The following is a 288,358-nucleotide window of genomic DNA, read 5'->3' on the forward strand; positions in this document are numbered from 1 at the left end:
CCATTAGGAGTCACTGCCTATGGAAGTGTACCCCACTCAGAGTTAGTGCATGTGGAAATGTACCCCAGTGAGAGTCAGTGCCTGTGGAAATGTGCGCCAGTGAGAGTCAGTGCCTCTGGAAGTGTCCCCCATTGAAAGTCATTGCCTGTGGATGTTTAGCCCATTCAGAGTCACTGCCTCTGGAAGTGTACCCCAGTGAGAGTCAGTGCCAGTGGAAGTGCACCCAAGTGAGGGTCAATGCCTGTGAAAATGTACCCCAGTGAGAGTCAGTGCCTCTGGAAGTGTACCCCAGTGAAAGTCATTGCCTGTGGAAGTTTAGCCCATTCAGAGTCAGTGCCTCTGGAAGTGTACCCCAGTGAGAGTCAGTGCCAGTGGAAGTGCACCCAAGTGAGGGTCAATGCCTGTGGAAGTGTTCCCCATTCAGAGTCAGTGGCTGTGGAATTGTCCCCCTGTGAGAGTCAGTGCCTGTGGGAGTGTACCCCAGTTAGAGTCATTGTCTCTGGAAGATTTCCCCATTCAGAGTCAGTACCTGTGGATGTTTACCCCATTCATAGTCAGTACCTCTAGTAGTTTACACCATTCAGAGTCAGTGCCTTTGGAAGTTTACCCCATTCAGAGTCAGTGCCTGTGGAAGTGTACCCCAGTGAGAGTCAGTGCCTTTGGAAGTTTACCCCATTCAGATTCACTGCCTGTCGAAGTGAACCCCAGTTAGAGTCAGTGCCTGTGCAAGTTTACCCCATTCAGATTCAGTACCTCTAGTAGTTTACACCATTCAGAGTCAGTGCCTTTGGAAGTTTACCCCATTCAGAGTCAGTGCCTGTGGAAGTGTACCCCAGTGAGAGTCAGTGCCTGAAGAAGTTTACCCCATTCAGATTCAGTAACTGTAGAAGTTTACCCCATTCATACTCAGTGCCTGTAGACGATTACCCCATTCAGAGTCAGTGCCTGTGGAAGTGTACCCCATTCAGAGTCAGTGCCTGTGGAGGTTTACCCCATTCAGAGTCAGTGCCTGTGGAAATGTACCCCAGTGAGAGTCAGTGCCTGTAGAAGTGTACCCAAGTGAGAGTCAGTGCCTGTAGAAGTGTACCCAAGTGAGAGTCAGTGCCTGTGGATATTTACCAAAGTGAGAGTCAGTGCCTGTGGAACTGTTCCACAGAGAGAGTCAGTGCCAGTAGAAATTTGCCCCATTCAGTCTCAGTGCCTGTGGAAGTGTACTCCAGTGTGAGTCTGTGCCTGTGGAAGTTTACCCCATTCAGATTCAGTGCCTGTGGAAGTGTACCCCAGTGAGATTAAATGCCTGTGGAAGTTTACCCCATTCAGAATCAGTGCCTGTGGAAGTGTACTGCTGTGAGAGTCAGTGCCTGTGGAAGTTTACCCCATTCAGATTCAGTGCCTGTGGAAGTGTACCCCAGTGAGAGTCAGTGCCTGTGGAAGTTTACTCCATTCAGATTCAGTGCCTGTGGAAGTGTACTCCTGTGAGAGTCAATGCCTGTGGAAGTTTACCACATTCAGAGTCAGTGCTTGTGGAAATGAACCCCTGTGAGAGTCAGTGCCTGTAGAAGTGTACCCCAGTGAGATTCAGTGGCTGGGAAGCGGCTCACCATTAGGAGTCACTGCCTATGGAAGTGTACCCCACTCAGAGTCAGTGCATGTGGAAATGTACCCCAGTGAGAGTCTTTGCCTGTGGAAATGTGCGCCAGTTAGAGTCAGTGCCTGTAGAAGTGTACCCAAGTGAGAGTCAGTGCCTGTGGAAATGTACCCCAGTGAGAGTCAGTGCCTGTGAAAATGTACCCCAGTGAGAGTCACTGCCTCTGGAAGTGTACCCCAGTGAAAGTCAGTGCCTGTGGAAGTTTACCCCATTCAGAGTCAGTGCCTCTGGAAGTGTACCCCAGTGAGAGTCAGTGCCTGTGGAAGTGCACCCAAGTGAGGGTCAATGCCTGTGGAAATGTACCCCTGTGAGAGTCAGTGCCTGTAGAAGTGTACCCCAGTGAGATTCAGTGGCTGGGAAGCGGCTCACCATTAGGAGTCACTGCCTATGGAAGTGTACCCCACTCAGAGTCAGTGCATGAGGAAATGTACCCCAGTGAGAGTCTTTGCCTGTGGAAATGTGCACCAGTGAGAGTCAGTGCCTCTGGAAGTGTGCCCCAGTGAAAGTCATTGCCTGTGGAAGTTTAGCCCATTCAGAGTCACTGCCTCTGGAAGTGTACCCCAGTGAGAGTCAGTGCCAGTGGAAGTGCACCCAAGTGAGGGTCACTGCCTCTGGAAGTGTACCCCAGTGAGAGTCAGTGCCTTTGGAAGTTTTCCCCATTCCGAGTCAGTGCCTGTGTAAGTGTACCCCAGTGAGAGTCAGTGCCTGTGGAAGTTTACCACATTCAGATTCAGTACCTGTGGAAGTTTACCACATTCAGATTCAGTGCCTGTGGAAGTGTACCCCACTCAGAGTCAGTGCCTTTGGAAGTTTACCCCATTCAGAGTCAGTACCTGTGGAAGGGTACCCCAGTGAGAGTCAGTGCCTTTGGAAGTTTACCCCATACATAGTCAGTGCCTGTGTAAGTGTACCCCAGTGAGAGTCAGTGCCTGTGGAAGTGTACCCCAGTGAGAGTCAGTGCCTGAAGAAGTTTACCCCATTCAGATTCAGTAACTGTAGAAGTTTACCCCATTCATATTCAGTGCCTGTAGACGATTACCCCATTCAGAGTCAGTGCCTGTGGAAGTGTACCCCATTCAGAGTCAGTGCCTGTGGAAGTTTACCCCATTCAGAGTCAGTGCCTGTAGAAGTGTACCCCAGTGAGAGTCAGTGCATGTAGAAGTGTACCCAAGTGAGAGTCAGTGCCTGTGGATATTTACCCAAGTGAGAGTCAGTGCCTGTGGAACTGTTCCACAGAGAGAGTCAGTGCCAGTAGAAATTTGCCCCATTCAGTCTCAGTGCCTGTGGAAGTGTACTCCAGTGTGAGTCTGTGCCTGTGGAAGTTTACCCCATTCAGATTCAGCGCCTGTGGAAGTGTACCCCAGTGAGAGTAAATGCCTGTGGAAGTTTACCCCATTCAGAATCAGTGCCTGTGGAAGTGTACTGCTGTGAGAGTCAGTGCCTGTGGAAGTTTACCCCATTCAGATTCAGTGCCTGTGGAAGTGTACCCCAGTGAGAGTCAGTGCCTGTGGAAGTTTACGCCATTCAGATTCAGTGCCTGTGGAAGTGTACTCCTGTGAGAGTCAATGCCTGTGGAAGTTTACCACATTCAGAGTCAGTGCCTGTGGAAATGTACCCCTGTGAGAGTCAGTGCCTGTAGAAGTGTACCCCAGTGAGATTCAGTGGCTGGGAAGCGGCTCACCATTAGGAGTCACTGCCTTTGGAAGTGTACCCCACTCAGAGTCAGTGCATGTGGAAATGTACCCCAGTGAGAGTCTTTGCCTGTGGAAATGTGCGCCAGTGAGAGTCAGTGCCTGTAGAAGTGTACCCAAGTGAGAGTCAGTGCCTGTGGATATTTACCCAAGTGAGAGTCAGTGCCTGTGGAACTGTTCCACAGAGAGAGACAGTAGAAATTTGCCCCATTCAGTGTCAGTGCCTGTGGAAGTGTACTCCAGTGTGAGTCTGTGCCTGTGGAAGTTTACCCCATTCAGATTCAGTGCCTGTGGAAGTGTACCCCAGTGAGAGTAAATGCCTGTGGAAGTTTACCCCATTCAGAATCAGTGCCTGTGGAAGTGTACTGCTGTGAGAGTCAGTGCCTGTGGAAGTTTACCCCATTCAGATTCAGTGCCTGTGGAAGTGTACCCCAGCGAGAGTCAGTGCCTGTGGAAGTTTACGCCATTCAGATTCAGTGCCTGTGGAAGTGTACTCCTGTGAGAGTCAATGCCTGTGGAAGTTTAACACATCAGAGTCAGTGCCTGTGGAAATGTACCCCTGTGAGAGTCAGTGCCTGTAGAAGTGTACCCCATTCAGTGTCAGTGCCTGTGGAAGTGTACCCCATTCAGAGTCAGTGCCTGTGGAAGTTTACTCCATTCAGAGTCAGTGTATGTGGAAATGTACCCCAGTGAGAGTCAGTGCCTGCAGAAGTGTACCCAAGTGAGAGTCAGTGCCTGTGGAAGTGTACCCAAGTGAGAGTCAGTGCCTGTGGAAATTTACCCAAGTGAGAGTCAGTGCCTGTGGAACTGTTCCACAGAGTGAGTCAGTGCCAGTAGAAATTTGCCCCATTCAGTGTCAGTGCCTGTGGAAGTGTACTCCAGTTTGAGTCTGTGCCTGTGGAAGTTTACCCCATTCAGAGTCAGTGCCTGTGGAAGTGTTCCCCACTGAGAGTCATTGCCTGTGGAACTGTAACCAATTCAGAGTCAGTGCCTGTGGAAGTGTACCCCAGTGAGAGTTAATGCCTGTGGAAGTTTACCCCATTCAGAATCAGTGCCTGTGGAAGTGTACTGCTGTGAGAGTCAGTGCCTGTGGAAGTTTACCCCATTCAGATTCAGTGCCTGTGGAAGTGTACCCCAGTGAGAGTCAGTGCCTGTGGAAGTTTACGCCATTCAGATTCAGTGCCTGTGGAAGTGTACTCCTGTGAGAGTCAATGCCTGTGGAAGTTTACCACATTCAGAGTCAGTGCCTGTGGAAATGTACCCCTGTGAGAGTCAGTGCCTGTAGAAGTGTACCCCAGTGAGATTCAGTGGCTGGGAAGCGGCTCACCATTAGGAGTCACTGCCTATGGAAGTGTACCCCACTCAGAGTCAGTGCATGTGGAAATGTACCCCAGTGAGAGTCTTTGCCTGTGGAAATGTGCGCCAGTGAGAGTCAGTGCCTGTAGAAGTGTACCCAACTGAGAGTCAGTGCCTGTGGAAGTGCAGCCAAGTGAGTTTCAATGCCTGTGGAAGTGTACCCCATTCAGAGTCAGTGGCTGTGGAATTGTCCCCCTGTGAGAGTCAGTGCCTGTGGGAGTGTACCCCAGTTAGAGACATTGCCTCTGGAAGATTTCCCCATTCAGAGTCAGTACCTGTGGATGTTTACCCCATTCATCGTCAGTGCCTGTGGAAGTTTACCCCATTCAGATTTAGTGCCTGTGGAAGTGTACCCCAGTGAGAGTCAGTGCCTGTGGAAGTTTACCCCATTCAGAGTCAATGCCTGTGTAAGTGTACCCCAGTGAGATTCAGAGCCTGTAGAAGTTAACCCCATTCCGAGTCAGTGCCTGTGTAAGTGTACCCCAGTGAGAGTCAGTGCCTGTGGAAGTTTACCCCAGTGAGAGTCAGTGCCTGTGCAAGTTTACCCCATTCAGAGTCAGTACCTGTGGAAGGGTACCCCAGTGAGAGTCAGTGCCTTTGGAAGTTTACCCCATACATAGTCAGTGCCTGTGTAAGTGTACCCCAGTGAGAGTCAGTGCCTGTGGAAGTGTACCCCAGTGAGAGTCAGTGCCTGAAGAAGTTTACCCCATTCAGATTCAGTAACTGTAGAAGTTTACCCCATTCATATTCAGTGCCTGTGGACGATTACCCCATTCAGAGTCAGTGCCTGTGGAAGTGTACCCCATTCAGAGTCAGTGCCTGTGGAAGTTTACCCCATTCAGAGTCAGTGCCTCTGGAAATGTACCCCAGTGAGAGTCAGTGCATGTAGAAGTGTACCCAAGTGAGAGTCAGTGCCTGTAGAAGTGTACCCAAGTGAGAGTCAGTGCCTGTGGATATTTACCCAAGTGAGAGTCTGTGCCTGTGCAACTGTTCCACAGAGAGAGTCAGTGCCAGTAGAAATTTGCCCCATTCAGTGTCAGTGCCTGTGGAAGTGTACTCCAGTGTGAGTCTGTGCCTGTGGAAGTTTACCCCATTCAGATTCAGTGCCTGTGGAAGTGTACCCCAGTGAGAGTAAATGCCTGTGGAAGTTTACCCCATTCAGAATCAGTGCCTGTGGAAGTGTACTGCTGTGAGAGTCAGTGCCTGTGGAAGTTTACCCCATTCAGATTCAGTGCCTGTGGAAGTGTACCCCAGTGAGAGTCAGTGCCTGTGGAAGTTTACGCCATTCAGATTCAGTGCCTGTGGAAGTGTACTCCTGTGAGAGTCAATGCCTGTGGAAGTTTACCAAATTCAGAGTCAGTGCCTGTGGAAATGTACCCCTGTGAGAGTCAGTGCCTGTAGAAATGTACCCCAGTGAGATTCAGTGGCTGGGAAGCGGCTCACCATTAGGAGTCACTGCCTATGGAAGTGTACCCCACTCAGAGTCAGTGCATGTGGAAATGTACCCCAGTGAGAGTCTTTGCCTGTGGAAATGTGCGCCAGTGAGAGTCAGTGCCTGTAGAAGTGTACCCAAGTGAGAGTCAGTGCCTGTGGAAATGCACCCCAGTGAGAGTCAGTGCCTCTGGAAGTGTACCCCAGTGAAAATCAGTGCCTGTGGAAGTTTACCCCATTCAGAGTCAGTGCCTCTGGAAGTGTATCCCAGTGAGAGTCAGTGCCTGTGGAAGTGTACCCCAGTGAGAGTCAGTGCCTGAAGAAGTTTACCCCATTCAGATTCAGTAACTGTAGAAGTTTACCCCATTCATATTCAGTGCCTGTAGACGATTACCCCATTCAGAGTCAGTGCCTGTGGAGGTTTACTCCATTCAGAGTCTGTGTATGTGGAAATGTACCCCAGTGAGAGTCAGTGCCTGTAGAAGTGTACCCAAGTGAGAGTCAGTGCCTGTGGAAATTTACCCAAGTGAGAGTCAGTGCCTGTGGAACTGTTCCACAGAGAGAGTCAGTGCCAGTAGAAATTTGCCCCATTCAGTGTCAGTGCCTGTGGAAGTGTACTCCAGTGTGAGTCTGTGCCTGTGGAAGTTTACCCCATTCAGAGTCAGTGCCTGTGGAAGTGTTCCCCACTGAGAGTCATTGCCTGTGGAACTGTAACCAATTCAGAGTCAGTGCCTGTGGAACTTTACCCCATTCAGATTCAGTGCCTCTGGAAGTGTACCCCAGTGAGAGTAAATGCCTGTGGAAGTTTACCCCATTCAGAATCAGTGCCTGTGGAAGTGTACTGCTGTGAGAGTCAGTGCCTGTGGAAGTGTACCCCATTCAGATTCAGTGCCTGTGGAAGTGTACCCCAGTGAGAGTCAGTGCCTGTGGAAGTTTACGCCATTCAGATTCAGTGCCTGTGGAAGTGTACCCCAGTGAGAGTCAGTGCCTGTGGAAGTTTACCCCATTCAGATTCAGTGCCTGTGGAAGTGTACCCCAGTGAGAGTCAGTGCCTGTGGAAGTTTACGCCATTCAGATTCAGTGCCTGTGGAAGTGTACTCCTGTGAGAGTCAATGCCTGTGGAAGTTTACCAAATTCAGAGTCAGTGCCTGTGGAAATGTACCCCTGTGAGAGTCAGTGCCTGTAGAAGTGTACCCCAGTGAGATTCAGTGGCTGGGAAGCGGCTCACCATTAGGAGTCACTGCCTATGGAAGTGTACCCCACTCAGAGTCAGTGCATGTGGAAATGTACCCCAGTGAGAGTCTTTGCCTGTGGAAATGTGCGCCAGTGAGAGTCAGTGCCTGTAGAAGTGTACCCAAGTGAGAGTCAGTGCCTGTGGAAATGCACCCCAGTGAGAGTCAGTGCCTGTGAAAATGTACCCCAGTGAGAGTCAGTGCCTCTGGAAGTGTACCCCAGTGAAAATCAGTGCCTGTGGAAGTTTACCCCATTCAGAGTCAGTGCCTCTGGAAGTGTATCCCAGTGAGAGTCAGTGCCTGTGGAAGTGTACCCCAGTGAGAGTCAGTGCCTGAAGAAGTTTACCACATTCAGATTCAGTAACTGTAGAAGTTTACCCCATTCATATTCAGTGCCTGTAGACGATTACCCCATTCAGAGTCAGTGCCTGTGGAAGTTTACTCCATTCAGAGTCAGTGTATGTGGAAATGTACCCCATTCAGATTCAGTGCCTCTGGAAGTGTACCCCAGTGAGAGTAAATGCCTGTGGAAGTTTACCCCATTCAGAATCAGTGCCTGTGGAAGTGTACTGCTGTGAGAGTCAGTGCCTGTGGAAGTTTACCCCATTCAGATTCAGTGCCTGTGGAAGTGTACCCCAGTGAGAGTCAATGCCTGTGGAAGTTTACCACATTCAGAGTCAGTGCCTGTGGAAATGTACCCCTGTGAGAGTCAGTGCCTGTAGAAGTGTACCCCAGTGAGATTCAGTGGCTGGGAAGCGGCTCACCATTAGGAGTCACTGCCTATGGAAGTGTACCCCACTCAGAGTTAGTGCATGTGGAAATGTACCCCAGTGAGAGTCAGTGCCTGTGGAAATGTGCGCCAGTGAGAGTCAGTGCCTCTGGAAGTGTACCCCAGTGAAAGTCATTGCCTGTGGAAGTTTAGCCCATTCAGAGTCACTGCCTCTGGAAGTGTACCCCAGTGAGAGTCAGTGCCAGTGGAAGTGCACCCAAGTGAGGGTCAATGCCTGTGAAAATGTACCCCAGTGAGAGTCAGTGCCTCTGGAAGTGTACCCCAGTGAAAGTCATTGCCTGTGGAAGTTTAGCCCATTCAGAGTCAGTGCCTCTGGAAGTGTACCCCAGTGAGAGTCAGTGCCAGTGGAAGTGCACCCAAGTGAGGGTCAATGCCTGTGGAAGTGTTCCCCATTCAGAGTCAGTGGCTGTGGAATTGTCCCCCTGTGAGAGTCAGTGCCTGTGGGAGTGTACCCCAGTTAGAGTCATTGTCTCTGGAAGATTTCCCCATTCAGAGTCAGTACCTGTGGATGTTTACCCCATTCATAGTCAGTACCTCTAGTAGTTTACACCATTCAGAGTCAGTGCCTGTGGAAGTGTACCCCAGTGAGAGACAGTGCCTGTGGAAGTGTACCCCAGTGAGAGTCAGTGCCTTTGGAAGTTTACCCCATTCAGATTCACTGCCTGTCGAAGTGAACCCCAGTTAGAGTCAGTGCCTGTGCAAGTTTACCCCATTCAGATTCAGTACCTCTAGTAGTTTACACCATTCAGAGTCAGTGCCTTTGGAAGTTTACCCCATTCAGAGTCAGTGCCTGTGGAAGTGTACCCCAGTGAGAGTCAGTGCCTGAAGAAGTTTACCCCATTCAGATTCAGTAACTGTAGAAGTTTACCCCATTCATACTCAGTGCCTGTAGACGATTACCCCATTCAGAGTCAGTGCCTGTGGAAGTGTACCCCATTCAGAGTCAGTGCCTGTGGAGGTTTACCCCATTCAGAGTCAGTGCCTGTGGAAATGTACCCCAGTGAGAGTCAGTGCCTGTAGAAGTGTACCCAAGTGAGAGTCAGTGCCTGTAGAAGTGTACCCAAGTGAGAGTCAGTGCCTGTGGATATTTACCAAAGTGAGAGTCAGTGCCTGTGGAACTGTTCCACAGAGAGAGTCAGTGCCAGTAGAAATTTGCCCCATTCAGTCTCAGTGCCTGTGGAAGTGTACTCCAGTGTGAGTCTGTGCCTGTGGAAGTTTACCCCATTCAGATTCAGTGCCTGTGGAAGTGTACCCCAGTGAGATTAAATGCCTGTGGAAGTTTACCCCATTCAGAATCAGTGCCTGTGGAAGTGTACTGCTGTGAGAGTCAGTGCCTGTGGAAGTTTACCCCATTCAGATTCAGTGCCTGTGGAAGTGTACCCCAGTGAGAGTCAGTGCCTGTGGAAGTTTACTCCATTCAGATTCAGTGCCTGTGGAAGTGTACTCCTGTGAGAGTCAATGCCTGTGGAAGTTTACCACATTCAGAGTCAGTGCTTGTGGAAATGAACCCCTGTGAGAGTCAGTGCCTGTAGAAGTGTACCCCAGTGAGATTCAGTGGCTGGGAAGCGGCTCACCATTAGGAGTCACTGCCTATGGAAGTGTACCCCACTCAGAGTCAGTGCATGTGGAAATGTACCCCAGTGAGAGTCTTTGCCTGTGGAAATGTGCGCCAGTTAGAGTCAGTGCCTGTAGAAGTGTACCCAAGTGAGAGTCAGTGCCTGTGGAAATGTACCCCAGTGAGAGTCAGTGCCTGTGAAAATGTACCCCAGTGAGAGTCACTGCCTCTGGAAGTGTACCCCAGTGAAAGTCAGTGCCTGTGGAAGTTTACCCCATTCAGAGTCAGTGCCTCTGGAAGTGTACCCCAGTGAGAGTCAGTGCCTGTGGAAGTGCACCCAAGTGAGGGTCAATGCCTGTGGAAATGTACCCCTGTGAGAGTCAGTGCCTGTAGAAGTGTACCCCAGTGAGATTCAGTGGCTGGGAAGCGGCTCACCATTAGGAGTCACTGCCTATGGAAGTGTACCCCACTCAGAGTCAGTGCATGAGGAAATGTACCCCAGTGAGAGTCTTTGCCTGTGGAAATGTGCACCAGTGAGAGTCAGTGCCTCTGGAAGTGTGCCCCAGTGAAAGTCATTGCCTGTGGAAGTTTAGCCCATTCAGAGTCACTGCCTCTGGAAGTGTACCCCATTCAGAGACAGTGCCAGTGGAAGTGTATCCCAGTGAGAGTCAGTGCCTGTGGAAGTTTACCCCAGTGAGAGTCAGTGCCTGTGCAAGTTTACCCCATTCAGATTCAGTACCTCTAGTAGTTTACACCATTCAGATTCAGTGCCTATGGAAGTGTACCCCACTCAGAGTCAGTGCCTGTGTAACTGTACCCCAGTGAGAGTCAGTGCCTGTGGAAGTTTACCCCAGTGAGAGTCAGTGCCTGTGCAAGTTTACCCCATTCAGATTCAGTACCTCTAGTAGTTTACACCATTCAGATTCAGTGCCTATGGAAGTGTACCCCACTCAGAGTCAGTGCCTTTGGAAGTTTACCCCATTCAGAGTCAGTACCTGTGGAAGGGTACCCCAGTGAGAGTCAGTGCCTTTGGAAGTTTACCCCATACATAGTCAGTGCCTGTGTAAGTGTACCCCAGTGAGAGTCAGTGCCTGTGGAAGTGTACCCCAGTGAGAGTCAGTGCCTGAAGAAGTTTACCCCATTCAGATTCAGTAACTGTAGAAGTTTACCCCATTCATATTCAGTGCCTGTAGACGATTACCCCATTCAGAGTCAGTGCCTGTGGAAGTGTACCCCATTCAGAGTCAGTGCCTGTGGAAGTTTACCCCATTCAGAGTCAGTGCCTGTAGAAGTGTACCCCAGTGAGAGTCAGTGCATGTAGAAGTGTACCCAAGTGAGAGTCAGTGCCTGTGGATATTTACCCAAGTGAGAGTCAGTGCCTGTGGAACTGTTCCACAGAGAGAGTCAGTGCCAGTAGAAATTTGCCCCATTCAGTCTCAGTGCCTGTGGAAGTGTACTCCAGTGTGAGTCTGTGCCTGTGGAAGTTTACCCCATTCAGATTCAGCGCCTGTGGAAGTGTACCCCAGTGAGAGTAAATGCCTGTGGAAGTTTACCCCATTCAGAATCAGTGCCTGTGGAAGTGTACTGCTGTGAGAGTCAGTGCCTGTGGAAGTTTACCCCATTCAGATTCAGTGCCTGTGGAAGTGTACCCCAGTGAGAGTCAGTGCCTGTGGAAGTTTACGCCATTCAGATTCAGTGCCTGTGGAAGTGTACTCCTGTGAGAGTCAATGCCTGTGGAAGTTTACCACATTCAGAGTCAGTGCCTGTGGAAATGTACCCCTGTGAGAGTCAGTGCCTGTAGAAGTGTACCCCAGTGAGATTCAGTGGCTGGGAAGCGGCTCACCATTAGGAGTCACTGCCTTTGGAAGTGTACCCCACTCAGAGTCAGTGCATGTGGAAATGTACCCCAGTGAGAGTCTTTGCCTGTGGAAATGTGCGCCAGTGAGAGTCAGTGCCTGTAGAAGTGTACCCCAGTGAAAGTCATTGCCTGTGGAAGTTTAGCCCATTCAGAGTCAGTGCCTCTGGAAGTGTACCCCAGTGAGAGTCAGTGCCAGTGGAAGTGCACCCAAGTGAGGGTCAATGCCTGAGGAAGTGTACCCAAGTGAAAGTCATTGCCTGTGGAAGTTTACCCCATTCAGAGTCAGTGCCTGTAGAAGTGTACCCCAGTGAGAGTCAGTGCATGTAGAAGTGTACCCAAGTGAGAGTCAGTGCCTGTGGATATTTACCCAAGTGAGAGTCAGTGCCTGTGGAACTGTTCCACAGAGAGAGTCAGTGCCAGTAGAAATTTGCCCCATTCAGTCTCAGTGCCTGTGGAAGTGTACTCCAGTGTGAGTCTGTGCCTGTGGAAGTGTACCCAAGTGAGAGTCAGTGCCTGTAGAAGTGTACCCAAGTGAGAGACAGTGCCTGTGGATATTTACCCAAGTGAGAGTCAGTGCCTGTGGAACTGTTCCACAGAGAGAGTCAGTGCCAGTAGAAATTTGCCCCATTCAGTCTCAGTGCCTGTGGAAGTGTACTCCAGTGTGAGTCTGTGCCTGTGGAAGTTTACCCCATTCAGATTCAGTGCCTGTGGAAGTGTACCCCAGTGAGAGTAAATGCCTGTGGAAGTTTACCCCATTCAGAATCAGTGCCTGTTGAAGTGTACTGCTGTGAGAGTCAGTGCCTGTGGAAGTTTACCCCATTCAGATTCAGTGCCTGTGGAAGTGTACCCCAGTGAGAGTCAGTGCCTGTGGAAGTTTACGCCATTCAGATTCAGTGCCTGTGGAAGTGTACTCCTGTGAGAGTCAATGCCTGTGGAAGTTTACCACATTCAGAGTCAGTGCCTGTGGAAATGTACCCCTGTGAGAGTCAGTGCCTGTAGAAGTGTACCCCAGTGAGATTCAGTGGCTGGGAAGCGGCTCACCATTAGGAGTCACTGCCTTTGGAAGTGTACCCCACTCAGAGTCAGTGCATGTGGAAATGTACCCCAGTGAGAGTCTTTGCCTGTGGAAATGTGCGCCAGTGAGAGTCAGTGCCTGTAGAAGTGTACCCAAGTGAGAGTCAGTGCCTGTGGAAATGCACCCCAGTGAGAGTCAGTGCCTGTGAAAATGTACCCCAGTGAGAGTCAGTGCCTCTGGAAGTGTACCCCAGTGAAAGTCAGTGCCTGTGGAAGTTTACCCCATTCAGAGTCAGTGCCTCTGGAAGTGTACCCCAGTGAGAGTCAGTGCCTGTGGAAGTGTACCCCAGTGAGAGTCAGTGCCTGAAGAAGTTTACCCCATTCAGATTCAGTAACTGTAGAAGTTTACCCCATTCATATTCAGTGCCTGTCGACGATTACCCCATTCAGAGTCAGTGCCTGTGGAAGTGTACCCCATTCAGAGTCAGTGCCTGTGGAAGTTTACTCCTTTCAGAGTCAGTGTATGTGGAAATGTACCCCAGTGAGAGTCAGTGCCTGCAGAAGTGTACCCAAGTGAGAGTCAGTGCCTGTAGAAGTGTACCCAAGTGAGAGTCAGTGCCTGTGGAAATTTACCCAAGTGAGAGTCAGTGCCTGTGGAACTGTTCCACAGAGAGAGTCAGTGCCAGTAGAAATTTGCCCCATTCAGTGTCAGTGCCTGTGGAAGTGTACTCCAGTGTGAGTCTGTGCCTGTGGAAGTTTACCCCATTCAGGGTCAGTGCCTGTGGAAGTGTTCCCCACTGAGAGTCATTGCCTGTGGAACTGTAACCAATTCAGAGTCAGTGCCTGTGGAAGTTTACCCCATTCAGATTCAGTGCCTGTGGAAGTGTACCCCAGTGAGAGTAAATGCCTGTGGAAGTTTACCCCATTCAGAATCAGTGCCTGTGGAAGTGTACTGCTGTGAGAGTCAGTGCCTGTGGAAGTTTACCCCAGTGAGATTCAGTGGCTGGGAAGCGGCTCACCATTAGGAGTCACTGCCTATGGAAGTGTACCCCACTCAGAGTCAGTGCATGTGGAAATGTACCCCAGTGAGAGTCTTTGCCTGTGGAAATGTGCACCAGTGAGAGTCAGTGCCTCTGGAAGTGTACCCCATTGAAAGTCATTGCCTGTGGAAGTTTAGCCCATTCAGAGTCACTGCCTCTGGAAGTGTACCCCAGTGAGAGTCAGTGCCAGTGGAAGTGCACCCAAGTGAGGGTCAATGCCTGTGAAAATGTACCCCAAGTGAGAGTCAGTGCCTCTGGAAGTGTACCCCAGTGAAAGTCATTGCCTGTGGAAGTTTAGCCCATTCAGAGTCAGTGCCTCTGGAAGTGTACCCCAGTGAGAGTCAGTGCCAGTGGAAGTGCACCCAAGTGAGGGTCAATGCCTGTGGAAGTGTACCCCATTCAGAGTCAGTGGCTGTGGAATTGTCCCCCTGTGAGAGTCAGTGCCTGTGGGAGTGTACCCCAGTTAGAGTCATTGCCTCTGGAAGATTTCCCCATTCAGAGTCAGTGCCTGTGCAAGTTTACCCCATTCAGATTCAGGACCTCTAGTAGTTTACACCATTCAGAGTCAGTGCCTTTGGAAGTTTACCCCATTCAGAGTCAGTACCTGTGGAAGGGTACCCCAGTGAGAGTCAGTGCCTTTGCAAGTTTACCCCATACATAGTCAGTGCCTGTGTAAGTGTATCCCAGTGAGAGTCAGTGCCTGTGGAAGTGTACCCCAGTGAGAGTCAGTGCCTGAAGAAGTTTACCCCATTCAGATTCAGTAACTGTAGAAGTTTACCCCATTCATATTCAGTGCCTGTGGACGATTACCCCATTCAGAGTCAGTGCCTGTGGAAGTGTACCCCATTCAGAGTCAGTGCCTGTGGAAGTTCACTCCATTCAGAGTCAGTGTATGTGGAAATGTACCCCAGTGAGAGTCAGTGCCTGTAGAAGTGTACCCAAGTGAGAGTCAGTGCCTGTAGAAGTGTACCCAAGTGAGAGACAGTGCCTGTGGATATTTACCCAAGTGAGAGTCAGTGCCTGTGGAACTGTTCCACAGAGAGAGTCAGTGCCAGTAGAAATTTGCCCCATTCAGTCTCAGTGCCTGTGGAAGTGTACTCCAGTGTGAGTATGTGCCTGTGGAAGTTTACCCCATTCAGATTCAGTGCCTGTGGAAGTGTACCCCAGTGAGAGTAAATGCCTGTGGAAGTTTACCCCATTCAGAATCAGTGCCTGTTGAAGTGTACTGCTGTGAGAGTCAGTGCCTGTGGAAGTTTACCCCATTCAGATTCAGTGCCTGTGGAAGTGTACCCCAGTGAGAGTCAGTGCCTGTGGAAGTTTACGCCATTCAGATTCAGTGCCTGTGGAAGTGTACTCCTGTGAGAGTCAATGCCTGTGGAAGTTTACCACATTCAGAGTCAGTGCCTGTGGAAATGTACCCCTGTGAGAGTCAGTGCCTGTAGAAGTGTACCCCAGTGAGATTCAGTGGCTGGGAAGCGGCTCACCATTAGGAGTCACTGCCTTTGGAAGTGTACCCCACTCAGAGTCAGTGCATGTGGAAATGTACCCCAGTGAGAGTCTTTGCCTGTGGAAATGTGCGCCAGTGAGAGTCAGTGCCTGTAGAAGTGTACCCAAGTGAGAGTCAGTGCCTGTGGAAATGCACCCCAGTGAGAGTCAGTGCCTGTGAAAATGTACCCCAGTGAGAGTCAGTGCCTCTGGAAGTGTACCCCAGTGAAAGTCAGTGCCTGTGGAAGTTTACCCCATTCAGAGTCAGTGCCTGTGGAAGTGTACCCCAGTGAGAGTCAGTGCCTGTGGAAGTGTACCCCAGTGAGAGTCCGTGCCTGAAGAAGTTTACCCCATTCAGATTCAGTAACTGTAGAAGTTTACCCCATTCATATTCAGTGCCTGTAGACGATTACCCCATTCAGAGTCAGTGCCTGTGGAAGTGTACCCCATTCAGAGTCAGTGCCTGTGGAAGTTTACTCCATTCAGAGTCAGTGTATGTGGAAATGTACCCCAGTGAGAGTCAGTGCCTGCAGAAGTGTACCCAAGTGAGAGTCAGTGCCTGTAGAAGTGTACCCAAGTGAGAGTCAGTGCCTGTGGAAATTTACCCAAGTGAGAGTCAGTGCCTGTGGAACTGTTCCACAGAGAGAGTCAGTGCCAGTAGAAATTTGCCCCATTCAGTGTCAGTGCCTGTGGAAGTGTACTCCAGTGTGAGTCTGTGCCTGTGGAAGTTTACCCCATTCAGGGTCAGTGCCTGTGGAAGTGTTCCCCACTGAGAGTCATTGCCTGTGGAACTGTAACCAATTCAGAGTCAGTGCCTTTGGAAGTTTACCCCATTCAGAGTCAGTACCTGTGGAAGGGTACCCCAGTGAGAGTCAGTGCCTTTGCAAGTTTACCCCATTCAGAGTCAGTGCCTGTGTAAGTGTATCCCAGTGAGAGTCAGTGCCTGTGGAAGTGTACCCCAGTGAGAGTCAGTGCCTGAAGAAGTTTACCCCATTCAGATTCAGTAACTGTAGAAGTTTACCCCATTCATATTCAGTGCCAGTGGACGATTACCCCATTCAGAGTCAGTGCCTGTGGAAGTGTACCCCATTCAGAGTCAGTGCCTGTGGAAGTTCACTCCATTCAGAGTCAGTGTATGTGGAAATGTACCCCAGTGAGAGTCAGTGCCTGTAGAAGTGTACCCAAGTGAGAGTCAGTGCCTGTAGAAGTGTACCCAAGTGAGAGACAGTGCCTGTGGATATTTACCCAAGTGAGAGTCAGTGCCTGTGGAACTGTTCCACAGAGAGAGTCAGTGCCAGTAGAAATTTGCCCCATTCAGTCTCAGTGCCTGTGGAAGTGTACTCCAGTGTGAGTCTGTGCCTGTGGAAGTTTACCCCATTCAGATTCAGTGCCTGTGGAAGTGTTCCCCAGTGAGAGTAAATGCCTGTGGAAGTTTACCCCATTCAGAATCAGTGCCTGTTGAAGTGTACTGCTGTGAGAGTCAGTGCCTGTGGAAGTTTACCCCATTCAGATTCAGTGCCTGTGGAAGTGTACCCCAGTGAGAGTCAGTGCCTGTGGAAGTTTACGCCATTCAGATTCAGTGCCTGTGGAAGTGTACTCCTGTGAGAGTCAATGCCTGTGGAAGTTTACCACATTCAGAGTCAGTGCCTGTGGAAATGTACCCCTGTGAGAGTCAGTGCCTGTAGAAGTGTACCCCAGTGAGATTCAGTGGCTGGGAAGTGGCTCACCATTAGGAGTCACTGCCTGTGGAAGTGTACCCCACTCAGAGTCAGTGCATGTGGAAATGTACCCTAGTGAGAGTCTTTGCCTGTGGAAATGTGCGCCAGTGAGAGTCAGTGCCTGTAGAAGTGTACCCAAGTGAGAGACAGTGCCTGTGGAAATGTACCCCACTGAGAGTCAGTGCCTGTGAAAATGTACCCCAGTGAGAGTCACTGCCTCTGGAAGTGTACCCCAGTGAAAGTCAGTGCCTGTGGAAGTTTACCCCATTCAGAGTCAGTGCCTCTGGAAGTGTACCCCAGTGAGAGTCAGTGCCTGTGGAAGTGCACCCAAGTGAGGGTCAATGCCTGTGGAAGTGTACCCCAGTGAGAGTCAGTGCCTGAAGAAGTTTACCCCATTCAGATTCTGTAACTGTAGAAGTTTACCCCATTCATATTCAGTGCCTGTAGACGATTACCCCATTCAGAGTCAGTGCCTGTGGAAGTGTCCCCCATTCAGAGTCAGTGTATGTGGAAATGTACCCCAGTGAGAGTCAGTGCCTGTAGAAGTGTACCCAAGTGAGAGTCAGTGCCTGCAGAAGTGTACCCAAGTGAGAGTCAGTGCCTGTGGAAATTTACCCAAGTGAGAGTCAGTGCCTGTGGAACTGTTCCACAGAGAGAGTCAGTGCCAGTAGAAATTTGCCCCATTCAGTGTCAGTGCCTGTGGAAGTGTACTCCAGTGTGAGTCTGTGCCTGTGGAAGTTTACCCCATTCAGAGTCAGTGCCTGTCGAAGTGTTCCCCACTGAGAGTCATTGCCTGTGGAACTGTAACCAATTCAGAGTCAGTGCCTGTGGAACTTTACCCCATTCAGATTCAGTGCCTGTGGAAGTGTACCCCAGTGAGAGTAAATGCCTGTGGAAGTTTACCCCATTCAGAATCAGTGCCTGTGGAAGTGTACTGCTGTGAGAGTCAGTGCCTGTGGAAGTTTACCCCATTCAGATTCAGTGCCTGTGGAAGTGTATCCCAGTGAGAGTCAGTGCCTGTGGAAGTTTACGCCATTCAGATTCAGTGCCTGTGGAAGTGTACTCCTGTGAGAGTCAATGCCTGTGGAAGTTTACCACATTCAGAGTCAGTGCCTGTGGAAATGTACCCCTGTGAGAGTCAGTGCCTGTAGAAGTGTACCCCAGTGAGATTCAGTGGCTGGGAAGTGGCTCACCATTAGGAGTCACTGCCTATGGAAGTGTACCCCACTCAGAGTCAGTGCATGTGGAAATGTACCCCAGTGAGAGTCTTTGCCTGTGGAAATGTGCGCCAGTGAGAGTCAGTGCCTCTGGAAGTGTACCCCAGTGAAAGTCATTGCCTGTGGAAGTTTAGCCATTCAGAGTCACTGCCTCTGGAAGTGTACCCCAGTGAGAGTCAGTGCCAGTGGAAGTGCACCCAAGTGAGGGTCAATGCCTGTGAAAATGTACCCCAGTGAGAGTCAGTGCCTCTGGAAGTGTACCCCAGTGAAAGACATTGCCTGTGGAAGTTTAGACCATTCAGAGTCAGTGCCTCTGGAAGTGTACCCCAGTGAGAGTCAGTGCCAGTGGAAGTGCACCCAAGTGAGGGTCAATGCCTGTGGAAGTGTACCCCATTCAGAGTCAGTGGCTGTGGAATTGTCCCCCTGTGAGAGTCAGTGCCTGTGGGAGTGTACCCCAGTTAGAGTCATTGCCTCTGGAAGATTTCCTCATTCAGAGTCAGTGCCTGTGGAAGTTTACCCCATTCAGATTCAGTGCCTGTGGACGTGTACCCCAGTGAGAGTCAGTGCCTGTGGACGTTTACCCCATTCAGAGTCAGTGCCTGTGTAAGTGTACCCCAGTGAGATTCAGTGCCTGTGGAAGTTTACCCCATTCAGATTCAGTACCTGTAGAAGTTTACCCCATTCAGATTCAGAGCCTGTAGAAGTTAACCCCATTCAGAGTCAGTGCCTGTGGAAATGTACCCCAGTGAAAGTCAGTGCCTGTGGAAGTTTACCCCATTCAGATTCAGTGCCTGTCGAAGTGTACCCCAGTTAGAGTCAGTGCCTGTGGAAGTTTACCCCATTCAGAGTCAGTGCATGTGCAAATGTACCCCAGAGAGAGTCAGTGCCTGTGGAAGTGTATCCCAGTGAGAGTCAGTGCCTGTGGAAGATTACCCCATTGAGATTCATTACCTCTAGAAGTTTACACCATTCAGATTCAGTGCCTATAGAAGTGTACCCCACTCAGAGTCAGTGCATGTGGAAATGTACACCAGTGAGAGTCAGTGCCTGTGGAAATGTACGCCAGTGAGAGTCAGTGACTGTGGAAGTTTACCCAAGTGAGAGTCAGTGCCTGTAGAAATGTACCCAAGTGAGAGTCAGTGCCTGTGGAAATGTACCCAGTGAGAGTCAGTGCCTGTGGAAATGTACCCCAGTGAGAGTCAGTGCCTGTAGAAGTGTACCCAAGTGAGAGTCAGTGCCTGTAGAAGTGTACCCAAGTGAGAGTCAGTGCCTGTGGAAATGTACCCCAGTGAGAGTCAGTGCCTGTGGAAATGAACCCCAGTGAGAGTCAGTGCCTGTAGAAGTGTACCCAAGTGAGAGTCAGTGCCTGTAGAAGTGTACCCAAGTGAGAATCAGTGCCTGAAGAAGTGTACCCAAGTGAGAATCAGTGCCTGTCGACGTTCACCCCATTCAGATTCAGTGCCTGTGGAAGTTCACTCCATTCAGACTCAGTGCCTGTGGAAATGTACCCCAGTGAGAGTCAGTGCCTGTAGAAGTGTACCCAAGTGAGAGTCAGTGCCTGTAGAAGTGTACCCAAGTGAGAGTCAATGCCTGTGGATATTTACCCAAGTGAGAGTCAGTGCCTGTGGAACTGTTCCACAGAGAGAGTCAGTGCCAGTAGAAATTTGCCCCATTCAGTCTCAGTGCCTGTGGAAGTGTACTCCAGTGTGAGTCTGTGCCTGTGGAAGTTTACCCCATTCAGATTCAGTGCCTGTGGAAGTGTACCCCAGTGAGAGTAAATGCCTGTGGAAGTTTACCCCATTCAGAATCAGTGCCTGTTGAAGTGTACTGCTGTGAGAGTCAGTGCCTGTGGAAGTTTACCCCATTCAGATTCAGTGCCTGTGGAAGTGTACCCCAGTGAGAGTCAGTGCCTGTGGAAGTTTACGCCATTCAGATTCAGTGCCTGTGGAAGTGTACTCCTGTGAGAGTCAATGCCTGTGGAAGTTTACCACATTCAGAGTCAGTGCCTGTGGAAATGTACCCCTGTGAGAGTCAGTGCCTGTAGAAGTGTACCCTAGTGAGATTCAGTGGCTGGGAAGCGGCTCACCATTAGGAGTCACTGCCTATGGAAGTGTACCCCACTCAGAGTCAGTGCATGTGGAAATGTACCCCAGTGAGAGTCTTTGCCTGTGGAAATGTGCGCCAGTGAGAGTCAGTGCCTGTAGAAGTGTACCCAAGTGAGAGTCAGTGCCTGTGGAAATGTACCCCAGTGAGAGTCAGTGCCTGTGAAAATGTACCCCAGTGAGAGTCACTGCCTCTGGAAGTGTACCCCAGTGAAAGTCAGTGCCTGTGGAAGTTTACCCCATTCAGAGTCAGTGCCTCTGGAAGTGTACCCCAGTGAGAGTCAGTGCCTGTGGAAGTGCACCCAAGTGACGGTCAATGCCTGTGGAAGTGTACCCCAGTGAGAGTCAGTGCCTGAAGAAGTTTACCCCATTCAGATTCTGTAACTGTAGAAGTTTACCCCATTCATATTCAGTGCCTGTAGACGATTACCCCATTCAGAGTCAGTGCCTGTGGAAGTGTCCCCCATTCAGAGTCAGTGTATGTGGAAATGTACCCCAGTGAGAGTCAGTGCCTGTAGAAGTGTACCCAAGTGAGAGTCAGTGCCTGTAGAAGTGTACCCAAGTGAGAGTCAGTGCCTGTGGAAATTTACCCAAGTGAGAGTCAGTGCCTGTGGAACTGTTCCACAGAGAGAGTCAGTGCCAGTAGAAATTTGCCCCATTCAGTGTCAGTGCCTGTGTAAGTGTACTCCAGTGTGAGTCTGTGCCTGTGGAAGTTTACCCCATTCAGAGTCAGTGCCTGTGGAAGTGTTCCCCACTGAGAGTCATTGCCTGTGGAACTGTAACCAATTCAGAGTCAGTGCCTGTGGAACTTTACCCCAATCAGATTCAGTGCCTGTGGAAGTGTACCCCAGTGAGAGTAAATGCCTGTGGAAGTTTACTCCATTCAGAATCAGTGCCTGTGGAAGTGTACTGCTGTGAGAGTCAGTGCCTGTGGAAGTTTACCCCATTCAGATTCAGTGCCTGTGGAAGTGTATCCCAGTGAGAGTCAGTGCCTGTGGAAGTTTACGCCATTCAGATTCAGTGCCTGTGGAAGTGTACTCCTGTGAGAGTCAATGCCTGTGGAAGTTTACCACATTCAGAGTCAGTGCCTGTGGAAATGTACCCCTGTGAGAGTCAGTGCCTGTAGAAGTGTACCCCAGTGAGATTCAGTGGCTGGGAAGTGGCTCACCATTAGGAGTCACTGCCTATGGAAGTGTACCCCACTCAGAGTCAGTGCATGTGGAAATGTACCCCAGTGAGAGTCTTTGCCTGTGGAAATGTGCGCCAGTGAGAGTCAGTGCCTCTGGAAGTGTACCCCAGTGAAAGTCATTGCCTGTGGAAGTTTACCCCATTCAGAGTCACTGCCTCTGGAAGTGTACCCCAGTGAGAGTCAGTGCCAGTGGAAGTGCACCCAAGTGAGGGTCAATGCCTGTGAAAATGTACCCCAGTGAGAGTCAGTGCCTCTGGAAGTGTACCCCAGTGAAAGACATTGCCTGTGGAAGTTTAGCCCATTCAGAGTCAGTGCCTCTGGAAGTGTACCCCAGTGAGAGTCAGTGCCAGTGGAAGTGCACCCAAGTGAGGGTCAATGCCTGTGGAAGTGTACCCCATTCAGAGTCAGTGGCTGTGGAATTGTCCCCCTGTGAGAGTCAGTGCCTGTGGGAGTGTACCCCAGTTAGAGTCATTGCCTCTGGAAGATTTCCCCATTCAGAGTCAGTGCCTGTGGAAGTTTACCCCATTCAGATTCAGTGCCTGTGGACGTGTACCCCAGTGAGAGTCAGTGCCTGTGGAAGTTTACCCCATTCAGAGTCAGTGCCTGTGTAAGTGTACCCCAGTGAGATTCAGTGCCTGTGGAAGTTTACCCCATTCAGATTCAGTACCTGTCGAAGTTTACCCCATTCAGATTCAGAGCCTGTAGAAGTTAACCCCATTCAGAGTCAGTGCCTGTGGGAGTGTACCCCAGTTAGAGTCATTGCCTCTGGAAGATTTCCCCATTCAGAGTCAGTACCTGTGGATGTTTACCCCATTCATAGTCAGTGCCTGTGGAAGTTTACCCCATTCAGATTCAGTGCCTGTGGACGTGTACCCCAGTGAGAGTCAGTGCCTGTGGAAGTTTACCCCATTCAGAGTCAGTGCCTGTGTAAGTGTACCCCAGTGAGATTCAGTGCCTGTGGAAGTTTACCCCATTCAGATTCAGTACCTGTAGAAGTTTACCCCATTCAGATTCAGAGCCTGTAGAAGTTAACCCCATTCAGAGTCAGTGCCTGTGGAAATGTACCCCAGTGAAAGTCAGTGCCTGTGGAAGTTTGACCCATTCAGATTCAGTGCCTGTCGAAGTGTACCCCAGTGAGAGTCAGTGCCTGTGGAAGTTTACCCCATTCAGAGTCAGTGCCTGTGGAAATGTACCCCAGAGAAAGTCAGTGCCTGTGGAAGTTTGACCCATTCAGATTCAGTGCCTGTCGAAGTGTACCCCAGTTAGAGTCAGTGCCTGTGGAAGTCTACCCCATTCAGAGTCAGTGCATGTGCAAATGTACCCCAGTGAGAGTCAGTGCCTGTGGAAGTGTATCCCAGTGAGAGTCAGTGCCTGTGGAAGATTACCCCATTGAGATTCAGTACCTCTAGAAGTTTACACCATTCAGATTCAGTGCCTATAGAAGTGTACCCCACTCAGAGTCAGTGCATGTGGAAATGTACACCAGTGAGAGTCAGTGCCTGTGGAAATGTACGCCAGTGAGAGTCAGTGACTGTGGAAGTTTACCCAAGTGAGAGTCAGTGCCTGTAGAAGTGTACCCAAGTGAGAGTCAGTGCCTGTGGAAATGTACCCAGTGAGAGTCAGTGCCTGTGGAAATGTACCCCAGTGAGAGTCAGTGCCTGTAGAAGTGTACCCAAGTGAGAGTCAGTGCCTGTAGAAGTGTACCCAAGTGAGAGTCAGTGCCTGTGGAAATGTACCCCAGTGAGAGTCAGTGCCTGTGGAAATGAACCCCAGTGAGAGTCAGTGCCTGTCGAAGTGTACCCAAGTGAGAGTCAGTGCCTGTAGAAGTGTACCCAAGTGAGAATCAGTGCCTGAAGAAGTGTACCCAAGTGAGAATCAGTGCCTGTCGAAGTTCACCCCATTCAGATTCAGTGCCTGTGGAAGTGTACCCCAGTGAGAGTCAGTGCCTGTGGAAGTTTACCCCATTCAGAGTCAGTGCCTGTGGAAGTGTGCCCCAGTGAGAGTCAGTGCCTGTGGAAGTTTACCCCATTCAGAGTCAGTGCCTGTGGAAGTGCACCCAAGTGAGGGTCAGTGCCTGTGGAACAAAAACAAGAAATGCTGGAATCACTCAGCAGGTATGGCAGCATCTTTGGAAAGAGAAGCAGAGTTTACGTTTCGGGTCAGTGACCCTTCTTCGGAACTGACAAATATTAGAAAAGTCACAGATTATAAACAAGTGAGGTGGGGGTGGGGCAAGAGATAACAAAGGAGCAGGTGCAGATTGGACCAGGCCTCATAGCTGACCAAAAGTTCACAGAGAAAAGGCAAACAATATGTTAATGGAGTGTTGAAAGACAAAGCAATATTGTTTGCCTTTTCTCCATGACCTTTTGGTCTGCTATGTGGCCTGGTCCAATCTGCACCTTCTCCTTTGTTATCTCTTGCCCCACCCCCACCTCACTTGTTTATAATCTGTGACTTTTCTAATATTTGTTAGTTCCGAAGTAGGGTCACTGACCCGAAACGTTAACTCTGCTTCTCTTTCCACAGATGCTGCCAGACCTGCTGAGTGATTCCAGCATTTCTTGTTTTTGTTTCAGATTTCCAGCATCCGCAGTATTTTGCTTTCATTTCAGTGCCTGTGGAAGTTTACCCCATTCAGAGTCAGTGCCTGTGGAAGTGCCCCCAGTGGGAGTCAGTGCCTGTGGAAGTGTACCCCAGTGAGAGACATTGCCTCTGGAAGTTTACCCCATTCAGAGTCAGTACCTGTGGATGTTTACGCCATTCAGATTCAGTGCCTGTGGAAGTGTACCCCAGTGAGAGTCAGTGCCTGTGGAAGTTTACCCCATTCAGATTCAGTGCCTGTGGAAGTTTACCCCAGTGATAGTCAGTGCCTGTGGAAGTTTACCCCATTCAGGGTCAGTGCCTGTGGAAGTGTGCCCCAGTGAGAGTCAGTGCCTGTGGAAGTTTCCCCCATTCAGAGTCAGTGCCTGTGGAAGTGCACCCAAGTGAGGGTCAGTGCCTGTGGAACAAAAACAAGAAATGCTGGAATCACTCAGCAGGTCTGGCAGCATCTTTGGAAAGAGAGGCAGAGTTTAAGTTTCGGGTCAGTGACCCTTCTTCGGAACTGACAAATATTAGAAAAGTCACAGATCATAAGCAAGTGAGGTGGGGGTGGGGCAAGAGATAACAAAGGAGCAGGTGCAGATTGGACCAGGCCTCATAGCTGACCAAAAGTTCACGGAGAAAAGGCAAACATTATGTTAATGGTGTGTTGAAAGACAAAGCAATATTGTTTGCCTTTTCTCCGTGACCTTTTGGTCTGCTATGAGGCCTGGTCCAATCTGCACCTTCTCCTTTGTTATCTCTTGCCCCACCCCCACCTCACTTGTTTATAATCTGTGACTTTTCTAATATTTGTCAGTTCCGAAGAAGGGTCACTGACCCGAAACGTTAACTCTGCTTCTCTTTCCAGAGATGCTTCCAGACCTGCTGAGTGATTCCAGCATTTCTTGTTTTTGTTTCAGATTTCCAGCATCCGCAGTATTTTGCTTTTATCTCAGTGCCTGTGGAAGTTTACCCCATTCAGAGTCAGTGCCTGTGGAAGTGTCCCCCAGTGGGAGTCAGTGCCTGTGGAAGTGCACCCCAGTTCGAGTCATTGCCTCTGGAAGTTTACCCCATTCAGAGTCAGTGCCTGTGGAAGTTTACCCCATTCAGAGTCAGTGCCTGTGGAAGTGTACCCCATTCAGATTCAGAGCCTGTAGAAGTGTACCCCAGTTAGAGTCATTGCCTCTGGAAGTTTACCCCATTCAGAGTCAGTACATGTGGATGTTTACGCCATTCAGATTCAGTGCCTGTGGAAGTGGACCCCAGTGAGAGTCAGTGCCTGTGGAAGTTTGCCCCATTCAGAGTCAGTGCCTGTGGAAGTGCCCCCCAGTGAGAGTCAGGGCCTGTGGAAATTTACCCCTTTCAGAATCAGTGCCTGTGGAAGTGTCCCCCAGTGTGAGTCAATGCCTGTGGAAATTTACCCCATGCAGATTCAGTGCCTGTAGAAGTTTACCCCATTCAGAGTCAGGACCTGTAGAAGTTTACACCATTCAGATTCAGTACCTGCAGAAGTTAACCCCATTCAGAGTCAGTGCCTGTCGAAGTGTACCCCAGTGAGAGTCAGTGCCTTTGGAAGTTTACCCGACTCAGAGTCAGTGCCTGTGTAAGTGTACCCCAGTGAGAGTCAGTGCCTGTGGAAGTGTACCCCATTCAGATTCAGTGCCTGTGGAAGTGTACCCCAGTGAGAGTCAGTGCCTGTGGAAGTTTACCCCATTCAGAGTCAGTGCCTGTGGAAGTGTTCACCAGTGAGCGACAGTGCCTGTGGAAGTGTACCCCAGTGAGAGTCATTGCCTCAGGAAGTGTACCCCAGTGAGAGTCAGCGCCTGTGGAAGTTTACCCCATTCAGATTCAGTACCTGTAGAAGTTTACCACATTCAGATTCAGTGCCTGTGGAAGTGTACCCCAGTGAGAGTCAGTGCCTGTGGAAATGTACCCCAGTGAGAGTCAGTGCCTGTGGAAATGTACCCCAGTGAGAGTCTGTGCCTTTGGAAGTTTTCCCCATTCGGAGTCAGTGCCTGTGGAAGTGTACCCCAGTGAGAGTCAGTGCCTGTGGAAGTTTACCCCATTCAGATTCTGTACTTGTAGAAGTTTACCCAATTCAGAGTCAGTGCCTGTAGAAGTTTACCCCATTCAGAGTCAGTGCCTGTGGAAGTGTACCCCAGTGAGAGTCAGTGCCTTTGGAAGTTTACCGCAGTGAGAGTCAGTGCCTGTCGAAGTGTACCCAAGTGAGAGTCAGTGCCTGTGGAAGTTTACCCCATTCAGATTCAGTACCTGTAGAAGTTTACCCCATTCAGATTCAGAGCCTGTAGAAGTGTACCCCAGTTAGAGTCAGTGCCTGTGGAAGTTTACCCCATTCAGAGTCAGTGCATGTGCAAATGTACCCCAGTGAGAGTCAGTGCCTGTGGAAGTGTATCCCAGTGAGAGTCAGTGCCTGTGGAAGATTACCCCATTGAGATTCAGTACCTCTAGAAGTTTACACCATTCAGATTCAGTGCCTATAGAAGTGCACCCCACTCAGAGTCAGTGCATGTGGAAGTGTCCCCCAGTGGGAGTCAGTGCCTGTGGAAGTGCACCCCAGTTCGCGTCATTGCCTCTGGAAGTTTACCCCATTCAGAGTCAGTACATGTGGATGTTTACGCCATTCAGATTCAGTGCCTGTGGAAGTGGACCCCAGTGAGAGTCAGTGCCTGTGGAAGTTTGCCCCATTCAGAGTCAGTGCCTGTGGAAGTGCCCCCCAGTGAGAGTCAGGGCCTGTGGAAATTTACCCCTTTCAGAATCAGTGCCTGTGGAAGTGTCCCCCAGTGTGAGTCAATGCCTGTGGAAGTTTACCCCATGCAGATTCAGTACCTGTAGAAGTTTACCCCATTCAGATTCAGTGTCTGCGGAAGATTACCCCTTTCAGAGTCACTGCCTGTGGAAGTTTACCCCATTCAGTGTCAGTAGCTGTGGAAGTGTACCCCAGTGAGAGTCAGTGCCTGTGGAAGTTTACCCCAGTGAGAGTCAGTGCCTGTGGAAGTTTAACCCATTCAGAGTCAGTGCCTGTGGAAGTTTACCCCAGTGAGAGTCAGTGCCTGTGGAAGTTTAACCCATTCAGAGTCAGTGCCTGTGGAAGTGTACCCCAGTGAGAGTCATTGCCTGTGGATGTGCACTCCAGTGAGAGACAGTGCCTGTGGAAGTTTACCCCATTCAGAGTCAGTGCCTGTGGAAGTTTACCCCATTCAGATTCAGTACCTGCAGAGGTTTACACCATTCAGATTCAGTGCCTGTAGAAGTTTACCCCATTCAGATTCAGGACCTGTAGAAGTTTACACCATTCAGATTCAGTACCTGCAGAAGTTAACCCCATTCAGAGTCAGTGCCTGTGGAAGTTTACCCCATTCAGAGTCAGTGCCTGTGGAAGTGTACCCCAGTGAGAGTCAGTGCCTTTGGAAGTTTACCCGACTCAGAGTCAGTGCCTGTGTAAGTGTACCCCAGTGAGAGTCAGTGCCTGTGGAAGTGTACCCCAGTGAGAGTCAGTGCCTGTGGATGTTTAACCCATTCAGAGACAGTGCCTGTGGAAGTGTACCCCATTCAGATTCAGTGCCTGTGGAAGTGTACCCCAGTGAGAGTCAGTGCCTGTGGAAGTTTACCCCATTCAGAGTCAGTGCCTGTGGAAGTGTCCCCCAGTGAGCGACAGTGCCTGTGGAAGTGTACCCCAGTGAGAGTCATTGCCTCAGGAAGTGTACCCCAGTGAGAGTCAGCGCCTGTGGAAGTTTACCCCATTCAGATTCAGTACCTGTAGAAGTTTACCACATTCAGATTCAGTGCCTGTGGAAGTGTACCCCAGTGAGAGTCAGTGCCTGTGGAAATGTACCCCAGTGAGAGTCTGTGCCTTTGGAAGTTTTCCCCATTCGGAGTCAGTGCCTGTGGAAGTGTACCCCAGTGAGAGTCAGTGCCTGTGGAAGTTTACCCCATTCAGATTCTGTACTTGTAGAAGTTTACCCCATTCAGAGTCAGTGCCTGTAGAAGTTTACCCCATTCAGAGTCAGTGCCTGTGGAAGTGTACCCCAGTGAGAGTCAGTGCCTGTGGAAGTGTACCCCATTCAGAGTCAGTGCCTGTGGAAGTGTACCCCAGTGACACTCAATGCCTGTGGAAGTTTATCCCATTCAGAGTCAGTGCCTGTGGAAGTTTACCCCAGTGAGAGTCAGTGCCTGTGGATGTTTACCCCATTCAGCTTCAGTACCTGTAGATGTTAACCACATTCAGATTCAGTGCCTGTAGAAGTGTACCCCAGTGAGAGTCAGTGCCAGTGGAAATGTACCCCCGTGAGAGTCAGTGCCTGTAGAAGTGCACCCTGGTGAGATTCAGTGGCTGGGGAGCGGCTCTCCATTAGGAGTCACTGCCTATAGAAGTGTATCCCATTCAGAGTCAGTGCATGTGGAAAGGTACACCAGTGAGAGTCAGTGCCTGCAGAAGTGTACCCAAGTGAGAGTCAGTGCCTGTAGAAGTGTACCCAAGTGAGAGTCAGTGCCTGTGGAAATGTACCCCAGTGAGAGTCAGTGCCTGAAGAAGTTTACCCAAGTGAGAGTCAGTGCATGTGGAAGTTTACCCCATTCAGATTCAGTGCCTGTGGAAGTGTACCCCATTCAGAGTCAGTGCCGTTGGAAGTTTCCCCCAGTGAGAGTCAGTGCCTGTCAAAGTGTACCCAAGTGAGAGTCAGTGCCTGTGGAAGTTTACCCTATTCAGAGTCAGTGCCTGTGGAAGTTTACCCTATTCAGAGTCAGTGCCTGTGGAAGTGTACCCCAGTGACAGTCAGTGCCTGTGGAAGTTTATCCCATTCAGAGTCAGTGCCTGCAGAAGTTAACCCCATTCAGAGTCAGTGCCTGTGGAAGTTTACCCCATTCAGAGTCAGTGCCTGTCGAAGTGTATCCCAATTAGAGTCAGTGCCTGTGGAAGTTTAGCCCATTCAGATTCAGTGCATGTGTAAATGTACCCCAGTGAGAGTCAGTGCCTGTGGAAGTATACCCCAGTGAGAGTCAGTGCCTGTGGAAGTTTACCCCATTCAGAGTCAGTGCCTGTGGAAGTTTACCCCATTCAGAGTCAGTGCCTCTAGAAGTTTACACCATTCAGATTCAGTGCCGATAGAAGTGCAACCCACTCAGAGTCAGTGCACGTGGAAATGTACACCAGTGAGAGTCAGTGCCTGCGGAAGTGTACCCAAGTGAGAGTCAGTGCCTGCAGAAGCGTACCCAAGTGTGAGTCAGTGCCTGTAGAAGTGTACCCAAGTGAGAGTCATTGCCTCTGGAAGTTTACCCCATTCAGTGTCAGTACCTGTGGAAGTTTAACCCATTCAGAGTCAGTGCCTGTTGAAGTGCACCCCTGTGAGAGTCAGTGCCTGTGGAAGTTTACCCAAGTGAGAGTCAGTGCCTGTAGAAGTGTACCCCAGTTCGAGTCAGTGCCTAGGGAACGGTATCCAAGTGACAGCTAGAGCCTGTGGGACTGCACCCCAGTGAGAGACAGTGCCTGTGGAAGAGTACCCCAGTCAGAGTCAGTGCCTGTCGAAGTGTACCCCACTGAGAGTTATTGCCTGTGGAACTGTAACCAATTCAGAGTCAGTGCCTGTGGAAGTTTACACATTCAGAGTCAGTGCCTGGGGTAGTTTACCCCATTCAGATTCAGTGCCAGTGGAAGTGTACCCCAGTGAGAGTGAGTGCCTGTGGAGGTTTACCCAGTCAGAGTCAGTGCCTGTCGAAGTGTACCCCACTGAGAGTCATTGCCTGTGGAACTGTAACCAATTCAGAGTCAGTGCCTGTGGAACTTTACCCCATTCAGATGCAGTGCCTGTGGAAGTGTACCCCTGTGAGAGTAAATGCCTGTGGAAGTTTACCCCATTCAGAATCAGTGCCTGTGGAAGTGTACTGCTGTGAGAGTCAGTGCCTGTGGAAGTTTACCCCATTCAGATTCAGTGCCTGTGGAAGTGTACCCCAGTGAGAGTCAGTGCCTGTGGAAGTTTACGCCATTCAGATTCAGTGCCTGTGGAAGTGTACTCCTGTGAGAGTCAATGCCTGTGGATGTTTACCACATTCAGAGTCAGTGCCTGTGGAAATGTACCCCTGTGAGAGTCAGTGCTTGTAGAAGTGTACCCCAGTGAGATTCAGTGGCTGGGAAGCGGCTCACCATTAGGAGTCACTGCCTATGGAAGTGTACCCCACTCAGAGTCAGTGCATGTGGAAATGTACCCCAGTGAGAGTCAGTGCCTGTGGAAATGTACGCCAGTGAGAGTCAGTGCCTGTAGAAGTGTCCCCCTGTGAGAGTCAGTGCCTGTGGGAGTGTACTCCAGTTAGAGTCATTGCCTCTGGAAGATTTCCCCATTCAGATTCAGTGCCTGTGGAAGTGTACCCCAGTGAGAGTCAGTGCCTGTGGAAGTTTACCCCATTCAGAGTCAGTGCCTGTGTAAGTGTACCCAAGTGAGATTCAGTGCCTGTGGAAGTTTACCCCATTCAGATTCAGTACCTGTAGAAGTTTACCCCATTCAGATTCAGAGCCTGTCGAAGTTAACCCCATTCAGAGTCAGTGCCTGTGGAAGTGTCCCCCAGTGAGAGTCAGTGCCTGTGTAAGTGTCCCCCAGTGAGAGTCAGTGCCTGTGGAAGTTTACCCCATTCAGAGTCAGTGCCTGTGGAAGTGTACCCCAGTGAGAGTCAGTGCCTGTGTAAGTGTCCCCCAGTGAGAGTCAGTGCCTGTGGAAGTTTTCCCCATTCCGAGTCAGTGCCTGTGTAAGTGTACCCCAGTGAGAGTCAGTGCCTGTGTAAGTGTCCCCCAGTGAGAGTCAGTGCCTGTGGAAGTTTACCCCATTCAGAGACAGTGCCTGTGGAAGTGTACCCCAGTGAGAGTCAGTGCCTTTGGAAGTTTTCCCCATTCAGAGTCAGTGCCTGTGGAAGTTCACCCCAGTCAGAGTCAGTGCCTGTGGAAGTATACCCCAGTGTGAGTCAGTGCCTGTGGAAGTTTACCCCATTCAGATTCAGTACCTGTGGAGGTTTAACCCAATTAGAGTCAGTGCCTGTGTAAATGTACCCCAGTGAGAGTCGGTGCCTGTGGAAGTTTACCCCATTCAGAGTCAGTGCATGTGTAAATGTACCCCAGTGAGAGTCAGTGCCCTTGGAAGTATCCCCCAGTGAGAGTCAGTGCCTGTGGAAGTTTACCCCATTCAGAGTCAGTGCCTGTGCAAGTTTACCCCATTCAGATTCAGTACCTCTAGAAGTTTGCCCCATTCAGATTCAGTGCCTGTCGAAGTGTACCCCAATTAGAGTCAGTGCCTGTGTAAGTTTACCCCATTCAGAGTCAGTGCATGTGTAAATGTACCCCAGTGAGAGTCAGTGCCTGTGGAAGTATACCCCAGTGAGAGTCAGTGCCTGTGGAAGTTTACCCCATTCAGAGTCAGTGCCTGTGCAAGTTTACCCCATTCAGATTCAGTACCTCTAGAAGTTTGCCCCATTCAGATTCAGTGCCTGTCGAAGTGTACCCCAATTAGAGTCAGTGCCTGTGTAAGTTTACCCCATTCAGAGTCAGTGCATGTGTAAATGTACCCCAGTGAGAGTCAGTGCCTGTGGAAGTATACCCCAGTGAGAGTCAGTGCCTGTGCAAGTTTACCCCATTCAGATTCAGTACCTCTAGAAGTTTACCCCATTCAGATTCAGTGCCTGTCGAAGTGTACCCCAATTAGAGTCAGTGCCTGTGGAAGTTTACCCCATTCAGAGTCAGTGCATGTGTAAATGTACCCCAGTGAGAGTCAGTGCCTGTGGAAGTGTACCCCAGTGAGAGTCAGTGCCTGTGGAAGTTTACCCCATTCAGAGTCAGTGCCTGTGGAAGTTTACACCATTCAGATTCAGTGCCTATAGAATTGTACCCCACTCAGAGTCAGTGCATGTGGAAATGTACACCAGTGAGAGTCAGTGCCTGTGGAAATGTACCCCAGTGAGAGTCAGTGCCTGCAGAAGTGTACCCAAGTGAGGGTCAGTGCCTGTAGAAGTGTACCCAAGTGAGAGTCAGTCCCTGTGGAAATGTACCCCAGTGAGAGTCAGTGCCTGTGGAAATGTACCCCAGTGAGAGTCAGTGCCTGTGATAACAAAGGAGCAGGTGCAGATTGGACCAGGCCTCATAGCTGACCAAAAGTTCACAGAGAAAAGGCAAACAATATGTTAATGGTGTGTTGAAAGACAAAGCAATATTGTTTGCCTTTTCTCCGTGATCTTTTGGTCTGCTATGTGGCCTGGTCCAATCTGCACCTTCTCCTTTGTTATCCCTTGCCCCACCCCCACCACACTTGTTTATAATCTGTGACTTTTCTAATATTTGTCAGTTCCGAAGAAGGGTCACTGTCCCGAAACGCTAACTCTGCTTCTCTTTCCACAGATGCTGCCAGACCTGCTGAGTGAATCCAGCTTTCTTGTTTTTGTTTCAGATTTCCAGCATCCGCAGTATTTTGCTTTTATTTCAGTGCCTGTGGAAGTTTACCCCATTCAGATTCAGTACCTGTGGATGTTTATGCCATTCAGATTCAGTGCCTGTGGAAGTGTACCCCAGTGAGAGTCAGTGCCTGTGGAAGTTTGCCCCATTCAGACTCAGTGCCTGTGGAAGTGCATCCCAGTGAGAGTCAGGGCCTGTGGAAGTTTACCCCTTTCAGAGTCAGTGACTGTGGAAGTGTCCCCCAGTGTGAGTCAGTGCCTGTGTAAGTTTACCCCATGCAGATTCAGTACCTATTGAAGTTTACCCCATTCAGATTCAGTGTCTGTAGAAGATTACCCCTTTCAGAGTCACTGCCTGTGGACGTTTACCCCATTCAGTGTCAGTACCTGTGGATGTGTACCCCAGTAAGAGTCAGTGCCTGTGGAAGTTTACCTCAGTGAGTGTCATAACTGATCACCCTGTTTCCGGTGTAACTGACCACCCTGGTTCCCGGGTCACTGACCACCCTGTTTCCAGGATAACTGACTCCCCTGTTTCCAGGGTAACTGACTGCCCTGTTTCCGGGGTAACTGATCTCCCTGTTTCTGGGGTAACTGACCGCCCTGTTTCCAGGATAACTGACCTACCTATTTCCGGGGTAACTGACCGCCCTGTTTCAAGGATAACTGACTGCCCTGTTTCCAGGTTAACTGACTGCCCTGTTTCCAGGGGAACTGACCGCCCTGTTTCCAGGGTAACTGATCACCCTGTTTCCAGGGTAACTGACTAACCAGTTTCCAGGGTGACTGACTGCCCTGTTTCCAGGGTAACTGACTGCCCAGTTTCCGGGGTAACTGACTGCCCTGTTTCCAGGCTAACTGACTGCCCAGTTTCCAGGGTAACTGATCACCCTTTTTCCAGGGTAACTGACTGCCCAGTTTCCAGGGTAACTGACCACCCTGTTTCCAGGGTAACTGACTGCCCTGTTTCCAGGGTAACTGATCACCCTGTTTCCGGGATAACGGAATGCCCTGTTTCCAGGGTAACTGATCACCCTGTTTGCAGCATAACTGACTGCACTGTTTCCGGGAGAACTGACTGCCCTGTTTACTGGATAACTGACTGCCCTGTTTACTGGATAACTGTCCGCCCTGTTTCCAGATTAACTGACCGCCCTGTTTCTGGGGTAACTGATCTCCCTGTTTCCGGGGTAACTGACCACCCTGTTTCCAGGACAACTGACCGCCCTATTTCCGGGGTAACGGACCGCCCTATTTCCAGGATAACTTTCTGCCCTGTTTCCTGGATAACTGACTGCCCTGTTTCCAGGGTAACTGACTGCCCACTTTCCAGTGTAACTGATCACCCTGTTTCCAGGATAACTGACTGCCCTGTTTCCGGGGTAACTGACCGCCCTGTTTGCAGGGTAACTGACTGCCCAGTTTCCAGGGTAACTTAACACCCTGTTTCCGGGATAACTAACTGCCCTGTTTCCAGGATAACTGACTGCCCTGTTTCAAGGGTAATTGACTGCCCTGTTTCCGGGGTAACTGATCACCCTGTTTCCGGGGTAACTGACTAACCTGTTTCCAGGGTGACTGACTGCCCAGTTTCGGGGTAACTGACTTCCCTGTTTCCAGGGTAACCGACTGCCCTGTTTCCAAGTAACTGACTGCTCTGTTTCCGGGATAACTGACTGCCCTGTTTCCAGGGTATCTGATAACCCTGTTTCCGGGATAACTGACTGCCCTGTTTCCAGGGTAACTGACTGCCCAGTTTCCAGGGTAACTGACTGCCCTGTTTCGGTGGTAACTGACTGCCCTGTTTCCAGGGTAACTGACTGCCCAGTTTCCAGAGTACATGAATACACTTTTTCAAGGGTAAATGACTGCCCTGTTTCCGGGATAACTGACTGCCCTGTTTCCAGGGTAACTGACTGCACTGTTTCCGGGGTAACTGACTGCCCTGTTTCCAGGGGAACTGATTGCCCAGTTTCCAGGGTAACTGATCACCCTATTTCCGAGATAAATGACTGCCCTGTTTCCGGGATAACTGACTGCCCTGTTTCCAGGGTAACTGATAACCCTGTTTCCGGGATAACTGACTGCCCTGTTTCCAGGGTAACTGACTGCCCAGTTTCCAGGGTAACTGACTGCCCTGTTTCCAGGGGAACTGACTGCCCTGTTTCCAGGGTAACTGATAACCCTGTTTCCAGGATGACTGACTGCCCTGTTTCCAGAGGAACTGACTGCCCAGTTTCCAGGGTAACTGACTGCCCTGTTTCCGGGATAACTGACTGCCCTGTTTCCAGGGTAACTGACTGCCCTGTTGACTGGATAACTGATCACCCTGCTTCCGGGATAACTGACTGCCCTTTTTCCAGGGTGACTGACTGCCCTGTTTCCGGGGTAACTGACTGCCCTGTTTCCAGGGTAACTGATCACCCTGTTTCCGGGATAACTGACTGCCCTGTTTCCGGGATAACTGACTGCCCTGTTTCCAGGCTAACTGACTGCCCTGTTTCCAGGATAACTGATCACCCTGTTTCCGGGGTAACTGACTGCCCTGTTTCCGGGGTAACTGACCTCCCTGTTTCCAGGATATCTGATCACCCTGTTTCCGGGGTAACTGACCACCCTGTTTCCAGGGTCACTGACCACCCTGTTTCCAGGATAACAGAAAGCCCTGTTTCAGGGTAACTGATCTCCCTGTTTCCGGGATAACTGACTGCCCTGTTTCCGGGAGAACTGACTGCCCTGTTTCCAGGGTAACTGACTGCCCAGTTTCCAGGGTAACTGATCACCCTGTTTCCAGGGTAACTGACTGCCCAGTTTCCAGGGTAACTGACCACCCTGTTTCCAGGGCAACTGACTGCCCTGTTTCCAGGGTAACTGATCACCCTGTTTCCGGGATAACTGACTGCCCTGTTTCCATGGTAGCTGATCACCCTGTTTGCGGGATAACTGACTGCCCTGTTTCCGGGAGAACTGACTGCCCTGTTTCCAGGATAACTGACGGCCCTGTTTGCGGGATAACTGACTGCCCTGTTTACTGGATAACTGTCCGCCCTGTTTCCAGGTTAACTGACCGCCCTGTTTCTGGAGTAACTGATCTCCCTGTTTCCGGGGTAACTGACCGCCCTGTTTCCAGGACAACTGACCGCCCTATATCCGGGGTAACGAACCGCCCTATTTCCAGGATAACTGACTGCCCTGTTTCCAGGGTAACTGACTGCCCACTTTCCAGTGTAACTGATCACCCTGTTTCCAGGATAACTGACTGCCCTGTTTCCGGGGTAACTGACCGCCCTGTTTCCAGGGTAACTGACTGCCCAGTTTCCAGGGTAACTTATCACCCTGTTTCCGGGATATCTAACTGCCCTGATTCAAGGATAACTGACTGCCCTGTTTCCAGGGTGATTGACTGCCCTGTTTCCAGGGGAACTGACCGCCCAGTTTCCGGGGTAACTGATCACCCTGTTTCCGGGGTAACTGACTGACCTGTTTCCAGGGTGACTGACTGCCCAGTTTCCGGGGTAACTGACTTCCCTGTTTCCAGGGTAACTGACTGCCCTGTTTCCAAGTAACTGACTGCTCTGTTTCCGGGATAACTGACTGCCCTGTTTCCAGGGTATCTGATAACCCTGTTTCCGGGATAACTGACTGCCCTGTTTCCAGGGTAACTGACTGCCCAGTTTCCAGGATAACTGACTGCCCTGTTTCGGTGGTAACTGACTGCCCTGTTTCCAGGGTAACTGACTGCCCAGTTTCCAGAGTAACTGAATACCCTTTTTCCAGGGTAAATGACTGCCCTGTTTCCGGGATAACTGACTGCCCTGTTTCCAGGGTAACTGACTGCACTCTTTCCGGGGTAACTGACTGCCCTGTTTCCAGGGGAACTGATTGCCCAGTTTCCAGGGTAACTGATCACCCTATTTCCGGGATAACTGACTGCCCTGTTTCCGGGATAACTGACTGCCCTGTTTCCAGGGTAACTGATAACCCTGTTTCCGGGATAACTGACTGACCTGTTTCCAGGGTAACTGACTGCCCAGTTTCCAGGGTAACTGACTGCCCTGTTTCCGGGGTAACGGACTGCCCTGTTTCCAGGGTAACTGATAACCCTGTTTCCGGGATGACTGACTGCCCTGTTTCCAGAGTAACTGACTGCCCAGTTTCCAGGGTAACTGCCTGCCCTGTTTCCGGGATAACTGACTGCCCTGTTTCCAGGGTAACTGACTGCCCTGTTTCCGGGGTAACTGACTGCCCTGTTTCCAGGGTAAGTGATCACCCTGTTTCCGGGATAACTGACTGCCCTGTTTCCGGGGTAACTGACTGCCCTGTTTCCAGGCTACCTGACTGCCCTGTTTCCAGGATAACTGATCACCCTGTTTCCGGGGTAACTGACCGCCCTGTTTCCAGGATAACTGATCACCTTGTTTCCGGTGTAACTGACCACCCTGTTTCCCGGGTCACTGACCACCCTGTTTCCAGGGTAACTGACTCCCCTGTTTCCAGGGTAACTGACTGCCCTGTTTCCGGGGTAACTGATCTCCCTGTTTCCGGGGTAACTGACCGCCCTATTTCCAGGATAACTGACCTACCTATTTCCGGGGTAACGGACTGCCCTGTTTCAAGGATAACTGACTGCCCTATTTCCAGGTTAACTGACTGCCCTGTTTCCAGGGTAACTGACTGCCCTCTTTGCAGGGGAACTGCCTGCCCTGTTTCCGGGGTAACTGATCACCCTGTTTCCGGGGTAACTGACTAACCAGTTTCCAGGGTCACTGACTGCCCTGTTTCCAGGGTAACTGACTGCCCAGTTTCCGGGGTAACTGACTGCCCTGTTTCCTGGGTAAATGACTGCCCTGCTTCCGGGGTAACTGACTGCCCTGTTTCCAGGGTAACTGACTGCCCTGTTTCCGGGGTAACGGACTGCCCTGTTTCCAGGGTAACTGATAACCCTGTTTTCGGGATAACTGACTGCCCTGTTTCCAGGGTAACTGACTGCCCAGTTTCCAGGGTAACTGACTGCCCTGTTTCCGGGATAACTGACTGCCCTGTTTCCAGGGTAACTGATAACCCTGTTTCCGGGATAACTGACTGCCCTGTTTCCAGGGTAACTGACTGCCCAGTTTCCAGCGTAACTGACTGCCCTGTTTCGGGGGTAACTGACTGCCCTGTTGCCAGGGTAACTGATAACCCTGTTTCCGGGATGACTGACTGCCCTGTTTCCAGAGTAACTGACTGCCCAGTTTCCAGGGTAACTGACTGCCCTGTTTCCGGGATAACTGACTGCCCTGTATCCAGGGTAACTGACTGCCCTGTTTCCAGGGTAACTGACTGCCCTGTTTCCAGGATAACTGACTGCCCTGTTGACTGGATAACTGATCACCCTGCTTCCGGGATAACTGACTGCCCTTTTTCCAGGGTGACTGACTGCCCTGTTTCCGGGATAACTGACTGCCCTGTTTCCGGGATAACTGACTGCCCTGTTTCCAGGCTAACTGACTGCCCTGTTTCCAGGATAACTGATCACCCTGTTTCCGGGGTAACTGACTGCCCTGTTTCCGGGGTAACTGACCGCCCTGTTTCCAGGATATCTGATCACCCTGTTTCTGGGGTAACTGACCACCCTGTTTCCAGGGTCACTGACCACCCTGTTTCCAGGATAACTGAAAGCCCTGTTTCAGGGTAACTGATCTCCCTGTTTCCGGGATAACTGACTGCCCTGTTTCCGGGAGAACTGACTGCCCTGTTTCCGGGATAACTGACTGCCCTGTTTCCAGGGTAACTGATAACCCTGTTTCCGGGATAACTGACTGACCTGTTTCCAGGGTAACTGACTGCCCAGTTTCCAGGGTAACTGACTGCCCTGTTTCCGGGGTAACGGACTGCCCTGTTTCCAGGGTAACTGATAACCCTGTTTCCGGGATGACTGACTGCCCTGTTTCCAGAGTAACTGACTGCCCAGTTTCCAGGGTAACTGCCTGCCCTGTTTCCGGGATAACTGACTGCCCTGTTTCCAGGGTAACTGACTGCCCTGTTTCCGGGGTAACTGACTGCCCTGTTTCCAGGGTAAGTGATCACCCTGTTTCCGGGATAACTGACTGCCCTGTTTCCGGGGTAACTGACTGCCCTGTTTCCAGGCTACCTGACTGCCCTGTTTCCAGGATAACTGATCACCCTGTTTCCGGGGTAACTGACCGCCCTGTTTCCAGGATAACTGATCACCTTGTTTCCGGTGTAACTGACCACCCTGTTTCCCGGGTCACTGACCACCCTGTTTCCAGGGTAACTGACTCCCCTGTTTCCAGGGTAACTGACTGCCCTGTTTCCGGGGTAACTGATCTCCCTGTTTCCGGGGTAACTGACCGCCCTATTTCCAGGATAACTGACCTACCTATTTCCGGGGTAACGGACTGCCCTGTTTCAAGGATAACTGACTGCCCTATTTCCAGGTTAACTGACTGCCCTGTTTCCAGGGTAACTGACTGCCCTCTTTGCAGGGGAACTGCCTGCCCTGTTTCCGGGGTAACTGATCACCCTGTTTCCGGGGTAACTGACTAACCAGTTTCCAGGGTCACTGACTGCCCTGTTTCCAGGGTAACTGACTGCCCAGTTTCCGGGGTAACTGACTGCCCTGTTTCCTGGGTAAATGACTGCCCTGCTTCCGGGGTAACTGACTGCCCTGTTTCCAGGGTAACTGACTGCCCTGTTTCCGGGGTAACGGACTGCCCTGTTTCCAGGGTAACTGATAACCCTGTTTTCGGGATAACTGACTGCCCTGTTTCCAGGGTAACTGACTGCCCAGTTTCCAGGGTAACTGACTGCCCTGTTTCCGGGATAACTGACTGCCCTGTTTCCAGGGTAACTGATAACCCTGTTTCCGGGATAACTGACTGCCCTGTTTCCAGGGTAACTGACTGCCCAGTTTCCAGCGTAACTGACTGCCCTGTTTCGGGGGTAACTGACTGCCCTGTTGCCAGGGTAACTGATAACCCTGTTTCCGGGATGACTGACTGCCCTGTTTCCAGAGTAACTGACTGCCCAGTTTCCAGGGTAACTGACTGCCCTGTTTCCGGGATAACTGACTGCCCTGTATCCAGGGTAACTGACTGCCCTGTTTCCGGGGTAACTGACTGCCCTGTTTCCAGGATAACTGACTGCCCTGTTGACTGGATAACTGATCACCCTGCTTCCGGGATAACTGACTGCCCTTTTTCCAGGGTGACTGACTGCCCTGTTTCCGGGATAACTGACTGCCCTGTTTCCGGGATAACTGACTGCCCTGTTTCCAGGCTAACTGACTGCCCTGTTTCCAGGATAACTGATCACCCTGTTTCCGGGGTAACTGACTGCCCTGTTTCCGGGGTAACTGACCGCCCTGTTTCCAGGATATCTGATCACCCTGTTTCTGGGGTAACTGACCACCCTGTTTCCAGGGTCACTGACCACCCTGTTTCCAGGATAACTGAAAGCCCTGTTTCAGGGTAACTGATCTCCCTGTTTCCGGGATAACTGACTGCCCTGTTTCCGGGAGAACTGACTGCCCTGTTTCCAGGGTAACTGACTGCCCTGTTTCCAGGGTAACTGATCACCCTGTTTCCGGGATAACTGACTGCCCTGTTTCCAGGGTAACTGATCACCCTGTTTGCGGGATAACTGACTGCCCTGTTTCCGGGAGAACTGACTGCCCTGTTTCCAGGATAACTGACTGCCCTGTTTGTGGGATAACTGACTGCCCTGTTTACTGGATAACTGTCCGCCCTGTTTCCAGGTTAACTGACCGCCCTGTTTCTGGAGTAACTGATCTCCCTGTTTCCGGGGTAACTGACCGCCCTGTTTCCAGGACAACTGACCGCCCTATTTCCGGGGTAACGAACCGCCCTGTTTCCAGGGTAACTGACTGCCCAGTTTCCAGGGTAACTTATCACCCTGTTTCCGGGATAACTAACTGCCCTGTTTCCAGGATAACTGACTGCCCTGTTTCCAGGGGAACTGACCGCCCAGTTTCCGGAGTAACTGATCACCCTGTTTCCGGGGTAACTGACTAACCTGTTTCCAGGGTGACTGACTGCCCAGTTTCCGGGGTAACTGACTTCCCTGTTTCCAGGGTAACTGACTGCCCTGTTTCCAAGTAACTGACTGCTCTGTTTCCGGGATAACTGACTGCCCTGTTCCCAGGGTAACTGACTGCCCAGTTTCCAGGGTAACTGACTGCCCTGTTTCCGGGATAACTGACTGCCCTGTTTCCAGGGTAACTGACTGCCCTGTTTCCGGGGTAACTGACTGCCCTGTTTCCAGGATAACTGACTGCCCTGTTGACTGGATAACTGATCACCCTGCTTCCGGGATAACTGACTGCCCTTTTTCCAGGGTGACTGACTGCCCTGTTTCCAGGGTAACTGATAACCCTGTTTCCAGGATGACTGACTGCCCTGTTTCCAGAGTAACTGACTGCCCAGTTTCCAGGGTAACTGACTGCCCTGTTTCCGGGATAACTGACTGCCCTGTTTCCAGGGTAACTGACTGCCCTGTTTCCGGGGTAACTGACTGCCCTGTTTCCAGGGTAAGTGATCACCCTGTTTCCGGGATAACTGACTGCCCTGTTTCCGGGGTAACTGACTGCCCTGTTTCCAGGCTACATGACTGCACTGTTTCCAGGATAACTGATCACCCTGTTTCCGGGGTAACTGACCGCCCTGTTTCCAGGATAACTGATCACCTTGTTTCAGGTGTAACTGACCACCCTGTTTCCCGGGTCACTGACCACCCTGTTTCCAGGGTAACTGACTCCCCTGTTTCCAGGGTAACTGACTGCCCTGTTTCCGGGGTAACTGATCTCCCTGTTTCCGGGGTAACTGACCGCCCTATTTCCAGGATAACTGACCTACCTATTTCCGGGGTAACGGACTGCCCTGTTTCAAGGATAACTGACTGCCCTATTTCCAGGTTAACTGACTGCCCTGTTTCCAGGGTAACTGACTGCCCTCTTTGCAGGGGAACTGCCTGCCCTGTTTCCGGGGTAACTGATCACCCTGTTTCCGGGGGAACTGACTAACCAGTTTCCAGGGTCACTGACTGCCCTGTTTCCAGGGTAACTGACTGCCCAGTTTCCGGGGTAACTGACTGCCCTGTTTCCTGGGTAAATGACTGCCCTGCTTCCGGGGTAACTGACTGCCCTGTTTCCAGGGTAACTGACTGCCCAGTTTCCAGGGTAACTGATCACCCTTTTTCCGGGATAACTGACTGCCCTGTTTTCGGGATAACTGACGGCCCTGTTTCCAGGGTAACTGATCACCCTGTTTCCGGGATAACTTACTCCCCTGTTTCCAGGGTAACTGACTGCCCAGTTTCCAGGGTAACTGACTGCCCTGTTTCCGGAGTAACTGACTGCCCTGTTTCCAGGGTAACTGACTGCCCAGCTTCCAGGGTAACTGATCACACTTGTTCCGGGATAACTGACTGCCCTTTTTCCAGGGTAACTGACTGCCCTGTTTCCGGGATAACTGACTGCCCTGTTTCCGGGATAACTGACTGCCCTGTTTCCAGGCTAACTGACTGCCCTGTTTCCAGGGTAACTGATCACCCTGTTTCCGGGATAACTGACTGCCCTGTTTCCAGGGTAACTGACTACTCTGTTTCCGGGGTAACTGACTGCCCTGTTTCCAGGGGAACTGATTGCCCAGTTTCCAGGGTAACTGATCACCCTATTTCCGGGATAACTGAATGCCCTGTTTCCGGGATAACTGACTGCCCTGTTTCCAGGGTAACTGATAACCCTGTTTCCGGGATAACTGAATGCCCTGTTTCCAGGGTAACTGACCGCCCAGTTTCCAGGATAACTGACTGCCCTGTTTCCAGGGTAACTGACTGCCCAGTTTCCAGGGTAACTGATCACCCTGTTTCCAGGGTAACTGACTGCCCAGTTTCCAGGGTAACTGATCACCCTGTTTCCAGGATAACTGACTGCCCTGTTTCCAGGGTAACTGACTGCCCTGTTTACTGGATAACTGTCCGCCCTGTTTCCAGGTTAACTGACCGCCCTGTTTCTGGGGTAACTGATCTCCCTGTTTCCGGGGTAACTGACCGCCCTGTTTCCAGGACAACTGACCGCCCTATTTCCGGGGTAACGGACCGCCCTATTTCCAGGATAACTGTCTGCCCTGTTTCCTGGATAACTGACTGCCCTGTTTCCAGGGTAACTGACTGCCCACTTTCCAGTGTAAATGATCACCCTGTTTCCAGGATAACTGACTGCCCTGTTTCCGGGGTAACTGACCGCCCAGTTTCCAGGGTAACTTATCACCCTGTTTCCGGGATAACTAACTGCCCTGTTTCCAGGATAACTGACTGCCCTGTTTCCAGGGTAATTGACTGCCCTGTTTCCAGGGGAACTGACTGCCCTGTTTCCGGGGTAACTGATCACCCTGTTTCCGGGGTAACTGAATAACCTCTTTCCAGGGTGACTGACTGCCCAGTTTCCGGGGTAACTGACTTCCCTTTTTCCAGGGTAACTGACTGCCCTGTTTCCAAGTAACTGACTGCTCTGTTTCCGGGATAACTGACTGCCCTGTTTCCAGAGTATCTGATAACCCTGTTTCCGGGATAACTGACTGCCCTGTTTCCAGGGTAACTGACTGCCCTGTTTCCAGGGTAACTGACTGCCCTGTTTCGGTGGTAACTGACTGCCCTGTTTCCAGGGTAACTGACTGCCCAGTTTCCAGAGTAACTGAATACCCTTTTTCCATGGTAAATGACTGCCCTGTTTCCGGGATAACTGACTGCCCTGTTTCCAGGGTAACTGATAACCCTGTTTTCGGGATAACTGACTGCCCTGTTTCCAGGGTAACTGACTGCCCAGTTTCCAGGGTAACTGACTGCCCTGTTTCCGGGATAACTGACTGCCCTGTTTCCAGGGTAACTGATAACCCTGTTTCCGGGATAACTGACTGCCCTGTTTCCAGGGTAACTGACTGCCCAGTTTCCAGCGTAACTGACTGCCCTGTTTCCGGGGTAACTGACTGCCCTGTTGCCAGGGTAACTGATAACCCTGTTTCCGGGATAACTGACTGCCCTGTATCCAGGGTAACTGACTGCCCTGTTTCCGGGGTAACTGACTGCCCTGTTTCCAGGATAACTGACTGCCCTGTTGACTGGATAACTGATCACCCTGCTTCCGGGATAACTGACTGCCCTTTTTCCAGGGTGACTGACTGCCCTGTTTCCGGGGTAACTGACTGCCCTGTTTCCAGGGTAACTGATCACCCTGTTTCCGGGATAACTGACTGCCCTGTTTCCGGGATAACTGACCGCCCTTTTTCCAGGGTAACTGACTGCCCAGTTTCCAGGGTGACTGACTGCCCTGTTTCCGGGGTAACTGACTGCCCTGTTTCCAGTGTAACTGATCACCCTGTTTCCAGGATAACTGACTGCCCTGTTTCCGGGGTAACTGACCGCCCTGTTTCCAGGGTAACTTATCACCCTGTTTCCGGGATAACTAACTGCCCTGTTTCCAGGATAAATGACTGCCCTGTTTCCAGGGTAATTGACTGCCCTGTTTCCAGGGGAACTGACCGCCCAGTTTCCGGGGTAACTGATCACCCTGTTTCCGGGGTAACTGACTAACCTGTTTCCAGGGTGACTGACTGCCCAGTTTCCGGGGTAACTGACTTCCCTGTTTCCAGGGTAACTGACTGCCCTGTTTCCAAGTAACTGACTGCTCTGTTTCCGGGATAACTGACTGCCCTGTTTCCAGGGTATCTGATAACCCTGTTTCCGGGATAACTGACTGCCCTGTTTCCAGGGTAACTGACTGCCCAGTTTCCAGGGTAACTGACTGCCCTGTTTCGGTGGTAACTGACTGCCCTGTTTCCAGGGTAACTGACTGCCCAGTTTCCAGAGTAACTGAATACCCTTTTTCCAGGCTAAATGACTGCCCTGTTTCCGGGATAACTGACTGCCCTGTTTCCAGGGTAACTGACTGCACTCTTTCCGGGGTAACTGACTGCCCTGTTTCCAGGGGAACTGATTGCCCAGTTTCCAGGGTAACTGATCACCCTATTTCCGGGATAACTGACTGCCCTGTTTCCGGGATAACTGACTGCCCTGTTTCCAGGGTAACTGATAACCCTGTTTCCGGGATAACTGACTGCCCTGTTTCCAGGGTAACTGACTGCCCAGTATCCAGGGTAACTGACTGCCCTGTTTCCGGGGTAACGGACTGCCCTGTTTCCAGGGTAACTGATAACCCTGTTTCCGGGATGACTGACTGCCCTGTTTCCAGAGTAACTGACTGCCCAGTTTCCAGGGTAACTGACTGCCCTGTTTCCGGGATAACTGACTGCCCTGTTTCCAGGGTAACTGACTGCCCTGTTTCCGGGGTAACTGACTGCCCTGTTTCCAGGGTAAGTGATCACCCTGTTTCCGGGATAACTGACTGCCCTGTTTCCGGGGTAACTGACTGCCCTGTTTCCAGGCTACCTGACTGCCCTGTTTCCAGGATAACTGATCACCCTGTTTCCGGGGTAACTGACCGCCCTGTTTCCAGGATAACTGATCACCTTGTTTCAGGTGTAACTGACCACCCTGTTTCCAGGGTCACTGACCACCCTGTTTCCAGGGTAACTGACTCCCCTGTTTCCAGGGTAACTGACTGCCCAGTTTCCGGGGTAACTGATCTCCCTGTTTCCGGGGTAACTGACCGCCCTATTTCCAGGATAACTGACCTACCTATTTCCGGGGTAACGGACTGCCCTGTTTCAAGGATAACTGACTGCCCTATTTCCAGGTTAACTGACTGCCCTGTTTCCAGGGTAACTGACTGCCCTCTTTGCAGGGGAACTGCCTGCCCTGTTTCCGGGGTAACTGATCACCCTGTTTCCGGGGTAACTGACTAACCAGTTTCCAGGGTCACTGACTGCCCTGTTTCCAGGGTAACTGACTGCCCAGTTTCCGGGGTAACTGACTGCCCAGTTTCCAGGGTAACTGATCACCCTTTTTCCGGGATAACTGACTGCCCTGTTTTCGGGATAACTGACGGCCCTGTTTCCAGGGTAACTGATCACCCTGTTTCCGGGATAACTGACTCCCCTGTTTCCAGGGTAACTGACTGCCCAGTTTCCAGGGTAACTAACTGCCCTGTTTCCGGAGTAACTGACTGCCCTGTTTCCAGGGTAACTGACTGCCCAGCTTCCAGGTTAACTGATCACACTTCTTCCGGGATAACTGACTGCCCTTTTTCCAGGGTAACTGACTGCCCTGTTTCCAGGCTAACTGACTGCGCTGTTTCCAGGGTAACTGATCACCCTGTTTCCGGGATAACTGACTGCCCTGTTTCCAGGGTAACTGACTACTCTGTTTCCGGGGTAACTGACTGCCCTGTTTCCAGGGGAACTGATTGCCCAGTTTCCAGGGTAACTGATCACCCTATTTCCGGGATAACAGAATGCCCTGTTTCCGGGATAACTGACTGCCCTGTTTCCAGGGTAACTGATAAACCTGTTTCCGGGATAACTGACTGCCCTGTTTCCAGGGTAACTGACCGCCCAGTTTCCAGGGTAACTGACTGCCCTGTTTCCAGGGTAACTGACTGCCCAGTTTCCAGGGTAACTGATCACCCTGTTTCCAGGGTAACTGACTGCCCAGTTTCCAGGGTAACTGATCACCCTGTTTCCAGGATAACTGACTGCCCTGTTTCCAGGGTAACTGACTGCCCTGTTTACTGGATAACTGTCCGCCCTGTTTCCAGGTTAACTGACCGCCCTGTTTCTGGGGTAACTGATCTCCCTGTTTCCGGGGTAACTGACCGCCCTGTTTCCAGGACAACTGACCGCCCTATTTCCGGGGTAACGGACCGCCCTATTTCCAGGATAACTGTCTGCCCTGTTTCCTGGATAACTGACTGCCCTGTTTCCAGGGTAACTGACTGCCCACTTTCCAGTGTAAATGATCACCCTGTTTCCAGGATAACTGACTGCCCTGCTTCCGGGGTAACTGACCGCCCAGTTTCCAGGGTAACTTATCACCCTGTTTCCGGGATAACTAACTGCCCTGTTTCCAGGATAACTGACTGCCCTGTTTCCAGGGTGACTGACTGCCCAGTTTCTGGGGTAACTGACTTCCCTTTTTCCAGGGTAACTGACTGCCCTGTTTCCAAGTAACTGACTGCTCTGTTTCCGGGATAACTGACTGCCCTGTTTCCAGGGTATCTGATAACCCTGTTTCCGGGATAACTGACTGCCCTGTTTCCAGGGTAACTGACTGCCCTGTTTGCAGGGTAACTGACTGCCCTGTTTCAGTGGTAACTGACTGCCCTGTTTCCAGGGTAACTGACTGCCCAGTTTCCAGAGTAACTGAATACCCTTTTTCCAGGGTAAATGACTGCCCTGTTTCCGGGATAACTGACTGCCCTGTTTCCAGGGTAACTGACTGCACTGTTTCCGGGGTAACTGACTGCCCTGTTTCCAGGGGAACTGATTGCCCAGTTTCCAGGGTAACTGATCACCCTATTTCCGGGATAACTGACTGCCCTGTTTCCGGGATAACTGACTGCCCTGTTTCCAGGGTAACTGATAACCCTGTTTTCGGGATAACAGACTGCCCTGTTTCCAGGGTAACTGACTGCCCAGTTTCCAGGGTAACTGACTGCCCTGTTTCCGGGATAACTGACTGCCCTGTTTCCAGGGTAACTGATAACCCTGTTTCCGGGATAACTGACTGCCCTGTTTCCAGGGTAACTGACTGCCCAGTTTCCAGCGTAACTGACTGCCCTGTTTCCGGGGTAACTGACTGCCCTGTTGCCAGGGTAACTGATAACCCTGTTTCCGGGATGACTGAATGCCCTGTTTCCAGAGTAACTGACTGCCCAGTTTCCAGGGTAACTGACTGCCCTGTTTCCGGGATAACTGACTGCCCTGTATCCAGGGTAACTGACTGCCCTGTTTCCGGGGTAACTGACTGCCCTGTTTCCAGGATAACTGACTGCCCTATTGACTGGATAACTGATCACCCTGCTTCCGGGATAACTGACTGCCCTTTTTCCAGGGTGACTGACTGCCCTGTTTCCGGGGTAACTGACTGCCCTGTTTCCAGGGTAACTGATCACCCTGTTTCCGGGATAACTGACTGCCCTGTTTCCGGGATAACTGACTGCCCTGTTTCCAGGCTAACTGACTGCCCTGTTTCCAGGATAACTGATCACCCTGTTTCCGGGGTAACTGACTGCCCTGTTTCCGGGGTAACTGACCGCCCTGTTTCCAGGATATCTGATCACCCTGTTTCCGGGGTAACTGACCACCCTGTTTCCAGGGTCACTGACCACCCTGTTTCCAGGATAACTGAAAGCCCTGTTTCAGGGTAACTGATCTCCCTGTTTCCGGGATAACTGACTGCCCTGTTTCCGGGTGAACTGACTGCCCTGTTTCCAGGGTAACTGACTGCCCTGTTTCCAGGGTAACTGATCACCCTGTTTCCGGGATAACTGACTGCCCTGTTTCCAGGGTAACTGATCACCCTGTTTGCGGGATAACTGACTGCCCTGTTTCCGGGAGAACTGACTGCCCTGTTTCCAGGATAACTGACTGCCCTGTTTGCGGGATAACTGACTGCCCTGTTTACTGGATAACTGTCCGCCCTGTTTCCAGGTTAACTGACCGCCCTGTTTCTGGAGTAACTGATCTCCCTGTTTCCGGGGTAACTGACCGCCCTGTTTCCAATACAAATGACCGCCCTATTTCCGGGGTAACGAACCGCCCTATTTCCAGGATAACTGACTGCCCAGTTTCCAGGGTAACTTATCACCCTGTTTCCGGGATAACTGACTGCCCTGTTTCCGGGGTAACTGACCGCCCTGTTTCCAGGGTAACTGACTGCCCAGTTTCCAGGGTAACTTATCACCCTGTTTCCGGGATAACTAACTGCCCTGTTTCCAGGATAACTGACTGCCCTGTTTCCAGGGTAATTGACTGCCCTGTTTCCAGGGGAACTGACCGCCCAGTTTCCGGGGTAACTGATCACCCTGTTTCCGGGGTAACTGACTAACCTGTTTCCAGGGTGACTGACTGCCCAGTTTCCGGGGTAACTGACGTCCCTGTTTCCAGGGTAACTGACTGCCCTGTTTCCAAGTAACTGACTGCTCTGTTTCCGGGATAACTGACTGCCCTGTTTCCAGGGTATCTGATAACCCTGTTTCCGGGATAACTGACTGCCCTGTTTCCAGGGTAACTGATTGCCCAGTTTCCAGGGTAAATGACTGCCCTGTTTCCGGGATAACTGACTGCCCTGTTTCCAGGGTAACTGACTGCACTCTTTCCGGGGTAACTGACTGCCCTGTTTCCAGGGGAACTGATTGCCCAGTTTCCAGGGTAACTGATCACCCTATTTCCGGGATAACTGACTGCCCTGTTTCCGGGATAACTGACTGCCCTGTTTCCAGGGTAACTGATAACCCTGTTTCCGGGATAACTGACTGTCCTGTTTCCAGGGTAACTGACTGCCCAGTTTCCAGGGTAACTGACTGCCCTGTTTCCGGGGTAACAGACTGCCCTGTTTCCAGGGTAACTGATAACCCTGTTTCCGGGATGACTGACTGCCCTGTTTCCAGAGTAACTGACTGCCCAGTTTCCAGGGTAACTGACTGCCCTGTTTCCGGGATAACTGACTGCCCTGTTTCCAGGGTAACTGACTGCCCTGTTTCCGGGGTAACTGACTGCCCTGTTTCCAGGGTAAGTGATCACCATGTTTCCGGGATAACTGACTGCCCTGTTTCCGGGATAACTGACTGCCCTGTTTCCAGGCTACATGACTGCCCTTTTTCCAGGATAACTGATCACCCTGTTTCCGGGGTAACTGACCGCCCTGTTTCCAGGATAACTGATCACCTTGTTTCCGGTGTAACTGACCACCCTGTTTCCAGGGTAACTGACTGCCCAGTTTCCAGGGTAACTGACTGCCCTGTTTCCGGAGTAACTGACTGCCCTGTTTCCAGGGTAACTGACTGCCCAGCTTCCAGGGTAACTGATCACACTTCTTCCGGGATAACTGACTGCCCTTTTTCCAGGGTAACTGACTGCCCTGTTTCCGGGATAACTGACTGCCCTGTTTCCGGGATAACTGACTGCCCTGTTTCCAGGCTAACTGACTGCGCTGTTTCCAGGGTAACTGATCACCCTGTTTCCGGGATAACTGACTGCCCTGTTTCCAGGGTAACTGACTACTCTGTTTCCAGGGTAACTGACTGCCCTGTTTCCAGGGGAACTGATTGCCCAGTTTCCAGGGTAACTGATCACCCTATTTCCGGGATAACTGAATGCCCTGTTTCCGGGATAACTGACTGCCCTGTTTCCAGGGTAACTGATAAACCTGTTTCCGGGATAACTGACTGCCCTGTTTCCAGGGTAACTGACCGCCCAGTTTCCAGGGTAACTGACTGCCCTGTTTCCAGGGTAACTGACTGCCCAGTTTCCAGGGTAACTGATCACCCTGTTTCCAGGGTAACTGACTGCCCAGTTACCAGGGTAACTGATCACCCTGTTTCCAGGATAACTGACTGCCCTGTTTCCAGGGTAACTGACTGCCCTGTTTACTGGATAACTGTCCGCCCTGTTTCCAGGTTAACTGACCGCCCTGTTTCTGGGGTAACTGATCTCCCTGTTTCCGGGGTAACTGACCGCCCTGTTTCCAGGACAACTGACCGCCCTATTTCCGGGGTAACGGACCGCCCTATTTCCAGGATAACTGTCTGCCCTGTTTCCTGGATAACTGACTGCCCTATTTCCAGGGTAACTGACTGCCCACTTTCCAGTGTAAATGATCACCCTGTTTCCAGGATAACTGACTGCCCTGTTTCCGGGGTAACTGACCGCCCAGTTTCCAGGGTAACTGACTGCCCTGTTTCCGGGATAACTGACTGCCCTGTTTCCAGGGTAACTGATAACCCTGTTTCCGGGATAACTGACTGCCCTGTTTCCAGGGTAACTGACTGCCCAGTTTCCAGCGTAACTGACTGCCCTGTTTCCGGGGTAACTGACTGCCCTGTTGCCAGGGTAACTGATAACCCTGTTTCCGGGATGACTGACTGCCCTGTTTCCAGAGTAACTGACTGCCCAGTTTCCAGGGTAACTGACTGCCCTGTTTCCGGGATAACTGACTGCCCTGTATCCAGGGTAACTGACTGCCCTGTTTCCGGGGTAACTGACTGCCCTGTTTCCAGGATAACTGACTGCCCTATTGACTGGATAACTGATCACCCTGCTTCCGGGATAACTGACTGCCCTTTTTCCAGGGTGACTGACTGCCCTGTTTCCGGGGTAACTGACTGCCCTGTTTCCAGGGTAACTGATCACCCTGTTTCCGGGATAACTGACTGCCCTGTTTCCGGGATAACTGACTGCCCTGTTTCCAGGCTAACTGACTGCCCTGTTTCCAGGATAACTGATCACCCTGTTTCCGGGGTAACTGACTGCCCTGTTTCCGGGGTAACTGACCGCCCTGTTTCCAGGATATCTGATCACCCTGTTTCCGGGGTAACTGACCACCCTGTTTCCAGGGTCACTGACCACCCTGTTTCCAGGATAACTGAAAGCCCTGTTTCAGGGTAACTGATCTCCCTGTTTCCGGGATAACTGACTGCCCTGTTTCCGGGTGAACTGACTGCCCTGTTTCCAGGGTAACTGACTGCCCTGTTTCCAGGGTAACTGATCACCCTGTTTCCGGGATAACTGACTGCCCTGTTTCCAGGGTAACTGATCACCCTGTTTGCGGGATAACTGACTGCCCTGTTTCCGGGAGAACTGACTGCCCTGTTTCCAGGATAACTGACTGCCCTGTTTGCGGGATAACTGACTGCCCTGTTTACTGGATAACTGTCCGCCCTGTTTCCAGGTTAACTGACCGCCCTGTTTCTGGAGTAACTGATCTCCCTGTTTCCGGGGTAACTGACCGCCCTGTTTCCAATACAACTGACCGCCCTATTTCCGGGGTAACGAACCGCCCTATTTCCAGGATAACTGACTGCCCAGTTTCCAGGGTAACTTATCACCCTGTTTCCGGGATAACTGACTGCCCTGTTTCCGGGGTAACTGACCGCCCTGTTTCCAGGGTAACTGACTGCCCAGTTTCCAGGGTAACTTATCACCCTGTTTCCGGGATAACTAACTGCCCTGTTTCCAGGATAACTGACTGCCCTGTTTCCAGGGTAATTGACTGCCCTGTTTCCAGGGGAACTGACCGCCCAGTTTCCGGGGTAACTGATCACCCTGTTTCCGGGGTAACTGACTAACCTGTTTCCAGGGTGACTGACTGCCCAGTTTCCGGGGTAACTGACGTCCCTGTTTCCAGGGTAACTGACTGCCCTGTTTCCAAGTAACTGACTGCTCTGTTTCCGGGATAACTGACTGCCCTGTTTCCAGGGTATCTGATAACCCTGTTTCCGGGATAACTGACTGCCCTGTTTCCAGGGTAACTGAATGCCCAGTTTCCAGGGTAAATGACTGCCCTGTTTCCGGGATAACTGACTGCCCTGTTTCCAGGGTAACTGACTGCACTCTTTCCGGGGTAACTGACTGCCCTGTTTCCAGGGGAACTGATTGCCCAGTTTCCAGGGTAACTGATCACCCTATTTCCGGGATAACTGACTGCCCTGTTTCCGGGATAACTGACTGCCCTGTTTCCAGGGTAACTGATAACCCTGTTTCCGGGATAACTGACTGTCCTGTTTCCAGGGTAACTGACTGCCCAGTTTCCAGGGTAACTGACTGCCCTGTTTCCGGGGTAACAGACTGCCCTGTTTCCAGGGTAACTGATAACCCTGTTTCCGGGATGACTGACTGCCCTGTTTCCAGAGTAACTGACTGCCCAGTTTCCAGGGTAACTGACTGCCCTGTTTCCGGGATAACTGACTGCCCTGTTTCCAGGGTAACTGACTGCCCTGTTTCCGGGGTAACTGACTGCCCTGTTTCCAGGGTAAGTGATCACCATGTTTCCGGGATAACTGACTGCCCTGTTTCCGGGATAACCGACTGCCCTGTTTCCAGGCTACATGACTGCCCTTTTTCCAGGATAACTGATCACCCTGTTTCCGGGGTAACTGACCGCCCTGTTTCCAGGATAACTGATCACCTTGTTTCCGGTGTAACTGACCACCCTGTTTCCAGGGTAACTGACTGCCCAGTTTCCAGGGTAACTGACTGCCCTGTTTCCGGAGTAACTGACTGCCCTGTTTCCAGGGTAACTGACTGCCCAGCTTCCAGGGTAACTGATCACACTTCTTCCGGGATAACTGACTGCCCTTTTTCCAGGGTAACTGACTGCCCTGTTTCCGGGATAACTGACTGCCCTGTTTCCGGGATAACTGACTGCCCTGTTTCCAGGCTAACTGACTGCGCTGTTTCCAGGGTAACTGATCACCCTGTTTCCGGGATAACTGACTGCCCTGTTTCCAGGGTAACTGACTACTCTGTTTCCGGGGTAACTGACTGCCCTGTTTCCAGGGGAACTGATTGCCCAGTTTCCAGGGTAACTGATCACCCTATTTCCGGGATAACTGAATGCCCTGTTTCCGGGATAACTGACTGCCCTGTTTCCAGGGTAACTGATAAACCTGTTTCCGGGATAACTGACTGCCCTGTTTCCAGGGTAACTGACCGCCCAGTTTCCAGGGTAACTGACTGCCCTGTTTCCAGGATAAATGACTGCCCAGTTTCCAGGGTAACTGATCACCCTGTTTCCAGGGTAACTGACTGCCCAGTTTCCAGGGTAACTGATCACCCTGTTTCCAGGATAACTGACTGCCCTGTTTCCAGGGTAACTGACTGCCCTGTTTACTGGATAACTGTCCGCCCTGTTTCCAGGTTAACTGACCGCCCTGTTTCTGGGGTAACTGATCTCCCTGTTTCCGGGGTAACTGACCGCCCTGTTTCCAGGACAACTGACCGCCCTATTTCCGGGGTAACGGACCGCCCTATTTCCAGGATAACTGTCTGCCCTGTTTCCTGGATAACTGACTGCCCTATTTCCAGGGTAACTGACTGCCCACTTTCCAGTGTAAATGATCACCCTGTTTCCAGGATAACTGACTGCCCTGTTTCCGGGGTAACTGACCGCCCAGTTTCCAGGGTAACTTATCACCCTGTTTCCGGGATAACTAACTGCCCTGTTTCCAGGATAACTGACTGCCCTGTTTCCAGGGTGACTGACTGCCCAGTTTCCGGGGTAACTGACTTCCCTTTTTCCAGGGTAACTGACTGCCCTGTTTCCAAGTAACTGACTGCTCTGTTTCCGGGATAACTGACTGCCCTGTTTCCAGGGTATCTGATAACCCTGTTTCCGGGATAACTGACTGCCCTGTTTCCAGGGTAACTGACTGCCCTGTTTCCAGGGTAACTGACTGCCCTGTTTCGGTGGTAACTGACTGCCCTGTTTCCAGGGTAACTGACTGCCCAGTTTCCAGAGTAACTGAATACCCTTTTTCCAGGGTAAATGACTGCCCTGTTTCTGGGATAACTGACTGCCCTGTTTCCAGGGTAACTGACTGCACTGTTTCCGGGGTAACTGACTGCCCTGTTTCCAGGGGAACTGATTGCCCAGTTTCCAGGGTAACTGATCACCCTATTTCCGGGATAACTGACTGCCCTGTTTCCGGGATAACTGACTGCCCTGTTTCCAGGGTAACTGATAACCCTGTTTTCGGGATAACTGACTGCCCTGTTTCCAGGGTAATTGACTGCCCAGTTTCCAGGGTAACTGACTGCCCTGTTTCCGGGATAACTGACTGCCCTGTTTCCAGGGTAACTGATAACCCTGTTTCCGGGATAACTGACTGCCCTGTTTCCAGGGTAACTGACTGCCCAGTTTCCAGCGTAACTGACTGCCCTGTTTCCGGGGTAACTGACTGCCCTGTTGCCAGGGTAACTGATAACCCTGTTTCCGGGATGACTGACTGCCCTGTTTCCAGAGTAACTGACTGCCCAGTTTCCAGGGTAACTGACTGCCCTGTTTCCGGGATAACTGACTGCCCTGTATCCAGGGTAACTGACTGCCCTGATTCCGGGGTAACTGACTGCCCTGTTTCCAGGATAACTGACTGCCCTGTTGACTGGATAACTGATCACCCTGCTTCCGGGATAACTGACTGCCCTTTTTCCAGGGTGACTGACTGCCCTGTTTCCGGGGTAACTGACTGCCCTGTTTCCAGGGTAACTGATCACCCTGTTTCCGGGATAACTGACTGCCCTGTTTCCGGGTTAACTGACTGCCCTGTTTCCAGGCTAACTGACTGCCCTGTTTCCAGGATAACTGATCACCCTGTTTCCGGGGTAACTGACTGCCCTGTTTCCGGGGTAACTGACCGCCCTGTTTCCAGGATATCTGATCACCCTGTTTCCGGGGTAACTGACCACCCTGTTTCCAGGGTCACTGACCACCCTGTTTCCAGGATAACTGAAAGCCCTGTTTCAGGGTAACTGATCTCCCTGCTTCCGGGATAACTGACTGCCCTGTTTCCGGGAGAACTGACTGCCCTGTTTCCAGGGTAACTGACTGCCCTGTTTCCAGGGTAACTGATCACCCTGTTTCCGGGATAACTGACTGCCCTGTTTCCAGGGTAACTGATCACCCTGTTTGCGGGATAACTGACTGCCCTGTTTCCGGGAGAACTGACTGCCCTGTTTCCAGGATAACTGAATGCCCTGTTTGCGGGATAACTGACTGCCCTGTTTACTGGATAACTGTCCGCCCTGTTTCCAGGTTAACTGACCGCCCTGTTTCTGGAGTAACTGATCTCCCTGTTTCCGGGGTAACTGACCGCCCTGTTTCCAGGACAACTGACCGCCCTATTTCCGGGGTAACGAACCGCCCTATTTCCAGGATAACTGACTGCCCAGTTTCCAGGGTAACTTATCACCCTGTTTCCGGGATAACTGACTGCCCTGTTTCCGGGGTAACTGACCGCCCTGTTTCCAGGGTAACTGACTGCCCAGTTTCCAGGGTAACTTATCACCCTGTTTCCGGGATAACTGACTGCCCTGTTTCCAGGGTAATTGACTGCCCTGTTTCCAGGGGAACTGACCGCCCAGTTTCCGGGGTAACTGATCACCCTGTTTCCAGGGTAACTGACTAACCTGTTTCCAGGGTGACTGACTGCCCAGTTTCCGGGGTAACTGACTTCCCTGTTTCCAGGGTAACTGACTGCCCTGTTTCCAAGTAACTGACTGCTCTGTTTCCGGGATAACTGACTGCCCTGTTTCCAGGGTATCTGATAACCCTGTTTCCGGGATAACTGACTGCCCTGTTTCCAGGGTAACTGACTGCCCAGTTTCCAGGGTAACTGACTGCCCTGTTTCGGTGGTACTGACTGCCCTGTTTCCAGGGTAACTGACTGCCCAGTTTCCAGAGTAACTGAATACCCTTTTTCCAGGGTAAATGACTGCCCTGTTTCCGGGATAACTGACTGCCCTGTTTCCAGGGGAACTGACTGCACTCTTTCCGGGGTAACTGACTGCCCTGTTTCCAGGGGAACTGATTGCCCAGTTTCCAGGGTAACTGATCACCCTATTTCCGGGATAACTGACTGCCCTGTTTCCGGGATAACTGACTGCCCTGTTTCCAGGGTAACTGATAACCCTGTTTCCGGGATAACTGACTGCCCTGTTTCCAGGGTAACTGACTGCCCAGTTTCCAGGGTAACTGACTGCCCTGTTTCCGGGGTAACGGACTGCCCTGTTTCCAGGGTAACTGATAACCCTGTTTCCGGGATGACTGACTGCCCTGTTGCCAGAGTAACTGACTGCCCAGTTTCCAGGGTAAGTGATCACCCTGTTTCCGGGATAACTGACTGCCCTGTTTCCGGGGTAACTGACTGCCCTGTTTCCAGGCTACATGACTGCCCTTTTTCCAGGATAACTGATCACCCTGTTTCCGGGGTAACTGACCGCCCTGTTTCCAGGGTAACTGACTGCCCAGTTTCCAGGGTAACTGACTGCCCTGTTTCCGGAGTAACTGACTGCCCTGTTTCCAGGGTAACTGACTGCCCAGCTTCCAGGGTAACTGATCACACTTCTTCCGGGATAACTGACTGCCCTTTTTCCAGGGTAACTGACTGCCCTGTTTCCGGGATAACTGACTGCCCTGTTTCCGGGATAACTGACTGCCCTGTTTCCAGGCTAACTGACTCCCCTGTTTCCAGGATAACTGATCACCCTGTTTCCGGGGTAACTGACTGCCCTGTTTCCGGGGTAACTGACCGCCCTGTTTCCAGGATATCTGATCACCCTGTTTCCGGGGTAACTGACTGCCCTGTTTCCAGGCTAACTGACTGCCCTGTTTCCAGGGTAACTGATCACCCTGTTTCCGGGATAACTGACTGCCCTGTTTCCAGGGTAACTGACTACTCTGTTTCCGGGGTAACTGACTGCCCTGTTTCCAGGGGAACTGATTGCCCAGTTTCCAGGGTAACTGATCACCCTATTTCCGGGATAACTGAATGCCCTGTTTCCGGGATAACTGACTGCCCTGTTTCCAGGGTAACTGATAACCCTGTTTCCGGGATAACTGACTGCCCTGTTTCCAGGGTAACTGACCGCCCAGTTTCCAGGGTAACTGACTGCCCTGTTTCCAGGGTAACTGACTGCCCAGTTTCCAGGGTAACTGATCACCCTGTTTCCAGGGTAACTGACTGCCCAGTTTCCAGGGTAACTGATCACCCTGTTTCCAGGATAACTGACTGCCCTGTTTCCAGGGTAACTGACTGCCCTGTTTACTGGATAACTGTCTGCCCTGTTTCCAGGTTAACTGACCGCCCTGTTTCTGGGGTAACTGATCTCCCTGTTTCCGGGGTAACTGACCGCCCTGTTTCCAGGACAACTGACCGCCCTATTTCCGGGGTAACGGACCGCCCTATTTCCAGGATAACTGTCTGCCCTGTTTCCTGGATAACTGACTGCCCTGTTTCCAGGGTAACTGACTGCCCACTTTCCAGTGTAAATGATCACCCTGTTTCCAGGATAACTGACTGCCCTGTTTCCGGGGTAACTGACCGCCCAGTTTCCAGGGTAACTTATCACCCTGTTTCTGGGATAACTAACTGCCCTGTTTCCAGGATAACTGACTGCCCTGTTTCCAGGGTAATTGACTGCCCTGTTTCCGGGGTAACTGATCACCCTGTTTCCGGGGTAACTGAATAACCTGTTTCCAGGGTGACTGACTGCCCAGTTTCCGGGGTAACTGACTTCCCTTTTTCCAGGGTAACTGACTGCCCTGTTTCCAAGTAACTGACTGCTCTGTTTCCGGGATAACTGACTGCCCTGTTTCCAGGGTATCTGATAACCCTGTTTCCGGGATAACTGACTGCCCTGTTTCCAGGGTAACTGACTGCCCTGTTTCCAGGGTAACTGACTGCCCTGTTTCGGTGGTAACTGACTGCCCTGTTTCCAGGGTAACTGACTGCCCAGTTTCCAGAGTAACTGAATACCCTTTTTCCAGGGTAAATGACTGCCCTGTTTCCGGGATAACTGACTGCCCTGTTTCCAGGGTAAATGACTGCACTGTTTCCGGGGTAACTGACTGCCCTGTTTCCAGGGGAACTGATTGCCCAGTTTCCAGGGTAACTGATCACCCTATTTCCGGGATAACTGACTGCCCTGTTTCCGGGATAACTGACTGCCCTGTTTCCAGGGTAACTGATAACCCTGTTTTCGGGATAACTGACTGCCCAGTTTCCAGGGTAACTGACTGCCCTGTTTCCGGGATAACTGACTGCCCTGTTTCCAGGGTAACTGATAACCCTGTTTCCGGGATAACTGACTGCCCTGTTTCCAGGGTAACTGACTGCCCAGTTTCCAGCGTAACTGACTGCCCTGTTTCCGGGGTAACTGACTGCCCTGTTGCCAGGGTAACTGATAACCCTGTTTCCGGGATGACTGACTGCCCTGTTTCCAGAGTAACTGACTGCCCAGTTTCCAGGGTAACTGACTGCCCTGTTTCCGGGATAACTGACTGCCCTGTATCCAGGGTAACTGACTGCCCTGTTTCCGGGGTAACTGACTGCCCTGTTTCCAGGATAACTGACTGCCCTGTTTCCAGGCTAACTGACTGCCCTGTTTCCAGGATAACTGATCACCCTGTTTCCGGGATAACTGACTGCCCTGTTTCCGGGATAACTGACTGCCCTGTTTCCAGGCTAACTGACTGCCCTGTTTCCAGGATAACTGATCACCCTGTTTCCGGGGTAACTGACTGCCCTGTTTCCGGGGTAACTGACTGCCCTGTTTCCTGGGTAAATGACTGCCCTGCTTCCGGAGTAACTGACTGCCCTGTTTCCAGGGTAACTGACTGCCCAGTTTCCAGGGTAACTGATCACCCTTTTTCCGGGATAACTGACTGCCCTGTTTTCGGGATAACTGACGGCCCTGTTTCCAGGGTAACTGATCACCCTGTTTCCGGGATAACTGACTCCCCTGTTTCCAGGGTAACTGACTGCCCAGTTTCCAGGGTAACTGACTGCCCTGTTTCCGGGGTAACTGACCGCCCAGTTTCCAGGGTAACTTATCACCCTGTTTCCGGGATAACTAACTGCCCTGGTTCCAGGATAACTGACTGCCCTGTTTCCGGGGTAACTGATCACACTGTTTCCGGGGTAACTGAATAACCTGTTTCCAGGGTGACTGACTGCCCAGTTTCCTGGGTAACTGTCTTCCCTTTTTCCAGGGTAACTGACTGCCCTGTTTCCAAGTAACTGACTGCTCTGTTTCCGGGATAACTGACTGCCCTGTTTCCAGGGTATCTGATAACCCTGTTTCCGGGATAACTGACTGCCCTGTTTCCAGGGTAACTGACTGCCCAGTTTCCAGGGTAACTGACTGCCCTGTTTCGGTGGTAACTGACTGCCCTGTTTCCAGGGTATATGACTGCCCAGTTTCCAGAGTAACTGAATACCCTTTTTCCAGGGTAAATGACTGCCCTGTTTCCGGGATAACTGACTGCCCTGTTTCCAGGGTAACTGACTGCACTGTTTCCGGGGTAACTGACTGCCCTGTTTCCAGGGGAACTGATTGCCCAGTTTCCAGGGTAACTGATCACCCTATTTCCGGGATTACTGACTGCCCTGTTTCCGGGATAACTGACTGCCCTGTTTCCAGGGTAACTGATAACCCTGTTTCCGGGATAACTGACTGCCCTGTTTCCAGGGTAACTGACTGCCCAGTTTCCAGGGTAACTGACTGCCCTGTTTCCGGGATAACTGACTGCCCTGTTTCCAGGGTAACTGATAACCCTGTTTCCGGGATAACTGACTGCCCTGTTTCCAGGGTAACTGACTGCCCAGTTTCCAGGGTAACTGACTGCCCTGTTTCCGGGGTAACTGACTGCCCTGTTTCCAGGGTAACTGATAACCCTGTTTCCTGGATGACTGACTGCCCTGTTTCCAGAGGAACTGACTGCCCAGTTTCCAGGGTAACTGACTGCCCTGTTTCCGGGATAACTGACTGCCCTGTTTCCAGGGTAACTGACTGCCCTGTTTCCGGGGTAACTGACTGCCCTGTTTCCAGGATAACTGACTGCCCTGTTGACTGGATAACTGATCACCCTGCTTCCGGGATAACTGACTGCCCTTTTTCCAGGGTGACTGACTGCCCTGTTTCCGGGGTAACAGACTGCCCTGTTTCCAGGGTAACTGATCACCCTGTTTCCGGGATAACTGACTGCCCTGTTTCCGGGATAACTGACTGCCCTGTTTCCAGGCTAACTGACTGCCCTGTTTCCAGGATAACTGATCACCCTGTTTCCGGGGTAACTGACTGCCCTGTTTCCGGGGTAACTGACCGCCCTGTTTCCAGGATATCTGATCACCCTGTTTCCGGGGTAACTGACCACCCTGTTTCCAGGGTCACTGACCACCCTGTTTCCAGGATAACTGAAAGCCCTGTTTCAGGGTAACTGATCTCCCTGTTTCCGGGATAACTGACTGCCCTGTTTCCAGGAGAACTGACTGCCCTGTTTCCAGGGTAACTGACTGCCCAGTTTCCAGGGTAACTGATCACCCTGTTTCCAGGGTAACTGACTGCCCAGTTTCCAGGGTAACTGACCTCCCTGTTTCCAGGGTAACTGACTGCCCTGTTTCCAGGGTAACTGATCACCCTGTTTCCGGGATAACTGACTGCCCTGTTTCCAGGGTAACTGATCACCCTGTTTGCGGGATAACTGACTGCCCTGTTTCCGGGAGAACTGACTGCCCTGTTTCCAGGATAACTGACTGCCCTGTTTGCGGGATAACTGACTGCCCTGTTTACTGGATAACTGTCCGCCCTGTTTCCAGGTTAACTGATCTCCCTTTTTCCGGGGTAACTGACCGCCCTGTTTCCAGGACAACTGACCGCCCTATTTCCGGGGTAACGAACCGCCCTATTTCCAGGATAACTGACTGCCCTGTTTCCAGGGTAACTGACTGCCCACTTTCCAGTGTAACTGATCACCCTGTTTCCAGAGTAACTGACTGCCCAGTTTCCAGGGTAACTGACTGCCCTGTTTCCGGGATAACTGACTGCCCTGTTTCCAGGGTAACTGACTGCCCTGTTTCCGGGGTAACTGACTGCCCTGTTTCCAGGATAACTGACTGCCCTGTAGAATGGATAACTGATCACCCTGCTTCCGGGATAACTGACTGCCCTTTTTCCAGGGTGACTGACTGCCCTGTTTCCGGGATGACTGACCGCTCTGTTTCCAGAGGAACTGACTGCCCAGTTTCCAGGGTAACTGACTGCCCTGTTTCCGGGATAACTGACTGCCCTGTTTCCGGGATAACTGACTGCCCTGTTTCCAGGCTAACTGACTGCCCTGTTTCCAGGATAACTGATCACCCTGTTTCCGGGGTAACTGACCGCCCTGTTTCCAGGATATCTGATCACCCTGTTTCCGGGGTAACTGACCACCCTGTTTCCAGGGTCACTGACCACCCTGTTTCCAGGATAACTGAAAGCCCTGTTTCATGGTAACTGATCTCCCTGTTTCCGGGATAACTGACTGCCCTGTTTCCGGGAGAACTGACTGCCCTGTTTCCAGGGTAACTGACTGCCCTGTTTCCAGGGTAACTGATCACCCTGTTTCCGGGATAACTGACTGCCCTGTTTCCAGGGTAACTGACTGCCCTGTTGCCAGGATAACTGATTACCCTATTTCCGGGGTAACTGACTGCCCTGTTTCCAGGGTAACTGACTGCCCTGTTTCGGTGGTAACTGACAGCCCTGTTTCCAGGGTAACTGACTGCCCAGTTTCCAGAGTAACTGAATACCCTTTTTCCAGGGTAAATGACTGCCCTGTTTCCGGGATAACTGACTGCCCTGTTTCCAGGGGAACTGACTGCACTGTTTCCGGGGTAACTGACTGCCCTGTTTCCAGGGGAACTGATTGCCCAGTTTCCAGGGTAACTGATCACCCTATTTCCGGGATAACTGACTGCCCTGTTTCCGGGATAACTGACTGCCCTGTTTCCAGGGTAACTGATAACCCTGTTTCCGGGATAACTGACTGCCCTGTTTCCAGGGTAACTGATAACCCTGTTTCCGGGATAACTGACTGCCCTGTTTCCAGGGTAACTGACTGCCCAGTTTCCAGGGTAACTGACTGCCCTGTTTCCGGGGTAACTGACTGCCCTGTTTCCAGGGTAACTGATAACCCTGTTTCCGGGATGACTGACTGCCCTGTTTCCAGAGGAACTGACTGCCCAGTTTCCAGGGTAACTGACTGCCCTGTTTCCGGGATAACTGACTGCCCTGTTTCCAGGGTAACTGACTGCCCTGTTTCCGGGGTAACTGACTGCCCTGTTTCCAGGATAACTGACTGCCCTGTTGACTGGATAACTGATCACCCTGCTTCCGGGATAACTGACTGCCCTTTTTCCAGGGTGACTGACTGCCCTGTTTCCGGGGTAACAGACTGCCCTGTTTCCAGGGTAACTGATCACCCTGTTTCCGGGATAACTGACTGCCCTGTTTCCGGGATAACTGACTGCCCTGTTTCCAGGCTAACTGACTGCCCTGTTTCCAGGATAACTGATCACCCTGTTTCCGGGGTAACTGACTGCCCTGTTTCCGGGGTAACTGACCGCCCTGTTTCCAGGATATCTGATCACCCTGTTTCCGGGGTAACTGACCACCCTGTTTCCAGGGTCACTGACCACCCTGTTTCCAGGATAACTGAAAGCCCTGTTTCAGGGTAACTGATCTCCCTGTTTCCGGGATAACTGACTGCCCTGTTTCCGGGAGAACTGACTGCCCTGTTTCCAGGGTAACTGACTGCCCAGTTTCCAGGGTAACTGATCACCCTGTTTCCAGGGTAACTGAGTGCCCAGTTTCCAGGGTAACTGACCTCCCTGTTTCCAGGGTAACTGACTGCCCTGTTTCCAGGGTAACTGATCACCCTGTTTCCGGGATAACTGACTGCCCTGTTTCCAGGGTAACTGATCACCCTGTTTGCGGGATAACTGACTGCCCTGTTACCGGGAGAAATGACTGCCCTGTTTCCAGGATAACTGACTGCCCTGTTTGCGGGATAACTGACTGCCCTGTTTACTGGATAACTGTCCGCCCTGTTTCCAGATTAACTGATCTCCCTGTTTCCGGGGTAACTGACCGCCCTGTTTCCAGGACAACTGACCGCCCTATTTCCGGGGTAACGAACCGCCCTATTTCCAGGATAACTGACTGCCCACTTTCCAGTGTAACTGATCACCCTGTTTCCAGAGTAACTGACTGCCCAGTTTCCAGGGTAACTGACTGCCCTGTTTCCGGGATAACTGACTGCCCTGTTTCCAGGGTAACTGACTGCCCTGTTTCCGGGGTAACTGACTGCCCTGTTTCCAGGATAACTGACTGCCCTGTTGACTGGATAACTGATCACCCTGCTTCCGGGATAACTGACTGCCCTTTTTCCAGGGTGACTGACTGCCCTGTTTCCGGGGTAACTGACTGCCCTGTTTCCTGGGTAACTGATCACCCTGTTTCCAGGATAACTGACTGCCCTGTTTCCGGGATAACTGACTGCCCTGTTTCCAGGCTAACTGACTGCCCTGTTTCCAGGATAACTGATCACCCTGTTTCCGGGGTAACTGACCACCCTGTTTCCAGGGTCACTGACCACCCTGTTTCCAGGATAACTGAAAGCCCTGTTTCAGGGTAACTGATCTCCCTGTTTCCGGGTTAACTGACTGCCCTGTTTCCGGGAGAACTGACTGCCCTGTTTCCAGGGTAACTGACTGCCCTGTTTCCAGGGTAACTGATCACCCTGTTTCCGGGAGAACTGACTGCCCTGTTTCCAGGGTAACTGACTGCCCTGTTTCCAGGGTAACTGATCACCCTGTTTCCGGGAGAACTGACTGCCCTGTTTCCAGGGTAACTGACTGCCCTGTTTCCAGGGTAACTGATCACCCTGTTTGCGGGATAACTGACTGCCCTGTTTCCGGGAGAACTGACTGCCCTGTTTCCAGGATAACTGACTGCCCTGTTTGCGGGATAACTGACTGCCCTGTTTGCTGGATAACTGTCCGCCCTGTTTCCAGGTTAACTGACCGCCCTGTTTCTGGATTAACTGATCTCCCTGTTTCCGGGGTAACTGACCGCCCTGTTTCCAGGACAACTGACCGCCCTATTTCCGGGATAACGAACCGCCCTATTTCCAGGATAACTGACTGCCCTGTTTCCGGGGTAACTGACCGCCCTGTTTCCAGGGTAACTGACTGCCCAGTTTCCAGGGTAGCTTATCACCCTGTTTCCGGGATAACTAACTGCCCTGTTTCCAGGATAACTGACTGCCCTGTTTCCAGGGTAATTGACTGCCCTGTTTCCAGGGGAACTGACCGCCCAGTTTCCGGGGTAACTGATCACCCTGTTTCCGGGGTAACTGACTAACCTGTTTCCAGGGTGACTGACTGCCCAGTTTCCGGGGTAACTGACTTCCCTGTTTCCAGGGTAACTGATAACCCTGTTTCCGGGATAACTGACTGCCCTGTTTCCGGGGTAACTGACTGCCCTGTTTCCAGGGTAACTGACTGCTCTGTTTCCAGGATAACTGACTGCCCTGTTTCCAGGGTATCTGATAACCCTGTTTCCGGGATAACTGACTGCCCTGTTTCCAGGGAGCTGACTGCCCAGTTTCCAGGGTAACTGACTGCCCTGTTTGCGGGATAACTGACTGCCCTGTTTACTGGATAACTGTCCGCCCTGTTTCCAGGTTAACTGATCTCCCTGTTTCCGGGGTAACTGACCGCCCTGTTTCCAGGACAACTGACCGCCCTATTTCCGGGGTAACGAACCGCCCTATTTCCAGGATAACTGACTGCCCACTTTCCAGTGTAACTGATCACCCTGTTTCCAGAGTAACTGACTGCCCAGTTTCCAGGGTAACTGACTGCCCTGTTCCCGGGATAACTGACTGCCCTGTTTCCAGGGTAACTGACTGCCCTGTTTCCGGGGTAACTGACTGCCCTGTTTCCAGGATAACTGACTGCCCTGTTGACTGGATAACTGATCACCCTGCTTCCGGGATAACTGACTGCCCTTTTTCCAGGGTGACTGACTGCCCTGTTTCCGGGGTAACTGACTGCCCTGTTTCCTGGGTAACTGATCACCCTGTTTCCAGGATAACTGACTGCCCTGTTTCCGGGATAACTGACTGCCCTGTTTCCAGGCTAACTGACTGCCCTGTTTCCAGGATAACTGATCACCCTGTTTCCGTGGTAACTGACCACCCTGTTTCCAGGGTCACTGACCACCCTGTTTCCAGGATAACTGAAAGCCCTGTTTCAGGGTAACTGATCTCCCTGTTTCCGGGATAACTGACTGCCCTGTTTCCGGGAGAACTGACTGCCCTGTTTCCAGGGTAACTGACTGCCCTGTTTCCAGGGTAACTGATCACCCTGTTTCCGGGAGAACTGACTGCCCTGTTTCCAGGGTAACTGACTGCCCTGTTTCCAGGGTAACTGATCACCCTGTTTCCGGGAGAACTGACTGCCCTGTTTCCAGGGTAACTGACTGCCCTGTTTCCAGGGTAACTGATCACCCTGTTTGCGGGATAACTGACTGCCCTGTTTCCGGGAGAACTGACTGCCCTGTTTCCAGGATAACTGACTGCCCTGTTTACGGGATAACTGACTGCCCTGTTTCCAGTGTAACTGACTGCCCTGTTTCCGGGGTAACTGACTGCCCTGTTTCCAGGATAACTGACTGCCCTGTTGACTGGATAACTGATCACCCTGCTTCCGGGATAACTGACTGCCCTTTTTCCAGGGTGACTGACTGCCCTGTTTCCGGGGTAACAGACTGCCCTGTTTCCAGGGTAACTGATCACCCTGTTTCCGGGATAACTGACTGCCCTGTTTCCGGGATAACTGACTGCCCTGTTTCCAGGCTAACTGACTGCCCTGTTTCCAGGATAACTGATCACCCTGTTTCCGGGGTAACTGACTGCCCTGTTTCCGGGGTAACTGACCGCCCTGTTTCCAGGATATCTGATCACCCTGTTTCCGGGGTAACTGACCACCCTGTTTCCAGGGTCACTGACCACCCTGTTTCCAGGATAACTGAAAGCCCTGTTTCAGGGTAACTGATCTCCCTGTTTCCGGGATAACTGACTGCCCTGTTTCCGGGAGAACTGACTGCCCTGTTTCCAGGGTAACTGACTGCCCAGTTTCCAGGGTAACTGATCACCCTGTTTCCAGGGTAACTGACTGCCCAGTTTCCAGGGTATCTGACCTCCCTGTTTCCAGGGTAACTGACTGCCCTGTTTCCAGGGTAACTGATCACCCTGTTTCCGGGATAACTGACTGCCCTGTTTCCAGGGTAACTGATCACCCTGTTTGCGGGATAACTGACTGCCCAGTTTCCGGGAGAACTGACTGCCCTGTTTCCAGGATAACTGACTGCCCTGTTTGCGGGATAACTGACTGCCCTGTTTACTGGATAACTGTCCGGCCTGTTTCCAGGTTAACTGATCTCCCTGTTTCCGGGGTAACTGACCGCCCTGTTTCCAGGACAACTGACCGCCCTATTTCCGGGGTAACGAACCGCCCTATTTCCAGGATAACTGACTGCCCACTTTCCAGTGTAACTGATCACCCTGTTTCCAGAGTAACTGACTGCCCAGTTTCCAGGGTAACTGACTGCCCTGTTTCCGGGATAACTGACTGCCCTGTTTCCAGGGTAACTGACTGCCCTGTTTCCGGGGTAACTGACTGCCCTGTTTCCAGGATAACTGACTGCCCTGTTGACTGGATAACTGATCACCCTGCTTCCGGGATAACTGACTGCCCTTTTTCCAGGGTGACTGACTGCCCTGTTTCCGGGGTAACTGACTGCCCTGTTTCCTGGGTAACTGATCACCCTGTTTCCAGGATAACTGATTGCCCTGTTTCCGGGATAACTGACTGCCCTGTTTCCAGGCTAACTGACTGCCCTGTTTCCAGGATAACTGATCACCCTGTTTCCGGGGTAACTGAACACCCTGTTTCCAGGGTCACTGACCACCCTGTTTCCAGGATAACTGAAAGCCCTGTTTCAGGGTAACTGATCTCCCTGTTTCCGGGATAACTGACTGCCCTGTTTCCGGGAGAACTGACTGCCCTGTTTCCAGGGTAACTGACTGCCCTGTTTCCAGGGTAACTGATCACCCTGTTTCCGGGAGAACTGACTGCCCTGTTTCCAGGGTAACTGACTGCCCTGTTTCCAGGGTAACTGATCACCCTGTTTCCGGGAGAACTGACTGCCCTGTTTCCAGGGTAACTGACTGCCCTGTTTCCAGGGTAACTGATCACCCTGTTTGCGGGATAACTGACTGCCCTGTTTCCGGGAGAACTGACTGCCCTGTTTCCAGGATAACTGACTGCCCTGTTTGCGGGATAACTGACTGCCCTGTTTACTGGATAACTGTCCGCCCTGTTTCCAGGTTAACTGACCGCCCTGTTTCTGGAGTAACTGATCTCCCTGTTTCCGGGGTAACTGACCGCCCTGTTTCCAGGACAACTGACCGCCCTATTTCCGGGGTAACGAACCGCCCTATTTCCAGGATAACTGACTGCCCTGTTTCCGGGGTAACTGACCGCCCTGTTTCCAGGGTAACTGACTGCCCAGTTTCCAGGGTAACTTATCACCCTGTTTCCGGGATAACTAACTGCCCTGTTTCCAGGATAACTGACTGCCCTGTTTCCAGGGTAATTGACTGCCCTGTTTCCAGGGGAACTGACCGCCCAGTTTCCGGGGTAACTGATCACCCTGTTTCCGGGGTAACTGACTAACCTGTTTCCAGGGTGACTGACTGCCCAGTTTCCGGGGTAACTGACTTCCCTGTTTCCAGGGTAACTGATAACCCTGTTTCCGGGATAACTGACTGCCCTGTTTCCGGGGTAACTGACTGCCCTGTTTCCAGGGTAACTGACTGCTCTGTTTCCAGGATAACTGACTGCCCTGTTTCCAGGGTATCTGATAACCCTGTTTCCGGGATAACTGACTGCCCTGTTTCCAGGGTAACTGACTGCCCAGTTTCCAGGGTAACTGACTGCCCTGTTTGCGGGATAACTGACTGCCCTGTTTACTGGATAACTGTCCGCCCTGTTTCCAGGTTAACTGATCTCCCTGTTTCCGGGGTAACTGACCGCCCTGTTTCCAGGACAACTGACCGCCCTATTTCCGGGGTAACGAACCGCCCTATTTCCAGGATAACTGACTGCCCACTTTCCAGTGTAACTGATCACCCTGTTTCCAGAGTAACTGACTGCCCAGTTTCCAGGGTAACTGACTGCCCTGTTTCCGGGATAACTGACTGCCCTGTTTCCAGGGTAACTGACTGCCCTGTTTCCGGGGTAACTGACTGCCCTGTTTCCAGGATAACTGACTGCCCTGTTGACTGGATAACTGATCACCCTGCTTCCGGGATAACTGACTGCCCTTTTTCCAGGGTGACTGACTGCCCTGTTTCCGGGGTAACTGACTGCCCTGTTTCCTGGGTAACTGATCACCCTGTTTCCAGGATTACTGACTGCCCTGTTTCCGGGATAACTGACTGCCCTGTTTCCAGGCTAACTGACTGCCCTGTTTCCAGGATAACTGATCACCCTGTTTCCGGGGTAACTGACCACCCTGTTTCCAGGGTCACTGACCGCCCTGTTTCCAGGACAACTGACCGCCCTATTTCCGGGGTAACGAACCGCCCTATTTCCGGGATAACTGACTGCCCTGTTTCCGGGGTAACTGACCGCCCTGTTTCCGGGATAACTAACTGCCCTGTTTCCAGGATAACTGACTGCCCTGTTTCCAGGGTAATTGACTGCCCTGTTTCCAGGGGAACTGACCGCCCAGTTTCCGGGGTAACTGATCACCCTGTTTCCGGGGTAACTGACTAACCTGTTTCCAGGGTGACTGACTGCCAAGTTTCCGGGGTAACTGACTTCCCTGTTTCCAGGGTAACTGATAACCCTGTTTCCGGGATAACTGACTGCCCTGTTTCCGGGGTAACTGACTGCCCTGTTTCCAGGGTAACTGACTGCTCTGTTTCCAGGATAACTGACTGCCCTGTTTCCAGGGTATCTGATAACCCTGTTTCCGGGATAACTGACTGCCCTGTTTCCAGGGTAACTGACTGCCCAGTTTCCAGGGTAACTGACTGCCCTGTTTGCGGGATAACTGACTGCCCTGTTTACTGGATAACTGTCCGCCCTGTTTCCAGGTTAACTGATCTCCCTGTTTCCGGGGTAACTGACCGCCCTGTTTCCAGGACAACTGACCGCCCTATTTCCGGGGTAACGAACCGCCCTATTTCCAGGATAACTGACTGCCCACTTTCCAGTGTAACTGATCACCCTGTTTCCAGAGTAACTGACTGCCCAGTTTCCAGGGTAACTGACTGCCCTGTTTCCGGGATAACTGACTGCCCTGTTTCCAGGGTAACTGACTGCCCTGTTTCCGGGGTAACTGACTGCCCTGTTTCCAGGATAACTGACTGCCCTGTTGACTGGATAACTGATCACCCTGTTTCCGGGGTAACTGACCACCCTGTTTCCAGGGTCACTGACCACCCTGTTTCCAGGATAACTGAAAGCCCTGTTTCAGGGTAACTGATCTCCCTGTTTCCGGGATAACTGACTGCCCTGTTTCCGGGAGAACTGACTGCCCTGTTTCCAGGGTAACTGACTGCCCTGTTTCCAGGGTAACTGATCACCCTGTTTCCGGGAGAACTGACTGCCCTGTTTCCAGGGTAACTGACGGCCCTGTTTCCAGGGTAACTGATCACCCTGTTTCCGGGAGAACTGACTGCCCTGTTTCCAGGGTAACTGACTGCCCTGTTTCCAGGGTAACTGATCACCCTGTTTGCGGGATAACTGACTGCCCTGTTTCCGGGAGAACTGACTGCCCTGTTTCCAGGATAACTGACTGCCCTGTTTGCGGGATAACTGACTGCCCTGTTTACTGGATAACTGTCCGCCCTGTTTCCAGGTTAACTGACCGCCCTGTTTCTGGAGTAACTGATCTCCCTGTTTCCGGGGTAACTGACCGCCCTGTTTCCAGGACAACTGACCGCCCTATTTCCGGGGTAACGAACCGCCCTATTTCCGGGATAACTGACTGCCCTGTTTCCGGGGTAACTGAACGCCCTGTTTCCAGGGTAACTGACTGCCCAGTTTCCAGGGTAACTTATCACCCTGTTTCCGGGATAACTAACTGCCCTGTTTCCAGGATAACTGACTGCCCTGTTTCCAGGGTAATTGACTGCCCTGTTTCCAGGGGAACTGACCGCCCAGTTTCCGGGGTAACTGATCACCCTGTTTCCGGGGTAACTGACTAACCTGTTTCCAGGGTGACTGACTGCCCAGTTTCCGGGGTAACTGACTTCCCTGTTTCCAGGGTAACTGATAACCCTGTTTCCGGGATAACTGACTGCCCTGTTTCCAAGTAACTGACTGCTCTGTTTCCAGGATAACTGACTGCCCTGTTTCCAGGGTATCTGATAACCCTGTTTCCGGGATAACTGACTGCCCTGTTTCCAGGGTAACTGACTGCCCAGTTTCCAGGGTAACTGACTGCCCTGTTTGCGGGATAACTGACTGCCCTGTTTACTGGATAACTGTCCGCCCTGTTTCCAGGTTAACTGATCTCCCTGTTTCCGGGGTAACTGACCACCCTGTTTCCAGGACAACTGACCGCCCTATTTCCGGGGTAACGAACCGCCCTATTTCCAGGATAACTGACTGCCCACTTTCCAGTGTAACTGATCACCCTGTTTCCAGAGTAACTGACTGCCCAGTTTCCAGGGTAACTGACTGCCCTGTTTCCGGGATAACTGACTGCCCTGTTTCCAGGGTAACTGACTGCCCTGTTTCCGGGGTAACTGACTGCCCTGTTTCCAGGATAACTGACTGCCCTGTTTCCGGGATAACTGATCACCCTGCTTCCGGGATAACTGACTGCCCTTTTTCCAGGGTGACTGACTGCCCTGTTTCCGGGGTAACTGACTGCCCTGAATCCTGGGTAACTGATCACCCTGTTTCCAGGATAATTGACTGCCCTGTTTCCGGGATAACTGACTGCCCTGTTTCCAGGCTAACTGACTGCCCTGTTTCCAGGATAACTGATCACCCTGTTTCCGGGGTAACTGACCACCCTGTTTCCAGGGTCACTGACCACCCTGTTTCCAGGATAACTGAAAGCCCTGTTTCAGGGTAACTGATCTCCCTGTTTCCGGGATAACTGACTGCCCTGTTTCCGGGAGAACTGACTGCCCTGTTTCCAGGGTAACTGACTGCCCTGTTTCCAGGGTAACTGATCACCCTTTTTCCGGGAGAACTGACTGCCCTGTTTCCAGGGTAACTGACTGCCCTGTTTCCAGGGTAACTGATCACCCTGTTTCCGGGAGAACTGACTGCCCTGTTTCCAGGGTAACTGACTGCCCTGTTTCCAGGGTAACTGATCACCCTGTTTGCGGGATAACTGACTGCCCTGTTTCCGGGAGAACTGACTGCCCTGTTTCCAGGATAACTGACTGCCCTGTTTGCGGGATAACTGACTGCCCTGTTTACTGGATAACTGTCCGCCCTGTTTCCAGGTTAACTGACCGCCCTGTTTCTGGAGAAACTGATCTCCCTGTTTCCGGGGTAACTGACCGCCCTGTTTCCAGGACAACTGACCGCCCTATTTCCGGGGTAACGAACCGCCCTATTTCCAGGATAACTGACTGCCCTGTTTCCGGGGTAACTGACCGCCCTGTTTCCAGGGTAACTGACTGCCCAGTTTCCAGGGTAACTTATCACCCTGTTTCCGGGATAACTAACTGCCCTGTTTCCAGGATAACTGACTGCCCTGTTTCCAGGGTAATTGACTGCCCTGTTTCCAGGGGAACTGACCGCCCAGTTTCCGGGGTAACTGATCACCCTGTTTCCGGGGTAACTGACTAACCTGTTTCCAGGGTGACTGACTGCCCAGTTTCCGGGGTAACTGACTTCCCTGTTTCCAGGGTAACTGACTGCCCTGTTTCCAAGTAACTGACTGCTCTGTTTCCGGGATAACTGACTGCCCTGTTTCCAGGGTATCTGATAACCCTGTTTCCGGGATAACTGACTGCCCTGTTTCCAGGGTAACTGACTGCCCAGTTTCCAGGGTAACTGACTGCCCTGTTTCGGTGGTAACTGACTGCCCTGTTTCCAGGGTAACTGACTGCCCAGTTTCCAGAGTAACTGAATACCCTTTTTCCAGGGTAAATGACTGCCCTGTTTCCGGGATAACTGACTGCCCTGTTTCCAGGGTAACTGACTGCACTGTTTCCGGGGTAACTGACTGCCCTGTTTCCAGGGGAACTGATTGCCCAGTTTCCAGGGTAACTGATCACCCTATTTCCGGGATAACTGACTGCTCTGTTTCCGGGATAACTGACTGCCCTGTTTCCAGGGTAACTGATAACCCTGTTTCCGGGATAACTGACTGCCCTGTTTCCAGGGTAACTGACTGCCCAGTTTCCAGGGTAACTGACTGCCCTGTTTCCGGGATAACTGACTGCCCTGTTTCCAGGGTAACTGATAACCCTGTTTCCGGGATAACTGACTGCCCTGTTTCCAGGGTAACTGACTGCCCAGTTTCCAGGGTAACTGACTGCCCTGTTTCCGGGGTAACTGACTGCCCTGTTTCCAGGGTAACTGATATCCCTGTTTCCGGGATGACTGACTGCCCTGTTTCCAGAGGAACTGACTGCCCAGTTTCCAGGGTAACTGACTGCCCTGTTTCCGGGATAACTGACTGCCCTGTTTCCAGGGTAACTGACTGCCCTGTTTCCGGGGTAACTGACTGCCCTGTTTCCAGGATAACTGACTGCCCTGTTGACTGGATAACTGATCACCCTGCTTCCGGGATAACTGACTGCCCTTTTTCCAGGGTGACTGACTGCCCTGTTTCCGGGGTAACAGACTGCCCTGTTTCCAGGGTAACTGATCACCCTGTTTCCGGGATAACTGACTGCCCTGTTTCCGGGATAACTGACTGCCCTGTTTCCAGGCTAACTGACTGCCCTGTTTCCAGGATAACTGATCACCCTGTTTCCGGGGTAACTGACTGCCCTGTTTCCGGGGTAACTGACCGCCCTGTTTCCAGGATATCTGATCACCCTGTTTCCGGGGTAACTGACCACCCTGTTTCCAGGGTCACTGACCACCCTGTTTCCAGGATAACTGAAAGCCCTGTTTCAGGGTAACTGATCTCCCTGTTTCCGGGATAACTGACTGCCCTGTTTCCAGGAGAACTGGCTGCCCTGTTTCCAGGGTAACTGACTGCCCAGTTTCCAGGGTAACTGATCACCCTGTTTCCAGGGTAACTGACTGCCCAGTTTCCAGGGTAACTGACCTCCCTGTTTCCAGGGTAACTGACTGCCCTGTTTCCAGGGTAACTGATCACCCTATTTCCGGGATAACTGACTGCTCTGTTTCCGGGATAACTGACTGCCCTGTTTCCAGGGTAACTGATAACCCTGTTTCCGGGATAACTGACTGCCCTGTTTCCAGGGTAACTGACTGCCCAGTTTCCAGGGTAACTGACTGCCCTGTTTCCGGGATAACTGACTGCCCTGTTTCCAGGGTAACTGATAACCCTGTTTCCGGGATAACTGACTGCCCTGTTTCCAGGGTAACTGACTGCCCAGTTTCCAGGGTAACTGACTGCCCTGTTTCCGGGGTAACTGACTGCCCTGTTTCCAGGGTAACTGATATCCCTGTTTCCGGGATGACTGACTGCCCTGTTTCCAGAGGAACTGACTGCCCAGTTTCCAGGGTAACTGACTGCCCTGTTTCCGGGATAACTGACTGCCCTGTTTCCAGGGTAACTGACTGCCCTGTTTCCGGGGTAACTGACTGCCCTGTTTCCAGGATAACTGACTGCCCTGTTGACTGGATAACTGATCACCCTGCTTCCGGGATAACTGACTGCCCTTTTTCCAGGGTGACTGACTGCCCTGTTTCCGGGGTAACAGACTGCCCTGTTTCCAGGGTAACTGATCACCCTGTTTCCGGGATAACTGACTGCCCTGTTTCCGGGATAACTGACTGCCCTGTTTCCAGGCTAACTGACTGCCCTGTTTCCAGGATAACTGATCACCCTGTTTCCGGGGTAACTGACTGCCCTGTTTCCGGGGTAACTGACCGCCCTGTTTCCAGGATATCTGATCACCCTGTTTCCGGGGTAACTGACCACCCTGTTTCCAGGGTCACTGACCACCCTGTTTCCAGGATAACTGAAAGCCCTGTTTCAGGGTAACTGATCTCCCTGTTTCCGGGATAACTGACTGCCCTGTTTCCAGGAGAACTGGCTGCCCTGTTTCCAGGGTAACTGACTGCCCAGTTTCCAGGGTAACTGATCACCCTGTTTCCAGGGTAACTGACTGCCCAGTTTCCAGGGTAACTGACCTCCCTGTTTCCAGGGTAACTGACTGCCCTGTTTCCAGGGTAACTGATCACCCTGTTTCCGGGATAACTGACTGCCCTGTTTCCAGGGTAACTGATCACCCTGTTTGCGGGATAACTGACTGCCCTGTTTCCGGGAGAACTGACTGCCCTGTTTCCAGGATAACTGACTGCCCTGTTTGCGGGATAACTGACTGCCCTGTTTACTGGATAACTGTCCGCCCTGTTTCCAGGTTAACTGATCTCCCTGTTTCCGGGGTAACTGACCGCCCTGTTTCCAGGACAACTGACCGCCCTATTTCCGGGGTAACGAACCGCCCTATTTCCAGGATAACTGACTGCCCTGTTTCCAGGGTAACTGACTGCCCTGTTTCCGGGATAACTGACTGCCCTGTTTCCAGGGTAACTGACTGCCCTGTTTCCGGGGTAACTGACTGCCCTGTTTCCAGGATAACTGACTGCCCTGTTGACTGGATAACTGATCACCCTGCTTCCGGGATAACTGACTGCCCTTTTTCCAGGGTGACTGACTGACCTGTTTCCGGGGTAACTGACTGCCCTGTTTCCAGGGTAACTGATCACCCTGTTTCCGGGATAACTGACTGCCCTGTTTCCGGGATAACTGACTGCCCTGTTTCCAGGCTAACTGACTGCCCTGTTTCCAGGATAACTGATCACCCTGTTTCCGGGGTAACTGACTGCCCTGTTTCCGGGGTAACTGACCGCCCTGTTTCCAGGATGTCTGATCACCCTGTTTCCGGGGTAACTGACCACCCTGTTTCCTGGGTCACTGACCACCCTGTTTCCAGGATAACTGAAAGCCCTGTTTCAGGGTAACTGATCTCCCTGTTTCCGGGATAACTGACTGCCCTGTTTCCGGGAGAACTGACTGCCCTGTTTCCAGGGTAACTGACTGCCCTGTTTCCAGGGTAACTGATCACCCTGTTTCCGGGATAACTGACTGCCCTATTTCCAGGGTAACTGATCACCCTGTTTGCGGGATAGCTGACTGCCCTGTTTCCGGGAGAACTGACTGCCCTGTTTCCAGGATAACTGACTGCCCTGTTTGTGGGATAACTGACTGCCCTGTTTCCAGGTTAACTGACCGCCCTGTTTCTGGAGTAACTGATCTCCCTGTTTCCGGGGTAACTGACCGCCCTGTTTCCAGGACAACTGACCGCCCTATTTCCGGGATAACGAACCGCCCTATTTCCAGGATAACTGACTGCCCAGTTTCCAGGGTAACTTATCACCCTGTTTCCGGGATAACTAACTGCCCTGTTTCCAGGATAACTGACTGCCCTGTTTCCAGGGGAACTGACCGCCCAGTTTCCGGGGTAACTGATCACCCTGTTTCCGGGGTAACTGACTAACCTGTTTCCAGGGTGACTGACTGCCCAGTTTCCGGGGTAACTGACTTCCCTGTTTCCCGGGTAACTGACTGCCCTGTTTCCAAGTAACTGACTGCTCTGTTTCCGGGATAACTGACTGCCCTTTTTCCAGGGTATCTGATAACCCTGTTTCCGGGATAACTGACTGCCCTGTTTCCAGGGTAACTGACTGCCCAGTTTCCAGGGTAACTGACTGCCCTGTTTCGGTGGTAACTGACTGCCCTGTTTCCAGGGTAACTGACTGCCCAGTTTCCAGAGTAATTGAATACCCTTTTTCCAGGGTAAATGACTGCCCTGTTTCCGGGATAACTGACTGCCCTGTTTCCAGGGTAACTGACTGCACTCTTTCCGGGGTAACTGACTGCCCTGTTTCCAGGGGAACTGATTGCCCAGTTTCCAGGATAACTGATCACCCTATTTCCGGGATAACTGACTGCCCTGTTTCCGGGATAACTGACTGCCCTGTTTCCAGGGTAACTGATAACCCTGTTTCCGGGATAACTGACTGCCCTGTTTCCAGGGTAACTGACTGCCCAGTTTCCAGGGTAACTGACTGCCCTGTTTCCGGGGTAACGGACTGCCCTGTTTCCAGGGTAACTGATAACCCTGTTTCTGGGATGACTGACTGCCCTGTTTCCAGAGTAACTGACTGCCCAGTTTCCAGGGTAACTGACTGCCCTGTTTCCGGGATAACTGACTGCCCTGTTTCCAGGGTAACTGACTGCCCTGTTTCCGGGGTAACTGACTGCCCTGTTTCCAGGGTAAGTGATCACCCTGTTTCCGGGATAACTGACTGCCCTGTTTCCGGGGTAACTGACTGCCCAATTTCCAGGCTACATGACTGCCCTGTTTCAAGGATAACTGACTGCCCTGTTTCCGGGGTAACTGACCGCCCTGTTTCCAGGGTAACTGACTGCCCAGTTTCCAGGGTAACTTATCACCCTGTTTCCGGGATAACTAACTGCCCTGTTTCCAGGATAACTGACTGCCCTGTTTCCAGGGTAATTGACTGCCCTGTTTCCAGGGGAACTGACCGCCCAGTTTCCGGGGTAACTGATCACCCTGTTTCCGGGGTAACTGACTAACCTGTTTCCAGGGTGACTGACTGCCCAGTTTCCGGGGTAACTGACTTCCCTGTTTCCAGGGTAACTGACTGCCCTGTTTCCAAGTAACTGACTGCTCTGTTTCCGGGATAACTGACTGCCCTGTTTCCAGGGTATCTGATAACCCTGTTTCCGGGATAACTGACTGCCCTGTTTCCAGGGTAACTGACTGCCCAGTTTCCAGGGTAACTGACTGCCCTGTTTCGGTGGTAACTGACTGCCCTGTTTCCAGGGTAACTGACTGCCCAGTTTCCAGAGTAACTGAATACCCTTTTTCCAGGTTAAATGACTGCCCTGTTTCCGGGATAACTGACTGCCCTGTTTCCAGGGTAACTGACTGCACTGTTTCCGGGGTAACTGACTGCCCTGTTTCCAGGGGAACTGATTGCCCAGTTTCCAGGGTAACTGATCACCCTATTTCCGGGATAACTGACTGCCCTGTTTCCGGGATAACTGACTGCCCTGTTTCCAGGGTAACTGATAACCCTGTTTCCGGGATAACTGACTGCCCTGTTTCCAGGGTAACTGACTGCCCAGTTTCCAGGGTAACTGACTGCCCTGTTTCCGGGATAACTGACTGCCCTGTTTCCAGGGTAACTGATAACCCTGTTTCCGGGATAACTGACTGCCCTGTTTCCAGGGTAACTGACTGCCCAGTTTCCAGGGTAACTGACTGCCCTGTTTCCGGGGTAACTGACTGCCCTGTTTCCAGGGTAACTGATATCCCTGTTTCCGGGATGACTGACTGCCCTGTTTCCAGAGGAACTGACTGCCCAGTTTCCAGGGTAACTGACTGCCCTGTTTCCGGGATAACTGACTGCCCTGTTTCCAGGGTAACTGACTGCCCTGTTTCCGGGGTAACTGACTGCCCTGTTTCCAGGATAACTGACTGCCCTGTTGACTGGATAACTGATCACCCTGCTTCCGGGATAACTGACTGCCCTTTTTCCAGGGTGACTGACTGCCCTGTTTCCGGGGTAACAGACTGCCCTGTTTCCAGGGTAACTGATCACCCTGTTTCCGGGATAACTGACTGCCCTGTTTCCGGGATAACTGACTGCCCTGTTTCCAGGCTAACTGACTGCCCTGTTTCCAGGATAACTGATCACCCTGTTTCCGGGGTAACTGACTGCCCTGTTTCCGGGGTAACTGACCGCCCTGTTTCCAGGATATCTGATCACCCTGTTTCCGGGGTAACTGACCACCCTGTTTCCAGGGTCACTGACCACCCTGTTTCCAGGATAACTGAAAGCCCTGTTTCAGGGTAACTGATCTCCCTGTTTCCGGGATAACTGACTGCCCTGTTTCCAGGAGAACTGGCTGCCCTGTTTCCAGGGTAACTGACTGCCCAGTTTCCAGGGTAACTGATCACCCTGTTTCCAGGGTAACTGACTGCCCAGTTTCCAGGGTAACTGACCTCCCTGTTTCCAGGGTAACTGACTGCCCTGTTTCCAGGGTAACTGATCACCCTGTTTCCGGGATAACTGACTGCCCTGTTTCCAGGGTAACTGATCACCCTGTTTGCGGGATAACTGACTGCCCTGTTTCCGGGAGAACTGACTGCCCTGTTTCCAGGATAACTGACTGCCCTGTTTGCGGGATAACTGACTGCCCTGTTTACTGGATAACTGTCCGCCCTGTTTCCAGGTTAACTGATCTCCCTGTTTCCGGGGTAACTGACCGCCCTGTTTCCAGGACAACTGACCGCCCTATTTCCGGGGTAACGAACCGCCCTATTTCCAGGATAACTGACTGCCCTGTTTCCAGGGTAACTGACTGCCCTGTTTCCGGGATAACTGACTGCCCTGTTTCCAGGGTAACTGACTGCCCTGTTTCCGGGGTAACTGACTGCCCTGTTTCCAGGATAACTGACTGCCCTGTTGACTGGATAACTGATCACCCTGCTTCCGGGATAACTGACTGCCCTTTTTCCAGGGTGACTGACTGACCTGTTTCCGGGGTAACTGACTGCCCTGTTTCCAGGGTAACTGATCACCCTGTTTCCGGGATAACTGACTGCCCTGTTTCCGGGATAACTGACTGCCCTGTTTCCAGGCTAACTGACTGCCCTGTTTCCAGGATAACTGATCACCCTGTTTCCGGGGTAACTGACTGCCCTGTTTCCGGGGTAACTGACCGCCCTGTTTCCAGGATGTCTGATCACTCTGTTTCCGGGGTAACTGACCACCCTGTTTCCTGGGTCACTGACCACCCTGTTTCCAGGATAACTGAAAGCCCTGTTTCAGGGTAACTGATCTCCCTGTTTCCGGGATAACTGACTGCCCTGTTTCCGGGAGAACTGACTGCCCTGTTTCCAGGGTAACTGACTGCCCTGTTTCCAGGGTAACTGATCACCCTGTTTCCGGGATAACTGACTGCCCTATTTCCAGGGTAACTGATCACCCTGTTTGCGGGATAGCTGACTGCCCTGTTTCCGGGAGAACTGACTGCCCTGTTTCCAGGATAACTGACTGCCCTGTTTGTGGGATAACTGACTGCCCTGTTTCCAGGTTAACTGACCGCCCTGTTTCTGGAGTAACTGATCTCCCTGTTTCCGGGGTAACTGACCGCCCTGTTTCCAGGACAACTGACCGCCCTATTTCCGGGATAACGAACCGCCCTATTTCCAGGATAACTGACTGCCCAGTTTCCAGGGTAACTTATCACCCTGTTTCCGGGATAACTAACTGCCCTGTTTCCAGGATAACTGACTGCCCTGTTTCCAGGGGAACTGACCGCCCAGTTTCCGGGGTAACTGATCACCCTGTTTCCGGGGTAACTGACTAACCTGTTTCCAGGGTGACTGACTGCCCAGTTTCCGGGGTAACTGACTTCCCTGTTTCCCGGGTAACTGACTGCCCTGTTTCCAAGTAACTGACTGCTCTGTTTCCGGGATAACTGACTGCCCTTTTTCCAGGGTATCTGATAACCCTGTTTCCGGGATAACTGACTGCCCTGTTTCCAGGGTAACTGACTGCCCAGTTTCCAGGGTAACTGACTGCCCTGTTTCGGTGGTAACTGACTGCCCTGTTTCCAGGGTAACTGACTGCCCAGTTTCCAGAGTAATTGAATACCCTTTTTCCAGGGTAAATGACTGCCCTGTTTCCGGGATAACTGACTGCCCTGTTTCCAGGGTAACTGACTGCACTCTTTCCGGGGTAACTGACTGCCCTGTTTCCAGGGGAACTGATTGCCCAGTTTCCAGGATAACTGATCACCCTATTTCCGGGATAACTGACTGCCCTGTTTCCGGGATAACTGACTGCCCTGTTTCCAGGGTAACTGATAACCCTGTTTCCGGGATAACTGACTGCCCTGTTTCCAGGGTAACTGACTGCCCAGTTTCCAGGGTAACTGACTGCCCTGTTTCCGGGGTAACGGACTGCCCTGTTTCCAGGGTAACTGATAACCCTGTTTCTGGGATGACTGACTGCCCTGTTTCCAGAGTAACTGACTGCCCAGTTTCCAGGGTAACTGACTGCCCTGTTTCCGGGATAACTGACTGCCCTGTTTCCAGGGTAACTGACTGCCCTGTTTCCGGGGTAACTGACTGCCCTGTTTCCAGGGTAAGTGATCACCCTGTTTCCGGGATAACTGACTGCCCTGTTTCCGGGGTAACTGACTGCCCAATTTCCAGGCTACATGACTGCCCTGTTTCAAGGATAACTGATCACCCTGTTTCCGGGGTAACTGACCGCCCTGTTTCCAGGATAACTGATCACCTTGTTTCCGGTGTAACTGACCACCCTGTTTCCCGGGTCACTGACCACCCTGTTTCCAGGGTAACTGACTCCCCTGTTTCCAGGGTAACTGACTGCCCTGTTTCCGGGGTAACTGATCTCCCTGTTTCCGGGGTAACTGACCGCCCTATTTCCAGGATAACTGACCTACCTATTTCCGGGGTAACGGACTGCCCTGTTTCAAGGATAACTGACTGCCCTATTTCCAGGTTAACTGACTGTCCTGTTTCCAGGGTAACTGACTGCCCCCTTTCCAGGGGAACTGACTGCCCTGTTTCCGGGGTAACTGATCACCCTGTTTCAGGGGTAACTGACTAACCAGTTTCCAGGGTCACTGACTGCCCTGTTTCCAGGGTAACTGACTGCCCAGTTTCCGGGGTAACTGACTGCCCAGTTTCCGGGGTAACTGACTGCCCTGTTTCCTGGGTAAATGACTGCCCTGCTTCCGGGGTAACTGACTGCCCTGTTTCCAGGGTAACTGACTGCCCAGTTTCCAGGGTAACTGATCACCCTTTTTCCGGGATAACTGACTGCCCTGTTTTCGGGATAACTGACGGCCCTGTTTCCAGGGTAACTGATCACCCTGTTTCCGGGATAACTGACTCCCCTGTTTCCAGGGTAACTGACTGCCCAGTTTCCAGGGTAACTGACTGCCCTGTTTCCGGGGTAACTGACCGCCCAGTTTCCAGGGTAACTTATCACCCTGTTTCCGGGATAACTAACTGCCCTGTTTCCAGGATAACTGACTGCCCTGTTTCCGGGGTAACTGATCACACTGTTTCCGGGGTAACTGAATAACCTGTTTCCAGGGTGACTGACTGCCCAGTTTCCGGGGTAACTGTCTTCCCTTTTTCCAGGGTAACTGACTGCCCTGTTTCCAAGTAACTGACTGCTCTGTTTCCGGGATAACTGACTGCCCTGTTTCCAGGGTATCTGATAACCCTGTTTCCGGGATAACTGACTGCCCTGTTTCCAGGGTAACTGACTGCCCAGTTTCCAGGGTAACTGACTGCCCTGTTTCGGTGGTAACTGACTGCCCTGTTTCCAGGGTAACTGACTGCCCAGTTTCCAGAGTAACTGAATACCCTTTTTCCAGGGTAAATGACTGCCCTGTTTCCGGGATAACTGACTGCCCTGTTTCCAGGGTAACTGACTGCACTGTTTCCGGGGTAACTGACTGCCCTGTTTCCAGGGGAACTGATTGCCCAGTTTCCAGGGTAACTGATCACCCTATTTCCGGGATAACTGACTGCCCTGTTTCCGGGATAACTGACTGCCCTGTTTCCAGGGTAACTGATAACCCTGTTTCCGGGATAACTGACTGCCCTGTTTCCAGGGTAACTGACTGCCCAGTTTCCAGGGTAACTGACTGCCCTGTTTCCGGGATAACTGACTGCCCTGTTTCCAGGGTAACAGATAACCCTGTTTCCGGGATAACTGACTGCCCTGTTTCCAGGGTAACTGACTGCCCAGTTTCCAGGGTAACTGACTGCCCTGTTTCCGGGGTAACTGACTGCCCTGTTTCCAGGGTAACTGATAACCCTGTTTCCGGGATGACTGACTGCCCTGTTTCCAGAGGAACTGACTGCCCAGTTTCCAGGGTAACTGACTGCCCTGTTTCCGGGATAACTGACTGCACTGTTTCCAGGGTAACTGACTGCCCTGTTTCCGGGGTAACTGACTGCCCTGTTTCCAGGATAACTGACTGCCCTGTTGACTGGATAACTGATCACCCTGCTTCCGGGATAACTGACTGCCCTTTTTCCAGGGTGACTGACTGCCCTGTTTCCGGGGTAACAGACTGCCCTGTTTCCAGGGTAACTGATCACCCTGTTTCCGGGATAACTGACTGCCCTGTTTCCGGGATAACTGACTGCCCTGTTTCCAGGCTAACTGACTGCCCTGTTTCCAGGATAACTGATCACCCTGTTTCCGGGGTAACTGACTGCCCTGTTTCCGGGGTAACTGACCGCCCTGTTTCCAGGATATCTGATCACCCTGTTTCCGGGGTAACTGACCACCCTGTTTCCAGGGTCACTGACCACCCTGTTTCCAGGATAACTGAAAGCCCTGTTTCAGGGTAACTGATCTCCCTGTTTCCGGGATAACTGACTGCCCTGTTTCCAGGGTAACTGATCACCCTGTTTCCGGGATAACTGACTGCCCTGTTTCCAGGGTAACTGATCACCCTGTTTGCGGGATAACTGACTGCCCTGTTTCCGGGAGAACTGACTGCCCTGTTTCCAGGATAACTGACTGCCCTGTTTGCGGGATAACTGACTGCCCTGTTTAATGGATAACTGTCCGCCCTGTTTCCAGGTTAACTGATCTCCCTGTTTCCGGGGTAACTGACCGCCCTGTTTCCAGGACAACTGACCGCCCTATTTCCGGGGTAACGAACCGCCCTATTTCCAGGATAACTGACTGCCCTGTTTCCAGGGTAACTGACTGCCCTGTTTCCGGGATAACTGACTGCCCTGTTTCCAGGGTAACTGACTGCCCTGTTTCCGGGGTAACTGACTGCACTGTTTCCAGGATAACTGACTGCCCTGTTGACTGGATAACTGATCACCCTGCTTCCGGGATAACTGACTGCCCTTTTTCCAGGGTGACTGACTGACCTGTTTCCGGGGTAACTGACTGCCCTGTTTCCAGGGTAACTGATCACCCTGTTTCCGGGATAACTGACTGCCCTGTTTCCGGGATAACTGAATGCCCTGTTTCCAGGCTAACTGACTGCCCTGTTTCCAGGATAACTGATCACCCTGTTTCCGGGGTAACTGACTGCCCTGTTTCCGGGGTAACTGACCGCCCTGTTTCCAGGATATCTGATCACCCTGTTTCCGGGGTAACTGACCACCCTGTTTCCAGGGTCACTGACCAGCCTGTTTCCAGGATAACTGAAAGCCCTGTTTCAGGGTAACTGATCTCCCTGTTTCCGGGATAACTGACTGCCCTGTTTCCGGGAGAACTGACTGCCCTGTTTCCAGGGTAACTGACTGCCCTGTTTCCAGGGTAACTGATCACCCTGTTTCCGGGATAACTGACTGCCCTGTTTCCAGGGTAACTGATCACCCTGTTTGCGGGATAACTGACTGCCCTGTTTCCGGGAGAACTGACTGCCCTGTTTCCAGGATAACTGACTGCCCTGTTTGCGGGATAACTGACTGCCCTGTTTCCGGGGTAACTGACTGCCCTGTTTACTGGATAACTGTCCGCCCTGTTTCCAGGTTAACTGACCGCCCTGTTTCTGGAGTAACTGATCTCCCTGTTTCCAGGACAACTGACCGCCCTATTTCCGGGATAACGAACCGCCCTATTTCCAGGATAACTGACTGCCCTGTTTCCAGGACAACTGACCGCCCTATTTCCGGGATAACGAACCGCCCTATTTCCAGGATAACTGACTGCCCTGTTTCCAGGTTAACTGACCGCCCTGTTTCTGGAGTAACTGATCTCCCTGTTTCCAGGACAACTGACCGCCCTATTTCCGGGATAACGAACCGCCCTATTTCCAGGATAACTGTCCGCCCTGTTTCCAGGTTAACTGACCGCCCTGTTTCTGGAGTAACTGATCTCCCTGTTTCCAGGACAACTGACCGCCCTATTTCCGGGATAACGAACCGCCCTATTTCCAGGATAACTGACTGCCCAGTTTCCAGGGTAACTTATCACCCTGTTTCCGGGATAACTAACTGCCCTGTTTCCAGGATAACTGACTGCCCTGTTTCCAGGGGAACTGACCGCCCAGTTTCCGGGGTAACTGATCACCCTGTTTCCGGGGTAACTGACTAACCTGTTTCCAGGGTGACTGACTGCCCAGTTTCCGGGGTAACTGACTTCCCTGTTTCCAGGGTAACTGACTGCCCTGTTTCCAAGTAACTGACTGCTCTGTTTCCGGGATAACTGACTGCCCTGTTTCCAGGGTATCTGATAACCCTGTTTCCGGGATAACTGACTGCCCTGTTTCCAGGGTAACTGACTGCCCAGTTTCCAGGGTAACTGACTGCCCTGTTTCGGTGGTAACTGACTGCCCTGTTTCCAGGGTAACTGACTGCCCAGTTTCCAGAGTAACTGAATACCCTTTTTCCAGGGTAAATGACTGCCCTGTTTCCGGGATAACTGACTGCCCTGTTTCCAGGGTAACTGACTGCACTCTTTCCGGGGTAACTGACTGCCCTGTTTCCAGGGGAACTGATTGCCCAGTTTCCAGGGTAACTGATCACCCTATTTCCGGGATAACTGACTGCCCTGTTTCCGGGATAACTGACTGCCCTGTTTCCAGGGTAACTGATAACCCTGTTTCCGGGATAACTGACTGCCCTGTTTCCAGGGTAACTGACTGCCCAGTTTCCAGGGTAACTGACTGCCCTGTTTCCGGGATAACTGACTGCCCTGTTTCCAGGGTAACTGATAACCCTGTTTCCGGGATGACTGACTGCCCTGTTTCCAGGGTAACTGACTGCCCAGTTTCCAGGGTAACTGACTGCCCTGTTTCCGGGATAACTGACTGCCCTGTTTCCCGGGTAACTGACTGCCCTGATTCCAGGGTAAGTGATCACCCTGTTTCCGGGATAACTGACTGCCCTGTTTCCGGGGTAACTGACTGCCCTGTTTCCAGGCTACCTGACTGCCCTGTTTCCAGGATAACTGATCACCCTGTTTCCGGGGTAACTGACCGCCCTGTTTCCAGGATAACTGATCACCTTGTTTCCGGTGTAACTGACCACCCTGTTTCCCGGGTCACTGACCACCCTGTTTCCAGGGTAACTGACTCCCCTGTTTCCAGGGTAACTGACTGCCCTGTTTCCGGGGTAACTGATCTCCCTGTTTCCGGGGTAACTGACCGCCCTATTTCCAGGATAACTGACCTACCTATTTCCGGGGTAACGGACTGCCCTGTTTCAAGGATAACTGACTGCCCTATTTCCAGGTTAACTGACTGCCCTGTTTCCAGGGTAACTGACTGCCCTCTTTCCAGGGGAACTGCCTGCCCTGTTTCCGGGGTAACTGATCACCCTGTTTCCGGGGTAACTGACTAACCAGTTTCCAGGGTCACTGACTGCCCTGTTTCCAGGGTAACTGACTGCCCAGTTTCCGGGGTAACTGACTGCCCTGTTTCCTGGGTAAATGACTGCCCTGCTTCCGGGGTAACTGACTGCCCTGTTTCCAAGTAACTGACTGCTCTGTTTCCGGGATAACTGACTGCCCTGTTTCCAGGGTATCTGATAACCCTGTTTCCGGGATAACTGACTGCCCTGTTTCCAGGGTAACTGACTGCCCAGTTTCCAGGGTAACTGACTGCCCTGTTTCGGTGGTAACTGACTGCCCTGTTTCCAGGGTAACTGACTGCCCAGTTTCCAGAGTAACTGAATACCCTTTTTCCAGGGTAAATGACTGCCCTGTTTCCGGGATAACTGACTGCCCTGTTTCCAGGGTAACTGACTGCACTGTTTCCGGGGTAACTGACTGCCCTGTTTCCAGGGGAACTGATTGCCCAGTTTCCAGGGTAACTGATCACCCTATTTCCGGGATAACTGACTGCCCTGTTTCCGGGATAACTGACTGCCCTGTTTCCAGGGTAACTGATAACCCTGTTTCCGGGATAACTGACTGCCCTGTTTCCAGGGTAACTGACTGCCCAGTTTCCAGGGTAACTGACTGCCCTGTTTCCGGGATAACTGACTGCCCTGTTTCCAGGGTAACTGATAACCCTGTTTCCGGGATAACTGACTGCCCTGTTTCCAGGGTAACTGACTGCCCAGTTTCCAGGGTAACTGACTGCCCTGTTTCCGGGGTAACTGACTGCCCTGTTTCCAGGGTAACTGATAACCCTGTTTCCGGGATGACAGACTGCCCTGTTTCCAGAGGAACTGACTGCCCAGTTTCCAGGGTAACTGACTGCCCTGTTTCCGGGATAACTGACTGCCCTGTTTCCAGGGTAACTGACTGCCCTGTTTCCGGGGTAACTGACTGCCCTGTTTCCAGGATAACTGACTGCCCTGTTGACTGGATAACTGATCACCCTGCTTCCGGGATAACTGACTGCCCTTTTTCCAGGGTGACTGACTGCCCTTTTTCCGGGGTAACAGACTGCCCTGTTTCCAGGGTAACTGATCACCCTGTTTCCGGGATAACTGACTGCCCTGTTTCCGGGATAACTGACTGCCCTGTTTCAGGGCTAACTGACTGCCCTGTTTCCAGGATAACTGATCACCCTGTTTCCGGGGTAACTGACTGCCCTGTTTCCGGGGTAACTGACCGCCCTGTTTCCAGGATATCTGATCACCCTGTTTCCGGGGTAACTGACCACCCTGTTTCCAGGGTCACTGACCACCCTGTTTCCAGGATAACTGAAAGCCCTGTTTCAGGGTAACTGATCTCCCTGTTTCCGGGATAACTGACTGCCCTGTTTCCGGGAGAACTGACTGCCCTGTTTCCAGGGTAACTCACTGCCCAGTTTCCAGGGTAACTGATCACCCTGTTTCCAGGATAACTGACTGCCCAGTTTCCAGGGTAACTGACCTCCCTGTTTCCAGGGTAACTGACTGCCCTGTTTCCAGGGTAACTGATCACCCTGTTTCCGGGATTACTGACTGCCCTGTTTCCAGGGTAACTGATCACCCTGTTTGCGGGATAACTGACTGCCCTGTTTCCGGGAGAACTGACTGCCCTGTTTCCAGGATAACTGACTGCCCTGTTTGCGGGATAACTGACTGCCCTGTTTACTGGATAACTGTCCGCCCTGTTTCCAGGTTAACTGATCTCCCTGTTTCCGGGGTAACTGACCGCCCTGTTTCCAGGACAACTGACCGCCCTATTTCCGGGGTAACGAACCGCCCTATTTCCAGGATAACTGACTGCCCTGTTTCCAGGGTAACTGACTGCCCACTTTCCAGTGTAACTGATCACCCTGTTTCCAGGATAACTGACTGCCCTGTTTCCGGGGTAACTGACCGCCCTAAATCCAGGGTAACTGACTGCCCAGTTTCCAGGGTAACTTATCACCCTGTTTCCGGGATAACTAACTGCCCTGTTTCCAGGATAACTGACTGCCCTGTTTCCAGGGTAATTGACTGCCCTGTTTCCAGGGGAACTGACCGCCCAGTTTCCGGGGTAACTGATCGCCCTGTTTCCGGGGTAACTGACTAACCTGTTTCCAGGGTGACTGACTGCCCAGTTTCCGGGGTAACTGACTTCCCTGTTTCCAGGGTAACTGACTGCCCTGTTTCCAAGTAACTGACTGCTCTGTTTCCGGGATAACTGACTGCCCTGTTTCCAGGGTATCTGATAACCCTGTTTCCGGGATAACTGACTGCCCTGTTTCCAGGGTAACTGACTGCCCAGTTTCCAGGGTAACTGACTGCCCTGTTTCGGTGGTAACTGACTGCCCTGTTTCCAGGGTAACTGACTGCCCAGTTTCCAGAGTAACTGAATTCCCTTTTTCCAGGGTAAATGACTGCCCTGTTTCCGGGATAACTGACTGCCCTGTTTCCAGGGTAACTGACTGCACTCTTTCCGGGGTAACTGACTGCCCTGTTTCCAGGGGAACTGATTGCCCAGTTTCCAGGGTAACTGATCACCCTATTTCCGGGATAACTGACTGCCCTGTTTCCGGGATAACTGACTGCCCTGTTTCCAGGGTAACTGATAACCCTGTTTCCGGGATAACTGACTGCCCTGTTTCCAGGGTAACTGACTGCCCAGTTTCCAGGGTAACTGACTGCCCTGTTTCTGGGGTAACGGACTGCCCTGTTTCCAGGGTAACTGATAACCCTGTTTCCGGGATGACTGACTGCCCTGTTTCCAGAGTAACTGACTGCCCAGTTTCCAGGGTAACTGACTGCCCTGTTTCCCGGATAACTGACTGCCCTGTTTCCAGGGTAACTGACTGCCCTGTTTCCGGGGTAACTGACTGCCCTGTTTCCAGGGTAAGTGATCACCCTGTTTCCGGGATAACTGACTGCCCTGTTTCCGGGGTAACTGACTGCCCTGTTTCCAGGCTACCTGACTGCCCTGTTTCCAGGATAACTGATCACCCTGTTTCCGGGGCAACTGACCGCCCTGTTTCCAGGATAACTGATCACCTTGTTTCCGGTGTAACTGACCACCCTGTTTCCCGAGTCACTGACCACCCTGTTTCCAGGGTAACTGACTCCCCTGTTTCCAGGGTAACTGACTGCCCTGTTTCCGGGGTAACTGATCTCCCTGTTTCCGGGGTAACTGACCGCCCTATTTCCAGGATAACTGACCTACCTATTTCCGGGGTAACGGACTGCCCTGTTTCAAGGATAACTGACTGCCCTATTTCCAGGTTAACTGACTGCCCTGTTTCCAGGGTAACTGACTGCCCTCTTTCCAGGGGAACTGCCTGCCCTGTTTCCGGGGTAACTGATCACCCTGTTTCCGGGGTAACTGACTAACCAGTTTCCAGGGTCACTGACTGCCCTGTTTCCAGGGTAACTGACTGCCCAGTTTCCGGGGTAACTGACTGCCCTGTTTCCAGGGTAACTGACTGCCCAGTTTCCAGAGTAACTGATCACACTTCTTCCGGGATAACTGACTGCCCTTTTTCCAGGGTAACTGACTGCCCTGTTTCCGGGATAACTGACTGCCCTGTTTCCAGGCTAACTGACTGCCCTGTTTCCAGGGTAACTGATCACCCTATTTCCGGGATAACTGACTGCCCTGTTTCCGGGATAACTGACTGCCCTGTTTCCAGGGTAACTGATAACCCTGTTTCCGGGATAACTGACTGCCCTATTTCCAGGATAACTGATAACCCTGTTTCCGGGATAACTGACTCCCCTGTTTCCAGGGTAACTGACTGCCCAGTTTCCAGGGTAACTGACTGCCCTGTTTCCGGAGTAACTGACTGCCCTGTTTCTAGGGTAACTGACTGCCCAGTTTCCAGAGTAACTGATCACACTTCTTCCGGGATAACTGACTGCCCTTTTTCCAGGGTAACTGACTGCCCTGTTTCCGGGATAACTGACTGCCCTGTTTCCAGGCTAACTGACTGCCCTGTTTCCAGGGTAACTGATCACCCTATTTCCGGGATAACTGACTGCCCTGTTTCCAGGGGAACTGATTGCCCAGTTTCCAGGGTAACTGATCACCCTATTTCCGGGATAACTGACTGCCCTGTTTCCGGGATAACTGACTGCCCTGTTTCCAGGGTAACTGATAACCCTGTTTCCGGGATAACTGACTGCCCTATTTCCAGGATAACTGACCTACCTATTTCCGGGGTAACGGACTTCCCTGTTTCAAGGATAACTGACTGCCCTATTTCCAGGTTAACTGACTGCCCTGTTTCCAGGGTAACTGACTGCCCTCTTTCCAGGGGAACTGCCTGCCCTGTCTGCGGGGTAACTGATCACCCTGTTTCCGGGGTAACTGACTAACCAGTTTCCAGGGTCACTGACTGCCCTGTTTCCAGGGTAACTGACTGCCCAGTTTCCGGGGTAACTGACTGGCCAGTTTCCTGGGTAAATGACTGCCCTGCTTCCGGGGTAACTGACTGCCCTGTTTCCAGGGTAACTGACTGCCCAGTTTCCAGGGTAACTGATCACCCTTTTTCCGGGATAACTGACTGCCCTGTTTCCAGGGTAACTGACTGCCCATTTTCCAGGGTAACTGACTGCCCTGTTTCCGGAGTAACTGACTGCCCTGTTTCCAGGGTAACTGACTGCCCAGTTTCCAGGGTAACTGACTGCCCTGTTTCCGGAGTAACTGACTGCCCTGTTTCCAGGGTAACTGACTGCCCAGTTTCCGGAGTAACTGACTGCCCTGTTTCCAGGGTAACTGACTGCCCTGTTTCCGGAGTAACTGACTGCCCTGTTTCCAGGGTAACTGACTGCCCAGTTTCCAGGGTAACTGATCACACTTCTTCCGGGATAACTGACTGCCCTTTTTCCAGGGTAACTGACTGCCCTGTTTCCGGGATAACTGACTGCCCTGTTTCCGGGATAACTGACTGCCCTGTTTCCAGGCTAACTGACTGCCCTGTTTCCAGGGTAACTGATCACCCTATTTCCGGGATAACTGACTGCCCTGTTTCCGGGATAATTGACTGCCCTGTTTCCAGGGTAACTGATAACCCTGTTTCCGGGATAACTGACTGCCCTGTTTCCAGGGTAACTGACTGCCCAGTTTCCAGGGTAACTGACTGCCCTGTTTCCAGGGTAACTGACTACTCTGTTTCCGGGGTAACTGACTGCCCTGTTTCCAGGGGAACTGATTGCCCAGTTTCCAGGGTAACTGATCACCCTATTTCCGGGATAACTGACTGCCCTGTTTCCGGGATAACTGACTGCCCTGTTTCCAGGGTAACTGATAACCCTGTTTCCGGGATAACTGACTGCCCTGTTTCCAGGGTAACTGACCGCCCAGTTTCCAGGGTAACTGACTGCCCTGTTTCCAGGGTAACTGTCTGCCCAGTTTCCAGGGTAACTGATCACCCTGTTTCCAGGGTAACTGACTGCCCAGTTTCCAGGGTAAGTGATCACCCTGTTTCCAGGATAACTGACTGCCCTGTTTCCAGGATAACTGACTGCCCTGTTTACTGGATAACTGTCCGCCCTGTTTCCAGGTTAACTGACCGCCCTGTTTCTGGGGTAACTGATCTCCCTGTTTCCGGGGTAACTGACCGCCCTGTTTCCAGGACAACTGACCGCCCTATTTCCGGGGTAACGGACCGCCCTATTTCCAGGATAACTGTCTGCCCTGTTTCCTGGATAACTGACTGCCCTGTTTCCAGGGTAACTGACTGCCCACTTTCCAGTGTAAATGATCACCCTGTTTCCAGGATAACTGACTGCCCTGTTTCCGGGTTAACTGACCGCCCAGTTTCCAGGGTAACTTATCACCCTGTTTCCGGGATAACTAACTGCCCTGTTTCCAGGATAACTGACTGCCCTGTTTCCAGGGTAATTGACTGCCCTGTTTCCAGGGGAACTGACTGCCCTGTTTCCGGGGTAACTGATCACCCTGTTTCCGGGGTAACTGAATAACCTGTTTCCAGGGTGACTGACTGCCCAGTTTCCGGGGTAACTGACTTCCCTTTTTCCAGGGTAACTGACTGCCCTGTTTCCAAGTAACTGACTGCTCTGTTTCCGGGATAACTGACTGCCCTGTTTCCAGGGTATCTGATAACCCTGTTTCCGGGATAATTGACTGCCCTGTTTCCAGGGTAACTGACTGCCCAGTTTCCAGGGTAACTGACTGCCCTGTTTCGGTGGTAACTGACTGCCCTGTTTCCAGGGTAACTGACTGCCCAGTTTCCAGAGTAACTGAATACCCTTTTTCCAGGGTAAATGACTGCCCTGTTTCCGGGATAACTGACTGCCCTGTTTCCAGGGTAACTGACTGCACTGTTTCCGGGGTAACTGACTGCCCTGTTTCCAGGGGAACTGATTGCCCAGTTTCCAGGGTAACTGATCACCCTATTTCCGGGATAACTGACTGCCCTGTTTCCGGGATAATTGACTGCCCTGTTTCCAGGGTAACTGATAACCCTGTTTCCGGGATAACTGACTGCCCTGTTTCCAGGGTAACTGACTGCCCAGTTTCCAGGGTAACTGACTGCCCTGTTTCCGGGATAACTGACTGCCCTGTTTCCAGGGTAACTGATAACCCTGTTTCCGGGATAACTGACTGCCCTGTTTCCAGGGTAACTGACTGCCCAGTTTCCAGGGTAACTGACTGCCCTGTTTCCGGGGTAACTGACTGCCCTGTTTCCAGGGTAACTGATAACCCTGTTTCCGGGATGACTGACTGCCCTGTTTCCAGAGTAACTGACTGCCCAGTTTCCAGGGTAACTGACTGCCCTGTTTCCGGGATAACTGACTGCCCTGTTTCCAGGGTAACTGACTGCCCTGTTTCCGGGGTAACTGACTGCCCTGTTTCCAGGATAACTGACTGCCCTGTTGACTGGATAACTGATCACCCTGCTTCCGGGATAACTGACTGCCCTTTTTCCAGGGTGACTGACTGCCCTGTTTCCGGGGGAACAGACTGCCCTGTTTCCAGGGTAACTGATCACCCTGTTTCCGGGATAACTGACTGCCCTGTTTCCGGGATAACTGAGTGCCCTGTTTCCAGGCTAACTGACTGCCCTGTTTCCAGGATAACTGATCACCCTGTTTCCGGGGTAACTGACTGCCCTGTTTCCGGGGAAACTGACCGCCCTGTTTCCAGGATATCTGATCACCCTGTTTCCGGGGTAACTGACCACCCTGTTTCCAGGGTCACTGACCACCCTGTTTCCAGGATAACTGAAAGCCCTGTTTCAGGGTAACTGATCTCCCTGTTTCCGGGATAACTGACTGCCCTGTTTCCGGGAGAACTGACTGCCCTGTTTCCAGGGTAACTGACTGCCCTGTTTCCAGGGTAACTGATCACCCTGTTTCCAGGGTAACTGACTGCCCAGTTTCCAGGGTAACTGACCACCCTTTTTCCAGGGTAACTGACTGCCCTGTTTCCAGGGTAACTGATCACCCTGTTTCCGGGATAACTGACTGCCCTGTTTCCAGGGTAACTGATCACCCTGTTTGCGGGATAACTGACTGCCCTGTTTCCGGGAGAACTGACTGCCCTGTTTCCAGGATAACTGACTGCCCTGTTTGCGGGATAACTGACTGCCCTGTTTACTGGATAACTGTCCGCCCTGTTTCCAGGTTAACTGACCGCCCTGTTTCTGGAGTAACTGATCTCCCTGTTTCCGGGGTAACTGACCGCCCTGTTTCCAGGACAACTGACCGCCCTATTTCCGGGGTAACGAACCGCCCTGTTTCCAGGATAACTGACTGCCCTGTTTCCAGGGTAACTGACTGCCCACTTTCCAGTGTAACTGATCACCCTGTTTCCAGGATAACTGACTGCCCGGTTTCCGGGGTAACTGACCGCCCTGTTTCCAGGGTAACTGACTGCCCAGTTTCCAGGGTAACTTATCACCCTGTTTCCGGGATAACTAACTGCCCTGTTTCCAGGATAACTGACTGCCCTGTTTCCAGGGTAATTGACTGCCCTGTTTCCAGGGGAACTGACTGCCCAGTTTCCGGGGTAACTGATCACCCTGTTTCCGGGGTAACTGACTAACCTGTTTCCAGGGTGACTGACTGCCCAGTTTCCGGGGTAACTGACTTCCCTGTTTCCAGGGTAACTGACTGCCCTGTTTCCAAGTAACTGACTGCTCTGTTTCCGGGATAACTGACTGCCCTGTTTCCAGGGTATCTGATAACCCTGTTTCCGGGATAACTGACTGCCCTGTTTCCAGGGTAACTGACTGCCCAGTTTCCAGGGTAACTGACTGCCCTTTTTCGGTGGTAACTGACTGCCCTGTTTCCAGGGTAACTGACTGCCCAGTTTCCAGAGTAACTGAATACCCTTTTTCCAGGGTAACTGACTGCCCTGTTTCCAGGGTAACTGACTGCACTCTTTCCGGGGTAACTGACTGCCCTGTTTCCAGGGGAACTGATTGCCCAGTTTCCAGGGTAACTGATCACCCTATTTCCGGGATAAATGACTGCCCTGTTTCCAGGGTAACTGACTGCCCAGTTTCCAGGGTAACTGACTGCCCTGTTTCCGGGGTAACGGACTGCCCTGTTTCCAGTGTAACTGATAACCCTGTTTCCGGGATGACTGACTGCCCTGTTTCCAGAGTAACTGACTGCCCAGTTTCCAGGGTAACTGACTGCCCTGTTTCCGGGATAACTGACTGCCCTGTTTCCAGGGTAACTGACTGCCCTGTTTCCGGGGTAACTGACTGCCCTGTTTCCAGGGTAAGTGATCACCCTGTTTCCGGGATAACTGACTGCCCTGTTTCCGGGGTAACTGACTGCCCTGTTTCCAGGCTACCTGACTGCCCTGTTTCCAGGATAACTGATCACCCTGTTTCCGGGGTAACTGACCGCCCTTTTTCCAGGATAACTGATCACCTTGTTTCCGGTGTAACTGACCACCCTGTTTCCCGGGTCACTGACCACCCTGTTTCCAGGGTAACTGACTCCCCTGTTTCCAGGGTAACTGACTGCCCTGTTTCCGGGGTAACTGATCTCCCTGTTTCCGGGGTAACTGTCCGCCCTATTTCCAGGATAACTGACCTACCTATTTCCGGGGTAATGGACTGCCCTGTTTCAAGGATAACTGACTGCCCTATTTCCAGGTTAACTGACTGCCCTGTTTCCAGGGTAACTGACTGCCCTCTTTCCAGGGGAACGGCCTGCCCTGTTTCCGGGGTAACTGATCACCCTGTTTCCGGGGTAACTGACTAACCAGTTTCCAGGGTCACTGACTGCCCTGTTTCCAGGGTAACTGACTGCCCAGTTTCCGGGGTAACTGACTGCCCTGTTTCCTGGGTAAATGACTGCCCTGCTTCCGGGGTAACTGACTGCCCTGTTTCCAGGGTAACTGACTGCCCAGTTTCCAGGGTAACTGATCACCCTTTTTCCGGGATAACTGACTGCCCTGTTTTCGGGATAACTGACGGCCCTGTTTCCAGGGTAACTGATCACCCTGTTTCCGGGATAACTGACTCCCCTGTTTCCAGCGTAACTGACTGCCCGGTTTCCAGGGTAACTGACTGCCCTGTTTCCGGAGTAACTGACTGCCCTGTTTCCAGGGTAACTGACTGCCCAGTTTCCAGGGTAACTGATCACACATCTTCCGGGATAACTGACTGCCCTTTTTCCAGGGTAACTGACTACCCTGTTTCCGGGATAACTGACTGCCCTGTCTCCGGGATAACTGACTGCCCTGTTTCCAGGGGAACTGATTGCCCAGTTTCCAGGGTAACTGATCACCCTATTTCCGGGATAACTGACTGCCCTGTTTCCGGGATAACTGACTGCTCTGTTTCCAGGGTAACTGATAACCCTGTTTCCGGGATAACTGACTGCCCTGTTTCCAGGGTAACTGACCGCCCAATTTCCAGGGTAACTGACTGCCCTGTTTCCAGGGTAACTGACTGCCCAGTTTCCAGGGTAACTGATCACCCTGTTTCCAGGGTAACTGACTGCCCAGTTTCCAGGGTAACTGATCACCCTGTTTCCAGGATAACTGACTGCCCTGTTTCAAGGATAACTGACTGCCCTGTTTACTGGATAACTGTCCGCCCTGTTTCCAGGTTAACTGACCGCCCTGTTTCTGGGGTAACTGATCTCCCTGTTTCCGGGGTAACTGACCGCCCTGTTTCCAGGACAACTGACCGCCCTATTTCCGGGGTAACGCACCGCCCTATTTCCAGGATAACTGTCTGCCCTGTTTCCTGGATAACTGACTGCCCTGTTTCCAGGGTAACTGACTGCCCACTTTCCAGTGTAAATGATCACCCTGTTTCCAGGATAACTGACTGCCCTGTTTCCGGGGTAACTGACCGCCCAGTTTCCAGGGTAACTTATCACCCTGTTTCCTGGATAACTGACTGCCCTGTTTCCAGGGTAACTGACTGCCCACTTTCCAGTGTAAATGATCACCCTGTTTCCAGGATGACTGACTGCCCTGTTTCCGGGGTAACTGACCGCCCAGTTTCCAGGGTAACATAAAACCCTGTTTCCGGGATAACTAACTGCCCTGTTTCCAGGATAACTGACTGCCCTGTTTCCAGGGTAATTGACTGCCCTGTTTCCAGGGGAACTGACTGCCCTGTTTCCAGGGTAATTGACTGCCCTGTTTCCAGGGTGACTGACTGCCCAGTTTCCGGGGTAACTGACTTCCCTTTTAGCAGGGTAACTGACTGCCCTGTTTCCAAGTAACTGACTGCTCTGTTTCCGGGATAACTGACTGCCCTGTTTCCAGGGTATCTGATAACCCTGTTTCCGGGATAACTGACTGCCCTGTTTCCAGGGTAACTGACTGCCCAGTTTCCAGGGTAACTGACTGCCCTGTTTCGGTGGTAACTGAGTGCCCTGTTTCCAGGGTAATTGACTGCCCAGTTTCCAGAGTAACTGAATACCCTTTTTCCAGGGTAAATGACTGCCCTGTTTCCGGGATAACTGACTGCCCTGTTTCCAGGGTAACTGACTGCACTGTTTCCGGGGTAACTGACTGCCCTGTTTCCAGGGGAACTGATTGCCCAGTTTCCAGGGTAACTGATCACCCATATTTCCGGGATAACTGACTGCCCTGTTTCCGGGATAACTGACTGCCCTGTTTCCAGGGTAACTGATCACCCTGTTTCCGGGATAACTGACTGCCCTGTTTCCAGGGTAACTGACAGCCCAGTTTCCAGGGTAACTGACTGCCCTGTTTCGGTGGTAACTGACTGCCCTGTTTCCAGGGTATATGACTGCCCAGTTTCCAGAGTAACTGAATACCCTTTTTCCAGGGTAAATGACTGCCCTGTTTCCGGGATAACTGACTGCCCTGTTTCCAGGGTAACTGACTGCACTGTTTCCGGGGTAACTGACTGCCCTGTTTCCAGGGGAACTGATTGCCCAGTTTCCAGGGTAACTGATCACCCTATTTCCGGGATAACTGACTGCCCTGTTTCCGGGATAACTGACTGCCCTGTTTCCAGGGTAACTGATAACCCTGTTTCCGGGATAACTGACTGCCCTGTTTCCAGGGTAACTGACTGCCCAGTTTCCAGGGTAACTGACTGCCCTGTTTCCGGGATAACTGACTGCCCTGTTTCCAGGGTAACTGATAACCCTGTTTCCGGGATAACTGACTGCCCTGTTTCCAGGGTAACTGACCGCCCAATTTCCAAGGGTAACTGACTGCCCTGTTTCCAGGGTAACTGACTGCCCAGTTTCCAGGGTAACTGATCACCCTGTTTCCAGGGTAACTGACTGCCCAGTTTCCAGGGTAACTGATCACCCTGTTTCCAGGATAACTGACTGCCCTGTTTCAAGGATAACTGACTGCCCTGTTTACTGGATAACTGTCCGCCCTGTTTCCAGGTTAACTGACCGCCCTGTTTCTGGGGTAACTGATCTCCCTGTTTCCGGGGTAACTGACCGCCCTGTTTCCAGGATAACTGACTGCCCTGTTTCCAGGGTAATTGACTGCCCTGTTTCCAGGGGAACTGACTGCCCTGTTTCCGGGGTAACTGATCACCCTGTTTCCGGGGTAACTGAACGCCCAGTTTCCAGGGTAACTTAAAACCCTGTTTCCGGGATAACTAACTGCCCTGTTTCCAGGATAACTGACTGCCCTGTTTCCAGGGTAATTGACTGCCCTGTTTCCAGGGTGACTGACTGCCCAGTTTCCGGGGTAACTGACTTCCCTTTTAGCAGGGTAACTGACTGCCCTGTTTCCAAGTAACTGACTGCTCTGTTTCCGGGATAACTGACTGCCCTGTTTCCAGGGTAACTGACTGCCCAGTTTCCAGGGTAACTGACTGCCCTGTTTCGGTGGTAACTGAGTGCCCTGTTTCCAGGGTAACTGACTGCCCAGTTTCCAGAGTAACTGAATACCCTTTTTCCAGGGTAAATGACTGCCCTGTTTCCGGGATAACTGACTGCCCTGTTTCCAGGGTAACTGACTGCACTGTTTCCGGGGTAACTGACTGCCCTGTTTCCAGGGGAACTGATTGCCCAGTTTCCAGGGTAACTGATCACCCTATTTCCGGGATAACTGACTGCCCTGTTTCCGGGATAACTGACTGCCCTGTTTCCAGGGTAACTGATCACCCTGTTTCCGGGATAACTGACTGCCCTGTTTCCAGGGGAACTGACAGCCCAGTTTCCAGGGTAACTGACTGCCCTGTTTCCGGGGTAACTGACTGCCCTGTTTCCTGGGTAACTGATAACCCTGTTTCCGGGATGACTGACTGCCCTGTTTCCAGAGTAACTGACTGCCCAGTTTCCAGGGTAACTGACTGCCCTGTTTCCGGGATAACTGACTGCCCTGTTTCCAGGGTAACTGACTGCCCTGTTTCCGGGGTAACTGACTGCCCTGTTTCCAGGGTAACTGATCACCCTGTTTCCAGGATAACTGACTGCCCTGTTTCCGGGATAACTGACTGCCCTTTTTCCAGGGTGACTGTCTGCCCTGTTTCCGGGGTAACTGACTGCCCTGTTTCCAGGGTAACTGATCACCCTGTTTCCGGGATAACTGACTGCACTGTTTCCGGGATAACTGACTGCCCTGTTTCCAGGCTCACTGACTGCCCTGTTTCCAGGATAACTGATCACCCTGTTTCCGGGGTAACTGACTGCCCTGTTTCCGGGGTAACTGACCGCCCTGTTTCCAGGATATCTGATCACCCTGTTTCCGGGGTAACTGACTGCCCTCTTTCCAGGGTAACTGACTGCCCAGTTTACGGGGTAACTGATCACCCTTTTTCCGGGATAACTGACTGCCCTGTTTCCGGGTTAACTGACTGCCCAGTTTCCAGGGTAACTGACTGCCCTGTTTCCGGGGTATCTGACTGCCCTGTTTCCAGGGTAACTGACTGCCCAGTTTCCAGGGGAACTGATCACCCTGCTTCCGGGATAACTGACTGCCCTTTTTCCAGGGTGACTGACTGCCCTGTTTCCGGGGTAACTGACTGCCTTGTTTCCAGGGTAACTGATCACCCTGTTTCCGGGATAACTGACTGCCCTGTTTCCGGGATAACTGACTGCCCTGCTTCCAGGCTAACTGACTGCCCTGTTTCCAGGATAACTGATCACCCTGTTTCCGGGGTAACTGACTGCCCTGTTTCCGGGGTAACTGACCGCCCTGTTTCCAGGATATCTGATCACCCTGTTTCCGGGTTAACTGACCACCCTGTTTCCAGGGTCACTGACCACCCTGTTTCCAGGATAACTGAAAGCCCTGTTTCAGGGTAACTGATCTCCCTGTTTCCGGAATACTGACTGCCCTGTTTCCGGGAGAACTGACTGCCCTGTTTCCAGGGTAACTGACTGCCCAGTTTCCAGGGTAACTGATCACCCTGTTTCCAGGGTAACTGACTGCCCAGTTTCCAGGGTAACTGACTGCCCTGTTTCCGGGGTAACTGACTGCCCTGTTGCCAGGGTCAGTGATCACCCTGTTTCCGGGATAACTGACTGCCCTGTTTCCGGGGTAACTGACTGCCCTGTTTCCAGGCTACCTGACTGCCCTGTTTCCAGGATAACTGATCACCCTGTTTCCGGGGTAACTGACCGCCCTGTTTCCAGGATAACTGATCACCTTGTTTCCGGTGTAACTGACCACCCTGTTTCCCGGGTCACTGACCACCCTGTTTCCAGGGTAACTGATCTCCCTGTTTCCGGGGTAACTGACCGCCCTATTTCCAGGATAACTGACTGCCCTATTTCCAGGTTAACTGACTGCCCTGTTTCCAGGGTAACTGACTGCCCTCTTTCCAGGGGAACTGCCTGCCCTGTTTCCGGGGTAACTGATCACCCTGTTTCCGGGGTAACTGACTAACCAGTTTCCAGGGTCACTGACTGCCCTGTTTCCAGGGTAACTGACTGCCCAGTTTCCGGGGTAACTGACTGCCCTGTTTCCTGGGTAAATGACTGCCCTGTTTCCGGGGTAACTGATCACCCTGTTTCCGGGGTAACTGACTAACCTGTTTCCAGGGTGACTGACTGCCCAGTTTCGGGGTAACTGACTTCCCTGTTTCCAGGGTAACTGACTGCCCTGTTTCCAAGTAACTGACTGCTCTGTTTCCGGGATAACTGACTGCCCTGTTTCCAGGGTATCTGATAACCCTGTTTCCGGGATAACTGACTGCCCTGTTTCCAGGGTAACTGACTGCCCAGTTTCCAGGGTAACTGACTGCCCTGTTTCGGTGGTAACTGACTGCCCTGTTTCCAGGGTAACTGACTGCCCAGTTTCCAGAGTACATGAATACACTTTTTCAAGGGTAAATGACTGCCCTGTTTCCGGGATTACTGACTGCCCTGTGTCCAGGGTAACTGACTGCACTGTTTCCGGGGTAACTGACTGCCCTGTTTCCAGGGGAACTGATTGCCCAGTTTCCAGGGTAACTGATCACCCCATTTCCGGGATAACTGACTGCCCTGTTTCCGGGATAACTGACTGCCCTGTTTCCAGGGTAACTGATCACCCTGTTTCCGGGATAACTGACTGCCCTGTTTCCAGGGTAACTGACTGCCCAGTTTCCAGGGTAACTGACTGCCCTGTTTCCGGGGTAACTGACTGCCCTGTTTCCAGTGTAACTGATAACCCTGTTTCCGGGATGACTGACTGCCCTGTTTCCAGAGTAACTGACTGCCCAGTTTCCAGGGTAACTGACTGCCCTGTTTCCGGGATAACTGACTGCCCTGTTTCCAGGGTAACTGACTGCCCTGTTTCCGGGGTAACTGACTGCCCTGTTTCCAGGGTAACTGATCACCCTGTTTCCGGGATAACTGACTGCCCTGTTTCCGGGATAACTGACTGCCCTGTTTCCAGGATAACTGACTGCCCTGTTGACTGGATAACTGATCACCCTGCTTCCGGGATAACTGACTGCCCTTTTTCCAGGGTGACTGACTGCCCTGTTTCCGGGGTAACTGACTGTCTTGTTTCCAGGGTAACTGATCACCCTGTTTCCGGGATAACTGACTGCCCTGTTTCCGGGATAACTGACTGCCCTGTTTCCAGGCTAACAGTCTGCCCTGTTTCCAGGACAACTGATCACCCTGTTTCCGGGGTAACTGACTGCCCTGTTTCCGGGGTAACTGACCGCCCTGTTTCCAGGATATCTGATCACCCTGTTTCCGGGGTAACTGACCACCCTGTTTCCAGGGTCACTGACCACCCTGTTTCCAGGATAACTGAAAGACCTGTTTCAGGGTAACTGATCTCCCTGTTTCCGGGATAACTGACTGCCCTGTTTCCGGGATAACTGACTGCCCTGTTTCCAGGCTAACTGACTGCCCTGCTTCCAGGATAACTGATCACCCTGTTTCCGGGGTAACTGACTGCCCTGTTTCTGGGGTAACTGACCGCCCTGTTTCCAGGATATCTGATCACCCTGTTTCCGGGGTAACTGACTGCCCTCTTTCCAGGGTAACTGACTGCCCAGTTTACGGGGTAACTGATCACCCTTTTTCCGGGATAACTGACTGCCCTGTTTCCGGGTTAACTGACTGCCCAGTTTCCAGGGTAACTGACTGCCCAGTTTCCGGGGTATCTGACTGCCCTGTTTCCAGGGTAACTGACTGCCCAGTATCCAGGGGAACTGATCACCCTGCTTCCGGGATAACTGACTGCCCTTTTTCCAGGGTGACTGACTGCCCTGTTTCCGGGAGAACTGACTGCCTTGTTTCCAGGGTAACTGATCACCCTGTTTCCGGGATAACTGACTGCCCTGTTTCCGGGATAACTGACTGCCCTGTTTCCAGGCTAACTGACTGCCCTGTTTCCAGGATAACTGATCACCCTGTTTCCGGGGTAACTGACTGCCCTGTTTCCGGGGTAACTGACCGCCCTGTTTCCAGGATATCTGATCACCCTGTTTCCGGGTTAACTGACCACCCTGTTTCCAGGGTCACTGACCACCCTGTTTCCAGGATAACTGAAAGCCCTGTTTCAGGGTAACTGATCTCCCTGTTTCCGGGATAACTGACTGCCCTGTTTCCGGGAGAACTGACTGCCCTGTTTCCAGGGTAACTGACTGCCCAGTTTCCAGGGTAACTGATCACCCTGTTTCCAGGGTAACTGACTGCCCAGTTTCCAGGGTAACTGACTGCCCTGTTTCCGGGGTAACTGACTGCCCTGTTGCCAGGGTCAGTGATCACCCTGTTTCCGGGATAACTGACTGCCCTGTTTCCGGGGTAACTGACTGCCCTGTTTCCAGGCTACATGACTGCCCTTTTTCCAGGATAACTGATCACCCTGTTTCCGGGGTAACTGACCGCCCTGTTTCCAGGATAACTGATCACCTTGTTTCCGGTGTAACTGACCACCCTGTTTCCCGGGTCACTGACCACCCTGTTTCCAGGGTAACTGACTCCCCTGTTTCCAGGGTAACTGACTGCCCTGTTTCCGGGGTAACTGATCTCCCTGTTTCCGGGGTAACTGACCGCCCTATTTCCAGGATAACTGACCTACCTATTTCCGGGGTAACGGACTGTCCTGTTTCAAGGATAACTGACTGCCCTATTTCCAGGTTAACTGACTGCCCTGTTTCCAGGGTAACTGACTGCCCTCTTTGCAGGGGAACTGCCTGCCCTGTTTCCGGGGTAACTGATCACCCTGTTTCCGGGGTAACTGACTAACCAGTTTCCAGGGTCACTGACTGCCCTGTTTCCAGGGTAACTGACTGCCCAGTTTCCGGGGTAACTGACTGCCCTGTTTCCTGGGTAAATGACTGCCCTGCTTCCGGGGTAACTGACTGCCCTGTTTCCAGGGTAACTGACTGCCCAGTTTCCAGGGTAACTGATCACCCTTTTTCCGGGATAACTGACTGCCCTGTTTTCGGGATAACTGACGGCCCTTTTTCCAGGGTAACTGATCACCCTGTTTCCGGGATAACTGACTCCCCTGTTTCCAGGGTAACTGACTGCCCAGTTTCCAGGGTAACTGACTGCCCTGTTTCCGGAGTAACTGACTGCCCTGTTTCCAGGGTAACTGACTGCCCAGCTTCCAGGGTAACTGATCACACTTCTTCCGGGATAACTGACTGCCCTTTTTCCAGGGTAACTGACTGCCCTGTTTCCGGGATAACTGACTGCCCTGTTTCCGGGATAACTGACTGCCCTGTTTCCAGGCTAACCGACTGCCCTGTTTCCAGGGTAACTGATCACCCTGTTTCCGGGATAACTGACTGCCCTGTTTCCAGGGTAACTGACTACTCTGTTTCCAGGGTAACTGACTGCCCTGTTTCCTGGGGAACTGATTGCCCAGTTTCCAGGGTAACTGATCACCCTATTTCCGGGATAACTGAATGCCCTGTTTCCGGGATAACTGACTGCCCTGTTTCCAGGGTAACTGATAACCCTGTTTCCGGGATAACTGACTGCACTGTTTCCAGGGTAACTGACCGCCCAGTTTCCAGGGTAACTGACTGCCCTGTTTCCAGGGTAACTGACTGCCCAGTTTCCAGGGTAACTGATCACCCTGTTTCCAGGGTAACTGACTGCCCAGTTCCAGGGTAACTGATCACCCTGTTTCCAGGATAACTGACTGCCCTGTTTCCAGGGTAACTGACTGCCCTGTTTACTGGATAACTGTCCGCCCTGTTTCCAGGTTAACTGACCGCCCTGTTTCTGGGGTAACTGATCTCCCTGTTTCCGGGGTAACTGACCGCCCTGTTTCCAGGACAACTGACCGCCCTATTTCCGGGGTAACGGACCGCCCTATTTCCAGGATAACTGTCTGCCCTGTTTCCTGGATAACTGACTGCCCTGTTTCCAGGGTAACTGACTGCCGACTTTCCAGTGTAAATGATCACCCTGTTTCCAGGATAACTGACTGCCCTGTTTCCGGGGTAACTGACCGCCCAGTTTCCAGGGTAACTTATCACCCTGTTTCCGTGATAACTGACTGCCCTGTTTCCAGGATAACTGACTGCCCTGTTTCCAGGGTAATTGACTGCCCTGTTTCCAGGGGAACTGACTGCCCTGTTTCCGGGGTAACTGATCACCCTGTTTCCGGGGTAACTGTATAACCTCTTTCCAGGGTGACTGACTGCCCAGTTTCCGGGGTAACTGACTTCCCTTTTTCCAGGGTAACTGACTGCCCTGTTTCCAAGTAACTGACTGCTCTGTTTCCGGGATAACTGACTGCCCTGTTTCCAGGGTATCTGATAACCCTGTTTCCGGGATAACTGACTGCCCTGTTTCCAGGGTAACTGACTGTCCTGTTTCCAGGGTAACTGACTGCCCTGTTTCGGTGGTAACTGACTGCCCTGTTTCCAGGGTAACTGACTGCCCAGTTTCCAGAGTAACTGATCACCCTGTTTCCGGGATAACTGACTGCCCTGTTTCCGGGATAACTGACTGCCCTGTTTCCAGGCTATCTGACTGCCCTGTTTCCAGGATAACTGATCACCCTGTTTCCGGGGTAACTGACTGCCCTGTTTCCGGGGTAACTGACCGCCCTGTTTCCAGGATATCTGATCACCCTGTTTCCGGGGTAACTGACCACCCTGTTTCCAGGGTCACTGACCACCCTGTTTCCAGGATAACTGAAAGACCTGTTTCAGGGTAACTGATCTCCCTGTTTCCGGGATAACTGACTTCCCTGTTTCCGGGATAACTGACTGCCCTGTTTCCAGGCTAACTGACTGCCCTGTTTCCAGGCTAACTGACTGCCCTGTTTCCAGGATAACTGATCACCCTGTTTCCGGGGTAACTGACTGCCCTGTTTCCGGGGTAACTGACCGCCCTGTTTCCAGGATATCTGATCACCCTTTTTCCGGGATAACTGACTGCCCTGTTTCCGGCTTAACTGACTGCCCAGTTTCCAGGGTAACTGACTGCCCAGTTTCCGGGGTATCTGACTGCCCTGTTTCCAGGGTAACTGACTGCCCAGTATCCAGGGGAACTGATCACCCTGCTTCCGGGATAACTGACTGCCCTTTTTCCAGGGTGACTGACTGCCCTGTTTCCGGGAGAACTGACTGCCTTGTTTCCAGGGTAACTGATCAACCTGTTTCCGGGATAACTGACTGCCCTGTTTCCGGGATAACTGACTGCCCTGTTTCCAGGCTAACTGACTGCCCTGTTTCCAGGATAACTGATCACCCTGTTTCCGGGGTAACTGACTGCCCTGTTTCCGGGGTAACTGACCGCCCTGTTTCCAGGATATCTGATCACCCTGTTTCCGGGTTAACTGACCACCCTGTTTCCAGGGTCACTGACCACCCTGTTTCCAGGATAACTGAAAGCCCTGTTTCAGGGTAACTGATCTCCCTGTTTCCGGGATAACTGACTGCCCTGTTTCCGGGAGAACTGACTGCCCTGTTTCCAGGGTAACTGACTGCCCAGTTTCCAGGGTAACTGATCACCCTGTTTCCAGGGTAACTGACTGCCCAGTTTCCAGGGTAACTGACTGCCCTGTTTCCGGGGTAACTGACTGCCCTGTTGCCAGGGTCAGTGATCACCCTGTTTCCGGGATAACTGACTGCCCTGTTTCCGGGGTAACTGACTGCCCTGTTTCCAGGCTACATGACTGCCCTTTTTCCAGGATAACTGATCACCCTGTTTCCGGGGTAACTGACCGCCCTGTTTCCAGGATAACTGATCACCTTGTTTCCGGTGTAACTGACTGCCCTGTTTCCGGGGTAACTGACCGCCCTGTTTCCCGGGTCAGTGACCGCCCTATTTCCAGGATAACTGACCTACCTATTTCCGGGGTAACGGACTGCCCTGTTTCAAGGATAACTGACTGCCCTATTTCCAGGTTAACTGACTGCCCTGTTTCCAGGGTAACTGACTGCCCTCTTTGCAGGGGAACTGCCTGCCCTGTTTCCGGGGTAACTGATCACCCTGTTTCCGGGGTAACTGACTAACCAGTTTCCAGGGTCACTGACTGCCCTGTTTCCAGGGTAACTGACTGCCCAGTTTCCGGGGTAACTGACTGCCCTGTTTCCTGGGTAAATGACTGCCCTGCTTCCGGGGTAACTGACTGCCCTGTTTCCAGGGTAACTGACTGCCCAGTTTCCAGGGTAACTGATCACCCTTTTTCCGGGATAACTGACTGCCCTGTTTTCGGGATAACTGACGGCCCTGTTTCCAGGGTAACTGATCACCCTGTTTCCGGGATAACTGACTCCCCTGTTTCCAGGGTAACTGACTGCCCAGTTTCCAGGGTAACTGACTGCCCTGTTTCCGGAGTAACTGACTGCCCTGTTTCCAGGGTAACTGACTGCCCAGCTTCCAGGGTAACTGATCACACTTCTTCCGGGATAACTGACTGCCCTTTTTCCAGGGTAACTGACTGCCCTGTTTCCGGGATAACTGACTGCCCTGTTTCCGGGATAACTGACTGCCCTGTTTCCAGGCTAACCGACTGCCCTGTTTCCAGGGTAACTGATCACCCTGTTTCCGGGATAACTGACTGCCCTGTTTCCAGGGTAACTGACTACTCTGTTTCCGGGGTAACTGACTGCCCTGTTTCCAGGGGAACTGATTGCCCAGTTTCCAGGGTAACTGATCACCCTATTTCCGGGATAAATGAATGCCCTGTTTCCGGGATAACTGACTGCCCTGTTTCCAGGGTAACTGATAACCCTGTTTCCGGGATAACTGACTGCCCTGTTTCCAGGGTAACTGACCGCCCAGTTTCCAGGGTAACTGACTGCCCTGTTTCCAGGGTAACTGACTGCCCAGTTTCCAGGGTAACTGATCACCCTGTTTCCAGGGTAACTGACTGCCCTGTTTCCAGGGTAACTGACTGCCCTGTTTACTGGATAACTGTCCGCCCTGTTTCCAGGTTAACTGACCGCCCTGTTTCTGGGGTAACTGATCTCCCTGTTTCCGGGGTAACTGACCGCCCTGTTTCCAGGACAACTGACCGCCCTATTTCCGGGGTAACGGACCGCCCTATTTCCAGGATAACTGTCTGCCCTGTTTCCTGGATAACTGACTGCCCTGTTTCCAGGGTAACTGACTGCCCACTTTCCAGTGTAAATGATCACCCTGTTTCCAGGATAACTGACTGCCCTGTTTCCGGGGTAACTGACCGCCCAGTTTCCAGGGTAACTTATCACCCTGTTTCCGGGATAACTAACTGCCCTGTTTCCAGGATAACTGACTGCCCTTTTTCCAGGGTAATTGACTGCCCTGTTTCCAGGGGAACTGACTGCCCTGTTTCCGGGGTAACTGATCACCCTGTTTCCGGGGTAACTGAATAACCTCTTTCCAGGGTGACTGACTGCCCAGTTTCCGGGGTAACTGACTTCCCTTTTTCCAGGGTAACTGACTGCCCTGTTTCCAAGTAACTGACTGCTCTGTTTCCGGGATAACTGACTGCCCTGTTTCCAGGGTATCTGATAACCCTGTTTCCGGGATAACTGACTGCCCTGTTTCCAGGGTAACTGACTGTCCTGTTTCCAGGGTAACTGACTGCCCTGTTTCGGTGGTAACTGACTGCCCTGTTTCCAGGGTAACTGACTGCCCAGTTTCCAGAGTAACTGATCACCCTGTTTCCGGGATAACTGACTGCCCTGTTTCCGGGATAACTGACTGCCCTGTTTCCAGGCTATCTGACTGCCCTGTTTCCAGGATAACTGATCACCCTGTTTCCGGGATAACTGACTGCCCTGTTTCCGGGGTAACTGACCGCCCTGTTTCCAGGATATCTGATCACCCTGTTTCCGGGGTAACTGACCACCCTTTTTCCAGGGTCACTGACCACCCTGTTTCCAGGATAACTGAAAGACCTGTTTCAGGGTAACTGATCTCCCTGTTTCCGGGATAACTGACTGCCCTGTTTCCGGGATAACTGACTGCCCTGTTTCCAGGCTAACTGACTGCCCTGTTTCCAGGATAACTGATCACCCTGTTTCCGGGGTAACTGACTGCCCTGTTTCCGGGGTAACTGACTGCCCAGTTTACGGGGTAACTGATCAGCCTTTTTCCGGGATAACTGACTGCCCTGTTTCCGGGTTAACTGACTGCCCAGTTTCCAGGGTAACTGACTGCCCAGTTTCCGGGGTATCTGACTGCCCTGTTTCCAGGGTAACTGACTGCCCAGTATCCAGGGGAACTGATCACCCTGCTTCCGGGATAACTGACTGCCCTTTTTCCAGGGTGACTGACTGCCCTGTTTCCGGGAGAACTGACTGCCTTGTTTCCAGGGTAACTGATCAACCTGTTTCCGGGATAACTGACTGCCCTGTTTCCGGGATAACTGACTGCCCTGTTTCCAGGCTAACTGACTGCCCTGTTTCCAGGATAACTGATCACCCTGTTTCCGGGGTAACTGACTGCCCTGTTTCCGGGGTAACTGACCGCCCTGTATCCAGGATATCTGATCACCCTGTTTCCGGGTTAACTGACCACCCTGTTTCCAGGGTCACTGACCACCCTGTTTCCAGGATAACTGAAAGCCCTGTTTCAGGGTAACTGATCTCCCTGTTTCCGGGATAACTGACTGCCCTGTTTCCGGGAGAACTGACTGCCCTGTTTCCAGGGTAACTGACTGCCCAGTTTCCAGGGTAACTGATCACCCTGTTTCCAGGGTAACTGACTGCCCAGTTTCCAGGGTAACTGACTGCCCTGTTTCCGGGGTAACTGACTGCCCTGTTGCCAGGGTCAGTGATCACCCTGTTTCCGGGATAACTGACTGCCCTGTTTCCGGGGTAACTGACTGCCCTGTTTCCAGGCGACATGACTGCCCTTTTTCCAGGATAACTGATCACCCTGTTTCCGGGGTAACTGACGGCCCTGTTTCCAGGATAACTGATCACCTTGTTTCCGGTGTAACTGACCACCCTGTTTCCCGGGTCACTGACCACCCTGTTTCCAGGGTAACTGACTCCCCTGTTTCCAGGGTAACTGACTGCCCTGTTTCCGGGGTAACTGATCTCCCTGTTTCCGGGGTAACTGACCGCCCTATTTCCAGGATAACTGACCTACCTATTTCCGGGGTAACGGACTGCTCTGTTTCAAGGATAACTGACTGCCCTATTTCCAGGTTAACTGACTGCCCTGTTTCCAGGGTAACTGACTGCCCTCTTTGCAGGGGAACTGCCTGCCCTGTTTCCGGGGTAACTGAACACCCTGTTTCCGGGGTAACTGACTAACCAGTTTCCAGGGTCACTGACTGCCCTGTTTCCAGGGTAACTGACTGCCCAGTTTCCGGGGTAACTGACTGCCCTGTTTCCTGGGTAAATGACTGCCCTGCTTCCGGGGTAACTGACTGCCCTGTTTCCAGGGTAACTGACTGCCCAGTTTCCAGGGTAACTGATCACCCTTTTTCCGGGATAACTGACTGCCCTGTTTTCGGGATAACTGACGGCCCTGTTTCCAGGGTAACTGATCACCCTGTTTCCGGGATAACTGACTCCCCTGTTTCCAGGGTAACTGACTGCCCAGTTTCCAGGGTAACTGACTGCCCTGTTTCCGGAGTAACTGACTGCCCTGTTTCCAGGGTAACTGACTGCCCAGCTTCCAGGGTAACTGATCACACTTCTTCCGGGATAACTGACTGCCCTTTTTCCAGGGTAACTGACTGCCCTGTTTCCGGGATAACTGACTGCCCTGTTTCCGGGATAACTGACTGCCCTGTTTCCAGGCTAACCGACTGCCCTGTTTCCAGGGTAACTGATCACCCTGTTTCCGGGATAACTGACTGCCCTGTTTCCAGGGTAACTGACTACTCTGTTTTCGGGGTAACTGACTGCCCTGTTTCCAGGGGAACTGATTGCCCAGTTTCCAGGGTAACTGATCACCCTATTTCCGGGATAACTGAATGCCCTGTTTCCGGGATAACTGACTGCCCTGTTTCCAGGGTAACTGATAACCCTGTTTCCGGGATAACTGACTGCCCTGTTTCCAGGGTAACTGACCGCCCAGTTTCCAGGGTAACTGACTGCCCTGTTTCCAGGGTAACTGACTGCCCAGTTTCCAGGGTAACTGATCACCCTGTTTCCAGGGTAACTGACTGCCCAGTTTCCAGGGTAACTGATCACCCTGTATCCAGGATAACTGACTGCCCTGTTTCCAGGGTAACTGACTGCCCTGTTTACTGGATAACTGTCCGCCCTGTTTCCAGGTTAACTGACCGCCCTGTTTCTGGGGTAACTGATCTCCCTGTTTCCGGGGTAACTGACCGCCCTGTTTCCAGGACAACTGACCGCCCTATTTCCGGGGTAACGGACCGCCCTATTTCCAGGATAACTGTCTGCCCTGTTTCCTGGATAACTGACTGCCCTGTTTCCAGGGTAACTGACTGCCCACTTTCCAGTGTAAATGATCACCCTGTTTCCAGGATAACTGACTGCCCTGTTTCCGGGGTAACTGACCGCCCAGTTTCCAGGGTAACTTATCACCCTGTTTTCGGGATAACTAACTGCCCTGTTTCCAGGATAACTGACTGCCCTGTTTCCAGGGTAATTGACTGCCCTGTTTCCAGGGGAACTGACTGCCCTGTTTCCGGGGTAACTGATCACCCTGTTTCCGGGGTAACTGAATAACCTCTTTCCAGGGTGACTGACTGCCCAGTTTCCGGGGTAACTGACTTCCCTTTTTCCAGGGTAACTGACTGCCCTGTTTCCAAGTAACTGACTGCTCCGTTTCCGGGATAACTGACTGCCCTGTTTCCAGGGTATCTGATAACCCTGTTTCCGGGATAACTGACTGCCCTGTTTCCAGGGTAACTGACTGCCCTGTTTACTGGATAACTGTCCGCCCTGTTTCCAGGTTAACTGACCGCCCTGTTTCTGGGGTAACTGATCTCCCTGTTTCCGGGGTAACTGACCGCCCTGTTTCCAGGACAACTGACCGCCCTATTTCCGGGGTAACGGACCGCCCTATTTCCAGGATAACTGTCTGCCCTGTTTCCTGGATAACTGACTGCCCTGTTTCCAGGGTAACTGACTGCCCACTTTCCAGTGTAAATGATCACCCTGTTTCCAGGATAACTGACTGCCCTGTTTCCGGGGTAACTGACCGCCCAGTTTCCAGGGTAACTTATCACCCTGTTTCCGGGATAACTAACTGCCCTGTTTCCAGGATAACTGACTGCCCTGTTTCCAGGGTAATTGACTGCCCTGTTTCCAGGGGAACTGACTGCCCTGTTTCCGGGGTAACTGATCACCCTGTTTCCGGGGTAACTGAATAACCTCTTTCCAGGGTGACTGACTGCCCAGTTTCCGGGGTAACTGACTTCCCTTTTTCCAGGGTAACTGACTGCCCTGTTTCCAAGTAACTGACTGCTCTGTTTCCGGGATAACTGACTGCCCTGTTTCCAGGGTATCTGATAACCCTGTTTCCGGGATAACTGACTGCCCTGTTTCCAAGGTAACTGACTGTCCTGTTTCCAGGGTAACTGACTGCCCTGTTTCGGTGGTAACTGACTGTCCTGTTTCCAGGGTAACTGACTGCCCAGTTTCCAGAGTAACTGAACACCCTTTTTCCAGGGTAAATGACTGCCCTGTTTCCGGGATAACTGACTGCCCTGTTTCCAGGGTAACTGACTGCACTGTTTCCAGGGGAACTGATTGCCCAGTTTCCAGGGTAACTGATCACCCTATTTCCGGGATAACTGACTGCCCTGTTTCCGGGATAACTGACTGCCCTGTTTCCAGGGTAACTGATAACCCTGTTTTCGGGATAACTGACTGCCCTGTTTCCAGGGTAACTGACTGCCCAGTTTCCAGGGTAACTGACTGCCCTGTTTCCGGGATAACTGACTGCCCTGTTTCCAGGGTAACTGATAACCCTGTTTCCGGGATAACTGACTGCCCTGTTTCCAGGGTAACTGACTGCCCAGTTTCCAGCGTAACTGACTGCCCTGTTTCCGGGGTAACTGACTGCCCTGTTGCCAGGGTAACTGATAACCCTGTTTCCGGGATGACTGACTGCCCTGTTTCCAGAGGAACTGACTGCCCAGTTTCCAGGGTAACTGACTGCCCTGTTTCCGGGATAACTGACTGTCCTGTATCCAGGGTAACTGACTGCCCTGTTTCCGGGGTAACTGACTGCCCTGTTTCCAGGATAACTGACTGCCCTGTTGACTGGATAACTGATCACCCTGCTTCCGGGATAACTGACTGCCCTTTTTCCAGGGTGACTGACTGCCCTGTTTCCGGGTTAACTGACTGCCCTGTTTCCAGGGTAACTGATCACCCTGTTTCCGGGATAACTGACTGCCCTGTTTCCGGGATAACTGACTGCCCTGTTTCCGGGGTAACTGACCGCCCTGTTTCCAGGATATCTGATCACCCTGTTTCCGGGGTAACTGACCACCCTGTTTCCAGGGTCACTGACCACCCTGTTTCCAGGATAACTGAAAGCCCTGTTTCAGGGTAACTGATCTCCCTGTTTCCGGGATAACTGACTGCCCTGTTTCCGGGAGAACTGACTGCCCTGTTTCCAGGGTAGCTGACTGCCCTGTTTCCAGGGTAACTGATCACCCTGTTTCCGGGATAACTGACTGCCCTGTTTCCAGGGTAACTGATCACCCTGTTTGCGGGATAACTGACAGCCCTGTTTCCGGGAGAACTGACTGCCCTGTTTGCGGGATAACTGACTGCCCTGTTTACTGGATAACTGTCCGCCCTGTTTCCAGGATAACTGACTGCCCAGTTTCCAGGGTAACTGATCACCCTTTTTCCGGGATAACTGACTGCCCTGTTTTCGGGATAACTGACGGCCCTGTTTCCAGGGTAACTGATCACCCTGTTTCCGGGATAACTGACTCCCCTGTTTCCAGGGTAACTGACTGCCCAGTTTCCAGGGTAACTGACTGCCCTATTTCCGGGGTAACTGACTGCCCTGTTTCCTGGGTAAATGACTGCCCTGCTTCCGGGGTAACTGACTGCCCTGTTTCCAGGGTAACTGACTGCCCAGTTTCCAGGGTAACTGATCACCCTTTTTCCGGGATAACTGACTGCCCTGTTTTCGGGATAACTGACGGCCCTGTTTCCAGGGTAACTGATCACCCTGTTTCCGGGATAACTGACTCCCCTGTTTCCAGGGTAACTGACTGCCCAGTTTCCAGGGTAACTGACTGCCCTGTTTCCGGGGTAACTGACCGCCCAGTTTCCAGGGTAACTTATCACCCTGTTTCCGGGATAACTAACTGCCCTGTTTCCAGGATAACTGACTGCCCTGTTTCCGGGGTAACTGATCACACTGTTTCCGGGGTAACTGAATAACCTGTTTCCAGGGTGACTGACTGCCCAGTTTCCGGGGTAACTGTCTTCCCTTTTTCCAGGGTAACTGACTGCCCTGTTTCCAAGTAACTGACTGCTCTGTTTCCGGGATAACTGACTGCCCTGTTTCCAGGGTAACTGACTGCCCAGTTTCCAGGGTAACTGACTGCCCTGTTTCGGTGGTAACTGACTGCCCTGTTTCCAGGGTAACTGACTGCCCAGTTTCCAGAGTAACTGAATACCCTTTTTCCAGGGTAAATGACTGCCCTGTTTCCGGGATAACTGACTGCCCTGTTTCCAGGGTAACTGACTGCCCTGTTTCCAGGGGAACTGATTGCCCAGTTTCCAGGGTAACTGATCACCCTATTTCCGGGATAACTGACTGCCCTGTTTCCGGGATAACTGACTGCCCTGTTTCCAGGGTAACTGATAACCCTCTTTCCGGGATAACTGACTGCCCTGTTTCCAGGGTAACTGACTGCCCAGTTTCCAGGGTAACTGACTGCCCTGTTTCCGGGATAACTGACTGCCCTGTTTCCAGGGTAACTGATAACCCTGTTTCCGGGATAACTGACTGCCCTGTTTCCAGGGTAACTGACTGCCCAGTTTCCAGGGTAACTGACTGCCCTGTTTCCGGGGTAACTGACTGCCCTGTTTCCAGGGTAACTGATAACCCTGTTTCCGGGATGACTGAGTGCCCTGTTTCCAGAGGAACTGACTGCCCAGTTTCCAGGGTAACTGACTGCCCTGTTTCCGGGATAACTGACTGCACTGTTTCCAGGGTAACTGACTGCCCTGTTTCCGGGGTAACTGACTGCCCTGTTTCCAGGATAACTGACTGCCCTGTTGACTGGATAACTGATCACCCTGCTTCCGGGATAACTGACTGCCCTTTTTCCAGGGTGACTGACGGCCCTGTTTCCGGGGTAACAGACTGCCCTGTTTCCAGGGTAACTGATCACCCTGTTTCCGGGATAACTGACTGCCCTGTTTCCGGGATAACTGACTGCCCTGTTTCCAGGCTAACTGACTGCCCTGTTTCCAGGATAACTGATCACCCTGTTTCCGGGGTAACTGACTGCCCTGTTTCCGGGGTAACTTACCGCCCTGTTTCCAGGATATCTGATCACCCTGTTTCCGGGGTAACTGACCACCCTGTTTCCAGGGTCACTGACCACCCTGTTTCCAGGATAACTGAAAGCCCTGTTTCAGGGTAACTGATCTCCCTGTTTCCGGGATAACTGACTGCCCTGTTTCCAGGGTAACTGATCATGCTGTTTCCGGGATAACTGACTGCCCTGTTTCCAGGGTAACTGATCACCCTGTTTGCGGGATAACTGACTGCCCTGTTTCCGGGAGAACTGACTGCCCTGTTTCCAGGATAACTGACTGCCCTGTTTGCGGGATAACTGACTGCCCTGTTTACTGGATAACTGTCCGCCCTATTTCCAGGTTAACTGATCTCCCTGTTTCCGGGGTAACTGACCGCCCTGTTTCCAGGACAACTGACCGCCCTATTTCCGGGGTAACGAACCGCCCTATTTCCAGGATAACTGACTGCCCTGTTTCCAGGGTAACTGACTGCCCTGTTTCCGGGATAACTGACTGCCCTGTTTCCAGGGTAACTGACTGCCCTGTTTCCGGGGTAACTGACTGCCCTGTTTCCAGGATAACTGACTGCCCTGTTGACTGGATAACTGATCACCCTGCTTCCGGGATAACTGACTGCCCTTTTTCCAGGGTGACTGACTGCCCTGTTTCCGGGGTAACTGACTGCCCTGTTTCCAGGGTAACTGATCACCCTGTTTCCGGGATAACTGACTGCCCTGTTTCCGGGATAACTGACTGCCCTGTTTCCAGGCTAACTGACTGCCCTGTTTCCAGGATAACTGATCACCCTGTTTCCGGGGTAACTGACTGCCCTGTTTCCGGGGTAACTGACCGCCCTGTTTCCAGGATATCTGATCACCCTGTTTCCGGGGTAACTGACCACCCTGTTTCCAGGGTCACTGACCACCCTGTTTCCAGGATAACTGAAAGCCCTGTTTCAGGGTAACCGATCTCCCTGTTTCCGGGATAACTGACTGCCCTGTTTCCGGGAGAACTGACTGCCCTGTTTCCAGGGTAACTGACTGCCCTGTCTCCAGGGTAACTGATCACCCTGTTTCCGGGATAACTGACTGCCCTGTTTCCGGGATAACTGACTGCCCTGTTTCCAGGGTAACTGATAACCCTGTTTCCGGGATAACTGACTGCCCTGTTTCCAGGGTAACTGACTGCCCAGTTTCCAGGGTAACTGACTGCCCTGTTTCTGGGATAACTGACTGCCCTGTTTCCAGGGTAACTGATAACCCTGTTTCCGGGATAACTGACTGCCCTGTTTCCAGGTTAACTGACTGCCCAGTTTCCAGGGTAACTGACTGCCCTGTTTCCGGGATAACTGACTGCCCTGTTTCCAGGGTAACTGATAACCCTGTTTCCGGGATGACTGACTGCCCTGTTTCCAGAGGAACTGACTGCCCAGTTTCCAGGGTAACTGACTGCCCTGTTTCCGGGATAACTGACTGCACTGTTTCCAGGGTAACTGACTGCCCTGTTTCCGGGGTAACTGACTGCCCTGTTTCCAGGATAACTGACTGCCCTGTTGACTGGATAACTGATCACCCTGCTTCCGGGATAACTGACTGCCCTTTTTCCAGGGTGACTGACGGCCCTGTTTCCGGGGTAACAGACTGCCCTGTTTCCAGGGTAACTGATCACCCTGTTTCTGGGATAACTGACTGCCCTGTTTCCGGGATAACTGACTGCCCTGTTTCCAGGCTAACTGACTGCCCTGTTTCCAGGATAACTGATCACCCTGTTTCCGGGGTAACTGACTGCCCTGTTTCCGGGGTAACTGACCGCCCTGTTTCCAGGATATCTGATCACCCTGTTTCCGGGGTAACTGACCACCCTGTTTCCAGGGTCACTGACCACCCTGTTTCCAGGATAACTGAAAGCCCTGTTTCAGGGTAACTGATCTCCCTGTTTCCGGGATAACTGACTGCCTGTTTCCAGGGTAACTGATCACCCTGTTTCCGGGATAACTGACTGCCCTGTTTCCAGGGTAACTGATCACCCTGTTTGCGGAATAACTGACTGCCCTGTTTCCGGGAGAACTGACTGCCCTGTTTCCAGGATAACTGACTGCCCTGTTTGCGGGATAACTGACTGCCCTGTTTACTGGATAACTGTCCGCCCTGTTTCCAGGTTAACTGATCTCCCTGTTTCCAGGACAACTGACCGCCCTATTTCCAGGGTAACGAACCGCCCTATTTCCAGGATAACTGACTGCCCTGTTTCCAGGGTAACTGACTGCCCTGTTTACGGGATAACTGACTGCCCTGTTTCCAGGGTAACTGACTGCCCTGTTTCCGGGGTAACTGACTGCCCTGTTTCCAGGATAACTGACTGCCCTGTTGACTGGATAACTGATCACCCTGCTTCAGGGATAACTGACTGCCCTTTTTCCAGGGTGACTGACTGCCCTGTTTCCGGGGTAACTGACTGCCCTGTTTCCAGGGTAACTGATCACCCTGTTTCCGGGATAACTGACTGCCCTGTTTCCGGGATAACTGACTGCCCTGTTTCCAGGCTAACTGACTGCCCTGTTTCCAGGATAACTAATCACCCTGTTTCCGGGGTAACTGACTGCCCTATTTCCGGGGTAACTGACCGCCCTGTTTCCAGGATATCTGATCACCCTGTTTCCGGGGTAACTGACCACCCTGTTTCCAGGGTCACTGACCACCCTGTTTCCAGGATAACTGAAAGCCCTGTTTCAGGGTAACTGATCTCCCTGTTTCCGGGATAACTGACTGCCCTGTTTCCGGGAGAACTGACTGCCCTGTTTCCAGGGTAACTGACTGCCCTGTTTCCAGGGTAACTGATCACCCTGTTTCCGGGATAACTGACTGCCCTGTTTCCAGGGTAACTGATCACCCTGTTTGCGGGATAACTGACTGCCCTGTTTCCGGGAGAACTGACTGCCCTGTTTCCAGGATAACTGACTGCCCTGTTTGCGGGATAACTGACTGCCCTGTTTACTGGATAACTGTCCGCCCTGTTTCCAGGTTAACTGACCGCCCTGTTTCTGGAGTAACTGATCTCCCTGTTTCCGGGGTAACTGACCGCCCTGTTTCCAGGACAACTGACCGCCCTATTTCCGGGATAACGAAACGCCCTATTTCCAGGATAACTGACTGCCCAGTTTCCAGGGTAACTTATCACCCTGTTTCCGGGATAACTAACTGCCCTGTTTCCAGGATAACTGACTGCCCTGTTTCCAGGGGAACTGACCGCCCAGTTTCCGGGGTAACTGATCACCCTGTTTCCGGGGTAACTGACTAACCTGTTTCCAGGGTGACTGACTGCCCAGTTTCCGGGGTAACTGACTTCCCTGTTTCCAGGGTAACTGACTGCTCTGTTTCCGGGATAACTGACTGCCCTGTTTCCAGGGTATCTGATAACCCTGTTTCCGGGATAACTGATTGCCCTGTTTCCAGGGTAACTGACTGCCCAGTTTCCAGAGTAACTGAATACCCTTTTTCCAGGGTAAATGACTGCCCTGTTTCCGGGATAACTGACTGCCCTGTTTCCAGGGTAACTGACTGCACTCTTTCCGGGGTAACTGACTGCCCTGTTTCCAGGGGAACTGATTGCCCAGTTTCCAGGGTAACTGATCACCCTATTTCCGGGATAACTGACTGCCCTGTTTCCGGGATAACTGACTTCCTTGTTTCCAGGGTAACTGATAACCCTGCTTCCGGGATAACTGACTGCCCTGTTTCCAGGGTAACTGACTGCCCAGTTTCCAGGGTAACTGACTGCCCTGTTTCCGGGGTAACGGACTGCCCTGTTTCCAGGGTAACTGATAACCCTGTTTCTGGGATGACTGACTGCCCTGTTTCCAGAGTAACTGACTGCCCAGTTTCCAGGGTAACTGACTGCCCTGTTTCCGGGATAACTGACTGCCCTGTTTCCAGGGTAACTGACTGCCCTGTTTCCGGGGTAACTGACTGCCCTGTTTCCAGGGTAAGTGATCACCCTGTTTCCGGGATAACTGACTGCCCTGTTTCCGGAGTAACTGACTGCCCTGTTTCCAGGCTACATGACTGCCCTGTTTCCAGGATAACTGATCACCCTGTTTCCGGGGTAACTGACCGCCCTGTTTCCAGGATAACTGAAAGCCCTGTTTCAGGGTAACTGATCTCCCTGTTTCCGGGATAACTGACTGCCCTGTTTCCAGGGTAACTGATCACCCTGTTTCCGGGATAACTGACTGCCCTGTTTCCAGGGTAACTGATCACCCTGTTTGCGGGATAACTGACTGCCCTGTTTCCGGGAGAACTGACTGCCCTGTTTCCAGGATAACTGACTGCCCTGTTTGCGGGATAACTGACTGCCCTGTTTACTGGATAACTGTCCGCCCTGTTTCCAGGTTAACTGATCTCCCTGTTTCCGGGGTAACTGACCGCCCTGTTTCCAGGACAACTGACCGCCCTATTTCCGGGGTAACGAACCGCCCTATTTCCAGGGTAACTGACTGCCCTGTTTCCGGGGTAACTGACTGCCCTGTTTCCATGGTAAGTGATCACCCTGTTTCCGGGATAACTGACTGCCCTGTTTCCGGGGTAACTGACTGCCCTGTTTCCAGGCTACATGACTGCCCTGTTTCCAGGATAACTGATCACCCTGTTTCCGGGGTAACTGACCGCCCTGTTTCCAGGATAACTGATCACCTTGTTTCCGGTGTAACTGACCACCCTGTTTCCCGGGTCACTGACCACCCTGTTTCCAGGGTCACTGACTCCCCTGTTTCCAGGGTAACTGACTGCCCTGTTTCCGGGGTAACTGATCTCCCTGTTTCCGGGGTAACTGACCGCCCTATTTCCAGGATAACTGACCTACCTATTTCCGGGGTAACGGACTGCCCTGTTTCAAGGATAACTGACTGCCCTATTTCCAGGTTAACTGACTGCCCTGTTTCCAGGGTAACTGACTGCCCTCTTTCCAGGGGAACTGCCTGCCCTGTTTCCGGGGTAACTGATCACCCTGTTTCCGGGGTAACTGACTAACCAGTTTCCAGGGTCACTGACTGCCCTGTTTCCAGGGTAACTGACTGCCCAGTTTCCGGGGTAACTGACTGCCCTGCTTCATGGGTAAATGACTGCCCTGCTTCCGGGGTAACTGACTGCCCTGTTTCCAGGGTAACTGACTGCCCAGTTTCCAGGGTAACTGATCACCCTTTTTCCGGGATAACTGACTGCCCTGTTTTCGGGATAACTGACGGCCCTGTTTCCAGGGTAACTGATCACCCTGTTTCCGGGATAACTGACTGCCCTGTTTCCAGGGTAACTGATCACCCTGTTTCCGGGATAACTGACTGCCCTGTTTCCAGGGTAACTGATCACCCTGTTTGCGGGATAACTGACTGCCCTGTTTCCGGGAGAACTGACTGCCCTGTTTCCAGGATAAGTGACTGCCCTGTTTGCGGGATAACTGACAGCCCTGTTTACTGGATAACTGTCCGCCCTGTTTCCAGGTTAACTGATCTCCCTGTTTCCGGGGTAACTGACCGCCCTGTTTCCAGGACAACTGACCGCCCTATTTCCGGGGTAACGAACCGCCCTATTTCCAGGGTAACTGACTGCCCTGTTTCCGGGGTAACTGACTGCCCTGTTTCCAGGGTAAGTGATCACCCTGTTTCCGGGATAACTGACTGCCCTGTTTCCGGGGTAACTGACTGCCCTGTTTTCAGGCTACATGACTGCCCTGTTTCCAGGATAACTGATCACCTTGTTTCCGGGGTAACTGACCGCCCTGTTTCCAGGATAACTGATCACCTTGTTTCCGGTGTAACTGACCACCCTGTTTCCCGGGTCACTGACCACCCTGTTTCCAGGGTCACTGACTCCCCTGTTTCCAGGGTAACTGACTGCCCTGTTTCCGGGGTAACTGATCTCCCTGTTTCCGGGGTAACTGACCGCCCTATTTCCAGGATAACTGACCTACCTATTTCCGGGGTAACGGACTGCCCTGTTTCAAGGATAACTGACTGCCCTATTTCCAGGTTAACTGACTGCCCTGTTTCCAGGGTAACTGACTGCCCTCTTTCCAGGGGAACTGCCTGCCCTGTTTCCGGGGTAACTGATCACCCTGTTTCCGGGGTAACTGACTAACCAGTTTCCAGGGTCACTGACTGCCCTGTTTCCAGGGTAACTGACTGCCCAGTTTCCGGGGTAACTGACTGCCCTGTTTCCTGGGTAAATGACTGCCCTGCTTCCGGGGTAACTGACTGCCCTGTTTCCAGGGTAACTGACTGCCCAGTTTCCAGGGTAACTGATCACCCTTTTTCCGGGATAACTGACTGCCCTGTTTTCGGGATAACTGACGGCCCTGTTTCCAGGGTAACTGATCACCCTGTTTCCGGGATAACTGACTCCCCTGTTTCCAGGGTAACTGACTGCCCAGTTTCCAGGGTAAATGACTGCCCAGTTTCCGGGGTAACTGACTGCCCTGTTTCCTGGGTAAATGACTGCCCTGCTTCCGGGGTAACTGACTGCCCTGTTTCCAGGGTAACTGACTGCCCAGTTTCCAGGGTAACTGATCACCCTTTTTCCGGGATAACTGACTGCCCTGTTTTCGGGATAACTGACGGCCCTGTTTCCAGGGTAACTGATCACCCTGTTTCCGGGATAACTGACTCCCCTGTTTCCAGGGTAACTGACTGCCCAGTTTCCAGGGTAACTGACTGCCCTGTTTCCGGGGTAACTGACCGCCCAGTTTCCAGGGTAACTTATCACCCTGTTTCCGGGATAACTAACTGCCCTGTTTCCAGGATAACTGACTGCCCTGTTTCCGGGGTAACTGATCACACTGTTTCCGGGGTAACTGAATAACCTGTTTCCAGGGTGACTGACTGCCCAATTTCCGGGGTAACTGTCTTCCCTTTTTCCAGGGTAACTGACTGCCCTGTTTCCAAGTAACTGACTGCTCTGTTTCCGGGATAACTGACTGCCCTGTTTCCAGGGTAACTGACTGCCCAGTTTCCAGGGTAACTGACTGCCCTGTTTCGGTGGTAACTGACTGCCCTGTTTCCAGGGTAACTGACTGCCCAGTTTCCAGAGTAACTGAATACCCTTTTTCCAGGGTAAATGACTGCCCTGTTTCCGGGATAACTGACCCCTGTTTCCAGGGTAACTGACTGCACTGTTTCCGGGGTAACTGACTGCCCTGTTTCCAGGGGAACTGATTGCCCAGTTTCCAGGGTAACTGATCACCCTATTTCCGGGATAACTGACTGCCCTGTTTCCGGGATAACTGACTGCCCTGTTTCCAGGGTAACTGATAACCCTCTTTCCGGGATAAATGACTGCCCTGTTTCCAGGGTAACTGACTGCCCAGTTTCCAGGGTAACTGACTGCCCTGTTTCCGGGATAACTGACTGCACTGTTTCCAGGGTAACTGATAACCCTGTTTCCGGGATAACTGACTGCCCTGTTTCCAGGGTAACTGACTGCCCAGTTTCCAGGGTAACTGACTGCCCTGTTTCCGGGGTAACTGACTGCCCTGTTTCCAGGGTAACTGATAACCCTGTTTCCGGGATGACTGACTGCCCTGTTTCCAGAGGAACTGACTGCCCAGTTTCCAGGGTAACTGACTGCCCTGTTTCCGGGATAACTGACTGCACTGTTTCCAGGGTAACTGACTGCCCTGTTTCCGGGGTAACTGACTGCCCTGTTTCCAGGATAACTGACTGCCCTGTTGACTGGATAACTGATCACCCTGCTTCCGGGATAACTGACTGCCCTTTTTCCAGGGTGACTGACGGCCCTGTTTCCGGGGTAACAGACTGCCCTGTTTCCAGGGTAACTGATCACCCTGTTTCCGGGATAACTGACTGCCCTGTTTCCGGGATAACTGACTGCCCTGTTTCCAGGCTAACTGACTGCCCTGTTTCCAGGATAACTGATCACCCTGTTTCCGGGGTAACTGACTGCCCTGTTTCCGGGGTAACTGACCGCCCTGTTTCCAGGATATCTGATCACCCTGTTTCCGGGGTAACTGACCACCCTGTTTCCAGGGTCACTGACCACCCTGTTTCCAGGATAACTGAAAGCCCTGTTTCAGGGTAAATGATCTCCCTGTTTCCGGGATAACTGACTGCCCTGTTTCCAGGGTAACTGATCACCCTGTTTCCGGGATAACTGACTGCCCTGTTTCCAGGGTAACTGATCACCCTGTTTGCGGGATAACTGACTGCCCTGTTTCCGGGAGAACTGACTGCCCTGTTTCCAGGATAACTGACTGCCCTGTTTGCGGGATAACTGACTGCCCTGTTTACTGGATAACTGTCCGCCCTGTTTCCAGGTTAACTGATCTCCCTGTTTCCGGGGTAACTGACTGCCCTGTTTCCAGGACAACTGACCGCCCTATTTCCGGGGTAACGAACCGCCCTATTTCCAGGATAACTGACTGCCCTGTTTCCAGGCTAACTGACTGCCCTGTTTCCAGGGTAACTGACTGCCCTGTTTACGGGATAACTGACTGCCCTGTTTCCAGGGTAACTGACTGCCCTGTTTCCGGGGTAACTGACTGCCCTGTTTCCAGGATAACTGACTGCCCTGTTGACTGGATAACTGATCACCCTGCTTCCGGGATAACTGACTGCCCTTTTTCCAGGGTGACTGACTGCCCTGTTTCCGGGGTAACTGACTGCCCTGTTTCCAGGGTAACTGATCACCCTGTTTCCGGGATAACTGACTGCCCTGTTTCCGGGATAACTGACTGCCCTGTTTCCAGGCTAACTGACTGCCCTGTTTCCAGGATAACTGATCACCCTGTTTCCGGGGTAACTGACTGCCCTGTTTCCGGGGTAACTGACCGCCCTGTTTCCAGGATATCTGATCACCCTGTTTCCGGGGTAACTGACCACCCTGTTTCCAGGGTCACTGACCACCCTGTTTCCAGGATAACTGAAAGCCCTGTTTCAGGGTAACCGATCTCCCTGTTTCCGGGATAACTGACTGCCCTGTTTCCGGGAGAACTGACTGCCCTGTTTCCAGGGTAACTGACTGCCCAGTTTCCAGGGTAACTGATCACCCTGTTTCCGGGATAACTGACTGCCCTGTTTCCAGGGTAACTGATCACCCTGTTTGCGGGATAACTGACTGCCCTGTTTCCGGGAGAACTGACTGCCCTGTTTCCAGGATAACTGACTGCCCTGTTTGCGGGATAACTGACTGCCCTGTTTACTGGATAACTGTCCGCCCTGTTTCCAGGTTAACTGACCGCCCTGTTTCTGGAGTAACTGATCTCCCTGTTTCCGGGGTAACTGTCCGCCCTGTTTCCAGGACAACTGACCGCCCTATTTCCGGGATAACGAACCGCCCTATTTCCAGGATAACTGACTGCCCAGTTTCCAGGGTAACTTATCACCCTGTTTCCGGGATAACTAACTGCCCTGTTTCCAGGATAACTGAGTGCCCTGTTTCCAGGGGAACTGACCGCCCAGTTTCCGGGGTAACTGATCACCCTGTTTCCGGGGTAACTGACTAACCTGTTTCCAGGGTGACTGACTGCCCAGTTTCCGGGGTAACTGACTTCCCTGTTTCCAGGGTAACTGACTGCCCTGTTTCCAAGTAACTGACTGCTCTGTTTCCGGGATAACTGACTGCCCTGTTTCCAGGGTATCTGATAACCCTGTTTCCGGGATAACTGACTGCCCTGTTTCCAGGGTAACTGACTGCCCAGTTTCCAGGGTAACTGACTGCCCTGTTTCGGTGGTAACTGACTGCCCTGTTTCCAGGGTAACTGACTGCCCAGTTTCCAGAGTAACTGAATACCCTTTTTCCAGGGTAAATGACTGCCCTGTTTCCGGTAAACTGACTGCCCTGTTTCCAGAGTAACTGACTGCCCAGTTTCCAGGGTAACTGACTGCCCTGTTTCCGGGATAACTGACTGCCCTGTTTCCAGGGTAACTGACTGCCCTGTTTCCGGGGTAACTGACTGCCCTGTTTCCAGGGTAAGTGATCACCCTGTTTCCGGGATAACTGACTGCCCTGTTTCCGGGGCAACTGACTGCCCTGTTTCCAGGCTACATGACTGCCCTGTTTCCAGGATAACTGATCACCCTGTTTCCGGGGTAACTGACCGCCCTGTTTCCAGGATAACTGATCACCTTGTTTCCGGTGTAACTGACCACCCTGTTTCCCGGGTCACTGACCACCCTGTTTCCAGGGTAACTGACTCCCCTGTTTCCAGGGTAACTGACTGCCCTGTTTCCGGGGTAACTGATCTCCCTGTTTCCGGGGTAACTGACCGCCCTATTTCCAGGATAACTGACCTACCTATTTCCGGGGTAACGGACTGCCCTGTTTCAAGGATAACTGACTGCCCTATTTCCAGGTTGACTTACTGCCCTGTTTCCAGGGTAACTGACTGCCCTCTTTCCAGGGGAACTGCCTGCCCTGTTTCCGGGGTAACTGATCACCCTGTTTCCGGGGTAACTGACTAACCAGTTTCCAGGGTCACTGACTGCCCTGTTTCCAGGGTAACTGACTGCCCAGTTTCCGGGGTAACTGACTGCCCTGTTTCCTGGGTAAATGACTGCCCTGCTTCCGGGGTAACTGACTGCCCTGTTTCCAGGGTAACTGACTGCCCAGTTTCCAGGGTAACTGATCACCCTTTTTCCGGGATAACTGACTGCCCTGTTTTCGGGATAACTGACGGCCCTGTTTCCAGGGTAACTGACTGCCCTGTTTCCGGGGTAACTGACCGCCCAGTTTCCAGGGTAACTTATCACCCTGTTTCCGGGATAACTAACTGCCCTGTTTCCAGGATAACTGACTGCCCTGTTTCCGGGGTAACTGATCACACTGTTTCCGGGGTAACTGAATAACCTGTTTCCAGGGTGACTGACTGCCCAGTTTCCGGGGTAACTGTCTTCCCTTTTTCCAGGGTAACTGACTGCCCTGTTTCCAAGTAACTGACTGCTCTGTTTCCGGGATAACTGACTGCCCTGTTTCCAGGGTATCTGATAACCCTGTTTCCGGGATAACTGACTGCCCTGTTTCCAGGGTAACTGACTGCCCAGTTTCCAGGGTAACTGACTGCCCTGTTTCGGTGGTAACTGACTGCCCTGTTTCCAGGGTAACTGACTGCCCAGTTTCCAGAGTAACTGAATACCCTTTTTCCAGGGTAAATGACTGCCCTGTTTCCAGGGTAACTGATCACCCTATTTCCGGGATAACTGACTGCCCTGTTTCCGGGATAACTGACTGCCCTGTTTCCAGGGAAACTGATAACCCTGTTTCCGGGATAACTGACTGCCCTGTTTCCAGGGTAACTGACTGCCCAGTTTCCAGGGTAACTGACTGCCCTGTTTCCGGGTTAACTGACTGCCCTGTTTCCAGGTTAACTGATAACCCTGTTTCCGGGATAACTGACTGCCCTGTTTCCAGGGTAACTGACTGCCCAGTTTCCAGGGTAACTGACTGCCCTGTTTCCGGGGTAACTGACTGCCCTGTTTCCAGGGTAACTGATAACCCTGTTTCCGGGATGACTGACTGCCCTGTTTCCAGAGGAACTGACTGCCCAGTTTCCAGGGTAACTGACTGCCCTGTTTCCGGGATAACTGACTGCACTGTTTCCAGGGTAACTGACTGCCCTGTTTCCGGGGTAACTGACTGCCCTGTTTCCAGGATAACTGACTGCCCTGTTGACTGGATAACTGATCACCCTGCTTCCGGGATAACTGACTGCCCTTTTTCCAGGGTGACTGACGGCCCTGTTTCCGGGGTAACAGACTGCCCTGTTTCCAGGGTAACTGATCACCCTGTTTCCGGGATAACTGACTGCCCTGTTTCCGGGATAACTGACTGCCCTGTTTCCAGGCTAACTGACTGCCCTGTTTCCAGGATAACTGATCACCCTGTTTCCGGGGTAACTGACTGCCCTGTTTCCGGGGTAACTGACCGCCCTGTTTCCAGGATATCTGATCACCCTGTTTCCGGGGTAACTGACCACCCTGTTTCCAGGGTCACTGACCACCCTGTTTCCAGGATAACTGAAAGCCCTGTTTCAGGGTAACTGATCTCCCTGTTTCCGGGATAACTGACTGCCCTGTTTCCAGGGTAACTGATCACCCTGTTTCCGGGATAACTGACTGCCCTGTTTCCAGGGTAACTGATCACCCTGTTTGCGGGATAACTGACTGCCCTGTTTCCGGGAGAACTGACTGCCCTGTTTCCAGGATAACTGACTGCCCTGTTTGCGGGATAACTGACTGCCCTGTTTCCGGGGTAACTGACCGCCCTGTTTCCAGGATATCTGATCACCCTGTTTCCGGGGTAACTGACCACCCTGTTTCCAGGGTCACTGACCACCCTGTTTCCAGGATAACTGAAAGCCCTGTTTCAGGGTAACCGATCTCCCTGTTTCCGGGATAACTGACTGCCCTGTTTCCGGGAGAACTGACTGCCCTGTTTCCAGGGTAACTGACTGCCCAGTTTCCAGGGTAACTGATCACCCTGTTTCCGGGATAACTGACTGCCCTGTTTCCAGGGTAACTGATCACCCTGTTTGCGGGATAACTGACTGCCCTGTTTCCGGGAGAACTGACTGCCCTGTTTCCAGGATAACTGACTGCCCTGTTTGCGGGATAACTGACTGCCCTGTTTACTGGATAACTGTCCGCCCTGTTTCCAGGTTAACTGACCGCCCTGTTTCTGGAGTAACTGATCTCCCTGTTTCCGGGGTAACTGACCGCCCTGTTTCCAGGACAACTGACCGCCCTATTTCCGGGATAACGAACCGCCCTATTTCCAGGATAACTGACTGCCCTGTTTCCAGGGTAACTTATCACCCTGTTTCCGGGATAACTAACTGCCCTGTTTCCAGGATAACTGAGTGCCCTGTTTCCAGGGGAACTGACCGCCCAGTTTCCGGGGTAACTGACTAACCTGTTTCCAGGGTGACTGACTGCCCAGTTTCCGGGGTAACTGACTTCCCTGTTTCCAGGGTAACTGACTGCCCTGTTTCCAAGTAACTGACTGCTCTGTTTCCGGGATAACTGACTGCCCTGTTTCCAGGGTATCTGATAACCCTGTTTCCGGGATAACTGACTGCCCTGTTTCCAGGGTAACTGACTGCCCAGTTTCCAGGGTAACTGACTGCCCTGTTTCGGTGGTAACTGACTGCCCTGTTTCCAGGGTAACTGACTGCCCAGTTTCCAGAGTAACTGAATACCCTTTTTCCAGGGTAAATGACTGCCCTGTTTCCGGGATAACTGACTGCCCTGTTTCCAGAGTAACTGACTGCCCAGTTTCCAGGGTAACTGACTGCCCTGTTTCCGGGATAACTGACTGCCCTGTTTCCAGGGTAACTGACTGCCCTGTTTCCGGGGTAACTGACTGCCCTGTTTCCAGGGTAAGTGATCACCCTGTTTCCGGGATAACTGACTGCCCTGTTTCCGGGTCAACTGACTGCCCTGTTTCCAGGCTACATGACTGCCCTGTTTCCAGGATAACTGATCACCCTGTTTCCGGGGTAACTGACCGCCCTGTTTCCAGGATAACTGATCACCTTGTTTCCGGTGTAACTGACCACCCTGTTTCCCGGGTCACTGACCACCCTGTTTCCAGGGTAACTGACTCCCCTGTTTCCAGGGTAACTGACTGCCCTGTTTCCGGGGTAACTGATCTCCCTGTTTCCGGGGTAACTGACCGCCCTATTTCCAGGATAACTGACCTACCTATTTCCGGGGTAACGGACTGCCCTGTTTCAAGGATAACTGACTGCCCTATTTCCAGGTTGACTTACTGCCCTGTTTCCAGGGTAACTGACTGTCCTCTTTCCAGGGGAACTGCCTGCCCTGTTTCCGGGGTAACTGATCACCCTGTTTCCGGGGTAACTGACTAACCAGTTTCCAGGGTCACTGACTGCCCTGTTTCCAGGGTAACTGACTGCCCAGTTTCCGGGGTAACTGACTGCCCTGTTTCCTGGGTAAATGACTGCCCTGCTTCCGGGGTAACTGACTGCCCTGTTTCCAGGGTAACTGACTGCCCAGTTTCCAGGGTAACTGATCACCCTTTTTCCGGGATAACTGACTGCCCTGTTTTCGGGATAACTGACGGCCCTGTTTCCAGGGTAACTGACTGCCCTGTTTCCGGGGTAACTGACCGCCCAGTTTCCAGGGTAACTTATCACCCTGTTTCCGGGATAACTAACTGCCCTGTTTCCAGGATAACTGACTGCCCTGTTTCCGGGGTAACTGATCACACTGTTTCCGGGGTAACTGAATAACCTGTTTCCAGGGTGACTGACTGCCCAGTTTCCGGGGTAACTGTCTTCCCTTTTTCCAGGGTAACTGACTGCCCTGCTTCCAAGTAACTGACTGCTCTGTTTCCGGGATAACTGACTGCCCTGTTTCCAGGGTATCTGATAACCCTGTTTCCGGGATAACTGACTGCCCTGTTTCCAGGGTAACTGACTGCCCAGTTTCCAGAGTAACTGACTGCCCTGTTTCGGTGGTAACTGACTGCCCTGTTTCCAGGGTAACTGACTGCCCAGTTTCCAGAGTAACTGAATACCCTTTTTCCAGGGTAAATGACTGCCCTGTTTCCAGGGTAACTGATCACCCTATTTCCGGGATAACTGACTGCCCTGTTTCCGGGATAACTGACTGCCCTGTTTCCAGGGTAACTGATAACCCTGTTTCCGGGATAACTGACTGCCCTGTTTCCAGGGTAACTGACTGCCCAGTTTCCAGGGTAACTGACTGCCCTGTTTCCGGGTTAACTGACTGCCCTGTTTCCAGGTTAACTGATAACCCTGTTTCCGGGATAACTGACTGCCCTGTTTCCAGGGTAACTGACTGCCCAGTTTCCAGGGTAACTGACTGCCCTGTTTCCGGGGTAACTGACTGCCCTGTTTCCAGGGTAACTGATAACCCTGTTTCCGGGATGACTGACTGCCCTGTTTCCAGAGGAACTGACTGCCCAGTTTCCAGGGTAACTGACTGCCCTGTTTCCGGGATAACTGACTGCACTGTTTCCAGGGTAACTGACTGCCCTGTTTCCGGGGTAACTGACTGCCCTGTTTCCAGGATAACTGACTGCCCTGTTGACTGGATAACTGATCACCCTGCTTCCGGGGTAACTGACTGCCCTTTTTCCAGGGTGACTGACTGCCCTGTTTCCGGGGTAACAGACTGCCCTGTTTCCAGGGTAACTGATCACCCTGTTTCCGGGATAACTGACTGCCCTGTTTCCGGGATAACTGACTGCCCTGTTTCCAGGCTAACTGACTGCCCTGTTTCCAGGATAACTGATCACCCTGTTTCCGGGGTAACTGACTGCCCTGTTTCCGGGGTAACTGACCGCCCTGTTTCCAGGATATCTGATCACCCTGTTTCCGGGGTAACTGACCACCCTGTTTCCAGGGTCACTGACCACCCTGTTTCCAGGATAACTGAAAGCCCTGTTTCAGGGTAACTGATCTCCCTGTTTCCGGGATAACTGACTGCCCTGTTTCCAGGAGAACTGACTGCCCTGTTTCCAGGGTAACTGACTGCCCAGTTTCCAGGGTAACTGATCACCCTGTTTCCAGGGTAACTGACTGCCCAGTTTCCTGGGTAACTGACCTCCCTGTTTCCAGGGTAACTAACTGCCCTGTTTCCAGGGTAACTGATCACCCTGTTTCCGGGATAACTGACTGCCCTGTTTCCAGGGTAACTGATCACCCTGTTTGCGGGATAACTGACTGCCCTGTTTCCGGGAGAACTGACTGCCCTGTTTCCAGGATAACTGACTGCCCTGTTTGCGGGATAACTGACTGCCCTGTTTACTGGATAACTGTCCGCCCTGTTTCCAGGTTAACTGATCTCCCTGTTTCCGGGGTAACTGACCGCCCTGTTTCCAGGACAAGTGACCGCCCTATTTCCGGGGTAACGAACCGCCCTATTACCAGGATAACTGACTGCCCTGTTTCCAGGGTAACTGACTGCCCACTTTCCAGTGTAACTGATCACCCTGTTTCCAGGATAACTGACTGCCCTGTTTCCGGGGTAACTGACCGCCCTGTTTCCAGGGTAACTGACTGCCCAGTTTCCAGGGTAACTTATCACCCTGTTTCCGGGATAGCTAACTGCCCTGTTTCCAGGATAACTGACTGCCCTGTTTCCAGGTTAATTGACTGCCCTTTTTCCAGGGGAACTGACCGCCCAGTTTCCGGGGTAACTGATCACCCTGTTTCCGGGGTAACTGACTAACCTGTTTCCAGGGTGACTGACTGCCCAGTTTCCGGGGTAACTGACTTCCCTGTTTCCAGGGTAACTGACTGCCCTGTTTCCAAGTAACTGACTGCTCTGTTTCCGGGATAACTGACTGCCCTGTTTCCAGGGTATCTGATAACCCTGTTTCCGGGATAACTGACTGCCCTGTTTCCAGGGTAACTGACTGCCCAGTTTCCAGGGTAACTGACTGCCCTGTTTCGGTGGTAACTGACTGCCCTGTTTCCAGGGTAACTGACTGCCCAGTTTCCAGAGTAACTGAATACCCTTTTTCCAGGGTAAATGACTGCCCTGTTTCCGGGATAACTGACTGCCCTGTTGCCAGGGTAACTGACTGCACTCTTTCCGGGGTAACTGACTGCCCTGTTTCCAGGGGAACTGATTGCCCAGTTTCCAGGGTAACTGATCACCCTATTTCCGGGATTACTGACTGCCCTGTTTCCGGGATAACTGACTGCCCTGTTTCCAGGGTAACTGATAACCCTGTTTCCGGGATAACAGACTGCCCTGTTTCCAGGGTAACTGACTGCCCAGTTTCCAGGGTAACTGACTGCCCTGTTTCCGGGGTAACGGACTGCCCTGTTTCCAGGGTAACTGATAACCCTGTTTCCGGGATGACTGACTGCCCTGTTTCCAGAGTAACTGACTGCCCAGTTTCCAGGGTAACTGACTGCCCTGTTTCCGGGATAACTGACTGCCCTGTTTCCAGGGTAACTGACTGCCCTGTTTCCGGGGTAACTGACTGCCCTGTTTCCAGGGTAAGTGATCACCCTGTTTCCGGGATAACTGACTGCCCTGTTTCCGGGGTAACTGACTGCCCTGTTTCCAGGCTACCTGACTGCCCTGTTTCCAGGATAACTGATCACCCTGTTTCCGGGGCAACTGACCGCCCTGTTTCCAGGATAACTGATCACCTTGTTTCCGGTGTAACTGACCACCCTGTTTCCCGGGTCACTGACCACCCTATTTCCAGGGTAACTGACTCCCCTGTTTCCAGGGTAACTGACTGCCCTGTTTCCGGGGTAACTGATCTCCCTGTTTCCGGGGTAACTGACCGCCCTATTTCCAGGATAACTGACCTACCTATTTCCGGGGTAACGGACTGCCCTGTTTCAAGGATAACTGACTGCCCTATTTCCAGGTTAACTGACTGCCCTGTTTCCAGGGTAACTGACTGCCCTCTTTCCAGGGGAACTGCCTGCCCTGTTTCCGGGGTAACTGATCACCCTGTTTCCGGGGTAACTGACTAACCAGTTTCCAGAGTCACTGACTGCCCTGTTTCCAGGGAAACTGACTGCCCAGTTTCCGGGGTAACTGACTGCCCTGTTTCCTGGGTAAATGACTGCCTTGCTTCCGGGGTAACTGACTGCCCTGTTTCCAAGTAACTGACTGCTCTGTTTCCGGGATAACTGACTGCCCTGTTTCCAGGGTATCTGATAACCCTGTTTCCGGGATAACTGACTGCCCTGTTTCCAGGGTAACTGACTGCCCAGTTTCCAGGGTAACTGACTGCCCTGTTTCGGTGGTAACTGACTGCCCTGTTTCCAGGGTAACTGACTGCCCAGTTTCCAGAGTAACTGAATACCCTTTTTCCAGGGTAAATGACTGCCCTGTTTCCGGGGTAACTGACTGCCCTGTTTCCAGGGGAACTGATTGCCCAGTTTCCAGGGTAACTGATCACCCTATTTCCGGGATAACTGACTGCCCTGTTTCCGGGATAACTGACTGCCCTGTTTCCAGGGTAACTGATAACCCTGTTTCCGGGATAACTGACTGCCCTGTTTCCAGGGTAACTGACTGCCCAGTTTCCAGGGTAACTGACTGCCCTGTTTCCGGGATAACTGACTGCCCTGTTTCCAGTGTAACTGATAACCCTGTTTCCGGGATAACTGACTGCCCTGTTTCCAGGGTAACTGACTGCCCAGTTTCCAGGGTAACTGACTGCCCTGTTTCCGGGGTAACTGACTGCCCTGTTTCCAGGGTAACTGATAACCCTGTTTCCGGGATGACTGACTGCCCTGTTTCCAGAGGAACTGACTGCCCAGTTTCCAGGGTAACTGACTGCCCTGTTTCCGGGATAACTGACTGCCCTGTTTCCAGGGTAACTGACTGCCCTGTTTCCGGGGTAACTGACTGCCCTGTTTCCAGGATAACTGACTGCCCTGTTGACTGGATAACTGATCACCCTGCTTCCGGGATAACTGATTGCCCTTTTTCCAGGGTGACTGACTGACCTGTTTCCGGGGTAACAGACTGCCCTGTTTCCAGGGTAACTGATCACCCTGTTTCCGGGATAACTGACTGCCCTGTTTCCGGGATAACTGACTGCCCTGTTTCCAGGCTAACTGACTGCCCTGTTTCCAGGATAACTGATCACCCTGTTTCCGGGATAACTGACTGCCCTGTTTCCGGGGTAACTGACCGCCCTGTTTCCAGGATATCTGATCACCCTGTTTCCGGGGTAACTGACCACCCTGTTTCCAGGGTCACTGACCACCCTGTTTCCAGGATAACTGAAAGCCCTGTTTCAGGGTAACTGATCTCCCTGTTTCCGGGATAACTGACTGCCCTGTTTCCGGGAGAACTGACTGCCCTGTTTCCAGGGTAACTGACTGCCCTGTTTCCAGGGTAACTGATCACCCTGTTTCCGGGATAACTGACTGCCCTGTTTCCAGGTTAACTGATCACCTTGTTTGCGGGATAACTGACTGCCCTGTTTCCGGGAGAACTGACTGCCCTGTTTCCAGGATAACTGACTGCCCTGTTTGCGGGATAACTGACTGCCCTGTTTACTGGATAACTGTCCGCCCTGTTTCCAGGTTAACTGATCTCCCTGTTTCCGGGGTAACTGACCGCCCTGTTTCCAGGACAACTGACCGCCCTATTTCCGGGGTAACGAACCGCCCTATTTCCAGGATAACTGACTGCCCTGTTTCCAGGGTAACTGACTGCCCACTTTCCAGTGTAACTGATCACCCTGTTTCCAGGATAACTGACTGCCCTGTTTCCGGGGTAACTGACCGCCCTGTTTCCAGGGTAACTGACTGCCCAGTTTCCAGGGTAACTTATCACCCTGTTTCCGGGATAGCTAACTGCCCTGTTTCCAGGATAACTGACTGCCCTGTTTCCAGGTTAATTGACTGCCCTTTTTCCAGGGGAACTGACCGCCCAGTTTCCGGGGTAACTGATCACCCTGTTTCCGGGGTAACTGACTAACCTGTTTCCAGGGTGACTGACTGCCCAGTTTCCGGGGTAACTGACTTCCCTGTTTCCAGGGTAACTGACTGCCCTGTTTCCAAGTAACTGACTGCTCTGTTTCCGGGATAACTGACTGCCCTGTTTCCAGGGTATCTGATAACCCTGTTTCCGGGATAACTGACTGCCCTGTTTCCAGGGTAACTGACTGCCCAGTTTCCAGGGTAACTGACTGCCCTGTTTCGGTGGTAACTGACTGCCCTGTTTCCAGGGTAACTGACTGCCCAGTTTCCAGAGTAACTGAATACCCTTTTTCCAGGGTAAATGACTGCCCTGTTTCCGGGATAACTGACTGCCCTGTTGCCAGGGTAACTGACTGCACTCTTTCCGGGGTAACTGACTGCCCTGTTTCCAGGGGAACTGATTGCCCAGTTTCCAGGGTAACTGATCACCCTATTTCCGGGATTACTGACTGCCCTGTTTCCGGGATAACTGACTGCCCTGTTTCCAGGGTAACTGATAACCCTGTTTCCGGGATAACAGACTGCCCTGTTTCCAGGGTAACTGACTGCCCAGTTTCCAGGGTAACTGACTGCCCTGTTTCCGGGGTAACGGACTGCCCTGTTTCCAGGGTAACTGATAACCCTGTTTCCGGGATGACTGACTGCCCTGTTTCCAGAGTAACTGACTGCCCAGTTTCCAGGGTAACTGACTGCCCTGTTTCCGGGATAACTGACTGCCCTGTTTCCAGGGTAACTGACTGCCCTGTTTCCGGGGTAACTGACTGCCCTGTTTCCAGGGTAAGTGATCACCCTGTTTCCGGGATAACTGACTGCCCTGTTTCCGGGGTAACTGACTGCCCTGTTTCCAGGCTACCTGACTGCCCTGTTTCCAGGATAACTGATCACCCTGTTTCCGGGGCAACTGACCGCCCTGTTTCCAGGATAACTGATCACCTTGTTTCCGGTGTAACTGACCACCCTGTTTCCCGGGTCACTGACCACCCTATTTCCAGGGTAACTGACTCCCCTGTTTCCAGGGTAACTGACTGCCCTGTTTCCGGGGTAACTGATCTCCCTGTTTCCGGGGTAACTGACCGCCCTATTTCCAGGATAACTGACCTACCTATTTCCGGGGTAACGGACTGCCCTGTTTCAAGGATAACTGACTGCCCTATTTCCAGGTTAACTGACTGCCCTGTTTCCAGGGTAACTGACTGCCCTCTTTCCAGGGGAACTGCCTGCCCTGTTTCCGGGGTAACTGATCACCCTGTTTCCGGGGTAACTGACTAACCAGTTTCCAGAGTCACTGACTGCCCTGTTTCCAGGGAAACTGACTGCCCAGTTTCCGGGGTAACTGACTGCCCTGTTTCCTGGGTAAATGACTGCCTTGCTTCCGGGGTAACTGACTGCCCTGTTTCCAAGTAACTGACTGCTCTGTTTCCGGGATAACTGACTGCCCTGTTTCCAGGGTATCTGATAACCCTGTTTCCGGGATAACTGACTGCCCTGTTTCCAGGGTAACTGACTGCCCAGTTTCCAGGGTAACTGACTGCCCTGTTTCGGTGGTAACTGACTGCCCTGTTTCCAGGGTAACTGACTGCCCAGTTTCCAGAGTAACTGAATACCCTTTTTCCAGGGTAAATGACTGCCCTGTTTCCGGGGTAACTGACTGCCCTGTTTCCAGGGGAACTGATTGCCCAGTTTCCAGGGTAACTGATCACCCTATTTCCGGGATAACTGACTGCCCTGTTTCCGGGATAACTGACTGCCCTGTTTCCAGGGTAACTGATAACCCTGTTTCCGGGATAACTGACTGCCCTGTTTCCAGGGTAACTGACTGCCCAGTTTCCAGGGTAACTGACTGCCCTGTTTCCGGGATAACTGACTGCCCTGTTTCCAGTGTAACTGATAACCCTGTTTCCGGGATAACTGACTGCCCTGTTTCCAGGGTAACTGACTGCCCAGTTTCCAGGGTAACTGACTGCCCTGTTTCCGGGGTAACTGACTGCCCTGTTTCCAGGGTAACTGATAACCCTGTTTCCGGGATGACTGACTGCCCTGTTTCCAGAGGAACTGACTGCCCAGTTTCCAGGGTAACTGACTGCCCTGTTTCCGGGATAACTGACTGCCCTGTTTCCAGGGTAACTGACTGCCCTGTTTCCGGGGTAACTGACTGCCCTGTTTCCAGGATAACTGACTGCCCTGTTGACTGGATAACTGATCACCCTGCTTCCGGGATAACTGATTGCCCTTTTTCCAGGGTGACTGACTGACCTGTTTCCGGGGTAACAGACTGCCCTGTTTCCAGGGTAACTGATCACCCTGTTTCCGGGATAACTGACTGCCCTGTTTCCGGGATAACTGACTGCCCTGTTTCCAGGCTAACTGACTGCCCTGTTTCCAGGATAACTGATCACCCTGTTTCCGGGATAACTGACTGCCCTGTTTCCGGGGTAACTGACCGCCCTGTTTCCAGGATATCTGATCACCCTGTTTCCGGGGTAACTGACCACCCTGTTTCCAGGGTCACTGACCACCCTGTTTCCAGGATAACTGAAAGCCCTGTTTCAGGGTAACTGATCTCCCTGTTTCCGGGATAACTGACTGCCCTGTTTCCGGGAGAACTGACTGCCCTGTTTCCAGGGTAACTGACTGCCCTGTTTCCAGGGTAACTGATCACCCTGTTTCCGGGATAACTGACTGCCCTGTTTCCAGGTTAACTGATCACCTTGTTTGCGGGATAACTGACTGCCCTGTTTCCGGGAGAACTGACTGCCCTGTTTCCAGGATAACTGACTGCCCTGTTTGCGGGATAACTGACTGCCCTGTTTACTGGATAACTGTCCGCCCTGTTTCCAGGTTAACTGATCTCCCTGTTTCCGGGGTAACTGACCGCCCTGTTTCCAGGACAACTGACCGCCCTATTTCCGGGGTAACGAACCGCCCTATTTCCAGGATAACTGACTGCCCTGTTTCCAGGGTAACTGACTGCCCACTTTCCAGTGTAACTGATCACCCTGTTTCCAGGATAACTGACTGCCCTGTTTCCGGGGTAACTGACCGCCCTAAATCCAGGGTAACTGACTGCCCAGTTTCCAGGGTAACTTATCACCCTGTTTCCGGGATAACTACCTGCCCTGTTTCCAGGATAACTGACTGCCCTGTTTCCAGGGTAATTGACTGCCCTGTTTCCAGGGGAACTGACCGCCCAGTTTCCGGGGTAACTGATCACCCTGTTTCCGGGGTAACTGACTAACCTGTTTCCAGGGTGACTGACTGCCCAGTTTCCGGGGTAACTGACTTCCCTGTTTCCAGGGTAACTGACTGCCCTGTTTCCAAGTAACTGACTGCTCTGTTTCCGGGATAACTGTCTGCCCTGTTTCCAGGGTATCTGATAACCCTGTTTCCGGGATAACTGACTGCCCTGTTTCCAGGGTAACTGACTGCCCAGTTTCCAGGGTAACTGACTGCCCTGTTTCGGTGGTAACTGACTGCCCTGTTTCCAGGGTAACTGACTGCCCAGTTTCCAGAGTAACTGAATACCCTTTTTCCTATGTAAATGACTGCCCTGTTTCCGGGATAACTGACTGCCCTGTTTCCAGGGTAACTGACTGCACTCTTTCCGGGGTAACTGACTGCCCTGTTTCCAGGGGAACTGATTGCCCAGTTTCCAGGGTAACTGATCACCCTATTTCCGGGATAACTGACTGCCCTGTTTCCGGGATAACTGACTGCCCTGTTTCCAGGGTAACTGATAACCCTGTTTCCGGGATAACTGACTGCCCTGTTTCCAGGGTAACTGACTGCCCAGTTTCCAGGGTAACTGACTGCCCTGTTTCCGGGGTAACGGACTGCCCTGTTTCCAGGGTAACTGATAACCCTGTTTCCGGGATGACTGACTGCCCTGTTTCCAGAGTAACTGACTGCCCAGTTTCCAGGGTAACTGACTGCCCTGTTTCCGGGATAACTGACTGCCCTGTTTCCAGGGTAACTGACTGCCCTGTTTCCGGGGTAACTGACTGCCCTGTTTCCAGGGTAAGTGATCACCCTGTTTCCGGGATAACTGACTGCCCTGTTTCCGGGGTAACTGACTGCCCTGTTTCCAGGCTACCTGACTGCCCTGTTTCCAGGATAACTGATCACCCTGTTTCCGGGGCAACTGACCGCCCTGTTTCCAGGATAACTGATCACCTTGTTTCCGGTGTAACTGACCACCCTGTTTCCCGGGTCACTGACCACCCTGTTTCCAGGGTAACTGACTCCCCTGTTTCCAGGTTAACTGACTGCCCTGTTTCCGGGGTAACTGATCTCCCTGTTTCCGGGGTAACTGACCGCCCTATTTCCAGGATAACTGACCTACCTATTTCCGGGGTAACGGACTGCCCTGTTTCAAGGATAACTGACTGCCCTATTTCCAGGTTAACTGACTGTCCTGTTTCCAGGGTAACTGACTGCCCTCTTTCCAGGGGAACTGCCTGCCCTGTTTCCGGGGTAACTGATCACTCTGTTTCCGGGGTAACTGACTAACCAGTTTCCAGGGTCACTGACTGCCCTGTTTCCAGGGTAACTGACTGCCCAGTTTCCGGGGGAACTGACTGCCCTGTTTCCTGGGTAAATGACTGCCCTGCTTCCGGGGTAACTGACTGCCCTGTTTCCAGGGTAACTGACTGCCCAGTTTCCAGGGTAACTGATCACCCTTTTTCCAGGATAACTGACTGCCCTGTTTTCGGGATAACTGACGGCCCTGTTTCCAGGGTAACTGATCAACCTGTTTCCGGGATAACTGACTCCCCTGTTTCCAGGGTAACTGACTGCCCAGTTTCCAGGGTAACTGACTGCCCTGTTTCCGGAGTAACTGACTGCCCTGTTTCCAGGGTAACTGACTGCCCAGTTTCCAGGGTAACTGATCACACTTCTTCCGGGATAACTGACTGCCCTTTTTCCAGGGTAACTGACTGCCCTGTTTCCGGGATAACTGACTGCCCTGTTTCCGGGATAACTGACTGCCCTGTTTCCAGGCTAACTGACTGCCCTGTTTCCAGGGTAACTGATCACCCTGTTTCCGGGATAACTGACTGCCCTGTTTCCAGGGTAACTGACTACTCTGTTTCCGGGGTAACTGACTGCCCTGTTTCCAGGGGAACTGATTGCCCAGTTTCCAGGGTAACTGATCACCCTATTTCCGGGATAACTGACTGCCCTGTTTCCGGGATAACTGACTGCCCTGTTTCCTGGGTAACTGACTGCCCAATTTCCAGTGTAAATGATCACCCTGTTTCCAGGATAACTGACTGCCCTGTTTCCGGGGTAACTGACCGCCCAGTTTCCAGGGTAACTTATCACCCTGTTTCCTGGATAACTGACTGCCCTGTTTCCAGGGTAACTGACTGCCCACTTTCCAGTGTAAATGATCACCCTGTTTCCAGGATAACTGACTGCCCTGTTTCCGGGGTAACTGACCGCCCAGTTTCCAGGGTAACTTAAAACCCTGTTTCCGGGATAACTAACTGCCCTGTTTCCAGGATAACTGACTGCCCTGTTTCCAGGGTAATTGACTGCCCTGTTTCCAGGGGAACTGACTGCCCTGTTTCCGGGGTAACTGATCACCCTGTTTCCGGGGTAACTGAATAACCTGTTTCCAGGGTGACTGACTGCCCAGTTTCCGGGGTAACTGACTTCCCTTTTAGCAGGGTAACTGACTGCCCTGTTTCCAAGTAACTGACTGCTCTGTTTCCGGGATAACTGACTGCCCTGTTTCCAGGGTAACTGACTGCCCAGTTTCCAGGGTAACTGACTGCCCTGTTTCGGTGGTAACTGAGTGCCCTGTTTCCAGGGTAACTGACTGCCCAGTTTCCAGAGTAACTGAATACCCTTTTTCCAGGGTAAATGACTGCCCTGTTTCCGGGATAACTGACTGCCCTGTTTCCAGGGTAACTGACTGCACTGTTTCCGGGGTAACTGACTGCCCTGTTTCCAGGGGAACTGATTGCCCAGTTTCCAGGGTAACTGATCACCCTATTTCCGGGATAACTGACTGCCCTGTTTCCGGGATAACTGACTGCCCTGTTTCCAGGGTAACTGATCACCCTGTTTCCGGGATAACTGACTGCCCTGTTTCCAGGGTAACTGACAGCCCAGTTTCCAGGGTAACTGACTGCCCTGTTTCCGGGGTAACTGACTGCCCTGTTTCCTGGGTAACTGATAACCCTGTTTCCGGGATGACTGACTGCCCTGTTTCCAGAGTAACTGACTGCCCAGTTTCCAGGGTAACTGACTGCCCTGTTTCCGGGATAACTGACTGCCCTGTTTCCAGGGTAACTGACTGCCCTGTTTCCGGGGTAACTGACTGCCCTGTTTCCAGGGTAACTGATCACCCTGTTTCCAGGATAACTGACTGCCCTGTTTCCGGGATAACTGACTGCCCTGTTTCCAGGATAACTGACTGCCCTGTTTACTGGATAACTGATCACCCTTCTTCCGGGATAACTGACTGCCCTTTTTCCAGGGTGACTGTCTGCCCTGTTTCCGGGGTAACTGACTGCCCTGTTTCCAGGGTAACTGATCACCCTGTTTCCGGGATAACTGATCACCCTGTTTCCGGGATAACTGACTGCCCTGTTTCCAGGGTAACTGACTGCCCAGTTTCCAGGGTAACTGACTGCCCTGTTTCCGGGGTAACTGACTGCCCTGTTTCCTGGGTAACTGATAACCCTGTTTCCGGGATGACTGACTGCCCTGTTTCCAGAGTAACTGACTGCCCTGTTTCCAGGGTAACTGACTGCCCTGTTTCCGGGATAACTGACTGCCCTGTTTCCAGGATAACTGAAAGCCCTGTTTCAGGGTAACTGATCTCCCTGTTTCCGGGATAACTGACTGCCCTGTTTCCAGGGTAACTGATCACCCTGTTTCCGGGATAACTGACTGCCCTGTTTCCAGGGTAACTGATCACCCTGTTTGCGGGATAACTGACTGCCCTGTTTCCGGGAGAACTGACTGCCCTGTTTCCAGGATAACTGACTGCCCTGTTTGCGGGATAACTGACTGCCCTGTTTCCGGGGTAACTGACCGCCCTGTTTCCAGGATATCTGATCACCCTGTTTCCGGGGTAACTGACCACCCTGTTTCCAGGGTCACTGACCACCCTGTTTCCAGGATAACTGAAAGCCCTGTTTCAGGGTAACCGATCTCCCTGTTTCCGGGATAACTGACTGCCCTGTTTCCGGGAGAACTGACTGCCCTGTTTCCAGGGTAACTGACTGCCCAGTTTCCAGGGTAACTGATCACCCTGTTTCCGGGATAACTGACTGCCCTGTTTCCAGGGTAACTGATCACCCTGTTTGCGGGATAACTGACTGCCCTGTTTCCGGGAGAACTGACTGCCCTGTTTCCAGGATAACTGACTGCCCTGTTTGCGGGATAACTGACTGCCCTGTTTACTGGATAACTGTCCGCCCTGTTTCCAGGTTAACTGACCGCCCTGTTTCTGGAGTAACTGATCTCCCTGTTTCCGGGGTAACTGACCGCCCTGTTTCCAGGACAACTGACCGCCCTATTTCCGGGATAACGAACCGCCCTATTTCCAGGATAACTGACTGCCCTGTTTCCAGGGTAACTTATCACCCTGTTTACGGGATAACTAACTGCCCTGTTTCCAGGATAACTGAGTGCCCTGTTTCCAGGGGAACTGACCGCCCAGTTTCCGGGGTAACTGATCACCCTGTTTCCGGGGTAACTGACTAACCTGTTTCCAGGGTGACTGACTGCCCAGTTTCCGGGGTAACTGACTTCCCTGTTTCCAGGGTAACTGACTGCCCTGTTTCCAAGTAACTGACTGCTCTGTTTCCGGGATAACTGACTGCCCTGTTTCCAGGGTATCTGATAACCCTGTTTCCGGGATAACTGACTGCCCTGTTTCCAGGGTAACTGACTGCCCAGTTTCCAGGGTAACTGACTGCCCTGTTTCGGTGGTAACTGACTGCCCTGTTTCCAGGGTAACTGACTGCCCAGTTTCCAGAGTAACTGAATACCCTTTTTCCAGGGTAAATGACTGCCCTGTTTCCGGGATAACTGACTGCCCTGTTTCCAGAGTAACTGACTGCCCAGTTTCCAGGGTAACTGACTGCCCTGTTTCCGGGATAACTGACTGCCCTGTTTCCAGGGTAACTGACTGCCCTGTTTCCGGGGTAACTGACTGCCCTGTTTCCAGGGTAAGTGATCACCCTGTTTCCGGGATAACTGACTGCCCTGTTTCCGGGTCAACTGACTGCCCTGTTTCCAGGCTACATGACTGCCCTGTTTCCAGGATAACTGATCACCCTGTTTCCGGGGTAACTGACCGCCCTGTTTCCAGGATAACTGATCACCTTGTTTCCGGTGTAACTGACCACCCTGTTTCCCGGGTCACTGACCACCCTGTTTCCAGGGTAACTGACTCCCCTGTTTCCAGGGTAACTGACTGCCCTGTTTCCGGGGTAACTGATCTCCCTGTTTCCGGGGTAACTGACCGCCCTATTTCCAGGATAACTGACCTACCTATTTCCGGGGTAACGGACTGCCCTGTTTCAAGGATAACTGACTGCCCTATTTCCAGGTTGACTTACTGCCCTGTTTCCAGGGTAACTGACTGCCCTCTTTCCAGGGGAACTGCCTGCCCTGTTTCCGGGGTAACTGATCACCCTGTTTCCGGGGTAACTGACTAACCAGTTTCCAGGGTCACTGACTGCCCTGTTTCCAGGGTAACTGACTGCCCAGTTTCCGGGGTAACTGACTGCCCTGTTTCCTGGGTAAATGACTGCCCTGCTTCCGGGGTAACTGACTGCCCTGTTTCCAGGGTAACTGACTGCCCAGTTTCCAGGGTAACTGATCACCCTTTTTCCGGGATAACTGACTGCCCTGTTTTCGGGATAACTGACGGCCCTGTTTCCAGGGTAACTGACTGCCCTGTTTCCGGGGTAACTGACCGCCCAGTTTCCAGGGTAACTTTCACCCTGTTTCCGGGATAACTAACTGCCCTGTTTCCAGGATAACTGACTGCCCTGTTTCCGGGGTAACTGATCACACTGTTTCCGGGGTAACTGAATAACCTGTTTCCAGGGTGACTGACTGCCCAGTTTCCGGGGTAACTGTCTTCCCTTTTTCCAGGGTAACTGACTGCCCTGTTTCCAAGTAACTGACTGCTCTGTTTCCGGGATAACTGACTGCCCTGTTTCCAGGGTATCTGATAACCCTGTTTCCGGGATAACTGACTGCCCTGTTTCCAGGGTAACTGACTGCCCAGTTTCCAGGGTAACTGACTGCCCTGTTTCGGTGGTAACTGACTGCCCTGTTTCCAGGGTAACTGACTGCCCAGTTTCCAGAGTAACTGAATACCCTTTTTCCAGGGTAAATGACTGCCCTGTTTCCAGGGTAACTGATCACCCTATTTCCGGGATAACTGACTGCCCTGTTTCCGGGATAACTGACTGCCCTGTTTCCAGGGTAACTGATAACCCTGTTTCCGGGATAACTGACTGCCCTGTTTCCAGGGTAACTGACTGCCCAGTTTCCAGGGTAACTGACTGCCCTGTTTCCGGGTTAACTGACTGCCCTGTTTCCAGGTTAACTGATAACCCTGTTTCCGGGATAACTGACTGCCCTGTTTCCAGGGTAACTGACTGCCCAGTTTCCAGGGTAACTGACTGCCCTGTTTCCGGGGTAACTGACTGCCCTGTTTCCAGGGTAACTGATAACCCTGTTTCCGGGATGACTGACTGCCCTGTTTCCAGAGGAACTGACTGCCCAGTTTCCAGGGTAACTGACTGCCCTGTTTCCGGGATAACTGACTGCACTGTTTCCAGGGTAACTGACTGCCCTGTTTCCGGGGTAACTGACTGCCCTGTTTCCAGGATAACTGACTGCCCTGTTGACTGGATAACTGATCACCCTGCTTCCGGGGTAACTGACTGCCCTTTTTCCAGGGTGACTGACTGCCCTGTTTCCGGGGTAACAGACTGCCCTGTTTCCAGGGTAACTGATCACCCTGTTTCCGGGATAACTGACTGCCCTGTTTCCGGGATAACTGACTGCCCTGTTTCCAGGCTAACTGACTGCCCTGTTTCCAGGATAACTGATCACCCTGTTTCCGGGGTAACTGACTGCCCTGTTTCCGGGGTAACTGACCGCCCTGTTTCCAGGATATCTGATCACCCTGTTTCCGGGGTAACTGACCACCCTGTTTCCAGGGTCACTGACCACCCTGTTTCCAGGATAACTGAAAGCCCTGTTTCAGGGTAACTGATCTCCCTGTTTCCGGGATAACTGACTGCCCTGTTTCCAGGAGAACTGACTGCCCTGTTTCCAGGGTAACTGACTGCCCAGTTTCCAGGGTAACTGATCACCCTGTTTCCAGGGTAACTGACTGCCCAGTTTCCTGGGTAACTGACCTCCCTGTTTCCAGGGTAACTAACTGCCCTGTTTCCAGGGTAACTGATCACCCTGTTTCCGGGATAACTGACTGCCCTGTTTCCAGGGTAACTGATCACCCTGTTTGCGGGATAACTGACTGCCCTGTTTCCGGGAGAACTGACTGCCCTGTTTCCAGGATAACTGACTGCCCTGTTTGCGGGATAACTGACTGCCCTGTTTACTGGATAACTGTCCGCCCTGTTTCCAGGTTAACTGATCTCCCTGTTTCCGGGGTAACTGACCGCCCTGTTTCCAGGACAACTGACCGCCCTATTTCCGGGGTAACGAACCGCCCTATTTCCAGGATAACTGACTGCCCTGTTTCCAGGGTAACTGACTGCCCACTTTCCAGTGTAACTGATCACCCTGTTTCCAGGATAACTGACTGCCCTGTTTCCGGGGTAACTGACCGCCCTGTTTCCAGGGTAACTGACTGCCCAGTTTCCAGGGTAACTTATCACCCTGTTTCCGGGATAGCTAACTGCCCTGTTTCCAGGATAACTGACTGCCCTGTTTCCAGGTTAATTGACTGCCCTTTTTCCAGGGGAACTGACCGCCCAGTTTCCGGGGTAACTGATCACCCTGTTTCCGGGGTAACTGACTAACCTGTTTCCAGGGTGACTGACTGCCCAGTTTCCGGGGTAACTGACTTCCCTGTTTCCAGGGTAACTGACTGCCCTGTTTCCAAGTAACTGACTGCTCTGTTTCCGGGATAACTGACTGCCCTGTTTCCAGGGTATCTGATAACCCTGTTTCCGGGATAACTGACTGCCCTGTTTCCAGGGTAACTGACTGCCCAGTTTCCAGGGTAACTGACTGCCCTGTTTCGGTGGTAACTGACGGCCCTGTTTCCAGGGTAACTGACTGCCCAGTTTCCAGAGTAACTGAATACCCTTTTTCCAGGGTAAATGACTGCCCTATTTCCAGGGGAACTGATTGCCCAGTTTCCAGGGTAACTGATCACCCTATTTCCGGGATTACTGACTGCCCTGTTTCCGGGATAACTGACTGCCCTGTTTCCAGGGTAACTGATAACCCTGTTTCCGGGATAACTGACTGCCCTGTTTCCAGGGTAACTGACTGCCCAGTTTCCAGGGTAACTGACTGCCCTGTTTCCGGGGTAACGGACTGCCCTGTTTCCAGGGTAACTGATAACCCTGTTTCCGGGATGACTGACTGCCCTGTTTCCAGAGTAACTGACTGCCCAGTTTCCAGGGTAACTGACTGCCCTGTTTCCGGGATAACTGACTGCCCTGTTTCCAGGGTAACTGACTGCCCTGTTTCCGGGGTAACTGACTGCCCTGTTTCCAGGGTAAGTGATCACCCTGTTTCCGGGATAACTGACTGCCCTGTTTCCGGGGTAACTGACTGCCCTGTTTCCAGGCTACCTGACTGCCCTGTTTCCAGGATAACTGATCACCCTGTTTCCGGGGCAACTGACCGCCCTGTTTCCAGGATAACTGATCACCTTGTTTCCGGTGTAACTGACCACCCTGTTTCCCGGGTCACTGACCACCCTATTTCCAGGGTAACTGACTCCCCTGTTTCCAGGGTAACTGACTGCCCTGTTTCCGGGGTAACTGATCTCCCTGTTTCCGGGGTAACTGACCGCCCTATTTCCAGGATAACTGACCTACCTATTTCCGGGGTAACGGACTGCCCTGTTTCAAGGATAACTGACTGCCCTATTTCCAGGTTAACTGACTGCCCTGTTTCCAGGGTAACTGACTGCCCTCTTTCCAGGGGAACTGCCTGCCCTGTTTCCGGGGTAACTGATCACCCTGTTTCCGGGGTAACTGACTAACCAGTTTCCAGGGTCACTGACTGCCCTGTTTCCAGGGAAACTGACTGCCCAGTTTCCGGGGTAACTGACTGCCCTGTTTCCTGGGTAAATGACTGCCTTGCTTCCGGGGTAACTGACTGCCCTGTTTCCAAGTAACTGACTGCTCTGTTTCCGGGATAACTGACTGCCCTGTTTCCAGGGTATCTGATAACCCTGTTTCCGGGATAACTGACTGCCCTGTTTCCAGGGTAACTGACTGCCCAGTTTCCAGGGTAACTGACTGCCCTGTTTCGGTGGTAACTGACTGCCCTGTTTCCAGGGTAACTGACTGCCCAGTTTCCAGAGTAACTGAATACCCTTTTTCCAGGGTAAATGACTGCCCTGTTTCCGGGATAACTGACTGCCCTGTTTCCAGGGTAACTGACTGCACTGTTTCTGGGGTAACTGACTGCCCTGTTTCCAGGGGAACTGATTGCCCAGTTTCCAGGGTAACTGATCACCCTATTTCCGGGATAACTGACTGCCCTGTTTCCGGGATAACTGACTGCCCTGTTTCCAGGGTAACTGATAACCCTGTTTCCGGGATAACTGACTGCCCTGTTTCCAGGGTAACTGACTGCCCAGTTTCCAGGGTAACTGACTGCCCTGTTTCCGGGATAACTGACTGCCCTGTTTCCAGGGTAACTGATAACCCTGTTTCCGGGATAACTGACTGCCCTGTTTCCAGGGTAACTGACTGCCCAGTTTCCAGGGTAACTGACTGCCCTGTTTCCGGGGTAACTGACTGCCCTGTTTCCAGGGTAACTGATAACCCTGTTTCCGGGATGACTGACTGCCCTGTTTCCAGAGGAACTGACTGCCCAGTTTCCAGGGTAACTGACTGCCCTGTTTCCGGGATAACTGACTGCCCTGTTTCCAGGGTAACTGACTGCCCTGTTTCCGGGGTAACTGACTGCCCTGTTTCCAGGATAACTGACTGCCCTGTTGACTGGATAACTGATCACCCTGCTTCCGGGATAACTGATTGCCCTTTTTCCAGGGTGACTGACTGACCTGTTTCCGGGGTAACAGACTGCCCTGTTTCCAGGGTAACTGATCACCCTGTTTCCGGGATAACTGACTGCCCTGTTTCCGGGATAACTGACTGCCCTGTTTCCAGGCTAACTGACTGCCCTGTTTCCAGGATAACTGATCACCCTGTTTCCGGGATAACTGACTGCCCTGTTTCCGGGGTAACTGACCGCCCTGTTTCCAGGATATCTGATCACCCTGTTTCCGGGGTAACTGACCACCCTGTTTCCAGGGTCACTGACCACCCTGTTTCCAGGATAACTGAAAGCCCTGTTTCAGGGTAACTGATCTCCCTGTTTCCGGGATAACTGACTGCCCTGTTTCCGGGAGAACTGACTGCCCTGTTTCCAGGGTAACTGACTGCCCAGTTTCCAGGGTAACTGATCACCCTGTTTCCAGGGTAACTGACTGCCCAGTTTCCAGGGTAACTGACCTCCCTGTTTCCAGGGTAACTGACTGCCCTGTTTCCAGGGTAACTGATCACCCTGTTTCCGGGATAACTGACTGCCCTGTTTCCAGGGTAACTGATCACCCTGTTTGCGGGATAACTGACTGCCCTGTTTCCGGGAGAACTGACTGCCCTGTTTCCAGGATAACTGACTGCCCTGTTTGCGGGATAACTGACTGCCCTGTTTACTGGATAACTGTCCGCCCTGTTTCCAGGTTAACTGATCTCCCTGTTTCCGGGGTAACTGACCGCCCTGTTTCCAGGACAACTGACCGCCCTATTTCCGGGGTAACGAACCGCCCTATTTCCAGGATAACTGACTGCCCTGTTTCCAGGGTAACTGACTGCCCACTTTCAAGTGTAACTGATCACCCTGTTTCCAGGATAACTGACTGCCCTGTTTCCGGGGTAACTGACCGCCCTGTTTCCAGGGTAACTGACTGCCCAGTTTCCAGGGTAACTTATCACCCTGTTTCCGGGATAACTAACTGCCCTGTTTCCAGGATAACTGACTGCCCTGTTTCCAGGGTAATTGACTGCCCTGTTTCCAGGGGAACTGACCGCCCAGTTTCCGGGGTAACTGATCACCCTGTTTCCGGGGTAACTGACTAACCTGTTTCCAGGGTGACTGACTGCCCAGTTTCCGGGGTAACTGACTTCCCTGTTTCCAGGGTAACTGACTGCCCTGTTTCCAAGTAACTGACTGCTCTGTTTCCGGGATAACTGACTGCCCTGTTTCCAGGGTATCTGATAACCCTGTTTCCGGGATAACTGACTGCCCTGTTTCCAGGGTAACTGACTGCCCAGTTTCCAGGGTAACTGACTGCCCTGTTTCGGTGGTAACTGACTGCCCTGTTTCCAGGGTAACTGACTGCCCAGTTTCCAGAGTAACTGAATACCCTTTTTCCAGGGTAAATGACTGCCCTGTTTCCGGGATAACTGACTGCCCTGTTTCCAGGGTAACTGACTGCACTCTTTCCGGGGTAACTGACTGCCCTGTTTCCAGGGGAACTGATTGCCCAGTTTCCAGGGTAACTGATCACCCTATTTCCGGGATAACTGACTGCCCTGTTTCCGGGATAACTGACTGCCCTGTTTCCAGGGTAACTGATAACCCTGTTTCCGGGATAACTGACTGCCCTGTTTCCAGGGTAACTGACTGCCCAGTTTCCAGGGTAACTGACTGCCCTGTTTCCGGGGTAACGGACTGCCCTGTTTCCAGGGTAACTGATAACCCTGTTTCCGGGATGACTGACTGCCCTGTTTCCAGAGTAACTGACTGCCCAGTTTCCAGGGTAACTGACTGCCCTGTTTCCGGGATAACTGACTGCCCTGTTTCCAGGGTAACTGACTGCCCTGTTTCCGGGGTAACTGACTGCCCTGTTTCCAGGGTAAGTGATCACCCTGTTTCCGGGATAACTGACTGCCCTGTTTCCGGGGTAACTGACTGCCCTGTTTCCAGGCTACCTGACTGCCCTGTTTCCAGGATAACTGATCACCCTGTTTCCGGGGCAACTGACCGCCCTGTTTCCAGGATAACTGATCACCTTGTTTCCGGTGTAACTGACCACCCTGTTTCACGGGTCACTGACCACTCTGTTTCCAGGGTAACTGACTCCCCTGTTTCCAGGTTAACTGACTGCCCTGTTTCCGGGGCAACTGACCGCCCTGTTTCCAGGATAACTGATCACCTTGTTTCCGGTGTAACTGACCACCCTGTTTCACGGGTCACTGACCACTCTGTTTCCAGGGTAACTGACTCCCCTGTTTCCAGGTTAACTGACTGCCCTGTTTCCAGGGTAACTGACTGCCCAGTTTCCAGGGTAACTGACTGCCCTGTTTCCGGGGTAACTGACTGCCCTGTTTCCAGGGTAACTGATAACCCTGTTTCCGGGATGACTGACTGCCCTGTTTCCAGAGGAACTGACTGCCCAGTTTCCAGGGTAACTGACTGCCCTGTTTCCGGGATAACTGACTGCCCTGTTTCCAGGGTAACTGACTGCCCTGTTTCCGGGGTAACTGACTGCCCTGTTTCCAGGATAACTGACTGCCCTGTTGACTGGATAACTGATCACCCTGCTTCCGGGATAACTGATTGCCCTTTTTCCAGGGTGACTGACTGACCTGTTTCCGGGGTAACAGACTGCCCTGTTTCCAGGGTAACTGATCACCCTGTTTCCGGGATAACTGACTGCCCTGTTTCCGGGATAACTGACTGCCCTGTTTCCAGGCTAACTGACTGCCCTGTTTCCAGGATAACTGATCACCCTGTTTCCGGGATAACTGACTGCCCTGTTTCCGGGGTAACTGACCGCCCTGTTTCCAGGATATCTGATCACCCTGTTTCCGGGGTAACTGACCACCCTGTTTCCAGGGTCACTGACCACCCTGTTTCCAGGATAACTGAAAGCCCTGTTTCAGGGTAACTGATCTCCCTGTTTCCGGGATAACTGACTGCCCTGTTTCCGGGAGAACTGACTGCCCTGTTTCCAGGGTAACTGACTGCCCAGTTTCCAGGGTAACTGATCACCCTGTTTCCAGGGTAACTGACTGCCCAGTTTCCAGGGTAACTGACCTCCCTGTTTCCAGGGTAACTGACTGCCCTGTTTCCAGGGTAACTGATCACCCTGTTTCCGGGATAACTGACTGCCCTGTTTCCAGGGTAACTGATCACCCTGTTTGCGGGATAACTGACTGCCCTGTTTCCGGGAGAACTGACTGCCCTGTTTCCAGGATAACTGACTGCCCTGTTTGCGGGATAACTGACTGCCCTGTTTACTGGATAACTGTCCGCCCTGTTTCCAGGTTAACTGATCTCCCTGTTTCCGGGGTAACTGACCGCCCTGTTTCCAGGACAACTGACCGCCCTATTTCCGGGGTAACGAACCGCCCTATTTCCAGGATAACTGACTGCCCTGTTTCCAGGGTAACTGACTGCCCACTTTCAAGTGTAACTGATCACCCTGTTTCCAGGATAACTGACTGCCCTGTTTCCGGGGTAACTGACCGCCCTGTTTCCAGGGTAACTGACTGCCCAGTTTCCAGGGTAACTTATCACCCTGTTTCCGGGATAACTAACTGCCCTGTTTCCAGGATAACTGACTGCCCTGTTTCCAGGGTAATTGACTGCCCTGTTTCCAGGGGAACTGACCGCCCAGTTTCCGGGGTAACTGATCACCCTGTTTCCGGGGTAACTGACTAACCTGTTTCCAGGGTGACTGACTGCCCAGTTTCCGGGGTAACTGACTTCCCTGTTTCCAGGGTAACTGACTGCCCTGTTTCCAAGTAACTGACTGCTCTGTTTCCGGGATAACTGACTGCCCTGTTTCCAGGGTATCTGATAACCCTGTTTCCGGGATAACTGACTGCCCTGTTTCCAGGGTAACTGACTGCCCAGTTTCCAGGGTAACTGACTGCCCTGTTTCGGTGGTAACTGACTGCCCTGTTTCCAGGGTAACTGACTGCCCAGTTTCCAGAGTAACTGAATACCCTTTTTCCAGGGTAAATGACTGCCCTGTTTCCGGGATAACTGACTGCCCTGTTTCCAGGGTAACTGACTGCACTCTTTCCGGGGTAACTGACTGCCCTGTTTCCAGGGGAACTGATTGCCCAGTTTCCAGGGTAACTGATCACCCTATTTCCGGGATAACTGACTGCCCTGTTTCCGGGATAACTGACTGCCCTGTTTCCAGGGTAACTGATAACCCTGTTTCCGGGATAACTGACTGCCCTGTTTCCAGGGTAACTGACTGCCCAGTTTCCAGGGTAACTGACTGCCCTGTTTCCGGGGTAACGGACTGCCCTGTTTCCAGGGTAACTGATAACCCTGTTTCCGGGATGACTGACTGCCCTGTTTCCAGAGTAACTGACTGCCCAGTTTCCAGGGTAACTGACTGCCCTGTTTCCGGGATAACTGACTGCCCTGTTTCCAGGGTAACTGACTGCCCTGTTTCCGGGGTAACTGACTGCCCTGTTTCCAGGGTAAGTGATCACCCTGTTTCCGGGATAACTGACTGCCCTGTTTCCGGGGTAACTGACTGCCCTGTTTCCAGGCTACCTGACTGCCCTGTTTCCAGGATAACTGATCACCCTGTTTCCGGGGCAACTGACCGCCCTGTTTCCAGGATAACTGATCACCTTGTTTCCGGTGTAACTGACCACCCTGTTTCACGGGTCACTGACCACTCTGTTTCCAGGGTAACTGACTCCCCTGTTTCCAGGTTAACTGACTGCCCTGTTTCCGGGGTAACTGATCTCCCTGTTTCCGGGGTAACTGACCGCCCTATTTCCAGGATAACTGACCTACCTATTTCCGGGGTAACGGACTGCCCTGTTTCAAGGATAACTGACTGCCCTATTTCCAGGTTAACTGACTGTCCTGTTTCCAGGGTAACTGACTGCCCTCTTTCCAGGGGAACTGCCTGCCCTGTTTCCGGGGTAACTGATCACTCTGTTTCCGGGGTAACTGACTAACCAGTTTCCAGGGTCACTGACTGCCCTGTTTCCAGGGTAACTGACTGCCCAGTTTCCGGGGGAACTGACTGCCCTGTTTCCTGGGTAAATGACTGCCCTGCTTCCGGGGTAACTGACTGCCCTGTTTCCAGGGTAACTGACTGCCCAGTTTCCAGGGTAACTGATCACCCTTTTTCCAGGATAACTGACTGCCCTGTTTTCGGGATAACTGACGGCCCTGTTTCCAGGGTAACTGATCAACCTGTTTCCGGGATAACTGACTCCCCTGTTTCCAGGGTAACTGACTGCCCAGTTTCCAGGGTAACTGACTGCCCTGTTTCCGGAGTAACTGACTGCCCTGTTTCCAGGGTAACTGACTGCCCAGTTTCCAGGGTAACTGATCACACTTCTTCCGGGATAACTGACTGCCCTTTTTCCAGGGTAACTGACTGCCCTGTTTCCGGGATAACTGACTGCCCTGTTTCCGGGATAACTGACTGCCCTGTTTCCAGGCTAACTGACTGCCCTGTTTCCAGGGTAACTGATCACCCTGTTTCCGGGATAACTGACTGCCCTGTTTCCAGGGTAACTGACTACTCTGTTTCCGGGGTAACTGACTGCCCTGTTTCCAGGGGAACTGATTGCCCAGTTTCCAGGGTAACTGATCACCCTATTTCCGGGATAACTGACTGCCCTGTTTCCGGGATAACTGACTGCCCTGTTTCCTGGGTAACTGATAACCCTGTTTCCGGGATAACTGACTGCCCTGTTTCCAGGGTAACTGACCGCCCAATTTCCAGGGTAACTGAATGCCCTGTTTCCAGGGTAACTGACTGCCCAGTTTCCAGGGTAACTGATCACCCTGTTTCCAGGGTAACTGACTGCCCAGTTTCCAGGGTAACTGATCACCCTGTTTCCAGGATAACTGACTGCCCTGTTTCAAGGATAACTGACTGCCCTGTTTCCGGGGTAACTGACCGCCCTGTTTCCAGGACAACTGACCGCCCTATTTCCGGGGTAACGGACCGCCCTATTTCCAGGATAACTGTCTGCCCTGTTTCCTGGATAACTGACTGCCCTGTTTCCAGGGTAACTGACTGCCCAATTTCCAGTGTAAATGATCACCCTGTTTCCAGGATAACTGACTGCCCTGTTTCCGGGGTAACTGACCGCCCAGTTTCCAGGGTAACTTATCACCCTGTTTCCTGGATAACTGACTGCCCTGTTTCCAGGGTAACTGACTGCCCACTTTCCAGTGTAAATGATCACCCTGTTTCCAGGATAACTGACTGCCCTGTTTCCGGGGTAACTGACCGCCCAGTTTCCAGGGTAACTTAAAACCCTGTTTCCGGGATAACTAACTGCCCTGTTTCCAGGATAACTGACTGCCCTGTTTCCAGGGTAATTGACTGCCCTGTTTCCAGGGGAACTGACTGCCCTGTTTCCGGGGTAACTGATCACCCTGTTTCCGGGGTAACTGAATAACCTGTTTCCAGGGTGACTGACTGCCCAGTTTCCGGGGTAACTGACTTCCCTTTTAGCAGGGTAACTGACTGCCCTGTTTCCAAGTAACTGACTGCTCTGTTTCCGGGATAACTGACTGCCCTGTTTCCAGGGTAACTGACTGCCCAGTTTCCAGGGTAACTGACTGCCCTGTTTCGGTGGTAACTGAGTGCCCTGTTTCCAGGGTAACTGACTGCCCAGTTTCCAGAGTAACTGAATACCCTTTTTCCAGGGTAAATGACTGCCCTGTTTCCGGGATAACTGACTGCCCTGTTTCCAGGGTAACTGACTGCACTGTTTCCGGGGTAACTGACTGCCCTGTTTCCAGGGGAACTGATTGCCCAGTTTCCAGGGTAACTGATCACCCTATTTCCGGGATAACTGACTGCCCTGTTTCCGGGATAACTGACTGCCCTGTTTCCAGGGTAACTGATCACCCTGTTTCCGGGATAACTGACTGCCCTGTTTCCAGGGTAACTGACAGCCCAGTTTCCAGGGTAACTGACTGCCCTGTTTCCGGGGTAACTGACTGCCCTGTTTCCTGGGTAACTGATAACCCTGTTTCCGGGATGACTGACTGCCCTGTTTCCAGAGTAACTGACTGCCCAGTTTCCAGGGTAACTGACTGCCCTGTTTCCGGGATAACTGACTGCCCTGTTTCCGGGATAACTGACTGCCCTGTTTCCTGGGTAACTGATAACCCTGTTTCCGGGATAACTGACTGCCCTGTTTCCAGGGTAACTGACCGCCCAATTTCCAGGGTAACTGAATGCCCTGTTTCCAGGGTAACTGACTGCCCAGTTTCCAGGGTAACTGATCACCCTGTTTCCAGGGTAACTGACTGCCCAGTTTCCAGGGTAACTGATCACCCTGTTTCCAGGATAACTGACTGCCCTGTTTCAAGGATAACTGACTGCCCTGTTTCCGGGGTAACTGACCGCCCTGTTTCCAGGACAACTGACCGCCCTATTTCCGGGGTAACGGACCGCCCTATTTCCAGGATAACTGTCTGCCCTGTTTCCTGGATAACTGACTGCCCTGTTTCCAGGGTAACTGACTGCCCAATTTCCAGTGTAAATGATCACCCTGTTTCCAGGATAACTGACTGCCCTGTTTCCGGGGTAACTGACCGCCCAGTTTCCAGGGTAACTTATCACCCTGTTTCCTGGATAACTGACTGCCCTGTTTCCAGGGTAACTGACTGCCCACTTTCCAGTGTAAATGATCACCCTGTTTCCAGGATAACTGACTGCCCTGTTTCCGGGGTAACTGACCGCCCAGTTTCCAGGGTAACTTAAAACCCTGTTTCCGGGATAACTAACTGCCCTGTTTCCAGGATAACTGACTGCCCTGTTTCCAGGGTAATTGACTGCCCTGTTTCCAGGGGAACTGACTGCCCTGTTTCCGGGGTAACTGACCGCCCTGTTTCCAGGACAACTGACCGCCCTATTTCCGGGGTAACGGACCGCCCTATTTCCAGGATAACTGTCTGCCCTGTTTCCTGGATAACTGACTGCCCTGTTTCCAGGGTAACTGACTGCCCAATTTCCAGTGTAAATGATCACCCTGTTTCCAGGATAACTGACTGCCCTGTTTCCGGGGTAACTGACCGCCCAGTTTCCAGGGTAACTTATCACCCTGTTTCCTGGATAACTGACTGCCCTGTTTCCAGGGTAACTGACTGCCCACTTTCCAGTGTAAATGATCACCCTGTTTCCAGGATAACTGACTGCCCTGTTTCCGGGGTAACTGACCGCCCAGTTTCCAGGGTAACTTAAAACCCTGTTTCCGGGATAACTAACTGCCCTGTTTCCAGGATAACTGACTGCCCTGTTTCCAGGGTAATTGACTGCCCTGTTTCCAGGGGAACTGACTGCCCTGTTTCCGGGGTAACTGATCACCCTGTTTCCGGGGTAACTGAATAACCTGTTTCCAGGGTGACTGACTGCCCAGTTTCCGGGGTAACTGACTTCCCTTTTAGCAGGGTAACTGACTGCCCTGTTTCCAAGTAACTGACTGCTCTGTTTCCGGGATAACTGACTGCCCTGTTTCCAGGGTAACTGACTGCCCAGTTTCCAGGGTAACTGACTGCCCTGTTTCCGGGGTAACGGACTGCCCTGTTTCCAGGGTAACTGATAACCCTGTTTCCGGGATGACTGACTGCCCTGTTTCCAGAGTAACTGACTGCCCAGTTTCCAGGGTAACTGACTGCCCTGTTTCCGGGATAACTGACTGCCCTGTTTCCAGGGTAACTGACTGCCCTGTTTCCGGGGTAACTGACTGCCCTGTTTCCAGGGTAAGTGATCACCCTGTTTCCGGGATAACTGACTGCCCTGTTTCCGGGGTAACTGACTGCCCTGTTTCCAGGCTACCTGACTGCCCTGTTTCCAGGATAACTGATCACCCTGTTTCCGGGGCAACTGACCGCCCTGTTTCCAGGATAACTGATCACCTTGTTTCCGGTGTAACTGACCACCCTGTTTCACGGGTCACTGACCACTCTGTTTCCAGGGTAACTGACTCCCCTGTTTCCAGGTTAACTGACTGCCCTGTTTCCGGGGCAACTGACCGCCCTGTTTCCAGGATAACTGATCACCTTGTTTCCGGTGTAACTGACCACCCTGTTTCACGGGTCACTGACCACTCTGTTTCCAGGGTAACTGACTCCCCTGTTTCCAGGTTAACTGACTGCCCTGTTTCCAGGGTAACTGACTGCCCAGTTTCCAGGGTAACTGACTGCCCTGTTTCCGGGGTAACTGACTGCCCTGTTTCCAGGGTAACTGATAACCCTGTTTCCGGGATGACTGACTGCCCTGTTTCCAGAGGAACTGACTGCCCAGTTTCCAGGGTAACTGACTGCCCTGTTTCCGGGATAACTGACTGCCCTGTTTCCAGGGTAACTGACTGCCCTGTTTCCGGGGTAACTGACTGCCCTGTTTCCAGGATAACTGACTGCCCTGTTGACTGGATAACTGATCACCCTGCTTCCGGGATAACTGATTGCCCTTTTTCCAGGGTGACTGACTGACCTGTTTCCGGGGTAACAGACTGCCCTGTTTCCAGGGTAACTGATCACCCTGTTTCCGGGATAACTGACTGCCCTGTTTCCGGGATAACTGACTGCCCTGTTTCCAGGCTAACTGACTGCCCTGTTTCCAGGATAACTGATCACCCTGTTTCCGGGATAACTGACTGCCCTGTTTCCGGGGTAACTGACCGCCCTGTTTCCAGGATATCTGATCACCCTGTTTCCGGGGTAACTGACCACCCTGTTTCCAGGGTCACTGACCACCCTGTTTCCAGGATAACTGAAAGCCCTGTTTCAGGGTAACTGATCTCCCTGTTTCCGGGATAACTGACTGCCCTGTTTCCGGGAGAACTGACTGCCCTGTTTCCAGGGTAACTGACTGCCCAGTTTCCAGGGTAACTGATCACCCTGTTTCCAGGGTAACTGACTGCCCAGTTTCCAGGGTAACTGACCTCCCTGTTTCCAGGGTAACTGACTGCCCTGTTTCCAGGGTAACTGATCACCCTGTTTCCGGGATAACTGACTGCCCTGTTTCCAGGGTAACTGATCACCCTGTTTGCGGGATAACTGACTGCCCTGTTTCCGGGAGAACTGACTGCCCTGTTTCCAGGATAACTGACTGCCCTGTTTGCGGGATAACTGACTGCCCTGTTTCCAGGGTGACTGACTGCCCAGTTTCCGGGGTAACTGACTTCCCTGTTTCCAGGGTAACTGACTGCCCTGTTTCCAAGTAACTGACTGCTCTGTTTCCGGGATAACTGACTGCCCTGTTTCCAGGGTATCTGATAACCCTGTTTCCGGGATAACTGACTGCCCTGTTTCCAGGGTAACTGACTGCCCAGTTTCCAGGGTAACTGACTGCCCTGTTTCGGTGGTAACTGACTGCCCTGTTTCCAGGGTAACTGACTGCCCAGTTTCCAGAGTAACTGAATACCCTTTTTCCAGGGTAAATGACTGCCCTGTTTCCGGGATAACTGACTGCCCTGTTTCCAGGGTAACTGACTGCACTCTTTCCGGGGTAACTGACTGCCCTGTTTCCAGGGGAACTGATTGCCCAGTTTCCAGGGTAACTGATCACCCTATTTCCGGGATAACTGACTGCCCTGTTTCCGGGATAACTGACTGCCCTGTTTCCAGGGTAACTGATAACCCTGTTTCCGGGATAACTGACTGCCCTGTTTCCAGGGTAACTGACTGCCCAGTTTCCAGGGTAACTGACTGCCCTGTTTCCGGGGTAACGGACTGCCCTGTTTCCAGGGTAACTGATAACCCTGTTTCCGGGATGACTGACTGCCCTGTTTCCAGAGTAACTGACTGCCCAGTTTCCAGGGTAACTGACTGCCCTGTTTCCGGGATAACTGACTGCCCTGTTTCCAGGGTAACTGACTGCCCTGTTTCCGGGGTAACTGACTGCCCTGTTTCCAGGGTAAGTGATCACCCTGTTTCCGGGATAACTGACTGCCCTGTTTCCGGGGTAACTGACTGCCCTGTTTCCAGGCTACCTGACTGCCCTGTTTCCAGGATAACTGATCACCCTGTTTCCGGGGCAACTGACCGCCCTGTTTCCAGGATAACTGATCACCTTGTTTCCGGTGTAACTGACCACCCTGTTTCACGGGTCACTGACCACTCTGTTTCCAGGGTAACTGACTCCCCTGTTTCCAGGTTAACTGACTGCCCTGTTTCCGGGGTAACTGATCTCCCTGTTTCCGGGGTAACTGACCGCCCTATTTCCAGGATAACTGACCTACCTATTTCCGGGGTAACGGACTGCCCTGTTTCAAGGATAACTGACTGCCCTATTTCCAGGTTAACTGACTGTCCTGTTTCCAGGGTAACTGACTGCCCTCTTTCCAGGGGAACTGCCTGCCCTGTTTCCGGGGTAACTGATCACTCTGTTTCCGGGGTAACTGACTAACCAGTTTCCAGGGTCACTGACTGCCCTGTTTCCAGGGTAACTGACTGCCCAGTTTCCGGGGGAACTGACTGCCCTGTTTCCTGGGTAAATGACTGCCCTGCTTCCGGGGTAACTGACTGCCCTGTTTCCAGGGTAACTGACTGCCCAGTTTCCAGGGTAACTGATCACCCTTTTTCCAGGATAACTGACTGCCCTGTTTTCGGGATAACTGACGGCCCTGTTTCCAGGGTAACTGATCAACCTGTTTCCGGGATAACTGACTCCCCTGTTTCCAGGGTAACTGACTGCCCAGTTTCCAGGGTAACTGACTGCCCTGTTTCCGGAGTAACTGACTGCCCTGTTTCCAGGGTAACTGACTGCCCAGTTTCCAGGGTAACTGATCACACTTCTTCCGGGATAACTGACTGCCCTTTTTCCAGGGTAACTGACTGCCCTGTTTCCGGGATAACTGACTGCCCTGTTTCCGGGATAACTGACTGCCCTGTTTCCAGGCTAACTGACTGCCCTGTTTCCAGGGTAACTGATCACCCTGTTTCCGGGATAACTGACTGCCCTGTTTCCAGGGTAACTGACTACTCTGTTTCCGGGGTAACTGACTGCCCTGTTTCCAGGGGAACTGATTGCCCAGTTTCCAGGGTAACTGATCACCCTATTTCCGGGATAACTGACTGCCCTGTTTCCGGGATAACTGACTGCCCTGTTTCCTGGGTAACTGATAACCCTGTTTCCGGGATAACTGACTGCCCTGTTTCCAGGGTAACTGACCGCCCAATTTCCAGGGTAACTGAATGCCCTGTTTCCAGGGTAACTGACTGCCCAGTTTCCAGGGTAACTGATCACCCTGTTTCCAGGGTAACTGACTGCCCAGTTTCCAGGGTAACTGATCACCCTGTTTCCAGGATAACTGACTGCCCTGTTTCAAGGATAACTGACTGCCCTGTTTCCGGGGTAACTGACCGCCCTGTTTCCAGGACAACTGACCGCCCTATTTCCGGGGTAACGGACCGCCCTATTTCCAGGATAACTGTCTGCCCTGTTTCCTGGATAACTGACTGCCCTGTTTCCAGGGTAACTGACTGCCCAATTTCCAGTGTAAATGATCACCCTGTTTCCAGGATAACTGACTGCCCTGTTTCCGGGGTAACTGACCGCCCAGTTTCCAGGGTAACTTATCACCCTGTTTCCTGGATAACTGACTGCCCTGTTTCCAGGGTAACTGACTGCCCACTTTCCAGTGTAAATGATCACCCTGTTTCCAGGATAACTGACTGCCCTGTTTCCGGGGTAACTGACCGCCCAGTTTCCAGGGTAACTTAAAACCCTGTTTCCGGGATAACTAACTGCCCTGTTTCCAGGATAACTGACTGCCCTGTTTCCAGGGTAATTGACTGCCCTGTTTCCAGGGGAACTGACTGCCCTGTTTCCGGGGTAACTGATCACCCTGTTTCCGGGGTAACTGAATAACCTGTTTCCAGGGTGACTGACTGCCCAGTTTCCGGGGTAACTGACTTCCCTTTTAGCAGGGTAACTGACTGCCCTGTTTCCAAGTAACTGACTGCTCTGTTTCCGGGATAACTGACTGCCCTGTTTCCAGGGTAACTGACTGCCCAGTTTCCAGGGTAACTGACTGCCCTGTTTCGGTGGTAACTGAGTGCCCTGTTTCCAGGGTAACTGACTGCCCAGTTTCCAGAGTAACTGAATACCCTTTTTCCAGGGTAAATGACTGCCCTGTTTCCGGGATAACTGACTGCCCTGTTTCCAGGGTAACTGACTGCACTGTTTCCGGGGTAACTGACTGCCCTGTTTCCAGGGGAACTGATTGCCCAGTTTCCAGGGTAACTGATCACCCTATTTCCGGGATAACTGACTGCCCTGTTTCCGGGATAACTGACTGCCCTGTTTCCAGGGTAACTGATCACCCTGTTTCCGGGATAACTGACTGCCCTGTTTCCAGGGTAACTGACAGCCCAGTTTCCAGGGTAACTGACTGCCCTGTTTCCGGGGTAACTGACTGCCCTGTTTCCTGGGTAACTGATAACCCTGTTTCCGGGATGACTGACTGCCCTGTTTCCAGAGTAACTGACTGCCCAGTTTCCAGGGTAACTGACTGCCCTGTTTCCGGGATAACTGACTGCCCTGTTTCCAGGGTAACTGACTGCCCTGTTTCCGGGGTAACTGACTGCCCTGTTTCCAGGGTAACTGATCACCCTGTTTCCAGGATAACTGACTGCCCTGTTTCCGGGATAACTGACTGCCCTGTTTCCAGGATAACTGACTGCCCTGTTTACTGGATAACTGATCACCCTTCTTCCGGGATAACTGACTGCCCTTTTTCCAGGGTGACTGTCTGCCCTGTTTCCGGGGTAACTGACTGCCCTGTTTCCAGGGTAACTGATCACCCTGTTTCCGGGATAACTGACTGCCCTGTTTCCGGGATAACTGACTGCTCTGTTTCCAGGCTAACTGACTTCCCTGTTTCCAGGATAACTGATCACCCTGTTTCCGGGGTAACTGACTGCCCTGTTTCCGGGGTAACTGACCGCCCTGTTTCCAGGATATCTGATCACCCTGTTTCCGGGGTAACTGACTGCCGTCTTTCCAGGGTAACTGACCGCCCAGTTTACGGGGTAACTGATCACCCTTTTTCCGGGATAACTGACTGCCCTGTTTCCGGGTTAACTGACTGATCAGTTTCCAGGGTAACTGACTGCCCTGTTTCCGGGGTATCTGACTGCCCTGTTTCCAGGGTAACTGACTGCCCAGTTTCCAGGGGAACTGATCACCCTGCTTCCGGGATAACTGACTGCCCTTTTTCCAGGGTGACTGACTGCCCTGTTTCCGGGGTAACTGACTGCCTTGTTTCCAGGGTAACTGATCACCCTGTTTCCGGGATAACTGACTGCCCTGTTTCCGGGATAACTGACTGCCCTGTTTCCAGGCTAACTGACTGCCCTGTTTCCAGGATAACTGATCACCCTGTTTCCGGGGTAACTGACTGCCCTGTTTCCGGGGTAACTGACCGCCCTGTTTCCAGGATATCTGATCACCCTGTTTCCGGGTTAACTGACCACCCTGTTTCCAGGGTCACTGACCACCCTGTTTCCAGGATAACTGAAAGCCCTGTTTCAGGGTAACTGATCTCCCTGTTTCCGGGATAACTGACTGCCCTGTTTCCGGGAGAACTGACTGCCCTGTTTCCAGGGTAACTGACTGCCCAGTTTCCAGGGTAACTGATCACCCTGTTTCCAGGGTAACTGACTGCCCAGTTTCCAGGGTAACTGACTGCCCTGTTTCCGGGGTAACTGACTGCCCTGATGCCAGGGTCAGTGATCACCCTGTTTCCGGGATAACTGACTGCCCTGTTTCCGGGGTAACTGACTGCCCTGTTTCCAAGTAACTGACTGCTCTGTTTCCGGGATAACTGACTGCCCTGTTTCCAGGGTAACTGACTGCCCAGTTTCCAGGGTAACTGACTGCCCTGTTTCGGTGGTAACTGAGTGCCCTGTTTCCAGGGTAACTGACTGCCCAGTTTCCAGAGTAACTGAATACCCTTTTTCCAGGGTAAATGACTGCCCTGTTTCCGGGATAACTGACTGCCCTGTTTCCAGGGTAACTGACTGCACTGTTTCCGGGGTAACTGACTGCCCTGTTTCCAGGGGAACTGATTGCCCAGTTTCCAGGGTAACTGATCACCCTATTTCCGGGATAACTGACTGCCCTGTTTCCGGGATAACTGACTGCCCTGTTTCCAGGGTAACTGATCACCCTGTTTCCGGGATAACTGACTGCCCTGTTTCCAGGGTAACTGACAGCCCAGTTTCCAGGGTAACTGACTGCCCTGTTTCCGGGGTAACTGACTGCCCTGTTTCCTGGGTAACTGATAACCCTGTTTCCGGGATGACTGACTGCCCTGTTTCCAGAGTAACTGACTGCCCTGTTTCCAGGGTAACTGACTGCCCTGTTTCCGGGATCACTGACTGCCCTGTTTCCAGGGTAACTGACTGCCCTGTTTCCGGGGTAACTGACTGCCCTGTTTCCAGGGTAACTGATCACCCTGTTTCCAGGATAACTGACTGCCCTGTTTCCGGGATAACTGACTGCCCTGTTTCCAGGATAACTGACTGCCCTGTTTACTGGATAACTGATCACCCTTCTTCCGGGATGACTGACTGCCCTTTTTCCAGGGTGACTGTCTGCCCTGTTTCCGGGGTAACTGACTGCCCTGTTTCCAGGGTAACTGATCACCCTGTTTCCGGGATAACTGACTGCCCTGTTTCCGGGATAACTGACTGCCCTGTTTCCAGGCTAACTGACTGCCCTGTTTCCAGGATAACTGATCACCCTGTTTCCGGGGTAACTGACTGCCCTGTTTCCGGGGTAACTGACCGCCCTGTTTCCAGGATATCTGATCACCCTGTTTCCGGGGTAACTGACTGCCCTCTTTCCAGGGTAACTGACTGCCCAGTTTACGGGGTAACTGATCACCCTTTTTCCGGGATAACTGACTGCCCTGTTTCCGGGTTAACTGACTGCCCAGTTTCCAGGGTAACTGACTGCCCTGTTTCCGGGGTACCTGACTGCCCTGTTTCCAGGGTAACTGACTGCCCAGTTTCCAGGGGAACTGATCACCCTGCTTCCGGGATAACTGACTGCCCTTTTTCCAGGGTGACTGACTGCCCTGTTTCCGGGGTAACTGACTGCCTTGTTTCCAGGGTAACTGATCACCCTGTTTCCGGGATAACTGACTGCCCTGTTTCCGGGATAACTGACTGCCCTGTTTCCAGGCTAACTGACTGCCCTGTTTCCAGGATAACTGATCACCCTGTTTCCGGGGTAACTGACTGCCCTGTTTCCGGGGTAACTGACCGCCCTGTTTCCAGGATATCTGATCACCCTGTTTCCGGGTTAACTGACCACCCTGTTTCCAGGGTCACTGACCACCCTGTTTCCAGGATAACTGAAAGCCCTGTTTCAGGGTAACTGATCTCCCTGTTTCCGGGATAACTGACTGCCCTGTTTCCGGGAGAACTGACTGCCCTGTTTCCAGGGTAACTGACTGCCCAGTTTCCAGGGTAACTGATCACCCTGTTTCCAGGGTAACTGACTGCCCAGTTTCCAGGGTAACTGACTGCCCTGTTTCCGGGGTAACTGACTGCCCTGATGCCAGGGTCAGTGATCACCCTGTTTCCGGGATAACTGACTGCCCTGTTTCCGGGGTAACTGACTGCCCTGTTTCCAGGCTACCTGACTGCCCTGTTTCCAGGATAACTGATCACCCTGTTTCCGGGGTAACTGACCGCCCTGTTTCCAGGATAACTGATCACCTTGTTTCCGGTGTAACTGACCACCCTGTTTCCCGGGTCACTGACCACCCTGTTTCCAGGGTAACTGATCTCCCTGTTTCCGGGGTAACTGACCGCCCTATTTCCAGGATAACTGACCTACCTATTTCCGGGGTAACGGACTGCCCTGTTTCAAGGATAACTGACTGCCCTATTTCCAGGTTAACTGACTGCCCTGTTTCCAGGGTAACTGACTGCCCTCTTTCCAGGGGAACTGCCTGCCCTGTTTCCGGGGTAACTGATCACCCTGTGTCCGGGGTAACTGACTAACCAGTTTCCAGGGTCACTGACTGCCCTGTTTCCAGGGTAACTGACTGCCCAGTTTCCGGGGTAACTGACTGCCCTGTTTCCTGGGTAAATGACTGCCCTGTTTCCGGGGTAACTGATCACCCTGTTTCCGGGGTAACTGACTAACCTGTTTCCAGGGTGACTGACTGCCCAGTTTCGGGGTAACTGACTTCCCTGTTTCCAGGGTAACTGACTGCCCTGTTTCCAAGTAACTGACTGCTCTGTTTCCGGGATAACTGACTGCCCTGTTTCCAGGGTATCTGATAACCCTGTTTCCGGGATAACTGACTGCCCTGTTTCCAGGGTAACTGACTGCCCAGTTTCCAGGGTAACTGACTGCCCTGTTTCGGTGGTAACTGACTGCCCTGTTTCCAGGGTAACTGACTGCCCAGTTTCCAGAGTACATGAATACACTTTTTCAAGGGTAAATGACTGCCCTGTTTCCGGGATAACTGACTGCCCTGTTTCAAGGGTAACTGACTGCACTGTTTCCGGGGTAACTGACTGCCCTGTTTCCAGGGGAACTGATTGCCCAGTTTCCAGGGTAACTGATCACCCCATTTCCGGGATAACTGACTGCCCTGTTTTCGGGATAACTGACCTACCTATTTCCGGGGTAACGGACTGCCCTGTTTCAAGGATAACTGACTGCCCTATTTCCAGGTTAACTGACTGCCCTGTTTCCAGGGTAACTGACTGCCCTCTTTCCAGGGGAACTGCCTGCCCTGTTTCCGGGGTAAACTGATCACCCTGTTTCCGGGGTAACTGACTAACCAGTTTCCAGGGTCACTGACTGCCCTGTTTCCAGGGTAACTGACTGCCCAGTTTCCGGGGTAACTGACTGCCCTGTTTCCTGGGTAAATGACTGCCCTGTTTCCGGGCTAACTGATCACCCTGTTTCCGGGGTAACTGACTAACCTGTTTCCAGGGTGACTGACTGCCCAGTTTCGGGGTAACTGACTTCCCTGTTTCCAGGGTAACTGACTGCCCTGTTTCCAAGTAACTGACTGCTCTGTTTCCGGGATAACTGACTGCCCTGTTTCCAGGGTATCTGATAACCCTGTTTCCGGGATAACTGACTGCCCTGTTTCCAGGGTAACTGACTGCCCAGTTTCCAGGGTAACTGACTGCCCTGTTTCGGTGGTAACTGACTGCCCTGTTTCCAGGGTAACTGACTGCCCAGTTTCCAGAGTACATGAATACACTTTTTCAAGGGTAAATGACTGCCCTGTTTCCGGGATAACTGACTGCCCTGTTTCCAGGGTAACTGACTGCACTGTTTCCGGGGTAACTGACTGCCCTGTTTCCAGGGGAACTGATTGCCCAGTTTCCAGGGTAACTGATCACCCCATTTCCGGGATAACTGACTGCCCTGTTTCCGGGATAACTGACTGCCCTGTTTCCAGGGTAACTGATCACCCTGTTTCCGGGATAACTGACTGCCCTGTTTCCAGGGTAACTGACTGCCCAGTTTCCAGGGTAACTGACTGCCCTGTTTCCGGGGTAACTGACTGCCCTGTTTCCAGGGTAACTGATAACCCTGTTTCCGGGATGACTGACTGCCCTGTTTCCAGAGTAACTGACTGCCCAGTTTCCAGGGTAACTGACTGCCCTGTTTCCGGGATAACTGACTGCCCTGTTTCCAGGGTAACTGACTGCCCTGTTTCCGGGGTAACTGACTGCCCTGTTTCCAGGGTAACTGATCACCCTGTTTCCGGGATAACTGACTGCCCTGTTTCCGGGATAACTGACTGCCCTGTTTCCAGGATAACTGACTGCCCTGTTGACTGGATAACTGATCACCCTGCTTCCGGGATAACTGACTGCCCTTTTTCCAGGGTGACTGACTGCCCTGTTTCCGGGGTAACTGACTGTCTTGTTTCCAGGGTAACTGATCACCCTGTTTCCGGGATAACTGACTGCCCTGTTTCCGGGACAACTGACTGCCCTGTTTCCAGGCTAACTGACTGCCCTGTTTCCAGGATAACTGATCACCCTGTTTCCGGGGTAACTGACTGCCCTGTTTCCGGGGTAACTGACCGCCCTGTTTCCAGGATATCTGATCACCCTGTTTCCGGGGTAACTGACCACCCTGTTTCCAGGGTCACTGACCACCCTGTTTCCAGGATAACTGAAAGACCTGTTTCAGGGTAACTGATCTCCCTGTTTCCGGGATAACTGACTGCCCTGTTTCCGGGAGAACTGACTGCCCTGTTTCCAGGGTAACTGACTGCCCAGTTTCCAGGGTAAATGATCACCCTGTTTCCAGGGTAACTGACTGCCCAGTTTCCAGGGTAACTGACCACCCTGTTTCCAGGGTAACTGACTGCCCTGTTTCCAGGGTAACTGATCACCCTGTTTCTGGGATAACTGACTGCCCTGTTTGCAGGGTAACTGATCACCCTGTTTGCGGGATAACTGACTGCCCTGTTTCCGGGAGAACTGACTGCCCTGTTTCCAGGATAACTGACTGCCCTGTTTGCGGGATAACTGACTGCCCTGTTTACTGGATAACTGTCCGCCCTGTTTCCAGGTTAACTGACCGCCCTGTTTCTGGAGTAACTGATCTCCCTGTTTCCGGGGTAACTGACCGCCCTGTTTCCAGGACAACTGACCGCCCTATTTCCGGGGTAACGGACCGCCCTATTTCCAGGATAACTGACTGCCCGGTTTCCGGGGTAACTGACCGCCCTGTTTCCAGGGTAACTGACTGCCCAGTTTCCAGGGTAACTTATCACCCTGTTTCCGGGATAACTAACTGCCCTGTTTCCAGGATAACTGACTGCCCTGTTTCCAGGGTAATTGACTGCCCTGTTTCCAGGGTAATTGACTGCCCTGTTTCCAGGGGAACTGACCGCCCAGTTTTAGAGGTAACTGATCACCCTGTTTCCAGGGGTAATGACTAACCTGTTTCCAGGGTAACTGATAACCCTGTTTCCGGGATGACTGACTGCCCTGTTTCCAGGGGAACTGATTGCCCAGTTTCCAGGGTAACTGATCACCCCATTTCCGGGATAACTGACTGCCCTGTTTTCGGGATAACTGACCTACCTATTTCCGGGGTAACGGACTGCCCTGTTTCAAGGATAACTGACTGCCCTATTTCCAGGTTAACTGACTGCCCTGTTTCCAGGGTAACTGACTGCCCTCTTTCCAGGGGAACTGCCTGCCCTGTTTCCGGGGTAAACTGATCACCCTGTTTCCGGGGTAACTGACTAACCAGTTTCCAGGGTCACTGACTGCCCTGTTTCCAGGGTAACTGACTGCCCAGTTTCCGGGGTAACTGACTGCCCTGTTTCCTGGGTAAATGACTGCCCTGTTTCCGGGCTAACTGATCACCCTGTTTCCGGGGTAACTGACTAACCTGTTTCCAGGGTGACTGACTGCCCAGTTTCGGGGTAACTGACTTCCCTGTTTCCAGGGTAACTGACTGCCCTGTTTCCAAGTAACTGACTGCTCTGTTTCCGGGATAACTGACTGCCCTGTTTCCAGGGTATCTGATAACCCTGTTTCCGGGATAACTGACTGCCCTGTTTCCAGGGTAACTGACTGCCCAGTTTCCAGGGTAACTGACTGCCCTGTTTCGGTGGTAACTGACTGCCCTGTTTCCAGGGTAACTGACTGCCCAGTTTCCAGAGTACATGAATACACTTTTTCAAGGGTAAATGACTGCCCTGTTTCCGGGATAACTGACTGCCCTGTTTCCAGGGTAACTGACTGCACTGTTTCCGGGGTAACTGACTGCCCTGTTTCCAGGGGAACTGATTGCCCAGTTTCCAGGGTAACTGATCACCCCATTTCCGGGATAACTGACTGCCCTGTTTCCGGGATAACTGACTGCCCTGTTTCCAGGGTAACTGATCACCCTGTTTCCGGGATAACTGACTGCCCTGTTTCCAGGGTAACTGACTGCCCAGTTTCCAGGGTAACTGACTGCCCTGTTTCCGGGGTAACTGACTGCCCTGTTTCCAGGGTAACTGATAACCCTGTTTCCGGGATGACTGACTGCCCTGTTTCCAGAGTAACTGACTGCCCAGTTTCCAGGGTAACTGACTGCCCTGTTTCCGGGATAACTGACTGCCCTGTTTCCAGGGTAACTGACTGCCCTGTTTCCGGGGTAACTGACTGCCCTGTTGACTGGATAACTGATCACCCTGCTTCCGGGATAACTGACTGCCCTTTTTCCAGGGTGACTGACTGCCCTGTTTCCGGGGTAACTGACTGTCTTGTTTCCAGGGTAACTGATCACCCTGTTTCCAGGGTAACTGATCACCCTGTTTCCGGGATAACTGACTGCCCTGTTTCCAGGGTAACTGACTGCCCAGTTTCCAGGGTAACTGACTGCCCTGTTTCCGGGGTAACTGACTGCCCTGTTTCCAGGGTAACTGATAACCCTGTTTCCGGGATGACTGACTGCCCTGTTTCCAGAGTAACTGACTGCCCAGTTTCCAGGGTAACTGATCACCCTGTTTCCGGGATAACTGACTGCCCTGTTTCCGGGATAACTGACTGCCCTGTTTCCAGGATAACTGACTGCCCTGTTGACTGGATAACTGATCACCCTGCTTCCGGGATAACTGACTGCCCTTTTTCCAGGGTGACTGACTGCCCTGTTTCCGGGGTAACTGACTGTCTTGTTTCCAGGGTAACTGATCACCCTGTTTCCGGGATAACTGACTGCCCTGTTTCCGGGACAACTGACTGCCCTGTTTCCAGGCTAACTGACTGCCCTGTTTCCAGGATAACTGATCACCCTGTTTCCGGGGTAACTGACTGCCCTGTTTCCGGGGTAACTGACCGCCCTGTTTCCAGGATATCTGATCACCCTGTTTCCGGGGTAACTGACCACCCTGTTTCCAGGGTCACTGACCACCCTGTTTCCAGGATAACTGATAGACCTGTTTCAGGGTAACTGATCTCCCTGTTTCCGGGATAACTGACTGACCTGTTTCCGGGAGAACTGACTGCCCTGTTTCCAGGGTAACTGACTGCCCAGTTTCCAGGGTAAATGATCACCCTGTTTCCAGGGTAACTGACTGCCCAGTTTCCAGGGTAACTGACCACCCTGTTTCCAGGGTAACTGACTGCCCTGTTTCCAGGGTAACTGATCACCCTGTTTCTGGGATAACTGACTGCCCTGTTTGCAGGGTAACTGATCACCCTGTTTGCGGGATAACTGACTGCCCTGTTTCCGGGAGAACTGACTGCCCTGTTTCCAGGATAACTGACTGCCCTGTTTGCGGGATAACTGACTGCCCTGTTTACTGGATAACTGTCCGCCCTGTTTCCAGGTTAACTGACCGCCCTGTTTCTGGAGTAACTGATCTCCCTGTTTCCGGGGTAACTGACCGCCCTGTTTCCAGGACAACTGACCGCCCTATTTCCGGGGTAACGGACCGCCCTATTTCCAGGATAACTGACTGCCCGGTTTCCGGGGTAACTGACCGCCCTGTTTCCAGGGTAACTGACCGCCCAGTTTCCAGGGTAACTTATCACCCTGTTTCCGGGATAACTAACTGCCCTGTTTCCAGGATAACTGACTGCCCTGTTTCCAGGGTAATTAACTGCCCTGTTTCCAGGGGAACTGACCGCCCAGTTTTAGAGGTAACTGATCACCCTGTTTCCAGGGGTAATGACTAACCTGTTTCCAGGGTAACTGATAACCCTGTTTCCGGGATGACTGACTGCCCTGTTTCCAGAGTAACTGACTGCCCAGTTTCCAGGGTAACTGACTGCCCTGTTTCCGGGATAACTGACTGCCCTGTTTCCAGGGTAACTGACTGCCCTGTTTCCGGGGTAACTGACTGCCCTGTTTCCAGGGTAAGTGATCACCCTGTTTCCGGGATAACTGACTGCCCTGTTTCCGGGGTAACTGACTGCCCTGTTTCCAGGCTACCTGACTGCCCTGTTTCCAGGATAACTGATCACCCTGTTTCCGGGGCAACTGACCGCCCTGTTTCCAGGATAACTGATCACCTTGTTTCCGGTGTAACTGACCACCCTGTTTCACGGGTCACTGACCACCCTGTTTCCAGGGTAACTGACTCCCCTGTTTCCAGGTTAACTGACTGCCCTGTTTCCGGGGTAACTGATCTCCCTGTTTCCGGGGTAACTGACCGCCCTATTTCCAGGATAACTGACCTACCTATTTCCGGGGTAACGGACTGCCCTGTTTCAAGGATAACTGACTGCCCTATTTCCAGGTTAACTGACTGTCCTGTTTCCAGGGTAACTGACTGCCCTCTTTCCAGGGGAACTGCCTGCCCTGTTTCCGGGGTAACTGATCACTCTGTTTCCGGGGTAACTGACTAACCAGTTTCCAGGGTCACTGACTGCCCTGTTTCCAGGGTAACTGACTGCCCAGTTTCCAGGGTAACTGATCACCCTGTTTCCAGGGTAACTGACTGCCCAGTTTCCAGGGTAACTGATCACCCTGTTTCCAGGATAACTGACTGCCCTGTTTCAAGGATAACTGACTGCCCTGTTTCCGGGGTAACTGACCGCCCTGTTTCCAGGACAACTGACCGCCCTATTTCCGGGGTAACGGACCGCCCTATTTCCAGGATAACTGTCTGCCCTGTTTCCTGGATAACTGACTGCCCTGTTTCCAGGGTAACTGACTGCCCAATTTCCAGTGTAAATGATCACCCTGTTTCCAGGATAACTGACTGCCCTGTTTCCGGGGTAACTGACCGCCCAGTTTCCAGGGTAACTTATCACCCTGTTTCCTGGATAACTGACTGCCCTGTTTCCAGGGTAACTGACTGCCCACTTTCCAGTGTAAATGATCACCCTGTTTCCAGGATAACTGACTGCCCTGTTTCCGGGGTAACTGACCGCCCAGTTTCCAGGGTAACTTAAAACCCTGTTTCCGGGATAACTAACTGCCCTGTTTCCAGGATAACTGACTGCCCTGTTTCCAGGGTAATTGACTGCCCTGTTTCCAGGGGAACTGACTGCCCTGTTTCCGGGGTAACTGATCACCCTGTTTCCGGGGTAACTGAATAACCTGTTTCCAGGGTGACTGACTGCCCAGTTTCCGGGGTAACTGACTTCCCTTTTAGCAGGGTAACTGACTGCCCTGTTTCCAAGTAACTGACTGCTCTGTTTCCGGGATAACTGACTGCCCTGTTTCCAGGGTAACTGACTGCCCAGTTTCCAGGGTAACTGACTGCCCTGTTTCGGTGGTAACTGAGTGCCCTGTTTCCAGGGTAACTGACTGCCCAGTTTCCAGAGTAACTGAATACCCTTTTTCCAGGGTAAATGACTGCCCTGTTTCCGGGATAACTGACTGCCCTGTTTCCAGGGTAACTGACTGCACTGTTTCCGGGGTAACTGACTGCCCTGTTTCCAGGGGAACTGATTGCCCAGTTTCCAGGGTAACTGATCACCCTATTTCCGGGATAACTGACTGCCCTGTTTCCGGGATAACTGACTGCCCTGTTTCCAGGGTAACTGATCACCCTGTTTCCGGGATAACTGACTGCCCTGTTTCCAGGGTAACTGACAGCCCAGTTTCCAGGGTAACTGACTGCCCTGTTTCCGGGGTAACTGACTGCCCTGTTTCCTGGGTAACTGATAACCCTGTTTCCGGGATGACTGACTGCCCTGTTTCCAGAGTAACTGACTGCCCAGTTTCCAGGGTAACTGACTGCCCTGTTTCCGGGATCACTGACTGCCCTGTTTCCAGGGTAACTGACTGCCCTGTTTCCGGGGTAACTGACTGCCCTGTTTCCAGGGTAACTGATCACCCTGTTTCCAGGATAACTGACTGCCCTGTTTCCGGGATAACTGACTGCCCTGTTTCCAGGATAACTGACTGCCCTGTTTACTGGATAACTGATCACCCTTCTTCCGGGATGACTGACTGCCCTTTTTCCAGGGTGACTGTCTGCCCTGTTTCCGGGGTAACTGACTGCCCTGTTTCCAGGGTAACTGATCACCCTGTTTCCGGGATAACTGACTGCCCTGTTTCCGGGATAACTGACTGCCCTGTTTCCAGGCTAACTGACTGCCCTGTTTCCAGGATAACTGATCACCCTGTTTCCGGGGTAACTGACTGCCCTGTTTCCGGGGTAACTGACCGCCCTGTTTCCAGGATATCTGATCACCCTGTTTCCGGGGTAACTGACTGCCCTCTTTCCAGGGTAACTGACTGCCCAGTTTACGGGGTAACTGATCACCCTTTTTCCGGGATAACTGACTGCCCTGTTTCCGGGTTAACTGACTGCCCAGTTTCCAGGGTAACTGACTGCCCTGTTTCCGGGGTATCTGACTGCCCTGTTTCCAGGGTAACTGACTGCCCAGTTTCCAGGGGAACTGATCACCCTGCTTCCGGGATAACTGACTGCCCTTTTTCCAGGGTGACTGACTGCCCTGTTTCCGGGGTAACTGACTGCCTTGTTTCCAGGGTAACTGATCACCCTGTTTCCGGGATAACTGACTGCCCTGTTTCCGGGATAACTGACTGCCCTGTTTCCAGGCTAACTGACTGCCCTGTTTCCAGGATAACTGATCACCCTGTTTCCGGGGTAACTGACTGCCCTGTTTCCGGGGTAACTGACCGCCCTGTTTCCAGGATATCTGATCACCCTGTTTCCGGGTTAACTGACCACCCTGTTTCCAGGGTCACTGACCACCCTGTTTCCAGGATAACTGAAAGCCCTGTTTCAGGGTAACTGATCTCCCTGTTTCCGGGATAACTGACTGCCCTGTTTCCGGGAGAACTGACTGCCCTGTTTCCAGGGTAACTGACTGCCCAGTTTCCAGGGTAACTGATCACCCTGTTTCCAGGGTAACTGACTGCCCAGTTTCCAGGGTAACTGACTGCCCTGTTTCCGGGGTAACTGACTGCCCTGATGCCAGGGTCAGTGATCACCCTGTTTCCGGGATAACTGACTGCCCTGTTTCCGGGGTAACTGACTGCCCTGTTTCCAGGCTACCTGACTGCCCTGTTTCCAGGATAACTGATCACCCTGTTTCCGGGGTAACTGACCGCCCTGTTTCCAGGATAACTGATCACCTTGTTTCCGGTGTAACTGACCACCCTGTTTCCCGGGTCACTGACCACCCTGTTTCCAGGGTAACTGATCTCCCTGTTTCCGGGGTAACTTACCGCCCTATTTCCAGGATAACTGACCTACCTATTTCCGGGGTAACGGACTGCCCTGTTTCAAGGATAACTGACTGCCCTATTTCCAGGTTAACTGACTGCCCTGTTTCCAGGGTAACTGACTGCCCTCTTTCCAGGGGAACTGCCTGCCCTGTTTCCGGGGTAACTGATCACCCTGTGTCCGGGGTAACTGACTAACCAGTTTCCAGGGTCACTGACTGCCCTGTTTCCAGGGTAACTGACTGCCCAGTTTCCGGGGTAACTGACTGCCCTGTTTCCTGGGTAAATGACTGCCCTGTTTCCGGGGTAACTGATCACCCTGTTTCCGGGGTAACTGACTAACCTGTTTCCAGGGTGACTGACTGCCCAGTTTCGGGGTAACTGACTTCCCTGTTTCCAGGGTAACTGACTGCCCTGTTTCCAAGTAACTGACTGCTCTGTTTCCGGGATAACTGACTGCCCTGTTTCCAGGGTATCTGATAACCCTGTTTCCGGGATAACTGACTGCCCTGTTTCCAGGGTAACTGACTGCCCAGTTTCCAGGGTAACTGACTGCCCTGTTTCGGTGGTAACTGACTGCCCTGTTTCCAGGGTAACTGACTGCCCAGTTTCCAGAGTACATGAATACACTTTTTCAAGGGTAAATGACTGCCCTGTTTCCGGGATAACTGACTGCCCTGTTTCAAGGGTAACTGACTGCACTGTTTCCGGGGTAACTGACTGCCCTGTTTCCAGGGGAACTGATTGCCCAGTTTCCAGGGTAACTGATCACCCCATTTCCGGGATAACTGACTGCCCTGTTTTCGGGATAACTGACCTACCTATTTCCGGGGTAACGGACTGCCCTGTTTCAAGGATAACTGACTGCCCTATTTCCAGGTTAACTGACTGCCCTGTTTCCAGGGTAACTGACTGCCCTCTTTCCAGGGGAACTGCCTGCCCTGTTTCCGGGGTAAACTGATCACCCTGTTTCCGGGGTAACTGACTAACCAGTTTCCAGGGTCACTGACTGCCCTGTTTCCAGGGTAACTGACTGCCCAGTTTCCGGGGTAACTGACTGCCCTGTTTCCTGGGTAAATGACTGCCCTGTTTCCGGGCTAACTGATCACCCTGTTTCCGGGGTAACTGACTAACCTGTTTCCAGGGTGACTGACTGCCCAGTTTCGGGGTAACTGACTTCCCTGTTTCCAGGGTAACTGACTGCCCTGTTTCCAAGTAACTGACTGCTCTGTTTCCGGGATAACTGACTGCCCTGTTTCCAGGGTATCTGATAACCCTGTTTCCGGGATAACTGACTGCCCTGTTTCCAGGGTAACTGACTGCCCAGTTTCCAGGGTAACTGACTGCCCTGTTTCGGTGGTAACTGACTGCCCTGTTTCCAGGGTAACTGACTGCCCAGTTTCCAGAGTACATGAATACACTTTTTCAAGGGTAAATGACTGCCCTGTTTCCGGGATAACTGACTGCCCTGTTTCCAGGGTAACTGACTGCACTGTTTCCGGGGTAACTGACTGCCCTGTTTCCAGGGGAACTGATTGCCCAGTTTCCAGGGTAACTGATCACCCCATTTCCGGGATAACTGACTGCCCTGTTTCCGGGATAACTGACTGCCCTGTTTCCAGGGTAACTGATCACCCTGTTTCCGGGATAACTGACTGCCCTGTTTCCAGGGTAACTGACTGCCCAGTTTCCAGGGTAACTGACTGCCCTGTTTCCGGGGTAACTGACTGCCCTGTTTCCAGGGTAACTGATAACCCTGTTTCCGGGATGACTGACTGCCCTGTTTCCAGAGTAACTGACTGCCCAGTTTCCAGGGTAACTGACTGCCCTGTTTCCGGGATAACTGACTGCCCTGTTTCCAGGGTAACTGACTGCCCTGTTTCCGGGGTAACTGACTGCCCTGTTTCCAGGGTAACTGATCACCCTGTTTCCGGGATAACTGACTGCCCTGTTTCCGGGATAACTGACTGCCCTGTTTCCAGGATAACTGACTGCCCTGTTGACTGGATAACTGATCACCCTGCTTCCGGGATAACTGACTGCCCTTTTTCCAGGGTGACTGACTGCCCTGTTTCCGGGGTAACTGACTGTCTTGTTTCCAGGGTAACTGATCACCCTGTTTCCGGGATAACTGACTGCCCTGTTTCCGGGACAACTGACTGCCCTGTTTCCAGGCTAACTGACTGCCCTGTTTCCAGGATAACTGATCACCCTGTTTCCGGGGTAACTGACTGCCCTGTTTCCGGGGTAACTGACCGCCCTGTTTCCAGGATATCTGATCACCCTGTTTCCGGGGTAACTGACCACCCTGTTTCCAGGGTCACTGACCACCCTGTTTCCAGGATAACTGAAAGACCTGTTTCAGGGTAACTGATCTCCCTGTTTCCGGGATAACTGACTGCCCTGTTTCCGGGAGAACTGACTGCCCTGTTTCCAGGGTAACTGACTGCCCAGTTTCCAGGGTAAATGATCACCCTGTTTCCAGGGTAACTGACTGCCCAGTTTCCAGGGTAACTGACCACCCTGTTTCCAGGGTAACTGACTGCCCTGTTTCCAGGGTAACTGATCACCCTGTTTCTGGGATAACTGACTGCCCTGTTTGCAGGGTAACTGATCACCCTGTTTGCGGGATAACTGACTGCCCTGTTTCCGGGAGAACTGACTGCCCTGTTTCCAGGATAACTGACTGCCCTGTTTGCGGGATAACTGACTGCCCTGTTTACTGGATAACTGTCCGCCCTGTTTCCAGGTTAACTGACCGCCCTGTTTCTGGAGTAACTGATCTCCCTGTTTCCGGGGTAACTGACCGCCCTGTTTCCAGGACAACTGACCGCCCTATTTCCGGGGTAACGGACCGCCCTATTTCCAGGATAACTGACTGCCCGGTTTCCGGGGTAACTGACCGCCCTGTTTCCAGGGTAACTGACTGCCCAGTTTCCAGGGTAACTTATCACCCTGTTTCCGGGATAACTAACTGCCCTGTTTCCAGGATAACTGACTGCCCTGTTTCCAGGGTAATTGACTGCCCTGTTTCCAGGGGAACTGACCGCCCAGTTTTAGAGGTAACTGATCACCCTGTTTCCAGGGGTAATGACTAACCTGTTTCCAGGGTGACTGACTGCCCAGTTTCCGGGGTAACTGACTTCCCTGTTTCCAGGGTAACTGACTGCCCTGTTTCCAAGTAACTGACTGCTCTGTTTCCGGGTTAACTGACTGCCCTGTTTCCAGGGTATCTGATAACCCTGTTTCCGGGATAACTGACTGCCCTGTTTCCAGGGTAACTGACTGCCCAGTTTCCAGGGTAACTGACTGCCCTGTTTCGGTGGTAACTGACTGCCCTGTTTCCAGGGTAACTGACTGCCCAGTTTCCAGAGTAACTGAATACCCTTTTTCCAGGGTAAATGACTGCCCTGTTTCCGGGATAACTGACTGCCCTGTTTCCAGGGTAACTGACTGCACTCTTTCCGGGGTAACTGACTGCCCTGTTTCCAGGGGAACTGATTGCCCAGTTTCCAGGGTAACTGATCACCCTATTTCCGGGATAACTGACTGCCCTGTTTCCGGGATAACTGACTGCCCTGTTTCCAGGGTAACTGATAACCCTGTTTCCGGGATCACTGACTGCCCTGTTACCAGGGTAACTGACTGCCCAGTTTCCAGGGTAACTGACTGCCCTGTTTCCGGGGTAACGGACTGCCCTGTTTCCAGGGTAACTGATAACCCTGTTTCCGGGATGACTGACTGCCCTGTTTCCAGAGTAACTGACTGCCCAGTTTCCAGGGTAACTGACTGCCCTGTTTCCGGGATAACTGACTGCCCTGTTTCCAGGGTAACTGACTGCCCTGTTTCCGGGGTAACTGACTGCCCTGTTTCCAGGGTAAGTGATCACCCTGTTTCCGGGATAACTGACTGCCCTGTTTCCGGGGTAACTGACTGCCCTGTTTCCGGGGTAACTGACCGCCCTGTTTCCAGGATAACTGATCACCTTGTTTCCGGTGTAACTGACCACCCTGTTTCCCGGGTCACTGACCACCCTGTTTCCAGGGTAACTGACTCCCCTGTTACCAGGGTAGCTGACTGCCCTGTTTCCGGGGTAACTGATCTCCCTGTTTCCGGGGTAACTGACCGCCCTATTTCCAGGATAACTTACCTACCTATTTCCCGGGTAACGGACTGCCCTGTTTCAAGGATAACTGACTGCCCTATTTCCAGGTTAACTGACTGCCCTGTTTCCAGGGTAACTGACTGCCCTCTTTCCAGGGGAACTGCCTGCCCTGTTTCCGGGGTAACTGATCACCCTTTTTCCGGGGTAACTGACTAACCAGTTTCCAGGGTCACTGACTGCCCTGTTTCCAGGGGAACTGACTGCCCAGTTTCCGGGGTAACTGACTGCCCTGTTTCCTGGGTAAATGACTGCCCTGCTTCCGGGGTAACTGACTGCCCTGTTTCCAGGGTAACTGACTGCCCTGTTTCCAGGACAACTGACCGCCCTATTTCCGGGGTAACGGACCGCCCTATTTCTAGGATAACTGACTGCCCGGTTTCCGGGGTAACTGACCGCCCTGTTTCCAGGGTAACTGACTGCCCAGTTTCCAGGGTAACTTATCACCCTGTTTCCGGGATAACTAACTGCCCTGTTTCCAGGATAACTGACTGCCCTGTTTCCAGGGTAATTGACTGCCCTGTTTCCAGGGGAACTGACCGCCCAGTTTTAGAGGTAACTGATCACCCTGTTTCCAGGGGTAATGACTAACCTGTTTCCAGGGTGACTGACTGCCCAGTTTCCGGGGTAACTGACTTCCCTGTTTCCAGGGTAACTGACTGCCCTGTTTCCAAGTAACTGACTGCTCTGTTTCCGGGATAACTGACTGCCCTGTTTCCAGGGTATCTGATAACACTGTTTCCGGGATAACTGACTGCCCTGTTTCCAGGGTAACTGACTGCCCAGTTTCCAGGGTAACTGACTGCCCTGTTTCGGTGGTAACTGACTGCCCTGTTTCCAGGGTAACTGACTGCCCAGTTTGCAGAGTAACTGAATACCCTTTTTCCAGGGTAAATGACTGCCCTGTTTCCGGGATAACTGACTGCCCTGTTTCCAGGGTAACTGACTGCACTCTTTCCGGGGTAACTGACTGCCCTGTTTCCAGGGGAACTGATTGCCCAGTTTCCAGGGTAACTGATCACCCTATTTCCGGGATAACTGACTGCCCTGTTTCCGGGATAACTGACTGCCCTGTTTCCAGGGTAACTGATAACCCTGTTTCCGGGATCACTGACTGCCCTGTTACCAGGGTAACTGACTGCCCAGTTTCCAGGGTAACTGACTGCCCTGTTTCCGGGGTAACTGACTGCCCTGTTTCCAGGGTAACTGATAACCCTGTTTCCGGGATGACTGACTGCCCTGTTTCCAGAGTAACTGACCGCCCAGTTTCCAGGGTAACTGACTGCCCTGTTTCCGGGATAACTGACTGCCCTGTTTCCAGGGTAACTGACTGCCCTGTTTCCGGGGTAACTGACTGCCCTGTTTCCAGGGTAAGTGATCACCCTGTTTCCGGGATAACTGACTGCCCTGTTTCCGGGGTAACTGACTGCCCTGTTTCCGGGGTAACTGACCGCCCTGTTTCCAGGATAACTGATCACCTTGTTTCCGGTGTAACTGACCACCCTGTTTCCCGGGTCACTGACCACCCTGTTTCCAGGGTAACTGACTCCCCTGTTTCCGGGGTAACTGATCTCCCTGTTTCCGGGGTAACTGACCGCCCTATTTCCAGGATAACTTACCTACCTATTTCCCGGGTAACGGACTGCCCTGTTTCAAGGATAACTGACTGCCCTATTTCCAGGTTAACTGACTGCCCTGTTTCCAGGGTAACTGACTGCCCTCTTTCCAGGGGAACTGCCTGCCCTGTTTCCGGGGTAACTGATCACCCTTTTTCCGGGGTAACTCACTAACCAGTTTCCAGGGTCACTGACTGCCCTGTTTCCAGGGGAACTGACTGCCCAGTTTCCGGGGTAACTGACTGCCCTGTTTCCTGGGTAAATGACTGCCCTGCTTCCGGGGTAACTGACTGCCCTGTTTCCAGGGTAACTGACTGCCCAGTTTCCAGGGTAACTGATCACCCTTTTTCCGGGATAACTGACTGCCCTGTTTTCGGGATAACTGACGGTCCTGTTTCCAGGGTAACTGATCACCCTGTTTCCGGGATAACTGACTCCCCTGTTTCCAGGGTAACTGACTGCCCAGTTTCCAGGGTAACTGACTGCCCTGTTTCCGGAGTAACTGACTGCCCTGTTTCCAGGGTAACTGACTGCCCTGTTTACTGGATAACTGATCACCCTTCTTCCGGGATAACTGACTGCCCTTTTTCCAGGGTGACTGTCTGCCCTGTTTCCGGGGTAACTGACTGCCCTGTTTCCAGGGTAACTGATCACCCTGTTTCCAGGGGAACTGATTGCCCAGTTTCCAGGGTAACTGATCACCCCATTTCCGGGATAACTGACTGCCCTGTTTCCGGGGTAACTGACTGCCCTGTTTCCAGGCTAACTGACTGCCCTGTTTCCAGGATAAATGAACACCCTGTTTCCGGGGTAACTGACTAATCATTTTCCAGGGTAACTGAACGCCCTGTTTCCGGGGTAACTGACTGCCCTGTTTCCAGGGTAACTGATCACCCTGTTTCCGGGATAACTGACTGCCCTGTTTCCAGGGTAACTGACTGCCCAGTTTCCAGGGTAACTGACTGCCCTGTTTCCGGGATAACTGACTGCCCTGTTTCCAGGGTAACTGACTGCCCTGTTTCCGGGGTAACTGACTGCCCTGTTTCCAGGGTAACTGATCACCCTGTTTCCGGGATAACTGACTGCCCTGTTTCCGGGATAACTGACTGCCCTGTTTCCAGGATAACTGACTGCCCTGTTGACTGGATAACTGATCACCCTGCTTCCGGGATAACTGACTGCCCTTTTTCCAGGGTGACTGACTGCCCTGTTTCCGGGGTAACTGACTGCCTTGTTTCCAGGGTAACTGATCACCCTGTTTCCGGGATAACTGACTGCCCTGTTTCCGGGATAACTGACTGCCCTGTTTCCAGGCTAACTGACTGCCCTGTTTCCAGGATAACTGATCACCCTGTTTCCGGGGTAACTGACTGCCCTGTTTCCGGGGTAACTGACCGCCCTGTTTCCAGGATATCTGATCACCCTGTTTCCGGGGTAACTGACCACCCTGTTTCCAGGGTCACTGACCACCCTGTTTCCAGGATAACTGAAAGCCCTGTTTCAGGGTAACTGATCTCCCTGTTTCCGGGATAACTGACTGCCCTGTTTCCGGGATAACTGACTGCCCTGTTTCCAGACTAACTGACTGCCCTGTTTCCAGGATAACTGATCACCCTGTTTCCGGGGTAACTGACTGCCATGTTTCCGGGGTAACTGACCGCCCTGTTTCCAGGATATCTGATCACCCTGTTTCCGGGGTAACTGACTGCCCTCTTTCCAGGGTAACTGACTGCCCAGTTTACGGGGTAACTGATCACCCTTTTTCCGGGATAACTGACTGCCCTGTTTCCGGGTTAACTGACTGCCCAGTTTCCAGGGTAACTGACTGCCCAGTTTCCGGGGTATCTGACTGCCCTGTTTCCAGGGTAACTGACTGCCCAGTATCCAGGGGAACTGATCACCCTGCTTCCGGGATAACTGACTGCCCTTTTTCCAGGGTGACTGACTGCCCTGTTTCCGGGGTAACTGACTGCCTTGTTTCCAGGGTAACTGATCACCCTGTTTCCGGGATAACTGACTGCCCTGTTTCCGGGATAACTGACTGCCCTGTTTCCAGGCTAACTGACTGCCCTGTTTCCAGGATAACTGATCACCCTGTTTCCGGGGTAACTGACTGCCCTGTTTCCAGGGTAACTGACCGCCCTGTTTCCAGGATATCTGATCACCCTGTTTCAGGGTAACTGATCTCCCTGTTTCCGGGATAACTGACTGCCCTGTTTCCGGGAGAACTGACTGCCCTGTTTCCAGGGTAACTGACTGCCCAGTTTCCAGGGTAACTGATCACCCTGTTTCCAGGGTAACTGACTGCCCAGTTTCCAGGGTAACTGACTGCCCTGTTTCCGGGGTAACTGACTGCCCTGTTGCCAGGGTCAGTGATCACCCTGTTTCCGGGATAACTGACTGCCCTGTTTCCGGGGTAACTGACTGCCCTGTTTCCAGGCTACCTGACTGCCCTGTTTCCAGGATAACTGATCACCCTGTTTCCGGGGTAACTGACCGCCCTGTTTCCAGGATAACTGATCACCTTGTTTCCGGTGTAACTGACCACCCTGTTTCCCGGGTCACTGACCACCCTGTTTCCAGGGTAACTGATCTCCCTGTTTCCGGGGTAACTGACCGCCCTATTTCCAGGATAACTGACCTACCTATTTCCGGGGTAACGGACTGCCCTGTTTCAAGGATAACTGACTGCCCTATTTCCAGGTTAACTGACTGCCCTGTTTCCAGGGTAACTGACTGCCCTCTTTCCAGGGGAACTGCCTGCCCTGTTTCCGGGGTAACTGATCACCCTGTTTCCGGGGTAACTGACTAACCAGTTTCCAGGGTCACTGACTGCCCTGTTTCCAGGGTAACTGACTGCCCAGTTTCCGGGGTAACTGACTGCCCTGTTTCCTGGGTAAATGACTGCCCTGTTTCCGGGGTAACTGATCACCCTGTTTCCGGGGTAACTGACTAACCTGTTTCCAGGGTGACTGACTGCCCAGTTTCGGGGTAACTGACTTCCCTGTTTCCAGGGTAACTGACTGCCCTGTTTCCAAGTAACTGACTGCTCTGTTTCCGGGATAACTGACTGCCCTGTTTCCAGGGTATCTGATAACCCTGTTTCCGGGATAACTGACTGCCCTGTTTCCAGGGTAACTGACTGCCCAGTTTCCAGGGTAACTGACTGCCCTGTTTTGGTGGTAACTGACTGCCCTGTTTCCAGGGTAACTGACTGCCCATTTTCCAGAGTACATGAATACACTTTTTCAAGGGTAAATGACTGCCCCGTTTCCGGGATAACTGACTGCCCTGTTTCCAGGGTAACTGACTGCACTGTTTCCGGGGTAACTGACTGCCCTGTTTCCAGGGGAACTGATTGCCCAGTTTCCAGGGTAACTGATCACCCCATTTCCGGGATAACTGACTGCCCTGTTTCCGGGATAACTGACTGCCCTGTTTCCAGGGTAACTGATCACCCTGTTTCCGGGAGAACTGACTGCCCTGTTTCCAGGGTAACTGACTGCCCAGTTTCCAGGGTAACTGACTGCCCTGTTTCCGGGGTAACTGACTGCCCTGTTTCCAGGGTAACTGATAACCCTGTTTCCGGGATGACTGACTGCCCTGTTTCCAGAGTAACTGACTGCCCAGTTTCCAGGGTAACTGACTGCCCTGTTTCCGGGATAACTGACTGCCCTGTTTCCAGGGTAACTGACTGCCCTGTTTCCGGGGTAACTGACTGCCCTGTTTCCAGGGTAACTGATCACCCTGTTTCCGGGATAACTGACTGCCCTGTTTCCGGGATAACTGACTGCCCTGTTTCCAGGATAACTGACTGCCCTGTTGACTGGATAACTGATCACCCTGCTTCCGGGATAACTGACTGCCCTTTTTCCAGGGTGACTGACTGCCCTGTTTCCGGGGTAACTGACTGTCTTGTTTCCAGGGTAACTGATCACCCTGTTTCCGGGATAACTGACTGCCCTGTTTCCGGGATAACTGACTGCCCTGTTTCATGGCTAACTGACTGCCCTGTTTCCAGGATATCTGATCACCCTGTTTCAGGGTAACTGATCTCCCTGTTTCCAGGATAACTGACTGCCCTGTTTCCGGGAGAACTGACTGCCCTGTTTCCAGGGTAACTGACTGCCCAGTTTCCAGGGTAACTGATCACCCTGTTTCCAGGGTAACTGACTGCCCAGTTTCCAGGGTAACTGACTGCCCTGTTTCCGGGGTAACTGACTGCCCTGTTGCCAGGGTCAGTGATCACCCTGTTTCCGGGATAACTGACTGCCCTGTTTCCGGGGTAACTGACTGCCCTGTTTCCAGGCTACCTGACTGCCCTGTTTCCAGGATAACTGATCACCCTGTTTCCGGGGTAACTGACCGCCCTGTTTCCAGGATAACTGATCACCTTGTTTCCGGTGTAACTGACCACCCTGTTTCCCGGGTCACTGACCACCCTGTTTCCAGGGTAACTGATCTCCCTGTTTCCGGGGTAACTGACCGCCCTATTTCCAGGATAACTGACCTACCTATTTCCGGGGTAACGGACTGCCCTGTTTCAAGGATAACTGACTGCCCTATTTCCAGGTTAACTGACTGCCCTGTTTCCAGGGTAACTGACTGCCCTCTTTCCAGGGGAACTGCCTGCCCTGTTTCCGGGGTAACTGATCACCCTGTGTCCGGGGTAACTGACTAACCAGTTTCCAGGGTCACTGACTGCCCTGTTTCCAGGGTAACTGACTGCCCAGTTTCCGGGGTAACTGACTGCCCTGTTTCCTGGGTAAATGACTGCCCTGTTTCCGGGGTAACTGACTAACCTGTTTCCAGGGTGACTGACTGCCCAGTTTCGGGGTAACTGACTTCCCTGTTTCCAGGGTAACTGACTGCCCTGTTTCCAAGTAACTGACTGCTCTGTTTCCGGGATAACTGACTGCCCTGTTTCCAGGGTATCTGATAACCCTGTTTCCGGGATAACTGACTGCCCTGTTTCCAGGGTAACTGACTGCCCAGTTTCCAGGGTAACTGACTGCCCTGTTTCGGTGGTAACTGACTGCCCTGTTTCCAGGGTAACTGACTGCCCAGTTTCCAGAGTACATGAATACACTTTTTCAAGGGTAAATGACTGCCCTGTTTCCGGGATAACTGACTGCCCTGTTTCCAGGGTAACTGACTGCTCTGTTTCCGGGATAACTGACTGCCCTGTTTCCAGGGTATCTGATAACCCTGTTTCCGGGATAACTGACTGCCCTGTTTCCAGGGTAACTGACTGCCCAGTTTCCAGGGTAACTGACTGCCCTGTTTCGGTGGTAACTGACTGCCCTGTTTCCAGGGTAACTGACTGCCCAGTTTCCAGAGTACATGAATACACTTTTTCAAGGGTAAATGACTGCCCTGTTTCCGGGATAACTGACTGCCCTGTTTCCAGGGTAACTGACTGCACTGTTTCCGGGGTAACTGACTGCCCTGTTTCCAGGGGAACTGATTGCCCAGTTTCCAGGGTAACTGATCACCCCATTTCCGGGATAACTGACTGCCCTGTTTCCGGGATAACTGACTGCCCTGTTTCCAGGGTAACTGATCACCCTGTTTCCGGGATAACTGACTGCCCTGTTTCCAGGGTAACTGACTGCCCAGTTTCCAGGGTAACTGACTGCCCTGTTTCCGGGGTAACTGACTGCCCTGTTTCCAGGGTAACTGATAACCCTGTTTCCGGGATGACTGACTGCCCTGTTTCCAGAGTAACTGACTGCCCAGTTTCCAGGGTAACTGACTGCCCTGTTTCCGGGATAACTGACTGCCCTGTTTCCAGGGTAACTGACTGCCCTGTTTCCGGGGTAACTGACTGCCCTGTTTCCAGGGTAACTGATCACCCTGTTTCCGGGATAACTGACTGCCCTGTTTCCGGGATAACTGACTGCCCTGTTTCCAGGATAACTGACTGCCCTGTTGACTGGATAACTGATCACCCTGCTTCCGGGATAACTGACTGCCCTTTTTCCAGGGTGACTGACTGCCCTGTTTCCGGGGTAACTGACTGTCTTGTTTCCAGGGTAACTGATCACCCTGTTTCCGGGATAACTGACTGCCCTGTTTCCGGGATAACTGACTGCCCTGTTTCCAGGCTAACTGACTGCCCTGTTTCCAGGATAACTGATCACCCTGTTTCCGGGGTAACTGACTGCCCTGTTTCCGGGGTAACTGACCGCCCTGTTTCCAGGATATCTGATCACCCTGTTTCCGGGGTAACTGACCACCCTGTTTCCAGGGTCACTGACCACCCTGCTTCCAGGATAACTGAAAGACCTGTTTCAGGGTAACTGATCTCCCTGTTCCCGGGATAACTGACTGCCCTGTTTCCGGGAGAACTGACTGCCCTGTTTCCAGGGTAACTGACTGCCCAGTTTCCAGGGTAAATGATCACCCTGTTTCCAGGGTAACTGACTGTCCAGTTTCCAGGGTAACTGACCACCCTGTTTCCAGGGTAACTGACTGCCCTGTTTCCAGGGTAACTGATCACCCTGTTTCTGGGATAACTGACTGCCCTGTTTCCAGGGTAACTGATCACCCTGTTTGCGGGATAACTGACTGCCCTGTTTCCGGGAGAACTGACTGCCCTGTTTCCAGGATAACTGCCTGCCCTGTTTGCGGGATAACTGACTGCCCTGTAAACTGGAAAACTGTCCGCCCTGTTTCCAGGTTAACTGACCGCCCTGTTTCTGGAGTAACTGATCTCCCTGTTTCCGGGGTAACTGACCGCCCTGTTTCCAGGACAACTGACCACCCTATTTCCGGGGTAACGGACCGCCCTATTTCCAGGATAACTGACTGCCCTGTTTCCAGGGTAACTGACTGCCCACTTTCCAGTGTAACTGATCACCCTGTTTCCAGGATAACTGACTGCCCGATTTCCGGGGTAACTGACCGCCCTGTTTCCAGGGTAACTGACTGCCCAGTTTCCAGGGTAACTTATCACCCTGTTTCCGGGATAACTAACTGCCCTGTTTCCAGGATAACTGACTGCCCTGTTTCCAGGGTAATTGACTGCCCTGTTTCCAGGGGAACTGACCGCCCAGTTTTAGAGGTAACTGATCACCCTGTTTCCAGGGGTAACTGACTAACCTGTTTCCAGGGTGACTGACTGCCCAGTTTCCGGGGTAACTGACTTCCCTGTTTCCAGGGTAACTGACTGCCCTGTTTCCAAGTAACTGACTGCCCTGTTTCCAGGGTAACTGTCTGCCCAGTTTCCAGAGTAACTGAATACCCTTTTTCGAGGGTAAATGACTGCCCTGTTTCCGGGATAACTGACTGCCCTGTTTCCAGGGTAACTGACTGCACTCTTTCCGGGGTAACTGACTGCCCTGTTTCCAGGGGAAATGATTGCCCAGTTTCCAGGGTAACTGATCACCCTGTTTCCGGGATAACTGACTGCCCTGTTTCCGGGATAACTGACTGCCCTGTTTCCAGGGTAACTGATAACCCTGTTTCCGGGATCACTGACTGCCCTGTTACCAGGGTAACTGACTGCCCAGTTTCCAGGGTAACTGACTGCCCTGTTTCCGGGGTAACGGACTGCCCTGTTTCCAGGGTAACTGATAACCCTGTTTCCGGGATAACTGACTGCCCTGTTTCCAGGGTAACTGACTGCCCAGTTTCCAGGGTAACTGACTGCCCTGTTTCCGGGGTAACTGACTGCCCTGTTTCCAGGGTAACTGATAACCCTGTTTCCGGGATGACTGACTGCCCTGTTTCCAGAGTAACTGACTGCCCAGTTTCCAGGGTAACTGACTGCCCTGTTTCCGGGATAACTGACTGCCCTGTTTCCAGGGTAACTGACTGCCCTGTTTCCGGGGTAACTGACTGCCCTGTTTCCAGGATAACTGATCACCCTGTTTCCGGGGTAACTGACCGCCCTGTTTCCAGGATATCTGATCACCCTGTTTCCGGGGTAACTGACTGCCCTCTTTCCAGGGTAACTGACTGCCCAGTTTACGGGGTAACTGATCACCCTTTTTCCGGGATAACTGACTGCCCTGTTTCCGGGTTAACTGACTGCCCAGTTTCCAGGGTAACTGACTGCCCAGTATCCAGGGGAACTGATCACCCTGCTTCCGGGATAACTGACTGCCCTTTTTCCAGGGTGACTGACTGCCCTGTTTCCGGGGTAACTGACTGCCTTGTTTCCAGGGTAACTGATCACCCTGTTTCCGGGATAACTGACTCCCCTGTTTCCGGGATAACTGACTGCCCTGTTTCCAGGCTAACTGACTGCCCTGTTTCCAGGATAACTGATCACCCTGTTTCCGGGGTAACTGACTGCCCTGTTTCCGGGGTAACTGACCGCCCTGTTTCCAGGATATCTGATCACCCTGTTTCCGGGTTAACTGACCACCCTGTTTCCAGGGTCACTGACCACCCTGTTTCCAGGATAACTGAAAGCCCTGTTTCAGGGTAACTGATCTCCCTGTTTCCGGGATAACTGACTGCCCTGTTTCCGGGAGAACTGACTGCCCTGTTTCCAGGGTAACTGACTGCCCAGTTTCCAGGGTAACTGATCACCCTGTTTCCAGGGTAACTGACTGCCCAGTTTCCAGGGTAACTGACTGCCCTGTTTCCGGGGTAACTGACTGCCCTGTTGCCAGGGTCAGTGATCACCCTGTTTCCGGGATAACTGACTGCCCTGTTTCCGGGGTAACTGACTGCCCTGTTTCCAGGCTACCTGACTGCCCTGTTTCCAGGATAACTGATCACCCTGTTTCCGGGGTAACTGACCGCCCTGTTTCCAGGATACCTGATCACCTTGTTTCCGGTGTAACTGACCACCCTGTTTCCCGGGTCACTGACCACCCTGTTTCCAGGGTAACTGATCTCCCTGTTTCCGGGGTAACTGACCGCCCTATTTCCAGGATAACTGACCTTCCTGTTTCCAGGGTAACTGACTGCCCAGTTTCCAGGGTAACTGACTGCCCTGTTTCCGGGATAACTGACTGCCCTATTTCCAGGTTAACTGACTGCCCTGTTTCCAGGGTAACTGACTGCCCTCTTTCCAGGGGAACTGCCTGCCCTGTTTCCGGGGTAACTGATCACCCTGTTTCCGGGGTAACTGACTAACCAGTTTCCAGGGTCACTGACTGCCCTGTTTCCAGGGTAACTGACTGCCCAGTTTCCGGGGTAACTGACTGCCCTGTTTCCTGGGTAAATGACTGCCCTGTTTCCGGGGTAACTGATCACCCTGTTTCCGGGGTAACTGACTAACCTGTTTCCAGGGTGACTGACTGCCCAGTTTCGGGGTAACTGACTTCCCTGTTTCCAGGGTAACTGACTGCCCTGTTTCCAAGTAACTGACTGCTCTGTTTCCGGGATAACTGACTGCCCTGTTTCCAGGGTAACTGACTGCCCTGTTTCGGTGGTAACTGACTGCCCTGTTTCCAGGGTAACTGACTGCCCAGTTTCCAGAGTACATGAATACACTTTTTCAAGGGTAAATGACTGCCCTGTTTCCGGGATAACTGACTGCCCTGTTTCCAGGGTAACTGACTGCCCAGTTTCCAGGGTAACTGACTGCCCTGTTTCGGTGGTAACTGACTGCCCTGTTTCCAGGGTAACTGACTGCCCAGTTTCCAGAGTACATGAATACACTTTTTCAAGGGTAAATGACTGCCCTGTTTCCGGGATAACTGACTGCCCTGTTTCCAGGGTAACTGACTGCACTGTTTCCGGGGTAACTGACTGCCCTGTTTCCAGGGGAACTGATTGCCCAGTTTCCAGGGTAACTGATCACCCCATTTCCGGGATAACTGACTGCCCTGTTTCCGGGATAACTGACTGCCCTGTTTCCAGGGTAACTGATCACCCTGTTTCCGGGATAACTGACTGCCCTGTTTCCAGGGTAACTGACTGCCCAGTTTCCAGTGTAACTGACTGCCCTGTTTCCGGGGTAACTGACTGCCCTGTTTCCAGGGTAACTGATAACCCTGTTTCCGGGATGACTGACTGCCCTGTTTCCAGAGTAACTGACTGCCCAGTTTCCAGGGTAACTGACTGCCCTGTTTCCGGGATAACTGACTGCCCTGTTTCCAGGGTAACTGACTGCCCTGTTTCCGGGGTAACTGACTGCCCTGTTTCCAGGGTAACTGATCACCCTGTTTCCGGGGTAACTGACTGCCCTGTTTCCGGGATAACTGACTGCCCTGTTTCCAGGATAACTGACTGCCCTGTTGACTGGATAACTGATCACCCTGCTTCCGGGATAACTGACTGCCCTTTTTCCAGGGTGACTGACTGCCCTGTTTCCGGGGTAACTGACTGTCTTGTTTCCAGGGTAACTGATCACCCTGTTTCCGGGATAACTGACTGCCCTGTTTCCGGGATAACTGACTGCCCTGTTTCCAGGCTAACTGACTGCCCTGTTTCCAGGATAACTGATCACCCTGTTTCCGGGGTAACTGACTGCCCTGTTTCCGGGGTAACTGACCGCCCTGTTTCCAGGATATCTGATCACCCTGTTTCCGGGGTAACTGACCACCCTGTTTCCAGGGTCACTGATCACCCTGTTTCCAGGATAACTGAAAGACCTGTTTCAGGGTAACTGATCTCCCTGTTTCCGGGATAACTGACTGCCCTGTTTCCGGGAGAACTGACTGCCCTGTTTCCAGGGTAACTGACTGCCCAGTTTCCAGGGTAAATGATCACCCTGTTTCCAGGGTAACTGACTGCCCAGTTTCCAGGGTAACTGACCACCCTATTTCCAGGGTAACTGACTGCCCTGTTTCCAGGGTAACTGATCACCCTGTTTCTGGGATAACTGACTGCCCTGTTTCCAGGGTAACTGATCACCCTGTTTGCGGGATAACTGACTGCCCTGTTTCCGGGAGAACTGACTGCCCTGTTTCCAGGATAACTGACTGCCCTGTTTGCGGGATAACTGACTGCCCTGTAAACTGGATAACTGTCCGCCCTGTTTCCAGGTTAACTGACCGCCCTGTTTCTGGAGTAACTGATCTCCCTGTTTCCGGGGTAACTGACCGCCCTGTTTCCAGGACAACTGACCGCCCTATTTCCGGGGTAACGGACCGCCCTATTTCCAGGATAACTGACTGCCCTGTTTCCAGGGTAACTGACTGCCCACTTTCCAGTGTAACTGATCACCCTGTTTCCAGGATAACTGACTGCCCGGTTTCCGGGGTATCTGACCGCCCTGTTTCCAGGGTAACTGACTGCCCAGTTTCCAGGGTAACTTATCACCCTGTTTCCGGGATAACTAACTGCCCTGTTTCCAGGGTAATTGACTGCCCTGTTTCCAGGGGAACTGACCGCCCAGTTTTAGAGGTAACTGATCACCCTGTTTCCAGGGGTAACTGACTAACCTGTTTCCAGGGTGACTGACTGCCCAGTTTCCGGGGTAACTGACTTCCCTGTTTCCAGGGTAACTGACTGCCCTGTTTCCAAGTAACTGACTGCTCTGTTTCCGGGATAACTGACTGCCCTGTTTCCAGGGTATCTGATAACCCTGTTTCCGGGATAACTGACTGCCCTGTTTCCAGGGTAACTGACTGCCCAGTTTCCAGGGTAACTGACTGCCCTGTTTCGGTGGTAACTGACTGCCCTGTTTCCAGGGTAACTGACTGCCCAGTTTCCAGAGTAACTGAATACCCTTTTTCGAGGGTAAATGACTGCCCTGTTTCCGGGATAACTGACTGCCCTGTTTCCAGGGTAACTGACTGCACTCTTTCCAGGGTAACTGACTGCCCTGTTTCCAGGGGAACTGATTGCCCAGTTTCCAGGGTAACTGATCACCCTATTTCCGGGATAACTGACTGCCCTGTTTCCGGGATAACTGACTGCCCTGTTTCCAGGGTAACTGATAACCCTGTTTCCGGGATCACTGACTGCCCTGTTACCAGGGTAACTGACTGCCCAGTTTCCAGGGTAACTGACTGCCCTGTTTCCGGTGTAACGGACTGCCCTGTTTCCAGGGTAACTGATAACCCTGTTTCCGGGATGACTGACTGCCCTGTTTCCAGAGTTACTGACTGCCCAGTTTCCAGGGTAAGTGACTGCCCTGTTTCCGGGATAACTGACTGCCCTGTTTCCAGGGTAACTGACTGCCCTGTTTCCGGGGTAACTGACTGCCCTGTTTCCAGGGTAAGTGATCACCCTGTTTCCGGGATAACTGACTGCCCTGTTTCCGGGGTAACTGACTGCCCTGTTTCCAGGCTAACTGACTGCCCTGTTTCCAGGATAACTGATCACCCTGTTTCCGGGGTAACTGATCGCCCTGTTTCCAGGATAACTGACCGCCCTGTTTCCAGGGTAAGTGATCACCCTGTTTCCGGGGTAACTGACTGCCCTGTTTCCAGGCTAACTGACTGCCCTTTTTCCAGGATAACTGATCACCCTGTTTCCCGGGTCACTGACCACCCTGTTTCCAGGGTAAATGACTCCCCTGTTACCAGGGTAACTGACTGCCCTGTTTCCGGGGTAACTGATCTCCCTGTTTCTGGGTTAACTGACCGCCCTATTTCCAGGATAACTTACCTACCTATTTCCCGGGTAACGGACTGCCCTGTTTCAAGGATAACTGACTGCCCTATTTCCAGGTTAACTGACTGCCCTGTTTCCAGGGTAACTGACTGCCCTCTTTCCAGGGGAACTGCCTGCCCTGTTTCCGGGGTAACTGACTAACCAGTTTCCAGGGTCACTGACTGCCCTGTTTCCAGGGTAACTGACTGCCCAGTTTCCGGGGTAACTGACTACCCTGTTTCCTGGGTAAATGACTGCCCTGCTTCTGGGGTAACTGACTGCCCTGTTTCCAGGGTAACTGACTGCCCAGTTTCCAGGGTAACTGATCACCCTGTTTCCGGGATAACTGACTCCCCTGTTTCCAGGGTAACTGACTGCCCTGTTTCCAGGGTAACTGACTGCCCAGTTTCCAGGGTAACTGATCACCCTTTTTCCGGGATAACTGACTGCCCTGTTTTCGGGATAACTGACGGCCCTGTTTCCAGGGTAACTGATCACCCTGTTTCCGGGATAACTGACTCCCCTGTTTCCAGGGTAACTGACTGCCCAGTTTCCAGGGTAACTGACTGCCCTGTTTCCGGAGTAACTGACTGCCCTGTTTCCAGGGTAACTGACTGCCCTGTTTACTGGATAACTGATCACCCTTCTTCCGGGATAACTGACTCCCCTGTTTCCAGGGTAACTGACTGCCCAGTTTCCAGGGTAACTGACTGCCCTGTTTCCGGGGTAACTGACTGCCCTGTTTCCAGGGTAACTGATCACCCTGTTTCCAGGGTAACTGACTGCCCAGTTTCCAGGGTAACTGATCACCCTGTTTCCGGGGTAACTGACTGCCCTGTTTCCGGGGTAACTGATCTCCCTGTTTCCGGGATAACTGACTGCCCTGTTTCCGGGAGAACTGACTGCCCTGTTTCCAGGGTAACTGACTGCCCAGTTTCCAGGGTAACTGATCACCCTGTTTCCAGGGTAACTGACTGCCCAGTTTCCAGGGTAACTGACTGCCCTGTTTCCGGGGTAACTGACTGCCCTGTTGCCAGTGTCAGTGATCACCCTGTTTCCGGGATAACTGACTGCCCTGTTTCCGGGGTAACTGACTGCCCTGTTTCCAGGCTACCTGACTGCCCTGTTTCCAGGATAACTGATCGCCCTATTTCCGGGGTAACTGACCGCCCTGTTTCCAGGATAACTGATCACCTTGTTTCCGGTGTAACTGACCACCCTGTTTCCCGGGTCGCTGACCACCCTGTTTCCAGGGTAACTGACTGCCCTGTTTCCAGGGTAACTGATCACCCTGTTTCCGGGATAACTGACTGCCCTATTTCCAGGTTAACTGACTCCCCTGTTTCCAGGGTAACTGACTGCCCTGTTTCCGGGGTAACTGATCTCCCTGTTTCCGGGGTAACTGACCGCCCTATTTCCAGGATAACTGACCTACCTATTTCCGGGGTAACGGACTGCCCTGTTTCAAGGATAACTGACTGCCCTATTTCCAGGTTAACTGACTGCCCTGTTTCCAGGGTAACTGACTGCCCTCTTTCCAGGGGAACTGCCTGCCTTGTTTCCGGGGTAACTGATCACCCTGTTTCCGGGGTAACTGACTAACCAGTTTCCAGGGTCACTGACTGCCCTGTTTCCAGGGTAACTGACTGCCCAGTTTCCGGGGTAACTGACTGCCCTGTTTCCTGGGTAAATGACTGCCCTGTTTCCGGGGTAACTGATCACCCTGTTTCCGGGGTAACTGACTAACCTGTTTCCAGGGTGACTGACTGCCCAGTTTCGGGGTAACTGACTTCCCTGTTTCCAGGGTAACTGACTGCCCTGTTTCCAAGTAACTGACTGCTCTGTTTCCGGGATAACTGACTGCCCTGTTTCCAGGGTATCTGATAACCCTGTTTCCGGGATAACTGACTGCCCAGTTTCCAGGGTAACTGACCACCCTGTTTCCAGGGTAACTGACTGCCCTGTTTCCAGGGTAACTGATCACCCTGTTTCCGGGATAACTGACTGCCCTGTTTCCAGGTTAACTGACTCCCCTGTTTCCAGGGTAACTGACTGCCCTGTTTCCGGGGTAACTGACTGCCCTGTTTCCAGGGTAAGTGATCACCTTGTTTCCGGGATAACTGACTGCCCTGTTTCCGGGGTAACTGACTGCCCTGTTTCCAGGCTGACTGACTGCCCTGTTTCCAGGATAACTGATCACCCTGTTTCCGGGGTAACTGACCGCCCTGTTTCCAGGATAACTGATCACCTTGTTTCCGGTGTAACTGACCACCCTGTTTCCCGGGTCACTGACCACCCTGTTTCCAGGGTAACTGACTCCCCTGTTACCAGGGTAACTGACTGCCCTGTTTCCGGGGTAACTGATCTCCCTGTTTCCGGGGTAACTGACCGCCCTATTTCCAGGATAACTTACCTACCTATTTCCCGGGTAACGGACTGCCCTGTTTCAAGGATAACTGACTGCCCTATTTCCAGGTTAACTGACTGCCCTGTTTCCAGGGTAACTGACTGCCCTCTTTCCAGGGGAACTGCCTGCCCTGTTTCCGGGGTAACTGATCACCCTTTTTCCGGGGTAACTGACTAACCAGTTTCCAGGGTCACTGACTGCCCTGTTTCCAGGGTAACTGACTGCCCAGTTTCCGGGGTAACTGACTACCCTGTTTCCTGGGTAAATGACTGCCCTGCTTCCGGGGTAACTGACTGCCCTGTTTCCAGGGTAACTGACTGCCCAGTTTCCAGGGTAACTGATCACCCTTTTTCCGGGATAACTGACTGCCCTGTTTTCGGGATAACTGACGGCCCTGTTTCCAGGGTAACTGATCACCCTGTTTCCGGGATAACTGACTCCCCTGTTTCCAGGGTAACTGACTGCCCAGTTTCCAGGGTAACTGACTGCCCTGTTTCCGGAGTAACTGACTGCCCTGTTTCCTGGGTAACTGACTGCCCTGTTTACTGGATAACTGATCACCCTTCTTCCGGGATAACTGACTGCCCTTTTTCCAGGGTGACTGTCTGCCCTGTTTCCGGGGTAACTGACTGCCCTGTTTCCAGGGTAACTGATCACCCTGTTTCCGTGGTAACTGACTGCCCAGTTTCCAGGGTAACTGATCACCCTGTTTCCGGGGTAACTGACTGCCCTGTTTCCGGGGTAACTGATCTTCCTGTTTCCGGGATAACTGACTGCCCTGTTTCCGGGAGAACTGACTGCCCTGTTTCCAGGGTAACTGACTGCCCAGTTTCCAGGGTAACTGATCACCCTGTTTCCAGGGTAACTGACTGCCCAGTTTCCAGGGTAACTGACTGCCCTGTTTCCGGGGTAACTGACTGCCCTGTTGCCAGGGTCAGTGATCACCCTGTTTCCGGGATAACTGACTGCCCTGTTTCCGGGGTAACTGACTGCCCTGTTTCCAGGCTACCTGACTGCCCTGTTTCCAGGATAACTGATCGCCCTATTTCCGGGGTAACTGACCGCCCTGTTTCCAGGATAACTGATCACCTTGTTTCCGGTGTAACTGACCACCCTGTTTCCCGGGTCACTGACCACCCTGTTTCCAGGGTAACTGACTGCCCTGTTTCCAGGGTAACTGATCACCCTGTTTCCGGGATAACTGACTGCCCTGTTTCCAGGTTAACTGACTCCCCTGTTTCCAGGGTAACTGACTGCCCTGTTTCCGGGGTAACTGATCTCCCTGTTTCCGGGGTAGCTGACCGCCCTATTTCCAGGATAACTGACCTACCTATTTCCGGGGTAACGGACTGCCCTGTTTCAAGGATAACTGACTGCCCTATTTCCAGGTTAACTGACTGCCCTGTTTCCAGGGTAACTGACTGCCCTCTTTCCAGGGGAACTGCCTGCCTTGTTTCCGGGGTAACTGATCACCCTGTTTCCGGGGTAACTGACTAACCAGTTTCCAGGGTCACTGACTGCCCTGTTTCCAGGGTAACTGACTGCCCAGTTTCCGGGGTAACTGACTGCCCTGTTTCCTGGGTAAATGACTGCCCTGTTTCCGGGGTAACTGATCACCCTGTTTCCGGGGTAACTGACTAACCTGTTTCCAGGGTGACTGACTGCCCAGTTTCGGGGTAACTGACTTCCCTGTTTCCAGGGTAACTGACTGCCCTGTTTCCGGGGTAACTGATCTCCCTGTTTCCGGGGTAACTGACCGCCCTATTTCCAGGATAACTGACCTACCTATTTCCGGGGTAACGGACTGCCCTGTTTCAAGGATAACTGACTGCCCTGTTTCCAGGATAACTGACTGCCCTGTTGACTGGATAACTGATCACCCTGCTTCCGGGATAACTGATTGCCCTTTTTCCAGGGTGACTGACTGACCTGTTTCCGGGGTAACAGACTGCCCTGTTTCCAGGGTAACTGATCACCCTGTTTCCGGGATAACTGACTGCCCTGTTTCCGGGATAACTGACTGCCCTGTTTCCAGGCTAACTGACTGCCCTGTTTCCAGGATAACTGATCACCCTGTTTCCGGGATAACTGACTGCCCTGTTTCCGGGGTAACTGACCGCCCTGTTTCCAGGATATCTGATCACCCTGTTTCCGGGGTAACTGACCACCCTGTTTCCAGGGTCACTGACCACCCTGTTTCCAGGATAACTGAAAGCCCTGTTTCAGGGTAACTGATCTCCCTGTTTCCGGGATAACTGACTGCCCTGTTTCCGGGAGAACTGACTGCCCTGTTTCCAGGGTAACTGAGTGCCCAGTTTCGAGGGTAACTGATCACCCTGTTTCCAGGGTAACTGACTGCCCAGTTTCCAGGGTAACTGACCTCCCTGTTTCCAGGGTAACTGACTGCCCTGTTTCCAGGGTAACTGATCACCCTGTTTCCGGGATAACTGACTGCCCTGTTTCCAGGGTAACTGATCACCCTGTTTGCGGGATAACTGACTGCCCTGTTACCGTGAGAACTGACTGCCCTGTTTCCAGGATAACTGACTGCCCTGTTTGCGGGATAACTGACTGCCCTGTTTACTGGATAACTGTCCGCCCTGTTTCCAGGTTAACTGATCTCCCTGTTTCCGGGGTAACTGACCGCCCTGTTTCCAGGACAACTGACCGCCCTATTTCCGGGGTAACGAACCGCCCTATTTCCAGGATAACTGACTGCCCTGTTTCCAGGGTAACTGACTGCCCACTTTCCAGTGTAACTGATCACCCTGTTTCCAGGATAACTGACTGCCCTGTTTCCGGGGTAACTGACCGCCCTAAATCCAGGGTAACTGACTGCCCAGTTTCCAGGGTAACTTATCACCCTGTTTCCGGGATAACTAACTGCCCTGTTTCCAGGATAACTGACTGCCCTGTTTCCAGGGTAATTGACTGCCCTGTTTCCAGGGGAACTGACCGCCCAGTTTCCGGGGTAACTGATCACCCTGTTTCCGGGGTAACTGACTAACCTGTTTCCAGGGTGACTGACTGCCCAGTTTCCGGGGTAACTGACTTCCCTGTTTCCAGGGTAACTGACTGCCCTGTTTCCAAGTAACTGACTGCTCTGTTTCCGGGATAACTGACTGCCCTGTTTCCAGGGTATCTGATAACCCTGTTTCCGGGATAACTGACTGCCCTGTTTCCAGGGTAACTGACTGCCCAGTTTCCAGGGTAACTGACTGCCCTGTTTCGGTGGTAACTGACTGCCCTGTTTCCAGGGTAACTGACTGCCCAGTTTCCAGAGTAACTGAATACCCTTTTTCCTATGTAAATGACTGCCCTGTTTCCGGGATAACTGACTGCCCTGTTTCCAGGGTAACTGACTGCACTCTTTCCGGGGTAACTGACTGCCCTGTTTCCAGGGGAACTGATTGCCCAGTTTCCAGGGTAACTGATCACCCTATTTCCGGGATAACTGACTGCCCTGTTTCCGGGATAACTGACTGCCCTGTTTCCAGGGTAACTGATAACCCTGTTTCCGGGATAACTGACTGCCCTGTTTCCAGGGTAACTGACTGCCCAGTTTCCAGGGTAACTGACTGCCCTGTTTCCGGGGTAACGGACTGCCCTGTTTCCAGGGTAACTGATAACCCTGTTTCCGGGATGACTGACTGCCCTGTTTCCAGAGTAACTGACTGCCCAGTTTCCAGGGTAACTGACTGCCCTGTTTCCGGGATAACTGACTGCCCTGTTTCCAGGGTAACTGACTGCCCTGTTTCCGGGGTAACTGACTGCCCTGTTTCCAGGGTAAGTGATCACCCTGTTTCCGGGATAACTGACTGCCCTGTTTCCGGGGTAACTGACTGCCCTGTTTCCAGGCTACCTGACTGCCCTGTTTCCAGGATAACTGATCACCCTGTTTCCGGGGCAACTGACCGCCCTGTTTCCAGGATAACTGATCACCTTGTTTCCGGTGTAACTGACCACCCTGTTTCACGGGTCACTGACCACCCTGTTTCCAGGGTAACTGACTCCCCTGTTTCCAGGTTAACTGACTGCCCTGTTTCCGGGGTAACTGATCTCCCTGTTTCCGGGGTAACTGACCGCCCTATTTCCAGGATAACTGACCTACCTATTTCCGGGGTAACGGACTGCCCTGTTTCAAGGATAACTGACTGCCCTATTTCCAGGTTAACTGACTGTCCTGTTTCCAGGGTAACTGACTGCCCTCTTTCCAGGGGAACTGCCTGCCCTGTTTCCGGGGTAACTGATCACTCTGTTTCCGGGGTAACTGACTAACCAGTTTCCAGGGTCACTGACAGCCCTGTTTCCAGGGTAACTGACTGCCCAGTTTCCGGGGGAACTGACTGCCCTGTTTCCTGGGTAAATGACTGCCCTGCTTCCGGGGTAACTGACTGCCCTGTTTCCAGGGTAACTGACTGCCCAGTTTCCAGGGTAACTGATCACCCTTTTTCCAGGATAACTGACTGCCCTGTTTTCGGGATAACTGACGGCCCTGTTTCCAGGGTAACTGATCAACCTGTTTCCGGGATAACTGACTCCCCTGTTTCCAGGGTAACTGACTGCCCAGTTTCCAGGGTAACTGACTGCCCTGTTTCCGGAGTAACTGACTGCCCTGTTTCCAGGGTAACTGACTGCCCAGTTTCCAGGGTAACTGATCACACTTCTTCCGGGATAACTGACTGCCCTTTTTCCAGGGTAACTGACTGCCCTGTTTCCGGGATAACTGACTGCCCTGTTTCCGGGATAACTGACTGCCCTGTTTCCAGGCTAACTGACTGCCCTGTTTCCAGGGTAACTGATCACCCTGTTTCCGGGATAACTGACTGCCCTGTTTCCAGGGTAACTGACTACTCTGTTTCCGGGGTAACTGACTGCCCTGTTTCCAGGGGAACTGATTGCCCAGTTTCCAGGGTAACTGATCACCCTATTTCCGGGATAACTGACTGCCCTGTTTCCGGGATAACTGACTGCCCTGTTTCCTGGGTAACTGATAACCCTGTTTCCGGGATAACTGACTGCCCTGTTTCCAGGGTAACTGACCGCCCAATTTCCAGGGTAACTGAATGCCCTGTTTCCAGGGTAACTGACTGCCCAGTTTCCAGGGTAACTGATCACCCTGTTTCCAGGGTAACTGACTGCCCAGTTTCCAGGGTAACTGATCACCCTGTTTCCAGGATAACTGACTGCCCTGTTTCAAGGATAACTGACTGCCCTGTTTCCGGGGTAACTGACCGCCCTGTTTCCAGGACAACTGACCGCCCTATTTCCGGGGTAACGGACCGCCCTATTTCCAGGATAACTGTCTGCCCTGTTTCCTGGATAACTGACTGCCCTGTTTCCAGGGTAACTGACTGCCCAATTTCCAGTGTAAATGATCACCCTGTTTCCAGGATAACTGACTGCCCTGTTTCCGGGGTAACTGACCGCCCAGTTTCCAGGGTAACTTATCACCCTGTTTCCTGGATAACTGACTGCCCTGTTTCCAGGGTAACTGACTGCCCACTTTCCAGTGTAAATGATCACCCTGTTTCCAGGATAACTGACTGCCCTGTTTCCGGGGTAACTGACCGCCCAGTTTCCAGGGTAACTTAAAACCCTGTTTCCGGGATAACTAACTGCCCTGTTTCCAGGATAACTGACTGCCCTGTTTCCAGGGTAATTGACTGCCCTGTTTCCAGGGGAACTGACTGCCCTGTTTCCGGGGTAACTGATCACCCTGTTTCCGGGGTAACTGAATAAACTGTTTCCAGGGTGACTGACTGCCCAGTTTCCGGGGTAACTGACTTCCCTTTTAGCAGGGTAACTGACTGCCCTGTTTCCAAGTAACTGACTGCTCTGTTTCCGGGATAACTGACTGCCCTGTTTCCAGGGTAACTGACTGCCCAGTTTCCAGGGTAACTGACTGCCCTGTTTCGCTGGTAACTGAGTGCCCTGTTTCCAGGGTAACTGACTGCCCAGTTTCCAGAGTAACTGAATACCCTTTTTCCAGGGTAAATGACTTCCCTGTTTCCGGGATAACTGACTGCCCTGTTTCCAGGGTAACTGACTGCACTGTTTCCGGGGTAACTGACTGCCCTGTTTCCAGGGGAACTGATTGCCCAGTTTCCAGGGTAACTGATCACCCTATTTCCGGGATAACTGACTGCCCTGTTTCCGGGATAACTGACTGCCCTGTTTCCAGGGTAACTGATCACCCTGTTTCCGGGATAACTGACTGCCCTGTTTCCAGGGTAACTGACAGCCCAGTTTCCAGGGTAACTGACTGCCCTGTTTCCGGGGTAACTGACTGCCCTGTTTCCTGGGTAACTGATAACCCTGTTTCCGGGATGACTGACTGCCCTGTTTCCAGAGTAACTGACTGCCCAGTTTCCAGGGTAACTGACTGCCCTGTTTCCGGGATAACTGACTGCCCTGTTTCCAGGATAACTGAAAGCCCTGTTTCAGGGTAACTGATCTCCCTGTTTCCGGGATAACTGACTGCCCTGTTTCCAGGGTAACTGATCACACTGTTTCCGGGATAACTGACTGCCCTGTTTCCAGGGTAACTGATCACCCTGTTTGCGGGATAACTGACTGCCCTGTTTCCGGGAGAACTGACTGCCCTGTTTCCAGGATAACTGACTGCCCTGTTTGCGGGATAACTGACTGCCCTGTTTCCGGGGTAACTGACCGCCCTGTTTCCAGGATATCTGATCACCCTGTTTCCGGGGTAACTGACCACCCTGTTTCCAGGGTCACTGACCACCCTGTTTCCAGGATAACTGAAAGCCCTGTTTCAGGGTAACCGATCTCCCTGTTTCCGGGATAACTGACTGCCCTGTTTCCGGGAGAACTGACTGCCCTGTTTCCAGGGTAACTGACTGCCCAGTTTCCAGGGTAACTGATCACCCTGTTTCCGGGATAACTGACTGCCCTGTTTCCAGGGTAACTGATCACCCTGTTTGCGGGATAACTGACTGCCCTGTTTCCGGGAGAACTGACTGCCCTGTTTCCAGGATAACTGACTGCCCTGTTTGCGGGATAACTGACTGCCCTGTTTACTGGATAACTGTCCGCCCTGTTTCCAGGTTAACTGACCGCCCTGTTTCTGGAGTAACTGATCTCCCTGTTTCCGGGGTAACTGACCGCCCTGTTTCCAGGACAACTGACCGCCCTATTTCCGGGATAACGAACCGCCCTATTTCCAGGATAACTGACTGCCCTGTTTCCAGGGTAACTTATCACCCTGTTTCCGGGATAACTAACTGCCCTGTTTCCAGGATAACTGAGTGCCCTGTTTCCAGGGGAACTGACCGCCCAGTTTCCGGGGTAACTGATCACCCTGTTTCCGGGGTAACTGACTAACCTGTTTCCAGGGTGACTGACTGCCCAGTTTCCGGGGTAACTGACTTCCCTGTTTCCAGGGTAACTGACTGCCCTGTTTCCAAGTAACTGACTGCTCTGTTTCCGGGATAACTGACTGCCCTGTTTCCAGGGTATCTGATAACCCTGTTTCCGGGATAACTGACTGCCCTGTTTCCAGGGTAACTGACTGCCCAGTTTCCAGGGTAACTGACTGCCCTGTTTCGGTGGTAACTGACTGCCCTGTTTCCAGGGTAACTGACTGCCCAGTTTCCAGAGTAACTGAATACCCTTTTTCCAGGGTAAATGACTGCCCTGTTTCCGGGATAACTGACTGCCCTGTTTCCAGAGTAACTGACTGCCCAGTTTCCAGGGTAACTGACTGCCCTGTTTCCGGGATAACTGACTGCCCTGTTTCCAGGGTAACTGACTGCCCTGTTTCCGGGGTAACTGACTGCCCTGTTTCCAGGGTAAGTGATCACCCTGTTTCCGGGATAACTGACTGCCCTGTTTCCGGGTCAACTGACTGCCCTGTTTCCAGGCTACATGACTGCCCTGTTTCCAGGATAACTGATCACCCTGTTTCCGGGGTAACTGACCGCCCTGTTTCCAGGATAACTGATCACCTTGTTTCCGGTGTAACTGACCACCCTGTTTCCCGGGTCACTGACCACCCTGTTTCCAGGGTAACTGACTCCCCTGTTTCCAGGGTAACTGACTGCCCTGTTTCCGGGGTAACTGATCTCCCTGTTTCCGGGGTAACTGACCGCCCTATTTCCAGGATAACTGACCTACCTATTTCCGGGGTAACGGACTGCCCTGTTTCAAGGATAACTGACTGCCCTATTTCCAGGTTGACTTACTGCCCTGTTTCCAGGGTAACTGACTGCCCTCTTTCCAGGGGAACTGCCTGCCCTGTTTCCGGGGTAACTGATCACCCTGTTTCCGGGGTAACTGACTAACCAGTTTCCAGGGTCACTGACTGCCCTGTTTCCAGGGTAACTGACTGCCCAGTTTCCGGGGTAACTGACTGCCCTGTTTCCTGGGTAAATGACTGCCCTGCATCCGGGGTAACTGACTGCCCTGTTTCCAGGGTAACTGACTGCCCAGTTTCCAGGGTAACTGATCACCCTTTTTCCGGGATAACTGACTGCCCTGTTTTCGGGATAACTGACGGCCCTGTTTCCAGGGTAACTGACTGCCCTGTTTCCGGGGTAACTGACCGCCCAGTTTCCAGGGTAACTTATCACCCTGTTTCCGGGATAACTAACTGCCCTGTTTCCAGGATAACTGACTGCCCTGTTTCCGGGGTAACTGATCACACTGTTTCCGGGGTAACTGAATAACCTGTTTCCAGGGTGACTGACTGCCCAGTTTCCGGGGTAACTGTCTTCCCTTTTTCCAGGGTAACTGACTGCCCTGTTTCCAAGTAACTGACTGCTCTGTTTCCGGGATAACTGACTGCCCTGTTTCCAGGGTATCTGATAACCCTGTTTCCGAGATAACTGACTGCCCTGTTTCCAGGGTAACTGACTGCCCAGTTTCCAGGGTAACTGACTGCCCTGTTTCGGTGGTAACTGACTGCCCTGTTTCCAGGGTAACTGACTGCCCAGTTTCCAGAGTAACTGAATACCCTTTTTCCAGGGTAAATGACTGCCCTGTTTCCAGGGTAACTGATCACCCTATTTCCGGGATAACTGACTGCCCTGTTTCCGGGATAACTGACTGCCCTGTTTCCAGGGTAACTGATAACCCTGTTTCCGGGATAACTGACTGCCCTGTTTCCAGGGTAACTGACTGCCCAGTTTCCAGGGTAACTGACTGCCCTGTTTCCGGGTTAACTGACTGCCCTGTTTCCAGGTTAACTGATAACCCTGTTTCCGGGATAACTGACTGCCCTGTTTCCAGGGTAACTGACTGCCCAGTTTCCAGGGTAACTGACTGCCCTGTTTCCGGGGTAACTGACTGCCCTGTTTCCAGGGTAACTGATAACCCTGTTTCCGGGATGACTGACTGCCCTGTTTCCAGAGGAACTGACTGCCCTGTTTCCAGGGTAACTGACTGCCCTGTTTCCGGGATAACTGACTGCACTGTTTCCAGGGTAACTGACTGCCCTGTTTCCGGGGTAACTGACTGCCCTGTTTCCAGGATAACTGACTGCCCTGTTGACTGGATAACTGATCACCCTGCTTCCGGGGTAACTGACTGCCCTTTTTCCAGGGTGACTGACTGCCCTGTTTCCGGGGTAACAGACTGCCCTGTTTCCAGGGTAACTGATCACCCTGTTTCCGGGATAACTGACTGCCCTGTTTCCGGGATAACTGACTGCCCTGTTTCCAGGCTAACTGACTGCCCTGTTTCCAGGATAACTGATCACCCTGTTTCCGGGGTAACTGACTGCCCTGTTTCCGGGGTAACTGACCGCCCTGTTTCCAGGATATCTGATCACCCTGTTTCCGGGGTAACTGACCACCCTGTTTCCAGGGTCACTGACCACCCTGTTTCCAGGATAACTGAAAGCCCTGTTTCAGGGTAACTGATCTCCCTGTTTCCGGGATAACTGACTGCCCTGTTTCCAGGAGAACTGACTGCCCTGTTTCCAGGGTAACTGACTGCCCAGTTTCCAGGGTAACTGATCACCCTGTTTCCAGGGTAACTGACTGCCCAGTTTCCTGGGTAACTGACCTCCCTGTTTCCAGGGTAACTAACTGCCCTGTTTCCAGGGTAACTGATCACCCTGTTTCCGGGATAACTGACTGCCCTGTTTCCAGGGTAACTGATCACCCTGTTTGCGGGATAACTGACTGCCCTGTTTCCGGGAGAACTGACTGCCCTGTTTCCAGGATAACTGACTGCCCTGTTTGCGGGATAACTGACTGCCCTGTTTACTGGATAACTGTCCGCCCTGTTTCCAGGTTAGCTGATCTCCCTGTTTCCGGGGTAACTGACCGCCCTGTTTCCAGGACAACTGACCGCCCTATTTCCGGGGTAACGAACCGCCCTATTTCCAGGATAACTGACTGCCCTGTTTCCAGGGTAACTGACTGCCCACTTTCCAGTGTAACTGATCACCCTGTTTCCAGGATAACTGACTGCCCTGTTTCCGGGGTAACTGACCGCCCTGTTTCCAGGGTAACTGACTGCCCAGTTTCCAGGGTAACTTATCACCCTGTTTCCGGGATAGCTAACTGCCCTGTTTCCAGGATAACTGACTGCCCTGTTTCCAGGTTAATTGACTGCCCTTTTTCCAGGGGAACTGACCGCCCAGTTTCCGGGGTAACTGATCACCCTGTTTCCGGGGTAACTGACTAACCTGTTTCCAGGGTGACTGACTGCCCAGTTTCCGGGGTAACTGACTTCCCTGTTTCCAGGGTAACTGACTGCCCTGTTTCCAAGTAACTGACTGCTCTGTTTCCGGGATAACTGACTGCCCTGTTTCCAGGGTATCTGATAACCCTGTTTCCGGGATAACTGACTGCCCTGTTTCCAGGGTAACTGACTGCCCAGTTTCCAGGGTAACTGACTGCCCTGTTTCGGTGGTAACTGACGGCCCTGTTTCCAGGGTAACTGACTGCCCAGTTTCCAGAGTAACTGAATACCCTTTTTCCAGGGTAAATGACTGCCCTGTTTCCGGGATAACTGACTGCCCTGTTTCCAGGGTAACTGACTGCACTCTTTCCGGGGTAACTGACTGCCCTGTTTCCAGGGGAACTGATTGCCCAGTTTCCAGGGTAACTGATCACCCTATTTCCGGGATTACTGACTGCCCTGTTTCCGGGATAACTGACTGCCCTGTTTCCAGGGTAACTGATAACCCTGTTTCCGGGATAACTGACTGCCCTGTTTCCAGGGTAACTGACTGCCCAGTTTCCAGGGTAACTGACTGCCCTGTTTCCGGGGTAACTGACTGCCCTGTTTCCAGGGTAACTGATAACCCTGTTTCCGGGATGACTGACTGCCCTGTTTCCAGAGTAACTGACTGCCCAGTTTCCAGGGTAACTGACTGCCCTGTTTCCGGGATAACTGACTGCCCTGTTTCCAGGGTAACTGACTGCCCTGTTTCCGGGGTAACTGACTGCCCTGTTTCCAGGGTAAGTGATCACCCTGTTTCCGGGATAACTGACTGCCCTGTTTCCGGGGTAACTGACTGCCCTGTTTCCAGGCTACCTGACTGCCCTGTTTCCAGGATAACTGATCACCCTGTTTCCGGGGCAACTGACCGCCCTGTTTCCAGGATAACTGATCACCTTGTTTCCGGTGTAACTGACCACCCTGTTTCCCGGGTCACTGACCACCCTATTTCCAGGGTAACTGACTCCCCTGTTTCCAGGGTAACTGACTGCCCTGTTTCCGGGGTAACTGATCTCCCTGTTTCCGGGGTAACTGACCGCCCTATTTCCAGGATAACTGACCTACCTATTTCCGGGGTAACGGACTGCCCTGTTTCAAGGATAACTGACTGCCCTATTTCCAGGTTAACTGACTGCCCTGTTTCCAGGGTAACTGACTGCCCTCTTTCCAGGGGAACTGCCTGCCCTGTTTCCGGGGTAACTGATCACCCTGTTTCCGGGGTAACTGACTAACCAGTTTCCAGGGTCACTGACTGCCCTGTTTCCAGGGAAACTGACTGCCCAGTTTCCGGGGTAACTGACTGCCCTGTTTCCTGGGTAAATGACTGCCTTGCTTCCGGGGTAACTGACTGCCCTGTTTCCAAGTAACTGACTGCTCTGTTTCCGGGATAACTGACTGCCCTGTTTCCAGGGTATCTGATAACCCTGTTTCCGGGATAACTGACTGCCCTGTTTCCAGGGTAACTGACTGCCCAGTTTCCAGGGTAACTGACTGCCCTGTTTCGGTGGTAACTGACTGCCCTGTTTCCAGGGTAACTGACTGCCCAGTTTCCAGAGTAACTGAATACCCTTTTTCCAGGGTAAATGACTGCCCTGCTTCCGGGGTAACTGACTGCCCTGTTTCCAGGGTAACTGACTGCCCAGTTTCCAGGGTAACTGATCACCCTTTTTCCAGGATAACTGACTGCCCTGTTTTCGGGATAACTGACGGCCCTGTTTCCAGGGTAACTGATCAACCTGTTTCCGGGATAACTGACTCCCCTGTTTCCAGGGTAACTGACTGCCCAGTTTCCAGGGTAACTGACTGCCCTGTTTCCGGAGTAACTGACTGCCCTGTTTCCAGGGTAACTGACTGCCCAGTTTCCAGGGTAACTGATCACACTTCTTCCGGGATAACTGACTGCCCTTTTTCCAGGGTAACTGACTGCCCTGTTTCCGGGATAACTGACTGCCCTGTTTCCGGGATAACTGACTGCCCTGTTTCCAGGCTAACTGACTGCCCTGTTTCCAGGGTAACTGATCACCCTGTTTCCGGGATAACTGACTGCCCTGTTTCCAGGGTAACTGACTACTCTGTTTCCGGGGTAACTGACTGCCCTGTTTCCAGGGGAACTGATTGCCCAGTTTCCAGGGTAACTGATCACCCTATTTCCGGGATAACTGACTGCCCTGTTTCCGGGATAACTGACTGCCCTGTTTCCTGGGTAACTGATAACCCTGTTTCCGGGATAACTGACTGCCCTGTTTCCAGGGTAACTGACCGCCCAATTTCCAGGGTAACTGAATGCCCTGTTTCCAGGGTAACTGACTGCCCAGTTTCCAGGGTAACTGATCACCCTGTTTCCAGGGTAACTGACTGCCCAGTTTCCAGGGTAACTGATCACCCTGTTTCCAGGATAACTGACTGCCCTGTTTCAAGGATAACTGACTGCCCTGTTTCCGGGGTAACTGACCGCCCTGTTTCCAGGACAACTGACCGCCCTATTTCCGGGGTAACGGACCGCCCTATTTCCAGGATAACTGTCTGCCCTGTTTCCTGGATAACTGACTGCCCTGTTTCCAGGGTAACTGACTGCCCAATTTCCAGTGTAAATGATCACCCTGTTTCCAGGATAACTGACTGCCCTGTTTCCGGGGTAACTGACCGCCCAGTTTCCAGGGTAACTTATCACCCTGTTTCCTGGATAACTGACTGCCCTGTTTCCAGGGTAACTGACTGCCCACTTTCCAGTGTAAATGATCACCCTGTTTCCAGGATAACTGACTGCCCTGTTTCCGGGGTAACTGACCGCCCAGTTTCCAGGGTAACTTAAAACCCTGTTTCCGGGATAACTAACTGCCCTGTTTCCAGGATAACTGACTGCCCTGTTTCCAGGGTAATTGACTGCCCTGTTTCCAGGGGAACTGACTGCCCTGTTTCCGGGGTAACTGATCACCCTGTTTCCGGGGTAACTGAATAAACTGTTTCCAGGGTGACTGACTGCCCAGTTTCCGGGGTAACTGACTTCCCTTTTAGCAGGGTAACTGACTGCCCTGTTTCCAAGTAACTGACTGCTCTGTTTCCGGGATAACTGACTGCCCTGTTTCCAGGGTAACTGACTGCCCAGTTTCCAGGGTAACTGACTGCCCTGTTTCGCTGGTAACTGAGTGCCCTGTTTCCAGGGTAACTGACTGCCCAGTTTCCAGAGTAACTGAATACCCTTTTTCCAGGGTAAATGACTTCCCTGTTTCCGGGATAACTGACTGCCCTGTTTCCAGGGTAACTGACTGCACTGTTTCCGGGGTAACTGACTGCCCTGTTTCCAGGGGAACTGATTGCCCAGTTTCCAGGGTAACTGATCACCCTATTTCCGGGATAACTGACTGCCCTGTTTCCGGGATAACTGACTGCCCTGTTTCCAGGGTAACTGATCACCCTGTTTCCGGGATAACTGACTGCCCTGTTTCCAGGGTAACTGACAGCCCAGTTTCCAGGGTAACTGACTGCCCTGTTTCCGGGGTAACTGACTGCCCTGTTTCCTGGGTAACTGATAACCCTGTTTCCGGGATGACTGACTGCCCTGTTTCCAGAGTAACTGACTGCCCAGTTTCCAGGGTAACTGACTGCCCTGTTTCCGGGATAACTGACTGCCCTGTTTCCAGGATAACTGAAAGCCCTGTTTCAGGGTAACTGATCTCCCTGTTTCCGGGATAACTGACTGCCCTGTTTCCAGGGTAACTGATCACACTGTTTCCGGGATAACTGACTGCCCTGTTTCCAGGGTAACTGATCACCCTGTTTGCGGGATAACTGACTGCCCTGTTTCCGGGAGAACTGACTGCCCTGTTTCCAGGATAACTGACTGCCCTGTTTGCGGGATAACTGACTGCCCTGTTTCCGGGGTAACTGACCGCCCTGTTTCCAGGATATCTGATCACCCTGTTTCCGGGGTAACTGACCACCCTGTTTCCAGGGTCACTGACCACCCTGTTTCCAGGATAACTGAAAGCCCTGTTTCAGGGTAACCGATCTCCCTGTTTCCGGGATAACTGACTGCCCTGTTTCCGGGAGAACTGACTGCCCTGTTTCCAGGGTAACTGACTGCCCAGTTTCCAGGGTAACTGATCACCCTGTTTCCGGGATAACTGACTGCCCTGTTTCCAGGGTAACTGATCACCCTGTTTGCGGGATAACTGACTGCCCTGTTTCCGGGAGAACTGACTGCCCTGTTTCCAGGATAACTGACTGCCCTGTTTGCGGGATAACTGACTGCCCTGTTTACTGGATAACTGTCCGCCCTGTTTCCAGGTTAACTGACCGCCCTGTTTCTGGAGTAACTGATCTCCCTGTTTCCGGGGTAACTGACCGCCCTGTTTCCAGGACAACTGACCGCCCTATTTCCGGGATAACGAACCGCCCTATTTCCAGGATAACTGACTGCCCTGTTTCCAGGGTAACTTATCACCCTGTTTCCGGGATAACTAACTGCCCTGTTTCCAGGATAACTGAGTGCCCTGTTTCCAGGGGAACTGACCGCCCAGTTTCCGGGGTAACTGATCACCCTGTTTCCGGGGTAACTGACTAACCTGTTTCCAGGGTGACTGACTGCCCAGTTTCCGGGGTAACTGACTTCCCTGTTTCCAGGGTAACTGACTGCCCTGTTTCCAAGTAACTGACTGCTCTGTTTCCGGGATAACTGACTGCCCTGTTTCCAGGGTATCTGATAACCCTGTTTCCGGGATAACTGACTGCCCTGTTTCCAGGGTAACTGACTGCCCAGTTTCCAGGGTAACTGACTGCCCTGTTTCGGTGGTAACTGACTGCCCTGTTTCCAGGGTAACTGACTGCCCAGTTTCCAGAGTAACTGAATACCCTTTTTCCAGGGTAAATGACTGCCCTGTTTCCGGGATAACTGACTGCCCTGTTTCCAGAGTAACTGACTGCCCAGTTTCCAGGGTAACTGACTGCCCTGTTTCCGGGATAACTGACTGCCCTGTTTCCAGGGTAACTGACTGCCCTGTTTCCGGGGTAACTGACTGCCCTGTTTCCAGGGTAAGTGATCACCCTGTTTCCGGGATAACTGACTGCCCTGTTTCCGGGTCAACTGACTGCCCTGTTTCCAGGCTACATGACTGCCCTGTTTCCAGGATAACTGATCACCCTGTTTCCGGGGTAACTGACCGCCCTGTTTCCAGGATAACTGATCACCTTGTTTCCGGTGTAACTGACCACCCTGTTTCCCGGGTCACTGACCACCCTGTTTCCAGGGTAACTGACTCCCCTGTTTCCAGGGTAACTGACTGCCCTGTTTCCGGGGTAACTGATCTCCCTGTTTCCGGGGTAACTGACCGCCCTATTTCCAGGATAACTGACCTACCTATTTCCGGGGTAACGGACTGCCCTGTTTCAAGGATAACTGACTGCCCTATTTCCAGGTTGACTTACTGCCCTGTTTCCAGGGTAACTGACTGCCCTCTTTCCAGGGGAACTGCCTGCCCTGTTTCCGGGGTAACTGATCACCCTGTTTCCGGGGTAACTGACTAACCAGTTTCCAGGGTCACTGACTGCCCTGTTTCCAGGGTAACTGACTGCCCAGTTTCCGGGGTAACTGACTGCCCTGTTTCCTGGGTAAATGACTGCCCTGCATCCGGGGTAACTGACTGCCCTGTTTCCAGGGTAACTGACTGCCCAGTTTCCAGGGTAACTGATCACCCTTTTTCCGGGATAACTGACTGCCCTGTTTTCGGGATAACTGACGGCCCTGTTTCCAGGGTAACTGACTGCCCTGTTTCCGGGGTAACTGACCGCCCAGTTTCCAGGGTAACCTATCACCCTGTTTCCGGGATAACTAACTGCCCTGTTTCCAGGATAACTGACTGCCCTGTTTCCGGGGTAACTGATCACACTGTTTCCGGGGTAACTGAATAACCTGTTTCCAGGGTGACTGACTGCCCAGTTTCCGGGGTAACTGTCTTCCCTTTTTCCAGGGTAACTGACTGCCCTGTTTCCAAGTAACTGACTGCTCTGTTTCCGGGATAACTGACTGCCCTGTTTCCAGGGTATCTGATAACCCTGTTTCCGAGATAACTGACTGCCCTGTTTCCAGGGTAACTGACTGCCCAGTTTCCAGGGTAACTGACTGCCCTGTTTCGGTGGTAACTGACTGCCCTGTTTCCAGGGTAACTGACTGCCCAGTTTCCAGAGTAACTGAATACCCTTTTTCCAGGGTAAATGACTGCCCTGTTTCCAGGGTAACTGATCACCCTATTTCCGGGATAACTGACTGCCCTGTTTCCGGGATAACTGACTGCCCTGTTTCCAGGGTAACTGATAACCCTGTTTCCGGGATAACTGACTGCCCTGTTTCCAGGGTAACTGACTGCCCAGTTTCCAGGGTAACTGACTGCCCTGTTTCCGGGTTAACTGACTGCCCTGTTTCCAGGTTAACTGATAACCCTGTTTCCGGGATAACTGACTGCCCTGTTTCCAGGGTAACTGACTGCCCAGTTTCCAGGGTAACTGACTGCCCTGTTTCCGGGGTAACTGACTGCCCTGTTTCCAGGGTAACTGATAACCCTGTTTCCGGGATGACTGACTGCCCTGTTTCCAGAGGAACTGACTGCCCTGTTTCCAGGGTAACTGACTGCCCTGTTTCCGGGATAACTGACTGCACTGTTTCCAGGGTAACTGACTGCCCTGTTTCCGGGGTAACTGACTGCCCTGTTTCCAGGATAACTGACTGCCCTGTTGACTGGATAACTGATCACCCTGCTTCCGGGGTAACTGACTGCCCTTTTTCCAGGGTGACTGACTGCCCTGTTTCCGGGGTAACAGACTGCCCTGTTTCCAGGGTAACTGATCACCCTGTTTCCGGGATAACTGACTGCCCTGTTTCCGGGATAACTGACTGCCCTGTTTCCAGGCTAACTGACTGCCCTGTTTCCAGGATAACTGATCACCCTGTTTCCGGGGTAACTGACTGCCCTGTTTCCGGGGTAACTGACCGCCCTGTTTCCAGGATATCTGATCACCCTGTTTCCGGGGTAACTGACCACCCTGTTTCCAGGGTCACTGACCACCCTGTTTCCAGGATAACTGAAAGCCCTGTTTCAGGGTAACTGATCTCCCTGTTTCCGGGATAACTGACTGCCCTGTTTCCAGGAGAACTGACTGCCCTGTTTCCAGGGTAACTGACTGCCCAGTTTCCAGGGTAACTGATCACCCTGTTTCCAGGGTAACTGACTGCCCAGTTTCCTGGGTAACTGACCTCCCTGTTTCCAGGGTAACTAACTGCCCTGTTTCCAGGGTAACTGATCACCCTGTTTCCGGGATAACTGACTGCCCTGTTTCCAGGGTAACTGATCACCCTGTTTGCGGGATAACTGACTGCCCTGTTTCCGGGAGAACTGACTGCCCTGTTTCCAGGATAACTGACTGCCCTGTTTGCGGGATAACTGACTGCCCTGTTTACTGGATAACTGTCCGCCCTGTTTCCAGGTTAACTGATCTCCCTGTTTCCGGGGTAACTGACCGCCCTGTTTCCAGGACAACTGACCGCCCTATTTCCGGGGTAACGAACCGCCCTATTTCCAGGATAACTGACTGCCCTGTTTCCAGGGTAACTGACTGCCCACTTTCCAGTGTAACTGATCACCCTGTTTCCAGGATAACTGACTGCCCTGTTTCCGGGGTAACTGACCGCCCTGTTTCCAGGGTAACTGACTGCCCAGTTTCCAGGGTAACTTATCACCCTGTTTCCGGGATAGCTAACTGCCCTGTTTCCAGGATAACTGACTGCCCTGTTTCCAGGTTAATTGACTGCCCTTTTTCCAGGGGAACTGACCGCCCAGTTTCCGGGGTAACTGATCACCCTGTTTCCGGGGTAACTGACTAACCTGTTTCCAGGGTGACTGACTGCCCAGTTTCCGGGGTAACTGACTTCCCTGTTTCCAGGGTAACTGACTGCCCTGTTTCCAAGTAACTGACTGCTCTGTTTCCGGGATAACTGACTGCCCTGTTTCCAGGGTATCTGATAACCCTGTTTCCGGGATAACTGACTGCCCTGTTTCCAGGGTAACTGACTGCCCAGTTTCCAGGGTAACTGACTGCCCTGTTTCGGTGGTAACTGACGGCCCTGTTTCCAGGGTAACTGACTGCCCAGTTTCCAGAGTAACTGAATACCCTTTTTCCAGGGTAAATGACTGCCCTGTTTCCGGGATAACTGACTGCCCTGTTTCCAGGGTAACTGACTGCACTCTTTCCGGGGTAACTGACTGCCCTGTTTCCAGGGGAACTGATTGCCCAGTTTCCAGGGTAACTGATCACCCTATTTCCGGGATTACTGACTGCCCTGTTTCCGGGATAACTGACTGCCCTGTTTCCAGGGTAACTGATAACCCTGTTTCCGGGATAACTGACTGCCCTGTTTCCAGGGTAACTGACTGCCCAGTTTCCAGGGTAACTGACTGCCCTGTTTCCGGGGTAACTGACTGCCCTGTTTCCAGGGTAACTGATAACCCTGTTTCCGGGATGACTGACTGCCCTGTTTCCAGAGTAACTGACTGCCCAGTTTCCAGGGTAACTGACTGCCCTGTTTCCGGGATAACTGACTGCCCTGTTTCCAGGGTAACTGACTGCCCTGTTTCCGGGGTAACTGACTGCCCTGTTTCCAGGGTAAGTGATCACCCTGTTTCCGGGATAACTGACTGCCCTGTTTCCGGGGTAACTGACTGCCCTGTTTCCAGGCTACCTGACTGCCCTGTTTCCAGGATAACTGATCACCCTGTTTCCGGGGCAACTGACCGCCCTGTTTCCAGGATAACTGATCACCTTGTTTCCGGTGTAACTGACCACCCTGTTTCCCGGGTCACTGACCACCCTATTTCCAGGGTAACTGACTCCCCTGTTTCCAGGGTAACTGACTGCCCTGTTTCCGGGGTAACTGATCTCCCTGTTTCCGGGGTAACTGACCGCCCTATTTCCAGGATAACTGACCTACCTATTTCCGGGGTAACGGACTGCCCTGTTTCAAGGATAACTGACTGCCCTATTTCCAGGTTAACTGACTGCCCTGTTTCCAGGGTAACTGACTGCCCTCTTTCCAGGGGAACTGCCTGCCCTGTTTCCGGGGTAACTGATCACCCTGTTTCCGGGGTAACTGACTAACCAGTTTCCAGGGTCACTGACTGCCCTGTTTCCAGGGAAACTGACTGCCCAGTTTCCGGGGTAACTGACTGCCCTGTTTCCTGGGTAAATGACTGCCTTGCTTCCGGGGTAACTGACTGCCCTGTTTCCAAGTAACTGACTGCTCTGTTTCCGGGATAACTGACTGCCCTGTTTCCAGGGTATCTGATAACCCTGTTTCCGGGATAACTGACTGCCCTGTTTCCAGGGTAACTGACTGCCCAGTTTCCAGGGTAACTGACTGCCCTGTTTCGGTGGTAACTGACTGCCCTGTTTCCAGGGTAACTGACTGCCCAGTTTCCAGAGTAACTGAATACCCTTTTTCCAGGGTAAATGACTGCCCTGTTTCCGGGATAACTGACTGCCCTGTTTCCAGGGTAACTGACTGCACTGTTTCTGGGGTAACTGACTGCCCTGTTTCCAGGGGAACTGATTGCCCAGTTTCCAGGGTAACTGATCACCCTATTTCCGGGATAACTGACTGCCCTGTTTCCGGGATAACTGACTGCCCTGTTTCCAGGGTAACTGATAACCCTGTTTCCGGGATAACTGACTGCCCTGTTTCCAGGGTAACTGACTGCCCAGTTTCCAGGGTAACTGACTGCCCTGTTTCCGGGATAACTGACTGCCCTGTTTCCAGGGTAACTGATAACCCTGTTTCCGGGATAACTGACTGCCCTGTTTCCAGGGTAACTGACTGCCCAGTTTCCAGGGTACCTGACTGCCCTGTTTCCGGGGTAACTGACTGCCCTGTTTCCAGGGTAACTGATAACCCTGTTTCCGGGATGACTGACTGCCCTGTTTCCAGAGGAACTGACTGCCCAGTTTCCAGGGTAACTGACTGCCCTGTTTCCGGGATAACTGACTGCCCTGTTTCCAGGGTAACTGACTGCCCTGTTTCCGGGGTAACTGACTGCCCTGTTTCCAGGATAACTGACTGCCCTGTTGACTGGATAACTGATCACCCTGCTTCCGGGATAACTGATTGCCCTTTTTCCAGGGTGACTGACTGACCTGTTTCCGGGGTAACAGACTGCCCTGTTTCCAGGGTAACTGATCACCCTGTTTCCGGGATAACTGACTGCCCTGTTTCCGGGATAACTGACTGCCCTGTTTCCAGGCTAACTGACTGCCCTGTTTCCAGGATAACTGATCACCCTGTTTCCGGGATAACTGACTGCCCTGTTTCCGGGGTAACTGACCGCCCTGTTTCCAGGATATCTGATCACCCTGTTTCCGGGGTAACTGACCACCCTGTTTCCAGGGTCACTGACCACCCTGTTTCCAGGATAACTGAAAGCCCTGTTTCAGGGTAACTGATCTCCCTGTTTCCGGGATAACTGACTGCCCTGTTTCCGGGAGAACTGACTGCCCTGTTTCCAGGGTAACTGACTGCCCAGTTTCCAGGGTAACTGATCACCCTGTTTCCAGGGTAACTGACTGCCCAGTTTCCAGGGTAACTGACCTCCCTGTTTCCAGGGTAACTGACTGCCCTGTTTCCAGGGTAACTGATCACCCTGTTTCTGGGATAACTGACTGCCCTGTTTCCAGGGTAACTGATCACCCTGTTTGCGGGATAACTGACTGCCCTGTTTCCGTGAGAACTGACTGCCCTGTTTCCAGGATAACTGACTGCCCTGTTTGCGGGATAACTGACTGCCCTGTTTACTGGATAACTGTCCGCCCTGTTTCCAGGTTAACTGATCTCCCTGTTTCCGGGGTAACTGACTGCCCTGTTTCCAGGGTAACTGATAACCCTGTTTCCGGGATAACTGACTGCCCTGTTTCCAGGGTAACTGACTGCCCAGTTTCCAGGGTAACTGACTGCCCTGTTTCCGGGGTAACTGACTGCCCTGTTTCCAGGGTAACTGATGACCCTGTTTCCGGGATGACTGACTGCCCTGTTTCCAGAGTAACTGACTGCCCAGTTTCCAGGGTAACTGACTGCCCTGTTTCCGGGATAACTGACTGCCCTGTTTCCAGGGTAACTGACTGCCCTGTTTCCGGGGTAACTGACTGCCCTGTTTCCAGGGTAAGTGATCACCCTGTTTCCGGGATAACTGACTGCCCTGTTTCCGGGGTAACTGACTGCCCTGTTTCCAGGCTACCTGACTGCCCTGTTTCCAGGATAACTGATCACCCTGTTTCCGGGGCAACTGACCGCCCTGTTTCCAGGATAACTGATCACCTTGTTTCCGGTGTAACTGACCACCCTGTTTCCCGGGTCACTGACCACCCTATTTCCAGGGTAACTGACTCCCCTGTTTCCAGGGTAACTGACTGCCCTGTTTCCGGGGTAACTGATCTCCCTGTTTCCGGGGTAACTGACCGCCCTATTTCCAGGATAACTGACCTACCTATTTCCGGGGTAACGGACTGCCCTGTTTCAAGGATAACTGACTGCCCTATTTCCAGGTTAACTGACTGCCCTGTTTCCAGGGTAACTGACTGCCCTCTTTCCAGGGGAACTGCCTGCCCTGTTTCCGGGGTAACTGATCACCCTGTTTCCGGGGTAACTGACTAACCAGTTTCCAGGGTCACTGACTGCCCTGTTTCCAGGGAAACTGACTGCCCAGTTTCCGGGGTAACTGACTGCCCTGTTTCCTGGGTAAATGACTGCCTTGCTTCCGGGGTAACTGACTGCCCTGTTTCCAAGTAACTGACTGCTCTGTTTCCGGGATAACTGACTGCCCTGTTTCCAGGGTATCTGATAACCCTGTTTCCGGGATAACTGACTGCCCTGTTTCCAGGGTAACTGACTGCCCAGTTTCCAGGGTAACTGACTGCCCTGTTTCGGTGGTAACTGACTGCCCTGTTTCCAGGGTAACTGACTGCCCAGTTTCCAGAGTAACTGAATACCCTTTTTCAAGGGTAAATGACTGCCCTGTTTCCGGGATAACTGACTGCCCTGTTTCCAGGGTAACTGACTGCACTGTTTCTGGGGTAACTGACTGCCCTGTTTCCAGGGGAACTGATTGCCCAGTTTCCAGGGTAACTGATCACCCTATTTCCGGGATAACTGACTGCCCTGTTTCCGGGATAACTGACTGCCCTGTTTCCAGGGTAACTGATAACCCTGTTTCCGGGATAACTGACTGCCCTGTTTCCAGGGTAACTGACTGCCCAGTTTCCAGGGTAACTGACTGCCCTGTTTCCGGGATAACTGACTGCCCTGTTTCCAGGGTAACTGATAACCCTGTTTCCGGGATAACTGACTGCCCTGTTTCCAGGGTAACTGACTGCCCAGTTTCCAGGGTAACTGACTGCCCTGTTTCCGGGGTAACTGACTGCCCTGTTTCCAGGGTAACTGATAACCCTGTTTCCGGGATGACTGACTGCCCTGTTTCCAGAGGAACTGACTGCCCAGTTTCCAGGGTAACTGACTGCCCTGTTTCCGGGATAACTGACTGCCCTGTTTCCAGGGTAACTGACTGCCCTGTTTCCGGGGTAACTGACTGCCCTGTTTCCAGGATAACTGACTGCCCTGTTGACTGGATAACTGATCACCCTGCTTCCGGGATAACTGATTGCCCTTTTTCCAGGGTGACTGACTGACCTGTTTCCGGGGTAACAGACTGCCCTGTTTCCAGGGTAACTGATCACCCTGTTTCCGGGATAACTGACTGCCCTGTTTCCAGGATAACTGATCACCCTGTTTCCGGGATAACTGACTGCCCTGTTTCCGGGGTAACTGACCGCCCTGTTTCCAGGATATCTGATCACCCTGTTTCCGGGGTAACTGACCACCCTGTTTCCAGGGTCACTGACCACCCTGTTTCCAGGATAACTGAAAGCCCTGTTTCAGGGTAACTGATCTCCCTGTTTCCGGGATAACTGACTGCCCTGTTTCCGGGAGAACTGACTGCCCTGTTTCCAGGGTAACTGACTGCCCAGTTTCCAGGGTAACTGACCTCCCTGTTTCCAGGGTAACTGACTGCCCTGTTTCCAGGGTAACTGACTGCCCTGTTTCCAGGGTAACTGATCACCCTGTTTCCGGGATAACTGACTGCCCTGTTTCCAGGGTAACTGATCACCCTGTTTGCGGGATAACTGACTGCCCTGTTTCCGTGAGAACTGACTGCCCTGTTTCCAGGATAACTGACTGCCCTGTTTGCGGGATAACTGACTGCCCTGTTTACTGGATAACTGTCCGCCCTGTTTCCAGGTTAACTGATCTCCCTGTTTCCGGGGTAACTGACCGCCCTGTTTCCAGGACAACTGACCGCCCTATTTCCGGGGTAACGAACCGCCCTATTTCCAGGATAACTGACTGCCCTGTTTCCAGGGTAACTGACTGCCCACTTTCCAGTGTAACTGATCACCCTGTTTCCAGGATAACTGACTGCCCTGTTTCCGGGGTAACTGACCGCCCTAAATCCAGGGTAACTGACTGCCCAGTTTCCAGGGTAACTTATCACCCTGTTTCCGGGATAACTAACTGCCCTGTTTCCAGGATAACTGACTGCCCTGTTTCCAGGGTAATTGACTGCCCTGTTTCCAGGGGAACTGACCGCCCAGTTTCCGGGGTAACTGATCACCCTGTTTCCGGGGTAACTGACTAACCTGTTTCCAGGGTGACTGACTGCCCAGTTTCCGGGGTAACTGACTTCCCTGTTTCCAGGGTAACTGACTGCCCTGTTTCCAAGTAACTGACTGCTCTGTTTCCGGGATAACTGACTGCCCTGTTTCCAGGGTATCTGATAACCCTGTTTCCGGGATAACTGACTGCCCTGTTTCCAGGGTAACTGACTGCCCAGTTTCCAGGGTAACTGACTGCCCTGTTTCGGTGGTAACTGACTGCCCTGTTTCCAGGGTAACTGACTGCCCAGTTTCCAGAGTAACTGAATACCCTTTTTCCTATGTAAATGACTGCCCTGTTTCCGGGATAACTGACTGCCCTGTTTCCAGGGTAACTGACTGCACTCTTTCCGGGGTAACTGACTGCCCTGTTTCCAGGGGAACTGATTGCCCAGTTTCCAGGGTAACTGATCACCCTATTTCCGGGATAACTGACTGCCCTGTTTCCGGGATAACTGACTGCCCTGTTTCCAGGGTAACTGATAACCCTGTTTCCGGGATAACTGACTGCCCTGTTTCCAGGGTAACTGACTGCCCAGTTTCCAGGGTAACTGACTGCCCTGTTTCCGGGGTAACGGACTGCCCTGTTTCCAGGGTAACTGATAACCCTGTTTCCGGGATGACTGACTGCCCTGTTTCCAGAGTAACTGACTGCCCAGTTTCCAGGGTAACTGACTGCCCTGTTTCCGGGATAACTGACTGCCCTGTTTCCAGGGTAACTGACTGCCCTGTTTCCGGGGTAACTGACTGCCCTGTTTCCAGGGTAAGTGATCACCCTGTTTCCGGGATAACTGACTGCCCTGTTTCCGGGGTAACTGACTGCCCTGTTTCCAGGCTACCTGACTGCCCTGTTTCCAGGATAACTGATCACCCTGTTTCCGGGGCAACTGACCGCCCTGTTTCCAGGATAACTGATCACCTTGTTTCCGGTGTAACTGACCACCCTGTTTCACGGGTCACTGACCACCCTGTTTCCAGGGTAACTGACTCCCCTGTTTCCAGGTTAACTGACTGCCCTGTTTCCGGGGTAACTGATCTCCCTGTTTCCGGGGTAACTGACCGCCCTATTTCCAGGATAACTAACCTACCTATTTCCGGGGTAACGGACTGCCCTGTTTCAAGGATAACTGACTGCCCTATTTCCAGGTTAACTGACTGTCCTGTTTCCAGGGTAACTGACTGCCCTCTTTCCAGGGGAACTGCCTGCCCTGTTTCCGGGGTAACTGATCACTCTGTTTCCGGGGTAACTGACTAACCAGTTTCCAGGGTCACTGACTGCCCTGTTTCCAGGGTAACTGACTGCCCAGTTTCCGGGGGAACTGACTGCCCTGTTTCCTGGGTAAATGACTGCCCTGCTTCCGGGGTAACTGACTGCCCTGTTTCCAGGGTAACTGACTGCCCAGTTTCCAGGGTAACTGATCACCCTTTTTCCAGGATAACTGACTGCCCTGTTTTCGGGATAACTGACGGCCCTGTTTCCAGGGTAACTGATCAACCTGTTTCCGGGATAACTGACTCCCCTGTTTCCAGGGTAACTGACTGCCCAGTTTCCAGGGTAACTGACTGCCCTGTTTCCGGAGTAACTGACTGCCCTGTTTCCAGGGTAACTGACTGCCCAGTTTCCAGGGTAACTGATCACACTTCTTCCGGGATAACTGACTGCCCTTTTTCCAGAGTAACTGACTGCCCTGTTTCCGGGATAACTGACTGCCCTGTTTCCGGGATAACTGACTGCCCTGTTTCCAGGCTAACTGACTGCCCTGTTTCCAGGGTAACTGATCACCCTGTTTCCGGGATAACTGACTGCCCTGTTTCCAGGGTAACTGACTACTCTGTTTCCGGGGTAACTGACTGCCCTGTTTCCAGGGGAACTGATTGCCCAGTTTCCAGGGTAACTGATCACCCTATTTCCGGGATAACTGACTGCCCTGTTTCCGGGATAACTGACTGCCCTGTTTCCTGGGTAACTGATAACCCTGTTTCCGGGATAACTGACTGCCCTGTTTCCAGGGTAACTGACCGCCCAATTTCCAGGGTTACTGAATGCCCTGTTTCCAGGGTAACTGACTGCCCAGTTTCCAGGGTAACTGATCACCCTGTTTCCAGGGTAACTGACTGCCCAGTTTCCAGGGTAACTGATCACCCTGTTTCCAGGATAACTGACTGCCCTGTTTCAAGGATAACTGACTGCCCTGTTTCCGGGGTAACTGACCGCCCTGTTTCCAGGACAACTGACCGCCCTATTTCCGGGGTAACGGACCGCCCTATTTCCAGGATAACTGTCTGCCCTGTTTCCTGGATAACTGACTGCCCTGTTTCCAGGGTAACTGACTGCCCAATTTCCAGTGTAAATGATCACCCTGTTTCCAGGATAACTGACTGCCCTGTTTCCGGGGTAACTGACCGCCCAGTTTCCAGGGTAACTTATCACCCTGTTTCCTGGATAACTGACTGCCCTGTTTCCAGGGTAACTGACTGCCCACTTTCCAGTGTAAATGATCACCCTGTTTCCAGGATAACTGACTGCCCTGTTTCCGGGGTAACTGACCGCCCAGTTTCCAGGGTAACTTAAAACCCTGTTTCCGGGATAACTAACTGCCCTGTTTCCAGGATAACTGACTGCCCTGTTTCCAGGGTAATTGACTGCCCTGTTTCCAGGGGAACTGACTGCCCTGTTTCCGGGGTAACTGATCACCCTGTTTCCGGGGTAACTGAATAACCTGTTTACAGGGTGACTGACTGCCCAGTTTCCGGGGTAACTGACTTCCCTTTTAGCAGGGTAACTGACTGCCCTGTTTCCAAGTAACTGACTGCTCTGTTTCCGGGATAACTGACTGCCCTGTTTCCAGGGTAACTGACTGCCCAGTTTCCAGGGTAACTGACTGCCCTGTTTCGGTGGTAACTGAGTGCCCTGTTTCCAGGGTAACTGACTGCCCAGTTTCCAGAGTAACTGAATACCCTTTTTCCAGGGTAAATGACTGCCCTGTTTCCGGGATAACTGACTGCCCTGTTTCCAGGGTAACTGACTGCACTGTTTCCGGGGTAACTGACTGCCCTGTTTCCAGGGGAACTGATTGCCCAGTTTCCAGGGTAACTGATCACCCTATTTCCGGGATAACTGACTGCCCTGTTTCCGGGATAACTGACTGCCCTGTTTCCAGGGTAACTGATCACCCTGTTTCCGGGATAACTGACTGCCCTGTTTCCAGGGTAACTGACAGCCCAGTTTCCAGGGTAACTGACTGCCCTGTTTCCGGGGTAACTGACTGCCCTGTTTCCTGGGAAACTGATAACCCTGTTTCCGGGATGACTGACTGCCCTGTTTCCAGAGTAACTGACTGCCCAGTTTCCAGGGTAACTGACTGCCCTGTTTCCGGGATAACTGACTGCCCTGTTTCCAGGGTAACTGACTGCCCTGTTTCCGGGGTAACTGACTGCCCTGTTTCCAGGGTAACTGATCACCCTGTTTCCAGGATAACTGACTGCCCTGTTTCCGGGATAACTGACTGCCCTGTTTCCAGGATAACTGACTGCCCTGTTTACTGGATAACTGATCACCCTTCTTCCGGGATAACTGACTGCCCTTTTTCCAGGGTGACTGTCTGCCCTGTTTCCGGGGTAACTGACTGCCCTGTTTCCAGGGTAACTGATCACCCTGTTTCCGGGATAACTGACTGCCCTGTTTCCGGGATAACTGACTGCTCTGTTTCCAGGCTAACTGACTGCCCTGTTTCCAGGATAACTGATCACCCTGTTTCCGGGGTAACTGACTGCCCTGTTTCCGGGGTAACTGACCGCCCTGTTTCCAGGATATCTGATCACCCTGTTTCCGGGGTAACTGACTGCCGTCTTTCCAGGGTAACTGACTGCCCAGTTTACGGGGTAACTGATCACCCTTTTTCCGGGATAACTGACTGCCCTGTTTCCGGGTTAACTGACTGCCCAGTTTCCAGGGTAACTGACTGCCCTGTTTCCGGGGTATCTGACTGCCCTGTTTCCAGGGTAACTGACTGCCCAGTTTCCAGGGGAACTGATCACCCTGCTTCCGGGATAACTGACTGCCCTTTTTCCAGGGTGACTGACTGCCCTGTTTCCGGGGTAACTGACTGCCTTGTTTCCAGGGTAACTGATCACCCTGTTTCCGGGATAACTGACTGCCCTGTTTCCGGGATAACTGACTGCCCTGTTTCCAGGCTAACTGACTGCCCTGTTTCCAGGATAACTGATCACCCTGTTTCCGGGGTAACTGACTGCCCTGTTTCCGGGGTAACTGACCGCCCTGTTTCCAGGATATCTGATCACCCTGTTTCCGGGTTAACTGACCACACTGTTTCCAGGGTCACTGACCACCCTGTTTCCAGGATAACTGAAAGCCCTGTTTCAGGGTAACTGATCTCCCTGTTTCCGGGATAACTGACTGCCCTGTTTCCGGGAGAACTGACTGCCCTGTTTCCAGGGTAACTGACTGCCCAGTTTCCAGGGTAACTGATCACCCTGTTTCCAGGGTAACTGACTGCCCAGTTTCCAGGGTAACTGACTGCCCTGTTTCCGGGGTAACTGACTGCCCTGATGCCAGGGTCAGTGATCACCCTGTTTCCGGGATAACTGACTGCCCTGTTTCCGGGGTAACTGACTGCCCTGTTTCCAAGTAACTGACTGCTCTGTTTCCGGGATAACTGACTGCCCTGTTTCCAGGGTAACTGACTGCCCAGTTTCCAGGGTAACTGACTGCCCTGTTTCGGTGGTAACTGAGTGCCCTGTTTCCAGGGTAACTGACTGCCCAGTTTCCAGAGTAACTGAATACCCTTTTTCCAGGGTAAATGACTGCCCTGTTTCCGGGATAACTGACTGCCCTGTTTCCAGGGTAACTGACTGCACTGTTTCCGGGGTAACTGACTGCCCTGTTTCCAGGGGAACTGATTGCCCAGTTTCCAGGGTAACTGATCACCCTATTTCCGGGATAACTGACTGCCCTGTTTCCGGGATAACTGACTGCCCTGTTTCCGGGAGAACTGACTGCCCTGTTTCCAGGGTAACTGACTGCCCAGTTTCCAGGGTAACTGATCACCCTGTTTCCAGGGTAACTGACTGCCCAGTTTCCAGGGTAACTGACTGCCCTGTTTCCGGGGTAACTGACTGCCCTGATGCCAGGGTCAGTGATCACCCTGTTTCCGGGATAACTGACTGCCCTGTTTCCGGGGTAACTGACTGCCCTGTTTCCAAGTAACTGACTGCTCTGTTTCCGGGATAACTGACTGCCCTGTTTCCAGGGTAACTGACTGCCCAGTTTCCAGGGTAACTGACTGCCCTGATTCGGTGGTAACTGAGTGCCCTGTTTCCAGGGTAACTGACTGCCCAGTTTCCAGAGTAACTGAATACCCTTTTTCCAGGGTAAATGACTGCCCTGTTTCCGGGATAACTGACTGCCCTGTTTCCAGGGTAACTGACTGCACTGTTTCCGGGGTAACTGACTGCCCTGTTTCCAGGGGAACTGATTGCCCAGTTTCCAGGGTAACTGATCACCCTATTTCCGGGATAACTGACTGCCCTGTTTCCGGGATAACTGACTGCCCTGTTTCCAGGGTAACTGATCACCCTGTTTCCGGGATAACTGACTGCCCTGTTTCCAGGGTAACTGACAGCCCAGTTTCCAGGGTAACTGACTGCCCTGTTTCCGGGGTAACTGACTGCCCTGTTTCCTGGGTAACTGATAACCCTGTTTCCGGGATGACTGACTGCCCTGTTTCCAGAGTAACTGACTGCCCAGTTTCCAGGGTAACTGACTGCCCTGTTTCCGGGATCACTGACTGCCCTGTTTCCAGGGTAACTGACTGCCCTGTTTCCGGGGTAACTGACTGCCCTGTTTCCAGGGTAACTGATCACCCTGTTTCCAGGATAACTGACTGCCCTGTTTCCGGGATAACTGACTGCCCTGTTTCCAGGATAACTGACTGCCCTGTTTACTGGATAACTGATCACCCTTCTTCCGGGATGACTGACTGCCCTTTTTCCAGGGTGACTGTCTGCCCTGTTTCCGGGGTAACTGACTGCCCTGTTTCCAGGGTAACTGATCACCCTGTTTCCGGGATAACTGACTGCCCTGTTTCCGGGATAACTGACTGCCCTGTTTCCAGGCTAACTGACTGCCCTGTTTCCAGGATAACTGATCACCCTGTTTCCGGGGTAACTGACTGCCCTGTTTCCGGGGTAACTGACCGCCCTGTTTCCAGGATATCTGATCACCCTGTTTCCGGGGTAACTGACTGCCCTCTTTCCAGGGTAACTGACTGCCCAGTTTACGGGGTAACTGATCACCCTTTTTCCGGGATAACTGACTGCCCTGTTTCCGGGTTAACTGACTGCCCAGTTTCCAGGGTAACTGACTGCCCTGTTTCCGGGGTATCTGACTGCCCTGTTTCCAGGGTAACTGACTGCCCAGTTTCCAGGGGAACTGATCACCCTGCTTCCGGGATAACTGACTGCCCTTTTTCCAGGGTGACTGACTGCCCTGTTTCCGGGGTAACTGACTGCCTTGTTTCCAGGGTAACTGATCACCCTGTTTCCGGGATAACTGACTGCCCTGTTTCCGGGATAACTGACTGCCCTGTTTCCAGGCTAACTGACTGCCCTGTTTCCAGGATAACTGATCACCCTGTTTCCGGGGTAACTGACTGCCCTGTTTCCGGGGTAACTGACCGCCCTGTTTCCAGGATATCTGATCACCCTGTTTCCGGGTTAACTGACCACCCTGTTTCCAGGGTCACTGACCACCCTGTTTCCAGGATAACTGAAAGCCCTGTTTCAGGGTAACTGATCTCCCTGTTTCCGGGATAACTGACTGCCCTGTTTCCGGGAGAACTGACTGCCCTGTTTCCAGGGTAACTGACTGCCCAGTTTCCAGGGTAACTGATCACCCTGTTTCCAGGGTAACTGACTGCCCAGTTTCCAGGGTAACTGACTGCCCTGTTTCCGGGGTAACTGACTGCCCTGATGCCAGGGTCAGTGATCACCCTGTTTCCGGGATAACTGACTGCCCTGTTTCCGGGGTAACTGACTGCCCTGTTTCCAGGCTACCTGACTGCCCTGTTTCCAGGATAACTGATCACCCTGTTTCCGGGGTAACTGACCGCCCTGTTTCCAGGATAACTGATCACCTTGTTTCCGGTGTAACTGACCACCCTGTTTCCCGGGTCACTGACCACCCTGTTTCCAGGGTAACTGATCTCCCTGTTTCCGGGGTAACTGACCGCCCTATTTCCAGGATAACTGACCTACCTATTTCCGGGGTAACGGACTGCCCTGTTTCAAGGATAACTGACTGCCCTATTTCCAGGTTAACTGACTGCCCTGTTTCCAGGGTAACTGACTGCCCTCTTTCCAGGGGAACTGCCTGCCCTGTTTCCGGGGTAACTGATCACCCTGTGTCCGGGGTAACTGACTAACCAGTTTCCAGGGTCACTGACTGCCCTGTTTCCAGGGTAACTGACTGCCCAGTTTCCGGGGTAACAGACTGCCCTGTTTCCTGGGTAAATGACTGCCCTGTTTCCGGGGTAACTGATCACCCTGTTTCCGGGGTAACTGACTAACCTGTTTCCAGGGTGACTGACTGCCCAGTTTCGGGGTAACTGACTTCCCTGTTTCCAGGGTAACTGACTGCCCTGTTTCCAAGTAACTGACTGCTCTGTTTCCGGGATAACTGACTGCCCTGTTTCCAGGGTATCTGATAACCCTGTTTCCGGGATAACTGACTGCCCTGTTTCCAGGGTAACTGACTGCCCAGTTTCCAGGGTAACTGACTGCCCTGTTTCGGTGGTAACTGACTGCCCTGTTTCCAGGGTAACTGACTGCCCAGTTTCCAGAGTACATGAATACACTTTTTCAAGGGTAAATGACTGCCCTGTTTCCGGGATAACTGACTGCCCTGTTTCAAGGGTAACTGACTGCACTGTTTCCGGGGTAACTGACTGCCCTGTTTCCAGGGGAACTGATTGCCCAGTTTCCAGGGTAACTGATCACCCCATTTCCGGGATAACTGACTGCCCTGTTTTCGGGATAACTGACCTACCTATTTCCGGGGTAACGGACTGCCCTGTTTCAAGGATAACTGACTGCCCTATTTCCAGGTTAACTGACTGCCCTGTTTCCAGGGTAACTGACTGCCCTCTTTCCAGGGGAACTGCCTGCCCTGTTTCCGGGGTAAACTGATCACCCTGTTTCCGGGGTAACTGACTAACCAGTTTCCAGGGTCACTGACTGCCCTGTTTCCAGGGTAACTGACTGCCCAGTTTCCGGGGTAACTGACTGCCCTGTTTCCTGGGTAAATGACTGCCCTGTTTCCGGGCTAACTGATCACCCTGTTTCCGGGGTAACTGACTAACCTGTTTCCAGGGTGACTGACTGCCCAGTTTCGGGGTAACTGACTTCCCTGTTTCCAGGGTAACTGACTGCCCTGTTTCCAAGTAACTGACTGCTCTGTTTCCGGGATAACTGACTGCCCTGTTTCCAGGGTATCTGATAACCCTGTTTCCGGGATAACTGACTGCCCTGTTTCCAGGGTAACTGACTGCCCAGTTTCCAGGGTAACTGACTGCCCTGTTTCGGTGGTAACTGACTGCCCTGTTTCCAGGGTAACTGACTGCCCAGTTTCCAGAGTGCATGAATACACTTTTTCAAGGGTAAATGACTGCCCTGTTTCCGGGATAACTGACTGCCCTGTTTCCAGGGTAACTGACTGCACTGTTTCCGGGGTAACTGACTGCCCTGTTTCCAGGGGAACTGATTGCCCAGTTTCCAGGGTAACTGATCACCCCATTTCCGGGATAACTGACTGCCCTGTTTCCGGGATAACTGACTGCCCTGTTTCCAGGGTAACTGATCACCCTGTTTCCGGGATAACTGACTGCCCTGTTTCCAGGGTAACTGACTGCCCAGTTTCCAGGGTAACTGACTGCCCTGTTTCCGGGGTAACTGACTGCCCTGTTTCCAGGGTAACTGATAACCCTGTTTCCGGGATGACTGACTGCCCTGTTTCCAGAGTAACTGACTGCCCAGTTTCCAGGGTAACTGACTGCCCTGTTTCCGGGATAACTGACTGCCCTGTTTCCAGGGTAACTGACTGCCCTGTTTCCGGGGTAACTGACTGCCCTGTTTCCAGGGTAACTGATCACCCTGTTTCCGGGATAACTGACTGCCCTGTTTCCGGGATAACTGACTGCCCTGTTTCCAGGATAACTGACTGCCCTGTTGACTGGATAACTGATCACCCTGCTTCCGGGATAACTGACTGCCCTTTTTCCAGGGTGACTGACTGCCCTGTTTCCGGGGTAACTGACTGTCTTGTTTCCAGGGTAACTGATCACCCTGTTTCCGGGATAACTGACTGCCCTGTTTCCGGGATAACTGACTGCCCTGTTTCCAGGCTAACTGACTGCCCTGTTTCCAGGATAACTGATCACCCTGTTTCCGGGGTAACTGACTGCCCTGTTTCCGGGGTAACTGACCGCCCTGTTTCCAGGATATCTGATCACCCTGTTTCCGGGGTAACTGACCACCCTGTTTCCAGGGTCACTGACCACCCTGTTTCCAGGATAACTGAAAGACCTGTTTCAGGGTAACTGATCTCCCTGTTTCCGGGATAACTGACTGCCCTGTTTCCGGGAGAACTGACTGCCCTGTTTCCAGGTTAACTGACTGCCCAGTTTCCAGGGTAAATGATCACCCTGTTTCCAGGGTAACTGACTGCCCAGTTTCCAGGGTAACTGACCACCCTGTTTCCAGGGTAACTGACTGCCCTGTTTCCAGGGTAACTGATCACCCTGTTTCTGGGATAACTGACTGCCCTGTTTGCAGGGTAACTGATCACCCTGTTTGCGGGATAACTGACTGCCCTGTTTCCGGGAGAACTGACTGCCCTGTTTCCAGGATAACTGACTGCCCTGTTTGCGGGATAACTGACTGCCCTGTTTACTGGATAACTGTCCGCCCTGTTTCCAGGTTAACTGACCGCCCTGTTTCTGGAGTAACTGATCTCCCTGTTTCCGGGGTAACTGACCGCCCTGTTTCCAGGACAACTGACCGCCCTATTTCCGGGGTAACGGACCGCCCTATTTCCAGGATAACTGACTGCCCGGTTTCCGGGGTAACTGACCGCCCTGTTTCCAGGGTAACTGACTAACCTGTTTCCAGGGTGACTGACTGCCCAGTTTCGGGGTAACTGACTTCCCTGTTTCCAGGGTAACTGACTGCCCTGTTTCCAAGTAACTGACTGCTCTGTTTCCAGGGTAACTGACTGCCCAGTTTCCGGGGTAACAGACTGCCCTGTTTCCTGGGTAAATGACTGCCCTGTTTCCGGGGTAACTGATCACCCTGTTTCCGGGGTAACTGACTAACCTGTTTCCAGGGTGACTGACTGCCCAGTTTCGGGGTAACTGACTTCCCTGTTTCCAGGGTAACTGACTGCCCTGTTTCCAAGTAACTGACTGCTCTGTTTCCGGGATAACTGACTGCCCTGTTTCCAGGGTATCTGATAACCCTGTTTCCGGGATAACTGACTGCCCTGTTTCCAGGGTAACTGACTGCCCAGTTTCCAGGGTAACTGACTGCCCTGTTTCGGTGGTAACTGACTGCCCTGTTTCCAGGGTAACTGACTGCCCAGTTTCCAGAGTACATGAATACACTTTTTCAAGGGTAAATGACTGCCCTGTTTCCGGGATAACTGACTGCCCTGTTTCAAGGGTAACTGACTGCACTGTTTCCGGGGTAACTGACTGCCCTGTTTCCAGGGGAACTGATTGCCCAGTTTCCAGGGTAACTGATCACCCCATTTCCGGGATAACTGACTGCCCTGTTTTCGGGATAACTGACCTACCTATTTCCGGGGTAACGGACTGCCCTGTTTCAAGGATAACTGACTGCCCTATTTCCAGGTTAACTGACTGCCCTGTTTCCAGGGTAACTGACTGCCCTCTTTCCAGGGGAACTGCCTGCCCTGTTTCCGGGGTAAACTGATCACCCTGTTTCCGGGGTAACTGACTAACCAGTTTCCAGGGTCACTGACTGCCCTGTTTCCAGGGTAACTGACTGCCCAGTTTCCGGGGTAACTGACTGCCCTGTTTCCTGGGTAAATGACTGCCCTGTTTCCGGGCTAACTGATCACCCTGTTTCCGGGGTAACTGACTAACCTGTTTCCAGGGTGACTGACTGCCCAGTTTCGGGGTAACTGACTTCCCTGTTTCCAGGGTAACTGACTGCCCTGTTTCCAAGTAACTGACTGCTCTGTTTCCGGGATAACTGACTGCCCTGTTTCCAGGGTATCTGATAACCCTGTTTCCGGGATAACTGACTGCCCTGTTTCCAGGGTAACTGACTGCCCAGTTTCCAGGGTAACTGACTGCCCTGTTTCGGTGGTAACTGACTGCCCTGTTTCCAGGGTAACTGACTGCCCAGTTTCCAGAGTACATGAATACACTTTTTCAAGGGTAAATGACTGCCCTGTTTCCGGGATAACTGACTGCCCTGTTTCCAGGGTAACTGACTGCACTGTTTCCGGGGTAACTGACTGCCCTGTTTCCAGGGGAACTGATTGCCCAGTTTCCAGGGTAACTGATCACCCCATTTCCGGGATAACTGACTGCCCTGTTTCCGGGATAACTGACTGCCCTGTTTCCAGGGTAACTGATCACCCTGTTTCCGGGATAACTGACTGCCCTGTTTCCAGGGTAACTGACTGCCCAGTTTCCAGGGTAACTGACTGCCCTGTTTCCGGGGTAACTGACTGCCCTGTTTCCAGGGTAACTGATAACCCTGTTTCCGGGATGACTGACTGCCCTGTTTCCAGAGTAACTGACTGCCCAGTTTCCAGGGTAACTGACTGCCCTGTTTCCGGGATAACTGACTGCCCTGTTTCCAGGGTAACTGACTGCCCTGTTTCCGGGGTAACTGACTGCCCTGTTTCCAGGGTAACTGATCACCCTGTTTCCGGGATAACTGACTGCCCTGTTTCCGGGATAACTGACTGCCCTGTTTCCAGGATAACTGACTGCCCTGTTGACTGGATAACTGATCACCCTGCTTCCGGGATAACTGACTGCCCTTTTTCCAGGGTGACTGACTGCCCTGTTTCCGGGGTAACTGACTGTCTTGTTTCCAGGGTAACTGATCACCCTGTTTCCGGGATAACTGACTGCCCTGTTTCCGGGATAACTGACTGCCCTGTTTCCAGGCTAACTGACTGCCCTGTTTCCAGGATAACTGATCACCCTGTTTCCGGGGTAACTGACTGCCCTGTTTCCGGGGTAACTGACCGCCCTGTTTCCAGGATATCTGATCACCCTGTTTCCGGGGTAACTGACCACCCTGTTTCCAGGGTCACTGACCACCCTGTTTCCAGGATAACTGAAAGACCTGTTTCAGGGTAACTGATCTCCCTGTTTCCGGGATAACTGACTGCCCTGTTTCCGGGAGAACTGACTGCCCTGTTTCCAGGTTAACTGACTGCCCAGTTTCCAGGGTAAATGATCACCCTGTTTCCAGGGTAACTGACTGCCCAGTTTCCAGGGTAACTGACCACCCTGTTTCCAGGGTAACTGACTGCCCTGTTTCCAGGGTAACTGATCACCCTGTTTCTGGGATAACTGACTGCCCTGTTTGCAGGGTAACTGATCACCCTGTTTGCGGGATAACTGACTGCCCTGTTTCCGGGAGAACTGACTGCCCTGTTTCCAGGATAACTGACTGCCCTGTTTGCGGGATAACTGACTGCCCTGTTTACTGGATAACTGTCCGCCCTGTTTCCAGGTTAACTGACCGCCCTGTTTCTGGAGTAACTGATCTCCCTGTTTCCGGGGTAACTGACCGCCCTGTTTCCAGGACAACTGACCGCCCTATTTCCGGGGTAACGGACCGCCCTATTTCCAGGATAACTGACTGCCCGGTTTCCGGGGTAACTGACCGCCCTGTTTCCAGGGTAACTGACTGCCCAGTTTCCAGGGTAACTTATCACCCTGTTTCCGGGATAACTAACTGCCCTGTTTCCAGGATAACTGACTGCCCTGTTTCCAGGGTAATTGACTGCCCTGTTTCCAGGGGAACTGACCGCCCAGTTTTAGAGGTAACTGATCACCCTGTTTCCAGGGGTAATGACTAACCTGTTTCCAGGGTGACTGACTGCCCAGTTTCCGGGGTAACTGACTGCCCTGTTTCCAGGGTAACTGACTGCCCAGTTTCCAGAGTACATGAATACACTTTTTCAAGGGTAAATGACTGCCCTGTTTCCGGGATAACTGACTGCCCTGTTTCAAGGGTAACTGACTGCACTGTTTCCGGGGTAACTGACTGCCCTGTTTCCAGGGGAACTGATTGCCCAGTTTCCAGGGTAACTGATCACCCCATTTCCGGGATAACTGACTGCCCTGTTTTCGGGATAACTGACCTACCTATTTCCGGGGTAACGGACTGCCCTGTTTCAAGGATAACTGACTGCCCTATTTCCAGGTTAACTGACTGCCCTGTTTCCAGGGTAACTGACTGCCCTCTTTCCAGGGGAACTGCCTGCCCTGTTTCCGGGGTAAACTGATCACCCTGTTTCCGGGGTAACTGACTAACCAGTTTCCAGGGTCACTGACTGCCCTGTTTCCAGGGTAACTGACTGCCCAGTTTCCGGGGTAACTGACTGCCCTGTTTCCTGGGTAAATGACTGCCCTGTTTCCGGGCTAACTGATCACCCTGTTTCCGGGGTAACTGACTAACCTGTTTCCAGGGTGACTGACTGCCCAGTTTCGGGGTAACTGACTTCCCTGTTTCCAGGGTAACTGACTGCCCTGTTTCCAAGTAACTGACTGCTCTGTTTCCGGGATAACTGACTGCCCTGTTTCCAGGGTATCTGATAACCCTGTTTCCGGGATAACTGACTGCCCTGTTTCCAGGGTAACTGACTGCCCAGTTTCCAGGGTAACTGACTGCCCTGTTTCGGTGGTAACTGACTGCCCTGTTTCCAGGGTAACTGACTGCCCAGTTTCCAGAGTACATGAATACACTTTTTCAAGGGTAAATGACTGCCCTGTTTCCGGGATAACTGACTGCCCTGTTTCCAGGGTAACTGACTGCACTGTTTCCGGGGTAACTGACTGCCCTGTTTCCAGGGGAACTGATTGCCCAGTTTCCAGGGTAACTGATCACCCCATTTCCGGGATAACTGACTGCCCTGTTTCCGGGATAACTGACTGCCCTGTTTCCAGGGTAACTGATCACCCTGTTTCCGGGATAACTGACTGCCCTGTTTCCAGGGTAACTGACTGCCCAGTTTCCAGGGTAACTGACTGCCCTGTTTCCGGGGTAACTGACTGCCCTGTTTCCAGGGTAACTGATAACCCTGTTTCCGGGATGACTGACTGCCCTGTTTCCAGAGTAACTGACTGCCCAGTTTCCAGGGTAACTGACTGCCCTGTTTCCGGGATAACTGACTGCCCTGTTTCCAGGGTAACTGACTGCCCTGTTTCCGGGGTAACTGACTGCCCTGTTTCCAGGGTAACTGATCACCCTGTTTCCGGGATAACTGACTGCCCTGTTTCCGGGATAACTGACTGCCCTGTTTCCAGGATAACTGACTGCCCTGTTGACTGGATAACTGATCACCCTGCTTCCGGGATAACTGACTGCCCTTTTTCCAGGGTGACTGACTGCCCTGTTTCCGGGGTAACTGACTGTCTTGTTTCCAGGGTAACTGATCACCCTGTTTCCGGGATAACTGACTGCCCTGTTTCCGGGATAACTGACTGCCCTGTTTCCAGGCTAACTGACTGCCCTGTTTCCAGGATAACTGATCACCCTGTTTCCGGGGTAACTGACTGCCCTGTTTCCGGGGTAACTGACCGCCCTGTTTCCAGGATATCTGATCACCCTGTTTCCGGGGTAACTGACCACCCTGTTTCCAGGGTCACTGACCACCCTGTTTCCAGGATAACTGAAAGACCTGTTTCAGGGTAACTGATCTCCCTGTTTCCGGGATAACTGACTGCCCTGTTTCCGGGAGAACTGACTGCCCTGTTTCCAGGTTAACTGACTGCCCAGTTTCCAGGGTAAATGATCACCCTGTTTCCAGGGTAACTGACTGCCCAGTTTCCAGGGTAACTGACCACCCTGTTTCCAGGGTAACTGACTGCCCTGTTTCCAGGGTAACTGATCACCCTGTTTCTGGGATAACTGACTGCCCTGTTTGCAGGGTAACTGATCACCCTGTTTGCGGGATAACTGACTGCCCTGTTTCCGGGAGAACTGACTGCCCTGTTTCCAGGATAACTGACTGCCCTGTTTGCGGCATAACTGACTGCCCTGTTTACTGGATAACTGTCCGCCCTGTTTCCAGGTTAACTGACCGCCCTGTTTCTGGAGTAACTGATCTCCCTGTTTCCGGGGTAACTGACCGCCCTGTTTCCAGGACAACTGACCGCCCTATTTCCGGGGTAACGGACCGCCCTATTTCCAGGATAACTGACTGCCCGGTTTCCGGGGTAACTGACCGCCCTGTTTCCAGGGTAACTGACTGCCCAGTTTCCAGGGTAACTTATCACCCTGTTTCCGGGATAACTAACTGCCCTGTTTCCAGGATAACTGACTGCCCTGTTTCCAGGGTAATTGACTGCCCTGTTTCCAGGGGAACTGACCGCCCAGTTTTAGAGGTAACTGATCACCCTGTTTCCAGGGGTAATGACTAACCTGTTTCCAGGGTGACTGACTGCCCAGTTTCCGGGGTAACTGACTTCCCTGTTTCCAGGGTAACTGACTGCCCTGTTTCCAAGTAACTGACTGCTCTGTTTCCGGGATAACTGACTGCCCTGTTTCCAGGGTATCTGATAACCCTGTTTCCGGGATAACTGACTGCCCTGTTTCCAGGGTAACTGACTGCCCAGTTTCCAGGGTAACTGACTGCCCTGTTTCGGTGGTAACTGACTGCCCTGTTTCCAGGGTAACTGACTGCCCAGTTTCCAGAGTAACTGAATACCCTTTTTCCAGGGTAAATGACTGCCCTGTTTCCGGGATAACTGACTGCCCTGTTTCCAGGGTAACTGACTGCACTCTTTCCGGGGTAACTGACTGCCCTGTTTCCAGGGGAACTGATTGCCCAGTTTCCAGGGTAACTGATCACCCTATTTCCGGGATAACTGACTGCCCTGTTTCCGGGATAACTGACTGCCCTGTTTCCAGGGTAACTGATAACCCTGTTTCCGGGATCACTGACTGCCCTGTTACCAGGGTAACTGACTGCCCAGTTTCCAGGGTAACTGACTGCCCTGTTTCCGGGGTAACGGACTGCCCTGTTTCCAGGGTAACTGATAACCCTGTTTCCGGGATGACTGACTGCCCTGTTTCCAGAGTAACTGACTGCCCAGTTTCCAGGGTAACTGACTGCCCTGTTTCCGGGATAACTGACTGCCCTGTTTCCAGGGTAACTGACTGCCCTGTTTCCGGGGTAACTGACTGCCCTGTTTCCAGGGTAAGTGATCACCCTGTTTCCGGGATAACTGACTGCCCTGTTTCCGGGGTAACTGACTGCCCTGTTTCCGGGGTAACTGACCGCCCTGTTTCCAGGATAACTGATCACCTTGTTTCCGGTGTAACTGACCACCCTGTTTCCCGGGTCACTGACCACCCTGTTTCCAGGGTAACTGACTCCCCTGTTACCAGGGTAGCTGACTGCCCTGTTTCCGGGGTAACTGATCTCCCTGTTTCCGGGGTAACTGACCGCCCTATTTCCAGGATAACTTACCTACCTATTTCCCGGGTAACGGACTGCCCTGTTTCAAGGATAACTGACTGCCCTATTTCCAGGTTAACTGACTGCCCTGTTTCCAGGGTAACTGACTGCCCTCTTTCCAGGGGAACTGCCTGCCCTGTTTCCGGGGTAACTGATCACCCTTTTTCCGGGGTAACTGACTAACCAGTTTCCAGGGTCACTGACTGCCCTGTTTCCAGGGGAACTGACTGCCCAGTTTCCGGGGTAACTGACTGCCCTGTTTCCTGGGTAAATGACTGCCCTGCTTCCGGGGTAACTGACTGCCCTGTTTCCAGGGTAACTGACTGCCCTGTTTCCAGGACAACTGACCGCCCTATTTCCGGGGTAACGGACCGCCCTATTTCCAGGATAACTGACTGCCCGGTTTCCGGGGTAACTGACCGCCCTGTTTCCAGGGTAACTGACTGCCCAGTTTCCAGGGTAACTTATCACCCTGTTTCCGGGATAACTAACTGCCCTGTTTCCAGGATAACTGACTGCCCTGTTTCCAGGGTAATTGACTGCCCTGTTTCCAGGGGAACTGACCGCCCAGTTTTAGAGGTAACTGATCACCCTGTTTCCAGGGGTAATGACTAACCTGTTTCCAGGGTGACTGACTGCCCAGTTTCCGGGGTAACTGACTTCCCTGTTTCCAGGGTAACTGACTGCCCTGTTTCCAAGTAACTGACTGCTCTGTTTCCGGGATAACTGACTGCCCTGTTTCCAGGGTATCTGATAACCCTGTTTCCGGGATAACTGACTGCCCTGTTTCCAGGGTAACTGACTGCCCAGTTTCCAGGGTAACTGACTGCCCTGTTTCGGTGGTAACTGACTGCCCTGTTTCCAGGGTAACTGACTGCCCAGTTTCCAGAGTAACTGAATACCCTTTTTCCAGGGTAAATGACTGCCCTGTTTCCGGGATAACTGACTGCCCTGTTTCCAGGGTAACTGACTGCACTCTTTCCGGGGTAACTGACTGCCCTGTTTCCAGGGGAACTGATTGCCCAGTTTCCAGGGTAACTGATCACCCTATTTCCGGGATAACTGACTGCCCTGTTTCCGGGATAACTGACTGCCCTGTTTCCAGGGTAACTGATAACCCTGTTTCCGGGATCACTGACTGCCCTGTTACCAGGGTAACTGACTGCCCAGTTTCCAGGGTAACTGACTGCCCTGTTTCCGGGGTAACGGACTGCCCTGTTTCCAGGGTAACTGATAACCCTGTTTCCGGGATGACTGACTGCCCTGTTTCCAGAGTAACTGACCGCCCAGTTTCCAGGGTAACTGACTGCCCTGTTTCCGGGATAACTGACTGCCCTGTTTCCAGGGTAACTGACTGCCCTGTTTCCGGGGTAACTGACTGCCCTGTTTCCAGGGTAAGTGATCACCCTGTTTCCGGGATAACTGACTGCCCTGTTTCCGGGGTAACTGACTGCCCTGTTTCCGGGGTAACTGACCGCCCTGTTTCCAGGATAACTGATCACCTTGTTTCCGGTGTAACTGACCACCCTGTTTCCCGGGTCACTGACCACCCTGTTTCCAGGGTAACTGACTCCCCTGTTACCAGGGTAGCTGACTGCCCTGTTTCCGGGGTAACTGATCTCCCTGTTTCCGGGGTAACTGACCGCCCTATTTCCAGGATAACTTACCTACCTATTTCCCGGGTAACGGACTGCCCTGTTTCAAGGATAACTGACTGCCCTATTTCCAGGTTAACTGACTGCCCTGTTTCCAGGGTAACTGACTGCCCTCTTTCCAGGGGAACTGCCTGCCCTGTTTCCGGGGTAACTGATCACCCTTTTTCCGGGGTAACTGACTAACCAGTTTCCAGGGTCACTGACTGCCCTGTTTCCAGGGGAACTGACTGCCCAGTTTCCGTGTAACTGACTGCCCTGTTTCCTGGGTAAATGACTGCCCTGCTTCCGGGGTAACTGACTGCCCTGTTTCCAGGGTAACTGACTGCCCAGTTTCCAGGGTAACTGATCACCCTTTTTCCGGGATAACTGACTGCCCTGTTTTCGGGATAACTGACGGTCCTGTTTCCAGGGTAACTGATCACCCTGTTTCCGGGATAACTGACTCCCCTGTTTCCAGGGTAACTGACTGCCCAGTTTCCAGGGTAACTGACTGCCCTGTTTCCGGAGTAACTGACTGCCTGTTTCCAGGGTAACTGACTGCCCTGTTTACTGGATAACTGATCACCCTTCTTCCGGGATAACTGACTGCCCTTTTTCCAGGGTGACTGTCTGCCCTGTTTCCGGGGTAACTGACTGCCCTGTTTCCAGGGTAACTGATCACCCTGTTTCCAGGGGAACTGATTGCCCAGTTTCCAGGGTAACTGATCACCCCATTTCCGGGATAACTGACTGCCCTGTTTCCGGGGTAACTGACTGCCCTGTTTCCAGGCTAACTGACTGCCCTGTTTCCAGGATAAATGAACACCCTGTTTCCGGGGTAACTGACTAATCATTTTCCAGGGTAACTGAACGCCCTGTTTCCGGGGTAACTGACTGCCCTGTTTCCAGGGTAACTGATCACCCTGTTTCCGGGATAACTGACTGCCCTGTTTCCAGGGTAACTGACTGCCCAGTTTCCAGGGTAACTCACTGCCCTGTTTCCGGGGTAACTGACTGCCCTGTTTCCAGGGTAACTGATAACCCTGTTTCCGGGATGACTGACTGCCCTGTTTCCAGAGTAACTGACTGCCCAGTTTCCAGGGTAACTGACTGCCCTGTTTCCGGGATAACTGACTGCCCTGTTTCCAGGGTAACTGACTGCCCTGTTTCCGGGGTAACTGACTGCCCTGTTTCCAGGGTAACTGATCACCCTGTTTCCGGGATAACTGACTGCCCTGTTTCCGGGATAACTGACTGCCCTGTTTCCAGGATAACTGACTGCCCTGTTGACTGGATAACTGATCACCCTGCTTCCGGGATAACTGACTGCCCTTTTTCCAGGGTGACTGACTGCCCTGTTTCCGGGGTAACTGACTGTCTTGTTTCCAGGGTAACTGATCACCCTGTTTCCGGGATAACTGACTGCCCTGTTTCCGGGATAACTGACTGCCCTGTTTCCAGGCTAACTGACTGCCCTGTTTCCAGGATAACTGATCACCCTGTTTCCGGGGTAACTGACTGCCCTGTTTCCGGGGTAACTGACCGCCCTGTTTCCAGGATATCTGATCACCCTGTTTCCGGGGTAACTGACCACCCTGTTTCCAGGGTCACTGACCACCCTGTTTCCAGGATAACTGAAAGACCTGTTTCAGGGTAACTGATCTCCCTGTTTCCGGGATAACTGACTGCCCTGTTTCCGGGATAACTGACTGCCCTGTTTCCAGGCTAACTGACTGCCCTGTTTCCAGGATAACTGATCACCCTGTTTCCGGGGTAACTGACTGCCATGTTTCCGGGGTAACTGACCGCCCTGTTTCCAGGATATCTGATCACCCGGTTTCCGGGGTAACTGACTGCCCTCTTTCCAGGGTAACTGACTGCCCAGTTTACGGGGTAACTGATCACCCTTTTTCCGGGATAACTGACTGCCCTGTTTCCGGGTTAACTGACTGCCCAGTTTCCAGGGTAACTGACTGCCCAGTTTCCGGGGTATCTGACTGCCCTGTTTCCAGGGTAACTGACTGCCCAGTATCCAGGGGAACTGATCACCCTGCTTCCGGGATAACTGACTGCCCTTTTTCCAGGGTGACTGACTGCCCTGTTTCCGGGGTAACTGACTGCCTTGTTTCCAGGGTAACTGATCACCCTGTTTCCGGGATAACTGACTGCCCTGTTTCCGGGATAACTGACTGCCCTGTTTCCAGGCTAACTGACTGCCCTGTTTCCAGGATAACTGATCACCCTGTTTCCGGGGTAACTGACTGCCCTGTTTCCAGGGTAACTGACCGCCCTGTTTCCAGGATATCTGATCACCCTGTTTCAGGGTAACTGATCTCCCTGTTTCCGGGATAACTGACTGCCCTGTTTCCGGGAGAACTGACTGCCCTGTTTCCAGGGTAACTGACTGCCCAGTTTCCAGGGTAACTGATCACCCTGTTTCCAGGGTAACTGACTGCCCAGTTTCCAGGGTAACTGACTGCCCTGTTTCCGGGGTAACTGACTGCCCTGTTGCCAGGGTCAGTGATCACCCTGTTTCCGGGATAACTGACTGCCCTGTTTCCGGGGTAACTGACTGCCCTGTTTCCAGGCTACCTGACTGCCCTGTTTCCAGGATAACTGATCACCCTGTTTCCGGGGTAACTGACCGCCCTGTTTCCAGGATAACTGATCACCTTGTTTCCGGTGTAACTGACCACCCTGTTTCCCGGGTCACTGACCACCCTGTTTCCAGGGTAACTGATCTCCCTGTTTCCGGGGTAACTGACCGCCCTATTTCCAGGATAACTGACCTACCTATTTCCGGGGTAACGGACTGCCCTGTTTCAAGGATAACTGACTGCCCTATTTCCAGGTTAACTGACTGCCCTGTTTCCAGGGTAACTGACTGCCCTCTTTCCAGGGGAACTGCCTGCCCTGTTTCCGGGGTAACTGATCACCCTGTTTCCGGGGTAACTGACTAACCAGTTTCCAGGGTCACTGACTGCCCTGTTTCCAGGGTAACTGACTGCCCAGTTTCCGGGGTAACTGACTGCCCTGTTTCCTGGGTAAATGACTGCCCTGTTTCCGGGGTAACTGATCACCCTGTTTCCGGGGTAACTGACTAACCTGTTTCCAGGGTGACTGACTGCCCAGTTTCGGGGTAACTGACTTCCCTGTTTCCAGGGTAACTGACTGCCCTGTTTCCAAGTAACTGACTGCTCTGTTTCCGGGATAACTGACTGCCCTGTTTCCAGGGTATCTGATACCCCTGTTTCCGGGATAACTGACTGCCCTGTTTCCAGGGTAACTGACTGCCCAGTTTCCAGGGTAACTGACTGCCCTGTTTCGGTGGTAACTGACTGCCCTGTTTCCAGGGTAACTGACTGCCCAGTTTCCAGAGTACATGAATACACTTTTTCAAGGGTAAATGACTGCCCTGTTTCCGGGATAACTGACTGCCCTGTTTCCAGGGTAACTGACTGCACTGTTTCCGGGGTAACTGACTGCCCTGTTTCCAGGGGAACTGATTGCCCAGTTTCCAGGGTAACTGATCACCCCATTTCCGGGATAACTGACTGCCCTGTTTCCGGGATAACTGACTGCCCTGTTTCCAGGGTAACTGATCACCCTGTTTCCGGGATAACTGACTGCCCTGTTTCCAGGGTAACTGACTGCCCAGTTTCCAGGGTAACTGACTGCCCTGTTTCCGGGGTAACTGACTGCCCTGTTTCCAGGGTAACTGATAACCCTGTTTCCGGGATGACTGACTGCCCTGTTTCCAGAGTAACTGACTGCCCAGTTTCCAGGGTAACTGACTGCCCTGTTTCCGGGATAACTGACTGCCCTGTTTCCAGGGTAACTGACTGCCCTGTTTCCGGGGTAACTGACTGCCCTGTTTCCAGGGTAACTGATCACCCTGTTTCCGGGATAACTGACTGCCCTGTTTCCGGGATAACTGACTGCCCTGTTTCCAGGATAACTGACTGCCCTGTTGACTGGATAACTGATCACCCTGCTTCCGGGATAACTGACTGCCCTTTTTCCAGGGTGACTGACTGCCCTGTTTCCGGGGTAACTGACTGTCTTGTTTCCAGGGTAACTGATCACCCTGTTTCCGGGATAACTGACTGCCCTGTTTCCGGGATAACTGACTGCCCTGTTTCATGGCTAACTGACTGCCCTGTTTCCAGGATATCTGATCACCCTGTTTCAGGGTAACTGATCTCCCTGTTTCCGGGATAACTGACTGCCCTGTTTCCGGGAGAACTGACTGCCCTGTTTCCAGGGTAACTGACTGCCCAGTTTCCAGGGTAACTGATCACCCTGTTTCCAGGGTAACTGACTGCCCAGTTTCCAGGGTAACTGACTGCCCTGTTTCCGGGGTAACTGACTGCCCTGTTGCCAGGGTCAGTGATCACCCTGTTTCCGGGATAACTGACTGCCCTGTTTCCGGGGTAACTGACTGCCCTGTTTCCAGGCTACCTGACTGCCCTGTTTCCAGGATAACTGATCACCCTGTTTCCGGGGTAACTGACCGCCCTGTTTCCAGGATAACTGATCACCTTGTTTCCGGTGTAACTGACCACCCTGTTTCCCGGGTCACTGACCACCCTGTTTCCAGGGTAACTGATCTCCCTGTTTCCGGGGTAACTGACCGCCCTATTTCCAGGATAACTGACCTACCTATTTCCGGGGTAACGGACTGCCCTGTTTCAAGGATAACTGACTGCCCTATTTCCAGGTTAACTGACTGCCCTGTTTCCAGGGTAACTGACTGCCCTCTTTCCAGGGGAACTGCCTGCCCTGTTTCCGGGGTAACTGATCACCCTGTTTCCGGGGTAACTGACTAACCAGTTTCCAGGGTCACTGACTGCCCTGTTTCCAGGGTAACTGACTGCCCAGTTTCCGGGGTAACTGACTGCCCTGTTTCCTGGGTAAATGACTGCCCTGTTTCCGGGGTAACTGATCACCCTGTTTCCGGGGTAACTGACTAACCTGTTTCCAGGGTGACTGACTGCCCAGTTTCGGGGTAACTGACTTCCCTGTTTCCAGGGTAACTGACTGCCCTGTTTCCAAGTAACTGACTGCTCTGTTTCCGGGATAACTGACTGCCCTGTTTCCAGGGTATCTGATAACCCTGTTTCCGGGATAACTGACTGCCCTGTTTCCAGGGTAACTGACTGCCCAGTTTCCAGGGTAACTGACTGCCCTGTTTCGGTGGTAACTGACTGCCCTGTTTCCAGGGTAACTGACTGCCCAGTTTCCAGAGTACATGAATACACTTTTTCAAGGGTAAATGACTGCCCTGTTTCCGGGATAACTGACTGCCCTGTTTCCAGGGTAACTGACTGCACTGTTTCCGGGGTAACTGACTGCCCTGTTTCCAGGGGAACTGATTGCCCAGTTTCCAGGGTAACTGATCACCCCATTTCCGGGATAACTGACTGCCCTGTTTCCGGGATAACTGACTGCCCTGTTTCCAGGGTAACTGATCACCCTGTTTCCGGGATAACTGACTGCCCTGTTTCCAGGGTAACTGACTGCCCAGTTTCCAGGGTAACTGACTGCCCTGTTTCCGGGGTAACTGACTGCCCTGTTTCCAGGGTAACTGATAACCCTGTTTCCGGGATGACTGACTGCCCTGTTTCCAGAGTAACTGACTGCCCAGTTTCCAGGGTAACTGACTGCCCTGTTTCCGGGATAACTGACTGCCCTGTTTCCAGGGTAACTGACTGCCCTGTTTCCGGGGTAACTGACTGCCCTGTTTCCAGGGTAACTGATCACCCTGTTTCCGGGATAACTGACTGCCCTGTTTCCGGGATAACTGACTGCCCTGTTTCCAGGATAACTGACTGCCCTGTTGACTGGATAACTGATCACCCTGCTTCCGGGATAACTGACTGCCCTTTTTCCAGGGTGACTGACTGCCCTGTTTCCGGGGTAACTGACTGTCTTGTTTCCAGGGTAACTGATCACCCTGTTTCCGGGATAACTGACTGCCCTGTTTCCGGGATAACTGACTGCCCTGTTTCCAGGCTAACTGACTGCCCTGTTTCCAGGATAACTGATCACCCTGTTTCCGGGGTAACTGACTGCCCTGTTTCCGGGGTAACTGACCGCCCTGTTTCCAGGATATCTGATCACCCTGTTTCCGGGGTAACTGACCACCCTGTTTCCAGGGTCACTGACCACCCTGTTTCCAGGATAACTGAAAGACCTGTTTCAGGGTAACTGATCTCCCTGTTTCCGGGATAACTGACTGCCCTGTTTCCGGGAGAACTGACTGCCCTGTTTCCAGGGTAACTGACTGCCCAGTTTCCAGGGTAAATGATCACCCTGTTTCCAGGGTAACTGACTGCCCAGTTTCCAGGGTAACTGACCACCCTGTTTCCAGGGTAACTGACTGCCCTGTTTCCAGGGTAACTGATCACCCTGTTTCTGGGATAACTGACTGCCCTGTTTCCAGGGTAACTGATCACCCTGTTTGCGGGATAACTGACTGCCCTGCTTCCGGGAGAACTGACTGCCCTGTTTCCAGGATAACTGCCTGCCCTGTTTGCGGGATAACTGACTGCCCTGTAAACTGGAAAGCTGTCCGCCCTGTTTCCAGGTTAACTGACCGCCCTGTTTCTGGAGTAACTGATCTCCCTGTTTCCGGGGTAACTGACCGCCCTGTTTCCAGGACAACTGACCACCCTATTTCCGGGGTAACGGACCGCCCTATTTCCAGGATAACTGACTGCCCTGTTTCCAGGGTAACTGACTGCCCACTTTCCAGTGTAACTGATCACCCTGTTTCCAGGATAACTGACTGCCCGATTTCCGGGGTAACTGACCGCCCTGTTTCCAGGGTAACTGACTGCCCAGTTTCCAGGGTAACTTATCACCCTGTTTCCGGGATAACTAACTGCCCTGTTTCCAGGATAACTGACTGCCCTGTTTCCAGGGTAATTGACTGCCCTGTTTCCAGGGGAACTGACCGCCCAGTTTTAGAGGTAACTGATCACCCTGTTTCCAGGGGTAACTGACTAACCTGTTTCCAGGGTGACTGACTGCCCAGTTTCCGGGGTAACTGACTTCCCTGTTTCCAGGGTAACTGACTGCCCTGTTTCCAAGTAACTGACTGCTCTGTTTCCGGGATAACTGACTGCCCTGTTTCCAGGGTATCTGATAACCCTGTTTCCGGGATAACTGACTGCCCTGTTTCCAGGGTAACTGACTGCCCAGTTTCCAGGGTAACTGACTGCCCTGTTTCGGTGGTAACTGACTGCCCTGTTTCCAGGGTAACTGTCTGCCCAGTTTCCAGAGTAACTGAATACCCTTTTTCGAGGGTAAATGACTGCCCTGTTTCCGGGATAACTGACTGCCCTGTTTCCTGGGTAACTGACTGCACTCTTTCCGGGGTAACTGACTGCCCTGTTTCCAGGGGAAATGATTGCCCAGTTTCCAGGGTAACTGATCACCCTATTTCCGGGATATCTGACTGCCCTGTTTCCGGGATAACTGACTGCCCTGTTTCCAGGGTAACTGATAACCCTGTTTCCGGGATCACTGACTGCCCTGTTACCAGGGTAACTGACTGCCCAGTTTCCAGGGTAACTGACTGCCCTGTTTCCGGGGTAACGGACTGCCCTGTTTCCAGGGTAACTGATAACCCTGTTTCCGGGATAACTGACTGCCCTGTTTCCAGGGTAACTGACTGCCCAGTTTCCAGGGTAACTGACTGCCCTGTTTCCGGGGTAACTGACTGCCCTGTTTCCAGGGTAACTGATAACCCTGTTTCCGGGATGACTGAATGCCCTGTTTCCAGAGTAACTGACTGCCCAGTTTCCAGGGTAACTGACTGCCCTGTTTCCGGGATAACTGACTGCCCTGTTTCCAGGGTAACTGACTGCCCTGTTTCCGGGGTAACTGACTGCCCTGTTTCCAGGATAACTGATCACCCTGTTTCCGGGGTAACTGACCGCCCTGTTTCCAGGATATCTGATCACCCTGTTTCCGGGGTAACTGACTGCCCTCTTTCCAGGGTAACTGACTGCCCAGTTTACGGGGTAACTGATCACCCTTTTTCCGGGATAACTGACTGCCCTGTTTCCGGGTTAACTGACTGCCCAGTTTCCAGGGTAACTGACTGCCCAGTATCCAGGGGAACTGATCACCCTGCTTCCGGGATAACTGACTGCCCTTTTTCCAGGGTGACTGACTGCCCTGTTTCCGGGGTAAGTGACTGCCTTGTTTCCAGGGTAACTGATCACCCTGTTTCCGGGATAACTGACTCCCCTGTTTCCGGGATAACTGACTGCCCTGTTTCCAGGCTAACTGACTGCCTTGTTTCCAGGGTAACTGATCACCCTGTTTCCGGGATAACTGACTCCCCTGTTTCCGGGGTAACTGACTGCCCTGTTTCCGGGGTAACTGACCGCCCTGTTTCCAGGATATCTGATCACCCTGTTTCCGGGTTAACTGACCACCCTGTTTCCAGGGTCACTGACCACCCTGTTTCCAGGATAACTGAAAGCCCTGTTTCAGGGTAACTGATCTCCCTGTTTCCGGGATAACTGACTGCCCTGTTTCCGGGAGAACTGACTGCCCTGTTTCCAGGGTAACTGACTGCCCAGTTTCCAGGGTAACTGATCACCCTGTTTCCAGGGTAACTGACTGCCCAGTTTCCAGGGTAACTGACTGCCCTGTTTCCGGGGTAACTGACTGCCCTGATGCCAGGGTCAGTGATCACCCTGTTTCCGGGATAACTGACTGCCCTGTTTCCGGGGTAACTGACTGCCCTGTTTCCAGGCTACCTGACTGCCCTGTTTCCAGGATAACTGATCACCCTGTTTCCGGGGTAACTGACCGCCCTGTTTCCAGGATACCTGATCACCTTGTTTCCGGTGTAACTGACCACCCTGTTTCCCGGGTCACTGACCACCCTGTTTCCAGGGTAACTGATCTCCCTGTTTCCGGGGTAACTGACCGCCCTATTTCCAGGATAACTGACCTACCTATTTCCGGGGTAACGGACTGCCCTGTTTCAAGGATAACTGACTGCCCTATTTCCAGGTTAACTGACTGCCCTGTTTCCAGGGTAACTGACTGCCCTCTTTCCAGGGGAACTGCCTGCCCTGTTTCCGGGGTAACTGATCACCCTGTTTCCGGGGTAACTGACTAACCAGTTTCCAGGGTCACTGACTGCCCTGTTTCCAGGGTAACTGACTGCCCAGTTTCCGGGGTAACTGACTGCCCTGTTTCCTGGGTAAATGACTGCCCTGTTTCCGGGGTAACTGATCACCCTGTTTCCGGGGTAACTGACTAACCTGTTTCCAGGGTGACTGACTGCCCAGTTTCGGGGTAACTGACTTCCCTGTTTCCAGGGTAACTGACTGCCCTGTTTCCAAGTAACTGACTGCTCTGTTTCCGGGATAACTGACTGCCCTGTTTCCAGGGTATCTGATAACCCTGTTTCCGGGATAACTGACTGCCCTGTTTCCAGGGTAACTGACTGCCCAGTTTCCAGGGTAACTGACTGCCCTGTTTCGGTGGTAACTGACTGCCCTGTTTCCAGGGTAACTGACTGCCCAGTTTCCAGAGTACATGAATACACTTTTTCAAGGGTAAATGACTGCCCTGTTTCCGGGATAACTGACTGCCCTGTTTCCAGGGTAACTGACTGCACTGTTTCCGGGGTAACTGACTGCCCTGTTTCCAGGGGAACTGATTGCCCAGTTTCCAGGGTAACTGATCACCCCATTTCCGGGATAACTGACTGCCCTGTTTCCGGGATAACTGACTTCCCTGTTTCCAGGGTAACTGATCACCCTGTTTCCGGGATAACTGACTGCCCTGTTTCCAGGGTAACTGACTGCCCAGTTTCCAGTGTAACTGACTGCCCTGTTTCCGGGGTAACTGACTGCCCTGTTTCCAGGGTAACTGATAACCCTGTTTCCGGGATGACTGACTGCCCTGTTTCCAGAGTAACTGACTGCCCAGTTTCCAGGGTAACTGACTGCCCTGTTTCCGGGATAACTGACTGCCCTGTTTCCAGGGTAACTGACTGCCCTGTTTCCGGGGTAACTGACTGCCCTGTTTCCAGGGTAACTGATCACCCTGTTTCCGGGATAACTGACTGCCCTGTTTCCGGGATAACTGACTGCCCTGTTTCCAGGATAACTGACTGCCCTGTTGACTGGATAACTGATCACCCTGCTTCCGGGATAACTGACTGCCCTTTTTCCAGGGTGACTGACTGCCCTGTTTCCGGGGTAACTGACTGTCTTGTTTCCAGGGTAACTGATCACCCTGTTTCCGGGATAACTGACTGCCCTGTTTCCGGGATAACTGACTGCCCTGTTTCCAGGCTAACTGACTGCCCTGTTTCCAGGATAACTGATCACCCTGTTTCCGGGGTAACTGACTGCCCTGTTTCCGGGGTAACTGACCGCCCTGTTTCCAGGATATCTGATCACCCTGTTTCCGGGGTAACTGACCACCCTGTTTCCAGGGTCACTGATCACCCTGTTTCCAGGATAACTGAAAGACCTGTTTCAGGGTAACTGATCTCCCTGTTTCCGGGATAACTGACTGCCCTGTTTCCGGGAGAACTGACTGCCCTGTTTCCAGGGTAACTGACTGCCCAGTTTCCAGGGTAAATGATCACCCTGTTTCCAGGGTAACTGACTGCCCAGTTTCCAGGGTAACTGACCACCCTATTTCCAGGGTAACTGACTGCCCTGTTTCCAGGGTAACTGATCACCCTGTTTCTGGGATAACTGACTGCCCTGTTTCCAGGGTAACTGATCACCCTGTTTGCGGGATAACTGACTGCCCTGTTTCCGGGAGAACTGACTGCCCTGTTTCCAGGATAACTGACTGCCCTGTTTGCGGGATAACTGACTGCCCTGTAAACTGGATAACTGTCCGCCCTGTTTCCAGGTTAACTGACCGCCCTGTTTCTGGAGTAACTGATCTCCCTGTTTCCGGGGTAACTGACCGCCCTGTTTCCAGGACAACTGACCGCCCTATTTCCGGGGTAACGGACCGCCCTATTTCCAGGATAACTGACTGCCCTGTTTCCAGGGTAACTGACTGCCCACTTTCCAGTGTAACTGATCACCCTGTTTCCAGGATAACTGACTGCCCGGTTTCCGGGGTATCTGACCGCCCTGTTTCCAGGGTAACTGACTGCCCAGTTTCCAGGGTAACTTATCACCCTGTTTCCGGGATAACTAACTGCCCTGTTTCCAGGGTAATTGGCTGCCCTGTTTCCAGGGGAACTGACCGCCCAGTTTTGGAGGTAACTGATCACCCTGTTTCCAGGGGTAACTGACTAACCTGTTTCCAGGGTGACTGACTGCCCAGTTTCCGGGGTAACTGACTTCCCTGTTTCCAGGGTAACTGACTGCCCTGTTTCCAAGTAACTGACTGCTCTGTTTCCGGGATAACTGACTGCCCTGTTTCCAGGGTATCTGATAACCCTGTTTCCGGGATAACTGACTGCCCTGTTTCCAGGGTAACTGACTGCCCAGTTTCCAGGGTAACTGACTGCCCTGTTTCGGTGGTAACTGACTGCCCTGTTTCCAGGGTAACTGACTGCCCAGTTTCCAGAGTAACTGAATACCCTTTTTCGAGGGTAAATGACTGCCCTGTTTCCGGGATAACTGACTGCCCTGTTTCCAGGGTAACTGACTGCACTCTTTCCGGGGTAACTGACTGCCCTGTTTCCAGGGGAACTGATTGCCCAGTTTCCAGGGTAACTGATCACCCTATTTCCGGGATAACTGACTGCCCTGTTTCCGGGATAACTGACTGCCCTGTTTCCAGGGTAACTGATAACCCTGTTTCCGGGATCACTGACTGCCCTGTTACCAGGGTAACTGACTGCCCAGTTTCCAGGGTAACTGACTGCCCTGTTTCCGGGGTAACGGACTGCCCTGTTTCCAGGGTAACTGATAACCCTGTTTCCGGGATGACTGACTGCCCTGTTTCCAGAGTAACTGACTGCCCAGTTTCCAGGGTAAGTGACTGCCCTGTTTCCGGGATAACTGACTGCCCTGTTTCCAGGGTAACTGACTGCCCTGTTTCCGGGGTAACTGACTGCCCTGTTTCCGGGGTAAGTGATCACCCTGTTTCCGGGATAACTGACTGCCCTGTTTCCGGGGTAACTGACTGCCCTGTTTCCAGGCTAACTGACTGCCCTGTTTCCAGGATAACTGATCACCCTGTTTCCGGGGTAACTGATCGCCCTGTTTCCAGGATAACTGACCGCCCTGTTTCCAGGGTAAGTGATCACCCTGTTTCCGGGGTAACTGACTGCCCTGTTTCCAGGCTAACTGACTGCCCTTTTTCCAGGATAACTGATCACCCTGTTTCCCGGGTCACTGACCACCCTTTTTCCAGGGTAACTGACTCCCCTGTTACCAGGGTAACTGACTGCCCTGTTTCCGGGGTAACTGATCTCCCTGTTTCCGGGGTAACTGACCGCCCTATTTCCAGGATAACTTACCTACCTATTTCCCGGGTAACGGACTGCCCTGTTTCAAGGATAACTGACTGCCCTATTTCCAGGTTAACTGACTGCCCTGTTTCCAGGGTAACTGACTGCCCTCTTTCCAGGGGAACTGCCTGCCCTGTTTCCGGGGTAACTAATCACCCTTTTTCCGGGGTAACTGACTAACCAGTTTCCAGGGTCACTGACTGCCCTGTTTCCAGGGTAACTGACTGCCCAGTTTCCGGGGTAACTGACTGCCCTGTTTCCTGGGTAAATGACTGCCCTGCTTCTGGGGTAACTGACTGCCCTGTTTCCAGGGTAACTGACTGCCCAGTTTCCAGGGTAACTGATCACCCTTTTTCCGGGATAACTGACTGCCCTGTTTTCGGGATAACTGACGGCCCTGTTTCCAGGGTAACTGATCACCCTGTTTCCGGGATAACTGACTGCCCTGTTTCCAGGGTAACTGACTGCCCAGTTTCCAGGGTAACTGACTGCCCTGTTTCCGGAGTAACTGACTGCCCTGTTTCCAGGGTAACTGACTGCCCTGTTTACTGGATAACTGATCACCCTTCTTCCGGGATAACTGACTCCCCTGTTTCCAGGGTAACTGACTGCCCAGTTTCCAGGGTAACTGACTGCCCTGTTTCCGGGGTAACTGACTGCCCTGTTTCCAGGGTAACTGATCACCCTGTTTCCAGGGTAACTGACTGCCCAGTTTCCAGGGTAACTGATCACCCTGTTTCCGGGGTAACTGACTGCCCTGTTTCCGGGGTAACTGATCTCCCTGTTTCCGGGATAACTGACTGCCCTGTTTCCGGGAGAACTGACTGCCCTGTTTCCAGGGTAACTGACTGCCCAGTTTCCAAGGTAACTGATCACCCTGCTTCCAGGGTAACTGACTGCCCAGTTTCCAGGGTAACTGACTGCCCTGTTTCCGGGGTAACTGACTGCCCTGTTGCCAGGGTCAGTGATCACCCTGTTTCCGGGATAACTGACTGCCCTGTTTCCGGGGTAACTGACTGCCCTGTTTCCAGGCTACCTGACTGCCCTGTTTCCAGGATAACTGATCGCCCTATTTCCGGGGTAACTGACCGCCCTGTTTCCAGGATAACTGATCACCTTGTTTCCGGTGTAACTGACCACCCTGTTTCCCGGGTCACTGACCACCCTGTTTCCAGGGTAACTGACTGCCCTGTTTCCAGGGTAACTGATCACCCTGTTTCCGGGATAACTGACTGCCCTATTTCCAGGTTAACTGACTCCCCTGTTTCCAGGGTAACTGACTGCCCTGTTTCCGGGGTAACTGATCTCCCTGTTTCCGGGGTAACTGACCGCCCTATTTCCAGGATAACTGACCTACCTATTTCCGGGGTAACGGACTGCCCTGTTTCAAGGATAACTGACTGCCCTATTTCCAGGTTAACTGACTGCCCTGTTTCCAGGGTAACTGACTGCCCTCTTTCCAGGGGAACTGCCTGCCTTGTTTCCGGGGTAACTGATCACCCTGTTTCCGGGGTAACTGACTAACCAGTTTCCAGGGTCACTGACTGCCCTGTTTCCAGGGTAACTGACTGCCCAGTTTCCGGGGTAACTGACTGCCCTGTTTCCTGGGTAAATGACTGCCCTGTTTCCGGGGTAACTGATCACCCTGTTTCCGGGGTAACTGACTAACCTGTTTCCAGGGTGACTGACTGCCCAGTTTCGGGGTAACTGACTTCCCTGTTTCCAGGGTAACTGACTGCCCTGTTTCCAAGTAACTGACTGCTCTGTTTCCGGGATAACTGACTGCCCTGTTTCCAGGGTATCTGATAACCCTGTTTCCGGGATAACTGACTGCCCAGTTTCCAGGGTAACTGACCACCCTGTTTCCAGGGTAACTGACTGCCCTGTTTCCAGGGTAACTGATCACCCTGTTTCCGGGATAACTGACTGCCCTGTTTCCAGGTTAACTGACTCCCCTGTTTCCAGGGTAACTGACTGCCCTGTTTCCGGGGTAACTGACTGCCCTGTTTCCAGGGTAAGTGATCACCCTGTTTCCGGGATAACTGACTGCCCTGTTTCCGGGGTAACTGACTGCCCTGTTTCCAGGCTGACTGACTGCCCTGTTTCCAGGATAACTGATCACCCTGTTTCCGGGGTAACTGACCGCCCTGTTTCCAGGATAACTGATCACCTTGTTTCCGGTGTAACTGACCACCCTGTTTCCCGGGTCACTGACCACCCTGTTTCCAGGGTAACTGACTCCCCTGTTACCAGGGTAACTGACTGCCCTGTTTCCGGGGTAACTGATCTCCCTGTTTCCGGGGTAACTGACCGCCCTATTTCCAGGATAACTTACCTACCTATTTCCCGGGTAACGGACTGCCCTGTTTCAAGGATAACTGACTGCCCTATTTCCAGGTTAACTGACTGCCCTGTTTCCAGGGTAACTGACTGCCCTCTTTCCAGGGGAACTGCCTGCCCTGTTTCCGGGGTAACTGATCACCCTTTTTCCGGGGTAACTGACTAACCAGTTTCCAGGGTCACTGACTGCCCTGTTTCCAGGGTAACTGACTGCCCAGTTTCCAGGGTAACTGACTACCCTGTTTCCTGGGTAAATGACTGCCCTGCTTCCGGGGTAACTGACTGCCCTGTTTCCAGGGTAACTGACTGCCCAGTTTCCAGGGTAACTGATCACCCTTTTTCCGGGATAACTGACTGCCCTGTTTTCGGGATAACTGACGGCCCTGTTTCCAGGGTAACTGATCACCCTGTTTCCGGGATAACTGACTCCCCTGTTTCCAGGGTAACTGACTGCCCAGTTTCCAGGGTAACTGACTGCCCTGTTTCCGGAGTAACTGACTGCCCTGTTTCCTGGGTAACTGACTGCCCTGTTTCCTGGATAACTGATCACCCTTCTTCCGGGATAACTGACTGCCCTTTTTCCAGGGTGACTGTCTGCCCTGTTTCCGGGGTAACTGACTGCCCTGTTTCCAGGGTAACTGATCACCCTGTTTCCAGGGTAACTGACTGCCCATTTTCCAGGGTAACTGATCACCCTGTTTCCGGGGTAACTGACTGCCCTGTTTCCGGGGTAACTGATCTTCCTGTTTCCGGGATAACTGACTGCCCTGTTTCCGGGAGAACTGACTGCCCTGTTTCCAGGGTAACTGACTGCCCAGTTTCCAGGGTAACTGATCACCCTGTTTCCAGGGTAACTGATTGCCCAGTTTCCAGGGTAACTGACTGCCCTGTTTCCGGGGTAACTGACTGCCCTGTTGCCAGGGTCAGTGATCACCCTGTTTCCGGGATAACTGACTGCCCTGTTTCCGGGGTAACTGACTGCCCTGTTTCCAGGCTACCTGACTGCCCTGTTTCCAGGATAACTGATCGCCCTATTTCCGGGGTAACTGACCGCCCTGTTTCCAGGATAACTGATCACCTTGTTTCCGGTGTAACTGACCACCCTGTTTCCCGGGTCACTGACCACCCTGTTTCCAGGGTAACTGACTGCCCTGTTTCCAGGGTAACTGATCACCCTGTTTCCGGGATAACTGACTGCCCTGTTTCCAGGTTAACTGACTCCCCTGTTTCCAGGGTAACTGACTGCCCTGTTTCCGGGGTAACTGATCTCCCTGTTTCCGGGGTAACTGACCGCCCTATTTCCAGGATAACTGACCTACCTATTTCCGGGGTAACGGACTGCCCTGTTTCAAGGATAACTGACTGCCCTATTTCCAGGTTAACTGACTGCCCTGTTTCCAGGGTAACTGACTGCCCTCTTTCCAGGGGAACTGCCTGCCTTGTTTCCGGGGTAACTGATCACCCTGTTTCCGGGGTAACTGACTAACCAGTTTCCAGGGTCACTGACTGCCCTGTTTCCAGGGTAACTGACTGCCCAGTTTCCGGGGTAACTGACTGCCCTGTTTCCTGGGTAAATGACTGCCCTGTTTCCGGGGTAACTGATCACCCTGTTTCCGGGGTAACTGACTAACCTGTTTCCAGGGTGACTGACTGCCCAGTTTCGGGGTAACTGACTTCCCTGTTTCCAGGGTAACTGACTGCCCTGTTTCCAAGTAACTGACTGCTCTGTTTCCGGGATAACTGACTGCCCTGTTTCCAGGGTATCTGATAACCCTGTTTCCGGGATAACTGACTGCCCAGTTTCCAGGGTAACTGACTGCCCTGTTTCCAGGGTAACTGACTGCCCAGTTTCCAGAGTAACTGAATACCCTTTTTCCAGGGTAACTGACTGCCCTGTTTCCGGGATAACTGACTGCCCTTTTTCCAGGGTAACTGACTGCCCTGTTTCCGGGGTAACTGACTGCCCTGTTTCCAGGGTAACTGATCACCCTGTTTCCGGGATAACTGACTGCCCTGTTTCCGGGATAACTGACTGCCCTGTTTCCAGGATAACTGACTGCCCTGTTGACTGGATAACTGATCACCCTGCTTCCGGGATAACTGACTGCCCTTTTTCCAGGGTGACTGACTGCCCAGTTTCCGGGGTAACTGACTGTCTTGTTTCCAGGGTAACTGATCACCCTGTTTTCGGGATAACTGACTGCCCTGTTTCCGGGATAACTGACTGCCCTGTTTCCAGGCTAACTGACTGCCCTGTTTCCAGGATAACTGATCACCCTGTTTCCGGGGTAACTGACTGCCCTGTTTCCGGGGTAACTGACCGCCCTGTTTCCAGGATATCTGATCACCCTGTTTCCGGGGTAACTGACCACCCTGTTTCCAGGGTCACTGACCACCCTGTTTCCAGGATAACTGAAAGACCTGTTTCAGGGTAACTGATCTCCCTGTTTCCGGGATAACTGACTGCCCTGTTTCCAGGCTAACTGACTGCCCTGTTTCCAGGATAACTGATCACCCTGTTTCCGGGGTAACTGACTGCCCTGTTTCCGGGGTAACTGACCGCCCTGTTTCCAGGATATCTGATCACCCTGTTTCCGGGGTAACAGACTGCCCTCTTTCCAGGGTAACTGACTGCCCTGTTTCCGGGGTAACTGACTGCCCTGTTGCCAGGGTCAGTGATCACCCTGTTTCCGGGATAACTGACTGCCCTGTTTCCGGGGTAACTGACTGCCCTGTTTCCAGGCTACCTGACTGCCCTGTTTCCAGGATAACTGATCGCCCTATTTCCGGGGTAACTGACCGCCCTGTTTCCAGGATAACTGATCACCTTGTTTCCGGTGTAACTGACCACCCTGTTTCCCGGGTCACTGACCACCCTGTTTCCAGGGTAACTGACTGCCCTGTTTCCAGGGTAACTGATCACCCTGTTTCCGGGATAACTGACTGCCCTGTTTCCAGGTTAACTGACTCCCCTGTTTCCAGGGTAACTGACTGCCCTGTTTCCGGGGTAACTGATCTCCCTGTTTCCGGGGTAACTGACCGCCCTATTTCCAGGATAACTGACCTACCTATTTCCGGGGTAACGGACTGCCCTGTTTCAAGGATAACTGACTGCCCTATTTCCAGGTTAACTGACTGCCCTGTTTCCAGGGTAACTGACTGCCCTCTTTCCAGGGGAACTGCCTGCCTTGTTTCCGGGGTAACTGATCACCCTGTTTCCGGGGTAACTGACTAACCAGTTTCCAGGGTCACTGACTGCCCTGTTTCCAGGGTAACTGACTGCCCAGTTTCCGGGGTAACTGACTGCCCTGTTTCCTGGGTAAATGACTGCCCTGTTTCCGGGGTAACTGATCACCCTGTTTCCGGGGTAACTGACTAACCTGTTTCCAGGGTGACTGACTGCCCAGTTTCGGGGTAACTGACTTCCCTGTTTCCAGGGTAACTGACTGCCCTGTTTCCAAGTAACTGACTGCTCTGTTTCCGGGATAACTGACTGCCCTGTTTCCAGGGTATCTGATAACCCTGTTTCCGGGATAACTGACTGCCCAGTTTCCAGGGTAACTGACTGCCCTGTTTCCAGGGTAACTGACTGCCCAGTTTCCAGAGTAACTGAATACCCTTTTTCCAGGGTAACTGACTGCCCTGTTTCCGGGATAACTGACTGCCCTTTTTCCAGGGTAACTGACTGCCCTGTTTCCGGGGTAACTGACTGCCCTGTTTCCAGGGTAACTGATCACCCTGTTTCCGGGATAACTGACTGCCCTGTTTCCGGGATAACTGACTGCCCTGTTTCCAGGATAACTGACTGCCCTGTTGACTGGATAACTGATCACCCTGCTTCCGGGATAACTGACTGCCCTTTTTCCAGGGTGACTGACTGCCCAGTTTCCGGGGTAACTGACTGTCTTGTTTCCAGGGTAACTGATCACCCTGTTTCCGGGATAACTGACTGCCCTGTTTCCGGGATAACTGACTGCCCTGTTTCCAGGCTAACTGACTGCCCTGTTTCCAGGATAACTGATCACCCTGTTTCCGGGGTAACTGACTGCCCTGTTTCCGGGGTAACTGACCGCCCTGTTTCCAGGATATCTGATCACCCTGTTTCCGGGGTAACTGACCACCCTGTTTCCAGGGTCACTGACCACCCTGTTTCCAGGATAACTGAAAGACCTGTTTCAGGGTAACTGATCTCCCTGTTTCCGGGATAACTGACTGCCCTGTTTCCAGGCTAACTGACTGCCCTGTTTCCAGGATAACTGATCACCCTGTTTCCGGGGTAACTGACTGCCCTGTTTCCGGGGTAACTGACCGCCCTGTTTCCAGGATATCTGATCACCCTGTTTCCGGGGTAACAGACTGCCCTCTTTCCAGGGTAACTGACTGCCCTGTTTCCGGGGTAACTGACTGCCCTGTTGCCAGGGTCAGTGATCACCCTGTTTCCGGGATAACTGACTGCCCTGTTTCCGGGGTAACTGACTGCCCTGTTTCCAGGCTACCTGACTGCCCTGTTTCCAGGATAACTGATCGCCCTATTTCCGGGGTAACTGACCGCCCTGTTTCCAGGATAACTGATCACCTTGTTTCCGGTGTAACTGACCACCCTGTTTCCCGGGTCACTGACCACCCTGTTTCCAGGGTAACTGACTGCCCTGTTTCCAGGGTAACTGATCACCCTGTTTCCGGGATAACTGACTGCCCTGTTTCCAGGTTAACTGACTCCCCTGTTTCCAGGGTAACTGACTGCCCTGTTTCCGGGGTAACTGATCTCCCTGTTTCCGGGGTAACTGACCGCCCTATTTCCAGGATAACTGACCTACCTATTTCCGGGGTAACGGACTGCCCTGTTTCAAGGATAACTGACTGCCCTATTTCCAGGTTAACTGACTGCCCTGTTTCCAGGGTAACTGACTGCCCTCTTTCCAGGGGAACTGCCTGCCTTGTTTCCGGGGTAACTGATCACCCTGTTTCCGGGGTAACTGACTAACCAGTTTCCAGGGTCACTGACTGCCCTGTTTCCAGGGTAACTGACTGCCCAGTTTCCGGGGTAACTGACTGCCCTGTTTCCTGGGTAAATGACTGCCCTGTTTCCGGGGTAACTGATCACCCTGTTCCCGGGGTAACTGACTAACCTGTTTCCAGGGTGACTGACTGCCCAGTTTCGGGGTAACTGACTTCCCTGTTTCCAGGGTAACTGACTGCCCTGTTTCCAAGTAACTGACTGCTCTGTTTCCGGGATAACTGACTGCCCTGTTTCCAGGGTATCTGATAACCCTGTTTCCGGGATAACTGACTGCCCAGTTTCCAGGGTAACTGACTGCCCTGTTTCCAGGGTAACTGACTGCCCAGTTTCCAGAGTAACTGAATACCCTTTTTCCAGGGTAACTGACTGCCCTGTTTCCGGGATAACTGACTGCCCTTTTTCCAGGGTAACTGACTGCCCTGTTTCCAGGGTAACTGATCACCCTGTTTCCGGGATAACTGACTGCCCTGTTTCCGGGATAACTGACTGCCCTGTTTCCAGGATAACTGACTGCCCTGTTGACTGGATAACTGATCACCCTGCTTCCGGGATAACTGACTGCCCTTTTTCCAGGGTGACTGACTGCCCAGTTTCCGGGGTAACTGACTGTCTTGTTTCCAGGGTAACTGATCACCCTGTTTCCGGGATAACTGACTGCCCTGTTTCCGGGATAACTGACTGCCCTGTTTCCAGGGGAACTGATTGCCCAGTTTCCAGGGTAACTGATCACCCTATTTCCGGGATAACTGACTGCCCTGTTTCCGGGATAACTGACTGCCCTGTTTCCAGGGTAACTGATAACCCTGTTTCCGGGATAACTGACTGCCCTGTTTCCAGGGTAACTGACTGCCCAGTTTCCAGGGTAACTGACTGCCCTGTTTCCGGGGTAACGGACTGCCCTGTTTCCAGGGTAACTGATAACCCTGTTTCCGGGATGACTGACTGCCCTGTTTCCAGAGTAACTGACTGCCCAGTTTCCAGGGTAACTGACTGCCCTGTTTCCGGGATAACTGACTGCCCTGTTTCCAGGGTAACTGACTGCCCTGTTTCCGGGGTAACTGACTGCCCTGTTTCCAGGGTAAGTGATCACCCTGTTTCCGGGATAACTGACTGCCCTGTTTCCGGGGTAACTGACTGCCCTGTTTCCAGGCTACCTGACTGCCCTGTTTCCAGGATAACTGATCACCCTGTTTCCGGGGCAACTGACCGCCCTGTTTCCAGGATAACTGATCACCTTGTTTCCGGTGTAACTGACCACCCTGTTTCACGGGTCACTGACCACCCTGTTTCCAGGGTAACTGACTCCCCTGTTTCCAGGTTAACTGACTGCCCTGTTTCCGGGGTAACTGATCTCCCTGTTTCCGGGGTAACTGACCGCCCTATTTCCAGGATAACTGACCTACCTATTTCCGGGGTAACGGACTGCCCTGTTTCAAGGATAACTGACTGCCCTATTTCCAGGTTAACTGACTGTCCTGTTTCCAGGGTAACTGACTGCCCTCTTTCCAGGGGAACTGCCTGCCCTGTTTCCGGGGTAACTGATCACCCTGTTTCCGGGGTAACTGACTAACCAGTTTCCAGGGTCACTGACTGCCCTGTTTCCAGGGTAACTGACTGCCCAGTTTCCGGGGGAACTGACTGCCCTGTTTCCTGGGTAAATGACTGCCCTGCTTCCGGGGTAACTGACTGCCCTGTTTCCAGGGTAACTGACTGCCCAGTTTCCAGGGTAACTGATCACCCTTTTTCCGGGATAACTGACTGCCCTGTTTTCGGGATAACTGACGGCCCTGTTTCCAGGGTAACTGATCAACCTGTTTCCGGGATAACTGACTCCCCTGTTTCCAGGGTAACTGACTGCCCAGTTTCCAGGGTAACTGACTGCCCTGTTTCCGGAGTAACTGACTACCCTGTTTCCAGGGTAACTGACTGCCCTGTTTCCAGGGTAACTGATCACCCTGTTTCCGGGATAACTGACTGCCCTGTTTCCAGGTTAACTGACTCCCCTGTTTCCAGGGTAACTGACTGCCCTGTTTCCGGGGTAACTGATCTCCCTGTTTCCGGGGTAACTGACCGCCCTATTTCCAGGATAACTGACCTACCTATTTCCGGGGTAACGGACTGCCCTGTTTCAAGGATAACTGACTGCCCTATTTCCAGGTTAACTGACTGCCCTGTTTCCAGGGTAACTGACTGCCCTCTTTCCAGGGGAACTGCCTGCCTTGTTTCCGGGGTAACTGATCACCCTGTTTCCGGGGTAACTGACTAACCAGTTTCCAGGGTCACTGACTGCCCTGTTTCCAGGGTAACTGACTGCCCAGTTTCCGGGGTAACTGACTGCCCTGTTTCCTGGGTAAATGACTGCCCTGTTTCCGGGGTAACTGATCACCCTGTTTCCGGGGTAACTGACTAACCTGTTTCCAGGGTGACTGACTGCCCAGTTTCGGGGTAACTGACTTCCCTGTTTCCAGGGTAACTGACTGCCCTGTTTCCAAGTAACTGACTGCTCTGTTTCCGGGATAACTGACTGCCCTGTTTCCAGGGTATCTGATAACCCTGTTTCCGGGATAACTGACTGCCCAGTTTCCAGGGTAACTGACTGCCCTGTTTCCAGGGTAACTGACTGCCCAGTTTCCAGAGTAACTGAATACCCTTTTTCCAGGGTAACTGACTGCCCTGTTTCCGGGATAACTGACTGCCCTTTTTCCAGGGTAACTGACTGCCCTGTTTCCGGGGTAACTGACTGCCCTGTTTCCAGGGTAACTGATCACCCTGTTTCCGGGATAACTGACTGCCCTGTTTCCGGGATAACTGACTGCCCTGTTTCCAGGATAACTGACTGCCCTGTTGACTGGATAACTGATCACCCTGCTTCCGGGATAACTGACTGCCCTTTTTCCAGGGTGACTGACTGCCCAGTTTCCGGGGTAACTGACTGTCTTGTTTCCAGGGTAACTGATCACCCTGTTTCCGGGATAACTGACTGCCCTGTTTCCGGGATAACTGACTGCCCTGTTTCCAGGGGAACTGATTGCCCAGTTTCCAGGGTAACTGATCACCCTATTTCCGGGATAACTGACTGCCCTGTTTCCGGGATAACTGACTGCCCTGTTTCCAGGGTAACTGATAACCCTGTTTCCGAGATAACTGACTGCCCTGTTTCCAGGGTAACTGACTGCCCAGTTTCCAGGGTAACTGACTGCCCTGTTTCCGGGGTAACGGACTGCCCTGTTTCCAGGGTAACTGATAACCCTGTTTCCGGGATGACTGACTGCCCTGTTTCCAGAGTAACTGACTGCCCAGTTTCCAGGGTAACTGACTGCCCTGTTTCCGGGATAACTGACTGCCCTGTTTCCAGGGTAACTGACTGCCCTGTTTCCGGGGTAACTGACTGCCCTGTTTCCAGGGTAAGTGATCACCCTGTTTCCGGGATAACTGACTGCCCTGTTTCCGGGGTAACTGACTGCCCTGTTTCCAGGCTACCTGACTGCCCTGTTTCCAGGATAACTGATCACCCTGTTTCCGGGGCAACTGACCGCCCTGTTTCCAGGATAACTGATCACCTTGTTTCCGGTGTAACTGACCACCCTGTTTCACGGGTCACTGACCACCCTGTTTCCAGGGTAACTGACTCCCCTGTTTCCAGGTTAACTGACTGCCCTGTTTCCGGGGTAACTGATCTCCCTGTTTCCGGGGTAACTGACCGCCCTATTTCCAGGATAACTGACCTACCTATTTCCGGGGTAACGGACTGCCCTGTTTCAAGGATAACTGACTGCCCTATTTCCAGGTTAACTGACTGTCCTGTTTCCAGGGTAACTGACTGCCCTCTTTCCAGGGGAACTGCCTGCCCTGTTTCCGGGGTAACTGATCACCCTGTTTCCGGGTTAACTGACTAACCAGTTTCCAGGGTCACTGACTGCCCTGTTTCCAGGGTAACTGACTGCCCAGTTTCCGGGGGAACTGACTGCCCTGTTTCCTGGGTAAATGACTGCCCTGCTTCCGGGGTAACTGACTGCCCTGTTTCCAGGGTAACTGACTGCCCAGTTTCCAGGGTAACTGATCACCCTTTTTCCGGGATAACTGACTGCCCTGTTTTCGGGATAACTGACGGCCCTGTTTCCAGGGTAACTGATCAACCTGTTTCCGGGATAACTGACTCCCCTGTTTCCAGGGTAACTGACTGCCCAGTTTCCAGGGTAACTGACTGCCCTGTTTCCGGAGTAACTGACTGCCCTGTTTCCAGGGTAACTGACTGCCCAGTTTCCAGGGTAACTGATCACACTTCTTCCGGGATAACTGACTGCCCTGTTTCCAGGGTAACTGACTGCCCTGTTTCCGGGATAACTGACTGCCCTGTTTCCGGGATAACTGACTGCCCTGTTTCCAGGCTAACTGACTGCCCTGTTTCCAGGGTAACTGATCACCCTGTTTCCGGGATAACTGACTGCCCTGTTTCCAGGGTAACTGACTACTCTGTTTCCGGGGTAACTGACTGCCCTGTTTCCAGGGGAACTGATTGCCCAGTTTCCAGGGTAACTGATCACCCTATTTCCGGGATAACTGACTGCCCTGTTTCCGGGATAACTGACTGCCCTGTTTCCAGGGTAACTGATAACCCTGTTTCCGGGATAACTGACTGCCCTGTTTCCAGGGTAACTGACCGCCCAATTTCCAGGGTAACTGAATGCCCTGTTTCCAGGGTAACTGACTGCCCAGTTTCCAGGGTAACTGATCACCCTGTTTCCAGGGTAACTGACTGCCCAGTTTCCAGGGTAACTGATCACCCTGTTTCCAGGATAACTGACTGCCCTGTTTCAAGGATAACTGACTGCCCTGTTTCCGGGGTAACTGACCGCCCTGTTTCCAGGACAACTGACCGCCCTATTTCCGGGGTAACGGACCGCCCTATTTCCAGGATAACTGTCTGCCCTGTTTCCTGGATAACTGACTGCCCTGTTTCCAGGGTAACTGACTGCCCAATTTCCAGTGTAAATGATCACCCTGTTTCCAGGATAACTGACTGCCCTGTTTCCGGGGTAACTGACCGCCCAGTTTCCAGGGTAACTTATCACCCTGTTTCCTGGATAACTGACTGCCCTGTTTCCAGGGTAACTGACTGCCCACTTTCCAGTGTAAATGATCACCCTGTTTCCAGGATAACTGACTGCCCTGTTTCCGGGGTAACTGACCGCCCAGTTTCCAGGGTAACTTAAAACCCTGTTTCCGGGATAACTAACTGCCCTGTTTCCAGGATAACTGACTGCCCTGTTTCCAGGGTAATTGACTGCCCTGTTTCCAGGGGAACTGACTGCCCTGTTTCCGGGGTAACTGATCACCCTGTTTCCGGGGTAACTGAATAACCTGTTTCCAGGGTGACTGACTGCCCAGTTTCCGGGGTAACTGACTTCCCTTTTGGCAGGGTAACTGACTGCCCTGTTTCCAAGTAACTGACTGCTCTGTTTCCGGGATAACTGACTGCCCTGTTTCCAGGGTAACTGACTGCCCTGTTTCCAGGGTAACTGACTGCCCAGTTTCCAGAGTAACTGAATACCCTTTTTCCAGGGAAAATGACTGCCCTGTTTCCGGGATAACTGACTGCCCTGTTTCCAGGGTAACTGACTGCACTGTTTCCGGGGTAACTGACTGCCCTGTTTCCAGGGGAACTGATTGCCCAGTTTCCAGGGTAACTGATCACCCTATTTCCGGGATAACTGACTGCCCTGTTTCCGGGATAACTGACTGCCCTGTTTCCAGGGAAACTGATCACCCTGTTTCCGGGATAACTGACTGCCCTGTTTCCAGGGTAACTGACAGCCCAGTTTCCAGGGTAACTGACTGCCCTGTTTCCGGGGTAACTGACTGCCCTGTTTCCTGGGTAACTGATAACCCTGTTTCCGGGATGACTGACTGCCCTGTTTCCAGAGTAACTGACTGCCCAGTTTCCAGGGTAACTGACTGCCCTGTTTCCGGGATAACTGACTGCCCTGTTTCCAGGGTAACTGACTGCCCTGTTTCCGGGGTAACTGACTGCCCTGTTTCCAGGGTAACTGATCACCCTGTTTCCAGGATAACTGACTGCCCTGTTTCCGGGATAACTGACTGCCCTGTTTCCAGGATAACTGACTGCCCTGTTTACTGGATAACTGATCACCCTTCTTCCGGGATAACTGACTGCCCTTTTTCCAGGGTGACTGTCTGCCCTGTTTCCGGGGTAACTGACTGCCCTGTTTCCAGGGTAACTGATCACCCTGTTTCCGGGATAACTGACTGCTCTGTTTCCAGGGTAACTGACTGCCCAGTTTCCAGGGTAACTGATCACCCTGTTTCCAGGGTAACTGACTGCCCAGTTTCCAGGGTAACTGACTGCCCTGTTTCCGGGGTAACTGACTGCCCTGATGCCAGGGTCAGTGATCACCCTGTTTCCGGGATAACTGACTGCCCTGTTTCCGGGGTAACTGACTGCCCTGTTTCCAAGTAACTGACTGCTCTGTTTCCGGGATAACTGACTGCCCTGTTTCCAGGGTAACTGACTGCCCAGTTTCCACGGTAACTGACTGCCCTGTTTCGGTGGTAACTGAGTGCCCTGTTTCCAGGGTAACTGACTGCCCAGTTTCCAGAGTAACTGAATACCCTTTTTCCAGGGTAAATGACTGCCCTGTTTCCGGGATAACTGACTGCCCTGTTTCCAGGGTAACTGACTGCACTGTTTCCGGGGTAACTGACTGCCCTGTTTCCAGGGGAACTGATTGCCCAGTTTCCAGGGTAACTGATCACCCTATTTCCGGGATAACTGACTGCCCTGTTTCCGGGATAACTGACTGCCCTGTTTCCAGGGTAACTGATCACCCTGTTTCCGGGATAACTGACTGCCCTGTTTCCAGGGTAACTGACAGCCCAGTTTCCAGGGTAACTGACTGCCCTGTTTCCGGGGTAACTGACTGCCCTGTTTCCTGGGTAACTGATAACCCTGTTTCCGGGATGACTGACTGCCCTGTTTCCAGAGTAACTGACTGCCCAGTTTCCAGGGTAACTGACTGCCCTGTTTCCGGGATAACTGACTGCCCTGTTTCCAGGGTAACTGACTGCCCTGTTTCCGGGGTAACTGACTGCCCTGTTTCCAGGGTAACTGATCACCCTGTTTCCAGGATAACTGACTGCCCTGTTTCCGGGATAACTGACTGCCCTGTTTCCAGGATAACTGACTGCCCTGTTTACTGGATAACTGATCACCCTTCTTCCGGGATAACTGACTGCCCTTTTTCCAGGGTGACTGTCTGCCCTGTTTCCGGGGTAACTGACTGCCCTGTTTCCAGGGTAACTGATCACCCTGTTTCCGGGATAACTGACTGCCCTGTTTCCGGGATAACTGACTGCCCTGTTTCCAGGCTAACTGACTGCCCTGTTTCCAGGATAACTGATCACCCTGTTTCCGGGGTAACTGACTGCCCTGTTTCCGGGGTAACTGACCGCCCTGTTTCCAGGATATCTGATCACCCTGTTTCCGGGGTAACTGACTGCCCTCTTTCCAGGGTAACTGACTGCCCAGTTTACGGGGTAACTGATCACCCTTTTTCCGGGATAACTGACTGCCCTGTTTCCGGGTTAACTGACTGCCCAGTTTCCAGGGTAACTGACTGCCCTGTTTCCGGGGTATCTGACTGCCCTGTTTCCAGGGTAACTGACTGCCCAGTTTCCAGGGGAACTGATCACCCTGCTTCCGGGATAACTGACTGCCCTTTTTCCAGGGTGACTGACTGCCCTGTTTCCGGGGTAACTGACTGCCCTGTTTCCAGGATAACTGATCACCCTGTTTCCGGGGTAACTGACTGCCCTGTTTCCGGGGTAACTGACTGCCCTGATGCCAGGGTCAGTGATCACCCTGTTTCCGGGATAACTGACTGCCCTGTTTCCGGGGTAACTGACTGCCCTGTTTCCAGGCTACCTGACTGCCCTGTTTCCAGGATAACTGATCACCCTGTTTCCGGGGTAACTGACCGCCCTGTTTCCAGGATAACTGATCACCTTGTTTCCGGTGTAACTGACCACCCTGTTTCCCGGGTCACTGACCACCCTGTTTCCAGGGTAACTGATCTCCCTGTTTCCGGGGTAACTGACCGCCCTATTTCCAGGATAACTGACCTACCTATTTCCGGGGTAACGGACTGCCCTGTTTCAAGGATAACTGACTGCCCTATTTCCAGGTTAACTGACTGCCCTGTTTCCAGGGTAACTGACTGCCCTCTTTCCAGGGGAACTGCCTGCCCTGTTTCCGGGGTAACTGATCACCCTGTGTCCGGGGTAACTGACTAACCAGTTTCCAGGGTCACTGACTGCCCTGTTTCCAGGGTAACTGACTGCCCAGTTTCCGGGGTAACTGACTGCCCTGTTTCCTGGGTAAATGACTGCCCTGTTTCCGGGGTAACTGATCACCCTGTTTCCGGGGTAACTGACTAACCTGTTTCCAGGGTGACTGACTGCCCAGTTTCGGGGTAACTGACTTCCCTGTTTCCAGGGTAACTGACTGCCCTGTTTCCAAGTAACTGACTGCTCTGTTTCCGGGATAACTGACTGCCCTGTTTCCAGGGTATCTGATAACCCTGTTTCCGGGATAACTGACTGCCCTGTTTCCAGGGTAACTGACTGCCCAGTTTCCAGGGTAACTGACTGCCCTGTTTCGGTGGTAACTGACTGCCCTGTTTCCAGGGTAACTGACTGCCCAGTTTCCAGAGTACATGAATACACTTTTTCAAGGGTAAATGACTGCCCTGTTTCCGGGATAACTGACTGCCCTGTTTCAAGGGTAACTGACTGCACTGTTTCCGGGGTAACTGACTGCCCTGTTTCCAGGGGAACTGATTGCCCAGTTTCCAGGGTAACTGATCACCCCATTTCCGGGATAACTGACAGCCCTGTTTTCGGGATAACTGACCTACCTATTTCCGGGGTAACGGACTGCCCTGTTTCAAGGATAACTGACTGCCCTATTTCCAGGTTAACTGACTGCCCTGTTTCCAGGGTAACTGACTGCCCTCTTTCCAGGGGAACTGCCTGCCCTGTTTCCGGGGTAAACTGATCACCCTGTTTCCGGGGTAACTGACTAACCAGTTTCCAGGGTCACTGACTGCCCTGTTTCCAGGGTAACTGACTGCCCAGTTTTAGGGGTAACTGACTGCCCTGTTTCCTGGGTAAATGACTGCCCTGTTTCCGGGCTAACTGATCACCCTGTTTCCGGGGTAACTGACTAACCTGTTTCCAGGGTGACTGACTGCCCAGTTTCGGGGTAACTGACTTCCCTGTTTCCAGGGTAACTGACTGCCCTGTTTCCAAGTAACTGACTGCTCTGTTTCCGGGATAACTGACTGCCCTGTTTCCAGGGTATCTGATAACCCTGTTTCCGGGATAACTGACTGCCCTGTTTCCAGGGTAACTGACTGCCCAGTTTCCAGGGTAACTGACTGCCCTGTTTCGGTGGTAACTGACTGCCCTGTTTCCAGGGTAACTGACTGCCCAGTTTCCAGAGTACATGAATACACTTTTTCAAGGGTAAATGACTGCCCTGTTTCCGGGATAACTGACTGCCCTGTTTCCAGGGTAACTGACTGCACTGTTTCCGGGGTAACTGACTGCCCTGTTTCCAGGGGAACTGATTGCCCAGTTTCCAGGGTAACTGATCACCCCATTTCCGGGATAACTGACTGCCCTGTTTCCGGGATAACTGACTGCCCTGTTTCCAGGGTAACTGATCACCCTGTTTCCGGGATAACTGACTGCCCTGTTTCCAGGGTAACTGACTGCCCAGTTTCCAGGGTAACTGACTGCCCTGTTTCCGGGGTAACTGACTGCCCTGTTTCCAGGGTAACTGATAACCCTGTTTCCGGGATGACTGACTGCCCTGTTTCCAGAGTAACTGACTGCCCAGTTTCCAGGGTAACTGACTGCCCTGTTTCCGGGATAACTGACTGCCCTGTTTCCAGGGTAACTGACTGCCCTGTTTCCGGGGTAACTGACTGCCCTGTTTCCAGGGTAACTGATCACCCTGTTTCCGGGATAACTGACTGCCCTGTTTCCGGGATAACTGACTGCCCTGTTTCCAGGATAACTGACTGCCCTGTTGACTGGATAACTGATCACCCTGCTTCCGGGATAACTGACTGCCCTTTTTCCAGGGTGACTGACTGCCCTGTTTCCGGGGTAACTGACTGTCTTGTTTCCAGGGTAACTGATCACCCTGTTTCCGGGGTAACTGACTGCCCTGTTTCCGGGGTAACTGACTGCCCTGTTTCCAGGGTAACTGATCACCCTGTTTCCGGGATAACTTACTGCCCTGTTTCCGGGATAACTGACTGCCCTGTTTCCAGGATAACTGATCACCCTGTTTCCGGGGTAACTGACTGCCCTGTTTCCGGGGTAACTGACCGCCCTGTTTCCAGGATATCTGATCACCCTGTTTCCGGGGTAACTGACTGCCCTCTTTCCAGGGTAACTGACTGCCCAGTTTACGGGGTAACTGATCACCCTTTTTCCGGGATAACTGACTGCCCTGTTTCCGGGTTAACTGACTGCCCAGTTTCCAGGGTAACTGACTGCCCAGTATCCAGGGGAACTGATCACCCTGCTTCCGGGATAACTGACTGCCCTTTTTCCAGGGTGACTGACTGCCCTGTTTCCGGGGTAACTGACTGCCTTGTTTCCAGGGTAACTGATCACCCTGTTTCCGGGATAACTGACTGCCCTGTTTCCGGGATAACTGACTGCCCTGTTTCCAGGCTAACTGACTGCCCTGTTTCCAGGATAACTGATCACCCTGTTTCCGGGGTAACTGACTGCCCTGTTTCCGGGGTAACTGACCGCCCTGTTTCCAGGATATCTGATCACCCTGTTTCCGGGTTAACTGACCACCCTGTTTCCAGGGTCACTGACCACCCTGTTTCCAGGATAACTGAAAGCCCTGTTTCAGGGTAACTGATCTCCCTGTTTCCGGGATAACTGACTGCTCTGTTTCCGGGAGAACTGACTGCCCTGTTTCCAGGGTAACTGACTGCCCAGTTTCCAGGGTAACTGATCACCCTGTTTCCAGGGTAACTGACTGCCCAGTTTCCAGGGTAACTGATCACCCTGTTTCCAGGATAACTGACTGCCCTGTTTCAAGGATAACTGACTGCCCTGTTTCCGGGGTAACTGACCGCCCTGTTTCCAGGACAACTGACCGCCCTATTTCCGGGGTAACGGACCGCCCTATTTCCAGGATAACTGTCTGCCCTGTTTCCTGGATAACTGACTGCCCTGTTTCCAGGGTAACTGACTGCCCAATTTCCAGTGTAAATGATCACCCTTTTTCCAGGATAACTGACTGCCCTGTTTCCGGGGTAACTGACCGCCCAGTTTCCAGGGTAACTTATCACCCTGTTTCCTGGATAACTGACTGCCCTGTTTCCAGGGTAACTGACTGCCCACTTTCCAGTGTAAATGATCACCCTGTTTCCAGGATAACTGACTGCCCTGTTTCCGGGGTAACTGACCGCCCAGTTTCCAGGGTAACTTAAAACCCTGTTTCCGGGATAACTAACTGCCCTGTTTCCAGGATAACTGACTGCCCTGTTTCCAGGGTAATTGACTGCCCTGTTTCCAGGGGAGCTGACTGCCCTGTTTCCGGGGTAACTGATCACCCTGTTTCCGGGGTAACTGAATAACCTGTTTCCAGGGTGACTGACTGCCCAGTTTCCGGGGTAACTGACTTCCCTTTTGGCAGGGTAACTGACTGCCCTGTTTCCAAGTAACTGACTGCTCTGTTTCCGGGATAACTGACTGCCCTGTTTCCAGGGTAACTGACTGCCCTGTTTCCAGGGTAACTGACTGCCCAGTTTCCAGAGTAACTGAATACCCTTTTTCCAGGGAAAATGACTGCCCTGTTTCCGGGATAACTGACTGCCCTGTTTCCAGGGTAACTGACTGCACTGTTTCCGGGGTAACTGACTGCCCTGTTTCCAGGGGAACTGATTGCCCAGTTTCCAGGGTAACTGATCACCCTATTTCCGGGATAACTGACTGCCCTGTTTCCGGGATAACTGACTGCCCTGTTTCCAGGGAAACTGATCACCCTGTTTCCGGGATAACTGACTGCCCTGTTTCCAGGGTAACTGACAGCCCAGTTTCCAGGGTAACTGACTGCCCTGTTTCCGGGGTAACTGACTGCCCTGTTTCCTGGGTAACTGATAACCCTGTTTCCGGGATGACTGACTGCCCTGTTTCCAGAGTAACTGACTGCCCAGTTTCCAGGGTAACTGACTGCCCTGTTTCCGGGATAACTGACTGCCCTGTTTCCAGGGTAACTGACTGCCCTGTTTCCGGGGTAACTGACTGCCCTGTTTCCAGGGTAACTGATCACCCTGTTTCCAGGATAACTGACTGCCCTGTTTCCGGGATAACTGACTGCCCTGTTTCCAGGATAACTGACTGCCCTGTTTACTGGATAACTGATCACCCTTCTTCCGGGATAACTGACTGCCCTTTTTCCAGGGTGACTGTCTGCCCTGTTTCCGGGGTAACTGACTGCCCTGTTTCCAGGGTAACTGATCACCCTGTTTCCGGGATAACTGACTGCCCTGTTTCCGGGATAACTGACTGCTCTGTTTCCAGGGTAACTGACTGCCCAGTTTCCAGGGTAACTGATCACCCTGTTTCCAGGGTAACTGACTGCCCAGTTTCCAGGGTAACTGACTGCCCTGTTTCCGGGGTAACTGACTGCCCTGATGCCAGGGTCAGTGATCACCCTGTTTCCGGGGTAACTGACTGCCCTGTTTCCAAGTAACTGACTGCTCTGTTTCCGGGATAACTGACTGCCCTGTTTCCAGGGTAACTGACTGCCCAGTTTCCACGGTAACTGACTGCCCTGTTTCGGTGGTAACTGAGTGCCCTGTTTCCAGGGTAACTGACTGCCCAGTTTCCAGAGTAACTGAATACCCTTTTTCCAGGGTAAATGACTGCCCTGTTTCCGGGATAACTGACTGCCCTGTTTCCAGGGTAACTGACTGCACTGTTTCCGGGGTAACTGACTGCCCTGTTTCCAGGGGAACTGATTGCCCAGTTTCCAGGGTAACTGATCACCCTATTTCCGGGATAACTGACTGCCCTGTTTCCGGGATAACTGACTGCCCTGTTTCCAGGGTAACTGATCACCCTGTTTCCGGGATAACTGACTGCCCTGTTTCCAGGGTAACTGACAGCCCAGTTTCCAGGGTAACTGACTGCCCTGTTTCCGGGGTAACTGACTGCCCTGTTTCCTGGGTAACTGATAACCCTGTTTCCGGGATGACTGACTGCCCTGTTTCCAGAGTAACTGACTGCCCAGTTTCCAGGGTAACTGACTGCCCTGTTTCCGGGATAACTGACTGCCCTGTTTCCAGGGTAACTGACTGCCCTGTTTCCGGGGTAACTGACTGCCCTGTTTCCAGGGTAACTGATCACCCTGTTTCCAGGATAACTGACTGCCCTGTTTCCGGGATAACTGACTGCCCTGTTTCCAGGATAACTGACTGCCCTGTTTACTGGATAACTGATCACCCTTCTTCCGGGATAACTGACTGCCCTTTTTCCAGGGTGACTGTCTGCCCTGTTTCCGGGGTAACTGACTGCCCTGTTTCCAGGGTAACTGATCACCCTGTTTCCGGGATAACTGACTGCCCTGTTTCCGGGATAACTGACTGCCCTGTTTCCAGGCTAACTGACTGCCCTGTTTCCAGGATAACTGATCACCCTGTTTCCGGGGTAACTGACTGCCCTGTTTCCGGGGTAACTGACCGCCCTGTTTCCAGGATATCTGATCACCCTGTTTCCGGGGTAACTGACTGCCCTCTTTCCAGGGTAACTGACTGCCCAGTTTACGGGGTAACTGATCACCCTTTTTCCGGGATAACTGACTGCCCTGTTTCCGGGTTAACTGACTGCCCAGTTTCCAGGGTAACTGACTGCCCTGTTTCCGGGGTATCTGACTGCCCTGTTTCCAGGGTAACTGACTGCCCAGTTTCCAGGGGAACTGATCACCCTGCTTCCGGGATAACTGACTGCCCTTTTTCCAGGGTGACTGACTGCCCTGTTTCCGGGGTAACTGACTGCCCTGTTTCCAGGATAACTGATCACCCTGTTTCCGGGGTAACTGACTGCCCTGTTTCCGGGGTAACTGACTGCCCTGATGCCAGGGTCAGTGATCACCCTGTTTCCGGGATAACTGACTGCCCTGTTTCCGGGGTAACTGACTGCCCTGTTTCCAGGCTACCTGACTGCCCTGTTTCCAGGATAACTGATCACCCTGTTTCCGGGGTAACTGACCGCCCTGTTTCCAGGATAACTGATCACCTTGTTTCCGGTGTAACTGACCACCCTGTTTCCCGGGTCACTGACCACCCTGTTTCCAGGGTAACTGATCTCCCTGTTTCCGGGGTAACTGACCGCCCTATTTCCAGGATAACTGACCTACCTATTTCCGGGGTAACGGACTGCCCTGTTTCAAGGATAACTGACTGCCCTATTTCCAGGTTAACTGACTGCCCTGTTTCCAGGGTAACTGACTGCCCTCTTTCCAGGGGAACTGCCTGCCCTGTTTCCGGGGTAACTGATCACCCTGTGTCCGGGGTAACTGACTAACCAGTTTCCAGGGTCACTGACTGCCCTGTTTCCAGGGTAACTGACTGCCCAGTTTCCGGGGTAACTGACTGCCCTGTTTCCTGGGTAAATGACTGCCCTGTTTCCGGGGTAACTGATCACCCTGTTTCCGGGGTAACTGACTAACCTGTTTCCAGGGTGACTGACTGCCCAGTTTCGGGGTAACTGACTTCCCTGTTTCCAGGGTAACTGACTGCCCTGTTTCCAAGTAACTGACTGCTCTGTTTCCGGGATAACTGACTGCCCTGTTTCCAGGGTATCTGATAACCCTGTTTCCGGGATAACTGACTGCCCTGTTTCCAGGGTAACTGACTGCCCAGTTTCCAGGGTAACTGACTGCCCTGTTTCGGTGGTAACTGACTGCCCTGTTTCCAGGGTAACTGACTGCCCAGTTTCCAGAGTACATGAATACACTTTTTCAAGGGTAAATGACTGCCCTGTTTCCGGGATAACTGACTGCCCTGTTTCAAGGGTAACTGACTGCACTGTTTCCGGGGTAACTGACTGCCCTGTTTCCAGGGGAACTGATTGCCCAGTTTCCAGGGTAACTGATCACCCCATTTCCGGGATAACTGACAGCCCTGTTTTCGGGATAACTGACCTACCTATTTCCGGGGTAACGGACTGCCCTGTTTCAAGGATAACTGACTGCCCTATTTCCAGGTTAACTGACTGCCCTGTTTCCAGGGTAACTGACTGCCCTCTTTCCAGGGGAACTGCCTGCCCTGTTTCCGGGGTAAACTGATCACCCTGTTTCCGGGGTAACTGACTAACCAGTTTCCAGGGTCACTGACTGCCCTGTTTCCAGGGTAACTGACTGCCCAGTTTTAGGGGTAACTGACTGCCCTGTTTCCTGGGTAAATGACTGCCCTGTTTCCGGGCTAACTGATCACCCTGTTTCCGGGGTAACTGACTAACCTGTTTCCAGGGTGACTGACTGCCCAGTTTCGGGGTAACTGACTTCCCTGTTTCCAGGGTAACTGACTGCCCTGTTTCCAAGTAACTGACTGCTCTGTTTCCGGGATAACTGACTGCCCTGTTTCCAGGGTATCTGATAACCCTGTTTCCGGGATAACTGACTGCCCTGTTTCCAGGGTAACTGACTGCCCAGTTTCCAGGGTAACTGACTGCCCTGTTTCGGTGGTAACTGACTGCCCTGTTTCCAGGGTAACTGACTGCCCAGTTTCCAGAGTACATGAATACACTTTTTCAAGGGTAAATGACTGCCCTGTTTCCGGGATAACTGACTGCCCTGTTTCCAGGGTAACTGACTGCACTGTTTCCGGGGTAACTGACTGCCCTGTTTCCAGGGGAACTGATTGCCCAGTTTCCAGGGTAACTGATCACCCCATTTCCGGGATAACTGACTGCCCTGTTTCCGGGATAACTGACTGCCCTGTTTCCAGGGTAACTGATCACCCTGTTTCCGGGATAACTGACTGCCCTGTTTCCAGGGTAACTGACTGCCCAGTTTCCAGGGTAACTGACTGCCCTGTTTCCGGGGTAACTGACTGCCCTGTTTCCAGGGTAACTGATAACCCTGTTTCCGGGATGACTGACTGCCCTGTTTCCAGAGTAACTGACTGCCCAGTTTCCAGGGTAACTGACTGCCCTGTTTCCGGGATAACTGACTGCCCTGTTTCCAGGGTAACTGACTGCCCTGTTTCCGGGGTAACTGACTGCCCTGTTTCCAGGGTAACTGATCACCCTGTTTCCGGGATAACTGACTGCCCTGTTTCCGGGATAACTGACTGCCCTGTTTCCAGGATAACTGACTGCCCTGTTGACTGGATAACTGATCACCCTGCTTCCGGGATAACTGACTGCCCTTTTACCAGGGTGACTGACTGCCCTGTTTCCGGGGTAACTGACTGTCTTGTTTCCAGGGTAACTGATCACCCTGTTTCCGGGGTAACTGACTGCCCTGTTTCCGGGGTAACTGACTGCCCTGTTTCCAGGGTAACTGATCACCCTGTTTCCGGGATAACTTACTGCCCTGTTTCCGGGATAACTGACTGCCCTGTTTCCAGGCTAACTGACTGCCCTGTTTCCAGGATAACTGATCACCCTGTTTCCGGGGTAACTGACTGCCCTGTTTCCGGGGTAACTGACCGCCCTGTTTCCAGGATATCTGATCACCCTGTTTCCGGGGTAACTGACTGCCCTCTTTCCAGGGTAACTGACTGCCCAGTTTACGGGGTAACTGATCACCCTTTTTCCGGGATAACTGACTGCCCTGTTTCCGGGTTAACTGACTGCCCAGTTTCCAGGGTAACTGACTGCCCAGTATCCAGGGGAACTGATCACCCTGCTTCCGGGATAACTGACTGCCCTTTTTCCAGGGTGACTGACTGCCCTGTTTCCGGGGTAACTGACTGCCTTGTTTCCAGGGTAACTGATCACCCTGTTTCCGGGATAACTGACTGCCCTGTTTCCGGGATAACTGACTGCCCTGTTTCCAGGCTAACTGACTGCCCTGTTTCCAGGATAACTGATCACCCTGTTTCCGGGGTAACTGACTGCCCTGTTTCCGGGGTAACTGACCGCCCTGTTTCCAGGATATCTGATCACCCTGTTTCCGGGTTAACTGACCACCCTGTTTCCAGGGTCACTGACCACCCTGTTTCCAGGATAACTGAAAGCCCTGTTTCAGGGTAACTGATCTCCCTGTTTCCGGGATAACTGACTGCTCTGTTTCCGGGAGAACTGACTGCCCTGTTTCCAGGGTAACTGACTGCCCAGTTTCCAGGGTAACTGATCACCCTGTTTCCAGGGTAACTGACTGTCCAGTTTCCAGGGTAACTGACTGCCCTGTTTCCGGGGTAACTGACTGCCCTGTTGCCAGGGTCAGTGATCACCCTGTTTCCGGGATAACTGACTGCCCTGTTTCCGGGGTAACTGACTGCCCTGTTTCCAGGCTACCTGACTGCCCTGTTTCCAGGATAACTGATCACCTTGTTTCCGGTGTAACTGACCGCCCTATTTCCAGGATAACTGACCTACCTATTTCCGGGGTAACGGACTGCCCTGTTTCAAGGATAACTGACTGCCCTATTTCCAGGTTAACTGACTGCCCTGTTTCCAGGGTAACTGACTGCCCTCTTTCCAGGGGAACTGCCTGCCCTGTTTCCGGGGTAACTGATCACCCTGTTTCCGGGGTAACTGACTAACCAGTTTCCAGGGTCACTGACTGCCCTGTTTCCAGGGTAACTGACTGCCCAGTTTCCGGGGTAACTGACTGCCCTGTTTCCTGGGTAAATGACTGCCCTGTTTCCGGGGTAACTGATCACCCTGTTTCCGGGGTAACTGACTAACCTGTTTCCAGGGTGACTGACTGCCCAGTTTCGGGGTAACTGACTTCCCTGTTTCCAGGGTAACTGACTGCCCTGTTTCCAAGTAACTGACTGCTCTGTTTCCGGGATAACTGACTGCCCTGTTTCCAGGGTATCTGATAACCCTGTTTCCGGGATAACTGACTGCCCTGTTTCCAGGGTAACTGACTGCCCAGTTTCCAGGGTAACTGACTGCCCTGTTTCGGTGGTAACTGACTGCCCTGTTTCCAGGGTAACTGACTGCCCAGTTTCCAGAGTACATGAATACACTTTTTCAAGGGTAAATGACTGCCCTGTTTCCGGGATAACTGACTGCCCTGTTTCCAGGGTAACTGACTGCACTGTTTCCGGGGTAACTGACTGCCCTGTTTCCAGGGGAACTGATTGCCCAGTTTCCAGGGTAACTGATCACCCCATTTCCGGGATAACTGACTGCCCTGTTTCTAGGCTAACTGACTGCCCTGTTTCCAGGATAAATGATCACCCTGTTTCCGGGGTAACTGACTAATCATTTTCCAGGGTAACTGAACGCCCTGTTTCCGGGGTAACTGACTGCCCTGTTTCCAGGGTAACTGATCACCCTGTTTCCGGGATAACTGACTGCCCTGTTTCAAGGGTAACTGACTGCCCAGTTTCCAGGGTAACTGACTGCCCTGTTTCCGGGGTAACTGACTGCCCTGTTTCCAGGGTAACTGATAACCCTGTTTCCGGGATGACTGACTGCCCTGTTTCCAGAGTAACTGACTGCCCAGTTTCCAGGGTAACTGACTGCCCTGTTTCCGGGATAACTGACTGCCCTGTTTCCAGGGTAACTGATCACCCTGTTTCCGGGATAACTGACTGCCCTGTTTCCGGGATAACTGACTGCCCTGTTTCCAGGATAACTGACTGCCCTGTTGACTGGATAACTGATCACCCTGCTTCCGGGATAACTGACTGCCCTTTTTCCAGGGTGACTGACTGCCCTGTTTCCGGGGTAACTGACTGTCTTGTTTCCAGGGTAACTGATCACCCTGTTTCCGGGATAACTGACTGCCCTGTTTCCGGGATAACTGACTGCCCTGTTTCCAGGCTAACTGACTGCCCTGTTTCCAGGATAACTGATCACCCTGTTTCCGGGGTAACTGACTGCCCTGTTTCCGGGGTAACTGACCGCCCTGTTACCAGGATATCTGATCACCCTGTTTCCAGGGTAACTGACCACCCTGTTTCCAGGGTCACTGACCACCCTGTTTCCAGGATAACTGAAAGACCTGTTTCAGGGTAACTGATCTCCCTGTTTCCGGGATAACTGACTGCCCTGTTTCCGGGATAACTGACTGCCCTGTTTCCAGGCTAACTGACTGCCCTGTTTCCAGGATAACTGATCACCCTGTTTCCGGGGTAACTGACTGCCCTGTTTCCGGGGTAACTGACCGCCCTGTTTCCAGGATATCTGATCACCCTGTTTCCGGGGTAACTGACTGCCCTCTCTCCAGGGTAACTGACTGCCCAGTTTACGGGGTAACTGATCACCGTTTTTCCGGGATAACTGACTGCCCTGTATACGGGTTAACTGACTGCCCAGTTTCCAGGGTAACTGACTGCCCAGTTTCCGGGGTATCTGACTGCCCTGTTTCCAGGGTAACTGACTACCCAGTATCCAGGGGAACTGATCACCCTGCTTCCGGGATAACTGACTGCCCTTTTTCCAGGGTGACTGACTGCCCTGTTTCCGGGGTAACTGACTGCCTTGTTTCCAGGGTAACTGATCACCCTGTTTCCGGGATAACTGACTGCCCTGTTTCCGGGATAACTGACTGCCCTGTTTCCAGGCTAACTGACTGCCCTGTTTCCAGGATAACTGATCACCCTGTTTCCGGGGTAACTGACTGCCCTGTTTCCGGGGTAACTGACCGCCCTGTTTCCAGGATATCTGATCACCCTGTTTCCGGGTTAACTGACCACCCTGTTTCCAGGGTCACTGACCACCCTGTTTCCAGGATAACTGAAAGCCCTGTTTCAGGGTAACTATCTCCCTGTTTCCGGGATAACTGACTGCCCTGTTTCCGGGAGAACTGACTGCCCTGTTTCCAGGGTAACTGACTGCCCAGTTTCCAGGGTAACTGATCACCCTGTTTCCAGGGTAACTGACTGCCCAGTTTCCAGGGTAACTGACTGCCCTGTTTCCGGGGTAACTGACTGCCCTGTTGCCAGGGTCAGTGATCACCCTGTTTCCGGGATAACTGACTGCCCTGTTTCCGGGGTAACTGACTGCCCTGTTTCCAGGCTACCTGACCGCCCTGTTTCCAGGATAACTGATCACCTTGTTTCCGGTGTAACTGACCACCCTGTTTCCAGGATAACTGATCACCTTGTTTCCGGGGTAACTGACCGCCCTGTTTCCAGGATAACTGATCACCTTGTTTCCGGTGTAACTGACCACCCTGTTTCCCGGGTCACTGACCACCCTGTTTCCAGGGTAACTGATCTCCCTGTTTCCGGGGTAACTGACCGCCCTATTTCCAGGATAACTGACCTACCTATTTCCGGGGTAACGGACTGCCCTGTTTCAAGGATAACTGACTGCCCTATTTCCAGGTTAACTGACTGCCCTGTTTCCAGGGTAACTGACTGCCCTCTTTCCAGGGGAACTGCCTGCCCTGTTTCCGGGGTAACTGATCACCCTGTTTCCGGGGTAACTGACTAACCAGTTTCCAGGGTCACTGACTGCCCTGTTTCCAGGGTAACTGACTGCCCAGTTTCCGGGGTAACTGACTGCCCTGTTTCCTGGGTAAATGACTGCCCTGTTTCCGGGGTAACTGATCACCCTGTTTCCGGGGTAACTGACTAACCTGTTTCCAGGGTGACTGACTGCCCAGTTTCGGGGTAACTGACTTCCCTGTTTCCAGGGTAACTGACTGCCCTGTTTCCAAGTAACTGACTGCTCTGTTTCCGGGATAACTGACTGCCCTGTTTCCAGGGTATCTGATAACCCTGTTTCCGGGATAACTGACTGCCCTGTTTCCAGGGTAACTGACTGCCCTGTTTCCAGGCTAACTGACTGCCCTGTTTCCAGGATAACTGATCACCCTGTTTCCGGGGTAACTGACTGCCCTGTTTCCGGGGTAACTGACCGCCCTGTTACCAGGATATCTGATCACCCTGTTTCCAGGGTAACTGACCACCCTGTTTCCAGGGTCACTGACCACCCTGTTTCCAGGATAACTGAAAGACCTGTTTCAGGGTAACTGATCTCCCTGTTTCCGGGATAACTGACTGCCCTGTTTCCGGGATAACTGACTGCCCTGTTTCCAGGCTAACTGACTGCCCTGTTTCCAGGATAACTGATCACCCTGTTTCCGGGGTAACTGACTGCCCTGTTTCCGGGGTAACTGACCGCCCTGTTTCCAGGATATCTGATCACCCTGTTTCCGGGGTAACTGACTGCCCTCTCTCCAGGGTAACTGACTGCCCAGTTTACGGGGTAACTGATCACCGTTTTTCCGGGATAACTGACTGCCCTGTATACGGGTTAACTGACTGCCCAGTTTCCAGGGTAACTGACTGCCCAGTTTCCGGGGTATCTGACTGCCCTGTTTCCAGGGTAACTGACTACCCAGTATCCAGGGGAACTGATCACCCTGCTTCCGGGATAACTGACTGCCCTTTTTCCAGGGTGACTGACTGCCCTGTTTCCGGGGTAACTGACTGCCTTGTTTCCAGGGTAACTGATCACCCTGTTTCCGGGATAACTGACTGCCCTGTTTCCGGGATAACTGACTGCCCTGTTTCCAGGCTAACTGACTGCCCTGTTTCCAGGATAACTGATCACCCTGTTTCCGGGGTAACTGACTGCCCTGTTTCCGGGGTAACTGACCGCCCTGTTTCCAGGATATCTGATCACCCTGTTTCCGGGTTAACTGACCACCCTGTTTCCAGGGTCACTGACCACCCTGTTTCCAGGATAACTGAAAGCCCTGTTTCAGGGTAACTATCTCCCTGTTTCCGGGATAACTGACTGCCCTGTTTCCGGGAGAACTGACTGCCCTGTTTCCGGGGTAACTGACTGCCCTGTTGCCAGGGTCAGTGATCACCCTGTTTCCGGGATAACTGACTGCCCTGTTTCCGGGGTAACTGACTGCCCTGTTTCCAGGCTACCTGACCGCCCTGTTTCCAGGATAACTGATCACCTTGTTTCCGGTGTAACTGACCACCCTGTTTCCAGGATAACTGATCACCTTGTTTCCGGGGTAACTGACCGCCCTGTTTCCAGGATAACTGATCACCTTGTTTCCGGTGTAACTGACCACCCTGTTTCCCGGGTCACTGACCACCCTGTTTCCAGGGTAACTGATCTCCCTGTTTCCGGGGTAACTGACCGCCCTATTTCCAGGATAACTGACCTACCTATTTCCGGGGTAACGGACTGCCCTGTTTCAAGGATAACTGACTGCCCTATTTCCAGGTTAACTGACTGCCCTGTTTCCAGGGTAACTGACTGCCCTCTTTCCAGGGGAACTGCCTGCCCTGTTTCCGGGGTAACTGATCACCCTGTTTCCGGGGTAACTGACTAACCAGTTTCCAGGGTCACTGACTGCCCTGTTTCCAGGGTAACTGACTGCCCAGTTTCCGGGGTAACTGACTGCCCTGTTTCCTGGGTAAATGACTGCCCTGTTTCCGGGGTAACTGATCACCCTGTTTCCGGGGTAACTGACTAACCTGTTTCCAGGGTGACTGACTGCCCAGTTTCGGGGTAACTGACTTCCCTGTTTCCAGGGTAACTGACTGCCCTGTTTCCAAGTAACTGACTGCTCTGTTTCCGGGATAACTGACTGCCCTGTTTCCAGGGTATCTGATAACCCTGTTTCCGGGATAACTGACTGCCCTGTTTCCAGGGTAACTGACTGCCCTGTTTCCAGGCTAACTGACTGCCCTGTTTCCAGGATAACTGATCACCCTGTTTCCGGGGTAACTGACTGCCCTGTTTCCGGGGTAACTGACCGCCCTGTTACCAGGATATCTGATCACCCTGTTTCCAGGGTAACTGACCACCCTGTTTCCAGGGTCACTGACCACCCTGTTTCCAGGATAACTGAAAGACCTGTTTCAGGGTAACTGATCTCCCTGTTTCCGGGATAACTGACTGCCCTGTTTCCGGGATAACTGACTGCCCTGTTTCCAGGCTAACTGACTGCCCTGTTTCCAGGATAACTGATCACCCTGTTTCCGGGGTAACTGACTGCCCTGTTTCCGGGGTAACTGACCGCCCTGTTTCCAGGATATCTGATCACCCTGTTTCCGGGGTAACTGACTGCCCTCTCTCCAGGGTAACTGACTGCCCAGTTTACGGGGTAACTGATCACCGTTTTTCCGGGATAACTGACTGCCCTGTATACGGGTTAACTGACTGCCCAGTTTCCAGGGTAACTGACTGCCCAGTTTCCGGGGTATCTGACTGCCCTGTTTCCAGGGTAACTGACTACCCAGTATCCAGGGGAACTGATCACCCTGCTTCCGGGATAACTGACTGCCCTTTTTCCAGGGTGACTGACTGCCCTGTTTCCGGGGTAACTGACTGCCTTGTTTCCAGGGTAACTGATCACCCTGTTTCCGGGATAACTGACTGCCCTGTTTCCGGGATAACTGACTGCCCTGTTTCCAGGCTAACTGACTGCCCTGTTTCCAGGATAACTGATCACCCTGTTTCCGGGGTAACTGACTGCCCTGTTTCCGGGGTAACTGACCGCCCTGTTTCCAGGATATCTGATCACCCTGTTTCCGGGTTAACTGACCACCCTGTTTCCAGGGTCACTGACCACCCTGTTTCCAGGATAACTGAAAGCCCTGTTTCAGGGTAACTATCTCCCTGTTTCCGGGATAACTGACTGCCCTGTTTCCGGGAGAACTGACTGCCCTGTTTCCAGGGTAACTGACTGCCCAGTTTCCAGGGTAACTGATCACCCTGTTTCCAGGGTAACTGACTGCCCAGTTTCCAGGGTAACTGACTGCCCTGTTTCCGGGGTAACTGACTGCCCTGTTGCCAGGGTCAGTGATCACCCTGTTTCCGGGATAACTGACTGCCCTGTTTCCGGGGTAACTGACTGCCCTGTTTCCAGGCTACCTGACCGCCCTGTTTCCAGGATAACTGATCACCTTGTTTCCGGTGTAACTGACCACCCTGTTTCCAGGATAACTGATCACCTTGTTTCCGGGGTAACTGACCGCCCTGTTTCCAGGATAACTGATCACCTTGTTTCCGGTGTAACTGACCACCCTGTTTCCCGGGTCACTGACCACCCTGTTTCCAGGGTAACTGATCTCCCTGTTTCCGGGGTAACTGACCGCCCTATTTCCAGGATAACTGACCTACCTATTTCCGGGGTAACGGACTGCCCTGTTTCAAGGATAACTGACTGCCCTATTTCCAGGTTAACTGACTGCCCTGTTTCCAGGGTAACTGACTGCCCTCTTTCCAGGGGAACTGCCTGCCCTGTTTCCGGGGTAACTGATCACCCTGTTTCCGGGGTAACTGACTAACCAGTTTCCAGGGTCACTGACTGCCCTGTTTCCAGGGTAACTGACTGCCCAGTTTCCGGGGTAACTGACTGCCCTGTTTCCTGGGTAAATGACTGCCCTGTTTCCGGGGTAACTGATCACCCTGTTTCCGGGGTAACTGACTAACCTGTTTCCAGGGTGACTGACTGCCCAGTTTCGGGGTAACTGACTTCCCTGTTTCCAGGGTAACTGACTGCCCTGTTTCCAAGTAACTGACTGCTCTGTTTCCGGGATAACTGACTGCCCTGTTTCCAGGGTATCTGATAACCCTGTTTCCGGGATAACTGACTGCCCTGTTTCCAGGGTAACTGACTGCCCAGTTTCCAGGGTAACTGACTGCCCTGTTTCGGTGGTAACTGACTGCCCTGTTTCCAGGGTAACTGACTGCCCAGTTTCCAGAGTACATGAATACACTTTTTCAAGGGTAAATGACTGCCCTGTTTCCGGGATAACTGACTGCCCTGTTTCCAGGGTAACTGACTGCACTGTTTCCGGGGTAACTGACTGCCCTGTTTCCAGGGGAACTGATTGCCCAGTTTCCAGGGTAACTGATCACCCCATTTCCGGGATAACTGACTGCCCTGTTTCCGGGATAACTGACTGCCCTGTTTCCAGGGTAACTGATCACCCTGTTTCCGGGATAACTGACTGCCCTGTTTCCAGGGTAACTGACTGCCCAGTTTCCAGGGTAACTGACTGCCCTGTTTCCGGGGTAACTGACTGCCCTGTTTCCAGGGTAACTGATAACCCTGTTTCCGGGATGACTGACTGCCCTGTTTCCAGAGTAACTGACTGCCCAGTTTCCAGGGTAACTGACTGCCCTGTTTCCGGGATAACTGACTGCCCTGTTTCCAGGGTAACTGACTGCCCTGTTTCCGGGGTAACTGACTGCCCTGTTTCCAGGGTAACTGATCACCCTGTTTCCGGGATAACTGACTGCCCTGTTTCCGGGATAACTGACTGCCCTGTTTCCAGGATAACTGACTGCCCTGTTGACTGGATAACTGATCACCCTGCTTCCGGGATAACTGACTGCCCTTTTTCCAGGGTGACTGACTGCCCTGTTTCCGGGGTAACTGACTGTCTTGTTTCCAGGGTAACTGATCACCCTGTTTCCGGGATAACTGACTGCCCTGTTTCCGGGATAACTGACTGCCCTGTTTCCAGGCTAACTGACTGCCCTGTTTCCAGGATAACTGATCACCCTGTTTCCGGGGTAACTGACTGCCCTGTTTCCGGGGTAACTGACCGCCCTGTTTCCAGGATATCTGATCACCCTGTTTCCGGGGTAACTGACCACCCTGTTTCCAGGGTCACTGACCACCCTGTTTCCAGGATAACTGAAAGACCTGTTTCAGGGTAACTGATCTCCCTGTTTCCGGGATAACTGACTGCCCTGTTTCCGGGAGAACTGACTGCCCTGTTTCCAGGGTAACTGACTGCCCAGTTTCCAGGGTAAATGATCACCCTGTTTCCAGGGTAACTGACTGCCCAGTTTCCAGGGTAACTGACCACCCTGTTTCCAGGGTAACTGACTGCCCTGTTTCCAGGGTAACTGATCACCCTGTTTCTGGGATAACTGACTGCCCTGTTTGCAGGGTAACTGATCACCCTGTTTGCGGGATAACTGACTGCCCTGTTTCCGGGAGAACTGACTGCCCTGTTTCCAGGATAACTGACTGCCCTGTTTGCGGGATAACTGACTGCCCTGTTTACTGGATAACTGTCCGCCCTGTTTCCAGGTTAACTGACCGCCCTGTTTCTGGAGTAACTGATCACCCTGTTTCCGGGGTAACTGACTGCCCTCTTTCCAGGGTAACTGACTGCCCAGTTTACGGGGTAACTGATCACCCTTTTTCCGGGATAACTGACTGCCCTGTATACGGGTTAACTGACTGCCCAGTTTCCAGGGAAACTGACTGCCCAGTTTCCGGGGTATCTGACTGCCCTGTTTCCAGGGTAACTGACTGCCCAGTATCCAGGGGAACTGATCACCCTGCTTCCGCGATAACTGACTGCCCTTTTTCCAGGGTGACTGACTGCCCTGTTTCCGGGGTAACTGACTGCCTTGTTTCCAGGGTAACTGATCACCCTGTTTCCGGGATAACTGACTGCCCTGTTTCCGGGATAACTGACTGCCCTGTTTCCAGGCTAACTGACTGCCCTGTTTCCAGGATAACTGATCACCCTGTTTCCGGGGTAACTGACTGCCCTGTTTCCGGGGTAACTGACCGCCCTGTTTCCAGGATATCTGATCACCCTGTTTCCGGGTTAACTGACCACCCTGTTTCCAGGGTCACTGACCACCCTGTTTCCAGGATAACTGAAAGCCCTGTTTCAGGGTAACTGATCTCCCTGTTTCCGGGATAACTGACTGCCCTGTTTCCGGGAGAACTGACTGCCCTGTTTCCAGGGTAACTGACTGCCCAGTTTCCAGGGTAACTGATCACCCTGTTTCCAGGGTAACTGACTGCCCAGTTTCCAGGGTAACTGACTGCCCTGTTTCCGGGGTAACTGACTGCCCTGTTGCCAGGGTCAGTGATCACCCTGTTTCCGGGATAACTGACTGCCCTGTTTCCGGGGTAACTGACTGCCCTGTTTCCAGGCTACCTGACCGCCCTGTTTCCAGGATAACTGATCACCTTGTTTCCGGTGTAACTGACCACCCTGTTTCCAGGATAACTGATCACCTTGTTTCCGGTGTAACTGACCGCCCTGTTTCCAGGATAACTGATCACCTTGTTTCCGGTGTAACTGACCACCCTGTTTCCCGGGTCACTGACCACCCTGTTTCCAGGGTAACTGATCTCCCTGTTTCCGGGGTAACTGACCGCCCTATTTCCAGGATAACTGACCTACCTATTTCCGGGGTAACGGACTGCCCTGTTTCAAGGATAACTGACTGCCCTATTTCCAGGTTAACTGACTGCCCTGTTTCCAGGGTAACTGACTGCCCTCTTTCCAGGGGAACTGCCTGCCCTGTTTCCGGGGTAACTGATCACCCTGTTTCCGGGGTAACTGACTAACCAGTTTCCAGGGTCACTGACTGCCCTGTTTCCAGGGTAACTGACTGCCCAGTTTCCGGGGTAACTGACTGCCCTGTTTCCTGGGTAAATGACTGCCCTGTTTCCGGGGTAACTGATCACCCTGTTTCCGGGGTAACTGACTAACCTGTTTCCAGGGTGACTGACTGCCCAGTTTCGGGGTAACTGACTTCCCTGTTTCCAGGGTAACTGACTGCCCTGTTTCCAAGTAACTGACTGCTCTGTTTCCGGGATAACTGACTGCCCTGTTTCCAGGGTATCTGATAACCCTGTTTCCGGGATAACTGACTGCCCTGTTTCCAGGGTAACTGACTGCCCAGTTTCCAGGGTAACTGACTGCCCTGTTTCGGTGGTAACTGACTGCCCTGTTTCCAGGGTAACTGACTGCCCAGTTTCCAGAGTACATGAATACACTTTTTCAAGGGTAAATGACTGCCCTGTTTCCGGGATAACTGACTGCCCTGTTTCCAGGGTAACTGACTGCACTGTTTCCGGGGTAACTGACTGCCCTGTTTCCAGGGGAACTGATTGCCCAGTTTCCAGGGTAACTGATCACCCCATTTCCGGGATAACTGACTGCCCTGTTTCCGGGATAACTGACTGCCCTGTTTCCAGGGTAACTGATCACCCTGTTTCCGGGATAACTGACTGCCCTGTTTCCAGGGTAACTGACTGCCCAGTTTCCAGGGTAACTGACTGCCCTGTTTCCGGGGTAACTGACTGCCCTGTTTCCAGGGTAACTGATAACCCTGTTTCCGGGATGACTGACTGCCCTGTTTCCAGAGTAACTGACTGCCCAGTTTCCAGGGTAACTGACTGCCCTGTTTCCGGGATAACTGACTGCCCTGTTTCCAGGGTAACTGACTGCCCTGTTTCCGGGGTAACTGACTGCCCTGTTTCCAGGGTAACTGATCACCCTGTTTCCGGGATAACTGACTGCCCTGTTTCCGGGATAACTGACTGCCCTGTTTCCAGGATAACTGACTGCCCTGTTGACTGGATAACTGATCACCCTGCTTCCGGGATAACTGACTGCCCTTTTTCCAGGGTGACTGACTGCCCTGTTTCCGGGGTAACTGACTGTCTTGTTTCCAGGGTAACTGATCACCCTGTTTCCGGGATAACTGACTGCCCTGTTTCCGGGATAACTGACTGCCCTGTTTCCAGGCTAACTGACTGCCCTGTTTCCAGGATAACTGATCACCCTGTTTCCGGGGTAACTGACTGCCCTGTTTCCGGGGTAACTGACCGCCCTGTTTCCAGGATATCTGATCACCCTGTTTCCGGGGTAACTGACCACCCTGTTTCCAGGGTCACTGACCACCCTGTTTCCAGGATAACTGAAAGACCTGTTTCAGGGTAACTGATCTCCCTGTTTCCGGGATAACTGACTGCCCTGTTTCCGGGAGAACTGACTGCCCTGTTTCCAGGGTAACTGACTGCCCAGTTTCCAGGGTAAATGATCACCCTGTTTCCAGGGTAACTGACTGCCCAGTTTCCAGGGTAACTGACCACCCTGTTTCCAGGGTAACTGACTGCCCTGTTTCCAGGGTAACTGATCACCCTGTTTCTGGGATAACTGACTGCCCTGTTTGCAGGGTAACTGATCACCCTGTTTGCGGGATAACTGACTGCCCTGTTTCCGGGAGAACTGACTGCCCTGTTTCCAGGATAACTGACTGCCCTGTTTGCGGGATAACTGACTGCCCTGTTTACTGGATAACTGTCCGCCCTGTTTCCAGGTTAACTGACCGCCCTGTTTCTGGAGTAACTGATCACCCTGTTTCCGGGGTAACTGACTGCCCTCTTTCCAGGGTAACTGACTGCCCAGTTTACGGGGTAACTGATCACCCTTTTTCCGGGATAACTGACTGCCCTGTATACGGGTTAACTGACTGCCCAGTTTCCAGGGAAACTGACTGCCCAGTTTCCGGGGTATCTGACTGCCCTGTTTCCAGGGTAACTGACTGCCCAGTATCCAGGGGAACTGATCACCCTGCTTCCGCGATAACTGACTGCCCTTTTTCCAGGGTGACTGACTGCCCTGTTTCCGGGGTAACTGACTGCCTTGTTTCCAGGGTAACTGATCACCCTGTTTCCGGGATAACTGACTGCCCTGTTTCCGGGATAACTGACTGCCCTGTTTCCAGGCTAACTGACTGCCCTGTTTCCAGGATAACTGATCACCCTGTTTCCGGGGTAACTGACTGCCCTGTTTCCGGGGTAACTGACCGCCCTGTTTCCAGGATATCTGATCACCCTGTTTCCGGGTTAACTGACCACCCTGTTTCCAGGGTCACTGACCACCCTGTTTCCAGGATAACTGAAAGCCCTGTTTCAGGGTAACTGATCTCCCTGTTTCCGGGATAACTGACTGCCCTGTTTCCGGGAGAACTGACTGCCCTGTTTCCAGGGTAACTGACTGCCCAGTTTCCAGGGTAACTGATCACCCTGTTTCCAGGGTAACTGACTGCCCAGTTTCCAGGGTAACTGACTGCCCTGTTTCCGGGGTAACTGACTGCCCTGTTGCCAGGGTCAGTGATCACCCTGTTTCCGGGATAACTGACTGCCCTGTTTCCGGGGTAACTGACTGCCCTGTTTCCAGGCTACCTGACCGCCCTGTTTCCAGGATAACTGATCACCTTGTTTCCGGTGTAACTGACCACCCTGTTTCCAGGATAACTGATCACCTTGTTTCCGGTGTAACTGACCGCCCTGTTTCCAGGATAACTGATCACCTTGTTTCCGGTGTAACTGACCACCCTGTTTCCCGGGTCACTGACCACCCTGTTTCCAGGGTAACTGATCTCCCTGTTTCCGGGGTAACTGACCGCCCTATTTCCAGGATAACTGACCTACCTATTTCCGGGGTAACGGACTGCCCTGTTTCAAGGATAACTGACTGCCCTATTTCCAGGTTAACTGACTGCCCTGTTTCCAGGGTAACTGACTGCCCTCTTTCCAGGGGAACTGCCTGCCCTGTTTCCGGGGTAACTGATCACCCTGTTTCCGGGGTAACTGACTAACCAGTTTCCAGGGTCACTGACTGCCCTGTTTCCAGGGTAACTGACTGCCCAGTTTCCGGGGTAACTGACTGCCCTGTTTCCTGGGTAAATGACTGCCCTGTTTCCGGGGTAACTGATCACCCTGTTTCCGGGGTAACTGACTAACCTGTTTCCAGGGTGACTGACTGCCCAGTTTCGGGGTAACTGACTTCCCTGTTACCAGGGTAACTGACTGCCCTGTTTCCAAGTAACTGACTGCTCTGTTTCCGGGATAACTGACTGCCCTGTTTCCAGGGTATCTGATAACCCTGTTTCCGGGATAACTGACTGCCCTGTTTCCAGGGTAACTGACTGCCCAGTTTCCAGGGTAACTGACTGCCCTGTTTCGGTGGTAACTGACTGCCCTGTTTCCAGGGTAACTGACTGCCCAGTTTCCAGAGTACATGAATACACTTTTTCAAGGGTAAATGACTGCCCTGTTTCCGGGATAACTGACTGCCCTGTTTCCAGGGTAACTGACTGCACTGTTTCCGGGGTAACTGACTGCCCTGTTTCCAGGGGAACTGATTGCCCAGTTTCCAGGGTAACTGATCACCCCATTTCCGGGATAACTGACTGCCCTGTTTCCGGGATAACTGACTGCCCTGTTTCCAGGGTAACTGATCACCCTGTTTCCGGGATAACTGACTGCCCTGTTTCCAGGGTAACTGACTGCCCAGTTTCCAGGGTAACTGACTGCCCTGTTTCCGGGGTAACTGACTGCCCTGTTTCCAGGGTAACTGATAACCCTGTTTCCGGGATGACTGACTGCCCTGTTTCCAGAGTAACTGACTGCCCAGTTTCCAGGGTAACTGACAGCCCTGTTTCCGGGATAACTGACTGCCCTGTTTCCAGGGTAACTGACTGCCCTGTTTCCGGGATAACTGACTGCCCTGTTTCCAGGGTAACTGATCACCCTGTTTCCGGGATAACTGACTGCCCTGTTTCCGGGATAACTGACTGCCCTGTTTCCAGGATAACTGACTGCCCTGTTGACTGGATAACTGATCACCCTGCTTCCGGGATAACTGACTGCCCTTTTTCCAGGGTGACTGACTGCCCTGTTTCCGGGGTAACTGACTGTCTTGTTTCCAGGGTAACTGATCACCCTGTTTCCAGGATAACTGATCACCCTGTTTCCGGGGTAACTGACTGCCCTGTTTCCGGGGTAACTGACCGCCCTGTTTCCAGGATATCTGATCACCCTGTTTCCGGGGTAACTGACCACCCTGTTTCCAGGGTCACTGACCACCCTGTTTCCAGGATAACTGAAAGACCTGTTTCAGGGTAACTGATCTCCC

Source organism: Heterodontus francisci, chromosome 23, assembly GCF_036365525.1.
Source record: "Heterodontus francisci isolate sHetFra1 chromosome 23, sHetFra1.hap1, whole genome shotgun sequence".
NCBI lineage: Eukaryota > Metazoa > Chordata > Chondrichthyes > Heterodontiformes > Heterodontidae > Heterodontus > Heterodontus francisci.